General features: G+C 42.4%; 3 protein-coding genes and 1 non-coding gene across 6 annotated transcripts in view; 2 read left to right on the top strand and 2 right to left on the bottom strand.

The window, feature by feature from the left end:
- Positions 1–63,743: 63,743 nt before the first annotated feature.
- On the bottom strand, positions 63,744–79,448 carry LOC124777913 (serine/threonine-protein phosphatase 2A catalytic subunit alpha isoform). Of its 3 annotated transcripts, none has more exons than XM_047253466.1 (7): positions 79,341–79,448; positions 79,025–79,135; positions 78,408–78,617; positions 75,594–75,857; positions 74,555–74,727; positions 73,999–74,106; positions 63,744–65,189 (listed from the first exon to the last, which is right to left on the bottom strand). In XM_047253466.1, the coding sequence occupies exons 2-7, from the start codon at positions 79,124–79,126 to the stop codon at positions 65,117–65,119; spliced, it is 930 nt and encodes a 309-aa protein (XP_047109422.1). In that variant the 5' UTR covers positions 79,127–79,135; positions 79,341–79,448; the 3' UTR covers positions 63,744–65,116. The 3 variants fall into 3 exon arrangements, with proteins under 3 accessions (XP_047109422.1, XP_047109421.1, XP_047109423.1); XM_047253465.1 differs by having other exon boundaries at positions 79,209–79,438; XM_047253467.1 differs by having other exon boundaries at positions 79,238–79,438.
- Positions 79,449–79,719: 271 nt separating this feature from the next.
- Positions 79,720–181,525, top strand: LOC124777912 (guanine nucleotide-binding protein subunit beta-2-like 1). The gene is made up of 7 exons (XM_047253464.1): positions 79,720–79,895; positions 80,381–80,589; positions 130,391–130,501; positions 131,319–131,417; positions 141,473–141,583; positions 161,605–161,745; positions 180,701–181,525. The coding sequence occupies exons 1-7, from the start codon at positions 79,787–79,789 to the stop codon at positions 180,881–180,883; spliced, it is 963 nt and encodes a 320-aa protein (XP_047109420.1). The 5' UTR covers positions 79,720–79,786; the 3' UTR covers positions 180,884–181,525.
- A 67,098-nt stretch (positions 181,526–248,623) lies between these two features.
- On the bottom strand, positions 248,624–248,696 carry Trnaa-cgc. Its single transcript has one exon. It is a non-coding gene; the product is annotated as a tRNA-Ala (tRNA).
- A 23,902-nt stretch (positions 248,697–272,598) lies between these two features.
- The window catches only part of LOC124774942 (guanine nucleotide-binding protein subunit beta-like protein), a 17,786-nt gene continuing 2,026 nt past the window's right edge, over positions 272,599–288,358 (top strand). Inside the window, exons 1-4 of the mRNA XM_047249639.1 lie at positions 272,599–272,797; positions 273,444–273,652; positions 273,981–274,091; positions 287,670–287,765. Coding sequence (XP_047105595.1) covers positions 272,689–272,797; positions 273,444–273,652; positions 273,981–274,091; positions 287,670–287,765 — 525 coding nt within the window. The 5' untranslated portion in view covers positions 272,599–272,688. The remainder of the gene's footprint in view (positions 272,798–273,443; positions 273,653–273,980; positions 274,092–287,669; positions 287,766–288,358) is intronic.

The raw sequence follows: 288,358 nt of genomic DNA, 5'->3' as shown, positions 1-288,358 counted from the left end.
ATTCCAGAGCTTTTAAGACTGTTTTAGAGAGAATGCTTATCGCTCACAAACTAAAACTGAAAAACCGGAATGTGTGGGGCATGTTCAAAAGCGAATGGGAGGTAGACTTCTCAGATTGAGGAAAGAAATGAAAGACAAGAAATCAGAAGATGGAAAGCCACTGGGAGGTGTTAACACACTCACAGACAAGGTAATACACACTTTACAACTACATTATGGAAAAGCATCAAGGATAACTTACGTAGCTCGAAAACAATGCAGCGAGCCGTGTGGGCAATATTTTTTCACAAACTTTCCACAGTTGATAATCCTCAACATTCCCTTTGTGACATATTGTGGTACACATATCCTCAGGAAAAACCCAGTGAAAATCCATACACCCACAAACATGGTCTGCCACTTGCTGTTTTAGACATTATAAAACCAACTTTCAGGTACCTAGCCGAACCTGAACTGCAGAAAAAAATTGTACATGGGAAAGGACAGAACAAAAATAAGAGCTACAATCAACTTATTTGGATGCATTGTCCAAAAACAGTATTTGTGTCACCGACTGCTGTGAAGATAGCTGCATGTGATGCCTGTCTAGTGTTCAGTAGTGGAAATTTAGGTAGAATTAAAGTGCCTGCAGAGACTAGGCTTCCATCCCGGTGCATTAAACTCAAAATAAGCAGAAGCATCGATGAAATGCGACTGGACAAAGGTCAAGCAGCAGAAGGAAAACAGCAAAAGTTGGCTAGGCAAAGGACGCAGGGGAAGAGATTACTCCAGGAAGACGAGGAAGACAATAAAGATTATGGATGTGGACAGCATTAGTCACTAGAGGTATAGCAATATCGCCAAAAATTGAAATGAAAACTTCAAATCAAATTCCATAAACTGACATTTTTTTAGCTATAATGTACCTTTTCTCAGAAACGATGAAAGCTAACATCCTGAAATATGGCATAGTTCTTCAGATTTACTTACTGAATAATCCTAAGCAACACTTTTCCGTTATCTTTTCTCTGAGAAAAGTTCTCCTATAAAATTTGAAAAAATAGAGCAGTCCTGCATCACAGAAAACTGAAAAATTAATTTCAAAGCAACTATGCTCTTAAACAAAAATCTGTTCCACGTGTTTTATTAGCCTCTTATGCAGATGTAAACTCTGAAATTCCAGTTTTTATTGCTTGATTAGTTTACGAGAAAAGGCACATTATAGAAACAAAAAATTAAAATCTTTATAAAATGTATGTCGATGCGCATTTTCAAATAAAAATTGCACAGAATATTGAACATTACGTTGTACGTGACAGTCGCACTCTAACCACGGGACCACGGCACTCCTGCGCACACAGTCTCCTTGATGTTGCCTATCTTGTAGATGGACTACTCAGTTTGTATATTTTGCTTATTTTTTTCATAGTTCCACACAACTTCTTCCTGTTTTCTCGACTGATCTGTGTTCAGTTTTTCAAGGTCTATCCACTGTGCCAACTTATAACTAAATCTGACGGGGGTGCGATGGGGAGGTTCCCTTGTGAGTGTCCAATATACTACTCCAGGCAGATGTAAAAGAATGTGCGCAACAGAAAATAAAAAACGCTAAAATGATGATTCGGCCCTGTCTGACTACCCCTGAAGAAGATCTTAGGATCTCTTGATTTTATAAATTACAATCTAAATAGAAATGGATGATGAAGGCAACTGATACTACTCAATGATAAACGTTGTTCCTACTTGTATATTTATTGTAGATTAAAAAAACCTTTATATTACAAAGTTTACATTTCCTAAGTAAAATTACTAATCAGTTGCCCAGCTCTGCCCCTTATTATGACGGCGCGATCTAATATCAATAACGCGAAATGACTGACATCATCTACCTACCAAACGCTAGAAGACACTTCTTTCAAAGATGATCTACAGTGGTGTGGAACCTCAGTGGAAATAAACTAACGTCATCACAGCCGTTTAGCTTTATAGCCCTAACAAGCCGAAGCAGTTTGCGGTATCACCGTACGTACTGCGTCCGGTGCGTCGAAGTGATGGTTCTCGTACTCGTCTGCGACGATGGAAGAATTCCAGCCACAAATAAACTCTTTCAAACACTAGGACGGCAGAAAGCGGTCCTCTGACTAATACACTCTAATACTGTCTTCTCCTCTCCGTGTTCTACAGACGCGAAATGCGAACTCCCAGCCACAAGGACGGCGTTCAGATAACGTCTCAACGTAAGTATAGGCAGAGGAAGTGCTCTCAATTGCTGAACGCTGCGTACTCAACGACGACTTCCAACCCGTAGGCGAGCTCCAGAATCGTATAAGTTCACAACAGTACAGTGCCTAACCGTTCTAACTACAAAATCTAGTGAGAGCAAAGCCAGCAAGTCCGTCCGTACCATCAAGAAGTTGATACTGACCGACCATCACACACGAGAGCTCAAAACGGAAAACCTCTCCTCTCCACCGCTGGCCTCCCAGCAAGGCTCGGCTCCCCACCATCGTAATTCCGAAAACGAATCATATTCCCAAAACCACGGAATATTCTCCCTCTCTACAGATTCTTCTGAATGCCGACCAACCTTATTTTAGTCTTTTGTCGAAAATCCTTGGAAATAACCCAGCCTGTGTGGTTTCTGAGGTGCCGCTTCTTCGTTCCTCTCACCTGTGTCCAAGATTTTTGTAGTTTCCAAAGTATAATCCTTCCGGTTCGGCTATAAACCGGCTGTTTGAGACTCTATTGTGCTGCAGTGCTCAGGTGCTGCAACGTCTGTCCTCCTATTTCCTGTGTTTAAGCAGGATCAACACAGCTGTGTATGCCTTCCACCCAGGACTTGAGTTCCGTCTGCCATTTCATTTCCACTGTCGTTACATCCTCTACTAGTATCACAACAAAGACACTCCGTCACCTTTCATGCAATAAGCGCTAACAATTATTTACAAGGCGTATGTGACAATGTCAGTCTCCTTTAAATATTCATATATACGATGTACTACCTATCAAATAATACCTAATGTGGATGAGTGCTTGTAAGGTGCGAAATTATAGCTACCTTACAAGTGTTCATCGAACTAGGAACGTAAGCATGCAGCTTGTGAAGAGGGCTATTCTCATCTCAGAAGACGGAAGTGTCCACAGCATTCTCATCATGAATGTAGAAGAAAGGGTTACATTTGGTTCCCGATAATGCCGAAATAAATATTCTGGTTCATCTCTATGGTAACCTGAAGAGTGGCCCACAGTCATGACACGGAAGTCACCCCCAAAAAAATCCCACAACCAAGCCTGGCCTGAGCTGCACCTTTCACGTATTGCAGGTTAAAAGCTGCGTTGAGCTGTCATTGCGCTCTACGTCCTGCATCAATTGAAAAAAAAAGAGACAAAGAGAACTCGATGGCTCATCGGATCAAACTATACTTCTCCAATCAACTGGTGTCCAGTTTCCGGGTCGACCTGGCCTACTGAAGACGTGCAACTTTACATGCCACTAGGACCAATGGCCTGCGACATTTTCTTTTTTGAGTCATCAGCCTTCTGACTGGTTTGATAAGGCCCGCCACCAATTCCTCTCCTGTGCCATTCTCTTCATCTCAGAGTAGCACTTACAACCTATGTCTACCATTATTTCCAATCTCTATCTTCCTTTATAGTTCTTACCCTGCATGGCTACCATGGAAGGTATTCCCTGTCATCCTGTCCATTCTTCTTGTCAGAGTTTTCTATATGGTCCTTTCTTCTCCTCATTCCTTACTTTATCAGTCCACCTCATTTTCAACATTCTTCTGTAGTACTACATCTCAAATGCTTCTATTCTCTTCTTTTCTTGGGTTCCCAGAGTCCATGATTCACTACTGGACAATCCCGTACTCCAAATATATATATTCTCAGAAATTTTTCTTTAACTTCGTCCACTTCGTGATCTCGAATTTTGCTGTTACGTTTCTCGCTATTCTCATTTCCACTACTTCTCATTATTGTCGTCTTTCCATATTCTGTGCCGGTTAGACTGCTCATTCCTTTCGACAGATCCTTTAACTTTTCTTCAATCTCACTTAGGATAGCAATGTCATCAGCGAATCATATCATTGATATCCTTTCACTCTGTATTTTAATCCCACTCTTGTATCTTTCTTTCATTTTCGTCATTGCTTCTTCGATACATAGCCTGCAAAGTAGGAACGAACGTTGTGTTCCTGTCTTACAACCTTTTAATGCGAGCACTTTGTTCTTCGTCTGACAGTCTTATTGTTCCATTTTAGTTCTTGCACATGTTGTGTATTACCGTCTTTCCTTATAGCTTACCCCTATTTTTGTCAGAATTTCAAGCCTCTTGCACCTTTCTACGTTGTGGAACACTTTTTCTCGATCGAGATTCAAATGGTTCAAATGGCTCTGAGCACTATGGGACTTAACATCTGAAGTCATCAGTCCCCTAGAACTTAGAACTACTTAAACCTAACTAACCTAAGGACATCATACACATCCATGCCCGAGGCAGGATTCGAACCTGCGACCGTAGCAGTCGCGCGGTTCCGGACTGTGGCGCCTAGAACCGCTCGGCCACAGTGGCCGGCTCTCGATCGAGAAATCCGATCAACATGTCCTGATTTAAGTCTAGCGCCCACTGACAAGCTCAACGTCGGAGTTGCCCCTCTAGTGCCTTCATCTTTCCCAGTCAAACTCACAGTCGTCTAACAGATCCTCAGTTTTCTTTTTCATTCATATGTACATTATTTTGGTCAGCATCTTTGATGCATGAGCTATTAAACTCATTGTGCATTATATATACATACCAGCTGTTACCCACAGCTGCGTTCGCATATCAGTGATATTGTTAATCAGCTACCCTCATGTGTCTCCCTGTTCAGGTAAGCATAGCTCGTGATTTGCGCCCTGTTCTTCCCAACGTATGTTACATTGGCACGGTCAGGAGCGCCCTGAAGTAGCTGTAGAGTACATTGAACAACAAATAATGCGGAAGTATGGATTAAACAGCCCACCCGGTTAGCCATGCGGTTTAACGCACGGCCTTTCGGACTGGGAAGGGGCGCCTGGTCCCCGGCACGAATCCGCCCACCAGACTTGTGTCCAGGTCTGGGGAGCCGCTCAGTCTGTGGATGGTTTTTAGGCGGTTTTCCATCTGACTTGGCGAATGCAGGCTGGTTCCCCTTATTCTGCCTCAGCTACACTACGTCGACGATTGCTGCGCAAACAAGTTCTCCACGTACGCGTACACCACCATTACTCTACCACGCAATCATAGGGGTTACACCCGTCTGGTGTGAGACGTTCGCTGGGGAGGGGGGGCACGGGGGCCGAACTGCACAATAACCCTGAAAGAGTGGTTCGGTGTGGGGCGGCAGAGGGATGAAGTGGACTGCGGTAGTCGTCGTGGGGTTGTGGACCACTGCGGCTGCGGCGGGGGCGGACCCTCTCTCTCGTTTCTAGGGCCCCAGTTAACATACATTACAATACAATGGATTAAACACATTGAAGATCGACTAGGATTGTGTTCATTACTTTGAATCGTATCACGTAGCACATATCAACCAATACAAGCATTTTCACAAAAATGGTAAAACTCAAAAGGCAAAGAGTAAATAGCTTTCTCAAAGAGTAAATTTTTCTATGATTCGCGTAATATTCTTCAGATTAATAAGTATCTTGTATTACACACATCTTGTATTACACACTTTATGAAGTAACCTACGTTCTTCCGCATACTTCAAGCTACTCCATACCAAATTTCACTGAAAATGGTTAGGCGAGTTCTTCCTGAAAATGTAACGGACAAAATTACTTTTGCATTCATAACATTACAATGGACTGTATACTACATTTCTTTCCGATTAGTTTATTCTTATTTTTCGCAGAGGCTCTGAGCACTATGCGACTTAACATCTATGGTCATCAGTCCCCTAGAACTTAGAACTACTTAAACTAACTAACCTAAGGACATCACACAACACCAAATCATCACGAGGCAGAGAAAATCCCTGACCCCGCCGGGAATCGAACCCGGGAACCCGGGTGCGGGAAGCGAGAACGCTACCGCACGACCACGAGCTGCGGACCATTTTTCGTAGAATATTTGCTTGGTAACCAGGTGAGTAGGACTTTTATGTTCACCAACTTCAGCGATTCCTCTCGTTTTAAAACTGTTATGAACACGAAATGACACTGATCTCTGGCACTATGCCCGCTACGACTTACATGGCTGCGAGTGGGACTGTTCCTCGGACGCATATCGGAAATCCACGTTGATACACCAACAAATTGGGCAACTTCAGTCACAGTGTACAACTATCAGCACAGACCTATGGAAACAAGATAATTCTGTCTGGACACATTCACTTTCATGTGATATACACCGACAAAAAAATCGCAACACTAAGGAAGAGTTGTGCGACATAAACGAAAGTCGGTAGACGTGTTCTTACATCTGACAGATGATGTTTATTCACATTTCGCGCCGGTCGCGTGACAGTGGAGCTAGTAGCGCCTCCATGAGGATGCAAATCAGGTTTGCTTTTAATAAGCTCTGTAATTGTAGTGAACGTTAGTTACCTTTGAGAGTCGACATGGTAAAATGGAAATGAAAGGCTGGCGTCATTGGCCGGGAGGCCCCTTACAGGGCAGGTTCAACAGCCTTGGTGCAGGTCTTACTACATTCGACGTCACATTGGGCGACCTGCGCGCCGGATGTGGATGAAATGATTATGAAGACAACACAACACCCAGTCCCTGAGCGGAGAAAAATCCCCGACGCAGCCGGGAATCGAACCCGGGCCCGTAGAACGGCAATTCGACACGCTGACCACTCAGCTGTCGGGGCGGGCAGTGGACATGGTGAGTTGATGTTAGTCAAGAGTGCCTTTAAGGCGGCAAAACTGCCATTATCAACACCTCATTGAGTTTGAACGAGATCGTATAATAGGGCTACGAGAAGCTGGATGTTCATTCTGAAAAATTGCGGGAAAACTTCGAAGAAACGTAGTCACTATACATAATGGCTGGCAGAGGTGGTCACGATAAATGTGCGGTCGCAAGAAGGCCGGGGTCCACGCGGTCACGTGGCGTTACCGATGGGGAACACATCTTGTTCGCGTATGGATCTGACACATCGTACTGCATCTGCAACAGCAGTTGGCACCACTGTGACACAATGACGTGTTACGAATCGGTTACATTAAGGACAGCTCCGAGTCAGACGCCCTGTATCGTACGTTCCACTGACCCCAAACCACCACCATTTGCGACTTCTGTGGTGTCAAGCGGGACTCATTGTATGGCATAGTGGAGGTGTGTTGTGTTTTCTGATGAAAGCGGGTTGTGCCTCGGTGCCAGTGATGGCCATGTGTTGGTTAGAAGTGGACAAGTTGACGCCCTACAGCCAACCTGGCTGCATCCTAGATACACCGGACCTACACATGGAATTATGGTCTGACGTGCAGTTTCATATGAGCAATCTCGTTGTCATCGAATGCACCCTGACTGCAAATCTGTACGTTAATCGCGCTGTTCGTCCACGAGACTCAGAGGGCCATAGACACGGGTTCACAGGTAGATGCCGTGTTTCTTGACTTCCGCAAGGCGTTCGATACAGTTCCCCACAGTCGTTTAATGAACAAAGTAAGAGCATATGGACTGTCAGACCAATTACGTGATTGGATTGAAGAGTTCCTAGATAACAGAACGCCGCGTGTCATTCTCAATGAAGAGAAGTCTTCCGAAGTAAGACTGATTTCAGGTTGCCGCAGGGGAGTGTCGTAGGACCGTTGCTATTCACAATATATATAAATTACCTTGTGGATGGCATCGGAAGTTCACTGAGGCTTTTGCGGATGATGCTGTGGTATATCGAGAGGTTGTAACAATGGAAAATTGTACTGAAATGCAGGAGGATCTGCAACGAATTGACGCATGGTGCAGGGAATGGCAGTTGAATCTCAGTGTAGACAAGTGTAATGTGCTGCGAATACATAGAAAGATAGATCCCTTATCATTTAGCTACAATATAGGTCAGCAACTGGAAGCAGGTAATTCCATAAATTATCTGGAAGTACGCATTAGGAGTGATTTAAAATGGAATGATCATATAAAGTTCATCGTCGGTAAAGCAGGTGCCAGACTGAGATTCATTGGAAGAATCATAAGGAAATGCGATCCGAAAACAAAGGAAGTAGGTTACAGTACGCTTGTTCGCCCACTGCTTGAATACTGCTCAGCAGTGTGGGATCCGTACCAGATAGGGTTGATAGAAGATCCAACGGAGAGCAGCGCGCTTCGTTACAGGATCATTTAGTAATCGCGAAAGCGTTACGGAGATGATAGAGAAACTCCAGTGGAAGACTCTGCAGGAGAGGCGCTCAGTAGCTCGGTACGGGCTTTTGTTGAAGTTTCGAGAACATACCTTCACCGAAGAGTCAAGCAATATATTGCTCCCTCCTACGTATATCTCGCGAAGAGACCATGAGGGTAAAATCAGAGAGATTAGAGCCCACACAGAAGCATACCGACAATCCTTCTTTCCACGAACAATACGAGACTGGAATAGAAGGGAGAACCGATACAGGTACTCAAGGTACCCTCCACCACACACCGTCAGGTGGCTTGCGGAGTGTGGATGTAGATGTAAATTCGCTCTATCGTGCTGAAATTCATGAAAAGCATTCCAGGGGGTGTTCTCCAATCGGGTAACGCTAAACCACTCACCACTGTTGTAACCCATCGTGCTCTACAGAGTGTTGGCTTGTTGCCTTGGTCTGTTCGATCATCAGATCTGTCTGTAATAGACGATATAATGGGACATCATCGGATGATAACTCCAGCGCCATCCAAAAACAGCCTTAACCGTCCCTGTATTGACCGACCAAACGCAACAGGCATGGAACCCCTCCTCACAAACTGCCGACCAGCACCTGTACAACACAATGCATACGCGGTTGCATGCTTGCATTCAACATTCTGTCGGTTACACGGGTTATTAATTACCAATACCTCATATTTGCAATGGCTTATCTCGCACCAACATTGACCTGTAATCTTGCAATGTTAATCACCCAAATATGTTACCTAGACAAGTCTATTCCCGAAATTTCATTGCTCTACATTATCTATTTTTTTCCGTCAGCGTATCTGAAAGTTTTATTAGACACATGTATTGTAATTGCTGGTACTGGCTGAATTAGGCCATTTTCAGATCTAAAAACGTAGAATAAATGAGTCTATCAGTGGCAGTTTTTACGAAGCTCAGCAGCTGATGACTCGGACAGGTATGTTCCTCTCCATATTTTAGATCTGAAAACGGCTAACTCGCCTGAAATTGTCACTGTAATAAAAATAAATGCTCTAACGCGGTTTTATTGGTAAAGTTATAAAACAGAATCACTATTTTCTCCTGGTAACACCATGTCACCTTTCTGTATATTTGGAAGCATACTTTAAAGCGTGCGAAAAGATTGGGAAAAAAATACCGTTAAATTCGATCTAGATCCAAAACACCTTGGAGTTTGCTAGATTGGAAAGCACTGAGAAGAAGGCTGGATTTTAGTATCTGGACAAATTCAATCTACATCTCTGATTGGACAAGGATGAGAAGGGAATTTGGCTCTTTCCTCATATGAGCAACTATCCCCCGATTTCAAAATGAAGTTTCACTCTCCAGTGGAATGTGTCCTTTTTCGAAACTTCATGGCAAATTAAAACTGGGTCCTTTGTCTTTCAGGGGAAAGTGCTCTACCAACTGAGCTAACCAAGCACGACTCTCAGCTTTCCCTCACAGCTTTACTTCTGCTACTACCTCATCTCCTACCTACCTTCTAAGCTTCACAGAAGTTATCCTGAATACCTTTTGGGAGAAGCAATCCTGGAAGGAATGATAGAGGAGACATGGCTTTGCCACAGCCTAGGAGGTTGTTTCCATGAGTGATAGTCCCACAAGATATGCGGGAGAACTTGGAATTTCTGTGAAGTCTGGAAGATAGGAGATAATGTACTGGTGGATGTAAAGCTGTGACAGAGAGCTGTGAGACATGCTTAGATTAACTCAGTCAGTAGAGCACTTGTCCACAAAAGGCAAAAGTCTCAGGTTCAAGTCCTGGTGCGGCACACAGTTTTAATCAGCCACGAAGTTTCATCCCTGGATTCGCCTGGAGTGATTTAAGTAAAACATAGAAAACTTCCATTAGCAGTGTGACCCAAAAGTCCATTAACATTTGAGACTGCACTAATTCACAGAATATTATAGGCAGAGAGGTAAAAACTGACGCACATGCCTGAAATTTCTTGGGGTTTTAATGAAACGAAGATCAAATACAAACCTAGCCACAAATGGCTCTGGACAGCAACACCCCAATGGCGCCGCATAAGAATCGTGTAAAAAATAAGATGCAGTGAGAGAGGCGGTCAGATCATCCCTAGCTAGGCTGATAAGTAACTACTGGCAGTTACGACTTTTACTGTATGCAGCATGACCCTCCACCCTATACTGCTACTCGTGTGAAAGATCTCTTGCGCACATCGTTTGGCGAGGATCGTGTGCTGAACCTCATCCGTCATGCTTGGCCTCCCAGTTCCCCAGACTTCAATCCGTGTGATTATAATCAATAATTATTGGTTGTGGGGTTATCTGAAGTCGCAAGTCTACCGCGATCGTTCGACCTCATTAGGAATGCTAAAGGACTATATCCTATGGCAGTTTCTCGCCGTACGTACAGATATGCTGTACAATGCTGTTCACAACATTGTCCCACTACTACTTGTTGATGAATGACGGCCGACAAGTTGAGCATTTGTTATAAAGAACACCGCCTTTTTAAAATCAAACGTTATGCCAATTGTTACTTTATATTTATATGAAGTGTCACCTGTTAGTGCACTTGTTTTGATTTCAGTAAAACTCCAAGTAATTTCAAGTTTGCACGTCAATTTCTAGCTCTCTAACTACACTATTCGGCGTAGTACTGAATTTTCAAATGCCAACGGAGTTTTGGGCCCCCTTTTTATTGCCAGATGGCAATTTAAACCTGTTCCTCCCGTATGCGAGAGCACTGCAACTCTTCGCTGACTGAAGTAACTGACATCAGAACACAGTGTTTACATGATGTTTTCCTCTCACAAGCATCAACATTACCTGCGCTTACCGTACTTGCTCATTCGTTTGGAACAACTCGTATGTAGAGAGCCGTAGTGCCCAGCAGGCGACTTTACAGTTCCATAATCTATACTCACGTAAGGTCCTCCCCGCCAACAGATGTGGCTGCGCGGAAATGGCTCCAGGACAAGAGAGAGCTGGAAGCAGTGAGACCGCCGGTCTCTCGACGGCAGACATCACTAATTCAGTGAGGGCGCCATCACTAATGCAGCGCGCGGCCTATTCACGCGGCTGTCTCGGCCGTCAGCCGCCAGAGGGCAGCACTGTCAGCCGTCGCGCCAGCAGCAGCGTCGCCATCAAATTTGCAACTCCGGCTCGGCACGAAATACCTCAACATCGCGGGCTGCAGCGCCTCCAATATGCGGTCCACTACACCTGGGTGCACATAGCAACAGTTTACATCTACATCTACATCCATACTGCGCAAGCCACATGACGGTGTGTGGTGGAGGGTACTTTGAGTATCTCTATCGGTTTTTCCTACTGTTCCAGTCTCGTATTGTTCGTGGAAAGAAAGATTGTCGGTATGGCTCTGTGTGGGCTCTAATCTCTCTGATTTTATCCTCATGGTCTCTTCGCGAGATACACGTAGGAGGGAGCAATATACTGCTTGACTCCTCGGTGAAGGTATGTTCTCGAAACTTCAACAAAAGCCCGTACCGAGTTACTGAGCGTCTCTCTTGCAGAGTCTTCCACTGGAGTTTATCTATCATCTCCGTAACGCTTTCGCAATTACTAAATGATCCTGTAACGAAGCGCGCTGCCCTCTGTTGGATCTTCTCTCTCTCTTCCATCAACCCTATCTGGTACAGATCCCACACCGGTGAGCAGTATTCAAGCAGTGGGTGAACAAGTGTACTGTAACCTACTTCCTTTGTTTTCGGATTGCATTTCCTTAGGATTCTTCCAATGAATCTCAGTCTGGCATCTGCTTTACCGACGATCAACTTTATATGATCATTCCATTTTAAATCACTCCTAATGCGTACTCCCAGATAATTTATGGAATTAACTGCTTCCAGTTGCTGACCTCCTATATTGTAGCTAAATGATAAGGGATCTATCTTTCTATGTATTCGCAGCACATTACACTTGTCTACATTGAGATTCAATTGTCATTCCCTGCACCATGCGTCAATTCGCTGCAGATCCTCCTGCATTTCAGTACAATTTTCCATTGTTAAAACCTCTCGATATACCACAGCATCATCCGCAAAAAGCCTCAGTGAACTTCCGATGTTATCCACAAGGTCATTTATATATATATTGTGAATAGAAACGGTCCTACGACACTCCCCTGCGGCACACCTGAAATTACTCTTACTTCGGAAGACTTCTCTCCATTGAGAATGACATGCTGCGTTCTGTTATCTAGGAACTCTTCAATACAATCACACAATTGGTCTGATAGTCCATATGCTCTTACTTTGTTCACAGTCACCTGGAGCAGTCTCTATTTTATTTTATACGAGTGAGAAACTGATTACGGTACTCCAACAGTAATAGTCAAGTTCTGGATTCCATATACCTACAAATACACTCTGAGACAGAAGAAAGAGACGAGCCACAGAAGAACAGTCCGAATGGGACGGAAATCGGTATACGTAATGTACATGTATACACAAATAAACGTTTGCAATTTCAGAGAAATTGATAAATTTATTCAACAGGAAGAGCATAAATTGGGGAAGTCAGTAATTCATTGGTCCACCTTAGGCCCTTGTACAGTCAATTATTTGTCTTGGCATTGATTGATAGAGTTGTCCTCCTGATGGATCTCGTGCCAAATTCTCTTCAACAGGTGCGTTAGATCGTGAAACTCCCACGCTGATTGGAGAGCCCTGCCCATAATGCTCCAAAACTTTCAATTTTGGGAGAGATCTGGCAATCCTTTTGTCAAGGTAGGATCCAGAAAGCACAAAAGCAAGCCGTACGAGTGTGCTGTAACAGTGCCGTGGATGGCAACTGAAGTGGTCCCACTATGAAAAGAAATGGCACTGCAGACCATCACCACTGGTTATCAGGCCATATCATGGATTTGGATATGGATCAGGTCGGCGTCCTACTGCTGCCTGGGGCACCTATAGAAATGTTACCAGTGCTCAGTTCGAAGAACAACTCATCACTGAAGACACCCTGGAGACGTCCCAGAGATCACTGGGATACAAACCTGACTATCGCCCGTCATACAGCCTCTCCACTGGGAGTGAAGGTCTGGGGTGCCATTTCTTTTCATAGTAGGGCCCCTTTGGTTGTCAACCGCGGCATCCTTACAGGGCAGCGGTATGTCGATGACATTCTATGCCCGTTTTGTTGCCCTTCATGGCAGGCCATCCTGAGAAAATGCCTGCCTGCACACGATGGGAGTTCCTGTTGGATTTTTTCGTGCATGCCGGAACCTACCTTAGCCAGCAAAGTGACCAGATCTCTCCCAAGATTGAGAACCTTTGGAGAGTCATGGACACTGCAACCTGCAGCGGATTTTGACGATCTAATGTGCCAATTGGACAGCATTTGGCGTGATACCCCTCGGGAAGGCATCTGACAACTATGTCAACCAATGCCAAGCTTAATAACTGCTTGCATAATGTACAGAGCTGGACCAACCGTTATTGACTTGCTCAGTTTGTAAGCTCTTTCTGTTGAATAAACCACACAGTTCTTCTGAAACTGTTCAAATTGGTTCAAATGGCTCTGAGCTCTATGGGACTTAACAACTGAGGTAATCAGTCCCCTAGACTAAGAACTACTTAAACCTAACTAACCTAAGAACATTACACACATCCATGCCTGAGGCAGGATTCGAACCTGCGACCGTAGCGGTTGCGCGGTTCCAGACTGAAGCGGCTAGAACCGCTCGGCCACTGCGGCCTGCTCTGAAATTATAATTATTTATTCGTCTGTACATGTACATCACATCAACTGACTTCCGTCCCATTCATCTAATCCTACCACGGTGCATCTTTCCTTTTTTTCTGTTTTAGAGTTTATACATAACCTCAAATCCAACTCCCCAATGTACTGTGCGCAACCACCCTTCTAAAACAGACAGATGGAAAGACAGATGTTTCAATTCAAGTGGTATGAGATGTGAGTGGGATCAAAGACCAGGTAAAAGAAACTAGACTCGCTGAGGGTGCTGCAATGGCGGGATATTTTGGACCTTTTTTTCGATAAGCGTAAATTGTTTACGAAAGCAAAAACATACGTAGACAATAATATTGCTACAGTATCAGACGGAATTAATACTATCAAACAGTTGAACACCGAATTACATGATAAAATTTCTGATCTTAAAACAAAAACAAACACACACACAGTAGACTTTCAGACAATGACCGACAGACTTGAACAATTAGAACTAATACAGGATCCCGATGCCATCAAAGCAGACGTTAAAAAATTGAACGAAACCACACGTAAAATACAAAAACATATTAATGCTTGTGATAATAAAAACGATGATCAGGTAAAAACACTGACTGAAAAATATGATGAATTGGCCAGTCGTATTGACGTTATCGAAAGTAATAATGACACCAAATCAGATGATACTTCACCAATTTCGTTTAATCAAACACCTGAATTCCAAAGTTTACAGTAGACAATCAGTGAGATCAGTTCGCCCAGTAATACATTACGTAGAAAATTGTCATCTTTACAGCAAGAAGTGACAGAGATGAAAAATATTTCAGCCTTTAACACATCACAGCATACGCCACTTTCCGAACATTTGTCAGACTCACACAGCCAGTATAATTTAGATAACTTACAGAGAGTACGTGAGTTAGATTCCGAACAGTCGCAGACAAATAGATTCTCATACAATCCTGAACCTGTTCAAACATACAGAGACGATAATTTTGATTACAAGCACTTTCTATCCGTGAGAAAATTTAAAGTATTTAAAAATGACGGAGCACAGGTACACGTTTTGGACTGGATACGACAATTTATTTTTGTAGTTTCACCAGCTTGGCCTGTAATGCAGAAACTAGAATTGGACTGGATACAACAACTTGCTTTTGTATTTTTACCGGCATTACCTGTAACGCAGAAACTAAAATTTATTTGCAGTGTGTAATTGACCTCAGGGGATTCATTACACTTCGATGAATATGTGCCATAGCGTGCACATGGCCCTGAGCCGTATTAGTGCTTTTCATCTTTAGTTTTCTGCACTGCTGCCTTCTCTTCTACTATCCTTTATATCTATCAAAACAGCTCTTCAACTATCGATCTATCTAGGATTAAGAATGAATAAAGAAAATCCGATCTGACAAGTTTTACCGAAAGTTACAATTTTCATTAGACACTCAAGAACTACCAGCATAATTTTAATATCAGACAAAATTTTAATCATCAGTATGTACAAAATCTTCAGCAATCGCAAACATATTTTGGTAACAATAGAGGTTTTTCCCAACAACAGCAACAAAACCAACCGGTTAGTCTGCAAGGTCAACCAAGCTTTAATGTTTCGCCGCCTACACGTATAGCGTCGGCTCCACCAAATAGTAACGCACCGCAACAAGGAAACCAGTACGTATAGAAAACACATTATTTCTATTCCTATCGTAATGCGCCATATAGCAATCACTATTATGACAGACGTAAAAATAATGAGCACAAGTTTCAGCGTACGTTTAATAACAGTTGGTCTTATCAGCAGCAAAATCATCCGCAACAACATATTATCATGAATGAACCAGACAGTAGATATCATCCCGAACGTAATACGTCAGGACGAAGTAACAGAACAGTACAAATAGTCGAAATGCCACAGCATCCTCCCGCAAATAATAGCACGTCAGATAGAATTTGACTAGATACAGTGCAGGTTGCATCTTCCAGCAACGCAAGCAATACTTCAGATACGCAGAATCTTGTTCACGAAAATGTTATTACTTTTGACGAAATCCGAGACACTCTTTTGCAGGAAAAACCAGTTATTCAAAAAACCATTTCACACCCTGTCATTGAAGTAAAGATTGGATCATCTAAATTTTCAGCAGTAATCGATTCTGGATCACCTATGTCAGTTATAAATGAGGAAACTTTCAACGAATGTAACAAAGAGAATACCTATCCTACGTTACAATTAGGCAAAACAGCAGTTTCTGGTAAAGGAGTAGATGTAAAATTACAGACACATTTATCATTTTGTATTGCAGGTCATACATTTCACTCAAATTTTTGGATTGTTCACTTATTGACAACACGTTATTTTAGGTACGAATTTTCTGGTACAACACGACGCAATTATTGACTTTCAAAACTCCTATTTAATGTTAAAGGATGAAAATGTACAATTGGCTTTAGAATTTCAGCACTCTTTATCTGCAGAAGAACAAACAATTAATTGTACAGAGGTTATTTCCGCATCACGTAACATAGTCTGTCATTCCACATTGTTCACAGATACGTACGTACACAACTATAATACTCCAGGCGAAGCCGACTATGACGTTATACAGATGATTTCTGATCAAGTTAAACAGAGAAGTGCAAATACAGACGACGAACGCACGCAATTACGCAAAATTCTTTTACAGCAAACCTGTTTTTGACAACGTCCCTGGTACTATGTCCGGTTTTATGTATGTATTTCAAGTTAAACAGCACGACACGTTTAAAGCCAAACATTATCCCATTCCGTATATTCACAGAGAACAAGTTAAGAAAGAATTGCAAGCTATGCTTGACCAAGGTATTATTGAACCGGCAGTTAGTCCGTACATAAACCCGCTCCAAATTGTTAAGAAAAAGGATGGCTCACTTCGCCTCGTACTTGATTCGCGTCACATTAATGACATTATTATTAATGAAACAGATCGCCCATAGACACTAGAAGAACTTCTACAGAAATTTCATGCTACTGCTATTTATTCCACGTTAGATTTGAAATCGGGATTTTGGCAAATTCAGCTCCATCTGGACTGCAGAAAGTACACGGCTTTTCTCTGCTTTGGTGACTGTTATCAATTTTGTAAATTACCGTTCGGTTTAACAATTTCTTCAGCAGCATTTATTCGCGGTTTGAATACTATACTTCCGACAGAAGTTAAAGACAGAATCACAACGTATGTAGACGACATTCTTATTGCAGAAGCTAACTGGTCTGAACACAATCTGGTACTTGAGCAACTGTTACGAACTTTCCGTGCACAAGGACTCACAGTTAATCTTCGTAAATCGCACTTTGGGAAAACTTCTATAAAATTTCTTGGACATGTAATTTCAGCAGAAGGCATTGCGCCTGACCTGGAAAAACTTCAAGCTTTACGTGACATTACTGTTCCTACGACGAAGAAACAACTACGCAGCTTTTTGGGTTTAATTAACTTTTTTCGTAAATTTATTCATTACTCTGCTTTAGAAACCCCTAGATTATGTCAATTGACGGGTAAAAACACTATTTGGTCCTGAGATATTCTGAATTTGTGAATCTGAAACAAGCTTTGTTGAATGCACCACTTTTATCACATCCAGATCTTACTAGAAATTTTTCCATTGCCACCGACAGTTCTAACACCAACATGCCGGTCGTTTCTGAAGCCGCCATCTTGGATGCAACTCCTAATTTTCAGTTGTAATGTGACATATAAGACAGGCAGAGAATTATACAGGGTGGGCCATTGATAGTGACTGGGCCAAATATCTGACGAAATAAGCATCAAACGGAAAAACAATAAAGAACGAAACTCGTCTAGCTTGAAGTGGGAAGCCAGATGGCGCAATTGTTGGCCCGCTACATTGCGGTGCCATAGGTCATACGAATGTCAACTGCGTTTTTTTTTTAATAGGAACCCCCGTTTTTATTACATATTCGTGTAGTACGCAAAGAAATATGAATGTTTTAGTTGGACCACTTTTTTCGCTTTGTGATAGATGGCGCTGTAATACAAACGTATAAGTACGTGGTATCACGTAACATTCCATCAGTGCGGACGGTATTTGCTTCGTGATACATTACCCGCGTTAAAATGGACCTTTTACCAATTGCGGAAAAGGTCGATATCGTGTTGATGTATGGCTTTTGTGATCAAAATGCCCAACGGGCGTCTGCTATGTATGCTGCTCGGTATCCTGGACGACATCATCCAAGTGTCCGGACCGTTCGCCGGATAGTTACGTTATTTAAGGAAACAGGAAGTGTTCAGCCACATGTGAAACGTCAGCCACGACCTGCAACAAATGATGATGCCCAAGTAGGTGTTTTAGCCGCACATCAGTAGCAGACAAATTGCGCGAGAATCGGGAACCTCAAAAACGTCGGTGATGAGAATGCTACATCAACATCGATTGCACCTGTATCATATTTCTATGCACCAGGAATTGCATGGCGACGACTTTGAACGTCGTGTACAGTTCTGACACTGTGCCCAAGAGAAATTACGGGACGATGATAGATTTTTTGCACGCGTTCTATTTAGCGACGAAGCGTCATTCACCAACAGCGGTAACGTAAACCAGCATAATATGCGCTATTGGGCAACGGAAAATCCACGATGGCTGCGACAAGTGGAACATCAGCGACCTTGGCGGGTTAATGTATGGTGCGGCATTATGGGAGGAAGGGTAATTGGCCCCCATTTTATCGATGGCAATCTAAATGGTGCAATGTATGCTGATTTCCTACGTAATGTTCTACCGATGTTACTACAAGATGTTTCACGACATGACAGAATGGCGATGTACTTCCAACATGATGGATATCCGGCACATAGCTCGCGTGCGGTTGAAGCATATTTCGTGACAGCTGGATTGATCGTCGAAGCACCATACCATGGCCCGCACGTTCACCGGATCTGACGCCCCAGGATTTCTTTCTGTGGGGAAAGTTGAAGGATATTTGCTATCGTGATCCACCGACAACGCCTGACAACTCGCGTCAGCGCGTTGTCAATGCATGTGCGAACATTACGGAAGGCGAACTACTCGCTGTTGAGAGGAATGTCGTTACACGTATTGCCTAATGCATTGAGGTTGACGGACATCATTTTGAGCATTTATTGCATTAATGTGGTATTTACAGGTAATCACGCTGTAACAGCATGCGTTCTCAGAAATGATAAGTTCACAAAGGTACATGTATCACATTGGAACAACCGAAATAAAATGTTCATAGGTACCTACGTTCTGTATTTTAATTTAAGAAGCTGCCTGTTACCAACTGTTCGTCTAAAATTGTGAGCCATATGTTTGTGACTATTACAGTGCCATCTATCACAAAGCGAAAACAGTGGTCCAACTAAAACATTCATATTTCTTTACTTACTACACGAATATGTAATAAAAAATGGGGGGTTCCTATTTAAAAAAAACGCAGTTTGTAAGAGGTATGTGCTGCCTGCAATATGTAAGCTATAAGAGAATCTGAGACCAAAGAGCAGTGTTGACTGCAGTACGAACTGTGTAGCAGGAGCAGTAAGTTGTTGCTGGCGAGCAGTCGCCTGCCTGCGCTGGTCAGTCCAGTCTGGTGTATCATGTTGGCTGGGCCGGTCGCGCAGCAGCGATGCCGGAGCCTGAGTATTATTGTATAAGGTAAAAAGCAGCCTCGCCCATATCTAGTAATGTTATGTGAAGTCCCATGTAAATCTTTTAAAAATGTCCTAATAATAATCTTCGTGATATAAAGTAATTCCTAACAAACATTCATTTCAATTTAAAGAATTTACTAATTTCTTCAATCCATGATCATTCCTATTGTTGCAAAAGAAAAATCAGTTGCTTCCTTTCATAAATGACAAATCTATCGGCCAGCATTGCACAAAGCTGTCCCGGAAAAATTTTATATAAGAGCAGATATATTCGCCGTTTTTATTGAGGTAAGAATTTTTCCTTTTTTATTCAGAATGATCTTACAGGGCCATGACGCAGTGCTGCTGTCGTCCAATTTCTACCAGGTTACTGAATTTATTTTTTATTACGAGGTTTAGGAATTTTTCTGTTTCGAGCTTACATTAAATGAGAAAAGAATTTTGTGGGTACATTAAATGGGAACCAGTTTTGTTCTGAGGTTACACTAAAAAATAGAATCATTATTATTATTATTATTATTATTATTATTATTATTATTTATTAAATTTTGTGGGGAGGTTACAAGTTGATATCCGTTTGACCTATGGAAGCGCCATCTAGCGGGCCAACCAGCGCACCATCTGGTTTCCCCCTTCGTTTGACGCTTATTTCGTGAAATATTTGGCCCGGTCACGATCAATGGACCATCCTGTATATGAATCAAAAATGGCTCTGAGTACTATGGCACTTAACTGCTGAGGTCATCAGTGCCCTAGACTTAGAACTACTTAAACCTAACTAACCTAAGGACATCACACACATCCATGACCAAGGCAGGATTCGAACCTGCGACCGTAGCGGTCGCGCGGTTCCAAACTGTAGTGCCTAGAACCGCTCGGCCACTCCAGCCGGCGTATGTGAATCCATGGTGTCTGTTTTGTCAGGCGTGTACGAAATAACAGACACCGGCCATTCATATAAAATTGATTCACGTCGATAGGCAATGAATCCACCGCCCTCAGGGCGGATATACAATTACGTTTGACCTCCTATGGGAATCTCAGAGTAGCGAGCGTGGAGAACATGGACCCAGACTGCAGAAATGTGGCGCTAGGTAGAAAAGTGGGTAAGCCAGGAGGCATGCCAGAATAATCCCCGCAGTTGCAATAAACAGTGTCCTGGATGGCGCACTGGTTAACGCAACTGCCTAGCAAGCGGGAGATCCCATTTTCGAATCCTGATCCAGCACACATTTTCACTCGTCGCTGCGGATTCAGCATAAAGTCTTTACGCAGCTGACATTAATAGTTCCTTCCCTTCCCTTTCCTTTCGCGCCCAGTCACCTTCAATTTATATAAGACAGAAAACTAGAGAAAAACCATGGTGTTTTTCATTTGAGAATAGCTTTAGTTAGTCACTCACTTTTTCCTCGCCCACTGAGTGAGTGGAAAAGTGCAGGCAGAGGCTAATATTGGTATGAGTTACGTCCACCATGTTTCATACAGGGACTGTAGGAGCTCATACAGGTGTAAGAAGACATCATTACCAGCCTGAATTGTTCCCTGATCACAAGATGGCTCCAGCATTTCATATACTTTTTAATGCACTGGTATTTGCCATAACCGTATGCCAACACGTACCATAACTCATCATGACTTGGCAACCATTTACTATAATTTTTTGTCCAGTCGCCAAGTTCGCGCAGCCATTCTACTCTCCGCATGCAATGAGCCACGTTAAAGTTTCATCCTCTGTTGGAAATGTGACTTCTGTACTGTGCAATGAGGAGGTAGTCCAAGATAGAGTGGCTACTGGCCCATTATTGTGCTTGTTTAGCAAAGATATTCCCTAATGTCACAAGTCAGTGTTCGTTAGACGAACAGTCATTGTTAGCTGAAGGCAGTCTGCGCCATGTACACATTGCTTCTTTTCTGTGTGTGTGTGTGTGTGTGTGTGTGTGTGTGTGTGTGTGTGTGTGTATTTTATCTGTCTTCAGTCTGAGTCGACGTTTCCCACCATGAATTCCTTTTCCTGTGCCAACCTCAGGATAACACAAACACCAAACTTCCTCGATTATTTGTTGGTTATATTTCAGCTTCTGTCTTCCCCTACAGTTTCTGTCCTGTGCATGTTCCTCTAGAAATACCGTCACGTCGAAACCACAATCAACTTCAAATCCGTAAACAGGGTTGTCAACGAAGCACAACTACTTAGAACTGAAAGCACGTTTGTTACTGACACCAACGTTTGACCAGAACAGAACTTAACTCCTGAACAGACAGTGCAGTAAATTATACAACTCTCGAATATTCCAGAAAATACAAACATTATAAACGTAAGCCATTTGAGGAACCTTCTAGAATGATAAATACCAAATAAAAAAAATTGCTGGTGGTCAGGTTTGAACCATCGACCTGCAGCGCACGAGGCAATGACCCCAACTACTGCATTACACTGCCATTGCTCCAGCTATTGCATAAATAGCGACTCCCTCTTTCAGAAGTTCTCATTGGAGCCACCAAAAGCACCTTGGATATAGACCTCGTTAATAGTTCCCTGTAGGGTGGTAAAGTTGTTTCAGCGTCTTCACTATGATGAGCATCGAAGTGTCTAAGTTTCACGAGCGTTGGGTAGATCTTCAGTTTCCTGGAATCTCCCACCATCGACCTGCGCCTCTGGACTGTAGTAGGACTTCGTACGGAGGACGTGGACATCTTTGCTCTTCTGTCTTCTCGATGAAGTTTCTTAATCCTCGACTTCATACGCGACGTCTAATGAACAATGAAGGATACAACAAAGACCAAATTGTACTTCAGTAGTTTTTCCGATAGCCCTACTTTCCGCACAGGCTCATAAAATTTACACCAAGTCTCCCAGGCTGTGTCTCATTGCTCAGCACTTGACGTTGTTATAGGGCTTTCGGTCTTTCTCCTCGGCGTCCGTGGTCCATATGTGAGCCAGCTGACTTCCTTGTTTGGTCCTGATGATGAGGTGTTTCACGTAGTCGTCCTGAATACCAGCTGGTTGAAATTGGAATGATGTATCCACCGTCGTTTCAGCATCGCAACCACGGAGCAGAAAGAACTGTGTCTTGCTTCACTGAGCCTTGTGTGACATTGTAACCCAATCTCTCTTTTACACAACATACATCGAGTGTTATTAGAGTCTTGTGTGAGGTCATATGTCTGTGGATGGTAGGCAGTTGTCGTCCTGTGGCTGAAGTCGCAATGTGAAATTTCTCTGATGGCAAGTTTCGAGTGGAAATTTTTCCACTGTCAGAGATCAACATATGGAGTGCTCTGTGCTTCAAAATTATTTCTTCTACAAGAAACTTCGCAATTTCAAGAACTTCGGCTATCGGCACATCTCTAGACACAGCGTAGCGGGTGTGTAATCGGTGGGTTTTTTACTTTATTTAAACGTATGGCTAGGGTCCCCCTTCGGGCAGACCGTTCGCCGGGTGCTTTCGGTGACCTGCAGTCGATGGAGGATGAAAGGATGATGATGAGGACAGCACAACACCCAGTCCCTGGGCGCAGAAAATTCCCCGACCCAGCCTGGAATCTAACCTGGGCCCAGAGGATTGACAATCCGTCACGCTGACCATTCAGCTGTCGGTGGAGACTATTATCCATCAACTCCCTTTTGTCGACTTCGGGAACTTCCCCAAGAAGTCGATTCCAGTTCGGTGGAATGGCACTGCTGCAGACAGAACTGGTATAGAATTGGTTGTGGCTCATGTGTCCTTTGTTGCCATTCCTTACAGTGGCTCACATAATACCTAATTGATCGGTAGAGATATGGCCAATGATATCTGCATCCGATTCTGACTAAAGTCTTCACTAATACCAAGTGACCAGTTGTTGGAGCAGTGTGGAAATACTTCAATATAGCCGGCCATTGATGAGCAGGGATGAAGACACCCATTTCTGGCCTGATGAAATTTAATACCTCTTATGTAATGCTTTGTTAATTACAATGAAATGAACACCCTTAGCTGCTTACAGGCGTTGACATACGTCAACGGGGACAATTGAAAATGTGTGCCCCGACCGGGACTCGAAACCGGGATCTCCTGCTTACATGGCAGACGCTCTATCCATCTGAGCCACCGAGGACACAGAGGATAGCGCGACTGCAGGGATTTATCTCTGGCACGCCTCCCGCGAAACCCACATTCTCAACGTATTGTCCCGCACTACATTCGTAGTGCGCCCGCCCATTATACTCCTTACTCGCGGCGCGTTGCCGATTCCCGTAAGAGTTCGGGCACTGTTTGTGCATTCTCACAGAAGAAGAAGATGGTCAAGTGGGCGGTGAACCTTAACTATATCCAGGGTGTTACAAAAAGGTACGGCCAAACTTTCAGGAAACATTCCTCACGCACAAAGAAAGAAAATATGTTATGTGGACACGTGTCCGGAAACGCTTACTTTCGATGTTAGAGCTCATTTTATTACTTCTCTTCAAATCACAATAATTATGGAATGGAAACACACAGTAACAGAACGTACCAGCGTGACTTCAAACACTTTGTTACAGGAAATGTTCAAAATGTCCTCCGTTAGCGAGGATACATGCATCCACCCTCCGTCGCATGGAATCCCTGATGCGCTGATGCAGCCCTGGAGAATGGACTATTGTATCACAGCCGTCCACAATACGAGCACGAAGAGTCTCCACATTTGGTACTGGGGTTGCGTAGACAATAGCTTTCTAATGCCCCCATAAATGAAAGTCAAGAGGGTTGAGGTCAGGAGAGCGTGGAGGCCATGGAATTGGTCCGCCTCTACCAATCCATCGGTCACCGAATCTGTTGTTGAGAAGCGTACGAACACTTCGACTAAAATGCGCAGGAGCTCCATCGTGCATGAACCACATGTTGTGTCGTACTTGTAAAGGCACATGTTCTAGCAGCACAGGTAGAGTATCCCGTATGAAATCATGATAACGTGCTCCATTGAGCGTAGGTGGAAGAACATGGGGCCCAATCAAGACATCACCAACAATGCCTGCCCAAGCGTTCACAGAAAATCTGTGTTGATGACGTGATTGCACAATTGCGTGCGGATTCTCGTCAGCCCACACATGTTGATTGTGAAAATTTACAATTTGATCACGTTGGAATGAAGCCTCATCCGTAAAGAGAACATTTGCACTGAAATGAGGATTGACACATTGTTGGATGAACCATTCGCAGAAGTGTACCCGTGGAGGCCAATCAGCTGTTGATAGTGCCTGCACACGCTGTACGCGGTACGGAAACAACTGGTTCTCCCGTAGCACTCTCCATACAGTGACGTGGTCAACGTTACCTTGTACAGCAGCAACTTCTCTGACGCTGACATTACGGTTCTCGTCATCTGCACGAAGAATTGCCTCGTCCACTGCAAGTGTCCTCGTCGTACTAGGTCTTCCCCAGTCGCGAGTCATAGGCTGGAATGTTCCGTGCTCCCAAAGACGCCGATCAATTGCTTCGAACGTCTTCCTGTCGGGACACCTTCGTTCTGGAAATCTGTCTCGATACAAACGTACCGCGCCACGGCTATTGCCCCGTGCTAATCCATACATCAAATGGGCATTTGCCAACTCCGCATTTGTAAACATTGCACTGACTGCAAAACCACGTTCGTGATGAACACTAACCTGTTGATGCTACGTACTGATGTGCTTGATGCTAGTACTGTGGGGCAATGAGTCGCATGTCTTTGATAGAGATGGGGCCCCTCCACGCCCACACCAACGTGGTGACCAAACCAAAAGTTCTACTGTCACCTCCGTAAACATGTTAGTTGTCTAGTAAGTGGATCACAGGATGCTGGGCTGTGATATTGTCCGTGCGTCTGGGTAAGACTACGCATTAACACGGTCCATCAGGTGATAGATAGTGGACGAAACGCGAGTGAGGGTAGTGATTTGAAGAGCAGAGGGAAAAAAGTGCCATGGCTCGTGCCGTGGGAAAAAAACCTCTGCGACAGTGGGATGGGTAGTAAGAGCAGTAGTGGCTTACTAGCTGCGATAGCTCATGCAAGGTTGGATTAGTTAGTATAGGTATCATGCATCGTTACCATGACAAGCGATGGCGATGTGTCCCAGTTGCTGCTGCATCCCTGGAACAATCAAGATCGTTATACAGTAGTGGGAGATCGGCCATAGATCATCTCACTGTGTGGGGGATGTGTGGAGCTTGTTTGCATGCAGTGTACGGTACGGCTTCCCTGTGTGGTGCGGCAGTGTATTCCAGCTGGATATCCAGTAAAGGCGTCTGATTAACAGGGGCTCGCCTGTGCCGTTATGTTTGCGTATGCTTGGCCATAGATGTTATGTCCTTACAAGTATGTCTTTTGGTCTTTTATGTTTCCATCTATGGTTGTGGTCGTAGTTCCCCAGATTCAGAATAAACGGGTTCTGTGAATGTCTGGAGTTTCTGTATAGTCTTTTGGTGAGTTTGTGGATTACCTCCGTGAGAGTCTCAAGTCGGTATTCCCGGTGAAGGTCCGCGATGCGTGTGTATCGTGGAGCATTGCTTATGATTTTGAGTACTATGTTTTGTATGAGCTGCAGACGGCACAGGCGTGTAGGCGCAGCGTATCCCCAGACAGGAGCTGCGTACGTCATCAGGGGTCGGATAAGTGTCATGTACATGGACCTCGACACCCTTCTGTTCAGTGTGCTACGCCTGTTGAGCATAGGATAGAGCTGTTTGAGCCTCGCGCTAGCTCGGTTGGTCATGTGTTGTATGTGGTCCCCCCCAGAGTAATTTCCGGTCCAGCCAGACACCGAGGTATTTGACTTTCTCGCGGAAACGTATTGGACGTGCATGTAGAGTTATTGGTCTGCAGTAGCGGTGTTTGCGCAGTTGTTTCGGTCTTCTAGTGAACAGAACGGCTTCGCACTTGTCGACGTTTACTCTAACACGCCATTTCTCCAACCAAGGCTCGGCCACTCTGAGTGCAGTCTGTAGGCGTGACGTAATGTTTGATGGTTTCCAATCTTGCGCAAGGATGGCTGTGTCATCCGCGTAGATTGCCATCATTGTGTTGTGTGTGGTTGGGAGATCGTTTATGTAGAGGTTAAACAGTAGGGCCCATAGGATGCTTCCCTGGGGTACTCCCGCGTGTATACCGTGTCGTGTTGATTGTTTTCCCTGCACGTCAGTGTTGAAACTCCTGTCTGTGAGGTATGAGTGTATTAGACGCAGCAGCCCGTCAGGGAATCCCGCGTCGCTGAGTTTGCAGATGAGGCCGTTGTGCCATAGACGGTCGAAAGCCTTTTCGATGTCCAGGAACACTGCCCCTGTAGCTTTGTTTATGTTGAAGCCATGTGTTATATGTTCAACGACCCGTAGGAGTTGTTGTGTTGTGGAGTGGTGATTCCTGAAGCCGAATTGCTCCGGTCTCAGGATGTCATTTGTTATGCAGTGCCTAGTGATGCGTTTGAGAATCACCTTTTCAACAATCTTACTGAGCGAACTCAGAAGGCTGATGGGTCGGTAATTTTGTGGGAGGCTGTGGTCTTTCCCCGGCTTCCTGAACATCAGGACCTTGGCCGCCTTCCAAAAGGCGGGGAAGTGTTGGTGTTTTAGTATAGCATTCGTTATGTGTGTTAGGTACTCAGTTGCTTTATCCGTGAACTCCTAGAGGACACGGTTTTGAATGCCATCATGACCAGGGGCTTTCCTAGCAGCGGAATGCATTATAGCCCAGGAGACTTCGGCTGTGCTAGCATGTCGAATGTCGTCGCGCGATGGTTGGGCTAGAATGCGTGTAACCTCTTGGTCAGTAGCAAGTGTGAACACTGGATCTGATGGTACCAGGTTCGGTGTGAATGACGCTGCGAGTGTTCGAGCCATTAGTTCTGCTTTCTCTTCCGCTGAGTATGCAGGTCCGTCAGGCCCTTGAAGCGTTGGGGTGTATATTTTCTCCCTGGTGAAGTGTCGGGCTAGCTGCCACACGCCAGGTCGTGCGGTGTCCAGCCCTTCGAGTATTTGATTCCACTGTTGTGTTCTATGTGTTTGTATTTTATCGTGTATGATGCCCTGTAGTCTGTTAATGTGCCGTTTGAAGTACGGACGCCTGGTGCGCTGCCATTGTCTCCTGAGGCGATTCCTCATTGAGATTAGGCCCAGGATTTCCTGGGGCAGGGCCGCACTGCGTTGTTGTGAGGTGCGATCAGGTATGGTGCCTGCCATTGCGTCCCGGACGGCGTTAGTGAGGGTTTCCACTGCCTCGTCAATTTGTCTTGTTTCGTTAATTTCGTGTATAGGTGGGATGCGGCTATCAAGCGTTTGCTTGAACAGTGTCCAATTCGCACGCCCGTAGTCCAACATCTTGCGTTGTTCTGTGTGCTGCAGTGTTTCCTCTATGTATAGTATTACAGGTTGGTGGTTTGAGGGCGTATCGTTTTCAACGGCAACGTTGAGTGTCGCTGTAATGCCCTTGATGAGGGCCATGTCTATCACGTCTGGCCTGTGTCCCCTATGGTAGGGAATGTGCGTCGGTTCAGTCGGCGCTAGTATGATGTAGTTTCTACCTAGCGAATGTTCGTACAGTTTTTTGCCGTTGGGATTTCGTATGCGTGAATTCCATTCTGGGTGTTTTGCGTTCAGATCTCCAGCGACTATTACTCGCGGTGAAATGTTGAGTAATGTGCTGATATCACGTGTTGAGATGCCTACAGGGCTGTTGTATACCGATATCAGTGTGGTGTAGGCTCCATTGAACTTGACTCTGACGGCCGTAGCCTCGATTTTTTCCAGTTCAGGGAGCTCTATGTTTGTGTGCTCAATGTCTTTGTGTGTGACGATTGCAGTTCCACCTGCCACGACGTCGCCCGGTCAGTCGGTACGATAGACACAGTAGCCAGGAAAGTTTAATTGTTTGTGCGGTTTAAGTTTAGTCTCGCTTAGTAGCGCGACAAGGATTCCCTTGCGCTCCATGAACGCGGCAAATTCTGCCCTTTTGTTGTGGATCGAGTCTGCATTCCAGAACAGGATCCGTGATAGTGTATGCGGGTCTGCGTTATGGGCCGGGTGTGGTGTATTATTCATGTAAGAGTGTGAAAGAGTGTTGTGATGGCAGTGTGTATGACAGCCCAGTATTGCCCGGGTTCGGCGCTCATGAGCTGGGTGAGTCGCATGTCAACACAAGCACCGAAGTCAACATTACCTTCCTTCAATTGGGCCAACTGGTGGTGAATCGAGGAAGTACAGTACATACTGACGAAACTAAAATGAGTTCTAACATGGAAATTAAGCGTTTCCGGACACATGTCCACGTAACATCTTTTCTTTATTTGTGTGTGAGGAATGTTTCCTGAAAGTTTGGCCGTACCTTTTTGTAACACCCTGTATAAACTAAGATGGTATCTGTTCTTTCGGACATGTCCGAAAGAACAGATACCATCTTAGTATATACTTTGTTAATTAATTGGAATTTTCTTGTGATGGGTTCCTCCTTCTTCAAGGCTTCCATGATTTCCAGCAGTGCTGAATCTTCACCCTGTTCAGCAGCAATGTCTTTTCTTCCAGCGACGACTGATGTCTCATCCACACTACTGCGTTAAGCCAAAGGATTCCTTGAAAAGCTGTTGACATCCTCGTGTTTGCATCCACTTTCCTATACCACTGTGACGTCATACCCCTGAAGTCTCAGTGCCCATCTCACCAGTCGACATGACAGATCCTTTAGGCTAGTCATCCAGCATGGATAGTGTTGGTCCATCACAATGGTGAAAGGTTTTCCAAATAAATATGGTTGGAACTTGTTGATGGCCCAAACAACTGCAAGGCACACTTCCTCGGAATTGAAGAGTACTCTGGAAGGATATGCTAACACCTTTTCTGGACCTTCCTGAATTTTTACTAGAACTGACCCTACAGCAAAACGAATAGTGTCGGTGTGAAGTTCTGTCTCGGCATTCTTGTTATGCAATGCTAGAACTGGAGGTGTTAGCGCCTTCTTAAAGACAAGGAAAGAGCTTTCTTGCGCCTCGATCCAGGAAAATTTGGCATTCCCCTGCAGTAGTTCTTGTAAAGGATGTGCATTGGTCCAGAAGTCCTTTATGAATTACAGGTAGTACGAGCACATTCCTAGAAAACTTCACACATCACGAATGCTCCGAGCTGTCAGAAATTCTATGACTGTTCTTATTTCCTCTATATCAGTATGGACTCCATCGCTGTTCATTAGAAGCCCCAAAATTTTTATTTCTCGGGCAGTGAAGAGACACTTTTTCGGATTCAGGTGGAGACAAGCAATCCGAATATATTTCAACACAGTTGTCAAGTGGCTTACATGGTCTTCAAGCGTCTTTCAAAAAACAACAATATCATCCAGACAGTAAACTCACATCATCCATTTAAGTGGTCAAAGCATCATACGTTCAAAGGTTGATGCAGCATTACACAGTCCAAACGGCACAACTTGAAACTAATAGAGACCTTTGTGGGTTATGAAGGCAGTTTTTTCCTGGGCATCCTCAACAACATCGATTTGCCAGTAGCCTGTCTGAACGTACATAGTTGGGAAATACTTTGCTCCTTTCAAGCAGTCGACAGTGTCAACAATGTGTGGCAATGGATACCATTCTTTATGATTTCATTCATTCAATGGTGGTCGATAAAGAAACACAATCTGCCGTCCTTCTTTAAAAGGACCACAGCGGAGAACCAATGGCTCTCTGAAGGTTCAATGCTGTCATCTTGCAGCAGCATCTCCACTTCCTCCCGCATTATCCTTCGTTCAAATGACGACACCCAGTGTGTGCAATGGCTAATTAGTAGCTGATCGCCAGTGTTGATGCGATTTTTACCATGGTCCACTTGGTCTGTCTTTTCTCCAATTTGGATTTGCGGTCATCTGAAATTTGAAGCAAGATGGCTATCACTCACCGACGTTATTCATCGGTAGAGTCTGACCCTATTCATACTTAAACAGTAGCTCCCTCCTTTGCGTTGTCTGTAATGGCACTGAAGCACAATTCTCCGTCAATGACACTAAGCTGCTCTTCATGGATTGGTTCGGCTGTTCCTGCATCAACACGTTTAGGGATCAGTTGCGGCTGCTCATGTCAATTAGTGGCCCATCCAAAGTTCCTCTTGACCACCTACAATGCTCATGATCGTCGTTTTTGAGCCTGAGTAGCTTTCCAGAATCGACGAAAGCTTCACAGGTTAGCTGAGTATGTCAATTAATGACTGGAACACGTCTCGTTGATGATAACAGGATGAAAACCTCTTCAACGGCAAATAACCGCCGAAAGCAATCTTTGTTATATGTTCTTGGTTTCTCTGATCGTCCACATTTTATGACTGCTTGTGATGCCTTCATGAAGTTCCATGTGAGAAAACATTATGATCACGCTCTGTTAAAACGACAGATTTGAAGGGCGGTATTCTGTCATTGATATTTAGTCTAGCAATAAATGTTTCTGTCAGCTGGACATGTTGCTCTATCACAAAGCATAGGCATCTTTTACTAATAACGCTAAGCATCCAGCGTTACAGAAAATGAAGCCCTGAGCCGACTAGCGCCTCGATAGGATGGCCATCGATAATGACGAAAAAGAAACTTCCTGACTTCTTGGTGACTGTCGTCCATGGAGGCTTTACATCTCTGGTGATCTCACCTCCATAGATGGTCGCCTCGCTTAGTTTTTCTTAAGTTAGCGTCTAAGAAGCGAGCGGCTGGTAGAGTTTGTGCACGATATGGTGGCCGACATGCAGTGACCAGTTTTCGTCCGAAGTGCTGGGCGATTTCATTCCTTTGTTCGGTAGGGGAGACCAACAAGTGTGTTCCACTTTTCGTTCGGTCAGCGAAGGCGCATGCCCTGAAAGCTTTCTCAAATGGTTTTACAGAAACTATTGAGTAAAAAAAAAATCATTTTTGCTCTACTTACAGTTTTACATGTCAGGTTGATGATGGTGTTCCCATCATTTCGTTAATGGTCATAATTATTGTGATATTTACGTGGAAGTAAGGCACTGTGCGAAATTCGGAAAAGTTTGCCATGAAAAATAGAGGTCGCTACGATTTTGTATTTAGCTCATATTACATAATATGTTGTTGCGTAGGAAATTTAGCCAAAATATTGAATTTTTACTTAGATTTGCGTACAGGTATTTATCTGTCACCAATTTCGAGAAAACTGATCTGATGTTGCACACTCATTTGCGATCGCGCCGCGCCAGCGGTAAGGCTATTCACAATATTACTCATATTTCATAAACGGTTTCATATATCGAAATGAGTTTTTGGCAAATGATAGCATGCAAAGAGGAGAGTATTTTGCCATATTTTTATTATATAAAACTTCATTATCTACAGTGTCGTTCCACTAATTGCAGACTTTTTCGATGAAAGAACGTGATTTTTAAGAACCATCATTATCTAGCGAAACGAGAAATGCTATAGGATCTGGAACAACAGAACTGAATACATTACACGTTTATTTTGTACCAAACGTATGCTCTTTCATAGGATACTGATCTTACTTTTCCTCAGTTACTTACTTAATAGACTTAATAAACAACTGTTCCAGAATTCTCTCACAATTGTGGCTGCACATCACGTTAGTGAGCTGAGACTGTAAACTCCGCTGTGTTTTGGCAAAAGAAGCAAATTTTAACATGGCAAGAAGAGAAATGTGTAGGTTTTACTCAAAATTCGCCACTCATAACGCTTCTCTGAAAGCTACAAGCAGTTAATAAGCCAGTCGAAAATAACTCGCTGCATTTTCGGCGGAATTCTTTTTAGATACTAATCAAACCAGAGGTGACAGTATATCTTTTTGAATGGTCACCATGCAAGTGTGGGCTTGGAGGAGCTACACTTGATATTTACAAAAAATGTGGGCAGAGTGTAATGTTATGTGAGCCCCACTGCCCCCTTTTTTTAACTAATTTGTGTCTGATTTTATTCGGAGAAGTTCAGTAATGTATGTAAATACCGTAAATGTAAATTTGATTCAAAAAGCACTTGAAGTTAAGTGAAGCGCAGCTGGACACAGTAACAAACTCTTTAGTGCGCAATCCCCGCAACGATAGTAGTTGAGAATCTTTGAGTATGGACTCTAAAAAATTAAAAAAAGACAATTGATATATTAAAAAAAGAGAACTGTTAATCTGTATCTTGTGGAAAGAGGACGTGTTGTTAGGCCGTCGCTCAGAACGTATTGTTACATGTAATGAAAATTGATATTTTAGTGATACAACCGAGTAAAGTATGTGTAAGAGTTGCCAAACATTTATGTATACAAATTTTCTGGAAGTGAAGAATAGAAATGTCTTGTTTTTGTAAAAGGAGATGAACTTCATTGTCGTTGCCGTCTACCAATCGACAGAATTGTAAGTGTACAAAGTTCACTAAAATACAGGAAAAGAAATGCATTCTCTATAGTTTTCATTCAATAAGTAACAACCTCTCATAATTTCTTAATTACAGTAATTGGATTACGTTCTTGTACAATAGTATGGTGCTGAACTCCACTGACCAATTTTGATGTAGCAGGACGTGTAGTTTGAAGGAATTTTGTGTGCTAACCAATCTCCTTTTCTCACGAAAATCAGATTGCTGTTTGATCTTATTTACTTAGAACAGTGGTCCCTTAGGTATGAAAAGCTAAGAAAACTTGGGCCCAAAGCTATCCGCAATACGGCCAAGTAACTAACAGAGTCGTATTTTAAACCTTAAAGAACAATAACTTCCTCCAAATTGTAATACGTCACCAACTGGTTCAGAAGCTAATCATTCAAGGAGGCAGCAACCAAAATTCAGGTACCAGTTACGACTTAAAGTAAAAATCTCAATCAAAAATCAGTCCTTCTCTCTCTCTCTCCAAACACATATATAAATATTCATATTATTAAAAAAAGTCATTTTATAATAGGCCTCAGTTTAGAACGACACTTCCCCTCCAGTGCTCGGCATTTCCCCTACAATGCCTGCCCGTAGGGCTCTCCCCATCCATGCCCTGCCGTCTGCACATCTACCGGCCACAGCATTCTGCACCAACTATACCTTTGTATGGCGATGGGGAATGGCAACGTTTTGTTAGCGAGGGGTATAGTCCAGCGTATGACGATCGGCTTCATCCCACATATCAGCTACAATAACCTGCAGTTGCCTGGCGTGAATAGAATATTCTGATGATTGACATTTGCCAGTGTACTAGTCGTCGAAAACTCGCCTTCTTTCTCTGCAGTAGTGTACATGTCCAGGGCGTCCACAGTCGAAATGTACAGACGTGTTGTTCTCCATCCACCAAACTGTTTTTTTTTTCCTGAAGGACTTTATATTTGGTGGAGGAGATGATTACACATGCTTTGGCCAGATGCCAGGTTGTCATTTGACAGTTGCAGCAAGTCCATTCTTTCTGGTGCATGCGATTGGTGGTGGAGAGTGGTGCTAATGATCGATACATTCTGTTACCTTCTAACATATGGGACCGACATTCATGACTGTTACTTCTTATTGGCTCAGTCAGATACTTTTGGCTTGCCATAAAATACGGTATATCTTATCTTACTCTCTGGTATATGAGAGAGACGAGTTCATGGTGATCTTCCATACCACCAAAGGAACCAGCCTCCGCAGTCGGTTGTACCTCTTTCATCTGACTCTTTTTTGTCAGGTCCTTCTTCGACGCCTTTCATCAAGTGTGAAATCTTATAGGTTTCTGTCATATTCGGATTCACTTTATGTGCCATTGGGCAAAAACGTCATGTATGTCGGACTGTGTCGTTTCCCCATGACGTTGGGCTGTGGCCTCTCAATTGTTCTTCTCTTATGCGAACTTGACGTTGCTGTCTCAAAACGTGTTCTTCATTTCAGCTCCGAATTTGTCCCAGCTATTGATCCTCTCTTCATCATTCTCGAACCACTGATTGGCTGTGCTCCGAAGTAAAAGTACTTATTTGCCAAACACATCATGTCATCCCACCCATCGCATTTGCCAACTCGGTCGAATTCTTCCAGCAATTTCGTCAATCCTGACCAGAATTTCCGGAAAACACTGATGGGTGCCTGATTCGCAGCTGACTTGGACTATTTTGGAATCAGTGTACCTGTTGGATCCACGATCTTAGGAACGATGTACTGCTTGTATTGCGGTTCCTCTCTGTATAGTCGAAAGTTTTTCCGTTGCCTAACTGGAGTCACGATGATGTAGACGTTTTGAAGTATACACCGTCACGTCGAAACCACAACCAAATCAGAAGGCACGGTCGTCAACAAAGCACAAAATTTAGAACTGAAAGTACGTTTATTACTGACACCAACGTACACCCAGAATTGAACAGAATCTGCTGGATGGAGAGTGCAACTGTTTATACAACATCGAATATTCCAGTATGCTGGTATTTATACAGACATCGGATATTCCATAATATACAAATATTACAAACATTAGATACTTCAGGAACATTCGAGGAATGGTAAGTACTAAACAGTAAACAGTTGCTGGTGGTCAGGTTTCAGCTGAACTGGCGACCAGCAGAATGCTAGTAAGTGATGCTAGACTGCATGCTACCCAGCTCGCAACAATGTGGAACTTGTGTTAATACAAGGGTTGTTTTTTAAGTAAGGGCCGTTTTTATTTTTAAAAAAAGGTACAAATACTTTTGTAAAAAAAACTTTTATTTTCTGATTCTACACACTTTTACCTATTTTTCTACATAGTTGCCTTGTTTATTTAAGCACTTGTCATACCGTACAACTAAATTTTTAATTCCCTCTTCAAAGAATTCGGCCACCTGCTCCGACAGTCAAGAGTTCACGGCTGCTTTCATTTCATCATCGTCATTGAAGCGCTGCCCGCCAAGATGGTGTTTCAGGTACCGGAAAAGGTGAAAATCACTAGGAGCAAAGTAGGGGCTGTATGGTGCATGGTCCAAAAGTTCCCAGCCAAAAGAATCAATCAAATCAGAAGTCTTTTGAGAGGTGTGAGACCTAGCATTATCGTGCAGGAGCAAAACTCCTTTTGTTTTGAATTGCTCTGCGGAGCAGATTAAAACTGTGTGCCCGACCGAGACTCGAACTCGGGACCTTCGCCTTTCGCGGGCAAGTGCTCTACCATCTGAGCTACCGAAGCACGACTCACGCCCGGTCTCACAGTTTTATATCAGCGCACACTCCGCTGCAGAGTGAAAATATCATTCAGGAAACATCCGCCAGGCTGTGGCTAAGCCATGTCTCCGCAGTATCCTTTCTTTCAGGAGTGCTAGTTCTGCAAGGTTCGCAGGAGAGCTTCTGTAAAGTTTGGAAGGTAGGAGACGAGAAACTGGCAGAAGTAAAACTGTGAGACCGGGCGTGAGTCGTGCTTCGGTAGCTCAGATGGTAGAGCACTTGCCCGCGAAAGGCAAAGGTCCCGAGTTCGAGTCTCGGTCGGGCACATAGTTTTAATCTGCCAGGAAGTTTCATATCAGCGCACACTCCGCTGCAGAGTGAAAATATCATTCTGGAAACATCCCCCAGGCTGTGGCTAAGCTATGTCTCCGCAGTATCGTTTCTTTCAGGAGTGCTAGTTCTGCAAGGTTCGCAGGAGAGCTTCTGTAAAGTTTGGAAGGTAGGAGACGAGAAACTGGCAGAAGTAAAACTGTGAGACCGGGCGTGGGTCGTGCTTCGGTAGCTCAGATGGTAGAGCACTTGCCCCCGAAAGGCAAAGGTCCCGAGTTCGAGTCTCGGTCGGGCACACAGTTTTAATCTGCCAGGAAGTTTCGCTCACAAGTTTGTTTAACCGATGGGAAAGTGAACAGAGATACTGAAGAAACTGAGCTAGTAGACTCTTGAAGATGCACGCAAACTATTCCAAGAAAGACTACCTACAAAGTTTCAACAAGTGGCTTTAAATGATGACCCTAGGAATACAGTACAGCCCCCAACGTATCGATCCCCTATGGATCGTGACACAAGATAAATTAATAACAGCACACACGGACGCACATAATCATTCTTCCCGTACTCCATACGTGATTGGAACAGGAAAAAGCCCAAATAACTGGTACAATGGGACGTACCCACCGCCATACACTTCACAGTGGTTTTCAGAATATAAATGTAGATGTAGCTTTCTTTTAACTGTACTTGTGCTAACAACAAGACTGTTAAGCGCCCTAAAACACCAAAAACAACAACCTATTTCTTGTCTCCAGATGCAAAATGCCAAATCGTAAATGCATATTTAACAGGGATTTGAAAGACAAATATGCAGTGTTAAAAAGAGGAAGTCATGACTTGCAAGTAGACTGCAGAATTTCATCAGCAATCATTTCGATTAGGTAGCTCTGACATAAATGGCCACTTAAACACAAAAAACACAATTACATTGTTTGAAAAGGCTACACATGGCTCAAAAGAAAATCTGACTCATGCATCCAATGGTACACTGGTTCATCACGCAGTTTTTCAGCGTATCTCATTCAAATCATAGGACTGCACGAATTTCTTAAATCTAGTACAGTTCCCAGATCCAAATGCGGCAAAAAAAATAGTATACAATCGCATGAATCCCACAACTATTGTGAAGTATGGGTTAATCTCTTTATCGATTGTGCCATTCCCAAATCTGTTTTCCTATGTTACTAATTACAGAAGCGCTAAATTATTTTCCTCTATGATTCAGTATTTCCATCGAAAAAACGACGTAATATCAAAGCTCCTCGAAATCGGAAGTACTGAAAATGAGACATTCGATACAGTTATTGAGATTATTTTAAAGCAACTGCGGAAGCATGATTTATCAAAGTGTATAAGTTTATTCGGATACACAAACCTTGGCGGAGAGATCGAACAAATAATGTCGCTTATTGTCTGAAAAGGTAACTTAATCCCAATATTATGATGTACGATGTTCTGCTCGTATACTTCATACCGGCGTGCACTTTCCATCGACGTAGAAAACATTCAACTTTATACAGTTTGCATAGACGCCCTCAAGGAAACCTGCACGACAGCTAAGTTGAATACAAACAGTTATTATTTCACTCAAAAACACTACGGCTTAGCTTCTCTCCTGCCACAGAACGACTCTTAAACCGTATAAGCCATTGAAAGTCTTACATATCTCTCCTCCTCGATCGCAACATGGAATGTCTGTATCATGAATGTATATTATCTGGTTTGGATAATATAAAGCTTTGAGTCCCATGCCTTACAACTGATTAAATCACCGTGTAAACTGTTTACATAGGGCAAGACAGGTGTAGAAGAAAACAATTATTTACTTCCTTCGATATGTAGCAAATTAATCTGAGAATATAAATTTCTAAATGGATTAGTTCACTTATAAGACGAAAGTAGAATTTTTTTTACCTTTTTGGTTTGTTATTGCTTCAAGCACGTAAGTCACAGTAACAAAACTCCAATCATGCACTCACGCAAATACTTTTTACTTATGTTTCTTTTTCCGTGGTAATATTCAAACGTTTATGCCTCTTGTAATGACGGCTAATTCTCTGTGGCGGAGCTTGTCACAAAGGAGTGTAATTCAGTGAACTGATGAATGCAAAGTTCTCTCTCTTGTTCAACATCTCAAGATCAAAAACACATCCTTGCCTCGCTACAGATCGTAGAGCACAATATCTGTAAATTATAGTCAAATACACTCCTGGAAATTGAAATAAGAACACCGTGAATTCATTGTCCCAGGAAGGGGAAACTTTATTGACACATTCCTGGGGTCAGATACATCACATGATCACACTGACAGAACCACAGGCACATAGACACAGGCAACAGAGCATGCACAATGTCGGCACTAGTACAGTGTATATCCACCTTTCACAGCAATGCAGGCTGCTATTCTCCCATGGAGACGATCATAGAGATGCTGGATGTAGTCCTGTGGAACAGCTTGCCATGCCATTTCCACCTGGCGCCTCAGTTGGACCAGCGTTCGTGCTGGACGTGCAGACCGCGTGAGACGACTCTTCATCCAGTCCCAAACATGCTCAATGGGGGACAGATCCGGAGATCTTGCTGGCCAGGGTAGTTGACTTACACCTTCTAGAGCACGTTGGGTGGCACGGGATACATGCGGACGTGCATTGTCCTGTTGGAACAGCAAGTTCCCTTGCCGGTCTAGGAATGGTAGAACGATGGGTTCGATGACGGTTTGGATGTACCGTGCACTATTCAGTGTCCCCTCGACGATCACCTGTGGTGTACGGCCAGTGTAGGAGATCGCTCCCCACACCATGATGCCGGGTGTTGGCCCTGTGTGCCTCGGTCGTATGCAGTCCTGATTGTGGCGCTCACCTGCACGGCGCCAAACACGCATACGACCATCATTGGCACCAAGGCAGAAGCGACTCTCATCGCTGAAGACGACACGTCTCCATTCGTCCCTCCATTCACGCCTGTCGCGACACCACTGATGGCGGGCTGCACGATGTTGGGGCGTGAGCGGAAGACGGCCTAACGGTGTGCGGGACCGTAGCCCAGCTTCATGGAGACGGTTGCGAATGGTCCTCGCCGATACCCCAGGAGCAACAGTGTCCCTAATTTGCTGGGAAGTGGCGGTGCGGTCCCCTATGGCACTGCGTAGGATCCTACGGTCTTGGCGTGCATCCGTGCGTCGCTGCGGTCCGGTCCCAGGTCGACGGGCATGTGCACCTTCCGCCGACCACTGGCGACAACATCGATGTACTGTGGAGACCTCACACCCCACGTGTTGAGCAATTCGGCGGTACGTCCACCCGGCCTCCCGCATGCCCACTATACGCCCTCGCTCAAAGTCCGTCAACTGCACATATGGTTCACGTCCACGCTGTCGCGGCATGCTACCAGTGTTAAAGACTGCGATGGAGCTCCGTATGCCACGGCAAACTGGCTGACACTGACGGCGGCGGTGCACAAATGCTGCGCAGCTAGCGCCATTCGACGGCCAACACCGCGGTTCTTGGTGTGTCCGCTGTGCCGTGCGTGTGATCATTGCTTGTACAGCCCTCTCGCAGTGTCCGGAGCAAGTATGGTGGGTCTGACACACCGGTGTCAATGTGTTCTTTTTTCCATTTCCAGGAGTGTATGATCGTGGTCGCTTTAATCAGTAGAAAAATGTATTTGACAAGAAACTAAAACATATATGTAAATCATATATGAACAAAACAAAAATGTAATTACAGTTAATAATACGTCTATTCACCCGCAGCGTCGATATTTGCTTGGCATTTCCGAGACAAGCTTGAAACCAAGTTTTCCGCCTATTCACTTGGAAAAGAATTCCAAATGCGTCGAATCTGCAGCCTCTACACATCGTTGACATAGGGATAGTGAGGATAATATTAGAATAATTACTACATGAGCAAAGACATTCAAACAATCACCTTTCCCGCTCGTATGTGAATGGAACGAAAAGAAACTGATAGAATGGGACGTATCGTCTGCCGTACATCTCACTGTGATTTACAGAGTATAGATGTAGACGTAGATGTAAATTGCTATTTCAAAGTAAAGATCTTTTTTCCTTTCAGCCGCTTTTTGATGCAACAACATACATTTTCAATAGGATTAGCGTCGACCGATTGTGAGGTGCAGTCCGTTACCTGCACACCTTTCTCCTTTTTCCAGTCACTGCAGTTCTGCAAAGCTTGCTGCGGTGTTCCGTATAATTGTCCTGCATTATCCAATCTTCATTTTTGTCGATGAACCAGCTTCTGACAGTCAGCACCAAACATCTCCGACAAACACGCCGCTTAAGCTACATTCATTATCTTCTTCTGTATCTCGGTCAAGAAACCAAAGTAAACTGTAGTTTTTGGATATTGCATGAAGCACAAAGGTTCCCTCTGTTGGGTTTTGAAAGAACTAATGCGAAATCTTTTACCATTTGTGTGTATGCCGACCACACTCTTACTTAGTAGGATGTATATCGTAAAAACTTGAAACTTGCAACAATGAAGGCGTAAAAATGACAATGAGATACCGAGAAAGATTATTTCGAAAGCTTAGACAGACTAAGGCGGCCAACCTTTTCAAATCCCAATGCGGGACGTTTCGAGGATGGGGACTATGAACACGTGAATCAGTGTGTCAGTTATTCTGAAACTAGGAAAGAAACGTAGGCGACAAAATAATTCATTTACTTTTGAAATAATATATCTAACATAAGTGACGTTCTATTTTTAATTCTACATCCTTATTACAGTTTTATAAATATTTTCAAAAGCACCTTGTTACATTTTTGAGTTTGTCAATTTTTGAATGGTTTTTGCTTAAGACGGCCAAGGTCAATGTAGGATGTTTTGTACATGTGGATGGGAATTGAAGGTAAGTGACCATGTGTCCTGACTGTGCTAAAATTAGAAATGAAACATAATTTATTAATTTTTCATTTATTTTTAAAATCATATTTCTGACACGAGTGGCATATATTTTTTTTTTTTTTTTTTTTTTTTTTACTAAATCTTGGTTTTGATGTAGCATTTCATAAAAATTTTCACAAGTTCCCATATTGAATTTTGCAATCAGCGTTTCACATAATGTTTCAACTTTAAGTGAAGTTTTTCCGAGGTCCACACAGTATTCATCAACGAAAGTACCCGTTCTGAAGGAGCGTTCGTCCCTGGTACGCCGAGTATATATTGGACGATGGCCAGGCAGTTTGTATGTGACATGCGCTGTTCATTAAATTTGTTGAACACCTCTAACCATAGTTCCTCCGTGCTGCTCTTCATATCTTCCCATCTCTTCAGAACCTTGTGACTGACGTATTCTGAAATCTAGTTTACCTCGTCAAATAATCTATCTTCAGCTATTATAGGGCCGTCGTTGGCATCTGCACAGTTAATTGTTGAGAAGTCTGCTCCACATCAGCCCACTTCAGACTACTTTTTAACTCAATCAGTCAATGCTCACAGAATCATTAAGTAAAGCGGTTTGTAGGGGAGCCCGGGGCACCGGGGCGGAGTGAAGATGTATGTATTTTCGCGTCAAGGAGGTGCTGCTGCCAGCGATCGGCAGTAAGTAGTACTAGTTCAGACAGCTACTTCTCAGACTTGGGAGCCATGTTTGTTTGGTTTTCGTAAGCGATGGATCGTGAAGTTTGCGTTGTACTAATTTTTGCTCCTGCATTCTAACTTTTGGTGAACTGGAAGCAAGAAAAGGTATACTTACTTGAAACTTCCTGGCAGATTAAAACTGTGTGCCGGACCGAGACTCGAACTCGGGACCTTTGCCTTTCGCGGGCAAGTGTTCTACCGACCTTTTTTTTTTTTTTTTTTGTTCGTTGTATCTACTCGGTGCGGACGTCGCAAGACACCCGTTTCAGTTCGTCATTAATCCATTAACTCAGTTCTTTTATTACAAAGGGCAGCTTACCCTCTGACTGCCGACTGAGCTACCCAAGCAAGCTACCTTCACAGCTTCAGTTCTGCCAGTACCTCGTATCCTCGGTCAGTAGAGCACTTGCCCGCGAAAGGCAAAGGTCTCGAGTTCGAGTCTCGGTCCGGCACACAGTTTTAATCTGCCAGGAAGTTTCATATCAGCGCACACTCCGCTGCAGAGTGAAAATCTCATTCTGGTATACCCACTTATTTACAATACGACTATTGTTAGTAGATGCTTAAAATATGTAATATTTAGTTTCATGCTGTTAAATGTTTGTTTTCGTATCTCTGTTTAGTGCACCTCCATAACCTAAACCATGTACCTGGAGCGGAATGGGGAACCACCCGAATCTTCCTCACTATATTTTTAACAAAGAGATCGCTTTCATTAGGCTCCTAATCTATTTTGCTTTCGATTTTTGATGGTTCGAGTATATAAGACAAAAACAAATAGGCAGTCATGGTCTACTGAGGCCATGAACAATGCTGTGGAGGCAGTTAATTCTGGCCATTGTGGGTATTCGAAGGCTTCAAACCAATTTGACGTTCCCCAGACTGCTTTGGAAAGATACGTTAAAAAAGAAGGGAAAACCCTGACTACAAAATTGATAAAATGGCTGGAAAGTTTAAAAACGTATTTACAGAAGAACAGGAACTTGAGCTCGTTAAGTATTTAAAAAGTATGGAGGCTAGGTTATTCGGCTCAACAATCAAAGACTTCCGTAACCTAGCTTATCAGTTGGCTGTAAGAAATGGCATTGTTCATCGATTTAAAAATTAAATTTCAAGCTAAGTTTGGGCCAACGGATTCCTTAAAAGACATCCTACTTTATCTGTTCGCAAACCCGAAGCAACATCTGTGCAACCACCATGGGTTTCAATAAAGTAGCTGTCAATAGGTTTTTTTTCGTTACTAACAAATGTAATTGACAAACACAAACTAATGGCTTCTCAAATATTTAACTGTGATGAAACAGTCGTTTCGGTTAACCCTAAAAACCAATCAAAGATCATGCTTGCAAGGGGAAACGTCAAGTGGGATCGTTAACATCTGCAGAAAAGGGGAAACTGTAAACTGTCTCATTTGTATGTCAGCAAACGGAGCTTACAGGCCTCCATTGCTTATTTTTCCACGAAAGAAGAAGCAGAAAGAATTTGAGTTAGGACTGCCACCAGGACGTTGCGCTGAGGTCCACAGTTCCAGATGGATGACCACAGAGTCATTCTTTGTTTGGTTTCGAAAATTTGTGGAATTTTCTAAGACTTCAAAAGACTTCCCAGTTCTTCTTGTATTAGATGGCCACTCAACACATACCAAGAACATTGACATTATAGACTACGCGAGGGAGAGTGGTGTTTCGTTGCTATGTTTACCACCACACTGCTCTCACAGACTTCAGCCGCTTGATGTTTCTTTTATGAAGCCTTTAAGTCTTCATTATAGTGAAGAGCTTCGAAAATGGCTACGAAGCAACCCAGGGAAAGTCGTAACTCTCTTTTAAATGTCAACACTTTTTGGTTCAGCTTTCATCAAAAGTGCAACAATGAAAACCGCTATTAAAGGTTTCGAAGCTACTGGAATATGGCCCACGGACCCATCCATATTCACCGATGCAGATTTCCTCCCGGCAGACACGACTGACATCGGATTTGATAGGCCGTCAGATAAAGAGGGTATTATATCTGGAGCTGAACAATTGGAATTGCCTTCATCTAGCACACCAGCTAAAAAGAGACGACGCCAACGGGTTGGATGATCAAGCTGGCGAGGTTTCAGCAAATTGTGACAATGAATTGCCGCCTAAGAATGACAAACTTATTGAGGCTAATTGTTCTTGTACTGGTTGCTCTAGGATGACAACTGACAACACGGCCTCCTCATTTCATATTTCACCTGAAATTCTGATGCCCTTGCCAAAAGTTAACGAAAGCACGAAATGGGAGAAACGGAAGAGGGGGAAGATCATTGTTTTAACTGATTCACCGTACAAAAAAGAGTTAGAAGCCATTATTAAGGAAATAGAGGAAAAGAACTTTGCCAAAGAAGAAAGAGCAAAGAAAAAACTATTTACGAAAGAGAATAAAATTAATAATTTAAAAAAGAAAGGAAAGGGCCTGAAGATAAATGAAAAAAAGAAGGAGAGAACATCCAATACTAATGAGAGTGACTCAAAATCAGTTGAAGGTTGGTTCGCATGTTTCATGTGAAAAAAATGGCTACATGATTCTTGTGCAGGAATAGATAGCGAAGATGAGTCGCTCCTCGTGTGTGAATTTTGTAAATAGCTTTAAGAAAAGGATACAATACATGAAAGCTGTAGTTTGACGTTAACATTCACTTTAAACTAAATAAATACCGCGGAAGCCAATATTTTCTGCATTTCCGATAATTTTATAAATTTTTATATTTACATGTAATTACCTCACCTATCTGCCCCGTGCACGGAGCAGAATGGAGCAAATGACATACCTTTCTGTTTTTGAGTGACAAAAATATTGTTCTTTTGTTTTATGGCAATGGTCTTGTATTTTTCTGATTAATACATCATAAAGTGTTCATATAAAAATTGATAATTCTCTTATTTAACACTTTTGCACTTTTAATCAATGTTTTCAACTTTGTACCCCGTTCTACTCCGGGTTCCCGTACATGTACAAACTTTAACCAAGGCTTCAAACATTCATTAGAAAAGAATGCGTGTAGCACAGCTCGGCATTTTTCTTGCGATGGAAAGTAAGATTTAAATGGTATATACATTTGCAGGACTCTCTCTACTGCAGGCAAAAGTGCGAGCCATCGTGTTTTTCTACATCCCAGGATTCTTTTGTATTGGATTTCTGCTTCTCCGCAAAAATGTTTGAAAGCTTCTACACGCACTGTGTGTATATAAAAGTACAAATAAATCTTCGTAACAGTATATTCGACGCGCATTGGTAACAAATATGCTGATGTTTGTACAGCGTTGTGTGCTATATGCACTGTGCACCCCACGCCAACTATTTCTCTCCCTAGTCCCTCTTGAAGTTTGATGAAAATATTACATTGTCCTCGACGTTGAACTCCGCCAAAATTTGTATTGGCATTATCTACACAAATTCCCATGACTTTCTCATTAAACCCATGTTTTTCCGAAATGTCCATTAAAGAATCATATATAATAACTGCCGTTTCACCAGACAAATTCCGGATATCTAATATTTTTACATTAATTCCAGTCTTTCATGGAAGTACCGCACTCGTATTGGAAGTATTTTGAGGTATTTATAGCTTGAAACGTCTGCTCAGATACAGATAAATGGAACGTCTTTAAGTTCTGTCTGTAGGTTATCTAAAGAAAAAGGCTCAGTCACAGTCTTCATTACTGCTTCGCACTTACTTTTTCCGTAGCGAAAGTTCTTTTGAAACACTTTTTGAATCAATTTAGAAGTGCATTCCATCGATCTATAATTCTGATTGTGACTTACCGTGTGGAAAGCCCACAAACCTTCGGCTCTTTCAAGTTCTTCGTAGACAGCGAAGTTTTCCTGCCGGAAATAAGTTGAGAGTGATGATGTACCTGCAGCAGTCTGCGACCTTTTATGTTTGTCACATGTTAAATGACGTGGTGTAGCGTGTTTACCTCCGTGAGCAACGGAGAACACCAATTACACTTTTTGCACCGCACTTCTGAAGGTGTAGTACACATCTGTAAAAAAGGGAACTCCTTTGGCAATTCTTTCGTCAACTGACAAATTCGCTTTTTAACAGTCGGCGGCATTGCTAAGTAAACCAAGCAAATTAACTCACGGATCTCGGCGAAACACGCAAAAACAAAACAACAATGTCGAGTCTCCGCGCGGACTAATTTACAACCTAAACAATCGCCCGTTGAACTTCGGCATCACCCGGAATGCGTCGTCTGGAACTTATTGGTTTTCAAATCGCTGCCAACCTCAGAGAACTAAGAGTGGTCACCCCGGGCTAACAGCAAGTGATGTTTCACCCATTCGTACTATATATTTATTTCTTTTTTATGTACACTAGACAACGAAAGGAACTGCACATAATCACACGCATAAATCCTAAGTTCATGTCCTGATTCGTAGTGCATATTCCCCGTTCTCTGCATAGCTACACTGCATGTTGACCCTACTGTGACATACTTACTAAGGTAAAACACACACCCACTGAGGGAGAGAGATAGAGAGAGACTGGGGCCGGGGGGAGGGAGGGAGGGAGACATGACTATTTCCAAAATAGTATTTAAAAACCTACGGCATTCTGGAATTCAGAGGAGGTGAAATGGGAATTGGAAAATAATTTCAGGAAGAACGGACGTGTAGGATTCGACCTGACAGAGTGCGCACCAGTACCACATGAGTTACCGGTACGTGCTCAATAGTGCATTTTAAACGGAAACATCATTTTGTTTTAACTAGGATGCTTCATTTTTTTTTCTTACGCTTCTGAAACGAGACACTAAAATAAACAGATGATCTGCAAACGACCAAACTGCGAGTTCTCTATACTTGTGTAGCTTTATTTATATTGTTTTCTTTTTATCAGTTTTAATAATATTTTATGAAATCACGTAACATACATATACATCTACCTATATTTCACGAACAAAAGCAAATTCTGCTTTTGGCTCTATAAATAACAAATTTCACGAACAAATAACTTCGGACATTTATAAGGTATTATAATTTTTCAATATATTATAAACGATATGATCAAAAACCAATAAAAATATTTATATGAAAACTACTTTCTCAAATGTTCAATTTCTGCCGTACCTTGAGGCGCTTCAACCAACATTTTTGTTTTCTTAGATTGTAACATCTTAATCTCAGATTGCATTCTTTTTCTGGCATATTCTTGTTCTTGTTGTTTTTCAGTTACACTTTGTTGTTTCTTTTTATCATCTTCATACAATGAACTTGCATTACAAAAGACGGATTTACACTTTTGTCGATTTCGAAATTGTCAACACCGCTAATATCATGGATCGCAGCATAAATCTGTGTTTGAGCAACAAGACTTTTTTAATTCTGTTACTCAACAATACATTCAGAATTCGGCCTGTACGCTTTTGTGCTGTACGTGTCCCTTCACGTTTCCACTTCACTATCACATAGGAAACAGTGGACCTAGTGATATTTAGGAGTGTGGAAATCTCGTGTATAGACGTGTGAGACAAGTGACACCCAATCACCTGACCACGTTCTAAGACCGTGAGTTCCGCGGAGAGCCCCATTCTGCTCTCTCACGATGTACCTGGCAGTAGGTGGTAGCACAATGCACCTAATATGAAAAACGTATGTTTTGGGGGGTGTCCGGATACTTCTGATCACTTAGTGTAAGAATTTGTCTTTAAACGCTTCAGATACGGTTCCAAAACTGGCTGAATTTGAGAGACTTTTATTTTGAGCCGACTGAGAAACATAATTTCTTAGATGTAGAAGAATTATTAAATCTCGTTCGGCCACATTTGCAATTTCGATCCATCTTGTGCCACAGAATTGCAAAGGAAAATCTGAGGAGGCTCTATATTCTGTATATTGACTTATTCGTGTAGGCGAATAGCGGAACAAATAATATAACGGCTTTTAAAAACTGTGAAATTTCCCAATTTGTTTGTGATGTGTCAGTTTTGAAAGCACGATGAGCTACATGCAGGCTGCAACTACATAACTGTAAGAGTTCCGTGTTTTCGGAAATTTCTTATGGCTCATCATTCAAGTCCTTCCAAACTTTAAAATTCACGTTTCGTTCATCTACCGACAATTGTAAATTTTTGAAAGATCCTGTAAACCAAAAGATCCTTTCAAAGCTCTAGTAAGTAACTGGCCCTTGTGCGTTATATAAAAGCTGAGTCCAAATATCGGGCTAAAACTTGTGACTTATTTCGAATCCAAAATCTACAACTGCGTGGATACTTCGTAAATTACATTTAAGTGCTTGACAGAGGGTTCATCAAGCCACCTTCACAATTCTCTATTATTCCAGTGTCGTATAACGCGCGGAAAGAACGAACACCTGTCTTTCCGTATGAGCTCTGATTTCCATTATTTTATCATGGTGATCGTTTCTCCCTATGTAGGTCGGTGTCAACAAAATATTTTCGCATTCGAAGAGGAGAAAGTTGATGTTTGGAATTTCGTGAGAAGATTCCGTCGCTACGAAAAGCACCTTTGTTTTAATTATGTCCACCCCAAATCCTGTACCATTCCAGTGACACTCTCTCCCCATTTCACGATAATACAAAACGTGCTGCCCTTCTTTGAACTTTTTTGACGTACTCCGTCAATCCTATCGGCAGGGATCCCACAACTCGCAGCAGTATTCTAAAAAAGGACGAACAAGCTAACAATAGACAGTCTCCTTAGTACATCTGTTAGACTTTGTATCTTGCCAATAAAACGGAGCCTTTGGTTAGCGTTCCCCACAACATTCTCTATGTGTTCCTTCGTAATTGTAATTCCTAGGTATTTAGTTGAATTTACGGCCTTTATATTTGACTGATTAATCGTGTAACCGAGGTTTAACGGATTCCTTTTAGCACTCATGTGGATGACCTCACACTTTTCTTTATTTAGGGTCAACTGCCAATTTTCGCACCATACAGATATCTTTTCAAAATCGTTTTGCAATTTATTTTGATCTTCTGATGACTTTATTTGTCGATAAACAACAGCTAGTCCACTCAAATAGTAGATATACCTTGCAAAAGGTGGGGTAGAAGAGTTTATTTTTTCAACTCGCTCATATGGTTGGAAAGATTAGAAAACAGAGTTTTGCCAACAAAATTTCGGTTGGGAAAACTTTCTGCAGTCAAAAAACTTCGAAAATTTCGGACTTTTTTCAGTTTTTTGAAAATATCTCGGTTTCATTTGCTCCTATCGCTTTAACGTCTATTTTCTTTTTTTAAAGAGCACAAAATTCTCTACAAATTTGATTCTTGCCATTTTTTTCTACTTCCAATATCTAAGGCGCTACAGCGCCTCAAAAAATACCAATTTTTCAAATTTTGAGCATAGTGGCAAGATACCTTATTTTTGAACACTATTTTTTCAGTTTCTGTTTGTGTAGTATAAATACATTATACATCATGTTATAAGTTGGAATTTACCACCACACTTTCAGGTATTCAATTTCTCTGTATGCAACATGAGTATTGCTGGGCACCCAACTATTGTGATTCTTACATCACTACCTGAATTATGCAAAAGATATTATTCTCAACTAAATATTCTTAATCAGTTAATGTGAATTTATCAGCATGAGAGGGTTGACTAGGTTCACGTAATTTTAAATGTACTAAATTCTGTCTAAATGAATTTTCATTGCCACACTTAAATAAGGGGTTCTACAACAAAGTTCGTACAGACAGAAAGAAAGAAAGGCAAATTAACTAAAAACAAATTTAAAAAAAAGGTAACTGTTTATTTTTTTAAAAATTTCATTAAAGTACCAACAGACAATTGTCGGGAAGTGTGGATCTGACATAGAGGCATTCAAGAGTCTATTGCGTGAACTCGAAGTAATCTTTGACAAACAAGACGCAAAGGACAGGAAGAAGGGACAGAGTAACAAATACCAAGGACCAGCAAGGGAGGACGACAACAGATCGCATAGTCGCACTGGTCAGTTAGGAAACCGGGGTTACGGAAATCAAGGTTACGCTATTCAATGTTATGGAAACCAGAGACACGGAAACCAGAACGTCAGGGAACAGGATCACGCTAGACAAGGAAGCTCGGGCAGGAGGAATAACGAACGGCAAAGCGACCGTAATTGGAGAGGGCGAAACCAAGGACAACAGGAGATTGCAATTAGAGCTGCAAATCCTAATACACGTCAGAGGAGGGGGGAGTCTAACCAAGGGATTGACGCTAGAGTAGTGACTCCACCACATCTCTTACATGGAGGAGTTCGTGGAATAACAGTAGTTTTAAATTGTGTACATAGTAGAATAGGCAAATATACGAAGCTTTCTTCGGGTAACAGTAATCGTTGCATTAATAGATTAAAGCTGTCAGGGTATTAACACGCTGCATTGTCTTGCAAAAGAGTTTAATGCTGCTATCCTTTTTGGTTTTATATTCGCGACTCACAACGTCGATAGAGTGGAAGGCACTACCATTTCATGAGCAATGTTTTTGTCCTTTCCTGTCTGGTGTCCATGATGAGGAATAAAGATGAGTGAAAAGATGTCGCACAAACGGGCCCAAACAAGAACGTACTCATGGAAGCGTTCTTGGAAGTCGTGGTACACTTCATAGCGGCCACAACCAGATCGCGAGACGTTCATACCAATGCTTGCAGGCACGCATTAGTGCACTGCAAGATTGTGGGATATTGCGTGATTTCGAGGATGAATACGGGCAGTATTGTTTTTACAGTGGTGCGCCAACCTTGTTGTCTTGCAAGTTGGGGTGAACCTTTGAGCGTTTTACTCCAATGGTGCCCTAGGCGGCAGAAATGCGGGCATAAAGCCTACCATGTCAGTGTGCTGGTTGGGGATTTAGCGTGTTGCTCGTGACTGTCAAAGACGAATAACCAAGGAATTATACTTGGAGATTAGTGACAAACGGTGTATCAGGCGTATGGTGGGCGACTGTATCCTCAACAGGCTTGGTCATATTACATTGCCTCTGGAAAAGTGCACTTCGATCGCTAAAAACACATCACATTGAAAAAGAAGTTGCAACTATAAACTTATTGTCTTGTACAGCCACGGCTAACGCCGTCTCGAGTTTCAGTGAGGCGTAGTGAGAACTCGGGGGCCGTGTTGTACGGCGCGCAAATCGCTGTCGTCGTCAATAGCGGCGAGCAGTGAGACATCTCAGCGTAACAGGAATTATGTAAGGGTATTGTATAAGGTAAAAAAAAAAATGTACAATATCCTAGGATAAGTTAAACTTTAGGATTAAGTAGTAACTAGATCCTTAATATTGTGTGGGTTTCTACCACAAATAGGAATGTTTGGCGCGCGCCTGTTCGGATGCTATTTTTCAGGTCACCAAAACGCAGACTCGAGATGGAGGGATGACGGGCGAGCGAATGTACAATAGTTGCATGTTCTTTATAGGTCAGTAAAACTTCAACTGCATAATAACATAATGTATTAAAAAAAAGACATAAAATGTAGATCGTTAGCAAATTGTAGTTAATTCTTGAGCATGTCTACTGTCGATCTATATAAGTAATAGTAATGTTAGTGCAGGCCCGCACATTTAGTTGTTCATCCAATACATAGCATCAGTTGTCACATAACATGTGCAGTAGTGAGATCGGTCTCAACACAGATATCAAGATAAATACTCTATTTCCAAGTCTAAATTAGATACACCAAGATTTTGTTATGATAATGACCCTAGATTAATAACTACAAAATTAAAATAAGAGTGCCTGAAATGACAGACCATCAACGTTATGCAAATTTATTATAACACAGTCATCGGAAAAAGGTAGGTGTAAGATTTTTGTCAGAATTGTGCAGATGACGGGTGTCGTGGCAATGCAGAGGCCAACCGGAGCAAAAAACAGAAGGGGTCATCGGCTACCTGCAAGAAGGGAAGCATGCGGGTGACGAGAACGGCGCGGGAGCGTCCGATCCTACATCTGACAGTCACCGGGCTATATACCTGATGGATTAGGCGGGGGACAATCCTCACCGGGCCACAAGCGAAAGTGAGGCTGGCCGTTGACACTGACACATGACCAGCATGCGACATGCAGCTAGCTCTCCAGATGCTGCAGCCGTTTGGAGGGATTCTCTGCAGCAGACCACGTTGTCGTGAATACACGAAGAAGATCACGTACGGTGTCAGAACCTGCGCCTCATGACAGAAAGGGACACTATATAATCACCTGTTTGAGTTTCTACAGCTCACTAGCATTGGCCAATTTGCATACACAAAGCAGTATCGTGCCAAAAAATCTAACATATGATTTGTCTCATTTCTAACTTCTCCACTCACTTAAGAGAGCAGTTGTGGCAATCGTCGGTCCTAGTTCGGTTCTGTATGGATGACCTCACACACTTGTGGAGTCACTCCATGTGCCATCATCCCTCGTCGAACTGCAGTATTGGGAAATGTAAAATACTGTCCAAGGAGAGGAGAGACCTGGAGTAGTGATACGTCCCAACCAGTAGACCTCAGAGACAATTGACGTGAGGAGAGCCTATTACTATGTCTTCCTACAGTACTGCCGTTATCATACGCGTGGGTCTTGCTGCAATCTCAACAGTGTACTGCAGATGCTCCAGCACACCCTATTGCTGTGGCAACAACGTAGCAACAACACCAGACATTCAGCACTATGTGATGTCAGTACAGTGGCCCCATTCCAAAAGCGCCCTCCGATGCTCGCGACATGGAACCACATGGATCAACGCATATGACTCAGTAGACCAACCCCCTTAGAGAAACCAAAAAAATTGTGAAGTGCTTCGAATATTTCTAACAATTTGATTTAGTGCCTCATTCTCAGCACAGTCGTGAACATTGTTCAATGTGCAAGCACAACTTGACGCCCCATGAACCTTTCTTTTCTTAAGTTTCTTTCTCTACTGTTGTTTTTGTAATGTATGTTATACCTTGTACGTGTTTGTTCTGCATTGTAATTATTAAGTAATTAATAGAGTAGGGCACACAAATTACTATATTGTTCTCTACAACTTTTTTTTTTTTTTTTTTTTGTATGCAAACAGTCTACCTGAAGTCCCCATCAACTGAAGCAGATACCACAACTGTCACTGTGAATGAACCATCAGTTCAGGGAACATTTTGTAAAGGTTATTCTTGCTGCACAGAGACAGAATGAATCGGGGGTTGTAATTAGATTCTGAAAGCTCACAAAGGGATTGTTAACTTAATTACTATTTCGTGTGATTGAGCTCAGGTTAGTTTAATGATTCAAATTGTTGTAACATCTTGGGCATTAATTTACAAGCACTCCAACCCTGATTGTAAAGAATAAACTGCTCCATATTTGGCTCACATGCCTCGGCCGTATTTAGAGTCTGAATGTCTGTGTGAATCGGTTTTTGGAAGGGGCTCCCTGGGTATAGATGTGTGGTGTGTTACATTTCCATATTAAGATGGTGAAGATGGCTACATTATAGTCAATCCTCCCTCTATGAGCTGCATCTTCTGTTGCAGTGATTGTTTTTTGAGTGCGGCACATGGAGTCAGTTTGCAAGACTGTTCTTGGGCGATTGACTCACTATCTTGTGGCAACCATTTCCCAATTACAGTCTAAAATGGCATAGGGACTATGAGAGGTGGCATACCTTTACGATGCACACAGTGACTTGCCCCCTCTCATATTTATATCTTACTCCGAGTGATTCGATTTGGGGAAGTATAGCTGAGTATGGTCATTACAAGGCTCATATTGAGAACTCAGAAGATATGAATATTTTCCTCTCTAATTGCATGTAGTGAAAAGTTGCTATTCCTTCACATGCGGACGTCCCACGCAGCGTCTCTCGTCACCCGGGTGGTCTGGTGAAAGGCAGGTACTGCTGATCTTGAAAGGGTTATGCCGATGGGTGTGAGGGAGTTGAGTGGATGCTGACATTGTCATAAGAGCGGGGGCGACATGCCTACAGGGGCCATAAGGAACGGCTCGGATAAGAGATTCCGTTACTTCACAGAAACTTTGTGAAAACGCTTTCTGATGAGCTACGAACGAGGCGTGGGACTGTAGTGTGTACTCAGGCAGTCTTGACGGGCAAATTCCCATGTTTTATGCAAAATCATAACTGTGATTGGCTTGATCAGGGGATAGCTCCGTGACGTAGCAAAACCTGGCGCAGTGGAAATTTCCACCAGTTTTCAAGTTGCTGATTCGCACGTTTAACCACGGCCACTGTGGTGGGGGCGGTAATGTTCTGTGTTCAGGCTTGCACAGGTGCCCTTGGTACAGAGTCGAGTCTCACCTTTGGGTCAGAGTAGGTTACAAGACTGAGTTCTTGCTGTTCTGGACAACCTGCCTTCCGTTGGCTGTCAAATATACTTTCATTTAATTGTAACTGCTTGATGAATTTGCTGAAGCTTTGACTTCAATGTAACTTTCCGAGTACAGTTGGCAATTGAGCGTTCTGCGTACAAGCGGCCTATGTTGTCCATCTTGAGCAGTTTTGGCTAAAGATGACTGTATGGGAGCTAATGTGTGACTTCGCTTGTTAAAATCAATCACTGTATCGTCAGTGATTGTGTGGTGAGCTTTCTTCGTCTCCCTCAGAGGCGTATTCGTATTGCTAGGAAGTCTTTAGTCTGGAACAACCAGACCAAGATAAATTGTTTCGGGCTATACTTGCGACATTATCATCACCATGACGAGATGTCGAAGCAACCACGCCAGATCGTGTCCTTGCATTTAAGAAGACAGCTTAGTAATGTATATCCACAGCACGGACAGATTAGGAAATTTTGCTATGTGATAATCAGAGCTCAGCAGAGCGCGTCTGCTCCCGTCTTTTCTAACGTGGTTCTGCCTTGGGTGTTCATTGTCTGAGTTCTCACTACTGTAGCAGCAATTAATGTTGGGTTGGCTGGGTGTTTCTCTTAAGATTTGAGTTGCAAGGAATTGGCTCCACATACAACTTGGTCATAAATGTCACGAGCTAGTTTATGGACAACTTCACCTTCACAGCATTTATTTGAGTATCCAATTTGACATATTGTAAATTTTTCATAGGTTTTGTTTATTATTTTGAGTTAAGTCATAATAAATCAAATTGTTATTTTGAACAGAGCTTTCTTTCTGTAGATCGGTAGAGCAACCCTTTCATTTCTCACTACATTCATCAAACTTTCCTTTATCAAATTAAGTTCTATCAAACTAAATTATTGCAGGTGCCAAATTCTTCTCTACTCTGCTTGCAGGGTCGATTACAGTCAGTTCGCGCTTCTTCTTAATCCATGTGCAACAGCAGAAGTTGGAGTTAGAAAGGAGTGGGGGGGGGGGGGGGCGCTTAGAGCATCAGCATCATCTCCATATGAAGATTCTAGAAGAATTTAGTGTTAAATACACACTTCTCCCGTCCCCTCGCATAGCCGAATCGTAAACATCGATATCAAGACGTGTATGTGCATAGTGGGATTACCAATAAGCGTAACATGTATCCGGAGGATGATCCTAATTGTATTCGACCATGGGAAGATAATCCGAAGCATAATGATCATTGGGATGACAGAAAAAATACGTCGAGTCCTCATCAAACATAGGGAGTGTTACCAATGGGCAATGGAGCATCAAATATGCGACATGATAGGCATCATAACTTGGATCACACTGTACGGATCTTGGAAGTACATGAACCACCACCAATGACACAGCAGGAGAGATTAAACTAGAATCGGTCACCAAATGCCTTCCTAGGATTACCGGAAAGGAGGAGGAGTAGGGCAGGCAAAAAAAAAAAAAAAAAAAAAAAAAAAAAATTATATATATATATATATATATATATATATATATATATATATATATATATATATGGTTCTGAGCACTATGGGACTTAACATCTAAGGTCATCAGTCCCCTAGAACTTGGAGCTACTTAAACCTAACTAACGTAAGGACATCACACACACCCACGCCCGAGGCAGGATTCGAATCTGCGACCGTAGCGGTCGCACAGTTCCAGACTGAAGCGCCTAGAACTCCTCGACCACACCGGCCAGCGTCAGGCATCATTTTGAATTAAATGTACGAAAGTATAATAATGATATGGATATAAGGGATGAATTAATTGAAGAAAGACGTAATGTTTCTAACAAGTGCAGACAGATTAGCCGAGGAGTAAAACTGCTCACATTTCCTGTCACAGCATGTACCGTGTCTGGTGCATTAAGCACAAAGAGTTTTAAAACAGGTACGCGTCGACGTTAGAATACAGGGTCTCCAATAGAAAGCACATTCGTGGTTGTTTCCAAAATGAAAGTGCCATGTATTTGGGGTTTGGACTTTTTATGAGAGACCAGTGGAATCATTAATTTGAAGGAAGGTGAAAGCGTATTTAATTCCAATGGTAATGTTTTGACAGCCACAATGATAAAGGGCAGAGTAGGTCCCAATCAATTTTGTCTGAACTTAATGGTGAATTATGTCGGTATCAATCATGAGACACTAGATGATATTTACACAATAGAACGTTCCGAAGAGACAATAAGTAAAGTGTCACTTCAGGGAAAGGTTTTGGAATCAGAATGGTTATCTGCAATCCTAAAGGACGAACTATACTACTTGTTGGACCAAAATTTGCCAGTTTTCAGTAAATGTCCAAGTGTGACTGAAGATTTTGAATACACTATAAAGACGTATCCGGATAAACCATTTTGTCATACATCCTATTCTATACCTTGGACAAAGAAAGAGGTAGTAAGAAGAGAAATCAATAAAATGTTAGAATGGGGTATTATTGAGCCCTCAGATTATGAATTTAGTAATCCCCTCGTGGCGGTAATTAAACCCAACGGCGACATCAGATTGGTGTTAGACGCAAGAGAGATAAACAAGATCATTATACCTGTACAAACCAGACCCAAAAACTTAGAGGAATTGATACAGAAATTTTATGGTGCCCGTTTCTTAACTTCCTTGGACAAGCGTAGCTCATATTGGCAAGCAAGAATATCGGAAGAATCTGGAAAATATACTGCATTCGTTTTTCTAGGCTGGAGTTTCCAGTTCACGGTCACGCCATTTGGACTGAATATAAGCGGTGGTGATTTTATATCTGCACTGGACACTGTACTTGGCAGAGACCTTTTGGATAAAGTTACTTTATATGTGGATGATTTGTTAATTGCTTCTGAAACCTGGGCGGACCACCTGGATTTATTAAGAAGAGTTTTCACAAGATTTTTAGAGTACGGAGTTACTGTAAATTTGAGCAAATCCAAGTTTGCTCGTAACTAACTGAAATTCCTTGGACACATAATTACTCCTGAAGGTATACAACCAAATCCTAAAAAGATGGATGCAATTAGCAGATGTCCATATCCGAAAAATAGAAAAGAAATAAAATTATTTTAGTTTGAATTTTGTGTGTGAACTGATTAGTATCAGCTAGCAACATGGTTAGGCCAAATACTAGATGTAACCATGCAGAGGTTGAGAATTATGAAAGCGATGACCAATTAGAGAATATTCCTGGGTCATTAGCAGGAGGGTCGGGAGCTAATGAAAATGAACAAGCTACGATCCTACATGATAATGTAGTATCGCAGATTGACATTTCTCAACTGAGTATACAATCGCTGGGTTGATGAGAGAATGTCGAGACTGCGAAAGAAATCAACTGCGAGAGAAATCAACTGCGAGAAAGCAGACGAAAGTGTTCGACACAGGTCGACTTCACAAATCCAAGCGATGTGCTTGCACACCTATTCCGGAAATTAAAATTAGTGGAACAGCAGAGGAAAAGAGAGCGCAAGGAGGATATCCAAAGCCAGAATGAGTTTTTCGAAAAAGTTGAGACTAGCCTAATCGCCACAGTGGACGAGCGGTTAGTCAAACTCAAACAAGCGTCGATACAAAATCTGCATCGTGCTCTTGACGATAGGGTTCAACGCATATTAGAACATGTAACAGCGAGATAGAAAAGGTTGAATCTGAGGTGTCGGAAGTGAAGAAAAATTTACAAGAATTACCTGATAAAGTAAATACTTTGGCTGGAGAGATATCAGAGGTCAAAGAGGTGCAGGAATCCCTCGATACCAAAGTTAGGCAATTAACCAAAGGCATCCAGGAAATCTCTTTAACTATTGAGCGAAAGTAGAAATACCTGTTAATAAATACCTGTTTGTACTAATCTGAAAAGCAAGAAACAATGAAATATGTAACAATGTAAATACTGAAACTTAGCAAGAGAGCCTATGGTATTGTATTAAAAAGTATTTTACTATAAGTTTATGTTGGTTAATGACCAGAAATAATTGAAGAATGGTGTGAAATAAAGACGCAAGGAAATATTGAAAGAAATCGCTGTCTTCACGTAAGAAATTACGGACTTCAGCGAATGAGATAAATTGAAGTGTGTTAAAGGTCTGAAAAGGGATTTAATCGAAGTGTATTATGTATGCTATCTACCTATCAACTGTCAGTGAACAGTTAATGCAATTAAACGATTGTAACAGAAAATGAATAACCTAACAGTATTGCAGAAGTCATAGAAGTTTTAGCAAACTACTGTATTGAGAGAAATTCAAATTAACAAAAGCGCCTGAGGTAACTGAACGAAAACATCATGGAAGTCAGTAATAGTGCGAAAGGTACTCACATTAAGGCCAGGAGATGATTATTTCGTAAAGCACCGAAGATTTCCATCCAATAGCTTCTTGAGGAATACTCAGCTACAGTAAACAATCGACAGCTGAGCTGTCCTTCAAAGCGTGCTCTTCGCGCGATGCAACAGATAAAGTTCATGCACACGAAATTGTGACAAACAATATAATGTCATAAATCAACCATTACAAGTACGCTACTTCAGAATTTTAGTTTTTTTTGTGAATGTGAAAGGGGCTGGCGTGACAGTGTGGCCCCGGCAGTCTTGTTCATAAATCATATGACCTCTCCCTCTTTTTCCTCCTCCTTACTAAGATGGGTTCAGATTCACAAAATACTTATTTGATGTTTTCCCAGTACACTTTTAGAATTCTTGGTATACCTGAGAATTCTAGGATGCTATGTCAAACAACATATTTCAGTTCTCGGATTTCTTCATTTCATTGAAAAATCGACCTGTGCTAAATGCCTGCCAGCCGAAAAATTTGCTCTAGTATCTGAAATTTGGGGAAGTTCATGGAAAACAGTATTTATTCTCACCATCCTGGAGAAAATATAACCACACACAAAGCAACTATTACCAAGTAAAATAAAATGCTGATTCACAAACCTGACAAATGCAGTCTCAAAATTCTGGATTGCTGCAATGCAGCATTAAAGTATATATGTCATGCTTTCCAATAACTTGGAATAAAGAGGACACCAATAGAGAGAAGCAATCAGTAGGAGAATATGTCATTCTGCATCTCATGGATCCAATTCAAAATAAAAGAAGAAATAAGACCATAAACTTCTTCATGGGTCTGAAACTTCAACAAGAAGCACCTCAAAGTACAGAAAACTTCATCTGATGGCACAATGAATAAGATCTATCACGACATCCCTGATGAGATACAGAAGCCAAATACACTCCACCACCATCCTGCATCATGACTGTATGCCAAGGAAAGATGAATTGAATTGCCATTCTTGGTAGTCTTCAACATATTTGACATGGTGGCACTGAATACATGGTTCATCTAAAAAATAATAACGAACAAGAAAAGCAACAAGTCCATACTTCAGCTGGCAAATGATCTCAAGGTAACGACAGAGCAGGAAAACAGAGAAAAGAAGAGGATACAGAATCAACATGACTATAAGGCAGAAGTGCCAAATCAGTTTCTGCAATGGGAGCAAAACCAATGACAACTGTGTAAAGTGACACAAATCAGAGAGTGGATACTGTGCGCATGCAACACAAATCACCTGTGTGAAGTGAGCCTGATTATAATGACCGGAGTAAAAAGTACAACAAAGCCATGTGTAGAACACATGTGAGTATAATATATATTCTCAAAAGAAAGTGGAACTAATATACACCAAAATAAATATGAAAATATTTTATGCGAGCTCAAAACAATCCTTTTCCACCGTATTAGAAATGTCACAAACTCCGCCATTCTAGTGTTTAGGAATTGATCTACAAAGTGTAGTGCAGTGGGAAGGAGACTGAGTCCTTCTTATGCCAATCTTGTGAATGATTTTACACACACACACACACACACACACACACACACACACACACACACACACGTTAAGGCCTTCATCAACAATAGACACACATGCGTTTCTCCCCCCCCCCCCCCCCCCCCCCCCCCCCCACACACACACACACACACACACACACACACACACACACACACACACACACACACACTGACTATCCAAATACAAAGGGTACCTGAAAAACTGTTTATAGAACTTGGAGAGAGAGGAAAAAAAAAACTGTTTACAGAATGACCCCAGAGAACACTGCTTCTGAAACTAAACTGTAATTGTTCTACTTAGGGTGGAAAAAATGGTAAAAATTTAATTTAAAACAAGCAGTCTTCTTTCCTTCATGAAACACATTTAAAAAAATTATCACATGCGAGAGAGCATTGTATTTTAATTGAGGATCAGAATAACAGTGCAGATGTAGCAATATGAACCCTTTATAAATCATGAACAAAGTATCCGAATGAATTTACCTTTGCCTAGGATTAACACTTTCTCAGGAACCTTTTGACGTAAGTTTGGACTAAATCCATACAAACAGCCCTGAGAAATAAAGTTGGATTCAACTTACATAAAAATACTGATGAATATATATGTCAATGCTACAGATTCAATTGGTTAGTACAATAGAGGAAAGCACACAAAAGACAATCTAGGCCAGAAACTTCCGTATCATCACAAGTATTATTGGCTACTCCAAGCAGGCTGTTCAGCTCATGCGCCCATATAGGGGCAGCCAGGCAGGCACCAACAGGCAGTTGCGTGCATGCAACTAATTTGCAGGCAGTCTTGTAGCTGCTTTGTACAATATGAGATCGTATTCCATGGGCAAGTGCATATGGGCAGGGGTGACCAAGCAATTGGCACATGCAAAGAACGCATCACTAGGGCTGTGTGGCAGGTAGCCTAGCCTATCTGTGCCTACATGAGCAAGATAAAGGGGTGCCCTAGCCCTGTAGGGCAGCACTGGAACAGCCTGACCTACATGAACAGATGCCAAAACTATGAAAGACGAGAAGGAATGAGTGTTTACTGAGCATATTAAAAACCCCTCCATTTTGCTTACTACATAATAGTGTTTGTCTCTAGACACAAACTTCACCAATGTATGGAAGAACATGTATTAAGTTTGAAGCTAGACCTGAAATTATGTACAAACAAGCAAGACAAAATCTATAAAAAATAACAAAAAGTCACAGAAGAATTCAAGTGCTTCATGTTTAGGACAGCTGAAGACAACTATATGGACTACAAAATGGAAACAGAAGAATAATGGCCTGGATTGTTTTTTGGTAAGCTAAATAGAGTTTTCAAGATGACTCTTCCACTGTGTTTGGAAATGAAAGTCACGAAGATCGCACTTCCCCTAATTTGACTTTGGACAGCTACATGTTATGAAGTTTCAATGTGAAAACCATTCAAAAGTTGAGGGATGCTTAGCACGCAAGGAAGACGCATATTTGTGAAGTGGTACGAGAGACAAGGGGGTGAAGACAAAAAAACAAATGTGTCAGCGGACAGACTCGAGTTGAAGAAAATTTATTACAACTGATGAAAATAAAATGCAGACGGAAGGGAGACATTGCTATGGGGACTGGATGGTAGATGGACCAAGGAATTTCTTAGCTGAGTTCCTAAAGAACGCACTGTCACGATAACCTAATGGAAGGGCAGGAAAAGACATTAGAAATCATGGAGGAGCAACATGGGTGCCTATTGCTAATGGTAATACATTAAATATTATGAAGGTAACTTTTATTCACGAACGGATTTCAAATAGCTGATGCTGTAACTATTACTGAATTACAGACCGAATCCCGTTACCAACCAAAGTAACCACCCATTGCAATCAAGATTTACTGGATTTTAACATTATATACTGATTGCTGTTTGCACTCCACTGATAGAATGCTTTTAGAAAGATTCCTAATATCCTCTAACCCTACCATTATTTCCTCAGATTAACAAAATCTGATGACCATCAGGTTACCCTTTCATGCGGCAAGTAGGTGCACTCAGCGACTGTTATGTGACTTATAAATTATAGAATGTAGCAATCAGTCATCCGTTTTTTAGATTTTTATTAGGCAAATCCAGATTTCAGCTAGTAGCTAGCCATTCTCAATGCACTATTTTCTATTCTCCGGATTTGCGTAGTAAAATCTAAAAAAGGACGACTGCTGCACACTATAAAATCTGATTATTTTGTGGCTGTGTGTACATACCTACACTGCTGCTTGGTAGGCAGATATTTAGCCCATAATTTACAGGCACCTCTTTTTTGGACTGTTTTCCTTCTAGAGAAATTAGTACTAATATCAAAATTAAATCTTAACACACTAATCAAATGTGGAAATACCTAAATAAAAATGACAGCCACAGATTTATTTCAATAATCCTCTATAATCCAGGAATTAACTGTCTTGTGAACAAACCAACCCCCTTCCCTCCCCAAACACAAAAAAATTTGCCCTATCTTTGCATAAAATAGAGCTTTGCTACCTTCATAACCTTTGTATTTGGCTAACAGGAGTGGATGGTATAATGTGTTCTGCTTATTACACATTCTAATCCCAAGGAACTATTTTGTCTGTTCTTCAAATTTTCCACTTTGAAAATTAAATACTGGTTGTTAAAACGGGTATTTTAAAATGCAGCTTGGTGTCACGGCTTTCTCATTTTTGTTTATCCAGCAAAATGGCAGTAATCATATATACGCAAGTATGGCCAAATGGTATAAAAGAAACACAGTAGAAACTGCTGTTTACAAAATAGATTCAGAAAACAGATGGCACAGAAATAACTTCCAACACTGGTCCTCTACTTTCGTAACAACTAAAGAAAGTTTCAAAATTAGAGAAGCCTAAAGCAAGTGTGTACCAAAAATATCAGTTTTTCGGTGTGCATTTTTTCACCAGACTAATCATTTCCAAGAGATGCCAATGAAAGTCCACAAAAGAGAAATATTTTGTAACACTGTGTTTCAAATATGTTTCCTGTTACGAAAAGATTGCTGCCTCTCCTTGTACAATAGTTTTCTATACAAGTTACTTGTCATACTGACCAGTCATTTTCTAATATGTTACTAAAATTGTTATTTGCACGAGGTTTAATTATGATACTGGTGTCACATCAAAAATATTGTGAAGCATGCGAGTATCAGCTTGTGTTTTGCAAACGAATGTTTGCACAAATTATCACATCACCTGTTAGTGTGCAGTCACATTTTAACAAATCCATGCAAGTTACGCCACTCATGTGCATGATGCTCAAATATATATAAGGTCAGAATGGCTATTATCATACATCAGCCCATATTTGTTACTCCACTGCATGGCTCACTTGCGAACACTAATAAGCACAGCAGATGCAGAAAAAGAAGAGATATGAAGGAAATAAAAATCAAAGGAAGTGCAAGCAAAAACCATAGTGATAATTTAAACTGTTTGAGAAGCTGTGCAAGAGGTAATCATACGGTATACTTCAAAACAATGTTAAATGAGAAATGGAAAACAATAAATAACAAAAATTGCAGAGGGAGTGAAGATCAATAACTTCCAACAGATCACATCAATTTTCCATATATGAAATGGTATTGCCACATCGATGGATAGATTAAGACAACATGTGAATTTCCAAAAGCAAAGCAAGCATTCAGTGAGCAGGATACATCAACTGTGCCCTTCTAATAAGAATTTCACAATTTATTTCCTATAATCTCTTTGCCTACTTACAAATTATCTATGAACCAGAATTACTCTCCTAAAAGGTCACATTACAGTAACATGGCAATTCAAGGAACTTACAGGGTGAGTCTATTAGGAACAAATATGAAACATGCTTCAAAACACACATTCCCATTCTCATCAACATGTTCATTCTGGGTTTTGGTACACGATGACTAACAGGTTAGAACTGCCAAAGCAAAAAATAGTATTCTTAATCAAAATTCACATAGTATTTCAATAAAATAATACAAAGAAATGGAAACATAGGAATTCTCAAAGTCAGAAAACATTTTTGAATAGCATGTCAGCATTTACCACACTGGATACTGACTGTGACAAAGTGCAAAACTAGTGCTGTAGAGTATTATTAAAATATACCACATGAACGAAAATTTGACAGACGAAAGTACTGGGAATGTCCAATACAAAGTATAGTGAAGAAGTAGAAAAGATATTGCTTTGAGTAAAGGAAACATAAGTTTACAGTTTTCAGCATATTTTATAAACATTTATAACATTCTCAGCAGAGAAGACTCTGCCTTGCCAATTAATAAAATGATAAATTAAAACAAAATTATAAAAATATGAGTTCTTACATGAGGATAATTAATTATTTTTACAAAAGTAGTCAATAAAGTAGGAAAACTGAGTCAAAGACAGAAAAAAAAAAATCATTAAATAAATTCCTTCAAGGCAGGCAATACTTACAGCCTCTTGTATATAACAATAAAAACTGTAATGTGAAAAGTGTGGATGAGAATTATTTAAAATACTGTCAAAATTATTTAAACAGACTGTATTCTCAAGAAGAAAGGCCTAGGGCAAGGGGAGTCGATGTGATCAAGACACTGTGCAAATACAATAGATTTATTATGCATCATTATGCAATTTTAAAAAGATAACTCTTACGAGTCATAATAACTAATAATACAATACGCAACACAGCGTTCAGTTTACAATACAATCAATACATGGAAAGTTTGTAGAAAACAAAAGAATGTGTGTCCACTTAGAAGGACTACTCCTAAAACGCATCAGACAGGCAGGGAAATCAGCATTCCGCAAGACATCCCTCAGCCATGGGCGACTCTCCAGGTTGCTCAGAATGAACACAGCAGCAAACTCACGTATTATTTACCAGTCATATTTTGCTACTGGAGACGAATAGGTACAATCCTACAATGCTATGCAGATGGCCCCCTCCTTCCAGCATGGTTCAAAAGAGGCACATCAACATAATAGAGCCTCTGTAATTGCAACAGCACAGTATGATCTCGTTACAGCATCTCTTAACAAGTCCGTCACTCCTACTTCACCAGAAGAGTCGACTGTGGAAAAATGCAGTGGAAAGGAAAGGTGGAGACCTAACAGGAATTCCTAGTCCACACACTTCCAATACCAAATATTCACACAGAAGGAACAGGAGAAAAATAATCAGGAACACCATGCAGTAACGAGATTTTACTGTACCACCAGGGACACGCACAGTATTTATTTATATATGTATATATAATATGGTATGTATGTATGTAATGTATGTGACTGGATGAGGTGAAGTGCAACAGCAGCAATAGCAGCAACCTAGAGGAAGTAATCTGGTGTCCGCCGTGTGACATGAGGCTCTCCACGTCTCGGAGCTGGGTCAAACTGCAGGCTGCAAGAAAAGCAAGTGTTACACGGTACTATTCATTTCGCAAACTGTTTTTAAATCAGGTATTTACACATACTATTTATACAATATATGAAAAAAATTTCTTAAACAGCCGAGGTATGTAATGTGTTGTGTAATAAAAAATTTGTTCTCCTGCAGCATCCATCTTTATAAAGAGACACAAGATGATGCAGTTTTTTTAACAAAGAAAGAAAAAACGCAAACAATTTGAATAAAGCCTTTATGGAAACTTGGAGCTGCAAGCTTTTGTTTAACAATCAGTTCATTAAACTGAACAACATGAAGGGTGATTTCATCGTGCCTGCCACATGACAAAAAATAAATAAATAAAAATAAAAACCTAATAAGGATTCAAATTTGGAGTAAAGCTGCTTACCTCAAAGTCACTTTCCTCTCTAAAAAGAGCAAATCCAGCTATGGACGAAAAATTTGACAATTACCACAAAATTTATTTTCTGCGCAGTTCCTATCTCAGCTTCAACTAAGTTGCAACTCTTATTCGGACTTACGCTAATCATGTTTTTACTTTAAGCCTCCCAGGTTTATACCACACAGATCTCTACAATCAAGATTTATTTCAGGTGGGATCAGCATTACACGCTGAACAAGCAACACATTTACTGATTATAGTTTGTAATGATTTGCATCAAGGTATTTAAAGTATCAGTATGTTTTCTGAGTATTGTGTAAGAAATGAAAGAGTCTGGTTTCCAGTCCTAGCCTAGTACAGCCAATCTTGCAGGAAGCTTCATCATTAAATTTCTTTTTTGGGAGTTATTCTTTATGAACAGATCTTATTTAAGAAAAGCTAACCTCCAGTATGTAGCCATGACCTCTGCTCATTCTTAATTTCATAACTGCAGCAATTTGCAAAACAATTGTAGTGTTGAAATAAAATGAATAATCACTCTGCACTGTAAAGAGCACAGTATCTTCTCCTGCACACTACCATTTCACCAGAGTCATTCCATGACAAATCAACACACCTATTTTACCTCACCCTCCTAGATTTTGTTGAACATTGGTATACTTACAGTGGGCACTGAGACTAAGAAAAATACCAAATTTCAATTTTTTATCTCAAACTTTTCAAAAACCAGCCAAAAATGTGTGAAAGGACTTTTTAAATTGTCCTAGGAGCTGCCCTAATTGAGCTAGAGAACTGGGAAAGTTGTCATTTTACATGCTCTTTCCAGGGATATACAACAAAACATACCTTCTAATTAATAACCTTTTTCAAAATACTAATTCATATTTTGATTTAATTTTAATTTTTTTACAAAAGTAAATAACTGAATTTTCAAAATATTTCCATAACTACTTCACACTATTGTAAATCACATGGCTAAATATAAATCTGGGATGATTATGAGTTCATTGTTAAAAAAAACAGCCCTAGTTTGATCAAATTTACCTTTAACAAACAGGAATTTCTTTAAAATATACTGAAAGGTAAATAAAAAAAAGTATTAGAAATATCAAAACATCACCTTATTAAACCAAAACTAATCAGCATATTTTATAATTAAATTGACTGCTTATTTTAATTTCATACAACTTCACTAACAGTATATTAACAGATAACAAAAACAAGAAATTGAGCATTTAACTTAAAACTGAAATAAAGTATGAATAAGTACAAGTATTTACATACTAGTTCTGGTCCATGATGTTTGAAATGGAACTAGTAAACAAATTAAATATGTAATGCTTGTTTTTGAGTAACGGGTATCAGTACATAGTTAAATTTAACACAATAGGTACTAACAATAATTTTGAAACAACTTTCTATAAAATATACATTAACACTAACCTGAGACAAAAATTAAGTTTCGAGTTGAAAGTAGTTTCCCAATAAATTGTCTTGGAACTTCACATATTACATTTTAATAAAGCTGACTGGGTTTGGTTTACATCACTTTCATTAAGAATGTATGTTCTCCCTGTCAGAGTAAATGGATTCACTTTTGTGAGAACATCCACAACTGACACCCACAGGACATCTGCATGTGCAGGATAAGAGAATGACTTAGCTGGGCCACATGGATGAAGAAAAGTTATTTTCATTTCATCAAGTTCTTCGTTTTTTTTTCTACAATGTACCCAAGCCACCAGTTTCTGCCATATACAGTGGTGACATAGCCTGATACATCTTGTAACTTCAGTTTGTCTGGTGATGTAGTTACTTCCCTCTCCCAACTCTGCATATCACCTGAGAAGTATTTGACTATTAATTTTGATGTAGTGTTGGGAATGAAAGCGTGAAACTGCTGTGTTCCTTGGATTGTCAATGTCTCTTCAAGTCGGCTTTTTAAGAATATTTCTGAAGCAGCATAGTCTTCTTGAGTGGAATATGCAAAATCAACATTTGTTATATTATCTACTGCCCACTCAAATAGATCTCGTGCGGTTTGGATCTGATTTTGGTATGGCCTTTGCAAACTTGCATGAGCTGCGTCTCTTTACTGAACCCCCTACTCCATCACAAGGCCCTTTCCCATGTGCTGTGGCTGAAAAGTGCCACTCAGCTTTTATGTTGAAGTCTTCCTCATGAAGGCAAAGGTTCAGAAAGTTTTTCTTATTTTTATACTGAGCGGAAGAACCATCAGAATAATAGTATATATTTTATGGATCTTTTGAAATTTATTTGTTAGATATGAAATTAGCTTCTTTTGAGAGGTGTAAACTGCAGTTGTATTGTGCTCCAGGCAATCAAACAATGACAAAGCTCATATACTCAATTTTGTCTTTCTGTTTGTAATATATAACAAAAGGATGAATGGTAATCTGTTGTCTTGTCCAGTGGAAACTGAGCTTCATCCTGTAGAACTATACTATAATTTTCTGAAAAATCACATATGACAACAAATTCAGATTCCATAAGGTTTTCTCTTGTGGAGTTAAGGAATGTTCGTTGTTGCTTGGCAATGAAGTCATGCCGAGTCAAAGTCGACATCTTACTACAAAATAAATCTATGAATTCTTCAGAAGTTTTCTGAACAATTTCCAGATTACATCGGTCAACTGATATCCACTGTCGGAACTGAACTTGTTCAATTAAGTTTTCATGGAAAGTGTCTTAAAATTTTACGTATGACAGTTTCTCCTGGGCAGTATTCACAGTTTCCCATGTTGCAATCAACTGATGATGGGTTGCAAAGCATTTTTGCAATGCACTGCTTATAACTGTTTAAGCTGCTGTTTGTTACTGTACTTAGTTTGGCATTTTCTATCATTAATTTTATGTTTTGGTGAGTTGTGCACACGCAGACAGTGTGTGTGCCACTCCAGCCAGCTAATACATAATGTTTTGGTCTCAACTCAGCAAATTTAGAGAAACCTATTTTTATGTTAGGAAACTTGTCTTTAAAATGTTTGTAAGTTGCTTTAAGGTTACACAAAATAAGTCTTTTTCATATATTTGTTTTATTTACACTTGTTTCTGTAATTTTCACACAATCTTTAATACCTGGCATTGCCCAGCTAACTTCATCATTTTTATAAAATGAATGTACAGTTTTGACAGTTTCTGTTGGTAAGCAATTCCCTGGTTTTGGGTTTGGACCTTCCATGAATCCTCTCTCTTTCAAAATTTTTTTTGGACTGCCGAACAATGTAATTAGGAGCATTAAATTCCCTCATTTTCCTGACACTCCACTTTTCAGGTAAACTTGTAAGAATCATAGTTTTTTTGCTCTACTTATAGAATTTTTAAAGTTTCTTTCAAGATTTTCAAGAACGGATATATCAGTATCTGACGAAGTTTCAGGAGCAACAAAAAGTTTACGTGTCGTTGACAAGATTTTCTTCGCTTTTGATTTGGCGTAATGCCTAGATGTTAGCTTTCTCTTGTCAATTGGGGACTCACCTAGTTCTTGAAGTGTTGTGTTAAATGTTTTAACAGCTACTGAAGTTGGAGGGAAGTCAGGGTCTTGGTCTCTGATGATTGTATCTGATCCAGAAGATTCTTCTTCAACACTTTCATCACTGATGGTTACATTTTTCCTACATTTATCACAAATCTTGGCACCACTTGGTATTTGAGGAAATAATTTGGGCATCCATGTTGTGACATTTCTCAGTTTTTCTCTAATAAAATGATTTGACTTCAACGGATTACAACACTGCACTCTTACAGCACTGCACTTTTTACTTGGTTCCATATTTATACAAAAACCACTTACAAACTGTTCAATGAATAGATTTACTTGAAAATGAACTATTAAATATAATAGATTCAGACTGGTCAACACAGAGGTAACAATTGATTTGCACTAAAGCCACAGTGCACAATAATACTGTAGGCACACAAAGCCTTAGAAGGTAACAATGCAGACTAAATCATCTCAACAATGGGTCCAGTCTCTGAATTATTGTACAGACATCAAACCCTATGTATACTGTCATCTACTGAAGAACTGCCTTAAATGTCAGTTTGGTCAAACTAGGGCCGTTAGTGAAAAAACAAGAGTCCGGAATATTTTTTTTTTTTAACAATGAACCCATCATCATCCCACATTTATATTCTGCCATGTGATTTACAACAGTATGAAGTAGTTACGGAAATATTTTGAATATTTTCAATTATGTACTCTTTGTAAAAAAATTAAATCAAACTAACAATTACCATTTTGAAAAAGGTTATTAATTAGAAGCTATGTTTTTTTGTCTATCACTTTGCAAGAGCATGAAAAATGCTGCAAAATGACGCCTTTCCCAGTTCTCTAGCTCAATTAGGGCAGCTCCTAGCGCAATTTAAAAAAGTCCGTTCACACATTTTTGGTCAGCTTTTGAAAAGCTACATGACCATATTTCAGGAATGGCTGGAGGTAAAAAAATTGAAATTTGGTATTTTTTTTAGTTTCAGCACCCATTATAAGTATACCAACTTTCAGCAGAATCTAAGACGGTGAGGTAAAATTTTTATTTAAAGTGTGTTGATTTGACATGGAATGACTCACCATTAAAAAAAAAGGTCCATTCAAAAAGTCTTTAATACAGCAGGGAGAGGGGGGGGTTGGGGGGGGGGGGGCGAGAGGGCGAGAGAGAGAGAGAGAGAGAGAGAGAGAGAGAGAGAGAGAGAGAGAGAGAAGCCGATCGTTTCTTCTTAAAACACGAATAACTGCCCTAATAAATCACTCACCAACTCAGAGAAAAATTCTAATGTTTTGTTAGTTTTCTTGTAATCACGAGAAGTATAATATGACAACATACTGAACCAGTTTTTAACCAGTGTACTCACTGTATACCAAGGTGCAAAATTTACTTGCAGACATCTATGTAAAAGGTAGCCAGACAATCATTTGGACACATTACCAGAGGCAATTGGAAGGCTCAAGTATCATTCAATTTACACCTCAGGTATAGGAGATGAAACCAAGCAAATATTAACAAATATATTTACTCGAATCTAAGCCGCACGTTTTTCCCCAGTTTTTGTAATCCAAAAAACCGCCTGCAGCTTAGAATCGAGTGCAAAGTAAGCGGAAGTTCTGAAAAATGTTGGTAGGTGCCGCCACAACTAACTTCTGCTGTCGAATATATGTAGCTCTAAAAAAAAAAAAAAAAAAAAAAAAAAAAAAAAAAAAAAAAAAAAAAAAAAAAAAAATGCCAACTATATGTTCTGCAGTTTTTTCTACCTGTGAGAAGAGATGGTTGCTAATAGGAACTTTTATGAATTGTGAATCACATGCAGTATTCTCTTCACCGTAAGAATAATACGAATATAAACATTTTGCCCTGTATTTTTTTTGTTTGCTGCCATCTCATTTAAATCCCGTCTGCATAATAAACTACGAAACTAGAGTGAGACAACAGCAAACGTGGAAGAATATACATATCATGCCATGTTTGTATTCGTATTATTCTTATGCCTAATAGTGATAGAGTCAGAAATGAAGCACGGCAATTGACTAGATTTTTAAACCTACGACGACTAATTTGTGTGCAGAATGTAATGTAGTAAAGAGGTCTCCAGAATTCTGGAAACATCCCCCAGGCTGTGGCTAAGCCATGTCTCTGCTATATCCTTTCTTTCAGGAGTGCTAGTTCTGCAAGTTTCGCAGGAGAACTTCTGTAAAGTTTGGAAGGTAGGAGACGAGATACTGGCAGAAGTAAAGCTGTGAGTACCGGGCGTGAGTCGTGCTTTGGTAGCTCAGTTGGTAGAGCACTTGCCCGCGAAAGGCAAAGGTCCCGAGTTCGAGTCTCTGTCGGGCACACAGTTTTAATCTGCCAGGAAGCTTTAGTAAAGAGGTGTCTGCAAAGATTTTCAAACAGAGAAAAATTTTTCCCTACATTCTCATTCAGAACAGCTATCATACGGAGTTTTTATTATTTGGTTCTTGTTGATCATTATCAAAGAAAGCAGCGGTGTAAGTAACAACAAATAGCAGTCTCTTGCCATTGTTTCACTAATGAGACGATACCTCTCTCCTTTTTTAAATTGTAAGCGGCGGTAGCGCGCACAAAAGCAAGCCATGCCGCGAGTGCCGACAGGTCGTAAACACTCATTATCAGAATGCAACAAACAATGCACGACAGTACAGTAATGCATTTTCAGCTAAGAGTGACGTAAACACCTATAACAAAGAAAACGGCACTTATCAGATCAAAGAAAAAAAAGCAATCAATTCAAACCAGACGAAGCACGTAAAAAAGGAAGGGTACCCGTATAAACATGGACGGAGCGCCTGACGCATAGCAATGGCTACCTCGTAAAGCTTAACTGCTAAGCATACGACTTGAACCAAACTAGCCGTATCGTCATTCATTCGACCTAAATTGTGTCTCATATCACAATGGACCAAATTTGTTCCGATTTGGAGGTGCGGCCTAAAACTTTTCTCTCCCCTTTAATTTCGAGCCTCAAATTTCAGGTACGGCTTAGATTCGAGAAATTTTTTTTCCCTTGACTTCAAGTCTCATTTTTCAGGTGCGGCTTAGATTCGAGTAAGTAGATACAGTAAGGGCAGAAACTTATAGTCACTTTGTCGAACAAGAATTGCAATGGTTGCAGCACAACCATGCTGCAGTCTGTTGCAAATGCCAGTTCCCAAGACTTTCTCAATACTGTTTCACAGTAAAGAATTCTCATTGGAAGTTTGGAAATGCTCCGAACTCTTGGAGCATTTCTGAACAGCAAATGTCTTCCTTTAATTTGACCAGGTGGGGATACCAGACACTCAAGAATGGGTCATTCAAGTGTACTGCTCTTTTGCAGATGAGCTACACTTTCCCAAAGTTCTCCAAATAAATCAAAGTCGAAAATTCACCTTCCCACATCTTACGTGCTTGTTTCATTTTCTGTCGTTTTCCAACATTACAACTAGATATTTCACAATGTCTGTTGTCAAACAGCCCATCATCAACTCTGCGCTCAAGCATACACGAGTATCTTTTTTTTTATACTTACCTGGATTATCTTACATATTTCCACATTAGATCAAGCAGCTACTCATCATAACAAACAGAAATTCTTTTCAAGCCGTCCTGTATCCTCCAACAGTCACTTGACAATGACAGTTTGCCACATACTACAGTGTCCTTAGTAAACAGTAGCAGAAAGCTACTCATCCTATCTGACAGATCCTTCAGGTATACAAACTGGAGCAGTCCTATAACACATCCCTGTAGGAATTCTGATATTTTCTTTGCCTGTGATGACCACTTGCCATTTAGGACAATGTGTTGTGTTCAACGTCTTAAGTCGCTCACAATCTGAAAACCTATTCCATATGCTTCGGACCTTCATTAACAGCCTGCACTTTGGAACTATGTCAAATGCTTTCCATAACTCTAGAAATACAGAATCTGCCTGCTGCAATGGTTGCCATCTTATGAGGAAACAGCAAGCAGAGTTTCACATGTGTGACATTTTTGAAATCCATGCTGATCCATGGACAGAAGCTTTTCTCTCTATAGGTGTACCATGATATTTTATTCAGTACTAAATACAAAGACACACTGTTTGTGACAGGGAACTGGTCTTTTTGAAGCATTACGGTTCCTCAAAACTTACGATATATCTAAAGGAAATAAATTTTATGTTCTGTAGGAGTGACCTCTTTTCAGAACATGTAAGGAGGTGCATTTGAGAGCCAACAGTAGTATTATTATTTACTGTAATTAAAGTTACCTTTGAGAACTATCATGTATATACTACAGGTCACATTTATGAAAGCATCAAATCACTGAAAAACAGTCAATTTCATGTGGAAGTAATAAATGAAAATAGTGTGACCTGTTTATGTAAAATAAGAATCAAGCTGGCTACCTGGAGTTCGAAACCTATTCTTCTCAAAGTCCAGACTCCTCATGATTGTATCACCACAAGCATCAGGCAGGCAGCACGCAACATTGTTTCATTAACATAATTACTACAGTATGTTGCATACAATGCATTCCACAAATATTCAAAAATGTATATTGGAAACATGTGCAGGACACCCAGTTTGGCAAAAGAAAGTGAAGAGTTTTGTAAATGTCAGAACTTTTATACTCTCAAATGCAAGACTGATTAGCTTATATGTAAATCTTCCACCCTGCTCTTTAATCTGTGCCCACTATTACTTTTCTAATTCTAGTACCATTTTGTTTGAGAGACGTATCACTCATTATGTGGGGACTCTTTTTGTAGCCCTGAGTGAATCCTACTTCAACACACCAGTCTCTTCAGACAATTACATTTAAGCCAACAAAGGTATAAAGCATAGTCGCTAATTTTAAGATTATAAAACAATATACCATTTTTTCAGAATAAAATAAATTCACTGTGTAGCAGTGATATACTTACAACGAGTACTTCAGAGCATCATCCAGTTCCATTATAGCCGCTTGATTCCCACAACGGTAACAGTAATTTGGAGCAGAGAAGATTGTAACAACATTGCGATCGTGACACCTAAAACACACAACTTTGATTCAGAAAGTATGTTTTTATTTCATTAAACTTAATTTATAATCATCAAATACCATACTCAAATTTGAAAAGTCCTATGCAGTAATCATCATCTCTTTCACACCCTCCAACCTATTAAATACTGTAGATGCGCATTTCTTCATCTCTGTATTTTGATCACAGCGAGTCTGACAGCTCTGGCATTTTCATCAGCCCACAATGCAGACAACTGCTACAATATTGCACAGTATCCTGTATCAACAGTCCCCTCTGACCATCATGCCAATTTAAAACTTTATCACCCACAGTTCATCTAGTATAGTCCATTTTGCATACAATTTTAAGATTTTTATAAATTATGGAAATGCTGTATTCAATTAATTCTACACATAGTCAAGTTTTTGCAACACACAACTGGTATTACAATCTCCACCAACACAAATTTTCCTACCAGTTATAGCCTTCCATTACAAGTTGATGTGCACGAGACACCAGTGTCAGGCCATTTGAGTGATTGAATGTCTCCGAAATATCCTGTCCGAAGGTGTAACCGGCTCCACGAGGTGATATGCCCCAACCACCTCTGTCATCCGGATCAGACCAAAGCAAGTCGCACATTGGACCCTGTTAAATCATAAAGGAATGACATATCACCAAACTGTCAAACATGTAACAAGAAATGAATCCTAAATTTTTGATGTTGCAAAGTGAAGAGAAAATTTCATATATGCAACAAGTACATTGTAGTTGAAACATGGATGGTCTACTAAACATGTTGCATAAAAAAAGGGGGAAAGGATATTATACTCTTCACAGCAAGATGGTCACTGTGTTCAATTTTCATTTAACCTGATACTAGAAGTGGGAACATACAATCTGCCTATGCTGTTTTACATCATTGTCAACTTTCATACAATTACCTTCGTGTCCAATATTAAGTAGCTTTTGTAACATTTATTTCCATATTACAAAATTAAACAACCCTTCAAAATGATACATGGTATCAGCCTACACTGGCCACCACCAGGAACAAAATGAAAGATGCCATAACCATTTGTTCCTTTCCTTTTTTGAGTCTGATGGTGGCCAGTGTAGAGGGTTATTTGTTAACATTTTCAACCGAAAACAAAGTCAGCGATCACATCCCATGACAAAATATTCTTTTCGGTGACTTATATTCAGCAATGTTTACTACTACTACTACTACTACTACTACTACAACAAACACTGCCACAACAGCCACCACCGCCCAAACTGCCGCAACTGAGATATGTAATTTAGAACCAATACACCCCAATACTGAGATTCAATTTCATATTACAAACTTCTATTCAAAAGGTTATATACACCTACGAACAACAGTTCAGGTTATCTCAAATGATGGATAAGCAACGATACTCTTGAGTTACAGCCTTTTTCTGCACCACGTTTTTCCTTCACTCATTAGATAGTAATTAGGTAATTTCTATATCCAAGTTAATATCACTTACCTCATGTGGAACTTCCTGAAGGCGGTCAAGCGCCCGTATATGATCAAGCGTATCAATTGATGGTGAAAGGCCACCATGCAGACAAAAAATCTGCCCATCAACAAGGGCTGTCAAAGGCAGGTAATCAAACAAATCCGTGAAGAATTTCCACACATTAGCATTACCATACTTGCGCAAACACTCATCATAAAAGCCATAAACTTGTGTGATTTGCCGTGATTCATGATTGCCACGAAGAATAGTTATTCTTTCTCGATAACGAACCTGCAAGGGAGATACAGTCATATGCATCACTCGATTCTATGGGATGATTGTTTAATGTTCTAACCACTATGCAGCTCTTAAAATGTAATACTGTTATATTTAAGTATCCTTAAATGAACGAGACATCTTTTTCAAGATCTTTTTACACACAGTTTTGGATAAAAAATCAATTCAATAATTTACATCTCACATGTTTCTGTGAACAATCATTAATAAAGGCACTTGCTCGTAAAGCTGGCAAATTTTTAAACTACAATAACAATGCAAAAATATACTATAAATTTAACTTGCTCCTTTTCTACAAAGATATGTAGTTCCTGTGATTTCAACGGTTTTGTTATTCATTACACACTTGTAAAATTAATGTTTATTACTCTCAACCCAAGTAATCCCTTTAGTATGCAACCGCACCTCCAGCCACTTAATCTATTGTGCACTGTAAACTACCATTTCTTCACAGCTTTATCTATACTACTATATACAGATACAGATGATATATTTTTTTGAAGAACAATGTACAAATTTTAAAATGACAAGAGATAAAATGCTGTGCTGTGAAAATGTGTGGTTTCATTTTCTACCTCGCAGTCAGTTTTAACAGAAAATAGAGAAGTCATACTTATGGCTTAGTGGCTTACGATTAGAATACTACTATGGAATCTGTATTGTCTATAACTTTGTAATCCTACCCATTCGCAGATTAAAACTAAGCAGGATACTGTCACTAAAGCTAGTATCGTAGCAGATCCAGCAGCTGGAGAGGCCTCTCTCATCCCCCCGTGTACCAATGATCCCAGCCGATTTAACCATTAATTTTAAGCAACTTCAATTCACAATCAAGGTTTTGTTTGCAATTCTAATAAACAAGGCTCCAGGTCAGAGAGAGGGGAAGAGGAGATGAACAGAGAAGGGTCAGGTGCAGTGCAATACATCTCCTCGGAGAAGGAATTTAGTGCAAGGTCAGTTGTGAAGGGTATAGCATCGGCAGGTGTGTGTGTGTGTGTGTGTGTGTGTGTGTGTGTGTGTGTGTGTGTGTGTGTGTGTGTGTGTGTGCTATACTTTTCAGCATATTTATGTAATGTGTTGTGTGTTTGGTTTATCAGAAGTGTAATACAAAAAATTATTGTGTTCTAGTGATATCACTTTTTAGACAACTTTTTAAGTTAGTAATATCTTTATAGACAAGGTATATGTGGTTCTCTTTCCTATTCATGTACCGAGGTGGCTAAGCCAGTGAACCTACCGGACAGGGATTCTGGGGAAGCAGTGCTTGTGCACAGCCTGGCCATCCTGACTTGCATTGGCCATGGCTTTCTCAAGTTGCTAACTCGAATACTGGGATGGTTCTATTGATCACGCTGTCTTATCTTTGCCTAATTCTATTCTGCTTTGTTGTTTTACATATGTATTTGTTATTTATGTACTGTGTATAACATACCCAATACTGTCGTACTGAATGGTTCAATGACGAATAAGTAAGCCGTACCACTAGCCACATGAGACATGTTATACAGTGTTCTTCAATCCTTCCGATTAAAAATACCACACTACAGTGTATACATTAAGATAATTTTACATCGTTAACCAAAATTGGAACATTTACATTCAGGAAACATGTATTTGCAAAAGGGTGACTGAAATTAAGTTGTTTTGCAGTCAATGCCTACTTTTCAATGTTCAGTTCCTTTTCTTAGGGGGGGGAAACCAAAACCTTTTTGATTCTGGCGTGAAAAGCATAAAATGGGAACTGAAAATTTGCACAGAAATAGACCAAAGTAATTAAGATAAATTGTGGCTACTGATTACTGGGCCTACAAGTGGGAAAACAACATTCAAAAACAGATCTATGACTACAGTCCTCCTTTCAATCATTAAGTGGTCATGGACTGACCAGTATGAAGTCCAAAGTGTAGGTTTGGTTGTAAGATGATAAAGTTATCATGAGTTAGTAAAGGCAATGAAAGTGACTGCACAACAAGGTTTCTGGTAACACACTGCACTGCAGTGTAGCCTAATGTCTGCACCATATTTGATGCACTTTTCTTTATAAAAACTGCAAGATAAATTACAAAAAGCCTAAATCAGAACAGACAAGTCTACAATGCGCACCAAGGTAGGCATACAACACACTCTCGTACCATCAATGGTTGGCCTAATGGAAGCACATTTGCACTATATTAAACAAAAGAACACTGTTCGCAATGTGTAACTAAACTTCACAGACAACTAAAATGTGTACGAAAAATTAGATGTACAATCCATTGATGGCAATCATAAAACAGACATTTTTGCTGAAAACATGTGGCAATAATTTTACAGCTTATGACTATGGTTCGCATAAATACCACTTTCATTGTAATCTGTTGGAGTGCTTTGATACACTAAGCATCTGAATTAATTTTTTTTGTTTATTACAGGCTCTTAGTAATTATGTCCTATTTTATATTTTTGTAACAATTGCTATGTGTGGTAGGGTGATATCACTATTTTATTTTCAACATAACATTAGTAATTGTGCACAGAAATTAAAAAAAAAAAATTTACACGTACCTTCAAAGCAACTAAAAGTGTCACTGTCTCCACGGAGTAATAGCCACGATCAACATAATCTCCCATGAAAAGATAATTTGTGTCTGGAGAGCGGCCACCTATTCGAAACAGTTCCATCAAGTCGTGGAACTGTCCATGGACATCGCCACAAACAGTCACTGGGCATTTCACTTCTTGAACATTGGACTCTGTTGTCAATATTTCTTTCGCCTAAAATTACAGTTGAAGATCACACCATAATACATTTTCTACGTTACGGGCTCAAAACAGTAAACTCTACGAAAGTACTAAAAATTATAGCGCAGACACTAAATTCTTGACCATGAATTTCTAAACACTAGACTAAGATCCGAACACGTTAGCAACAAGATTTAAATGCAAGAACCGTTAACACAGTTTCTTAAAGATGTCACTGTAAGCAGTACCACAGCAAACTAATCAGTTACTAGTACCACACTAAACATAGGTCTAAATGTGAATGTTGCACGAACTAACGTTTTATCGGGCTTCATGTTTCGCATAGGCCTTTAACTCAATACAGCTACGAAATAACATTGATGTGTGAATGCATCTATTGATTTCTTAACGCAGGGGCATTTATGCTTAAATTCACTTACCTTTTCGCAGAGAGTTTTTACTTGACTTTCTGTCAGTTGTTTGCATTCATTTAATTGTTCTATCCATTGGTCCAATTCTTTCAACGATGCCTTATCTTCCATTGTGCAGGCCTACAGAAACGTAATCAATGTTACTACTTATAAACACTGAAAACAAACTACAAACACAGGTTAACAATACTACCAGCACTCAAAATGGCCGATGATTAGAACCTTGGGTGACGTCACTGTTTGAATGCTGACATTCGATTTTCGCGGAAATTGCTATAATATCGAATAAATAACGTAACTAAATAGCATGCATATGCTGGCTTACTTCGCGGAAGCGATCAACATCCGCTATTTACTGTTAGTAAGCGATCTTTCTTTCTAGTAGTCTTTTTACGAGCGTTTATTTCTTCGTCCGTCCCAGCAAAACTGAAACCAAAGATTATATAACAAAGTAATTCCATATATTAGCCTACAGTTACAAATAACTACCCGATAAGCGGTACTGCATTTACTCGAGGAATGTTAATACTTAATTTTGATTCACATTGTCATTACTCATATTTCTACAATATTCATGGACACCTTAATAAAATGAAACTGTTATTGGAATGTGAAATATCTGTGGTTGTATACTTTGCATGTCCCAGTTCCCCCCACTATTAGCTCCGCCAAGCGGCATCTGACGTTATTCGGCACACTGCAGAGGGAATTCTGAAAGGTGGTAGCGTACGTGTCGCGTGTTGTTTCTTTAATGGTACAGAGAAAACGCAAATGACTGAATCTCTTGTGCTTCGTGGGACTCTAAGAGGTCACAATGGCTGGGTTACGCAAGTTGCAACCAATACAAAATACCCTGATATGATTTTATCGTCATCTAGAGGTAATGTTAAATTTTAGGTCGTTTTATTACTGGCTTTAAATATGCTATTTAGAGCACCCCTGTTACAGGCGTCGCCTATTTTATTGTAGACAGAAGCGGTGTGGTAGTTCCGCAACAATCAGATTCAGTTATGGGAATGACCGACTTGCAGCTGTCTCGTTCTTTCAAACATTTAATATGCGCGCCGCAAACAAGCGCGACGGTGTTGTTTAAAGTGAATTTAATTCTCTTTTAGAAAATCAGCATGATAAAGATGATGAGAGGAGCCATATGGGACCCTTTCAGTAATGTCCTGAGTTTTCGGTGGCTCCAGTCGTTGTAACAAAAGAGAAGGAAACGTGCCTTCTATTTAAAATTAAGTTCTATTTTTGTAGGAAGTATTGTATTACAATAATAATTACCTCAGCGTTTGTTGCGCCCTTGTGTGATGCACCATATGATGCAGGCATATGGTAACTTGATGTTCTCGATCTCTTCATTTTCAGACAGGTCTTTGATTCTCTGGAAGTTGACACGCGACGATACAAATTTTGGTGTACCACAGAAGAGGCTACAAGGCCACAGCCACTTCGTAAGTGATATTGTAATTTCGACAGATGGACACTTCGCTCTTTCTGGTTCGTGGGACAAGACACTACGGCTGTGGGATTTGTCCAAAGGAATAAGCACTCGTCAATTTGTGGACCATACGAAGGTATTTATAAATGAATGTTGTTACTACGCAACGTACTTAGTTTCCGATGAACATTGCCCATTGTTGGGCGTATGTCTGATATCTACACGCAGTTAAGATTGTATGGAATCTCGCTGTTGAAATATTAGTCAATATCAACCCACCATGGGAAGAATGATTTTTTATTAGCTAACAGGAAATGTGTGTCTGACAGACACAGTAACAAATGTTGCTTTTTTGGAAAGAGTTACTTATGAGAACAATGAACAGACAGAACAACAATTCACAAAATACATGAATTGTGTGTAAAAAAAAAAATTGTCAGGGGTAAGCTTTAAATTCAGATATTTTAGTTAATCCATTACTCTCTTAACACTTTTCTGGAATGTTCCATGCATGCAGGTACATCACAGTTCACACACTTGTATGCAGGGTTCATGTTCTAGTAAAGGCAGAGACTGGACTTCCTCTTTGTACAGATCAGGAGATTTGTAGGCCTAATTACTTTGCTGATGTACTTTGATCCTGTTTCTGTACTGTTGCAGTTTAATGTGCATCTGTTTTACAATTAGTTCCAAGAGTTCATCAAACATCAAAACCAATTATCTTCAATCTTAGGATTATCACCTAAATTTACAGTATCCATTTTTATATCCTGTATTATGTTATCACAAAATATTCGTCTAGCTTTATTTGGTTCTTTTGATTCCCAATCAAATAAATTTTTCTCTTTGTAAACAAAAGAAACTGAAACATCGTTATCTACTTGGTCACCTGTGCAGGATACATGAACACCTGCAACAGTTGTTCATCAGAGGAAGTAGAAACTTTTGTATTGTGGGCAGCCACAGTTGTAGAACTGCATCTTAAAGAAAAAAAGCTGCTTCAGCTGTACAACAAATATTTATTTATGATCCAACTAGTTTTATGGCAATAGAGCACCATGTTCAGGGATACATTTTCATTTCAGAACCGTCTAACTGTTAATCAGTAGAATGATTAACACTTGGACTGATCTGAAATAAACATGTGTCCCTGAAGATGTGGCTCTAATGTCATGAAACTAGTTGGATCATATATACATCTTTATCATACAGCTGAAGCAGCCTTTCTCATGATGCATAAGTGAAAGACCTAGAGGTTGCTTTTTCAGGAGAAAAGAAAGGATCACAATCAGAATGGTCGGGAAATAAATACTCTGCATCCATTTACTCTTCATCAGCTTCTTCTGCATCATAGCAAGTTTCTCTTCAAAATTTGGATCATCCCTTACATTACTTCTTTTTCATGACATAGATGGAGCCCGCTACCCGTATAACAATTTTTTTTTTTTTTTTTTAAAAATGCGAGGTCTTTTAACTTAACAGAATGTCTAAAAGAAGAGGCAATTAGATGTGCCTGCTTCTACTCACCAGAAATAAAAGCTCACTTTTAGGATTATTTGTCTAATAGAAACACAACAAAACTTTTGTAACTGGAAAAATGTTTTTCACGGACATTGTAATATTTAAGGAAACAGTTATTACTTTACTTTTAACTGTCACCGTTAACAAAGACTAATACCACAATACTGGCAAAGGAATTGTCTGAAGCAACAGAGGCATTCCTGCCGACAGCACAGTGCTGTCAGTCCAACAAAGCAAAAACGCATGTGTGTCCCTCATGCACATAATTTCTTTTGGAGTTAAGAAAAGGGGGGGGGGGGGGGTGTTGAGACGTAGCTGCCTCAAGGTTCTATTATTAATATATTCCTTAGGTGAACAGATGCCTGTGGATAAATGTGATCAAGATGTTGGACTCCCATTGGCCTTTAAACTGATTTTCCGTTCACATATGTCTTTGTCTCACAGTAATATTTTGGAATATGTTAGTTTAATATGGTTTGTATGTAACTTAATGTGCCAGAACAAAGGCTTTGTTAAAGGAATCCACTTGCATCACTCTTTGTTCTAGACTTAATTCAGGTATTCTTGGTTGACAATGGGCCACTTTCAAGTAGTTTCATTCAACCTAATAGGCCACTAACAGCGATCTGATGGCTGCAGCTTATCGTTGATGTGTCTGTACAATTTCTTGTGCACATTCAAAATTCATACTGATAAATTGAATCTTATAATTACTCTTTCACCTTTGCAGTGATTTATTATTAAATATCTGTTCAGGAAGTGAAATATTCAGCTGCAATTTGTTTCACAATGATCTTCAGTCTGAAGACATCTCTGCATAAGTCTGTTCTTCGTAAGCCTGATATGTGTGTAACATCCTCTTATATCTGCTTAATGTATTAAAGTTAGGCTTTTCTCTATAATACTTACCTCCATTGCATAATTGATTAATCATTGCTGTTTCAGGATGCGTCCTATCAACTGCCCCTACTTTGTCATGCTGTACTGCAAATTTTTCCTCTTAATTAGATTCAGTGCCTTTTTAGTAGTTTAATGATCTACCCATCAGTATTCTTTGGCAACACCACATTTCAAAAACTTTCTCTCTTCTCTGGATTGACTGTCTGCTCTTAAATTTCATGTGTCTACAGTCACGACAAATATTTTCCAAAGAGTTGTTAAAATGTCATTGCAATGGTTCTTGTGCAGTAAATCTGTGTTGTGGAAGGAAAGGGGGAGGGGATATCAGCAAATTCATTATTAAAACCTCAGAGAAGACTGATTATCAGGATGTGAGTGGCTTTCCATATTGCTCACCTGCCTCATTTTTGTCTACTTATTTCAGTTATTACATTTGTAATGATCAAATGGACAGATTGTACAACTCTCTTTGCTAATGGTTTTAAGTCATATTCTAACTTCAGTTGTATGGATAAATAAAACTTTCAATAGCTCTAGGGAAGGCAGATATGACAAATGAGAGAACAAGAAGTTAACAATATGCGGGAATTTGTTATTCACAGCAGTCAGTGTACTTGCAACATCAATAATATCTGAATGAATTACAGTAGTTTTCTTTAGAAATGGGAGGTATCTTGGTGTAACAAAAATGCGTACTTACGCAGTTTAGGGGATACATGCGCTGATCGCGAGAAAAGTAACTGCATTTGAAGGAAATGCATATTTCTGATGATATAAGCACATATATGCACGGAATACCAAAAAAGTAATTTTTTCATATGGTTGCAAAAAAGAGAGAGATGAAGCTGGAGAAAGCTACAGGGAAATATGGCGAAATTTGGCGCTGCTCTGTTGGCAGGGACTGTAGAAAGAAATGTTCAATCAGGAAAATGTCCTTTTTTGCTGGCAGTCATTTAGACATTTCTAAAATTTTGCAACTGTCTTACATGTGGGCTTTCGAACTCAATAAACAAAAGTTTTTAATGAGGGAGCTCAAAATTGGCAGTGAGCACACTGTGGTCGAGTGGAGCCAATTTTGTAGGGATATCTGCCATCAATATTTCTTAATTGAGCCAATAGTTTTGGGCGGCCCTGTTGAAATAGATGAGAGCTGCTTCATGAGGAGAAAGGACCATTGAGGTCATACGGTGCGGGAGCAATGGTGGTTATGATGTTGAGACAAAGCAAAGCTTTATGGTTGCTGTGCCACGACGTGATGCACCCATTTGCTGTCAATTTTGCAACAGTATGTTTTGCCTGGAACCACAGTAGTTTCTGATTTGTGGCAAGCTTACAATACCATAGGTAACTTGGGCTACAATCATCTGACTGTTAATCATTCGCTTTATTGTGTCGATCCCTTTACAAGCGCAACCACAAATCACGTGGAGTCAGTCTGGCCAAAAGCTAAAGAAAAAAATTAAAGGCATTTCAGAACTCTGTGTGCTATGCTGAATAACTACCTGGCGGAATTTCTCTGGCGTCAACATTCTGGGACTCTCAGGGGGCTCTGCATTTAGTTGCTGGGTATGGGCTTGACGAACCCGGGGTCCCTGAGCTGGGGACTGGGAACTACCACCAGTCCTCAATACCGTAAGCTCTGAGCGTGTTTCAAAGACCACCAAAAGGCGTGACGGTGGAACGTTGTACGGTACAGAGCCCGGGGATCTTGGCTTAACTGCCTGGGTCGCGAGGATGGTAGAAACCTTTATGAAAAACCCTCAATCTCAAGGTGTGCTGCGCGCTGAGGAGACGCATGGCTGTTGAGGTTGAACAGTTGCTAGCGGGTGACCTTTGGGGAACCTGCCGCTTCCTGGTTGTATTAGTCTCACCCAGGCAAGCGGGGCTCTGTCTGTGTGGACATTCCTTTCCCTGGCTGCTCGTGGGACCACAATGAAAAGAAATACGAATAGTGTGCAAGCACGAGTCTCTAAGAAAGGAAAGTTCAGTGCTTTAACGTATGACCCCCCAATCGTTCCCTTCCCTGCCCAGACCAGTGGAGGATTGACAATCTAAATTACCTGGTGAGACGTATTCTCCTCTATTTCTGGTTTGCAGCCGAACAGATGGGGACTCATTTCTGACCACAAAGCCTCAGTTTTTTGTGGAAAATTTAGAGAAAAAGTTTGGAGAAGCTGAGGACATGCCTAAATTGAGGCCTGGAGCAGTCTTCATACAGACAGCATCCCCAGCAGTCACGGGCATTGCTTGCTTGTGACAAGCTCGGTAATTTCCTGGCAGATTAAAACTGTGTTTTAATCTGCCAGGAAGTTCCATATCAGCGCACACTCCACTGTAGAGCGAAAATTTCATTCTAGAAGCTCGGTGATGGTGCAGTCTCCATTACGCTTCATAGGAGCCTCAATATGGTTCAGGGACTTATTTTTCATTGTGATCTGTTGTTGCAGTCTGACGGTGAGCTCCGTGCAAATCTGGAATGCTGCAGTGTCCACTTTGTACAACGTGTCTTCACGGGACCTAAAGATAGTAGGGTTGCCGCCGGCGCTTTCATCTTATCTTTCGAGGGTGACACCCTGCCCGAGAAGGTCAAGGTGAGGATATATCGATGTGATGTTAAGCCTTATGTCCCTCCTCCCATGCACTGATTTAAGTACTGGACGTTTGGGCATATGTCATAGAGATACGATGCCAACTCACCTGTCGGGATTGTGGACGTGCCTCCCATCCCAACGTCCCATGTTCGCCGCCCCCTGTTTGTGTCAACTGCAGACAGAAACATTCACCTTGCTCGTCATACTGCACAGTTTATCAAAAAGAATGGAAGATTATGGAGTATAAGACCTTGGATAGGCTCACTTACACTGAGGCTAAATGCAAGTACGACCGACTTCACCCTGTGCGCATTTCATCGACATATGCTGCAGCAGCTTCGATGTCGCTGTCCCTGGCGATGAGCCCCCAAGCTCAGCTGCTTTTTGTGGTTTGTGGGCCCTCCAGCCCGGCCGTCTATTCCTGCTGCCGTGGTAGTTGGGAACACCCTCTTCCGTCCCCCCGGGGTGTCCACAACTCTTTTGTGGATACGTGCGTAGTGAGCACGGGACCCCGAGCTAATGTGGCCCTCCCTATCCCCAATCTTCGCCCCCCCCCCCCCCCTTCCCTTTCTCACCCTCTGGGAGTAAGGTTTGTGCCTACGTCCGGAGACGGACGCTCATAAATCTAACACATTCTTCACCTTCTCTGCTTGCATGCCTTCATCCTTCCTTTGTCCTTCTCTTTTCCTTACCTCTTCTCTTTACCCTTTTCTCCCCTGCAGCGTTTGAGACCTCTCTTCTTTCCTTTCCCTTTCTTTATTTTTCCCTTTCTCTTTCTTCCTCCCTGTGCATGTCTGAAGGCCGACCCACGCATTTTCATGCATAGCCGGTGACGGGGTAATGCATAATTCCCCGCCCCGGGTAGACAGATAGGACACGTACGTACCCCCTGGTAACGGCCAGGCCCAGGGAGGGGTGATTACCCAAGCTGATACCTTCCGAAAGTGCCGATTGGTCCCTCCATCCGTTTCTCAGGAGGGGTGACCCGAGATGTGAACAATCACCTAAGGCGGGAGTGCCCTCAGAGAGGGCCCCCACAAGGGAGGAGCGCGCCACCGGAGACGCCGGTAATCATGGGGGTTCTTCCGCAATGGTTTCCTCATCTTCCACTATGTCTGCTCACAAGCGTAAGTTTACTGAGTCTCAGCCACAGACAGTTCTTCCATCGTTGCCACAGTTCCTTGTTGTTTCTCGGTCTGACGAAGATCACTTCTCCACGGTCAACCCGTTCATTATTCAGAAAGGTGTTGACGCAATTGCAGGTCCTGTACAACGGACAATCCGTCAAGGAAATTCAACACTACCTGTCTGACCAGGGCGTAACGGCTGTTCATAGTCATGAAAAGGGCTGACACGAACATCGTTAACCCGTACTGTCTTCTTGACATTTGACAAAGTTCAACTCCCATCGAAAATCAAAGCAGGCTATGAGATAATTTCCGTTCGCCCTTACATCCCAAACCCTACGCGTTGCTATCGGTGTCAGCGGTTCAATCACACCAGCCAGTCCTGTTCCAACCTGACCAAATGTGTTACGTGTGGCAAGGATGCCCATGAGGGTGCATGTCCACCTCCATCCCCTCGTTGCATCAACTCTATGGGTGACCACGCTGCTTCCTCTCGAGATTGCCCCATTTTTAAAGACGAAAAGCTCATTCAGGAAATCAGAGTGAAGGAAAAGGTGTCGACCTTTGCTGCTCGAAAATTATTTGCCAGTCGACAGCCCACCGTGCCTCAGACAGAAAATACAGCACTGTCCTTGCCTCTCCTTGGCCAACAAAGGAGGCAGCCACACAGACTTGTGACCTTAACTTTAGTGCCACAGTCGTCAGATCGGCCAGCGCAAAGATCGCCCGTTCAACCTCCCCACTTTCGCGTGCCCACTGTATGGTTCACCCTTCATCAGGTTCTGCTAAATCTCGATCCCAAAAGTCAGACACCCGGACTTCCAAAAAAGAGCATACTCGTGAAGATCTTTTACGTACCCCAACTTCACAACCATCTGTTCCTCGTTCATCTAAACATCATGTTTCCAAGAAAGCTAATAAGAAACCCAGTTCATCTCCTTCTCCGCCAAGGCGTGTCTCATCTACAGCACCACCTGGCGGTAATCACCCTCGGCCGTCTTGTGTGTCGCCGAGGCGCAGTGCTGGCGGCCGATCAACCGGCCGCTCCTGAACAACCTATGGATCAGGATCTTCTGCCTTCGGATGAGTGCCGTACCATGCCGTCGGTCGCAAGCTCTTAGCAGTCATTGAGTTGACGGCAACCTTGGTCACATTCTTCCATTTTCTGTCCACCCTATGTCCATTATCCATTGGAATATCCGCGGAATTCGAGCCAATCGGGATGAATTGTCGATCCTCTTACGATCCTACTCGCTGGTCATCTTCTGTCTTCAGAAAACAAAGCTGCGTCCCCACGACCGCTTTTTCTTCCCCCATTTTCAGTCAGTCTGATTTGATCTCCCCTCTGTTGAAGGCACTCCAGCACATGGAGGACTCATGATTCTTCTCCATAATACTCTCCATTATCACCCAATCCCCTTAAACACTTCCTTCCAAGCAGTCGCTGTCCGTCTTTCCACCCACCTTGGGGATTTCCACATCCTTGTCCGTGTGGCTCACTATTGCTAGACATCTTCCACCAAGCGGATCTTGTTTGCCTCAACACTGGGGACCCTACATTTTCGTCTGCCTCCAAGACAAATTTCTCTCATTTGGACCTTTCAGTCCTGCTAGCTTGGCGCTTCGAATGGTTCGCCCTTGCTGAGTGACCATTTTCCATGTGTCCTTAGATTGCAGCCACAACTGCCATATATGCGCCCGAGACGCTGGAAGTTTGGCGAAGCCAATTGGACACTTTTTTCGTCCCTAGCGACATTCGATGACCGTCACTTTCCTAGCGTCGACGATGAGGTCACTCATATTACAGACGTTATTCTTTCAGCTGCGGAACGTTTAATACCTCGCACCTCCAAATTGCCTCAGCGCCCCCCAGTTCCTTGGCTTAATGCGGCATGCCATGACGCAATACGTGAGCGGCGACGTGCTCTTCACGTTTTCCACCACCATCCTACTTTGGCCAACTGTATCCGCTGTCAACAGTTCCGAGCGCGATGCCGTCGCGTCATCCGCTATACCAAGAAGGAAAGCTGGAAATTCTTTACTAGCTCATTTAACACCTTCACTTCCTCCTCGGAAGTTTGGAGTCGGATTCGACGGTTATCAGGCGCGCCTAGTTTCTCCCCGGTCTCTGGGCTCACTGTTGCACATGATACATTAGTGGACCCCGTCGAAATTTCTAACTCATTGGGTCAACACTTTGCTGAGATTTCGAGCTCTTCAAATTACCCGCCAGCGTTTCTCCCGAAGAAACGCACTGCGGAAATGCAACCTCTTGCTTTCTCCTCTAAAAATCGCGAAAGCTACAATACTGTTTTCTCCATGCGGGAAATCCAACATGCACTCTCTTCTTCTCGCTCCTCCGCCCCAGGACCGGATGGTATCCACATCCAAATGTTGCTCCATTTATCGTACCATAGTCTGCGTTACCTCCTCCGCCTTACCCCTGCGGGTCCGGAGTAAGAATAGGCCCGAGGTATTCCTGCCTGTCGTACGAGGCGACCAAAAGGAGTTTCAACCGTTTCGGCCTTCCATGTGATGGTCCCCCTTGGGGTTTGCCCTCCATTTTTCAAAATTCTACAGAAGTACGAGCCTTTCGGGGAAGGACACCTTACGTGGTGTACCACTGGTCCTAAGTGCACTAAGACCTTGGCACTCAGTATTGTACCGGCGTTGTAACCATACCCACTATTCCTCAAGTTGGGCCTAAACGCCTGATGGGTTGTCCAAGTTACGCCCATAGTGCATCTCCATCTGCCCCAGCGATCATGATGGACTTTCCATGGCACCAGAAGTCCAGCACGGTAGCCAGCCCGTTGTGGTGGGGTCGTCATGTACCCTCTAGGTTGTAGCCCCCTGACAACACAGGGATCGTACTGCCGATACCTGAGCTGCACCCTCCCCACGTCGGCCAAGGAGTAGACGCCCATCTCCTTGGGGCATCAGGACTCCCGGCAATGGTCATCCTGCCAGATGACCCTTGCTGCGGCTGGGTGGCGCCCGTGGGGAGAGCCCCTGATCAGAGTGGGTGGTATCGGGGCGGACGTTTCGCAGATGAAATGTCAACACGTATCAGGTCGCTCTGCGGCCGAGTCTTTCAAAAGAAAAGGTACCGTTTCTAGTCCTGGTTCTCCTGCCCTTTCCCTCTTGGCCACTCCATGGGAGGAGGGACAGGCCCGCCGGCTTGGGGCGAAGTACTTCCCCCGCTATTTGGTCTGTTCAAGAACCGATGGGGGGACATTCGCCACCTCCAAGCCCATGTTCTTTGTTCAGCACATTGAAGAAATCTTCGGGGAAATTGAGGCTCTCAGCAAGATGCGTTCAGGGTCCGTAGTTATCAAGACCACCTCCGCCACACAGTCGGCGGCGCTCCAGGCGTGCGACCACCTAGGGGACATCCCAGTATCCATTGTCCCACATCTGGCACTAAATAGGACGCAGGGGGTTATTTTTCATCGTGACCTCCTGCTACAATCTGATGAGGAGCTCAGGGCCAACCTGGAGCGCCGAGGTGATGTGCTACCGGTGTGACGTGCGACCGTACGTCCCGCCTCCTATGCGCTGTTTTAGGTGTTTGCGCTTTGGGCACATGTCGTCACAGTGTGAGGCTGAGCCCCTTTGTGGCGATTGTGGACGTCCTCTTCGTGAGGAACATACATGCACCCCACCACCTCGGTGCATTAATTGTCCTGGCATCCACTCGCCTAGATCTCAGACTGCCCCGCCTATCAGAAGGAGAAGAAAATACAAGAAATAAGAACTTTGGATCGGCTCTCTTATTCTGAGGCCAGGAAGAAGTATGACCGCCTTCATCCTGTGCCATTGACCACTTCGTTTGCCTCAGTTGTGTCCACTCCTTCCGCGGTATCCTCACCCCTATCCTGTCCCCCCTCCGCCTCCTCCGCCCATCAGGGGGCTCTGCCCCCTTCTCCCAAATCCCTCCCTTCCAAATCCTCCTCCCCTGTGGCCCCCACCTCCTCTGCCCCAGGGGCCACCCTTCCTCCTCTTCCTCCCCCCACGCCACCTGAGAAGCGATCCTCTTCTCAGGCGTCCATCAGGGAAACGTTCCGGACCCCAATTTCCGAGGACCGGCGTTCCAAAACGGACCCCGCGCGTGAGGACCTTCTTCGGGTCCAGCCCACCATCCCTGTGCCTCCTCGGCCTTCCAAGAAGGCCTCCAAGAAGAAGTCTCTATCCCCCTCTCCACCCCGGCGCGTTTCATCTGAAGTTTCATCCGTGAGTCGCTGCTCCCGGCCATCCTCAGTTTCGCCGGGATGCGCTGCTGCCAGGCGCTCCGCTGGCCTTTCGTCGGCAAATGATGCGGCCCCTTCTACACAACCAGGGACAGTGGCCGCAGCTGGCGACGAGTCGATGGAACCGGATCCGCCTCCCGTCGGTTGTAGCGTTGTTCCCTCGCAACCTGGCCCTCCGCGGCCGTCGAGGTGACCAGCTCTTCCCCCGTCTCGTTACCCCAACTTTTTGGCTAGCGATGGCGTTGTTTCATTGGAACATAAGAGGTATTCAATCTAATCGGGAGGAATTAAAACTGCTCCTCCGCCTGCACTGTCCGCTCGTCCTTGGTCTCCAGGAAACCAAGTTGCGCCCGACTGACCGTATTGCCTTTACCCACTATACCTCGGAGCGGTATGACCTCACCCCTGTGGACGGTATCCCAGCTCATGGTGGCGTCATGTTGCTCGTTCGGGACGATGTCTATTACCGTCCCATCCCATTGACCACCCCACTCCAAGCAATAGCTGTCCGCATTACTCTTTCTGCTTTTACTTTTTCAGTTTGTACCATCTACACTCCACTGTCATCTGCTGTTAGTCGGGCTGACATAATGCACCTGATCGTTCAGCTTCCCCCGCCGTTTTTATTGTTTGGCGACTTCAATGCCCATCATCCCCTTTGGGGCTCTCCTGCATCCTGTCAAAGAGGCTCACTCTTGGCGGATGTCTTCAACCATCTCAATCTTGTCTGCCTCAATACCGGCGCCCCGACTTTCCTCTCGGACTCTACTCATACCTACTTCCACATGGACCTCTCGATCTGTTCTACCACTCTTGCCCGTCGGTTCGAGTGGTATGTCCTTTCTGACACCTATTCGAGCGACCACTTCCCCTGTGTCGTTCGTCTCCTGCACCACACCCCATCCCCATGTCCTTCGAGCTGGAACATACTGAAAGCTGACTGGGGACTTTACTCCTCCCTGGCGACCTTTCCGGACCACGATTTTCCCAGTTGTGACAGTCAGGTCGAATACCTCACGGCTGTTATCATCAATGCTGCCGAACGTTCCATTCCTCGTACTACTTCTTCTCCACGTCGCGTTTCCGTCCCCTGGTGGAACGAGGCTTGTAGGGACGCTATCCGTGCTCGACGACTTGCTTTACGCACCTTTCGCCGCCATCCTACATTGGCGAATTGTATTGAATACAAACGACTCCGAGCGCAATGCCGTAGAATCATCAAAGTCAGCAAAAAAGCTTGTTGGGCCTCTTTCACCAGCTCCTTTAACAGTTTTACTCCCTCTTCCGTCGTTTGGGGTAGCCTGCGCCGGCTGTCAGGCATTAAGTCCCACTCCTCGGTACCTGGCCTGACCTCAGGTAATGAGGTCCTTGTTGATCCTGTGGCTGTCTCCAACGCCTTTGGCCAGTTTTTCGCAGAGGTTTCAAGCTCCGCCCATTACCACCCTGCCTTCCTTCCCAGGAAAGAGGCAGAAGAGGCTCGGCGACCTTCCTTCCACTCGCTGAATCTGGAAACTTATAATGCCCCCTTTACTATGCGGGAACTCGAACGTGCGCTTGCACTGTCCCGATCCTCTGCTCCGGGGCCAGATGCCATTCACGTTCAGATGCTGGCACACCTTTCTCCGGCGGGCAAAAGCTTCCTTCTTCGTACCTACAATCGCGTCTGGACCGAAGGTCAAGTCCCCAGGTGTTGGCGTGACGCCATTGTTGTTTCTATACCCAAACCCGGGAAGGATAGACACCTTCCTTCTAGTTACCGCCCCATTTCTCTTAAAAGCTGTGTCTGTAAGGTGATGGAGCACATGGTTAATGCTCGGTTAGTCTGGATTCTTGAATCTCGACGACTACTTACTAATGTCCAATGCGGCTTTCGTCGCCGCCGCTCCGCTGTTGACCACCTTGTGACCTTGTCGACATTCATCATGAACAACTTTTTGCGAAGGCGCCAAACGGTAGCCGTGTTCTTCGATTTGGAGAAGGCTTATGATACCTGTTGGAGAGGAGGTATCCTCCGCACTATGCACAGGTGGGGCCTACGCGGTCGCCTGCCCCTTTTTATTGATTCCTTTTTTAACGGATCGAAAGTTTAGGGTACGTGTGGGTTCCGTATTGTCCGACGTCTTCCTCCAGGAGAACGGAGTGCCTCAGGGCTCCGTCTTGAGCGTAGCCCTTTTTGCCATCGCGATCAATCCAGTTATGGATTGCATTCCACCTAATGTCTCAGGCTCTCTCTTTGTCGATGACTTCGCGATCTACTGCAGTGCCCAGCGAACATGCCTGCTGGAGCGCTGCCTTCAGCGCTGTCTAGACAGCCTCTACTCATGGAGCGTGGCAAATGGCTTCCGGTTCTCTGAAGAGAAGACGGTTTGTATCAACTTTTGGCGATATAAAGCGTTCCTTCCGCCATCCTTAGATCGGTCCCGTTGTTCTCCCATTCGTGGACACAACTAAGTTTCTAGGGCTCATGTTGGACAGGAAACTGTGTTGGTCTCCACATGTCTCTTATTTGGCGGCCCGTTGTACACGTTCCCTTAATGTCCTCAGAGTTCTTAGCGGTTCATCTTGGGGAGCGGATCGCACTGTCCTGCTTCGCTTGTATCGGTCCATAGTCTGATCGAAGCTGGATTATGGGAGCTTCATCTACTCGTCCGCGCGGCCATCCCTCTTACGCCGGCTCAACTCCATCCACCATCGGGGGATACGTCTTGCGACCGGAGCCTTCTACACTAGTCCTGTCGAGAGTCTTTATGCTGAAACTGCAGAGTTACCATTGACCTACCGGCGCGACGTACTGCTGTGTCGGTATGCCTGCCGGCTGTTGTCTATGCCCGACCACCCCTCTTACCAGTCCTTCTTCGCCAATTCTCTCGACCGTCAGTACGGGTTGTATGTGTCTGCCCTGCTGCCCCCCGGAGTCCGCTTCCGTCGCCTGCTTCGACAATTGGATTTTGCTCTCCCTACCACCTTCAGAGAGGGTGAGAGCCCGACACCACCTTGGCTCCAGGCTCCGGTTCATATTTATCTCGACCTCAGCTCACTCCCGAAGGAGGGTACTCCGGCTGCAGTGTATTGCTCACGGTTTGTCGAACTTCGTGCTTGACTTGCTGGTCACACCTTTATTTACACCGATGGCTCCAAAACTGACGATGGTGTCGGCTGTGCCTTTGTCGTCGGGGCCGCCACCTTTAAATACCGGCTCCTCGACCAATGTTCCAGCTTTACGGCCGAGCTTTTTGCTCTCCATCAGGCCGTTCAGTATGCCCGCCGCCACCGCCATTCATTGTACGTACTCTGCTCTGACTCACTCAGTGCTCTTCAGAGCCTTGGAGCTCCCTATCCGGTCCATCCCTTGATTGAACGGATACAGCAGTCCCTCCATTCTTTCGCTGATAATGGTGGTTCTGTCTGCTTTCTGTGGGTTCCCGGACATGTAGGAGTGCCTGGGAATGAGGCTGCGGATGCTGCAGCCAAGGCTGCAGTTCTCCTGCCGCGGCCAGCCTCCCATTGTGTCCCGTCATCTGACGTTCGTGGGGATGTATGTAAGAGGCTTGTGTCGTTGTGGTGGGATCCTTGGTCATCCCTCCAAGGAAACAAGCTCCGGGCAGTAAAACCGCTTCCAACTGTATGGACAACCTCCTCCCGACCATATCGGCGAGAGGAGGTCCTTCTGACCAGGTTGCGGATTGGGCATTGCCGGTTTAGCCACCGCTACCTGCTCTCCGGTGACCCAGCCCCGCAGTGCCCTTGTGGTCAGGCATTAACGGTGCGCCATGTTTTATTGTCGTGTCCCCGTTTTAGTCAATTTCGTGTTGTCCTGTCCCTGTCATCTACTTTACCGGATGTTTTAGCTGATGACGCTCGAGCAGCTGCTCGTATTCTGTGTTTTATAACTTTAACTGGCTTGTCCAAAGACATTTAACCTTTTTACTTATTTTATCTGCATCTCTGTCAGGTCCTTCTGGTGTCCCCCCATCCCCTTGAGTTGTAACAGATTCCATGTGCTCTAACAACAGTGACTGGGCGCTAATGACCTCAGCAGTTGAGCGCCCTTAAACCCAACCAAAAAAAAAAAAAAAATTCCTCCGCCTTTATAATCGAATTTGGACCGACAGTACTTTTCCCAGACGATGGCGGAAAGCTATCGTCGTTCCTGTTCCGAAACCTGGAAAGGACAAACATCTCCCCTCTAGCTATCGCCCCATTTCTCTCACGAGTAGTGTATGTAAGGTTTTGGAGTGTATAGTGAATTGCCGTTTAGCTTGGTGGCTGGAGTCCCGCAGTCTTTTAACACCTGCCTAATGCGGTTTCCGAAAGCATCATTCTGCAGTTGACCATCTTGTTGCTCTCTCCACTTATATCATGAACAATTTTCTCCGGAAACACCAAACAGTAGCAATATTTTTTGATCTGGAGAGAGCATATGATACCTGTTGGAGGTCAGGCATCCTCCCCACACTGTTCTCTTGGGGCTTTCGCGGTCAGTTGTCCGTTTTTCTTCGCGAATTTCTGGCAGAGCACACTTTCAGAGTGCGGGTGAACACCACTCTCTCCCGTACTTCCTCCCAAGAAAAGGGGGTACCCCAGGGCTCTGTGCTAAGTGTTGTACTGTTTGCCATTGCCATGAATCCAATTATGGATTGTCTCCTTCCTAATGTCTCGGGCTCCCTCTTTGTGGACGATTTTGCGATCTACTACAGCTCTCAACGGACCAGCCTTCTTGAACGACGTCTTCAAGGATGTCTCGATCGCGTCCACTCTTGGAGCCTCGAAACCGGCTTCCGCTTTTCTCCCAGTAAGACCGTTTGTGTTAATTTTTGGTGTCGTACGGAGTTTCTTCCACCCTCCTTACATCTAGGACCTGTCAACCTTCCGTTTTCGGACGTCGCTAAATTCTTGGGTCTTATGTTTGACAGAAAACTGCTGGTCCTCCCACGTTTCCTATCTTTCGGCTCGCTGTCTGCGATCCCTCAACGCCCTCAGTGTCCTGAATGGTACCTCCTGGGGAGTGGACCGAGTGGTCCTTCTCCGCCTGTATCACGCCTTAGTGCACTCGAAATTGGACTATGGAAGCATAGTTTACTCCTCTGCTTGGCCGTCTATTCTTTGGTGTCTCGACTCTGTCCACCACCGTGGATTACGTTTAGTGTCTGGAGCTGTTTACACCAGCCCTGTGGAAAGCCTTTATGCTGAGACTCCTGAACCTCCGCTGTCCAATTGGCGAGCTGTCCTTCTGAGTCGTTATGCTAGCCGTCTGTCTTACATGCCTGCTAATCCGGCCCATGACATTTTTTCGGCGCCTCCTTGGATTTAGGGTATGCAGGCCGCCCTTCCTCCCTACTACCACTGGGAGTTCGCTTCCTTCAACTGCTCCATTCTCTTTCCTTCCGTTTTCCTAAAACTTCCTTGACAACTTGAGGTACAGCACTGCCTTGGCTCCGTCCCCGGACGTGCCTGCTCCGTGACCTTTGTCAGTTTCCCAAGGATGGTACCCCTTCACTTGTTTATCGTCAGGCATTTTCTGCTCTATGTGCACAAATGAAGGAAGCCACATTTATTTACACTGACGGCTCAAAAACATCGTTTGGTGTAGGGAGTGCCTATATTGTTGGTGACCCCCCATATCGGTTTCGGCTTCCTGACCAGTGTTCGGTTTATATTGCGGAGCTTTACGCTGCTCTCCAGGCTGTCCAATACATTCGTCGCCATCAGCGGATACAGTATGTTATCTGTTCAGATTCTCTCAGCTCTCTCCTCAGTCTCCAAGCTCTCTACCCTGTCCACTGTCTGGTCCATCGGATTCAGGACTGCCTCCACTTGCTCCACTTGGGGGCGTCTCGGTGACGTTCCTCTGGATCCCAGGACACGTTGGTATCTATGGAAATGAGGCGGCCGATATAGCGGCCAAGGCTGCAGTCTCTCTTCTTCGGCCAGCTATTCACACGATTCCCTTCGCCGATCTACGGAGTTTTTTATGTCGTCGTGTTGTTCTTTTATGGCACGCACATTGGTCGACACTTCCTCATAATAAATTGCGGGACGTGAAAGCTCTTCCCTGTGTTTGGACCTCTTCCTCCCGAACGCGTCGTCGGGAGGAGGTAATTTTAACTAGACTCCGGATAGGGCACTGTCTTTTTAGCCATCGACATCTTTTGAGTGGTGATCCTCCCGCACTTTGTCCCCACTGCTCTCAGCTGTGGACGGTAAGCCATCTTTTACGTGAGTGTCCCTATTTTCTCCGTTACGCGCCCGTCTACAGCTGTCACCTGAAATATCGTCCATTTTAGCAGATGACACGCGCTCAGCTGATCGCGTTCTCGAGTTTATTAGTGCCAGTGAGATGTCAGCTCTTTTTGGGGGCAACCAACCCCTTTCTGTAGTGTTTTTTTTAAGCTTTCCATCTGCTTTTAGTAGTTCCAATTTTTTGAGTTTCGTTCCCATTTCTGCTGGTTTCCATTTTCGTTTTTTACCTTTTCATAAGTCACAGACCAGGCGCTAATGACAATAGCAGTTTTACGCCCTAAAACAAAAAAAGAACCACCTCTTTCGTTGCTCCCCCATTTTCAGCATCGGGAGTAACAACCCCTCCTTGTTTGGGGACTTCATCCCCACCTCTGAGCCGGAGAAGTGCCCGCCACCTCTGGCTCCCCTTGCGCGGAAGGGATCGCTTGGTACCTTCCCTTCCACGGTTGCTGCTCCTCCAGATGTCAGCCAGTGACTGAAAAAGCCACCACCTGAGGGCCGTAGAGCTTCCAGGTCTTCCTCGGTCCATGAGATTGGATCGGAAAAGCCCACCCAGCCTGATAAACCAAAGGACAAATGGGACCCTACCAAAAAGAAGAAAAAGCAAGAGGAGATGGACATAGAGACAGACAAAGAGTTCACCACTGCACCTGAAGATGATGTGGAGCATCTAGTGTCCACTCAGGAGCTAGATGTTGCTCGACCTGGAGCTCCTATGGAAGTTGATCAGGCTACTTCGCAATTGGTGGCGGCAAGCGCTTCTAAGCTGTGTCCTGCCCCCCCTCCCCCCCAGGTTCTTTCATGTCTTCAGTCAGATACCATTATCCTTCAATTGAACTGTCGTGGTTTTTTACCACCAATTTGCCGAGTTGAAACAGCTTTTGTGCCGCTTCCCTGCCACTTGTCTGGCCCTACAGGAAACCTGGTTTCCTGTTCGGCGGGACCCCTCCCTCTGTGGCTACCGGGGTTACTATAAGAACTGCGTAGAATATGACAGGGTGTCTGGCGGTGTCTGTTTTTATGTTCTTGCCACTGTTCCTAGTGCCCCAGTGCCACTTTACTTGACTCTCGAGGCTGTGGCTGTTAGAATCTGGGCAGGAATGGAGCTTACCATCTGTTACCTCTACCTTAACCCTGGATGAGGTTGTCCCTCTTGCTGAACTAGCTGCCTTGTTCGCCCAACCCCCCCCCTCCCCTCCCCTCCCTCCCCGCCATTCCTCCTTTTGGGGTGGGGCCCAGATCTCAGGCCAGGGTAGGAACGTTGAGGCTCTCTTGGCACAGCAGGACATTTGCCTCCTTAACACTGGTGCTCCCACATATTTTAGCTTGACTCATGGCACATACTCGGCCATTCACCTCTCTTAGTAGCCCAGCTCTTCTTCCATACTGCAGTTGGAGGGTCCATGACAACCTCCGTGGTAGCGACCACTTTCCTATCCTGGTTTCCCTTCTTCAATGCCAACCCCCTGACCAGCTGCCACAATGGTCTCTTTGTGGAGCTGATTGGGCAGCCTACATCTCAGCTACTGTGGCCATCACTCCGCTTCCTGGTGACATTGATTTGGCAGTGGACGAGGTCATTATGGCCATTGTTTAAGTACCCTAAGGTGTAAGTCAGTCCCTTGGTGGACACCAGAGATTGCAGAAGCTCTCCGGGACTGCCAGTGAGCCCTGCGACACCGGCATCATCCTTCCCTAGAGAAACTGGTTGCCTTTAAATGGCCGCGGGCCCAGGCTCAGCAGTTAATCCGGCGGAGCAAACTGGACTGTTGGGAATGATGTGTTGCCACCAGAGGTTCTCGTGCCTCCCCATCTCAGGTGTGGTCGCGGGTTTGGCGCATTTTGTGGCTTTCGGCCTCATGCGTCTTTCCCTTGCCTTTCTCTTCGGGTAGACTTTGTATGCACTCAATCGCCATCGCCAAACATCTGGCAGAGTACTTCGCTTGTAGTTCCGCGACAGCAGGCTACAGCGCCGAATTCCGCGCCATTGAAGAGCAGGCTGAGCGTACACGGTTGTCGTTTTGCACGCACCGTTGGGAACGATACAACACCCCGTTTAGTGAATGGGAGTTCCAAAGTGCCCTTACAGCTTGCCCGATACCTCTCCTGGTCCAGACCAAATTCACAACCAGTTTCTTCGCCATCTCTTGGTGCATTGTCAGGGTGAATTACTCGCCCTGTTTAACCGCATCTGGATGGAGAGCGTTTTCCCGACTCGTTGGCAGGATAGCCTTACCATCCCAGTGCTGAAACCTGGTGCAGATCCGCTGGTGGTTGATAGCTATCGCCCTATCAGCCTTACCAACGTTATGTGCAAACTCCTGGAACGGTGAGTCGGCGGCTCATGTGGATCCTGGAAGCTCGGGGCCTCCTGGCCCAGCAACAGGGGGGCTTCCGTCAGGCCGCTCAGCGATCGACAATTTAGTCTTGCTAGAGTCGGCTGTTCATACAGCTTTTGCTTGGCGAGAACATCTAGTTGCTGTTTCCTTTGATCTTCGGAAGGCGTACGATACCACCTAGCGCCATCATATCCTTCCTACGCTGCATGAATGGGGCTTACAGGGTCCACTTCCGATTTTTCTACAGAGTTTTCTCTCCACTTGCTCTTTTTGGGTTAGAGTTCGCACTTATTTTAGCTCTGTTCATATTCAGGAGAACGGTGTCCCGGAGGGCTTGGTTCTCAGTGTTCCCCTCTTTTTGGTGACTATTAATGGTCTTCCGGCTGCTGTGGGCTCATCGGTCTGTTCCTCTGTGTATGCCGATGACTTTTGTCTTTATTATAGTTCCCCAAGCATCTGTGTCGCTGAGCGGCAGCTGCAGGGAGCTATCTGTAAGGCACATTTTTGGGCATTCAGTTCTCAGCCTCTAAGACCCGAGTGATGCATTTCTGTCGCCATCGAACGGTCCACCTCCATCCAGAGCTCTACCTTGCCAATGAACTCCTTCGTATTGAGGAGTCACATCGCTTTCTTGGCCTGCTGTTTGATGCTCAGCTCACTTGGACACCTAATCTTCGCGAGCTTAGTCCAGTCCCGTCTCGACTGCGGGAGCGTGGTGTACGATTAAGCAGCACCTTCAACGTTGCAGATCCTCAACCCGATTCTCCATTGTGGCGTCAGACTGGCAACAGCTGCCTTCCGCACTAGTCCGGTGACTAGCCTTCTTGTAGAAGCTGGAATCCCTCCCCTAAGATTCCTCCGACAACAGTTTCTTGCGTCATACATCGCCCGCATCAATGCATTGCCCGACCACCCAAACCGCAGGCTCCTTTCTCCATCTTCTGCACTCCCCTCCCCACGACGGCGGCCCCTGTGGAAAGCCTTTATGCTGAGACTGCTGAACCTCCGCTGTCCAATCGGCGAGCTGTCCTTCTGAGTGGTTATGCTAGCCATCTGTCTTACATGCCTGCTAATCCGGCCCATGACATTTTTTTCTACGCCTCCTTTTATTTAGGGTATGCAGGCCACCCTTCCTCCCTACTACCACCGGGAGTCCGCTTCCGTCAACTACTCCATTCTCTTTCCTTCCGCTTTCCTAAAACCTTCTCGACAACTTGAGGTACAGCACCGCCTTGGCCTTGTCCCCGGACCTGCCTGCTCCATGACCTTTGTCAATTTCCCAAGGAAGGTACCCCTTCACTTGTTTATCGTCGGGCATTTGCTGCTCTATGTGCACAAATGAAGGAAGCCACATTCATTTACACTGATGGCTCAAAAACATAGTTAGGTGTAGGGAGTGCTTATATTGTTGGCAACACCCCAAATCTATTTCGGCTTCCCGACCAGTGTTCGGTTTATACTGCGGAGCTTTACGCTGTTCTCCAGGCTGTCCACTACATCTGCCCCCATCAGAGGATACAGTATGTTATCTGTTCAGATTCTCTCAGCTCTCTCCTCAGTCTCCAAGCTCTGTACCCTGTCCACCCTCTGGTCCACCGGATTCAGGACTGCCTGCGCTTGCTCCATGTGGGGGGCGTCTCTGTGGCGTTCCTCTGGCTCCCAGGACAGGTTGGTATCTGTGGCAATGAGGCGGCCGATATAGCGGCCAAGGCTGCAGTCTCTCTTCTTCGGCCAGGTATTCGATCGATTCCCTACGCCGATCTACGGAGCGTTTTATGTCGTTGTGTTGTTCTTTTATGGCACGCACATTGGTCGACACTTCCCCATAATAAATTGCGGGACGTGAAAGCTCTTCCCTGTGCTTGGACCTCTTCCTCCCGAACACGTCGTCAGGAGGAGGTAATTTTAACTAGACTCCGGATAGGGCACTGTCTTTTTAGCCATCGACATCTTTTAAGTGGTGATCCTCCCCCACTCTGTCCCCACTGCTCTCAGCTGTGGACAGTAAGACACCTTTTACTTGAGTGCACCTATTCTACTTAGTTACGCATCCGTCTACAGCTGTCGCCTGATATATCTTCCATTTTAGCAGATGACACGCGCTCAGCCGATCGCGTTCTCGAGTTTATTAGTGCCAGTGAGATGCCAGTCATTTGAAGCTCTTTTTGGGGGACAACCAACCCTCTTCTATAGTGGTTTTTTAAGCTTTCCTTCTATTTTTAGTTTCTCCAATTTTTGGAGTTTCGTTCCCATTTCTGCCTTTTCCTAAGTCACAGACCGGGCGCTAATGACCTAAATCGGGTGTCCCGATAGTGGTCTGCGTTCATTCCCTTCTCTCGTCACTCGAGTGCTTTTCCCTTCCTCCATCCTTCTGGCCCTCTTCTTCTACCCCTCCCTTGGTCCCTCCCTCGCTTGCGGCTTTGCTTGGATTTGTCCTGAGACTCAAAGTCCTCCGTTTCACCTTCCAGTCTTCGTCAACAATTCCTGGCTCTTCTTGTCTCGTTTCACGATGCAGATGTAGTCTACACCGATGGTTCTGTGGTCGATGGACGCACTGGGTTTGCTTTCATCCCCGGCGACTATGTTCCCTGCCTTGTGGGAGCAATGTTTTCACTGCGCAGTTGGTTGCTCTTTATCGTGCAGTCGCTCACCTTTCCTCCTGCCTTGGGGAGTCATTTGTCATATGCAGTGATTCCCTGAGTGGATTGCAAGCACTTGACCAGTGTTTTTCTCGGGACCTTTTGGTGCACAGTATTAAAGATACTGTTTTTGCTCTCGCCAAGTGTGGTCGCTCAGCGACGTTTGTGTGAACCCCGTGCCACATCAGCAGCCCAGGAAACAAACGTGTCGATCAGTTGGCCAAGCAGGCCACCACTTCGCCAACCCTGGAGCTTGGTCTCGTGGAAAGAGAACTCTGGTCAGCCCTACTTCTCAAGGTCCACGATGTCTGGCACTCTGAATGGTCTGTCTTCAACACGCCACATAAGCTCCGCATGGCAAAGTCGTCCACGGCCGTGTGGAACTCATCCTTGAGGAGCACATGTAGGGACTCAGTTGTTCTCTGCAGTCTCCGAATTGGATATACGCGGTTGACCCACAGCTTTCTCCTTTGCTGTGAGAACCCGCCCAAGTGTTGCTGTGACGCAGGGCTGACAGTGGTCCATCTTCTGATGGACTGCCCCCGTTTAGCCCCCCTGCAGCAGTCCTTTAATTTACCAGCTGCACTTCCTTTAATTCTAGGTGACGATGCCTCTATAGCTGACTCAGTTTTAAGTTTTATCCGTGCAGCTGGGTTTTATCACTCACTCTAGTGTGGGCGCTCTCGCATGATTTCTCAGGCTACACCCACTCCAACAACTTTTAATTGTGACGTGGCTACCAAACTAGTGTCTTTTATAGTAACAAGTTGTTTTGGTACCTCTGTCAATGCTTTCCAGCTGGAGGTTCTTCGTTTGTAGTTGAGTGGTTGACCTTTTACCTGTTCCACCAACCACTGTAGTCTGTTTTACTCTAGTCAACTATTTGCTATGCTCATTGTAAGTGTCTTGTATTTTTTGTTATTGCGGTGTTCATTTTAGCTCTGTAACCCTTGGTGTTCCCTCCCTCTGGGTTCAGAGGTTACACTTTTACTGTATAGGCCTTTTACAAGTATGTCCGTATGGAACAGGGGACTGATGACCTCGATGTTTAGCCCCCATCAAACCCCAAAACTAACCAACGAACGTTCTGGGGAAAATCCATTCCACAATTTCATTGAGTATGTTTGAAACATCTATCCTAATGCTGCAAATTAACTTGAGGTAGCTGTTTTTATCTAATCTGTGATACATGCTTTAATGTAAATCTGTGCAAAATAAACAAATAAGATTGTTTGAGAAAGTTTTGTTATTAATTCCATCTCTTTTACAAAAAATAAATGTTTTTGAAATTCCGTGTATACATATGCAATACATCATTTTTGATTAAAAAAAATTTTGCGAAAGTTAATTGATCTTCCTCTACCTACCCCCCCCCCCCCCCCCCCCCCCCCCTCCTCCCCTTGGCGACAAGCACATCAGATAAGACTGTAGCACACAATTTTTTAAATAATTTTTTTTGTTATTCTGTGCATGTATATCTTCATAAATATGTGTTTCCTTCAAAAATAGGTACTTTTCTCGTGATCAGCACATGTACCCCCTAAACTGCATAAGTGCCCAAAAATGTTTAAGGAAATGCTGTAATCGCAGAGTATCAGAAAAACTACTGTGAAATACCTTAATAAAATGTCACTATACTCGCAGTCTGGAATTTTGATATTTTCTTCCCAAACTGTTAAAATAGTGTTCACGTAAGGTGATGGGTGGTGGGGTGATGCAAAGTGACAAAGAACAGTGTACCATGTGTCACTTCTGCCTACAGTGCCTTTCTTCTGCTTGTGTCTATAACATGTCCTTTGTGATGCACGTAGGAATTTGTAATATTTTCTTGTTAATTTAGGTATGTTGAAGGTACATGGTCACTGCAATGTTTATGGGTGGCAGAATGCAAACAAGTCAAGCATTATGTTTAGAAACAGCGGCAATAGTTTTCAACACATATTTGTTTTTGTAGGGAGGCGAAAGCACATTTTGACCCAGTGTGGTGCTTACTCAAATTGCCAGTTGTTGGGGTAGGCAACAGCTGGAGACTGATGTGTGGTACAGAGAGACAGTACACTGGTGAGACTGCGAAGTAACCCCTTTGGCAAAAAGAACCGTACAGTCAGACATGTCTGCAATCAACTGATTTCAAGATAGCTTCTCAGCTAAAATGTATGACGAAGTCCAATATCAAACCAGGCAAAAAATTGTGGGTGTTATGCAGGAAAAATTATTTTCTTCAAAATTCTCAGTAGTTGTTAATTCTGTGTCAACCACGCGAAGGTGAGGAGACGCTGATTTCTGAAGAGAGGAGTGAAAACTTAACATATTTTGGAATATTGCCATTGATATTTCAGTAAATTGGTTAAAAAGGTAAAAGAGGCTATGCAAAGTGAAAGAAATGAGCCTGTTATATTGAAGAAATAATTATGAAAATCGCAACAGTTGGTGGCCCATATTCCAGCAAATGGGAACAACCTAGTGTAAGCAAGCAATTGCATTGTAAGCTGCAACAGGCAGAAAACATGTTTTGTTGGTGTGCAGGTTTCTGCAATTTTGACTGAGATAAACTCACGTTGTGTTATTCAGCACACTAGTGTAAAAATTGGCACAGGAATAGCTATGTAAAAAAAATCCATGCAATTTGCACATTTATTTTTATGTGAAAGCTGACTTTGGAATTTTCTTTTGTGCGAGACCGTGTGTGCAAGATTCAGGTGTCAATTTGAAATTCTAGATTCACATATTTTACTGCTTGCATCACTTAAGCATAATCTTTCATTGCTTGTATCAGTACCTGTATGTATTGTGAAAGTTCTACCATTTGTCATATTGGTAAATTGTAGGCTTAAAGTTGTTTGTGCTCTTTTTAAAATTTTTGAGGACAGTAAGGGTATCCTCGTTCAAAATTTATTGTATAATTATTTTTGATATAGGTTGTTTTTAGAATTTTTCTATGCTTATGAAACTGTATTTTTGTAAGTTACCAGTACAAGTATTTATGATAAATTATTTCGTAGAAAATCAGCATTCGTGATCACAGTTACTGCCAAAGAATAGATCACTCTAAATTTAATTGTATATCAACACAAATAAATGTGCATTTTTGAGAATTTCCGGAAGTTACTGTTTCCCTGTGCATAATTTAATTTTGTAGTACTGTAAATTCGGTATTTGTGATTTAGTTACTGCAGCAGATATTATGACATCCAGTTCTTCCCTAGAAAAGTGTATATGGTCTACATTTATCACAAATTGACTCCATTTTTGAGTTGGCTAACAACTGTAATTCAGCTCAGAAAGTATGCGGGAACTAATAATTTTTAATGCAGGTTTTCTGTTGCCTTAATAGTAATCCTGTTGCCTTAATAGTAATCCATCCAGTCCAGATAATGATTCCTGTAGGAAATCCGGAATGATCAGTGTAAGATCAGAAGAAATCCTTCCCACAGGTGAGAGTAGTGATGTGGGCTGGGCAAATGCTCAGTGGGCAGGACATTTATAAATGGGCATTTGCCCAGGAATTTGCTCAGAGCAGTTTTAAAGGCCCAAAATCAGGGCAATTATAAGAAAAGTTATTTTTTGAGTTTTTGCTGGTAGAATATATAATTAACCATGGCAATGGAATGATACTCCCAACATTAAGTCAGTAAATGTTTACATTTGCCTTTATTACTAAGAACTAAAGGAAATAAGGGAGAAGCCTTTTTTATTTTTTTTATTACAGCTTGCTGTACCAAGGATAACGACAGTGAAGTTCCAATTTTTACACAGTACAACTTATTTCAAAGTCAAGTCTAGCCACTGGCACGAATGGATGATGACAATGAAGATGAAATGATGAAAATAAAAAATAACACAAACACCCAGTCCCCAAGTAAAGAAAATTCACAACCTAGCCGGGAACCGAACCCGTGATCCAGAGGCAGCAGCGCTAGCCGCTAGACCACGAGCTGTGGACTGTACCGAGGAAGGGCACATGTTGCTGGCAGCTGCTTGTCATTTGTAATGCCCTTTTTATTTTCACCAGGTCTCTCTCTCTCTCTCTCTCTCTCTCTCTCTCTCTCTCTCTCTCTCTCTCTCTCTCTCTCAATATCTATCTATTTCCTTACTTCTCCCACTCACCAATAGAGCAAGGGAAAAAGACTATCTATAGGCCTCCATATTAGCCCTAATTTCTCCTGTCTTATCTTAGTGGTCCTTAAGCTGCCAGTTCTCTAAATTTCTTCAATAGTATTTCTCGAAGAGAATGTTGCCTTCCCTCCAGGGAATCCCATTTGAGTTCCTGAAGCATCAATGTAACACTTGAGTTTTGTTCGAACCTGTCAGTAACAAATCTAGCAGCCCGCTTCTGAATTGCTTCTTTTTCTTCCTTCAGTCCAACCTGGTATGGATCCCAGACACTCTAGCAGTACTCAAGAATAGGTTGCACCAGCGTCCTATATGCGGTCTCTGTTACACGTGAACCATTCTTTCCTAAAATTATCCCCATAAACCAAAGTTAACCATTCGCCTTTCTTATCACAGTTATCACGTGCTCTTTCCATTTCATATTGCTTTGTGATGTTACCCCCAGATATTTAAAAGATTTGACTGTGTCAAGCAGGACACTAGAAATACTGTATTCGAACTTTACATTCCCCCCGCTCCCCGCCAACTCATCTGCATTAACTTACATTTTTCTACATTTAGAGCTAGTTGACATTCATCACACAAACTAGGAATTTTGTCCAAGTCTATTCATATCTTCTTACAGTCACTCAACTTCGACACCTTCCATACACCACAGCATCATCAGCAAACAACCACAGATTGGTGCCCACCCTGGCCGCAAAATCTTTCTGTGTACAGACAAAAAAACAACGGTCCTGTCACACTTTTCTCAGGCACTCCTTACAATGCTCTTGTCTCTGAACTTTCACTGTCGAGAACAAAATAAGGGTTCTATTACTAAAGAAGTCTTCCAACCATTCACATACCTGTGAACTTATTCTGTATGCTGGTATCTTCATTAACAGCCTGCAATGGGGTGCCGTGACAAACGCTATCTGGAAATCTAGAAATATGGAATCTGCCTGTTTGTCGGGAGGTGTGACCTGAGGTGTGAACAATCACCTAAGGCGGGAGTGCCATCAGAGAGGGCCCCCACAAGGAAGGAGCGCGCCATCGGAGACGCCAGTAATCATGGGGGATACTTTCACAATGGTTTCCTCATCTTCGACTATGTCAGCTCACAAGCGCAAGTTTGAGTCTCAGCCACAGACAGTCCTTCCATCGTTGCCACAGTTCCTTGTTGTTTCTCGGTCTGACGAGGGTCACGACTTCTCCACGGTCAACCCTTTCATTATTCAGAAAGGTGTCGACGCAATTGCAGGTCCTGTAAAGTCTTGTTCCAGATTCCGAAATGGCACCTTATTGTTAGAAACAGTCAGTGCCCTCCAGGCACAAAAATAGCTGCATACTTCACTGCTACACACCTTCCCTGTCCGAGTGGAACCGCACCGTACTTTAAATTCCTCACGTGGAGTCGTTTATACACGCTCCCTCGATGGATTGTCTGACGAAGAAATTCAGCACTACCTGTCTGACCAGGGCGTAAGGGCTGTTCATAGTCATGAAAAGGGTTGACAAGAACATCGTTCCAACCCGTACTGTCTTCTTGACATTTGACAAAGTTCAACTCCCATCGAAAATCAAAGCAGGCTATGAGATAATTTCCGTTCGCCCTTACGTCCCAAACCCTACGCGTTGCTATCGGTGTCAGCGGTTCAATCACACCAGCCAGTCCTGTTCCAATCCGGCCAAATGTGTTACGTGTGGCAAGGATGCTCATGAGGGTGCATGTCCACCTCCATCCCCTCGTTGCATCAACTCTATGGGTGACCACGCTGCTTCCTCTCGAGATTGCCCCATTTTTAAAGACGAATAGCTCGTTCAGGAAATCAGAGTGAAGGAAAAGGTGTCGACCTTTGCTGCTCGAAAATTATTTGCCAGTCGACAGCCCACCATGCCTCAGACAGGAAAATACAGCACTGTCCTTGCCTCTCCTTGGCCAACAAAGGAGGCAGCCACGCAGACTTGTGACCTTAACTTTAGTGCCACAGTCGTCTGATCGGCCAGCGCAAAGATCGCCCGTTCAACCTCCCCACTTTCGCCTGCCCACTCTATGGCTCACCCTTCATCGGGTTTTGCTAAATCTCAGTCCCAAAAGTCAGACACCAAGACTTCGAAAAAAGAGCATACTCGTGAAGATTTTTTACGTACCCCAACTTCACAACCATCGGTTCCTCCTTCATCTAAACATCATGTTTCCAAGAAGGCTAGTAAGAAACCCAGTTCATCTCCTCCTCCGCCAAGGCGTGTCTCATCTACAGCACCACCTGGCGGTAATCGCCCTCGGCCGTCTTCTGTGTCGCCGAGGCGCAGTGCTGGCGGCCGATCAACCGGCCGATCGCTGGTGGCAGGAGCTGCTCCTGAACAACCTATGGATCAGGATCTTCTGTCTTTGGCTGAATGCCATTCCATGCTGTCGGTCGCAAGCTCTGAGCAGTCGCTGAGTTGACGGCAACCTTGGTCACATTCCTCCATTTTCTGTTCACCCTATGTCCATTATCCACTAGAATATCCGCGGCCTTTGAGCCAATCGGGATGAATTGTCGATCCTCTTACGATCTTACTCGCCGGTCATCTTCTGTCTTCAGGAAACAAAGCTGTGTCCCCATGACAGCTTTGTTCTCACCCATTTTCAGTCCGTCTGATTTGATCTCCCCTCTGTTGAAGGCACTCCAGCACATGGAGGACTCATGATTCTTCTCCATGATACCCTCCATTATCACCCAATCCCCTTAAACACCTCCTTCCAAGCTGTCGCTGTCCGTCTTTCCCTTTCTGGATATACCTTCTCTCTTTGTACTGTATACATTCCATCGTCCACACCAATGGCACGAGCTGATCTCCTTCATCTTCTTGGTCAGCTTCCACCCCACTATTTGCTGGTTGGGGACCTCAATGGCCACCACCCGCTTTGGGGATCTCCACATCCTTGTCCCCGTGGCTCACTATTGCTAGACGTCTTCCACCAAGCGGATCTAGTTTGCCTCAACACTGGGGACCCTACATTTTTGTCTGCCTCCACGACAAATTTCTCTCATTTGGACCTTGCGGTCGGTACTGTTCCGCTAGCTCGGTGCTTCGAATGGTTCACCCTTGATGATACACACTCGAGTGACCACTTTCCATGTTTCCTTAGACTGTAGCCTCAACAGCCATATATGCGCCCGCGACGCTGGAAGTTTGGCGAAGCCGATTGGACACTTTTTTCGTCTCTAGCGACATTAGATGACCGTCACTTACCTAGCGTCGATGATGTCACACATATTACAGACGTTATTCTTACAGCTGCGGAACGTTTAATACCACGCACTTCCGCATTGCCCAGGCGCCCCCCAGTTCCTTGGTGGAACGCGGCATCCCATGACGCAATACGTGAGTGGCGACGTGCTCTTCGTGTTTTCCGCCACCATCCTACTTTGGACAACTGTATCCGCTATAAGCAGTTCCGAGCGCGATGCCGTCGCGTCATACGCGATACCAAGAAGGAAAGCTGGAAATTCTTTACTAGCTCATTTAACACCTTCACTCCCTCCTCGGAAGTTTGGAGTCGGATTAGACGGTTCTCAGGCGCGCGTAGTTTCTCCCAGGTCTCTGGGTTCACTGTCGCGCATGATACATTAGTGGACCCCGTCGCAATTTCTAACTCATTGGGTCAACACTTTGCTGAGATTTCGAGCTCTTCAAATTACCCGCCAGCGTTTCTCCCGAAGAAACGTGCAGCGGAAGTGCGACCTCTTGCTTTCTCCTCTCAAAATCGCGAAAGCTACAATACTGTTTTCTCCGTGCGGGAACTCCAACATGCTCTCTCTTCTTCTCGCTCCTCCGCCCCAGGACCGGATGCTATCCGCATCCAAATGTTGCTGCATTTATCATACCACAGTCTGTGTTACCTCCTCCGCCTTTATAATCGAATTTGGACCGACAGTACTTTTCCCAGACGATGGCGGGAAGCTATCGTCGTTCCTGTTCCGAAACCTGGAAAGGACAAACATCTCCCCTCTAGCTGTCGCCCCATTTCTCTCACGAGTAGTGTATGTAAGGTTTTGGAGAGTATGGTGAATTGCCGTTTAGCTTCGTGGCTGGTGTCCCGCAGTCTTTTAACACCTGCCCAATGTGGATTCCGAAAGCATCATTCTGCAGTTGACCATCTTGTTGCTCTCCCGTCTTACATCATGAACAATTTTCTCCGGAAACGCTAAACAGTAGCAATATTTTTTGATCTGGAGAGAGCATACAATACCTGTTGGAGGACAGGCATCCTCCGCACACTGTTCTTATGGGGCTTTCGAGGTCGGCTGCCCCGTTTTCTTCACGAATTTATGGCAGAGCGCACATTTAGAGTGCGGGTGAACACCACTCTCTCCCGTACTTTCTCCCAAGAAAACTGGGTACCCCAGGGCTCCGTGCTGAGTGTTGTGCTGTTTGCCATTGCCATAAATCCGATTATGGATTGTCTCCTTCCTGATGTCTTGGTCTCCCTCTTTGTGGACGATTTTGCGAATCTACTATAGCTCTCGACGGACCAGCCTTCTTGAACGACGTCTTCAAGGATGTCTCGATCGTCTCCACTCTTGGAGCATCGAAACCGGCTTCCGTTTTTCTCCCAGTAAGATCATTTGTGTTAATTTTTGGCGACGTAAGGAGTTTCTTCCACCCTCCTTACATCTAGGACCTGTCAACCTTCCGTTTTCGGACGTCGCTAAATTCTTGGGTCTTATGTTTGACAGAAAACTGTGCTGGTCCTCCCACGTTTCCTATCTTTCGGCTCGCTGTCTGCGATCCCTCAACACCCTCCGTGTTCTGAATGGTACCTCCTGGGGAGTGGACTGAGTGGTCCTTCTCCTCCTCTATCGCGCCTTAGTGCGCTCGAAATTGGACTATGGAAGCATAGTTTACTCCTCTGCTTGGCCGTCTATTCTTCGGTGTCTCGACTCTGTCCACCACCATGGATTACGTTTAGTCTCTGGAGCTTTTTACACCAGCCCTGTGGAAAGCCTTTATGCTGAGACTCCTGAACCTCCGCTGTCCAATCGGCGAGCTGTCCTTCTGAGTCGTTATGCTAGCCATCTGTCTTACATGCCTGCTAATCCAGACCATGACAATTTTTTCGACGCCTCCTTTGGTGTAGGGTATGCAGGCCGCCCCTCCTCCCTACTACCACCGGGAGTCCGCTTCCGTCAACTGCTCCATTCTCTTGCCTTCCGCTTTCCTAAAACCTTCTTGACAACTTGTGGTACGGCACTGCCTTGGCTCCGTCCCCGGATCTGCCTGCTCAGTGACCTTTGTCAGTTTCCCAGTTTCACTTCTTTATCGTCGGGCATTTGCTGCTCTATGTGCACAAATGAAGGAAGCCACATTTATTTACACTGATGGCTCAAAAACATCGTTAGGCGTAGGGAGTGCCTATATTGTTGGCGACACCCCAAATAGATTTCGGCTTCCTGACCAGTGTTCGGTTTATATTGCGGAGCTTTACGCTGTTCTCCAGGCTGTCCAATACATTCGTCGCCATCAGCGGATACAGTATGTTATCTGTTCAGATTCTCTCAGCTCTCTCCTCAGTCTCCAAGCTCTCTACCCTGTCCACTCTCTGGTCCATCAGATTCAGGACTGCCTGCGCTTGCTCCATGTGGGCGGCGTCTCTGTTGCGTTCTTCTGGCTCCCAGGACGGGTTGGTATCTGTGGCAATGAGGTGGCCGATATAGCGGCCAAGGCTGCAGTCTCTCTTCTTCGGCCAGCTATTCGATCGATTCCCTTCGCCGATCTACGGAACGTTTGATGTCGTCGTGTTGTTCTTTTATGGCATGCACATTGGTCAACACTTCCCCATAATAAATTGCGGGACGTGAAAGCTCTTGCCTGTGCTTGGACCTCTTCCTTCCGAACACGTCGTCGGGAGGAGGTAATTTTAACTAGACTCCGGATAGGGCACTGTCTTTTTAGCCATTGACATCTTTTAAGCGGCGATCCTCCCCCACTCTGTCCCCACTGCTCTCAGCTGTGGACGGTAAGACACCTTTTAATTCAGTGCCCCTATTTTCTCCGTTACCCGCCGTCTACAGCTGTCGCCTGAAATATCGTCCATTTTAGCAGATGACACGGGCTTGGCCGATCGCGTTCTCGAGTTTATTAGTGCCAGTGAGATGACGTCAGTCATTTGAAGCTCTTTTTGGGGACAACCAACTCCTTTCTTTAGTGGATTTTTAAGCTTTCCTTCTGCTTTTAGTTTCTCCAATTTTTTTAGTTTCGTTCCCATTGCTGCTGCCTTCCATTTTTTTTACAGTTTCCTAAGTCACAGACCGAGCGCTAATGACCATAGCAGTTTTGCGCCCTAAAAAAAAAAACCTGCCTGTTGCTCTTCATCCTTAGTGTGCATTATACCATGTGAAGAAAGTGATATCTTGAGGTTTACACAATCAGTCCTTTCTAAACCCATGCTCATTCGTGGACATCAGCTTCTCAGTCTCTAGGAGGCTTAATATATTTGACCTGATAATATTTTCAAGGATTCTGCAGCAAACTGGAGTTAGGGATATAGGGATATTTGGAGTGTCCCTGCAGTAAGTCGGAGATTACACTCAGAAATCAGTTTATTGACAACAATCAGTTCAGGTTATCCAAAGTGTTCAAAGCAAATAAGAAAAGTTCTTCTTGATAAATAAAGAAATAACTTCTTTGACAAATCGTAGATCTTGACAGTCTTCTAAAAGTTCTATTGGAAATGAAGTCCCATCTTGTGATCAGTATAAGGAGTTCCAGACTCAGAACCCACAGCCGGAGCGGCAGTCATGATGAGCGGTTTTCCCAGGATTCAAAGGTAGCAAGGGCGACAGAGTCCGGGCAGCGGCGTGGTGCCGGTGATCTTCTGCTGGTGGAAACTGTAACCTCCCGCTCCCTCCTTTGTTGTTGTCACTGCTATTGTCAATGGTAAAGTCTTTTCAACAAATGCGATGGGAGTAAGCTTTACAATAAACTTTTTACTTATCTTCTTTTCTCATAGTTGGCTCCAGTTCTTCATGTCTAGGGGTCAGATTCTTGAAGTTGAAATTTTCAAACTTTAGGTTCTCATGTTCCAATTGACATAAATAAATTTGATGAATGCCTGTGCCAATTAGTTTATTTGCTTCACATTTTACTATATCACACTAGCTTCTGAATTTTCGTATTAACTAAGCTGAAATTACGTTTTTCTTCCAATCACATGAGGCATGCCCACTACTACTTCCTCACTCTGTGGCAATAACAATATTCCACCAACGGAATGCATCCTGTGATAGCTGTGTCCCCAAACTGAATATGGGCTGGGCAGGTGGATCTGCCAGGAATGAAGTTGTTCCTAAAACTGCATACCTGGGTGTAGAAGCACCGGAGGTGGTAGATCACAGGGCCTTACATCCGTCAGTTGGTAATGGTGGTAGAGAACCCAGTATTGATTTGGAGAGTAACCGGGACACCCTCAAGAAGAACAGTTAGAGACATTGATATGGGTGTAAAGGAGCATTTTGCGAATCAACAGAACAGGCGGCAGAGCATGTTACTGGAGTTGTCAGGGTTGGAGGTGGCAGGAGATGCCTAGTCGACTGGCTTCGCTGAGGAGTGGCAGACGTTGGACCAGTGGCCAGGCTTTCCACATGCAAAACATTTGGCACAGCAGAAGCAACATTACTGCCACTCAAGGCTAACAAAATGTTGACTACAAAACTCCACAGGGAGCTCACCACGCTTTAGCGAGTTCGTACGTGACTACCAAGGAACCCCAGCCTTTGCAGCATCTTTTCGCTTCTATGCTATTCTTTATCCTATCCCTTGGGGAAGACGTCTGGGATATTTTTGGGAATGTGTTCTGCCGCACTTCAGTCCCTCCATTCTTTTTTCATTCTCTTTTCTTTCTTCATTCCCTTTCTCCTATCCTTTCTCTGCTTTGGTGTTTGATGTTCCTCTTTTCTTCTTCCTCTGGTCCACGTGCCTGATGCACAACAGTGAGTGGCTCGAAGACTTCTTAAGTAATAGAACCCAGTATGTTGTCCTCGATGGTGAGTGTTCATCAGAGGTGAGGGTATCATCTGGAGTGCCCAGTGAAGTGTGGTAGGTCTGCTGTTGTTTTCTATCTACATAAATGATCTTTTGGATGAGGTGGATAGCAATGTGCGGCTGTTTGCTGTTGATGCTGTGATGTACGGGAAGGTGTCGTTGAGTGACTGTAGGATGATACAAGATGACTTGGACAGGATTTATGATTAGTGTAAAGAATGGCATCTAACTCTGAATATAGATAAATGTAAATTAATGCGGATGAGTAGGAAAAAGAATCCTGTAATGTTTGAATACTCCGTTAGTAGTGTAGCAGTTGACACAGTCACGTTGATTAAATATTTGGGCGTAACATTGCAGAGCGATATGAAGTAGGACAAGCATGTAATGGCAGTTGTGGGGAAGGCGGATTGTCGTCTTCGGTTCATTGGTAGAATTTTGGGAAGATGTGGTTCATCTGTAAAGGAGACCACTTATAAAACACTAATACGACCTATTCTTGAGTACTGCTCGATTGTTTCAGATCCCTATCAGGTCAGATTGAGGGAGGACATAGAAGCAATTCAGAGGCGGGCTACTAGATTTGTTACTGGTAGGTTTGATCATCACGCGACTGTTATGGGAATGCTTCAGGGACTCTGGTGGGAGTCTCTGGAGGAAAGGAGGCGTTCTTTTCACGAATCGCTACTAAGGAAATTTAGTGAACCAGCATTTGATGCTGAATGCAGTACAATTTTACTGCCGCCAACTTACATTTCGCGGAAAGACCACAAAGATAAGATAAGAGAGATTAGGGCTCGTACAGAGGCATATAGGTAGTCATTTTTCCCTCATTCTGTTTGGGAGTGGAACAGGGAGGGAAGATGGTAGTTGTGGTACGAGGTACCCTCCGCCACGCACTGTATGGTGGATTGTGGAGTATGTATGTAGATATGTAGATGTAGGTGACTTGGTAACATGTAATGCCCAGCCCCAGGTCAACAAGTAGGGTTCACACGTACTCCTGGTATAGGTCAGACCGAGAGAGGGGTGATTGCCTGAGCTGTTACCTTCCTAAATTGCCAGTTGGTCCCTCTGTCAGATGTTCGGGAGGTCCTGAGGTGTGAACAGTCACCTAAGGCAGGTTGGCCCCAGTTGGATGGGCGCACCATTGGAGACATTGGCAGTCGTGGGGGATTTTCTCTCAATGAGCCAAACATTTTCATCTCAGTCTAAGTCTACTATACAGAAACAGATTGAGGCTAACAATTCAAAGACCCACCTAGCTGCACCTCAGTTAATTGTTGTTCCACTTACTGAAGAGTCAGTCCTTTGCTACAGTTAATAAATTTATTATTCAGAATGGTGTTGAGGCAATTGCCAGCCCTGTGAAATCTTGCTCTCATCTACGCAACGACTCTTTGCTTTTGGAGACTACTTGTGATTCTCAAGCACAACTGCTTGCATTTTCGCTCCTCCAAAGCTTTCCTGTTCGTGTTGAGGTCCATCAAACGCTGAATTCTTCTCATAGTGATATTTACACTAGGCTGCCAGATGGTCTGACCGAGGCAGAAATCCAAACTTACCTCTCTGATCCCCCTGCAGGTCCGGGAGTTGGAATAGGCCTTAGGTATTCCTGCCTGTCATAAGAGATGACAAAAAGGACTCTCACATGTTTTGGCGTTTATGTGATGGTCCCCTGTAGGATTTGACATCCAATTTTCAAAATTTTCTCAAAGAGGGAGCTAATTGGGGAAGGGTGCCTTATATGGTGCATAGTGTCCATGTGCTGAGACCTGGCATCGTTTGTCAACATGGATCTGCACTTCCATTTATTCTCCAGCTATTGGGTGAGGTCACCCTCCTGGGTGCGTTTTCCTCAATCCTCTGTGATGTATCATTTTCTATGTTGTCAATGATAATGGACTTCTTAGGTCATTTGCACCTGATACCCACCACGGCAACCAGTCCATTGTGGTGGGGCCGCCGTGTACCCTGGTGGTTGTAGCCCCCTAACCACACAGGGATCGTCTGCTGATGCCTGCCCTGTTAACTCCCCATGTATGCCAAGGAGTAGATGCCCGTCACCCTGGCGCATCGGGACTCCCGGCAATGGCCAACCTGCCAGGTGGCCTTTGCTGTGGCTGGGTGGCACCTGTGGGGAAGCCCCCTGGTCAGAGTGAGTGGCATCAGGGCGAATGACATGCCATGAAGTGTAGTACGTCATCTCTTGCCGATGGTCAAAAACCAGCAGTCTCCAAGCGGTCAAGGTCTAACTTCAGTGCTAAAAATGCAATTCCATATTGTTTCCCTCCTGCCCCTCTGGCCACACCGTGGAAGGATTGCCAGGCTAAGGATGGCAGCGAAGCTTATTCACCCTAGTACCTTGTATGTTCTTGTCAGTAAAATCTAAATTTTTTGTGGAGCATTTACAGGACAAGCTTGGGGAGTGGAGGGCTTGTCCAAGATGCGGTCAGGGTCGGTCTTGATCTAAACAGCATCCTCTGCCCAGTCACGGGCACTACTCGCTTATGACAAGCTGGGGGATGTATGTTTCCATCGTGACCCATAAGAGCTTAAATATGGTCCAGGGTATCGTATTTCACATGACCCCCTGCGGGTCCGGGGTAAGAATAGGCCCGAGGTATTCCTGCCTGTCGTAAGAGGTGACTAAAAGGAGTTCCAACCGTTTCGGCCTTCCATGTGATGGTCCCCTTTGGGGTTTAACCTCCATTTTTCAAAATTCTACAGAAGTACGAGCCTTTTGGGGAAGGACGCCTTACGTGGTGTACCACTGGTCCTCAATGCACTAAAACCTTTGCACTCAGCATTGTACCGGCGTTGTAACCATACCCACTATTCCTCAAATTGGGCATAAATGCCTGATGGGTTGTACAAGTTACGCCCATAGTGCGTCCCCATCTGCACCTACGATCATGATGGACTTACCATGGCACCAGAAATCCAGCACGGTAACCAGCCCGTTGTGGTGGGGTCGTCGTGTACCCTCTAGGTTGTAGCCCCCTGACAACACAGGGATCGTACTGCCGATACCTGAGCTGCACCCTCCCCACGTCGGCCAAGGAGTAGATGCCCATCTCCTTGGGACATCAGGACTCCCGGCAACGGTCATCCTGCCAGTTGGCCCTTGCTGAGGCTGGGTGGCGCCCGTGGGGAGAGCCCCTGGTCGGAGTGGGTGGTATCGGGGCAGACGTTTCGCAGATGAAACACGTATCAGGTCACTCTGCGGCCGAGTCTTTCAAAAGGAAAGGTACTGTTTCTAGTTCTGGTTCTCCTGCCCTTTCCCCCTTGGCCACTCCCTGGGAGGAGGGACAGGCCCGCCGGCTTGGGGCGAAGTACTTCCCCCGCTATTTGGTCTGTTCTCGAACCGATGGGGGGACGTTCGCCACCTCCAAGCCCATGTTCTTTGTTCAGCACATTGAGGACAACTTCGGGGAAATCGAGGCTCTCAGTAAGATGCGTTCGGGGTCCGTTCTAATAAAGACTACCTCCGCCACACAGTTGGCGGCGCTCCAGACGTGCGACCGTCTAGGGGACATCCCAATGTCCATTGTCCCGCATCTGGCACTAAATAGGACGCAGGGGGTTATTTTTCATCGTGACCTCCTGCTACAATCTGATGAGGAGCTCAGGGCCAACCTGGAACGCCGGGGCGTGCATTTCGTCCGGCGAGTCTAGCGCGTCCCCAAAGACCGTCGCATCGACACCGGGGCCTTTATCCTCACCTTCGAGGGGGACGTTCTCCCAGAGAAGGTAAAGGTGATGCGCTACCGGTGCGACGTGCGACCTTACGTCCCGCCTCCTATGCGCTGTTTTCGGTGTTTGCGCTTTGGGCACATGTCGTCACGGTGTGAGGCTGAGCCCCTTTGTGGCGATTATGGACGTCCTCTTCGTGAGGAACATACATGCACCCCACCACCTCGGTGCGTTAATTGTCCTGGCATCCACTCGCCTAGATCCTCAGACTGCCCCGCATATCAGAAGGAGAAGAAGATACAAGAACTCAAAACTTTGGATCGGCTCTCTTATTCTGAGGCCAGGAGGAAGTATGACCGCCTCCATCCCGTGTCATTGACCACTTCGTTTGCCTCAGTTGTGTCCACTCCTTCCGCGGTATCCTCACCCCTATCCTGTCCCCCCTCCGCCTCCTCCCTCCATCCGGGGTCTCCGCCTCCGCCTCCCAAATCCCTCCCTTCCAAATCCTCCTCCCCCGTGGCCCCCGCCCCCTCTTCCCCAGGGGCCACCCTTCCTCCTCCTCCTCCTCCTCCTCCTCCTCCTCCTCCTCCTCCTACTCCTACTCCCCCCCCCCCCCTCCCCACGCCACCTGAGAAGCGGTCCTCTTCTCAGGCATCCACCGGGGAAAAGTTCCGGACCCCAGCTTCCGAGGTCCGGCGTTCCACAACGGACCCCGCGCATGAGGACCTTCTTCGGGTCCAGCCCACCATCCCTGTGCCTCCTCGGACTTCTAAGAAGGCCTCCAAGAAGAAGTCTCTATCCCCCTCTCCACCCCGGCGCGTTTCGTCTGACGCTCCATCCGTGAGTCGCTGCTCCCGGCCGTCCTCAGTTTCGCCGGGACGCTCTGCTGCCAGGCGCTCAGCTGGCCTCTCGTCGGCAAATGATGCTGCCCCTCCTACACAACCAGGGACAGCGGCCGCAGCTGGCGACGACTCGATGGAACAGGATCCGCCTCCCACCGGTTGTAGCATTGTTCCCTCGAAACCTGGCCCTCCGCGGCCGTCGAGGTGACCAGCTCTTCCCCAGTCTCGTTCCCCCTCTTTCTTGACTAGCGATGGCCTTGTTACATTGGAACATAAGAGGTATTCGATCTAATCGGGAGGAATTACAACTGCTCTTCCACCTGCACTGTCCGCTCGTCCTTGGTCTCCAGGAAACCAAGTTGGGCCCGACTAACCATATTGCCTTTACCCACTATACCTCGGGGCGGTATGACCTCACCCCTGTGGACGGTATCCCAGCTCATCGTGGGGTCATGTTGCTCATTCGGGACGATGTCTATTACCATCCCATCCCATTGACCACCCCACTCCAAGCAATAGCTGTCCGTATTACTCTTTCTGCTTTTACTTTTTCAGTTTGTACCATCTACTCTCCATCGTCATCTGCTGTTAGTCGGGCTGACATAATGCACCTGATCGTTCAGCTTCCCCCGCCGTTTTTATTGTTTGGCGACTTCAATGCCCATCATCCCCTCTGGGGCTCTCCTGCATCCTGTCAAAGAGGCTCACTCTTGGCGGATGTCTTCAACCATCTCAATCTTGTCTGCCTCAATACTGGCTTTCCTCTCAGACCCTACTCATACCTACTCCCACTTGGACCTCTCGATCTGTTCTACCACTCTTGCCCGTCGGTTCGAGTGGTATGTCCTTTCTGACACCTGTTCGAGCGACCACTTCCCCTGTGTCGTTCGTCTCCCGCACCACACCCCATCCCCACGTCCTTCGAGCTGGAACATACCGAAAGCTGACTGGGGACTTTACTCCTCCCTGGCGACCTTTCCGGACCACGATTTTCTCAGTTGTGACAGTCAGGTTGAATACCTCACGGCTGTTATCATCAATGCTGCCGAATGTTCCAGTCCTCATACTACCTCTTCTTCACGTCGCGTTTCCGTCCCCTGGTGGAACGAGGCTTGTAGGGACGCTATCCGTGCTCGACGACGTGCTTTACGCACCTTTCGCCGCCATCCTACGTTGGCGAATTGTATTCGATACAAACGAATCCGAGCGCAATGCCGTAGAGTCATCAAAGACAGCAAAAAAGCTTGTTGGGCCTCTTTCACCAGCTCCTTTAACAGTTTTACTCCCTCTTCTGTCGTATGGGGTGGCCTGTGCCGGCTGTTGGGCATTAAGGCCCACTCCTCGGTACCTGGCCTGACCTCAGGTAATGAGGTCCTTGTTGATCCTGTGGCTGTCTCCAACGCCTTTGGCCGGTTTTTCGCGGAGGTTTCAAGCTCCGCCCATTACCACCCTGCCTTCCTTCCCAGGAAAGAGGCAGAAGAGTCTCGGCGACCTTCCTTCCACTCGCTGAATCTGGAAACTCATAATGCCCCCTTTATTATGCGGGAACTCGAATGTGCGCTTGCACTGTCCCGGTCCTCTGCTCTGAGGCCAGATGCCATTCACATTCAGATGCTGGCACACCTTTCTCCGGCGGGCAAAAGCTTCCTTCTTCGTACCTACAATCGCGTCTGGACCGAAGGTCAGGTCCCCATGCGTTGGCGTGACGCCGTCGTTGTTCCTATACCCAAACCTGGGAAGGATAGATACCTCCCTTCTAGTTACCGCCCCATTTCTCTTACAAGCTGTGTCTGTAAGGTGATGGAGCACATGGTTAATGCTCGGTTAGTCTGGATTCTTGAATCTCGACGGCCACTTACCAATGTCCAATGCGGCTTTCGTCGCCGCCGCTCCGCTGTTGACCACCTTGTGACCTTGTCGACATTCATCATGAACAACTTTTTGCGAAGGCGCCAAACGGTAGCCGTGTTCTTCGATTTGGAGAAGGCTTATGATACCTGTTGGAAAGGAGGTATCCTCCGCACTATGCACTGGTGGGGCCTACGCGGTCGCCTGCCCCTTTTTATTGATTCCTTTTTAACGGATCGAAAGTTTAGGGTACGTGTGGGTTCCGTATTGTCCGATGTCTTCCTCCAGGAGAACGGAGTGCCTCAGGGCTCCGTCTTGTGCGTAGCCCTTTTTGCCATCGCGATCAATCCAATTATGGATTGCATTCCACCTAATGTCTCCGGCTCTCTCTTTGTCGATGACTTCGCGATCTACTGCAGTGCCCAGAGAACATGCATCCTGGAGCGCTGCCTTCAGCGTTGTCTAGACAGCCTATACTCATGGAGCGTGGCAAATGGCTTCCGGTTCTCTGAAGAGAAGACGGTTTGTATCAACTTTTGGCGATAGAAAGCGTTCCTTCCGCCATCCTTACATCTGGATCCCGTTGTTCTCCCATTCGTGGAAACAACTAAGTTTCTAGGGCTCACGTTGTACAGGAAACTGTGCTGGTCTCCGCATGTCTCTTATTTGGCGGCCCGTTGTACACGTTCCCTTAATGTCCTCAGAGTTCTTAGCGGTTCATCTTGGGGAGCGGATCGCACTGTCCTGCTTCGCTTTTATCGGTCCATAGTCAGATCGAAGCTGGATTATGGGAGCTTCCTCTACTCGTCTGCTCGGCCATCCCTCTTACGCCGTCTCAACTCCATCCGCCATAGGGGGTTACGTCTTGCGACCGGAGCGTTCTACTCTAGTCCTGTCGAGAGTCTTTATGCTGAAGGTGCTGAATTACCATTGCCCTACCGGCGCGACATACTGCTGTGTCGGTATGCCTGTCGGCTGTTGTCTATGCCCGACCACCCCCTCTTACCAGTCCTTCTTCGCCGATTCTCTCGACCGTCAGTACGGGTTGTATGTGTCTGCCCTGCTGCCCCCCGGAGTCCACTTCCGTCGCCTGCTTCGACAATTGGATTTTGCCCTCCCTACCACCTTCAGAGAGGGTGAGAGCCCGACACCACCTTGGCTCCAGGCTCCGGTTCATATTTATCTCGACCTCAGCTCACTCCCGAAGGAGGGTACTCCGGCTGCAGTGTATTGCTCACGGTTTGTCGAACTTCGTGCTTGACTTGCTGGTCACACCTTTATTTACACCGATGGCTCCAAAACTGACGATGGTGTCGGCTGTGCCTTTGTCGTCGGGGCCGCCACCTTTAAATACCGGCTCCTCGACCAATTTTCCAGCTTTACGGCCGAGCTTTTTGCTCTCCATCAGGCCGTTCAGTATGCCCGCCGCCACCGCCATTCATCGTATGTACTCTGCTCTGACTCACTCAGTGCTCTTCAGAGCCTTGGAGCTCCCTATCCGGTCCATCCCTTGATTCAATGGATACAGCAGTCCCTCCATTCTTTCGCTGATAATGGTTCTCCTGTCAGCTTTCTGTGGGTTCCCTTACATGTAGGAGTGCCTGGGAATGAGGCTGCGGATGCTGCAGCCAAGGCTGCAGTTCTCCTGCCTCGGCCAGCCTCCCATTGTGTCCCGTCATCTGACGTTCGTGGGGATGTTTGTAAGAGGCTTGTGTCGTTGTGGTGGGATGCTTGGTCATCCCTCCAAGGAAACAAGCTCCGGGCAGTAAAACCGCTCCCAACACCTTGGACAACCTCCTCCCGACCATATCGGCGAGAGGAGGTCCTTCTGACCAGGTTGCGGATTGGGCATTGCCGGTTTAGCCACCGCTACCTGCTCTCCGGTGACCCAGCCCCGCAGTGCCCTTGTGGTCAGGCATTAACAGTGCGCCATGTTTTATTGTCGTGTCCCTGCTTTAGTCAATCTCGTGTTGTCCTGTCCCTGCCATCTACTTTACCGGATATTTTAGCTGATGACGCTCGAGCAGCTGCTCGTGTTCTGCGTTTTATAACTTTAACTGGCTTGTCCAAAGACATCTAACCTTTTTATTTCTTTTATCTGCTTCTTTGTCAGGTCTTTCTGGTGTCCCCCCCCCCCCCCCCCCCCCCCCCGCCCCTTGAGTTTTACTAGATTCCATGTGCTCTAACAACGGTGACTGGGCACTAATGACCTCAGTAGTTGAGCGCCCTTAAACCCCACAAAAAAAAAAAAAAAAAAAAAAAAAAAAATTCACATGGACCTTCTTTTGCAGTCTGACAATGAGCTGCGTGCCAATTTAGGTGTCCATTTCACCTGGCGCGTCCACCGGGGTCTGAGGGATAGATAATCATGTTGCCACCAGTGCCTTCATCTTGGCTTTCAACAATCAACGGCCTAGCAGCAGCTGCAGGGCTGTCGGTCTCACTGTCTCTGTATGCGGATGACTTCTGCATTTCGTACTGCTCCTCCAGTACTGGTGTCACTGAGTGGTACCTACAGGGAGCCATTCACAAGGTGCAGTCATGAGCTCTAGCCCACAGCTTCCGGTTTTCAGTTGCGAAGTCGTGTGTCGTGCATTTCTGTCGGGGTTGCACCATTTATCCAGAACCAGAACTTTACCTTAATGATGATCCACTCATTGTAGTGGAGAAATGTCGATTCTTGGGTCTAGTTTTCGACACCCGATTGACGTGGCTACCTCTCCTTTGACAGGTTAAGCGGAAGTGCTGGCAGCACTTCAATGCCCTCCGCTGCCTGGGCAACACCAACTGGGGTGTAGATCACTCTACGCTGCTGCAGCTTTACAGAGCCCTTGTTCAATCCCTCTTTGACCATGGGAGACTCATTTATGGTTCGGCGGTATGCTTAGCATTGCGTTTACTCGACCCAGTGCACCACTGTGGCATTTGCCTAGCAACGGGAGCTTTTAGAACGAGTCTGGTTACTAGTGTCCTGGTGCTTTCATTGCACACATTCATAGTTCTCCTGCACATCCGAATTACTGTTACCTTTTCCCAACCACGGTGGTTCATCTTCCACATTGGTGCCCCAGGTCAGGGCTTAAGATTGCAGTTCATGTCCGGTCCCTTGTGTCTGAACTGGAGTCCTTCCTGTTACCACCTCTCCTCAAGGTCCATTCACGTACACCTCCATGGTGTGCAACTAGGTCGCAGATTCTTCTGGACCTTTCGCATGGCCTTAAGGACTCCGTTAACCCTGCGGCTCTTTGCTATCACTTCCTCTTGATTCTCCACATGTACTGGAACCATGACGTGGTTTACACTGATTGCTCGTCGCTGATGGTCACGTTGGCTTTGCGTATGTTCATGGAGGACGTACTGAACAGCACTCCTTGCCAGATGGCTGCAGTGTTTTCACTGCAGAGCTGGCAGTCATATCTTGTGTTCCTACGCACATCCACTGGGCCCTGGCAAGTCATTTCTCCTGTATACTGACTCCTTGAGCAGCCTACCAGCTATCGACCAGTGGTACCCTCACCATCCTTTGGTAGTGACCATCCAGGAGTCCATCTGTGCCCTGGAACAGTCCTGTCATTCAGTGGTGTTTGCGTAGACTCCAGGACACGCCGGAATCCCAGGCAATGAACTTGCCGTCAGGCTGGCCAAACAAGTACGCGGAAACCGCTTCTGGAGATGGGCATCTCCGAAACTGACCTGTGTTCTGTCTTGTGCCACAGGGTTTTTCAGCTTTGGGAGACAGAATGGCATAGCAGTACACACAACAAACTGCGTGTCATTCTGGAGATTATGAATGTGTGAAAGACTTCCATGCGGTCCTCTCGCAGGGAATCAGTTGTCCTCTGCCGGCTCCGCATTGGCCATATGTGGCTAATGCATGGTTACCTCCTCCATCGCGAGGACCCACCTCAGTGTCTGTGGCTCACAAATGACTGTCGTCCACCTCTTGCTGGCCTGCCCACTTTTAACTTTCTCAGCACCCTACCTTCGGTGTTGGGTGACAATGCCTCAGGAGCAGCTTTAGTTTTACATTTTATTCATGAGGGTGGATCTTGTCATTTGATCTAAGTTTTAGCACATGTCATTTGTCCCTCTGTCTCTTCCCACCTAGTGATTTTAGGGTGGAGGTTTTAATGTGTTGCAGAGTGGCTGGCTTCTCCTTTTTATTCTCGTGGTCAGCAAGCCATGGTAATCTGCTCTGTTGTTTTGATCTCTTCTACATGTTTCTTGTGTCTCCCTGTGGTTTTCTTTTTCAGTTTTGTCCATTTTAGTGTTTGTTGCCCTTGTCATTCTTGTGGTTTTCTCCTTTCTTCCAGCTGTTTTTTGTATGGATTATTTTACTCCCACCCTTGTGGATTTATTTTAATTGGAACGAGGGACTGATGACCTAGCAGTTTGTTCCCCCCGCCCCTTCTAAAACAACCAGCCATTACCTCTCTGATCATGGTGTCATTGCAGTCTGTTGGGTGATCAAGAAGGTAGATGCATCCATAGTGCCCACATGGAATCATTTTCTCACTTACCATAGAAGCCCCAGGGGGCTCGCCACTCATTGGCGGGTTCTACTTGGCTACCACAGGGTCTCAGTCTTCGCAGCATTTTTTCCCTCTTCTGTGCTGCATGTCTATCAGCTATTCTTTTTCCACTCACTTGGGAAACATGCCTGGCATGTTATTGGGAACGTTCTGCATTGTCTGTCGCTGATGTAATAACAGTCTCACCTTCATTTTTTCTGAAGGTAGGCCCACATGTCTGACGTGTAACAGGTGACTGTGCAGCGGCGCGGTTCTTTCCGTCCCTTTATGATGAACCTGCACCTACCTGTGAACATTTTCTCAGCAGATCATCAGTAGGGAAGCCGAGTGGAACCTACTGTACTTAGACGTGAACCAGGCTGCAATTAAAGTCACTAATTTACGTTTTCACACAAAATGAAGGGTTGCTCGTGAGCGAGCTACCCAGCCCTATCTGGAATAGTCATGTGAAATTCTTAGAACACCTCATTGCCAACTGAAGTGTCCCGCCATGAGGCTCAGTTCCAACAGAACGCCTGATAACCACAAAAAGTTGGAGAGGGGTTATCACGGAAATGCGTTTCTTGAAGAACAAGACATAACGCAGAATAAGAGCTCTACAGTGACATAAGTGGCACCCTTCCCTAGAGTATCTGATAGCCTATAAGCAGCTCCGTGCCCATGCCCCTGTACGCCAGCTTAGAAAACGACGGAAACAGGAGTGTTGAGAGGTACGTGTTGACTTAAGCAGCCCCCCACCCCTACCCTGTAAATATGCCACTGCTGCTAAGATATATGTATCAATTTGATGACAATGAAACACTGCATTATGAATAATCACTACTATAGTACTACATTATTGTTTGGGTGCAAGGGCTGGCAAAGCCATGAAAAATACTGCCCAGCCGATGTGGTCAAGTTTTTGCTGATTCAGCGAAGGAGCATACGGGTGACAGTGTGTGCAAGGCATTATACAGATTCTGACACCCATCAGAAGCTTGTGCAAGGTAGTGAAGTGTTGTTGTTGTTGTTGTTTAGATATGTGCTTGAAGTCTGATTCTGAATCTGTGGTGACAGCACCACAAAAGGTGAAGTATGTTACAAAATATAACAGCATTTAGTGACTGGCTCAGAAGCAGCAAGAAATGTCCTTTCAATGCCTCCCACTGTGTCTGTGATAGCTAAAAATTACATCTGGTGAAAGTGATATAGCAAAGCACGCAAGTGGTAAGAAGAATGTAATTGTTTATGGTGTTCAACAAAGGTAACCTAAGTTTAACAGGTGGTCATCAGTTCATGGCCGTTCAAGATTTCATGACATAGTTAAGGTTAAGGCCAGTGAAAGTCACCATGCTAGTTTTATAACAGAACATAATTCGTCTCTTCACAGTGTTAAACATTTACGGAAACATCCTGGCAGCGTGCGCTCATTCACGGGTTGCAAAACATGTTGTGGCATAACAAAAGTGGATGGAATCGTAAATAATGTTACAAGCAAGGCAAGTTTTGTGAAACGAGGGAGGTTTGTTTCGTAAAACAAAGGGAAGGAAAAAAGTTTGTCTTGTGCCTTACTTTTCGACAATTTTCTTTGAGGGATCTATACTTGGTGCAGCGATCCTCAAGCTTTCCTTCGGAAAAATAGATTCTGTCAACCTCTTTAAAATACTTGTATGGTGCAAGTGTCATTTTCTCTTTTGATGAAGATTTCTTCCCAGCAAGTTAAAGGTTCAACTTATGGAACAGGAAGGAGGCACTTGGGCCTGTGTAGGTGAATAGGATGTATGAGGAACCTGTTCAAAGCCCAGGTAATGCACTTTTGCCATTGTTATCACAGACGTGTGACATGGTGCATTACCCTGGTGCTAGAGCAACTTTTTGTGTGCCAACCCTGGTCTTTCAGCCAAAGCAAGTTTCAAACAATCCAGCAATGAAGCATAATAGGGTCCAGTTATGGTTCTGCCATTTCCCCAAGTAATCTTTGAAGATTGTTCCTTGGGAATCCCAAAAAAAAAAAAAAACAGTGGTCATCACCTTACCAGCTGACAAAATGGTCTTTGCCTTCTTAGGTGCACTTTCACTTGTCTTTTGTATCCGTTATTGTGACTACAGTTTTAACTCTGGTATGTAATAATGGATCCAGGGTTCATCAACGGTCACAAATCGGCACAAAAAGTCTTGGGAATTGCCGTCAAACTTCATCAGATATTGTGTTGAAATGTGCCGGGTGCACTTTTGGCAGAGTGAGCAATCGTGGCACCAAACTCTCACACAGTGTGGGCAGTTGCCCTTAGTGAGAAATTATTTAATTTAAGAACGTGAAAGGTTTCAGTAACTACTGAGCCTGAACCTGGAAAGTTATCACTAAAATGACTGAGGGAATTTCTGTTTTCAGACAACCCATGCTTGTAGTTAGAGGATCTTTCAACATTGCCTGAAGCAACTGGAATGCGCACTTTGAAATTTTCCTTTGTTTCAGAAATGAATTTAAAACATCGACACATGAAGATCGGTATTTCACGACGGATGTTACATTTGGTACAATATCAATGCAGAATATTAATATTTTTGTTTAGGACACGTATTTGGTACAAGTTAACAACAGTAACTCTACAGTTTATTTTCAACAAGTACAAATACATTCTTCAGCAATGTTGTTGTGTTCTTAGTAGAAGCACGTTCGTTATTCATTGTTACCACCGTTAAAAGACTGAATTGTTCTTACAAGTTGATGTTTTACATGAAAAAATCAAGTAAAATCTTGAAAATGATGTGATCCTTGAAAAATTAAATACAGTACAATGCCTATATGATGAAAAGAGCAAAATTAATTACATTTCTATAGCGAGAGTAGTCAGGGTTTCAGTATTTGTGAACAGTGCATAGCCCGCAAGAAGAGAAATTACACATCAACAAATTCCAGGCTTTATTGGTATGCTACAATAAAATGAAATGAACTAGCTGATAGATTGAGTGACAAAAGTACTTGCGGTCCCATAAAGAATGGCAACCATAGCCAGAGTTCTGTCTGGAAGTGTTACCTTCCTAGAGAATGAAAAAGTCTCCAGGATGTTCCCATGTCGCTAGGTGTACACATCGTCATGAACCTCAATAGGCTATTGCCAGCTGGCATTTACTTCAGTATTGCATGCCAGGGAACAATGTTAACTATTCAGGCATTGGGCAATATGGCACGCCAGTAATTGATTAGTGATGATCATTGAGATAATGATGGCTTGCATATGACAGGCTGGAATCTTTTTGAGTCACCAGTCTTCAGACTGGTTTTAGGCAAGCTGGCATGAATTCCTCTCATGCAACACACTCATCATCTCAGCACAATGCTTTCTCCCAATTTATTGGATGTGTTTCAATCTGTCTCTTCTCCAATTTTTACCCTCTACATTTCTCTCTAGTACCATGACAGTTATTCCGTGATGTCTTTACAGGTGCCCTAGAATTCTGTCCATTTGAGTGTATTCCATGTGTTCCTTCCTTTGCTGATTGTGTAGAGAACCACCTTATTCTCTCAGTCCACCAAATGTTTGACATTCCTTAGCACCACAAGTCAAATGCCTAGTCTCTTCTATTCCGATTTTCTTAGTCACTACTACAAAATGATTTGCTCTAAAAGTAATTTCTAAGAAATTGCATCCTCTAAGGCCTATGTAGACGTCTGTGGGCCCTGTCCTCCTTGCTTTATTCGTCATGGGTTGTTTTACTTCCCAGGTAGCAGAATGCCTCGACTTTGTCTGCTTCATGATCACCACTTCTGATGTTAAGTTTCTCGTTACTCTCGTCAGTGTCACGATTTCAAGTATCCTTTCTTCCCAACTACAGAGTTAGTGTTGTATTATCTTTATACCTTAAGTCCCTCTCTGCCAGTTGAGTTCTCACTCGTGTTTCGGCTACAGTACATCGTACCATAGTAGCGAGTGGTGGACATTTGTGGTACTGAGTCAATATTGGTCAGGTAAGTGGACAAGTGTATTCAGGTTAATTATTAGTTCTGTGTTCTGATGGTCTTATAGTTTCAGTGTGAAATTGTAACGTTGAATTGTGGCATGTGGAATGCTACTAAAACTCAGTGTAATTAGTTTGAAGTTAATAACTTGTGTATAAATTATAGTCAGTGACCCAACACTGTCTGTTATCAATTGAACTTTTAATTGCCCACGTCCTAAAAATTACCAAATAATGAAAGTATATAAATAGATCCTTGAGATGACGACAAATGAAACATCATCTGCTGATATGACACATCAGTTGGTCATGTTACACACTTGCCAAATTTCGTCTGGTATCCCCATACTGAGTCAGTATTGGTCAGGTAAGTGGACAAGTGTATTCAGGTTAATTATTAGTTCTGTGTTCTGATGGTCTTATAGTTTGTGTGAAATTGTAACGTTGACATTAGCAAATTGTTGGTGAGGTTCAGTATCAAATGCCTGCTATGTATTATATCAACACTGTCAATGTTAACAGCACACTAGGAATTCTTTACTATAATAAATACGTAATTTATATTACTCCCTCTGTTTGGTTCCCAGACACACATCCGAGCATAAAAGTAATTGGTATATCACGAGAAGGTGCATAAGGAAATAGTAACTTCACCCAAATGAGGCAAAGATTACCAAGGAGAAAGAAAAGTCGCAAATAACTAAATGTAAAGTATTGGGGAATAACGTATGTTCGTGGTATGCTCAGTTCTGCTGTCCTCTTGAAATTCAGTAAAGTTGTTCCTTATTGACTTTCATGCTCTAACGTAACCTGTTCCGGTACTTCACCACAGGTCACGGGTGCTCTTCAGTTCACCCATGGACAGGCACAGATAGTATAGGCTATGTGCCTGGTGGACCTATTACACAAGCTTTGCCTGCCAGGGCAGTAAGATAACATGGCTATGGCCCAGCTTCTGGATAGCCCTTGCATCGTCTGTTTGCTGACCCATGCCCATCTGTGCTAAAGAGTACACGGCTGCCCACAGGCAGGCACTCGAACTGGAATAGCATACTTGCATGGTATGAATGAGAGCTTCAGACATAAATGTCTCAACTCAAAATTCCCAGAAAAATTATATCGCAGATCAAAACGAAACATTGCCGAAGTGTGTAAACGAATGCATTACATACAGTGGTGTCTTAAACAAGAAAAACTTACGCTATGGCTACATTTTGTATTATGTGGATTTTATTTCTGTTGTAGCTAATAAGTGGAATGTAGAGTATTGTTGGTAATACATGCAGTCTCTTTAAGTATCATTTGTAATACTGTCATTATGTACTAAAAATTCATCATCTGCTCCAGGATGTTTTGAGTGTGGCTTTCTCTGCTGACAACAGACAGATAGTATCTGGTAGTCGTGACCGCAGTATAAAGCTATGGAATACTCTGGCACAGTGCAAATACACAATGAAGGTAAGACACACTCTTCAGTGTTGTATATTTATAATCTGTTAATTGAAACTTACTATTGTTATTGTTTGGGTTTAGAGTCTGCAACAGCATTCTCATTCATGGTCATTCGTAAATGTAGAAAAAGCTTTTATATCAATTACGTAACAAAATCATATTGATTCATGAGAACAATACTAATAATAAAGGGCATGGCTAACAAAAAGTAAACAAGAGAAGTTACAAAAATATATTAAGGGATCCAAAATTAGAAATACTTGTTTCTTCACCATGAAGGGGAACCCCCCCAGTGCCCACCTCCATCCCCACTAGGAACTCATGAGTGTCATAAACTGATGTCCCACATCATGAGCACAATGCATTGGTTGGTTTCCTTGCTGGAGAAGTAATCCATGCTCTATTTGGCAAGACCTAATCTGAAGGAATGTTAGTTGCAGTTCATATCACTTCCATGGTTCAAAGGGACTCTCATGGCCCATGGATTTAGCTTCACTGATCACAACTTCTTGTACCTCAGTTCAGCTACTTATTCTGCTAAGAGGATAGATTCAAGGACCAAATGCAAAAATGTAGTTTTATTATCTGATTGCTGAGTGTTTGTGTGGTGCCAGCAGTCATATGCAGGTGTGTGATTTCCTTTCTCTCCACAGTAATCATTATGCTGTTCCTCATTCTGACTCACATACATGCATTTTACCGTGCTATTTTGACTCTTCGTGTAATTTATATATTTAACACTTCTAAAATACGAAATAAAGCACTTGTTGGAGTGCAAATAAACACTTTGACTATCTCTCTCTGTAAAAATTCTCTGTTTCAGGATGATGGTGGACACACAGACTGGGTATCTTGTGTTCGCTTTTCGCCTAATGTGCAGAACCCAATTATTGTCTCTGGTGGTTGGGATAAGAGAGTAAAGGTAGGCTGCATATTGCAGTGTTTAGAGTTCTCTCTCTCTCTCTCTCTCTCTCTCTCTCTCTCTCTCTCTCTCTCTCTCACTCTCACTCTCACTCTCTAACTTTATTCACAAACAAAATTTATCTAATAATGAGACTCGAATGAAATCTGTTTTTTCTTATGCATTGTCTTGTGTTGCTGACTTTGTTAGCCTGCACATACTACATGTGTCCTGTTCACTATTTATGGAAAGAAGTGTGTCTATTTGTGGTTTAGTTGGTGGTTTGATTGTGCAAGAAGTCTGAATCTGTTGTTGTTTTGTGTATTTCATGTACCTCTAGTCTGTGTCCTCTCATTTCCATCCCTAAGATTTAAGTTCTGATTCATTCAAATTGTCTGCACCACATAATGTTCACAGTTTACATTTATTTTAATATACTTTTGAATGAAGTTATTCTGCTTTAGACTGTTAAAATATTATTTATTGTGGTAGCACTGTGAGCACATGGTCATTGCCAAGCATTGTGGGATGTTGTAACCTACTCAATAAGATAAAGCTCAGCAGTATAAAAGAAAGTGCATGTGGTGCTGTAAATTTATTTTGTGTTCCGTACATCCTGCCAGCACGTGTTAGAAAGCTGGTGAAATAACAGCAGATATGATAAACACTAAAATCAAAATTTCATTTAGCAGGTGTGGTAGATCACAATGTACTTAAAATGACAGCATGTTTACAGGTCATGAAAATGAACAAGTGGTCATGAAAGTAGTGAAAAGGTAAAGGTAATGAAATTAAGTGGATGGTCACGAATTTTGTTTTGTATGTCAGTCAGGTGAGGTCTAGAAGGGAATAGTGAGTTACAGCTACCCCCAAAAATGTTGTAATCAGCAGACCACTTAATTAAAAAAATTATATAGAGGATTCACCAAATCACTTAAGTCTTTGTTATGAGTAGGGTCTTAGGTGTCCATATGTGCAAGCCATGTTAGCAATGCCTCTGCTACTGCAGTTTGCAAACTTGAGGGGAAATTTAGGAATTTAGATGTGTGTCTTCGTTGAGCTATATGTGGTGTATGCACCTGTGGGAATGACGTATAAATTGTAGCTCTTTCCAAGACAGTGTTGCTATCTCATGTGTTGCTGGATGATTATCAGTTAGAACAGCTGTTTCTTTAATTCTGTCCACTCTCACTTCTGTTTAAATATCTTTAATCTGCATCTTTTTTGGAAAGGCATTTCCTTAAAAGTTTCTAATAATTAAAATAAAACCATTGTGATGTTTATCTTATTTTAAAGGTGTTACAGATGATCAAAGTAAAATAGATTTCTAGCTAGCCAAAACTTTTCGTGCCCCATATGACTAATACTCGTGGACTGTAATATGCCATCTGTCGAGCATTTTGTGCAAATGTGACTTTCCATTATTGCTAGCAACATTTCATGTGTAAGAATACATAAAAAAGGAGAGAGATTCAGATTTGGTTCATTCATTAGTTTCAAGGCAACAAAACTAGTTGTTTTGCTGTAGTAAAAACAGTGCAGCACACTCTCAAGTTTCTTCTGCACAGAATTTGAACGGCAGTAATGAATTACAATCACCTGTTTGTGCTACAACCTTCAGAACTTCAGTTGAAGAGTGTTCCAAAACAAATTCACTGAAACATTTTTTAGTTATTGATGAGATAGTAAAATCTGAAATTGGGCTGTGAATAGTCATGTCTCATTCTTCAGTAAGAAGTGCTGGAAACACAACAGACATACTCCAAATTATGTTTCCTGACAACATGGCTGCCAAAAAGAAAACAGTTAAACCAGAGTAAGTTGTCATATATAATTACTTATGGAGTTGGCCCTCATTTCCAGAATCTCCTTGCTAATAAAGTCAGGGAAGTTGAATTCTTTTGTGTGTCATATAATGAGAGTTTAAACAAAGTTGTACAAAAAGGTACAGATTGATTTGGTGGTCCATTTCTGGGATGAACAAAATCAGTCTGTAGCTACAAGATCTTGAACATCTACATTTTTAGTTCTGCCACATCTGATTTACAGTAAAGTTTCCTGGAGGTTCTGAATGGTTTGAATTTGTTATCTGTGAATGTAATTCAAATTCCAGTGGATGTGCCAAATGTGAACTTGGAAGTGCATGGTTTGCCAGCATTTATCATGATCAACCACAAATGTTTCATTGTGGCACTTGCTCACTTCATGTAGTGAATGGAGCTTTGAAAACTGCCTACAATAAAAGTGGTTGGAATGTTCATGAATTTCTTAGAGGTTATCTAGTACTTTATGAAGGATTCTCCTCCAAATATCACTGTTCTGTAAGATGGGTTGGAAATATTGAAGTCATGAAAAGAGCACTTGAAAGTACACCACATTTGAAAAATTATGTTACTGAAGTACATAAAAGACCATCAGAAAGTAGAAACCTCGACCAGAGCATGTGGTTATAAAACAAGTCGTCATGTAGATATTAGATTCAGTGCCACTGCTGCTAGTAAGAACTACACAGAAATATTTATCCTTATTTTCAGAAAATAGTGCACAGGTATTTTGCAAAGTCTGTACCTAAAAGTTAATGAGAAGAGGTCTTTAAATTAAAGATAGTCAAAGGTCGCTCATGTTTATCATTAAAAGTTATGCGAAGCTCCATTTTGAGAAATCCTCGAGTAACAATTGGGTTGGAAGAATTTGTATCAAACATATGACTACTCCAATAGCTGACAGAGTGGAGAGAGAATATCTTAAATTTGTGAATATACTGAAAAACAAACAAACAATTCAATCCTACAAAGGATAAACGTGATCACCTTCAATAAATTTAGAATAGAATAGAATCTTTATTTGCCTTTCAGTATGTTTTCCATGCAATTGGCATCGTCAGTGTGTTCATACATTTTTTTTTAAATTACAGTAATTATAAGTAATATCGATAATACAACAATTGTTCATTCACAGTAGTAGTAGTAGTAGTAGTAAATCATAACAGTTAAATATACAATAGTATCAAGATATATTTATGGTACATATTACGTATCCATGTAAAAAGCCTTTGTTGGTACGTTACTGTCACAAACATATAGGTATAATTCATATGGCATTTTTTGTTTCATGTAGCGTATCTCTTTCGTGTCATTGTTTAGAAACTCATCAAGTGAGTAATATGGCATAAATTTGAGCCACACTTCTGTTGTTTGCTTAAAGTTATTCATCGGTAGTTCGCTCACAGCCTTCGAGAGTTCGTTATAAAATTTCAAGCTAAGGCTGGCTCTTTTGTGTTAATGTCAGCCTTATATGTGGAAGGTCTGTGTTACTATTATTTTGAGTATTATGAACATGCACTTCAGATCTTAAAGTTCTTTATGTTCTCTTTAGCATATATTAAACAATTATAAATGTATATGCTAGGGAGTGTCATTATCTTTAGTTCTTTAAAATGATTTTTGCAACTTTGTCTTGGTGCTAGTCCTAAAATGCACCTAACTGCTTTCTTCTGCCACTTGAAGATGGTACTTGAACCCACTGAGTTACCCCAAAGAAGTACCCCATATTGCAGTTGTGAATGAAGAAAAAAAAAAAGTATGTGGAGATTAGCAGATTTTTACTGATAACGTGTCTCAGCCTGTGTAATAGAGTGTTCGAGCAAGTTTGCCACATAGGTAATTTGTGTGTGTGTCCCATGTAAGTTTTTGATCTATATGTAAACCTAGTAACTTGACCTTTTTTTTTTATAAATTCTGTTCAATTGGTTACAGGGTGAAGTAAATTTCTTCAGTTTTCAATTTGTTTATTGGCTCTGCTCCAGTCACTGCTCATTTCAGTTACTACTTTGTTGTGTTTTATGACATCTTGCAGATTTTCTCCATCTGTTATTAGTGTCGTATCATCAGCATACAGTACATTGTTGCATGGCATATGATTTGAGAAGTCATTGATGTAAACAATGAACAGGAAAGGGCCAAGCGCTGAGCCTTGTGGAATTCCTCTCTTTAATGGGTGTTGACTTTTGATAGTTCGTTTTTACTAATTGTACCCTATTGCTTAAGTATGATCGAAAACATTGTAATGGTTTATCTATAATACCATGCTGTTCTAGTTTTTTTATCATTATTTCATGTGTGACTGAGTCGAAGGCTTTTGTTAAATCTTAACAGTGTAGCACAAGTGAGTTTCTTGTTATCATATCCTTCATATATATTACTAAGGAGGCATTCAACTGCTTTGGTTGTCGATAATTCAGATCGAAAGCCAAACTGGCTCTTACTCAATAATTTATTACTTTCAAAATAATTGTAAATTTGGGTACGTATGCAGTTTTCTATTACTTTTGATATAATGGGAACTATTGATATAGGTCTATAATTGTTTGGCATTTTTCTGTCACCTTTCTTATAGATTGGGAGTGTAACTGTCAGTTTCAGACATCTAGGGAATACTACTCCTCAAAGTATGCGATTCGTCAGATATGTTGGTGGCATTAAGATTGCAGTGGCTGTGTGTTTAACAATACTTTTACTAAGCCTTTAATAGTCCTCTGTTTTTGAGTTTTTAAGTTTCTTTATAGATTTGATAATGTGGCCGGAGGTGATTTTTGACCAAGAGAATTTCTTGGTTGCTGGTGCTTGTTGTTTAAGAAGGGTTACAGCAGCTGAAATATTATCAGAATTATTTTTACAAGAAGAAGAAGAAGAAGAAGAAGAAGGAGAGCTGGCACAATTTTAAAATATTCGTTTAGGAAGTTGCTGTCTGTAGGCACTGTGGCTTCCTGTTTGCTCATATTGATTTCACTTTTTATTGTATTCCAAGCTGCTTGACAGGCATTCTTTGAGCCTGCAATATATTCATCATTTACTGTACATTTAACTGATTTTATTTCATATTTGTACAACTTCTTAAGGGTCACATAGTGTTTCCTGGCTTCCTCATTTTTATCACTATTGTTTTTTAGTAGAAGTACCAGTGTCCTCATTTGCTTGAGCTCTGGAGTGTACCACTTGTTAGAGTGCTGAGGTTTTTTCTGTTGTTAGGGGTGCATCTTTTTGTGATAAGTGGAAAGTGACTATCTTCTGCATTTTTAATGATATGTATATATAAAAACATAGAAACATTTGTCAAGAGTTTTTATATTGTTTAGTGTATTTGGCCAATTACCACCTTCAGTTCATGTTTTAATTGTGCAATATTGCTCTCTTTTAGTATTCTGAAAGCGACTGTTCAGTTCTCTCTGGGTTCATGCTGCCTATTCTCTGATTCATGTCCTGTCATGATCAGATAACTCTAACTTAATCACATCATACTTTAGTTGATCCTGATTTACATTAATAATTACATTGTCAAGGCATTCATCTAGTCTAGTAGGTTTTTCATTTATACAGTAGCAGTTTAGTGCCTTCAGGCTGTTAACGATGTCATTTAGATTTTTTCTACTTTCCCTTATATCTATATTGAAGTCACCTGCAATAAAAATTTTGTGATTTTTGTGTTTAGTGAATAATTTGATTAGTGAATTTAGTTTATCTATAAGAACTTCCTCATCATAGGTTGGTGTACGGTACACAGAAGCAATGATAATTGTTTGGGTATGCAATACTATGGCTGCTACTGCAAATACACCTTCAATGCAGTGTTTGTGTAGGTCTATCACTGAATGCTGCAGATTTAAGTTTTCTTTGATGTAGATTGCAACTCCACCATGTGCAATATTTGTTCTACAATATTTTGTGGCTAATATGTAGCCATAAGGTACACACAAATCTATTAAAGCCATGCAACCAATGCTCATTAATACACAGTATGCTACTATTAATTCTGTCTGCCAAGTACTGTAACTCATTAACCTTATGTCTTAGGGATTGTACATTAACATGAAATAATATTAAATCGTTTTTGTTACTGGGAGGAATACTTGTTGCTTTTTCTGTTGCATTATCTTTACTGTCCCTTGCAAACTGTTGTGACCAAATCCAACTTGTGTTAGATTTGGTCATTACTGGGAGTTTCCCTGTACCATATCTGCTTAGAAGTGACTCTTCTAAGTCATTTAGATGCTGACCATGGCTTGTATGACAAGCTTTGTTACAGTGACAAGGTTTGCTAAGGGGCACAATTGTAGTGTGGCAGCAGTCTGAAATATCATTTATGTCAGTCACTGTTCAATTTTTGAAATGTTTACATACTGAATTATAGAGGTTATTTGCTTTTTTAATTTCGTTGTTCGCACATGATTGTTCTATTAGATCATAATGGTTAGGTATTTTAGCCACTATTACATTGGTACGTGTTAGCTTACCCAAGGACTGTCGGTGCTTTTGTTGCTGCAACTGTTTAATTGTGATACACATCATTAGCACCTCCTATAATTACTGCATATTCGTTTGATGATAGATTCTTGCATTCTTCTTAAACACTGTCAACAACTTGGCTTAATCTTGCATTAGGTTTTACTAGTCCCTGAATTTTGAACCTTCCTGCTGCATCATCTGTTTTCAGTTTTATAGCTAACCCTCCTCCGAAACTGTGTGAGAAAACTTTTAGGTTATTATAGTGTTTATTTTTTCGTAGTTCCTTTGTGTTCGTTTGAGATCGTTTTATCACAGTTTTGTTTGGGGTTGGGGTATGTCTTCTTCGGACTGTCACTTGATGATCACTGTCATTGTTTACATGAGTTAGAGCTGAGTATCTATTCTCATCCTCATGGATTGTACAAAGATTAAGATAACTATTCACTTTTGTGTTTGTTACTTTGCGAGGCACTAGAGGCATAATCCATCCTCTACTGATTTTCTGAAAATGTGTTTGCCCTGTGGACTGGGATGATGATTCGTTATTTAGTTTGTCCATTGTTGTTTTAAATTCTCTATGGTAAACTTCCTGTTGACTTATAGCATTAGCTCTTTCCTACATTCCTCACATTTCCAATTTGTCAACAATTTTATGTCTTCTATAAGGGATGGATCAACTTTTCCCCATCTAAAGTGAAATAGTAGACAGCATTCGTTGCACTTCACACCACATTTCACATTTTTCTTGCATCTTTTACAACGAGACGAAATTTCATCACTTGAAACTTGGGTGCTAGGATCCAGTCTTCTGTCAGTGCGAGTTGTACTAAGATTTTCTGTAATCATATATGAAAGTTCGTCACATTTGTATTTTAAGTTATGTATTTCTTCTATTAACGCCATAACAATTTGGTTTTTACAGTCCTTTTTAAGTTTACTATTCATTCATTTTGATTACATTTTACACACAACAATATTTTCCGTTTTGAAACCGCAGTTGCACACTGAAAATGAAATACTGTTTCACATTTCATACATGTTATTCCTTTGCAAGCTCAGTTTTCACAGTAGCAGTAACCGGAATCGGTTTTTCTATGTCCTTAGTCTTTATTTCGGTTGTTTTTCCGGCAATATGACACACCAAGCACATATTATTACGGTAAACAGTGAATTGTTTGCACTTTTCACACATTTTCTAGGTTTACTAACAGGAATATCACACTCGTGATGTACTTCGGCCGCCATCTTTTACTTCAAAGTGTGGGCCGTGACTTCATAAAGTTGGTGTAGAAGCTGGTTTGCATGTTTCATGGAAACACTGCAGTTGAAAGAAGCTTTTATGTTAACAAAGATGTTTTAGTTGAAAACTCAGAAGAAGACAACATTGTTAGAAGGGTTTACAATGCAATACAATCATTAGGTGGTTTACTTGATAGTGAGAAACAACTGAATGTGGACATTACAAAATGAATTATACTAGCTGTGAAGCATGCTTAATCAAAGAGAGTAGAAGCCTTGAAAAACGAAATCTAATGAAAATGAACAGGCCAATCCTAAAATAACAGTTCAAGAAATAAAAGCTCAAAAATAAAAAATTGTGATTATTGAAAAGGCAAAGGAAGCAACTGAAGTTTTATACAGGGTGTTACAAAATGGTACGGCCAAACTTTCAGGAAACATTCCTCACACACAAAGAAAGAAAATATGTTATGTGGACATGTGTCCGGAAACGCTTAATTTCCATGTTAGAGCTCATTTCAGTTTCATCAGTATGTACTGTACTTCCTCGATTCACCGCCAGTTGTCCCAAGTGAAGGAAGGTAATGTTGACTTCGGTGCTTGTGTTGACATGAGACTCATTGCTCTACAGTACTAGCATCAAGCACATCAGTACGTAGCATCAACAGGTGAGTGTTCATCACGAACGTGGTTTTGCAGTCAGTGCAATGTTTACAAATGCGGAGTTGGCAAATGCCCATTTGATGTATGGATTAGCACGGGGCAATAGCCGTGGCGCGGTACGTTTGTATCGAGACAGATTTCCAGAACAAAGGTGTCCCGACAGGAAGATGCTCGAAGCAATTGATCGGCGTCTTAGGGAGCACGGAACATTCCAGCCTATAACTCGCGACTGGGGAAGCCCTAGAACGACGAGGACACCTGCAATGGACGAGGCAATTCTTCGTGCAGTTGACTATAACCCTAATGTCAGCGTCAGAGAAGTTGCTGCTGCACAAGGTAACGTTGACCACGTCACTGTATGGAGAGTGCTACGGGAGAACCGGTTGTTTCCGTACCATGTACAGCATGTGCAGGCACTATCAGCAGCTGATTGGCCTCCACAGGTACACTTCTGCGAATGGTTCATCCAACAATGTGTCAATCCTCATTTCAGTGCAAATGTTCTCTTTACGGACGAGGCTTCATTCCAACGTGATCAGATTGTGAAAATTTACAATCAACATGTGTGGGCTGACAAGAATCCGCACGCAATTGTGCAATCATGTCATCAACACAGATTTTCTGTGAACGTTTGGGTGCAAGCACCGAACGTTGGTGATGTCTTGATTGGGGTCCATGTTCTTCCACCTACGCTCAATGGAGCACGTTATCATGATTTCATACGGGATACTCTACCTGTGCTGCTAGAACATGTGCCTTTACAAGTACGACACAAGATGTGGTTCATGCACGATGGAGCTCCTGCACATTTCACTCGAAGTGTTCGTACGCTTCTCAACAACAGATTCGGTGACCGATGGATTGGTAGAGGCAGACTAATTCCATGGCCTCCATGCTCTCCTGACCTCAACCCTCTTGACTTTCATTTATGGGGGCATTTGAAAGCTCTTGTCTACGCAACCCCGGTACCAAATGTAGAGACTCTTCGTGGTCGTATTGTGGACGGCTGTGATACAATACGCCATTCTCCAGGGCTGCATCAGCGCATCAGGGATTCCATGCGACGGAGGGTGGATGCATGTATCCTTGCTAACGGAGGACATTTTGAACATTTCCTGTAACAAAGTGTTTGAAGTCACGCTGGTACGTTCTGTTGCTGTGTGTTTCCATTCCATGGTTAATGTGATTTGAAGAGAAGTAATAAAATGAGCTCTAACATGGAAAGTAAGTGTTTCGGGACGCATGTCCACATAACATATTTTCTTTCGTTGTGTGTGAGGAATGTTTCCTGAAAGTTTGGCCGTACCTTTTTGTAACACCCTGTATACTGAAATTTTCTAGTTTTAGCTAAGAATCTTACACACTTAGATGTTTACTGTGAAGTTTAACATTTGACATAGATTTTGTACCTTCAGAATCATTATATTGTCTTGAGAAAGATTGTAAATTTTCAATATATTGATGTGATGATAAATATATCTGAAAATAGTCATACCCCATTCTATGTGAGAGTTAAATGTTTTTATAGCATTTGATGAATGGTATACTAAAAGTCATACATAATTAAGTTATTCATGCTGACACAAGAATTATTGCATTCAGCTTTCATTTCAAACAGTTTCCAGGCTCACAAAAAAGTGTTTGTCATTGTACTAGCTTATTTTCGAGTGATCCTGAATATAACTAAAGAGGTAATGAAAAAGTCATGGAAAATGTCATGAATTTGATCCTCTGAAAATCTGTAAACACCCCAAATGTCCCTGTATCAAAATTGCAGTCATAGTAAATAATATTTTAGCAACCTAAAGCAGAATGAATGACTTCATTTAAAAATTTGATGAAGGCTGTGGACCCAGTTGTCACCAATATTTTAATATAGTTTAATTTTTGCAGGTGTGGGGACTTTCTAATTGCAAGATTAAAGCTGACCACATTGGACACACAGGCTACCTGAATTCAGTCACCATCTCACCAGATGGTTCTCTCTGTGCTTCTGGGGGCAAGGTAGAAAATCCATGAGTCATCTTAAAACTTTGTCTCCTTTTTCCTCCCCCCCCCCCCCCCCTCTCTCTCTCTCTCTCTCTCTCTCTCTCTCTCTCTCTCTGTGTGTGTGTGTGTGTGTGTGTGTGTGTGTGTGTGTGTGTGTGTGTACACTACTAATTATATGTTTATTTTATTATACAGTATTACATAATAAATATAAAACTGATAGTGTGAAATATCCTGCATAATATTTACTTCAAAAAGCTACAGCTATACATTGTTTTCTGTCTCTTCAAGCACTTAATTTTGCCAGTTTCTTTTGTAACAGTACCAGAGTTGTGCACTGTCTGCTTTGCTGGCTCATATTTTAAGAATGACTTCAAAAACTACAAAATTTATGCAAAAAGTAACATATCAGTGGATAGAGCATTGCTGTAAGTTTGTCTGTAATTCACTCCCTGGTGTAGCAGCTTAGTTCACCATTAGGGGTAGATGTCAGGACATGGTGGCATATAATGGAGTGATGAACGTGTTTGCTGTGATGTCAGCACACACATTTGTTTGGTCTGTTGGTTCCTTCTACCTGATATTTGGTACGAAATAATCACTGAACAGTCATAACTGATTCTCATTTAGTGAGCTGAAGGACACAAAAAAGGCAAGAGTTGAATATCACATTATGTGCTGTGTCACAAATGCCCATGTTGAGCTTGTTCAAGTTACAATCCCTGGGGTTTGTCTCTTTTCTGTGTCTTGCAGCTTTTGCACAGTTGCCTACTGAAATCCTGAAGACACTTGTGAATCACCCTGTATTAACTCAAACGAGAAGTCTTTTTGCTTAGAAGAGTAATAATCTTAAGATAATTAGTTTGTAAGAAATTGCTTCAAATGTTTGTCTTCTTGTGGGTTAGCTATTCATCGTAGCACAGGAAAAAAGTTTAGAGTGATACTTGCAGTAGTTTCTAGAAATTTCTGTAACAAATAGTCATATGGATTTGAAAATTTTCCTACAAAGATCACCTAACTTTATAAGTGACAGAAATAACATTTATAATATGGAACCTAAATGTAATTGTGATTTGTAGGAATGGAACTTCTGTGTGAATGAAACAGCGAAATTAGTCCATAATTTTGGCAAATGGTGTACTTTCTACTTGACATTTTAAATTACCTGCTTTCATGCCTTCCCGGATATTTAAATTGTGTGATATAGTACACTCATTCAGCAGAATCTTGTCAAACAACGTTTCACCAAATCCAAAAGAAATTCTGGTCATATACAAAGGCTGTTAGCAGGGTGTATACAACCCGGGAAAAACCCAGGAATTTTTTCATCTGGGAGAAAACTGGGTAAAACCCGGGAATTTTTCGGAATTCCGGGAATTTTTCATTGTTTTAGCTTTCAGTTAAATTTTTGCAATTTTGACTGCAGAATTGATTCTCTAGCAAATAATGTTATTGTATCCTGCTACTGGAGAATGATACTGCAGCAGTAAAATATAAACGAGAGGGAAAAAAGTAAAACTCTAGTGGCAAAGGAAATGTGCAATTTACAACAACGAAACACCGTGCACGCACAAGTGTCTGCAAATAGCAAAAATATTTCTAAGGCCGTAGGGTGCACACTGTAATTCTTCGTAACAATAAACTGCTTGCTATGAGCATGACGTCACAACTCTTCACGTTAGGTTCGTTTGACCAATTGCCAGCGGTGCATGCGCATTTGACTTGCGTATAAGCAGTACCTTCTCCCGCTACTTGAAGTTTGGCTGTTAGCTGTATCGGTAGTAGCAGCAAGCAGCCAGATGCAAACAAGGAAAAATTTTTCTCCCGTGCCCTCTTCCAGATTCACGCTTGCACAGAGTTGTCTGAGTTGTAGTGGGGAGGGGGTTAACCTCCACGTGACCCGTGTTTACGTTAAGTGATTTAGCTGCTTCTCTTCGTGTACAGCTCCCACGTCATACGAAAACAAACGGATTTCTGTGGCCGGGAGTTATCAAATGAATTAAAATACATTCACATAATTACGGAGGGCAAAAATATATTATTAATTTGTTTTCTGATTTTATTTTATTTCCAAGTTAGTAGCAGTCAAGCATTAATCGCCTTGCAGAACTGTGAAGTTATTTTTGCAAGTTTGCTAAAGAAATTTGGCTTTATTAATCTTGCCGCTGAGGCAGTCATTTTATTTGAAACGAAGTGTTTCATTCTACAGTATTGCCTAGTTCCAACTGTTCGCTGAATTTCAAGTGCACGTTATCATCTTCTGCCATATATGGCATTATGCCGTAGTAAAGAACCTAAAATGAGATTGCAGAAAATTTACATCCCAAAAGCCACACTGAAAAGCTTAATATCAGATGGGACCTACTTCATTGTGAATCTGAAAAAAGCCAATTAGCACTTCAAGCCGAATTATGCATTTTAGTGTGGTTTACGAAATTCCGATGCTCTTTGGAGTATCCTCTGATGCCCTATTTCTTTTATGGTGTAATGTAAGCTCTGTTAGTGCTTTATACGCACGAACATGCGGGTTTCCTACACCACTACAGTTGCACACGCACAATGCCTGTTTCTTGGCGCTCTCTGGCAACTGGTAAATCGAACCTATTTCTAACAGTGTCCGGATAGTATTGCGAACGGTGGTTAGAAAAGTGTTACTTTGAAAGAAAATTTCTTTTTACGCAACATGAATTTTGTTACGTGTGAGAAAGTGGGATGGATATCTAAATCACAGAACGTTCGAAACTGAACAGTTTGAGGACCAGCCACTTACAAGAATTTCGAGCCGAGACCTTTATGTCAGAATTTTAAATTTACTGGCACATTTGTGTGATGTATCTTAAAGTATAACATGCGCAAAAAAAATCAATATTACGTGTGAAAGCTTAGCTTCTGTTGTAGCGTGTTAATCTTAGAGACCAAAATTATATGTGAAAGCTTAGCTTTTCTTGTAGATGTATGGTACTGTGTACATTAATGTAAACCGTTAACTTTTCCTCATGCATGTTCGCACTATGTAACCAGTGATCTTGCTATTGGCTGACTATAACAGGTGTCCTATGCTTTGAATAGCTGCTGTCATTAGCTGGCGAAATCTTGTGGCTTGAGTTATGACTCGCTTACAAAAGGACATCGCAACCTCGGTTTCAACGCTCCGGAAACTAACGAGATGTGTTTGGTGCAATTCAAATTTATACTTTCGTAATACCAAAATATGCAGCGTATATGTTGCTGCAAATCAAAGGTCTTTCCAAAACTTCTCTCCTTTTTTTAATTAAGTCTCTCCAAAACTTCTCTGCCCTGTCTTCTCTTTTTTTTCCGGAAAGTTCTACGCGATTGTATAAAACATTAACCATTCAAAGGATTGATAAGTTTTACAGTTCCGAGGGAAAATCTACGGAAAACCTACTGTCACTTAGCACAGAAAAAGTGTATTTTCGCCCGGGAAAAAGCATATTTTTTAAACGGGATATCCAGGAGAAATCCGGGAATTTTTTTTCCTTGTCCTCGTATACACCCTGGTTAGTGGCACCAGAGTTAGTGTCTAGTCCCCAGCAAATGAGACAGGTGCTGAAATTGAGGTTAGCAAACGAAAAGCTGAAATTCTTAACTCTGTTTTCAAATGTTCATTTACAAAGGAAAACCTGCAAGAATTGCGCCGATTTAATCCTCTGCCATTGAAAAGGTGAATGAAATAAGTATTAGTGTCAGTGATGTTGAGAAAGCTGACATTGTTAAAGTGGAACAAAGCTCCAGGCCCTGATGGAATCCCTGCCGATTCTGTACTGAATTTGTGTCAGTGTTAGCCCCTCTTCTAACTATAATCTGTCTAAAAACAAAAAACTGTGCCAATTTCTTGGAAAAAGGCGCAGGTCACACAAGTCTAAAAGAAGGGTAGCAGAAGTGATGCCCAAAACCACCTTCCAATGCCAACCAGCATGAATTTTGAAAACATCGATCATGTGAAATCCAACTTGTGCTTTTTCTCACTTGATATACTGAAAGCTATGGAGCAAGATAACCAGTTAGGCGCTGTGTTTCTTGATTTCCAAAAAGCATTTGACTCGGTACCACACATATGCTTATTATCAAAAGTATGATCACATGGAGTATCAAGTCAAATTTGTGACTAGATTGAGGGCTTTTTGGTAGGGAGGACACATGTTATCTTGTATGGAGAGACATCGTCAAATGTGAAAGTAACTTCAGGTGTGTTCCAGGGAAGTGTGAAAGTACCATTTGAGAGAAGCTGCATGAATATTCAGTCATATCTTGATAAGACTTTAATGTGGTGCAGAGGTTGGCAAGTTGCTCTGAATGTTCAGAAATGTAAACTTTCGCGCTTCACAAAACAATGAAACATAGTCATAGGATATTATAATATCAATGAGTTATTGTTGGAATCAGCCAACTCTTACAGATACTTGGGTGTCACACTTTGTAGGGATACGAAATTGAACGATCACATAGGTTCAGTTGTCGGTAAAGCAGTTGGTAGACTTTGTTCATGAACAATCAGTCTACAAAAAATATTTCTTACAAATCACTCATGTGACATATCCTGGAATATCACCCAAGTGTGTGGGTGTGGGACCCGTACTGGATAGGACTAACAGGATATTGAACATATACAGAGAAGGGCAACATGATCACAAGTTCGTTTAATCAATGGAGTATTGTCACAGAGATGCTGAAGGAACTGAACTGCTCAGACTCTTGAAGACAGGCTTAAACTATCCCAAGAAAGTCTATTAACAAAGTTTCAAGAACCGGCTTTAAATGATTACTCTAGGGATATACGACAACCCCCTACATATATATCACTCACACAGGGGATTAGAATAATCACTGCATGTACTGAGGCACTCAATTATTCTTCCCCCACTCCACATGTGAATGGAACACGGAGGAACCCTAATAACTGGTACAATGGGATGTACCCTCTGCCATGCACCTCACAGTGGATTGCCGAATGTAGATGTAGATTCATCGTGTTCCACAGAGGAAAGAAGTATAATAAAGTGATTGAGTTACAAAATATGTCCTCCTTGGGAATGGAATGTGTTAGTCAAGAAAAGTTTCTTTTAAAATACGGTACATTTCCCACAAGACGTTAAATATGCCTTGCCAGAATAGTGTGTATATTTGACTATGTACCTGACTCTTTTTCTGTACTCATGTTAAATCCTTAAGTTTCCGATTTATCCTTTATAAAGGACATAATTGACTACATATGTTTTGAAAAAGTTGTCAAGATCCGAACATCATTCAGTACTCTGGTGTTGATACTAGACTTGATTACATGCTTCTGTATCCTAAATCCCCCCCCCCCCCCCCCCCACACACACACACACACACACACACACACACACACACACACACACACACACACCCCTCCAGGAACCCTGGACTATGCCAGTCGTGGGGTGGCTTGCTTGCCTCAATGATACAGATATCGGTGCTGTAGGTGGAACCTCAACAGAGGACTATCTGTTGAGAGGGTAGACAAATGTGTCGTTTGGCAGCAGCCTTTTCAGTAGTTGCAGGGCCAACAGTCTGGATGATTGACTGATCTACGCTTATAACATCATCCAAATTAGCCTTGCTGTCGTGATGAAGCAAGCTGGGAGATTTTTACTTCTCCTCTTGTTTTGCCATCTGCCTCCTTAAAATTCATTTTTTTCGTTCTTGAATTAATTACCATTAACATATGCGAGTATAATCTGTATTTTCATAATAGAGAAAGGTTGATCCTCAGTTTTAGAGAATATAACACCAGATGTAATTTTGTGCTTAGTTTTATGTATGTAATTGATTTTCTAATTTATTTAGACTATGTCTAGTTAATACTTCCATTGTAGGGTGAAGTCGGTAATTGTTTGAAGAGTCACAATTGTTTCATAACTTAAATTCTATTGTTGACTTAACGAACAAATATAAATTCTATACTATTTATAAACATTCGGAGGAACAACTAACAGTATTCTTAAAGGATGTATTTGTCTATTCGAAAACATGTTAGCAAAGCCAACCCTTAATTAATTCAAAAGTAATTAACAGTTTTGTCAAAGTATTGTTTGAGTAACTATATACGTTAATTTTGTGATTTTAACAAAATTTGGCTTAACCCTTGTAGCAGGAGAAACTGTTAAAAAGAAGGAAGTTTTTGATGTATTCAGTTGATTTAATAAAAGTTTTAATTGTGATTTCTGTAAAGTAAACATCGAACAATGTGTAGTTTCAGTACCTATTATTGTGAGGATCTATAAGGGCCCAATTTTTGGTCCCGAGACAGTCAGTCCAAGGCTGAGTTTAAGACAAGAAACCTGTGTTGATTAGAACAACGATGCTTTAACTTAACTGTGAAATAAGTGTTACACAATTATGCCAAGTGTTAAAACAATGATAGTGTGTGCTCCATATGTACCTTTCTATTCTTCAAGAACTGTGAACTTTGTAGTTAAGTTTTTACTGCTCGTAAATGTTCAGTAGTAAACTATTGTAGCAGTATGTGGAGGTTTGCCTGCAAACTATTAATGAGGCTTATGGAAATTGAAAACAATGGTGCACTGGCCATATATAAATCTTATTATTGGGGGGTTGTGAACAGTGAAAGTAAACTACCGTGAAACACAACTGTGCATCTGTCGGCCATATTATTTAAAGTAGTCAGTGTTGTACTTCCACACCCCATTTTTCAGCTAGTATCACAACGCAGTAAGTCGACACCGAGGACAACAAACGGATAAATAAAGCGAGCAAACCATCACACTGTGCTGGTACTGCAGGTGGCTGAAAGTAAGAGTAAACTACAGTCACATGCCCTGCCCCAAGGGCATGCTGCTGTATTGTATGGCTAAAGGATGACATTGTCTTGGGTAAGATATTCCGGGGTAAAGTAGACCCCCATTTGGATCTCTGGAAGAGGACTACTCAGGAGGATGACATCATCAGGAGAAACAAAACTGGTGTTCTACATGTTGAAATGTGGAATACTAAGAGCCCTTAATAGGACAGGTGGGTTTGAAAATTTGAAAAGGGGAAGGATAATTTGAAGTTGTAAATTGTGGGAATTAATGAAGTTCAGCGGTGGCAGAATGAAAAGGACTTTCAGTCAGGCGAATACAGGGTTGCAAATAAAAAATCAAATAGGGGTAATGCGGGACTAGGTTTAATATTGAATAAGAAAACGAGTGTGGGTAAGCTGCTGTGAAGATCATAGTGAATGAATTATCATAGTAAAGATAGACACAAAGCCCATACTCACCACAGCAGTAAAAGTTCATATGCTCACTTGTTCCACAAATTATGAAGAGAATGAAAAAAATGTATGATGAGATAACTCATTATTCAGATAGTTAAGGGAGATGAAAATTTAAGCTGTGGGGGACTGGAATTTGATAATAGGAGAAGGAAGAGGAGAAAAATTAGTTGGTGAATGCAGACTGGGTGAAGGGAAAGAAAGGGGGAGCCACCTGATAGAATTTTGCGAAGTGCATAATCAGATCATTCCTAACCCACAGTTTAAGAATCATGAAAGGAGGTTGTGTATGTGAAAGAGACCTGGAGGCACTGGACGGTTTCAGGTTTATTGTATGATGGTAAGACAGCTTTTGGAACCAGATTTTAAATTGAAAAATTTCCGGGAACAGGTGTGGACTCTGACCACAATTTATTGGTTACAGGGTGTAAGTTAAAAGTAAAGAAATTGCAAAAAGGTAGGAAATTAAGGAAGTGGGACTGAGTGAAACAGGACATAGGAATACAGTAGATGATGAATGGGTAGCTTTGAAAGAGGAAACAGTGCAGCATAAAAGGATCAGCAAGGTAAAAAGAAAGACAAAGCCCAGTAGAAATCCTTGGATTTAACAGGAGATATTGAACATAATTGATGAAGTGGGGAAAAAAAAAAGACGGCAGGAAGTGCAAAATGTTTAAGCAGGAATGGCTAGAGGACGAATATAAGGATTTAGAAAAGTAAAGAGGTCTTTGGAGAAAAAGAGACAGCTGTATGAATGTAAAATAACTCAGGTGGATAACCAGTAGTGAGCAAAGAAGGGAAAGTTGGAAGGAATATATAGAGAAGCTATACAAAGGAGATCAACTATAAGGCAGTATTATAGAATGGGAAGAGGAGATGGGAAATACGATACTGCGAGAAAATTGACAGAAGACCTAAGTCGAAACGAGGTCCCTGGAGTAGACGCAAGTCTGTCAGAACTACTGATAGCCTTGGGAGGGTCAGCCATGCCATAAAATGTTTGATCTAGTGTGCAAGAAATCAGACAGGTGAAATACCTCAGACTTTGAGAGGAAGGTTATTGTTGTCGTCTTCAGTCCAGACACTAGTTTGAAGCAGCTCTCCATGCTACTCTATCCTGTGACAGCTTCTTCATTTCCCGGTACCTACTACAACCTACATCCTTCTGAATCTGCTTAGTGTATTCATCTCTTGGTCCCCCTAAACGATTTTTACCCTCCACACTGCCCTCCAATATTAAATTGGTGATCCCTTCATGCCTCAGAACATGTCCTACCAACCGATGCCATCTTCCAGTAAAGTTGTGCCACAAATTCCTCTTCTCCCCAATTCTATTCAGTATCTCCTCATCAGTTACATGATCTACCCATCTAATCTCCAGCATTCTTCTGTAGCCCCACATTTCAAAAGCTTCTATTCTCTTATTGTCTAAACTAGAAATCATCCATGTTTCACTTCCATGCACAGCTACACTCCACACACATACTTCCAGAAACGACTCCCTGACATTTAAATTTATACTCAATGTTAACAAATTTCTCTTCTTCAGAAATGCTATCCTTGCCATTGCGTTTACATTTTATATCTTCTCTTCTTTGACCGTCATCAGTTCTTTTGCTCCCCAAATAGCAAAATTCATATACTACTTTGTCTCATTTCCTAATCTAATTACTTCACCATCACCCGATTTAATTAGACTACATTCCATTATCCTCATTCTGCTTTTGTTGATGTTAACCTAAAGTTTTTATTTCTTCTCCATGGATTTTAATTCCTGCTCCAAAACTGCTTTTGTTTCCTTTACTGCTTGCTCAATATACAGATTGAATAACATCAGGGATAGGCTACAACCCTGTCTCACTCCCTTCACAACCACTGCTTCCCTTTCATGCCTCTTGACTCGTATAACTGCAGTCTGGTTTCTGTACAAATTGTAAATAGCCTTTCACTCCCTGTATTTTACCCCTGCCACCGTCAGACTTCGAAAAATAGTATTCCAGTCAAAATTGTCAAAAGCTTTCTCTAAGTCTTGAAACATAGGTTTAGCTTTCATTAACGTATCTTTTAAGATAAGTCGCAGGATCAGTATTGCCTCACGTGTTCCAACATTTCTATGGAATCCAAACTGATCTTCCCCGAGGTCGGCTTCTACCAGTTTTTTCCATTCGTCTGTAAAGAATTCGTGTTAGTATTTTGCAGCCGTAACTTATTAAACTGATAGTTTGGTAATTTTCACATCTGTCAACACCTACTTTCTTTGGGATTGGAATTATTATGTTCTTCTTGAAGTCTGAGGGTATATTCCCTGTCTTATATATCTACCTCGCCAGATGGTAGTTTTTTGTCAAGGCTGGCTCTCCCGAGGCTATCAGTATTTCTAATGGAATGTTGTCTTCTCCTGAGACCTTGTTTCGACTTAGATCTTTCAGTGCTCTGTCAAACTCTGCATGCAGTATATCTCCCATTTCATCTTCATCTACATGCTCTTCCATTTCCATAATATTGTCCTCAAGTACATGGCCCTTGTATAGATGCTTTATATACTCCTTCTACCTTTCTGCTTTCTCTTTTTTGCTTAGAACTAGGTTTCCATCTGAGCTCTTGATATTCATGCAAGTGTTTCTTTTCTCCAAAGGTCTTTTTAATTTTCCTGCAGGCAGTATCTATCTTACCCCTAGTGATACATGCCTCTACATCCTTACACTTGGCCTCTAGCCATCCCTGCTCAGCCATTTTGCACTCCCTGTCGATCTCAGTTTTGAGACGTTTGTATTCCTTTTTTCCTGCTTCATTTACTGCAGTTTTATATTTTCTCCTTTCATCAGTTAAATTAAATATTTCTTCAGTTACCCAAGGGTTTCTACTAGTCCTCATCTTTTTACCTATTTGGTCCTCTGCTGCCTTCACTATTCCATCTCTCAAAGCTACCCATTCTTCATCTACTGTATTTCTTTCCCCCATTCTTGTCAATTGTTCCCTAATGCTCTCCCTGAAACTCTCCACAACCTCTGGTTTAGTCAGTTTATCCAGGTCCCATCTCCTTAAATTCCCACCTTTTTGCAATTTCTTTGGTTTCAATCAACAATTCATAACGAAAAGTTTGTGGTCAGAGTCCACATGTGCCCATGGAAATGTCTTACAATTTAGAACCTGGCTCCTAAACCTCTTTCTTACCATTATATAATCTGTCTGAAACCTTCCAGTATCTCCAGGCCTCTTCCGTGTATACAACCTTCTTTCATGATTCTTGAACCAACTGCTATGATTGTTATGCTCTGTGCAAAATTCTACCAGGTGGCTTTCTCTTTCATTTATTACCCTCAGTCCATATTCACCTACTATGTTTCCTTCTCTCCCTTTTCCTACTATTGAATTCCAGTCACCCATGACTATTCAGTTTTCATTTCCCTTCACTATCTGAATAATTTCTTTTATCTCATCATACATTTCATCAATCTCCTCGTCATCTGCGGTACTAGTTGGCATATAAACTTGTACTGCTGTGGTAGGCATGTGCTTCATGTCTGTGTTGGCCATAATAATGTGTTCACTATGCTGCTTGTACTAGCTTACCCGCACTCCTGTTTTTTATTCATTATTAAACCTACTCCTGCAAAATCCCTATTTGGTTTTGTATTTATAACCCTGTAGTCACCTGACTAGAAGTCTTGTTCCTCCTGCCACCGTACTTCACCAATTCCCCCTATATTACCTATCTATTTCCCTTTTTAAATTTTCTAACCTACCTGCCTGATTGAGGGATCTGCCCCTTTTCAGGAACCACACATTTGTCTGACCTCTCAACAGATACCCCTCCAAGAGGAATAATTCCAATTCCAAGGAAAGCAGGTGCTGACAAATGTGAATATTACCAAATTATCAGTTTAATAAGTCAGGGTTGCAAGATATTGGCTCGAATTCTCGATGGAAGAATGGAAAAACTGGGAGAAGCCAACCTCAGGGCAGATCAGTTTGAACTCTGGAGAAACATAGGAAAAAGCAACGCAGTACTGACTTTGACTTCTCTTAGCAGATAGGTTAAGGGAAAACTTACATTTATGGCATTTGTAGAACTAAAGAGAGCTTTCAACAATGTTGTCTGGAATACTCCCTTCAAAATTATCTATGTAACATGGGAAGAAGACAGGGAACGTAGTGCCATTTACAACGTTGGTGCAAACTGGATGGCAGCTATGAGTTGAGGGGAATCATAAAAGGGAAGCAGTTATTGAGAAGAGAGGGAGGCAGGGTTGTAACCTATCCCAGTGTTTCTCAATCTGTACATTGAGCAAGCAGTGAAGGAAACCGAAGGAAAATTTAGAATAGGAATTAAACTCCAGCGGTGAAGAAAAAATTTGAGATTTGCCGATGGCATTGTAATTCTGTAAGAGGCAGCAAAAGACTTTGAAGAGCAGCTGAAAGGAATGGACAGTGTCTTGAAAGTAGGATATCAATGAAAGCAAAACAAGGATAATAGAATGTAATCAGATTAAGTAAGGAGACGATGAGGTAATTAAATTAGAAAGTGAGACACTAAAAGTAGTAGTAGATGAGTTTTGCAATTTGATCCAGCAAAGTAGCAGATGATTGGTGAAGTAGATAGGATTTAAAATGTATACTGGCAATGGCAAGAAAAGTGTGTTAGAAGAAGAACTGTTTAACATCGAATATAAATGTGTTAACGAACTCGTTCCTAAAAGTATTTGTTTTTAGTGTAGTCATGTATGGAAGTGAAGCATGGTTTATAAATAGTTTAGACATGAGGAGAGTATTTTGAAATGTGTTTCTTTAAAAGAATTCTGAAGAAAAGATGGATAGGTCATGTAACTAATGAGGAGGTACTGAATAGAAAGATGTAAGTTAATGTAGACGAGTAGGAAAAACAAACCAGTAATGTTATAATACAGCATTAGTAGTGTGCTGCTTCACACAGTCATATCATTTAAATGTCAAGGCATACTGTTGCAAAGTAATATGAAATGAAATGGAACAAGCATGTAATAATTGTAGAAGGGAAGGTGAATGGTAGACTAAGGGGAGAATTTTGGGAAAGTGTGATTCTTCTGTAAAGGACACAGCAAATAGGACACTAGGGCAACCTATTCTTAAGTACTGCTCGAGTGTCTGAGATCCACATCAGGTCAGGTGAAAGCAAGACGTCAAAGCAATTAATAGGAGGGCTGTTAGATTTGTTACTGGCAGGTTTGAACAGCATGCAAGTATTGCAGAGATGCTTCAGGAACTAAAATTGGAATTCCTGGAGGGAAGGCAACATTTTTGGTGAGGAACATTATTGAGAAAATTTAGAGAAGTGGCATTTGAAGCTGGCTTCAGAATGATTCTATTGCTGCTGATGTATATTTTCGCAAGGACTGCACAGATAAGAGAAATCAGAGTTCATATGGAGTCATGTAGACAGTTATTTTCCCTTGCCTAATTTGTGAGTGGAACAGGAAAGGAAGTGACCAGTAGTGGTATGAAGCAACTTCCAACAAGACTGAATGGTGGCTTGCAGAATATGTATTTAGATCTAGATACAAAATTAGGAAGATAAGAAATTTGTCGTAAAACTTGACTAATAGAGGGGTTTGACTGATCTGATACTTTCTGAGATAAGAAATCACCAATTTTGTATTGGAGGGAAGTTGGGCGTGGGGGAAGAAGATAGAGGGAGACTACAGCATTATTATCGCCCTAAATATGTTATGTACAAGGAACTTACATTGCACCAAATAAATTACTCAACAAACTTACCAAATAATGTTTCTCAAACTTTTTCTTCGAATATAATTTTAAAAATTTTGTTTTCAGATTCCAGGCTATTTACTGAATTATTGCCCTATTTCATATTAGAATTATAAGGCATTCTTGTAGTGTAAGAATAGGAAAACACCACTTAAGTAAAATCACAATATTAAAAAAAAGTGAAACTTTTACTTTAGTCATGACAATAAAAATTTGTTTAGTTTAAGTTAAATTTTGGTGAGTTGCACTTAGCCATTACCAATTTCTCACGGAAAGAGACCTCCAGTCAGCCCTACATCGCAAGTTCTGCGATGTCTAGAGCTCGGAATGGTCTGTCTAAGCTCCGCATGGTAAAGTCGTCCACGGCCGTATGGAACTCATCCTTTAGGAGCACGCGTAGGGACTCAGTTGTTCTCTGCCATCTCCGAATTGGACATACGCGGTTAACCCACAACTATCTCCTTCGCCGTGAGAACCCGCCCAAGTGTCGCTGTGATGCAGGGCTGACAGTGGTCCATCTTCTGATGGACTGCCCCCTTTTAGCCCCCTTGCGGCAGTCCTTTAATTTACCAGCTGCACTTCCTTTAATTCTAGGTGACAATGCCTCTATAGCTGACTCAGTTTTACGTTTTATCCGTGCAGCTGGGTTTTATCACTCACTCTAGTGTGGGCGCTCTCGCATCATTTCTCAGGCTACACCCACTCCAGTGACTTTTGTGATGTGGCTACCAAAATAGTGTCTTTTATGGTTTCAAGTTGTGTTGGTACCTCTATCAACACTTTCCAGCTGGAGGTTCTTCGTTTGTAGTTGAATGGTTGACCTTTTACCTGATCCATCAACCACTGTAGTTTGTTTTACTCTAGTCAACTATTTGCTCTGCTCCTTTTAAGTGTCCTCTATTTTGTGTTATTGCAGTGTTAATTTTAGTTCTGTACCACTTGCTATGCCCTCCCTCTGGGTGCAGAGGTGACACTTTTACTGTATAGGCCTTTTACAAGTATATCTGTTTGGAACAGGGGACTGATGACATCGATGTTTAGTCCCCATAAAACCCCAAAACCTATATAAATTGTTTTGTGTACAGAGACCAAACTTGGTGTGTCAAAGGATTTGAATAAGACTCACACCACTAGATGGAATCGGTGATCCATATGACTATTACATCAGTTCTGCCTCCCAGTACGCAGAATTTGGTCATAAGTTGCCAGCCCTGTGAAAGGGAGATGTGCACCCCCCTCCCCGCCCTCACCGCACCACACTTTTCTTCTCAACTTGCTAAAGTCCTAGTTTGTTTACATTCATGCCCAACTGCCAGAATAACATCAGATACAACATAAGCGCCGTTAGCATGAGAAATAATGGAGCATGCATAAATAATTCGAACTTTTAATTACATTTTGAGAAGCAAATTAATTAAATTACCAACATTTAAAATTGAAAGCATTTTACTTGGCACACTACATGACTTTGAGAAGACAGCCTCAAAATAATTATAATATTGGAAATCTGTTTGTCACTCCTTGTTTGCAAATAAATTGATCACTGGTGAACTGAAATTTTCAATTTTACACATGAATTACTTTTCACAGGATAGCATTCCCATGGCACTCAGTTGTTCGTCTTTCATAGCCTTTCATAGAAACCTTTTAATTTTCTTGAGCATTGCAAAGCATTAATCAGCTTCTGATGTCGGAAAAGGTATTGTGGGTAGCAATTTCAAAACTTTGAGTGTCTCGAAAGTGTCCCAAAGCCCATCCTCTAGAATCAGCAAAAGAAATGGAATTGTGCCAGAAACAGCTCTCAACTCAAGCATAGGATAGAAGACTTGAAGCTCTCTCTTCAACTTTCTTTTCTGCAGAAGTAAAGATGTTTGTGTTATTTTTACTTACTTATTATGTCAAATTAGTTGGCTGCAGTGAGGTGTTCCTGTACTGAAAGCAAAATTTTTTATTAGAAAGGATGGCATCACAAACTTATAAAGCATCTCTTCTTTTATAATCGTCAAAAATCCTTTGCTTCTTGGCAGGCACTATTTCATCATTTTCGAAACTAATCTCGTTAATCATAGAGTCAATGCCATTCCTTATGTTTTGCATTACTGCTTCAAAGTTCTGAATATATTGTTTTGCTTTAGTCCTTTCAGTTACCTTCTTTTGAAACTGATTTAAAGGTATGTCCACATGAGGCATTAGCTTCTGGAAAATGATGGCCAGAAAATGAATTCCTTATCTTACGGTCTTCTTTTGTGCGAACTAGCTTTCTCAGTAGTAGAGAATATAGTCTTCTACTCTCACTGGTTTCAGTGGCTTCCCAGACAGTAATAAGGTCTTCCCTATTTCCATAAACATCCTTTACTACTTGCAAATGCTAATTCCATCTCATTACTGACACACGGGGCAAACTTTTCTAAATCATGCTATCCATTACTTTTGATCTCTGTGGCAAATTGAAAAGAAAGAAGAAATACCTGAAAGATGTGCTAAAAAGATGCAGTCATTGCGATTAACAGAGGCTGCTGTAGACATAATAATGTTAAACTGGTGCACAAAACAGTGACTGTAGTTGGCATTTGAGTATTTGTCTTAGTTTATGTACCACATTTGACTTGCTAGTCATAATGTTTGCACTAACATAGTTCTGAGCTATTAGTTTTACGTAGTCGCTGCCAGCTAAGAGTTCAGTTGATTAACCAAAGTTCCAAAATCATTCAGTGGATTTTTACCTAAATCGTTAAATGGTTTTTCCCTCAACAATATATCAGAAAGCAGTAATCAACTGAAATTCGTAACATGCCTCTGTGGTTTCATCTACGATTATTGCAACATAATTGGCATGTTCTATTTATGAACTTCCTCATGGTACAATCCCAAGATGAATTGCAGTAGTTCATTCCAAACAGTCTTAGAAATGCCTTTGAACGCTGGTACCTGACTGAGATGAACTTGAAGATCTTTGTCCAGTTCTGCGCTAAATTTAATTGGCTCACAAAAATATTTTGAGAGACATCAGATTCATTGTGACCCCAGAGAACCAGTTCCAAAGTGCCATAGAACCAAATACAGTTTACAATTAAATTCAATATATATCTGTTCTTTTCTACTTGTTTGTTGTGGCTGTCAGTTGTTTGGACAGAACCATATTATCAAACATGACAAACATAAACAGAAATACTACACTGTTGTGGTGAAAACACAAGTTTCTTCTTCTGTGCCAATAGCCCTGCTGTGGTGAAACATGCAAATATCAAAATAAAGCCTCTTACTTTTAAAATCCAAAACCATACCTGTATTAGAGTTACATGCAGCTATTAATAATGATATTTAAATATGTGATTTCTGTATTTGATGAATTATGCATTAATTTATGTTTCCAAATGTATTAGCATTAACTTGCAGAAAGAGTGTAGCACTGGATTACAGAAAGTTTGAGCCTGGAACGTATTTTAACATTGTTGCTGGATGGCAGAATCGTGCTTCTGTATACTCAGGCCACTGAAACTTTGTGCTTGACACATGGGTTTCAGGTTGGCAGTGTAGCAGTTTAACAAAAGAAAGAGAAGTGCTAGGCATAGGGGGTGAACCAGTCCGCATGTAGCAATAGCTTCCAGTCGTGATATCAAGGCTCCCATGTCCCCGACTTTTATTTGTGTGAACATAAAAAAATGTGGTTGGTTTCTACCTTGTGTTTTATTGTACTGTGATGCAGGAATTCTGATATGTGGAAAATGAGACAGAAAATAGTTCATTCGCTTAGTGACAATACTTTGCAACGAGGTGTGCCGCTAAACATTCAGGTACTGGAGTTATTTTAGAGAACTCGTGAGTTTTATTGGCAGGAGAAAGAAAACATTAGTATTTATGGACAGCTATAAGTTCCTGCCGATAAAGTAGTGGAACATTCCTTGAAAACTCTTAGAATTAGTGCAAGGACAGTAATAGGAGTGTGTTACTGCAAAAGTTGAGGGCACCTCAAACAGATAATGTATTTCTATCAACTTCTGAAAAGAAGAGAAAGCAGCCTCACTCGGTCACCGACTTATTCTTTCCAGGCAACACAGTTTGCAGGCATATTTATGCTTACTGCAGCGGGAAATGGTATCCTACCACTGAAAAGTTGCTAGTTTTGAAAAGAAAGTTACCTTTTCAGGCTTTGGTAAATGTCACTAAAAATTATGCTGAAAAATATGGGTTTCTGTTACAAATCGCTGGACGGACACAGTCCTGTTAGAAAAGACACCTATTGTAATGGCTCGAAGCATATTCTTGCGCAGAATTGTGGACAAAGATATTCATTCAATAATGTGGATGATTAGATAAAACATGGGTTAATGCCAGGGATGGCGTCAGCAAATGCTGGATGGACGACACTCAAAGCAGTAGTGGTCTTTGTCCAATGGGAAGACAAGCAAGATTGTGGTGCTTACAGGTTCTCCCAGTGGCTTTGTTCCCGCTGCACTTTGTTTTTTGGTCCAAGAAGACAGGTGATTACCATGAAGACATGGACCAAATAAGATTTGTTGAGTGGTTAGGAACCTTTTAAAACAGTTTCTGTCTCTACAGCCGTTGTAATGGGCAGTGCTCCGTATCTTTCAGTGATTCTGAACAGAGCCTGAACCACAGATGATTGTAAAGAACTTACGGTGCAGTTTAAGTTAAAATGAACGGTCGAGATAGCAATAATATTTGTTCATTAACTGGTTTCGGCTTATGTGCATGCCATCTTCAGAATTTTTGGCCCCCTGTGACTGGTGCTGGCAGCTCTTCGGATTTTTCGTGATATGATCGTGGTATTGCAAGAAATCAGAGGAGCAGCCAGCACCAGCCATAGGGGGCCAAAAATTCTGAAGGTGGCTTGTACACAAGCCGAAACTGGTTAATAAATAAATGTTGTTGCGATTCCGATCATTCATTTTAACTTAAATATAGTATCAGGCCGCTGCTCTCTGTAGACTATTGTCAAAATTTATTAGGGTGTATAGGTTACAGGTGTGAAACATTGCTGTGGATATGAGCATGATGAAGTCTCTGTTATATTCGCTTGTTAAAGAAAATACGCCCAATGTGCCTGTATGTGTATTAGACAAAATCGTCAAGGAGTAGCATCACACTGTAGTAAGGCTGCCACCATATCGCTGCCATTTCAACCACATTGAGACAGTATGGAGAAATGTGAAGACAAGACATCAGGAACGAGTCCTTTACAGCAACAGAGGTGGAAAGGTTGTTATGTGAAGCTCATAAGACTCTGGATGCAGCCTTGTGGAAGGAAAGATCAGACGGATCAAGAAACTTATTTGAGCAGCACAAGCAGTGGAAGGCATCGTCAGTGACCGTGAACAACTAATGATTTACAGTGGTGGAGGTGATGGTGATAACTGTGTTGGTGCTGATTCTATTGATAACGGAGAGCTTGATGGAATTGCACCATTGTTGCCATAAATTGGTGGTGATAGGTTATAAATATTGCATGATTGTCATTTTAAAATCTAGAGTGTGAAGTTACATTTCGCATTTCGGAGCGAATGTTTTCAAAATCTTGGTGAAGAATGTGGTTCAGTTTTTGAAATACTGGGTGGTATGAATCACAATAGTACTCCTTTGTGGACAGTGATTCTCTCTCTCTCTCTCTCTCTCTCTCTCTCTCTCTCTCTCTCTCTCTACATAGGTTTGCCCACCAAACCTATGTAGTACCCTTGCCCCTTCGTACTTCACCTCTGCTCCCAGGTGTGCGCCCCAAGGCTCATGTCCTTGCAGTACACACAGAGAACCAACACCACTCCCAAACATCCTTCCCACTGCCACCTACTGTTGTCCTGTCTCACACATCTTCCACCCAATTAAAGGCAGGGTTTTCTGAAAAAGCAGCAATGGTATTTACAAACATAGCTGAACTACCGCTCCACTTTCTTCATCAGCATGATAACTAACAAGCTGTCTACATGAATGGCCACTGCTAAGCTGTTGCCAAGTCACATCTAGAACATTTAGTTGCTGAACATGGTGCCCAAAATGATGTGCTTTACTTTAATGACTGCTCCACAGCCTGTGCCATGTGGATTCTTCCTACTGACATCAGCTTCTCTTATTACACAGATGGGAACTCTCCCTACAATATATCCTCCCGTAACCCTTCTTGGCTTCAATCTTTGCTAGTCCACATCCTCCTCCACCTACACATGATGTACCTGCTCCCACTCCAGTACTACACATGACTTCTATCCCACCCATGAATCTACTAGTGTTTCACCCCCCCCCCCCCCCCCCACCTCTCCTCCTTGGCTCTGTGTGATGAGTAGCAATCTATCCTTCCATATTTTTGTAGTTCCAAATGTCACTTAGGGTTTACAGTAACATGTTCCATGTAGCCTTTGTATTTACGCCACAATGGTGTGGAAGTAACCAATTTGTTAGCTAAACTTGTGTTTAAATATGTTTGTTAACCAAATTTGTACTTAAATATTGTTGCTTTCTGACTGTAAACAGGTGAATTTGCCCCGTCCAAAATTTATCATTGGTGTAGCATCCTTTTATGTCGAAAGTTAAATATGCTTCCTATATAAAAATGTTAATTGCAGAAAAGAAAATAATTTTCTAACCACATTACTAACTATATCATATGTTGCTGTATGTGTTCCGGGATCAATACTTCTATTACATGCATAAATAACTAATTTTGCTTTGTTTATGAAATGGAAGGTCATTTATGTATAAGAAATGACAGTAGCCTTAGAATTGAACATTGTGAGGCTTTATTATCTTTTTCATTTATTATAAAACTATCCCCTTTTCTACAATTGTTAAATTATTTGACTATTGAGTTAGGAATGTACTGTAGAGAAACAGAAGATTGTCAGAAAGAATTATTTATAGTACCTTCCTTCCGTTCTTTCTTTCTTTCTTTCTTTCTTTCTTTCTTTCTTCCTTCCTTTCTGTCATTTTTTCCATAATGTTAACTGAGTATGTATTAAAGTCACTGATTTTTTTACTGCCTCATTGCTGGCACGATTGTTAAAAGTTAATTTTTCTCTTGCAGGACTGGACAGTAATGCTTTGGGATCTGAATGAAGAAAAGCACTTGTATACTCTGGAGCATAAGAGCATCATCAATGCACTTTGTTTCTCTCCAAATCGATACTGGTTGTGTGCTGCTACTGGGCCTTCAATCAAAATTTGGGTCAGTATCTTTGCAGTTGTTAATTTACTGACAATGAGACATAAGCTAAGGTGTTCTTCACTCTTGTGACATTACATATTATGACTTAAAATATAAGCAAAAGTGAGGAAAGGCATCTATTCTCTGTAGCCAGTCGATATGTCTTGCACACATTTCTAGTTTGTGGGCTATCATTATGCCTAGTTAAAGTATATGCATGCCCACAAAGTAAGGGTTTCCGTTTATGGGCATGCTTAAACTAGAAAAGAATAGTAGCTCGAAAGCTAGTAGTATGTCTGTGCATTGCAGACCAATCATCTGCAAGACAGTGGTTGCGTTTAACAATTTTCATTGTTTGTTGCCCAGATATTGTCTTATTGTAATAAATTAAAATTACCTTAAAGTACTATTCCATTAATCTATTTACAAGGCAACCAACTGTACATCCAGCAGGTCTCTCTCTGGTCCACAGGGTTACCACAAGTTCGGGAAACAGAGAATTTCAAATATGTCATGGAAATATCAGGGAAATTTGAAAAAGGCATTGGAAAAATCTCATTTTTGTCTCAGTACATAAAACAGTTTGTTTACTGAGATGTCTCATGCATAGCTACCAGCTGGGTGCAGTTGAGTACGTGCACCACTTCCCTACTCCCTCATTGTTACTGCTTCTCCCCTTCCTACCCCTCCCCTCAGCTTGCAGTAATTCCCGCCACCACTTCTTGCCACTAGCCTAGCAGCTGCCGACGAGAGGCAGGGAGGTGGAAGGAATGGTGTGTTTGGATCTGATTCTCAGAGATTGTTGACACAGCAGCCAGAGATGCCAGTCATGTATGCACGAGTTGTGTTTGAGTGACTGTAAATGTGTGTATGCTCTTTGTTTTCCGACAAAGGCTATGGCCGAAAATTTAGTTGAGAGTGTGAATCTTTTCTAGGTGTCTGTCTGCGGCACAGTGATCATCTTTACAATGAGTTGATATCTATCATCATTAGTATTGATTCTCAGAGTATTTGTGCAATTTATCTGTTGCTTGGATTGATCAATGCGGTCTCATTTCACCAACATGGTGTCTGTGACACGTGAATAGCAGGCCACATGAGTGGACTTCCACGACGGGCCAAAACCACAGGTCATTCCTGTGGTTATCCCTAATGGATTGGACCTGCCGATCAGAAGCGCATCATTTCCGACTAATGTGCAAGCTGTGCCTATTGGGTCCAGTCTCACCAATCTGCCTGCAGTCATGGTCTGTTTGTGTGGGCATAATGCAGCAGATTTTTACGGTTTATCCAAGGACCGAGGACTGCAGTGCACCTTGGCAGGCCAGAGGCCACGGACGGTGGATTTGAGGAATTGCAACTGTCTCATTGCAAGCACATCGTTCAGTGCGGCATTTTATAGACATTATTTATTCTAGTACATTTTGACACTTAATAATTTGTGTGTTAGAAAGTGTGGGCAGTAAGAGGAAGATAATTGTGGAAGTTGCTCGTGGTTTTTTATGCTATGTACTCGTGTATGTCTCTAAAGGAAAATCGCACAATACCTGTAAAATAATAGACATAACACAGTGACTAATAACTGGCAATAACAAACGTAGTAGAACCAACATTTTATTAATGGTCACCTACAGTGTTGGTTTGCACAACTCTTCCCTGCCTTACACTCTTCTTTCAAGAGGCCATCATCTTTTTTGTGAGGTTGTTTCTGAAACCAGTGAAGGTATTTTAAATCTGTCTTCTGACTCCAAGGAAACGTGTTTTTGTCACAAATGTGTTCAGTTTTATTGAAATAAAATAGCAGTAGCCTTAATGAAACATACATACCATTTGCCTTGCTTTCTCCATCTAAAAGTTGTTCATTACAAAAAACATTGATGTTAGTACTTAAGATTTTTGTTCACACAGGAGAGAAATCTAAGATAGAGCCTCAGCGTTTGTAGCATCTTTTTCCCTTCCGTGCTGCATGTCTATCCTCTTGCTATTCTTTTTCCCATCCTTTGTTGAACATGTCTGGGGTGCTCTTCTGAATGTTATGTTCCACACTGTCTGTAGCGGACATAAGAACAGTCTCACCACTGTTTTTCTTCCTCCTTCCTTTTTCCTTTCTTTGTTCACATTCTCCTATCCTTCCTCCACTCGGCACTCTTCTTTTTTCTTCTTCCTCCCTGTGCACTCCTGAAGGCTGGCCCACACATCTGATGTGTAACAGGTGACTGGGTAACACGTAATTCCCAGCCCCGGGTCGACAGGTAGGGTTTTCACGTACCCTCTGGCACAAGCCAGACCCAGGGAGGGGTGATTGCCTGAGCTGCTACCTTCCCAAATTGCCAATTGGTCCCTCTGTCACGTGTTCGGAGGGGTTGATCTGAGTTGTGAACAATCACCTACGGTGGGTGCGCCCTCTTGTGGAGGTGGCCCTCAGTTGGAAGGAGTACACCATCGGAAAGGTTGGCAATCATGGGCGATTTTCTTGCAATGAGCCAATCATCTCCACAATCAACGTCTACAAAATGTAAATGGAATGAGGCAAACGATTCACAGACCGTCCCAGCTGGACCATGGTTCCTCGTGGTTTCACATACTGAACACGGTTAGTCCTTCACAACAGTAAATCCATTTATTATACAGAACGGTGTTGATGCAGGTGCCGGCCCTGTGAAATCCTGCTCTTGTAGAGAGATGCTTCTGCCCAAGTTCAAAGCAGGCTATGAGGGTCTCTCAGTCCAACAGTACATTCTGAACCCGATGTGCTGCTACCAATGTCATCGTTTCACCCTCACTCAAATGTCTTGTCGACAACCGACCAAATGTGTAACCTGTGGTATTGATACGCACGAGGGCAATTGTCCGCCTCCTCCTCCCTACTGTATCAACTGCAATGGCAACCATGCCACCTCCTCTCGCAGGCTGTCCAGGAGATCTGGGTAAAGGAAAAAGTTACTTACCAGGTCGCTCGCAAGTTATTGGCTTGTCACAAACCTTGCACTCTATCGCCTGGCACATGCAGCACTGTTCTTATTACATCTCGCTCCATGATAGACATGGCCACGCAGACATGCGACCTCAAATTCAGCTCTGAGGTTGTGAAACTGCCCAGTGTTATGGTAGCATCGCAGTCCCCTCGTCCAGGTGTGCAACAAGCCATCACTCTCTGGCCTCATGGGGCGAAGTCACTAGCTAAACAACTGGCAGGGACGGAAAGGGCAGCAGGAATAAGCCTGTGAAGACTTCAAACATCTCTCCAGCCAGCTAACACTGGCGTCTTCCTCTGCTAATCGGAAAGGCTGAAAGAAATCCAACAAAGGCAAACATTCTTCTCCTTCACTGGCTTGACGATCCTCCACGACTGTGTTGCCACATGATAGCTTCGCTGGCTGGCCTTCGTGTAGCTGGTGCCCACCACCAACTGTTTTTCTGCATTGGGCTCCGCAGGCCGACAGCAGAACAAAGTTGACACATCTTTGGACCTCGTGGAACAGGATCCTCCTGCCTCTGTGCCCTGTAACAGCAAGTCTTCACAGACTGGCACTCAGCAGCTGCCAAGATGACACTCGTTTTTTCCTCGTCACTCTCTCCTCCAATGGAACATTCGTGGCCTTTGATCCAACAAAGAGGATTTATGGCTGCTTTCAGAATCACAGCATCCACTTGTACTCTGCCTTCAGGAGGCAACATTGCATCCTCACAATCGCTTTGAACTTTCACATTTCTTCTTTTCCATTATGACCTTCCGCCCGAGGTCGGCATTCCATCTCTTGAGGGAATCGTGTACCATTTACATCCCTCTGTCATTCGATGTCGCCAGGGCCGACTTCTTGCAGCGTAGTGGGCAGCTATCTCACCCATTTCTGCTGCTCAGTGACTTTAACGCTCACCATCCGATTTGGGGTTCTCCCAGAATCTGTCAAGAGGAGCCCTCTTCACTGACTTTCTTAATCAGCTTAACCTTTCTTGCCTTAACATAGGAGCGACCACGTTCCATTCAGACTCCTCGCACACCTATTCCCATTTGGACCTATCCTTCTGTACTGCACATCTTGCTCATCGTCTCAAATGGCCTGTACTTTCTGACATCTACTCGAGCAACCATTCCCCATTTGCTATCCATTTGCTGACTCGTACCCCACCTCTGCGTTTTTAACTGTCATCATATGATGGCAAACTGCATTCATTATAAACGGATGTGTGCACAGTGTTGTTGTGTTTTTCAGGATAACATAAAAGCTAGCTGGGTTTAATTCAAAAGTTTGTTTTAACAGTTCCACACCCCTCTTCCTCTCAGATGGCTCTCTGGAACCAATATCCATTCTCCAATGTCATTGTGGACCCTATTGCTATCTCCAACACCTCGTCCTGCCATTTTGTGGAAATGTCGAGCTCCTCCCACAATAACCCTGCCTTTCTCCATTGGAAATGAGTGGAGGAGGCTAGGGCGATAGCCTTCTCTTCTCATAATCATGTTAAAATGCCACCTTTACTATGAGAGAGCTAGATCATGCTCTCACTTCACCCCAATCCTCTGCCCCAGGGCCAGACACTGTTAACATTCAGATGTCGCAGCACATTTCTTTTGCAGGCAAGCACTTACTGCTTAATACGTACCGCCACAACTGCGCAGAGGGCATGTTTCCGGACTTCGGCGTGAAGGCACCATCATACCTGTACCTAAGCCCTGTAAGGACAAAAACCTCCTTCTAGCCATCGTCCCATCTCTCTCACCAGCTGTGTTTGCAAGGTGATGGAACATAAGACTCATGCCCAGCTGGTATGCTGGCTCGAGTCTTTCAATTTATTAACCACTGCACAATGTGGATTTAGAGTGCGCCATTCGACATTGAACATCTCGTCACTTTGTCCACCCATGTCATGAATGGTTTTCTGTGGAAATCCCAGACTGTGGCGTGTCTTTAGATCTGAAGAAAGCCAAAGACACCTGCTGAGGGGCAGGTACCTTACATACTCTCTAAACGTGGGGCTTCCGTGGCCACCTGCCCCATTTCCTTTAGAAATTTTTAAAAGGATTGCTTTTCAAAGTATGTTTGGGTTCTGCCTTCTTGGACACCATTATCCAGGAAAACGGTGTGCCTCAGGGTTCCAGGGGCATTGATCTCCTTGCTATCTCCATTTACCATATAATGACCTGTCTCCCACTGGGTATCTCTGGCTCCCTTTTTGTTGACGATTTTGCCATCTGTTGCAGTTTTTCACGGACTTGTCTCAGTTGTCTTTACTCGTGGAACATCAACAGTGGCTTTCGTTTTCCCACGGACAAAATCGGCACAATTGGTTTCTCCCACCATCTTGTGCCTGTTGCTCTTCCATTCATTGAAACTATGGAATGTCTGGGGCTCATGCTCAATAGGAAACACTCTTGGTCCTCCCATATGTCTTATCTGGCAGCCCAAGGTACGCGGTACCTCAGTGTCCTATGTGTCTTCAATGGTACTTCTGGGGTGCAGATCGAACCACCCTCCTTCATTTATAATGGTCCCTTGTCTGTTGGAAAACAGACTATGGGAGCTTTATTTATGCATTTGCACATCCATCCCTCGTATGTCGTCTCAATACTATCCACCATTGTGGCATCCATTTGGCCACTGGTGCCTTTTACACTAGCCCTGTTGAGAGTTTCTATGCAGAAGGTGCTGAACTACTGCTGGCCTACCGCCGTGGCTTTCTCCTCAGCAGGTATGCATGCCGTTTGTCTGCCATGCGTGGCCACCCATCCTATGCTGCCTCTTTCTATGACTCCTTTGATCGCCTGTAGGGGGCATGTCCCTCTTCTGTTACCTCCTGGACTTGGCTTTCAGCTCTTGCTTCAGCAGGTTAACTTCACGTTCCCTGCAACTTTGCCAGTGGGTTTGAACCCTTCACCACCTTTGCTTCATGCAGTGGCCTGTGTTCATCTTGTCCTTCATTCGCTTTCTAATGACACTACACCAACCTTGTTCTATCGCCTTCAGTTTCACAACCTTCGCACAGAATTTCACGATAGTACCTTTGTGTACACTGATGGCTCTTCGACTGATTGTGGTGTCAGGTGTGCCTTCGTTATTGGCGCCGACATTTTTCGGTATCGACTTCCGGCACACAGTTAAATATTTACGGCAGAGCTGTTTGCCCTGTATCAAGCCACGGAGTGCATCCGGCGACACAGGCTTTTCAATTGTCATCTGCTCACTCTCTCTGTGCCCTTCAAAGTCTGTGTGTGCTGTACACCGTCCATTCCTTGGTGCAACAGGCCTAGGAAGGCTTTCACTTGCTCACCCTTGATAGAGCCACTGTAACATTTATGTGGGTTCCTAGTCATGTCAGTCTGACAGGAAACGAGGCTGCTGCAAAGGCTGCATTCTTTGTACTTCAGCCCACTAGTTCTTTCAATCCCTCTGATCTCTCTGTTGCCGTCTGTCAGGAAGTGGTGTCTCTTTGGCATCGCCACTGGTCCTCCCTTCATGGGAATAAGTTCAGAGTTGTTGAGCCTCTCCCAGCAGCTTGGAAGACCTCCTTTCGGCCCACCTGCCACGAGTAGGTCATTTTAACTAGGTTGCGTGTTGGGCCTTTTTAGCCATCGCCATTTGTTAAGTGGCACTCCCCCCATCACTTTGTGCATATTGTGCCCAACTTTTAAGTGTCTGCCATTTCCTGTCAGAATCCATCATAGCAATATGCCGAAGGCTATTTAATTTTCAGTTCTGAACCTCTATTTCTCTGTTGTGTATTTTATAGACCTTTCTCCATGTCCCTGTTTTTAGCTATATTCTCTTCCATCATTGGGGATTGACATGTAGTCGTTTTTAACTCCTCCCTTTGTCCTCGTGTTCCCGAGTTTTGACACGGGCATGCACGACACTAATTGTTTTTGCGCCCTAAAACAAAATGGGAGAGAGATACGGAAGTCCTTATATTTTCTGTCAACTTACTTTGAGATCTTAAAGGTAAGTTAATTACCCTTGAGATCTCAAAATTTGTCAGGGAAAAATGTTGAAACTTGGCTGGAAATCGGGGAAATATCAGATAATTTCACTGGGGAAGCTTGTGGCAACCTGTGTGTGTGTGTGTGTGTGTGTGTGTGTGTGTGTGTGTGTGTGTGTGTTTTTTGAGAGAGAGAGAGAGAGAGAGAGAGAGAGAGAGAGAGAGAGAGAGAGAGATTGTTATAATCTTGGTGGTAAATTCATGGTGAAGTATGGTAAGGAACGTTCGCGTATTCATAAAATGATTCACCTCTGGCTGTGAAGTTACACTGGAGTATACATGCTTCAAATAAAGTATACTGCATTTGCAATAAGATCATCAATGTATTGATAAAAATGTTGACAGCTTCAATAGAACGAAAGAAAAAATTGTGCTAATTAATGTACCTCTTATCTTTATTGAATGAGTAAGTCATTATGTAACTGGACTCACTTTTACGATTGTGATTTGATCTGTCTTATGAATAACGTGTCATAATATTTTGAGACCAGATTCTGTGATTTCATATTTGTGGCGTGGCTCCCAGCCAGAGTATCCCATAAATCACAGTCGAGTAAACAAAAAAAAGTTTTTTACGTTTTTGTGTGTTGCTTTGACCAGCAATGTGAGGAGGAGGCTATGCCAGTGAAGGGATTTACAGCATTTCAGTTTAGCTTTTATTACATGTGTGCAGTGTGGGAAAGTGATTTATCCTTCTGTTTGGTAATAAAGTTGAAAGATTTCAGTTTCATAACAAAAGAAATATGTGCACTGCCATAATTTAGTACTATCTTAAACTGATATTACTACTACTACTACTAAGTTTAGAAATAATGTCTGACAAAAACTAATGGCAGAAGTGCATTTCTACACTACTTCCTACTCTGTACACTTCAGTAGCATAACAAACGTAAGAAAATAGTACATTTGATTTGAAAACAATAATTCAGTTATTTCTTGTATACTGTCCCTAATTGGTGTGCATAATCAAATTTAGTTTTAAACAAAGTAAAAAGAGGAAAAACTTATATTTAGATTAAAGTTCAGTCTTGATCACGTTATGTCTGTTTTAATGAGTAACCGGTTTCGGTTTTTTCTATAAAACCATCATCAGACCCATTGGCTCCCTTGGGTCTGATGATGGTTTTATAGAAAAAACCGAAACCGGTTACTCATTAAAACAGACATAACGTGATCAAGACTGAACTTTAATCTAAATATAACAATTAATTGATCACTGTATTCCAAAAATGTTTACCAAAATAGAGGAAAAATTGCTCAGAATTGAATGGCACATTGACATGGAGGGGAGGGGATGCTGTAGAACAAACAAAAATTTAATGAACATTTGACCAAGAGGGGCACTTTGTAAGAATAAGCACACCAACAGACACGCTGCACGTGGCTGTTCCTCAGTTTCTGTCAGACACGGGCCTGACTGTCTCCATGTAGAATCGTGTGCTGCTGCTAAAGTTGTCTTACAAGAATGGTGACTGTGTGCCAGTAGCCCTGTAGAAATTCTTGACAATCTGGGGTATGAAAAAAAAGGGATTGGTCAGATGTCTGCCAAGGGCTGGAGAAAATGATTACAAAATTTGAAAAGACAGGTTCTTTCGAAGTGCAGTGTTACAGAGGGAAGAAAGTAGTTGGCAGACATCTGTTGAAGATGTGGCCACAGCATTGCAAGCGAGATCAAGCAGTGGTGTGCAAACATGCAGTGCACAGAGAACTGTCCAAACATTGGACATGCCTGCGAGCATGCTGCATAAAATACTATGAAACATCCTGCATTATTATCCATACAGAATCACTCATTTTGAGGAGTTGCTTCCTGCTGACCTGCCAGGAAGACAAATGTTCGCTCTGGAATTTCTTACTCATATGGAAGTGGACCATGAATGGTCATGGAACATTCTGTGAACAGATGAAGCCCATTTACATCTCCAAGGACATGTCAATATGCAGAATATGAGCAATGGAAAATCCATAACTTGAATTGGTTCAACTTCACTCTGCAAAGGTGATTGTGTTGCGAGAGTTGACAGAATTTTTTATAATAGTGCAGTATTTTTCAAGGAGATGAGTCCTCATGTTCTGTTACCCGTTTTGTCACTGGTAAATGCTATGAGAGTCTTTTGCACACAGTCATTCCAACCCTTCAACAGCATAGATATGTGGATAAGATCATTTTTATGCAAGATGGCGCCCATCTGCCCATTGTACAGCTAGTGAAGCAGCTGCTGCGGAGGCATTTCAGAAATTCTAGAATTACGTCGCAATTTCCCTACAGCCTGGCCATCCAGCTCACCTGACCTTCGTTCTGTGTAACTTCTGGCTGAGGCATTATCTGACAGATGTTGTGTTAAATGCTCCAACTACGAACATAACTGAATTGATGGTATGCATTGCATAATGCTTTCTTAATGTGATCCCAGACACTCAGATCTGTTCTGGAACATGCTGCTTCTCAATTTCAACTTCTGGCAAAAAAGTGGTGGATAGTGTATTGAAGATGTCTTGTGTAAGTCTCACGACAATTTGAAACTGATGTCACTTTGCATTTTATATGGTTTTTGGCCTTCGGATATTTAAAAACTGATTCTTCCCATCCAATGTGATATGACCTTGCTGTTGTGGGTGGACTTACCTAACTAACAGTACCACAACTGTTGACTGCCGAACTTGTGCAGTCATGCACACTGAACAGCACGGGTGGTGTAATGCCCAATGTGCAACTCGAATTGTAGCAGTAGCAGTCGTATTGCGATTCCTCTGTCATTTGTAGCTGACCCCATTTACATTAAGATGCTTAAGGTGCCATCTGTTTGTAAGATTTTCATTACTTTTTTGTCCCCTGGCATTTCCCCCTGCGTCAACAATATGCTGTTCAAATCTCTGTCTACAGTGTTTCGAAACTCTTCTCTATATCTCCGTGTACTCTTTTAAGGGTGGTGGTTGTTGTTGTAGTGATCTTCAGTTCAGAGACTGGTTTGATGCAGTTCTCCATGCCACTCCATCCTGTGTAAGCATCGTCATTTCCAAGTAACTACTGCACCCTGCACCCTTCTGAATCTGCTTACTGTATTCATCTCTTGGTCTCCCTCTAAGATTTTTACCCTTCACGCTGCCCTCCAGTACTAAATCCCCCTGCGGGTTCGGGGGTCAGAATAAGCCCGCGGTATTCTTGCCTGTCGTAAGAGGCGACTAAAAGGAGTCTCAAACGTTTCGGCCTTAATGTGATGGTCCCCTTTCAAAATTTTCTGTTAGTGCGTCCCATTTGGGGAAAGATGCCTTACGTGGTGTATTATATATCCATCTTGCCCTAAGATCTGGCACACCCAATATTGTCATGGAGTTGGCTTTACACTGTGCTTCCAGCCACATCAGCTGCTGTGTGTTCCGGGCAGCATACATGCCCTCCATTATGAACTTCCATCTTTGCCCTCCTGACACATCTGGATATTCAACACCCGACATCCAGCACGGTAGCCAGTCCGTTGTGGTGGGGTCGTCATGTACCCTCTTGGTGGTAGCCCCCTGTCTACACAGGGATCGCACTGCTGATGCCTGAGCTGCTACCTCCCCACGTATGCCGAGGAGTAGATGCCTATCCCTCTGGGGCATCGGGACTCCCAGCAAAGGCCATCTTGCCAGGTGGTCTTTGCTGTGGCTGGGTGGCGCCCGTGGGGAGAGCCCCTGGTTGGAGTGGGTGGCATCAGGGTGGATGACCCGCAATGAAGCGTGGTACATCATCTCTCGCTGGTGGGCCTCCACCAGCAGTCTCTAAGTGATCGAGGTCTAACCTCAACGGCAAGCAATTCAATCCAAGATCATTTCCCTCCCTGGCCACTCCATGGGAGGAACGCATGGCTAAAGACAGCAGTGGAGATTATTCACCCCGGTACCTTATCTGTACACGGGTCGATGGTGAATCTTTTATGCAAACTAAGCCTCAGTTTTTTGTGGAGCATTTAGAGGACAAATTCGGGGAGGTGGAGGGCTTGTCCAAAATGCGCTCTGGGTCGGTTCTCATCAAAACAGCATCCTCTGCCCAGTCACGGAGGTTGCTCACTTGTGACAAGGTGGATGATGTTTCCGTCACCATCACTCCCCATAAAAGTTTAAACATGGTCCAGGGTATTATATTCCACAGGGATCTTCTTCTGCAGTCCGACGATGAACTACGCGCCAACCTAGAACGACGAGGTGTTCACTTCGTCCGGCGCGTCCATCGTGGTCCGAGGGATAATCAGGTAGCCACCGGTGCCTTCATCTTGGCCTGTGAGGGTGATGTCTTACCTGAAAAGGTTAAGGTGATGGTTTACCGTTGTGATGTGAAGCCATATATCCCTCCTCCGATGCGATGTTGTAAATGCTGGAAGTTCGGACACATGTCATCCTGCTGTGCTTCCAGCATCACGTGTCAGGATTGTGGACGTCCTTCGCATCCCGATACTCCATGTGCCCCGCCTCCTGTCTGTGTTAACTGCGGAGAACACCATTCCCCCTGCTCGCCGGACTGTGGGATATTCCAGAAAGAAAGGAAGATAATGGCATATAAGACCCTGGACCGCCCGACCTACCCCGAGGCTAGACGGAAATACGAGCGGCTCCATCCTGTGACAATGACATCAACCTACGCCGCTGCTGCAACGACAGTTCTCCCATCATCACGAATCGGCTCTAAGATCGGTCAGCCTCCACCAGCCCCCTTGCTTGTGGGGGGCACTTCACAACCTGTTGCTCCTGCTCCATCTACTTCAGGAGCAACACCGCCCCAACCACTGGGGACATCTGTTCCCCCTTCCCAGCCGGAGAAGCGTGAGCCTTCTTCGGCTCCTCTTGCCCGGAAGGGGTCCCTTGGGGCCCTCCCATCCCAGGCTTTGCCCAGTGCCAAAGCGGACACCTGCAAGTATCTCAAACAACCACCGGCCGCTGGTCGTAGGACGTCACGATCGTCTTCAGTCCCTGAGACTGACCCAGTGATGCCCTCCCAGCCAGAACCACCTAAGGCACAGCGCGCAGAGCAGTCCAAGAAAAAGGCTCCCAAGCATCCTGACATTACGGTGGCACCTGTCCCACCGCAGCCTTCTCACTCTGCGTCCGAAGATGAGGTGGAGATTCTGGCGTCCGCTGAGGACCTGGATCTCGCCAGTCCCTCGGACGCAATGGATGGCTGTTGTACAGGTGGTGACTCAGTAGCAGCAGGAGGCGTAATCTGCCTCCCCAGTCCCTTCACGCTTTTCCCATCCATGGCCAATACCATCATCCAGTGGAACTGCAGCAGTTTCTTCCACCATCTAGCTGAGCCCCGCCAACTTATCAGCCTTCATCCTTTCCTTTGCATTGCTCTGCAGGAAACTTGGTTTCCAGCAATGCGGACCCCCGCCCTCCGTGGCTATCGGGGTTATTATAAGAACCGAGCGGCTTATGAAAGGGTGTCTGGTGGCGTCTGCATCTATGTCCTTAACTCTCTTCACAGCGAATCTGTCCCTCTACAAACAGCTTTAGAGGCTGTCGGTGTTAGGGTGTGGACGCCGCAGGCTATTACCGTCTGCAGTCTTTACCTTCCACCGGATGGTGATGTCGCGCTGCCTGTCCTGGCTGCATTGATTGCCCTCTACAAACAGCTTTAGAGGCTGTCGCTGGGCAATTTCAATGCCCACAACACTCTATGGGGTGGGACTGTCTCCGATGACCGTGGTCGTGCTGTGGAGCATTTGTTGGCTCAGCTCGACCTTAGCCTCTTCAACACCGGTGCTCCCACACATTTCAGTGTGGCCCATGGCTCGTTCTCGGCCATCGATCTCTCTCTTTTGCAGCCCCGGACTTGTCCCATCCCTCCACTGGAGAGTGCATCCTGACCTTTGTGGTAGTGACCATTTTCCCATCTATTTGTCACTGCCCCGCTGGGCTCTCCACCGGGCTGACTGGTCGGCTTTTACTTCCGCTGCAACCATCGCGTCTCCCCCACAAGGTGACATTGACGAGGTGGTCCGTGTCTTAACCACGTCAATCATTTTGGCGGCCGAGGCTGCCATCCCCCGCTCTTCTGCACTCCCTCGGAGGAAGGCTGTACCCTGGTGGTCGCCGGAGATTGCTGAGGCTATTCGTGACCATAGGTGGGCCCTCCAGCGTCATAGGAGATTGCTGAGGCTATTCGCGACCGTAGGCGGGCCCTCCAGCGTCATAGGCGGCACCCGTCTCTAGAGACCCTCATCGCCTTTAAGAGGCTCCATGCCTTGGTCCGTCGTCTTATTGCATGGCGTAAGCAGGAGTGCTGGGAGAGGTATGTCTCATCCTTGGGCTCCCGTGTCTCCCCCTCACTTGTGTGGTCCCGGATCCGGCGGATTTATGGATACCAGACCTCCTGGGATCTCCTTGGACGGCGCTGTCTGCACGGATGCTGCCGCCATTGCTGAACGTCTTGCTGCGCACTTTGCTAAGAGCTCTGGGACTGCAACTTATCCCCCCGCTTTTCGCTCTCTAAAGGAGCGAGCCGAGCAGACGCCGTTATCATTCCACACGTGTCGTTCTGACAACTACAATGCTCCTTTCAGCGAGAGGGAATTCCTCGCTGCCCTCGCCGATTGCCCTGATACGGCACCAGGACCAGACTGCATCCACGCACAGATGCTGAAGCATCTCTCCAGGGACTGCCAGAGACACATCCTCACCATCTTTAACCGCATTTGGAGCGAGGGCGCGTTCCCGTCGCAATGGCGAGAGGGTGTTATTGTCCCCATCTTGAAGCCCGGTGCGGACCCACTGGCGGTGGACAGCTATCGTCCCATTACCCTCACCAACGTTTTGTGCAAATTGCTCGAACGTATGGTGGGGTGGCGTTTGTGTTGGGTCCTTGAGTTGCGCGGTCTCCTCGCCCCATCCCAGGGTGGCTTCCGTCGGCGCCGGTCTGCAGCGGACAATTTGGTGCGGCTGGAATCTGCCATCTGTGCGGCCTTTGCCCGACTTCAGCATCTCGTTGCTGTATTTTTTGATCTGCGGAAGGCGTATGACACCACATGGAGGCATCACATCCTTGGTACGTTGCATGAGTGGGTCTTCGTGGTCGGCTCCCGGCTTTTCTTCAAACCTTTTTATTGCACCGCTCTTTCCGGGTGCAAGTTGGTGCCACCTCTAGTTCCTCTTATACACAGGAAAATGGGGGCCCGCAGGGCTCGGTGTTGAGCGTCTCCCTTTTTCTCGTGGCCATTAATGGTCTGGCTGCAGCCGTGGGGTCGTCGGTGTCTCTTTCTTTGTATGCCGACGACTTCTGCATCTCATTTAGCTCCACGACTACGGGAGTCGCCGAACGCAGGCTGCAAGTAGCCGTTCGGAAGGCAGCATCATGGGCTCTGACTCATGGTTTTCAGTTCTCTGCAGCCAAGACTCGAGTTATGCACTTCTGCAGGCGTCGGACGGTCCACCCTCATCCTGAACTTTACCTCGACGGCCACCTGCTTGAAGTGGTGGAGACTTGCCGCTTCTTAGGACTCGTCTTTGATGCCTGGCTCACATGGGTTCCTCATATTACTCAGCTGAAGCAAAAGTGCTGGCGGCACCTCAATGCCCTCCGCTGCCTGAGCCACACATCTTCGGGTGCGGATCACTGCACGCTGTTGCGATTATACAGGGCCCTTGTGCAGTCCAGGCTTGATTATGGGAGCCTGGCGTATGGGTCTGCATCACCCTCAGTGTTGACGTTTTTAGACCCCATACACCACTGTGGGGTTCGGCTTGCAACTGGCGCTTTTCGTACGAGCCCCGTGGATAGTCTACTGGTGGAGGCCGGGGTTCCCCCGCTGCGGATTCGCCGCCATCGACTGCTCGCCGACTATGCTGTCCACGTGCATTGCTCGCTGGGCCATCCCAATCGTCGCCTGCTTTTCCCTGCCATGGTCCTCCATCTGCCCGAAAGGCGACCTAGGTCTGGGCTTTCCATAGCTGTCCGCGTCCGGTCCCTGCTGTCGGAACTGGGGTCATTCCCTCTTCTGCCTCCCTTCCGGGTCCGTGCGCCTATGCCTCCCTGGTGTTTGCCCCGTCCGTCTGTCCGTCTGGACTTGGCACAGGGACCCAAGGACTCGGTTCCGCCTGTAGCCCTCCGTCGTCGTTTTCTTGCGCTCCTCGCCTCATTTTCGCGCTATGAGACTGTCTACACTGATGGTTCCCTGGTTGATGGTCGCACTGCCTATGCTTTTGCTCACGCTGCCCATGTTGATCAGTGCTCCTTGCCAGCTGGCTGCAGTATTTTTACTGCAGAGCTGGTGGCCATATTGCGCGCTCTTGAGCATATGCGTTTCTGCTCAGGTACGTCCATCGTCATCTGCAGTGACTCCATGAGCAGCCTCCAGGCCATCGACCGCTGCTATACCTCTTCTCCTCTGGTGTCCTCTATTCAGGAGTCTGTTTCCGCCATTACCCGTTCTGGTCGTTCGGTGGTCTTTGTTTGGACGCCAGGTCACGTTGGCATCCCGGGGAACGAACGTGTTGACAGGCTGGCCAAAGGGGCGATCGACGCCCCAGCTTTGGATATCGGCCTCACGGCTCGCGATCAGCAGCTGGTGTTGCACCGTAAGTGCTTGGGATGTGGACTGCTGAGTGGCGTGGCATGACATCCCCAAATAAACTGCGGGCTGTCAAGGAGACGATCGATGTGTGGCGCTCCTCCCTGCAGACTTCTCGCAGGGACCCTGTCATCCTGTGTCGGCTCCGCATCGGCCATACCTACCTGACGCACGGCCATCATTTGCGTCAGGAGGATCCCCCCCCATGTGTAGGTGTGGGTCCCGGCTGACGGTCGCCCACATTTTGTTGGAGTGTCCCCGACTGCGCACCCTCCAGCAGTCTTTTAATCTCCCGGGCACTTTGCCTTTGGTTTTATGTGACAATGCCTCCGTGACTGATGATGTTTTAAATTTTATCCGTGGTAGTCCTTTTTATGGTTCCATTTAGGGAGGTCCTGCACCTTTCCCTTTCTGTGTCTTTTGTCCTCGCGTCTCTCAATATTTGTTGCTGTTTTGGTTGACTCTTTCCCTTTTTTTGTTCTCGTGGTCAGTCAACTGGTCTCCAGCCATCTTCTTTTCTTCTGTTTCTTTTTGTCTGGTGTTCGTCTGTACTCTTCGTGTCTGTAGTGTTCGTTGCCACATTTGTGTTCTTCTAGGGCCTGGGGGGAGTCTCCTTCCCCTTGGGGTTTTACTTGCTTAGTGAATTTATGTCTCGCCTGTTTTTGGAATGGGGGACTGATGACCTTCGCTGTTTAGTCCCCCTTAAACATCCCAATAACCACCACCACCATCCAGTACTAAATTGGTGATCCCTTGATGCCTCAGAACATGTCCTACCAACCGATCCCATCTTCTAGTTAAGTTATGCCACAAATTCCTCTTCTCCCCATTTCTATTCAGTATCTCCTCATTAGTTACTTGATCTACTCTTAAGCATTCTTCTGTAGCCCCACATTTCAAAAGCTTCTAGTCACTTATTGTCTGAACTATGTATCGTCCATGTTTCACGTCCATACATGGCTACACTCCATACAAATACTTTCAGAAAAGACTTCTTGACACTTAAATCTACACTCAATGTTAAGAAATTTCTCTTCTTCAGAAACGCTTTCCTTGCCATTGCCAGTCTAAATTTTATATCCTCTCTACTTCGACCATCATCAGTTATTTTGCTATCCAAATAGCAAAACTCATCTTCTACGTTAAGTGTCTCATTTCCTAATCTAATTCTCGTAGAATCATCTGATTTAATTTGACTACATTCCATTATCCTGGTTTTGATTTTGTTGATGTTCATCTTATATCCTCCTTTGAAGACATGTTCAACTGCTCTTCCAGGTCCTTTGCTGTCTCTGACAGAATTAAAATGTCATTGGCAAACCCTAAAGTTTTTATTTCTTCTCCATTGATTTTAATTCCTACTCCAAATTTTTCTTCTGTTTCCCTTACTGCTTGCTCAATATACAGATTGAATAAAATCAGGAATAGGCTACAACCCTGTCTCACTCCCTTCTCAACCATTGCTTCCCTTCTGTGCCCCTTGACTCTTATAACTTCCATCTGGTTTCTATACAAATTGTAAATAGCCTTTCGCTCCTTGTATTTGACCCCTGCCATCCAGTCAAAATTGTCAAAAGCATTTCTCTCTAAGTCTACAAATGCTAGAAACGTAGGTTTGCCTTTCCTTAACCTATTTTCTAAGGTAAGTGGTAGGGTCAGTGTTGCCTCATGTGTTCCAACATTTCTATGGAATCCAAACTGATCTTCCCCAAGGTTGGCTTTTACCAGTTTTTCCATTTGTCTGTAAAGAGTTAGTATTTTGCATCCGTGACTTATTAAGCTGATAGTTTTGGCAATTTTCACACCTGTCAACACCTGCTTTCTTTGGGATTGGAATTTTTATATTCTTCTTGAAGTCTGAGGGTATTTCGCCTGTCTCGTACATCTTGCTCACCAGATGGTAGAGTTTTGTCAGGGCTGGCTCTCCCAAGGCTATCAGTAGTTCTAATGGAATGTCCTCTGCTCCTGGGACCTCTACATGCTCCTTCCACCTTTCTGCTTTCCCTTCTTTGATTAGAACTGGTTTTCCATCTGAGCTCTTTATATTCATACAGGTGGTTCTCTTTTCTACAAAGGTCTCTTTAATTTTCCTGTAGGCAGTATCTATCTTACCCCTAGTGATACATGCCTCTACATCTCTACACTTGCCCTCTAGCCATCCCTGCTTAGCCATTTTGCACTTCCTGTCAGTCTCATTTTTGAGGTGTTTGTATTCCTTTTTGCTTGCTTCATTTACTGATTTTCATATTTTCTTCTTTGATCAATTCAATTCAGGATTTCTACTAGCCCTCGTCCTTTTACCTAGTTGATCCTCTGCTGCCTTCACTGTTTCATCTCTCAATGCTATCCATTCTTCTTCTACTGTATTTCTTCCTCCTGCTCCTGCCAATCATTCCCTAAAGCTCTCTCCAAAACTCTCTACAACCTCTGGTTCTTTCAGTTTATCCAGGTCCCATCTCCTTAAATTACCACCTTTCTGCAGTTTCTTCAGTTTTAATCTATGGTTCATAACCAATAGATTGTGGTCAGAGTCCACATGTGCCTCTGGAAATGTCTTAAAATTTAAAACCTGGTTTCTAAATCTCTGTCTTGCCATTATATTATCTATCTGAAGCCTTCCAGTGTCTCCTGGCCTCTTTCACGTTTACAACCTTTTTTCATGATTCTCAAACCAAGTGTTAGCTATGATTAAGTTACGCTCTGTGCAAAATTCCTCCTTGCCGCTTCCTCTTTCATTCTGTATTCCCATTCCATAATTAAGGGTATAATATTTATTTAGCTGATTCACATTGAGCTAAGATGATGCCATCTACCAGTCCCTGATCATACCCCGACCGCTTCCAAAAGAAGTTGTTCTCTCTTCCCCCCCTAACCCCGCCAACACGAGGCACCGCAATTGTGTCCATTTCCACATCACTTGGCCAATGCAAATTGCGTAGTGTTAATGGGAAAAAATCCACGTATCAGAACCTGAAATGTAAAGAAAAAATTAATAAAATAAATTTGATCGAATTACAGTGGTCCTTCACAAAGTATTTATGTGAACATTAGGAAAAAAATCTGATACTTGAATTCAATAATTGCAAACCTCTAGTCTGCCACTAGGGTTTCTGGCATTGTTGCTTGGTACTCAACAGGCTTGTAAAAGTTGGAGAACAGATTTCTCAAACACTTAGTGCATTGTGCTATAGCAGCATTTAGTACATCTAAGTAATATAATTGTGCAAGAGATGAGCAAAATCGGTGACCTGTTGGTTGCATTCTTCCCTTGTTAGTCATGAAGTGTTGATAAAGCCCAGTCAAAAAAGTGCTTATGAAAGCTTTGAAGTATCATGAAGAGTAAATACCTAACATTCATTAGTTTTAAAAGTAGTTGTGATTTTGGTTTGTGTCAATGGTGTTGTCCTAGTTCTATCTGCATGCCATTCCTCTAACGCAAATTTTTTATGAAATTACAGGATCTGGAAGGTAAGCTGTTAGTAGATGAACTGTGCCCAGAAGTGCTTAATCAATATCAGGGAGTGGACGCAGAACCACCGCAGTGCCTGTCACTCGCATGGTCAGGTGATGGACAAACTTTGTTTGCGGGCTACTCGGACAACCACATTAGAGCATGGCAGGTCATCACCACTAACTCGTGAGGCACACTGGAAATTTGCTGTTTTTGTGGTTCAGTTGGAAGTTCCTATTTTTGTTGTCAGTTGATAAGTTCCTTCATTGCCTTTTTTGTTTGTTGTTATTTTGTTATGGTTAGACATTCTGTGACAAATCAAGGCAGTGGACATTTGCAGTACCTGTTTTATAATTGAAATTGCCTTGAGCTTCATCTTAAATGTTAATGCTCTACAGTAAATATTTTTGTGTGTGTTTTCATATGAGACTGATTATGTGCCATGAATAAGAGTAATTGATTTCGTGTCTGTTACTGGAAAGAAATTTTTCCAGAAGTCATTTGTTTCAGGTAAGATGCTGTTACAAATTTTTCTTTGCAAAAATTTAGATTACGGTTCCTGTGTTTTTATTGAAGTACAAACTTTTTCCTTGGTTTTATTTGCAGTTGCTTTCTTCCTTCAGTGAAACTGTTGATTCTGTTCTTCATAGAAGTGATATGTTTCGCTGTGATTTTCCTTCAGTGTTTCTGTCCTGATGTAACATGAATTGTTAGTTAGCATGACTTATGCTTAAAGTGACATTAGTTGGGGTGAAATGTTCACCCACAACATTCTTTCATTGCCAGTTTTATTGATTTTGTTATGTTCCTATATATTTGTTCAGCATTAAAATTTTGCACTGTGATAAAACTGTTTAGATTAAGTGAATTGTTACAAAAATGTTGATGTATCAATTGCTTTATTTTGATAATACATTGTGTTTGCAGAAATTCTTTTGTAATGCTGCTTTATTCATTTTATATCCTGAAACCTAGTTGAAACATAGTAAGTTGTAAACTCATCCAACTTATGTTTTCTGTTCCTTTCATTCTGTATCTAAATTTTACAAATAGTGTCTGGGGAGGGCAACCACAGCTCAGAGACTTAGTGAATAATAATAATAATAATAATAAAAACTCAATAACCATTCAAATTTTTATAAAAATCATCACAATTAAAAAGCCAAGAATGATAAGGTAGCTCCAAAAGCCACGAAGCTGTATGAAGGTGCTTAAATCACAACTACTACTGGTTTCGCATCAGTATAGACCCATCTTCGGGTTTTATAATGGTTATGTTTTTATAATATAGCTGGACAATTACACAGTCCCAGCATTTGGGAAATCATCCACATTAAGAATAAAACCCCATTGGTGGGTTGTCATAATGAAATTGAGAATCCCAAAAGATGTTTGTTGAAAATGAAAGTGACAGCTGAATGAGCCAGGCTGGTTAACACCCATTATGATATAACACAGGATGCAGTAGACAACAGCTGTATAAAACTGATGTAAGTAAAACTTAAAATCACTGTATGAGTTTTATACAATTGGTGTCCACCTGATCCTGTAATATACCATTGGGGTGTTCACTGGCCTGGCTAATTCAGCAGTCATGCTTTGTACATTTTGACAAAAATCTTTTGGGTGTACTCAATTTTATTATGACAAACCACCAGTGAGGTTTGACTCTCAACATGGATAACTTTCCAAATGCTTGAACTCCGTAATTGTCCATCTACATCAGGAAAATGTAAACCATTATAAAACCTGAAGATGCACATCGATTGATGTGAAATTGGTTGTTGCGTACGAAGCACCTTCATATAGCTATGTGGCCTTTAGGAACATCTAATCATTCTTGACATTCTGTTGTAATTTGTATGATAATTTTGATGGATATTGAGTATTGTGTTCTTCACTGTTATTCAGTTGGTTATATTTATCTTCCTGATTCCAATGATACGGTTAGTTTCACTAGAAGTTGAGTTCATTAAAAGTTATGGCTAATTGAAAATTTCGACTATAGTAAATAATGACATACTTTTGCCATAAACCTGGTAACAGTAAAGTCATATAATCGATACAAAAGTGGCAGCATCCAATCTAGCCAATTTTTCAGAGCATTAAGCAAGTTCAGAAATTGTGTCATATTCTTACGCCTGTCTGTAAATAGCTGCCCCATCCCCAAAATCGCCAGTTTGCAACGGCCGCATTAACCCTTTCGCTGCTACAAAGACGTGCTCCTTGCATTCCGCGCTGTGCACGATTTTGTCACTGCACTGCTCGCCTGTGCAGACACATCGTGTTCAGACTGCTTTGACACTCTTATCATTCGATTCTACAAAAAACTATTTGGCCCAAAAAATTAGATTTTTTACATGTCTTCTTGACTGATACGTTCCCCCATAAATGACTTAATTTTGTTTCGATGTTCAAACGCAGTTATTATGCAGCATTAAATATAGTAAACCATTGCACCGAAATTTTGAAGAGTTTGCAGAGGTAAAAGTCCATAGAGGTATACTTTCCGTATGGTTGATTTTAGTTGCCACAATGTTGAGAATGAAATGTGGACAAGATACCTAAATTCCATATAAAAATTTACTGTATAACAATATCTCATTTAATTTAAGTACCACATAGGTGTCGTATGTAATATTGAGAAATATTCAGTCTTTCGCGACTGTAACAAAAGTTTTATTTACACTGAGCACGTTTGGCTTTATTTTAAAGCACTTCAATCAATCAAAAGGAAGTAGACAAAATACATTAAACAAAACTGTGGGACTTACAAAAACATTAGGACTTGAATATACCATCTATCAGTGAAGTGCGCTGAGCTATGTCAAATATAATTTTTGTGTGTGGCACACACAAACGGCATTTATTTGCTAAAACACTGATCAGCCAACACAAACATTGAATATTGTGTTACTGCAGCACAAAACTACAAAAGGTAACTTGGCAATGGAGGAGACAAAATTCTGTCCACTGAAGATGCTTCAAAAGAGAGAAACGCGTCTGGTCTAAATAAGTCACTTATTACAGTTGCAGAAGAGGAATATATTTCAGTACCATTGGTAAAACTGCGACTGTGGAACAAAAACAAGAAAGAGAACATGAGTACCATTGTGTATGTGCCATACCTTTCATTGATTGAAGTGCTTTAAAATAAAGCCAAACGCGTCCGGTGTAAATAAAACTTTTATTACAGTCGCGAAAGACGGAATATTTCTCAATATTACATATGACACCTATGTGGTACTTAAATTAAATGAGATATTGTTATACAGTAAATTTTATATGAAATTTAGGTATCTTGTCCACATTTCATTCTCAACATTGTGGCAACTAAAATTGACCATCCGGAAAGTATGCGCTATGGACTTCTACCTCTGCAAACTCTTCAAAATTTCGTGCAATGGTTTACTACATGTAATGCTGCATAATAACTGCGTTGAACATCGAAACAAAATTGTCATTTATGGGGGGAAGGTATCAGTCAAGAAGACGTGTAAAAATCAAATTTTTGGGCCAAATAGTTTTTGTGAAATCGAATCATAAGTGTGTCAAAGCAGAGGGAACACCATGTGTCTGCACAGGCGAGCAGTGCAGTGATGACAAAATCGCGCGCAGCGCGGAATGCGGGGAGCACATGTCTGCAGCAGCGAAAGGGTTAATGAAGAGACAAAGCACAAGAAATTTCAAAAAATTGCATTCAATTCATGAAGTAAGGCACTTCGATATTGTTTTTAAATAATGAAAATATTAAGCAGTGCACAAGGTTTGAACCCATAACCTTTCACGTAGAATCCCAATGCCTTAACCGTTACGCTAACGCAGCTCGACTGACTACAAAACGCCATGAGGACTCTAACATGTCACGCAAAATACTGACAAACACTGTTGGTATGACTATGAATTACCCACGCTTCTTCAAAGTACAATAGGAAATAAACAATTACCGCTGTTCTTTATTACGAAAAAGTGGTTCTTGAGATTGATACAAACACCTTTCCTTGCTATCGTCTGAATTAGGAGTCTTATTGCTTGTTTGGTTTAATTAATTTATAGAATATGAAGCAATTGGTATAAAGAATGCTTTTTCCAAACCTTCTATAAAAGAAAGTCTGCTATCAAGACATTGCTTTTGTTCTGTTACTTTATTTATGACTGAATGTTTCTAAAACTGAAGACACTCTTCCATGCTATGCACTGCAGTCGAGATCTGGCAACGTCGTTCTCTGTTCATTGGCTAACTGTGTTTTGTGACGTCAGATGCGCAGAACGAACCTAAACTCGGCCGCCAACATAAATGACGCGCACTTTACATCATGTTAAGAGTCAGCAGACATATGGGCAATGATTGGATTTCTTTTGATAGTTGCTCCACCTCATATACAGATTATGCAATGCGATTTACAATGTAAAGTTCAGAATAAGAAATCCTACTTGCATGTCTGCTTTAAATGTGAATATTTTAATGATAAAATCAACAAGAAAATTTGAGACATCCTAAATTAGGAGACAGAAAGACTGACCACTGCTTGCCTTGTAGAAGGCAAAAGTACTAGCATCAATGATAGAAACTTTTCAGAGTATAATATGCTAATCCTAGCATTTGGAAGTAGAATGTTCCTTCCTCAGGGAAGAAAGGAGGGGCAGCCTCCAGACTGAGAGGGTCTCCCCTCATGAGGACCAGTGGAGGCAAAGATGGAAATACCTCAGACAGCAGCTACTATCTGATGTCTTCTCTCAAACATGGAGCTGAGTGATTTGTTGCTAGTTTCCAAATTTGTTAACCAGTCAGTTTTCTTCTCAGAAGAAAAAAATGAGAAAGTTCCAAAAGCTGTGATTAGTATATTATGCTTTATCTTCCTGTTGTTGGTGCTAGGAATTTCACTTCCCTACAGTGCATGGTTTGGAATCTGTTAAACTGTCTGGAGTTCAAAAGTCAGAGGCAGTTGATAGCATACCACCGCCAACAGGAACATCCCTATTAAAACATTGCGATGTCAAAAAAATCTATAGATTGATGAGTGTTTTACTTAAAGTAAGCAGTGGCCAGCAATTCTGTGTCATTGTAATTTAACACATAGTATTTTAGCAAAGCTGATAGAAGCATAAAGAAAAATGTGGTAAGTACAATTCAGTCAAGTGTCCTATTTTTTTTGGTGGGGCGGAGGAGGAGAAAGTTGATCCACACGCATGTAGACATCGTTGCAGTAAATGAGCGGAAAGCTAAGGCAGTTTTTACTGGGGGAAAAGGTGGTCTGTGCAGTTTGAAAGATGCTGACTGGCTGTTTCCTGTAGTTGGAATTATTTATTTTAATGTTAGCTTTAAATAAAGCAAATATTGATAAAACACCATTTGCTCTTTCAAATGCAATTATGATAAAACCAAGCAAGCAGAAATAGAACTAAAGTTAAAGAAAAATAAAACATAGAATTTCTACAGAATTCTTAGAGGAGAAATATCAACATATCAGGCACCCAGTGTCAGTCTTCTGATGCCCATATGGGTCTGGAAATAAATAATAAAGGTAACTGTAAACTCTTAGCAAACTACTTCAAAGATCTTTTAAATTATCAGTTTCTGCCAGTCAAATTCACATTTCAAAAACATGAGTCTCACAGAATCACAACCCCCAACAAGAGAAATTGACAAAAAATAACTTAAAGACAATAAAGCTCTAAAGGCAGATGGTATAACAGCAGAAACGTGAAAAATAAGTGGAAAGCCTTTGCCGAAAATTTAAGTTTGTGGCGACGTCATTTATCCACTGCACCAAAAACAGCGGGTGAAAGCTGCAGCTGATAGATATTTATCTTTGCCGTAGTCCGCTTGGTTACGAGTTGTTTATTCTTGTTACTTCATAAAATTTAAAGGCTCCCATAAGTTCTTAGAGATAGAGGAAACGGTCCCTAAGGAATAACAGTGTGCCATAATCCACAAATTACACAAGAAAGGTGATAAAACTGATATAAATGAGTCCCAAGGGATTTCTACATCCACTTCATCTGTACTCTGCAAACAACCATGGGGTGTATGGCAGAGGGTACATCCTGTTGTGCCAGTTATTAGGGTTTCTTGCCATTCCATCCACATACGCGCAGGAAGAATGAGTGTTTGAAAGCGTCTGTGCATGCAGTAATTATTCTAAGCTTATGCTCACAATCCCTGTGCGAGCAATACTTTGGGGGTTGTAGTGTATCCCTAGAGTAATCATTTAAAACCAGTTCTTGAAACTTTACCAATAGACTTTCATGGTGTAGTTAACGCCTGTTTTAGAGTCTTCCAGTTCATTATCTCTGTGACACTCTCCCATGGATTAAACAAACCTGTGACCATTCATACTGCCCTTCTCTGCATATGTTCAATATCACCTGTTAGTCCTATCTGGTATGGTTCGCACACACTTGAGCAGTGTTTTAGGATGGGTTGCACGAGTGATTTGTAAGCAATCTCTATTGTAGACTGGTTGCATTTCCCCAGTATTCTATCAGTAAACTGGAGTCTACCATCTGCTTTACTCACTACTGAACCTATGTGATCACTGTACCTCATGTCTCTACAAAGTGTTACACCCAGATATTTGTATGAGTTAGCTGATTACGACAGTGACTCGTATTACAGTCATAGGATAGTACATTTTTTTCATTTTGTGAAGTGCACAGTTTTACATTTCTGAACATTTAGAGCAAGTTGCCAATCTCTGCACTCTGTTGAAATCTGGCTGAATATTTATGCAGCTTCTTTCACATAGTACTTAATTACAGATAACTGCATCCTCTGCAAAAAGCTTGATTGGACTGTTAATATTGTCTGCAAGGTCATTATTATATAACATGAACAGCAAGGGTCCCAGCATAGTTCTCTCTGTCACACCCAAAGTTAGTTCTACATCTGACGATGATTCCATCCAAGATAACATACTGTGTCCTCCCTACCAAAAAGTCCCCAATAGTCACAAATTTCACTTGATTCCCCATATGATCACACTTCCGGTAATAAACATGGGTGTGGCACTGACTCAGATCAAGATTGTCACAAGTTCTGGAAATTGGGGACTATCAGAATTTCAAACATGTCAGAGAAATTTGGGAAAAAAAGAAACACACTGGAAAAATCTTGTTTTTTGTCTCAGTAGATGAAATGGTTTGTTTACTGAGACGTCGCGCATTGTCACTGGCTGGGTGCAGCTCAGTACATGTACTGCTTCCCTACTCCCTCATTCTTACTGCTTCTCCCCTTCCTACCACTCCCCTCAGCTTGCTGTAATTGCTGCCACCACTTTTTGCTGCTAGCATCGTAGCTGCCGATGAGAGGCAGGGAGGCATGAGGAGTGGTTTGTTTGGCTGTGATACTTAGACATGATTGATGCAGCAGCCGGAGATGGCAGTCATGCACGAGTTGTGTCTGAGTGGTTTTGTGGAAGTGTGTGTTCTTTCATTTTCTGACAAAGACTATGGCTGAAAATTTAGTTGTGAGAGTGTGATTCTTTCCTACATGCCTGTCTGCAGCTCAGTGATCATCTTCGCATTGAGTTGCTACCTATCCTCATTATTATTGATTCTCAGAGCATCTGCACAATTTATCTGTTGCTTGGATTGATCACCACGGTCTCATTTCATCAACTTGGTGTCTGTGACACTTGAATAGCTGACCACACATGTGGACTTCCACGACGGGCCAAAACCGCAGGCCATTTCTGCAGGCATCTCTTAACAGATCGGACCTGCCGATCGGGGAATCTCACTTGGGGAAACTTGTGGCACCCCTGCAAATGCCTTTCCAAAATCAGGGAATATTGCATCTACCTGTTCGCCTTGATCCAAAGTTTTCAGTATGTCGTGAGAAAAGTGTGAGTTGGGTTTCACATGATCAATGTTTTCAAAAACTGTGCTGGTTGGCATTGAGGAGATCATTCTGTTAAAGATACCTTATTATGTTTGAACACGGAATATGCTCTAAGATTCTTCAACAAATTGACGTCAAAGATATTGGATGGTAGTTTTGTGCCAAGTTATTCTCTGCTTTTGTTTAAATTTTTCTGTCAAACCGTATAAGACAAATGTGGTGGTTGCCATAGAAATCTGAAGGAGGTGGTGTTCTGTGAAGACGGTAGGTTATGGTTTCATTGGGGCGAATGGGAAACATCCGGGCGGGGGGGAGGGGGGTAAATGAGGCTCTTCCATGGCAATGTAGATTGTGTAGAAAGATCAAGAAAAATCACTGAGCAGGAGGCAAAAATTTGTGCCCTTAAGGCTGAATTAGGAAACGTGAGTTTAGAGTTATCTAAGCTGAAGGAGGAAAGAGATGGAGTGCTGGAAAAAGGTAGCAAGCAAAGGGCAAAAAATGGAAACTGTTGAAAAAACTTTAGAAATTCCACTAGTACATCAGTTAGGCTTGCCATCTGAAGTACTGGAGGAAGGGCCTCATCCAGATTTGATTGAATGTAGGTTGAAGCAGAATATTAGCTTAAAGAAAAAAGACAGGGTCAGGATCAAATCGCAATAGGAAAAGAATTCTGCTTCTAGGCAGCAGTCATGGGAGGGGTGTAGGCCAGCAGCTTCAGGAGGAATTAGGTGAAGGGTACCAGATCACAAGTTTTGTGAAACAAAGTGCTAGCCTTAGCCATGTGATAGAAAGCTTAGGTCAGCTATGCCAGGACTTTGATAAGTAAGATCTGGTAATTATAGTTGGGGAGCAGGAAACAACCTGGCTATAAATCTAAGATATAGTATTAGGAGTGACCTGGATAAAATAGGAGCAGAAAATGGGCACACAAAGGTGGGGTTTGTGGAGATCTTTCAGTGCCATGATTGTCCCTGGTAAACACTGCGTAAGGCATGTTAACACAGAGCTGAACGGGTTGCTCCAGACACTGGCAAAATGATAATGATAAATGCAACATATTTCTTGATAAATGTATATCCCTTTTTGAACACTGTTGTGCCCCCCCCCCCCCCCCCCCCCCCCCCCCCCCCGAAATATTGCCAAATGTAACACCAAATAGTTTTCAAAGACCCCTTGGATCACTACAGGTATTAAATTGAATTGTTAATTGTGTTTTATTCATCTCATACATTTGCAGTCCATTTGGTTTGGATACAGGAGACATGTCAAAAATTTATAACAAAGTTCAAGGATTTTTACATTAATAAATAATAGCACAACAATAAATAATAACACTATAAGGATATATCTTGGAATATGTAACGCATTGTATCAAGCTCAAATTTCCAGTTTGTCCCACATGAATTCATCCACTGAGTAATAACACTGAAGTGTCAGTACCAAATATGGCTTTTTTTTTTTTAAGTGAACCTAAATTCGTCTGCATCAGCTAGTTCCCTTTTAATTTATTACAAATTTTCATTCCCATGTATTGAGGTCCCTGGGCATACAGTCTGAGGCGGTGGGTGGGGAGCATAAAATTTTCTTCAAATTATTCATGTCTGGTGTACAAAAATATTGTCATCACATATACAGAGTGTGACTCAAAAGTTTCAAGACTTAACACAGAACTAGAAATTTATTGGACATTTAAGTACAGCGGACTAAAATTCTTCAAGATGTAACCCAGCATCAACACAGTGCTGCCAGAGTGTCTTCCACTGTTAGTAGCCTTTCTGGAAGGCCTCAGGAGTCATGCTATCAAGGGCTCTTGTCAAAGCCTGCTGGATGGCATTGATGGAGTCGAATCACTTCCCTTTTAGGCCTGTCTTGATTCAGGGGAAAAGGAGAAAGTCACTTGGAGCCAAGACATGGCTGTAGTGTGGCTGCGGCAGTGTTGTCACTTTGAACTTGACCAAAACTTTGGCAGCGGCGCGCAACGTGAGAGCGGGCGCATTGGAGAATCCAATTGCCCTTGATCGCTGGGTGGACGCGGCAAACTCGATCCCTCAAGCAGTGGAGCACTCACACTAAGACGACGCTCATTGTTTAAAAGTTCCCACACACTCTTCACATTTTGATCTGTTCGGCTTTATAATGACCTCCCAGAGCGGTCATTGTCTTCAACATTCCTGCAGCTGTCTTTGAAATGTTTGTGCCACAATGAAAACCATTGCACAGGACATGGCTCCTTCCTTAAAGGCCTCTTGAATCATACCGAGAGTCTCCGTGGCAGTTTTGTTCAGTCGCATGCAAAACTTAATCCCATAACGCTGCTCCATTTCCACCTGTTGTTGTTGTGGTCTTCAGTCTTAACCTGGTTTGATGCAGCTGTCCATGCTACTCTATCCTGTGCAAGCTTCTTCATCTCCCAGTACCTACTGCAACCTACATCCTTCTGTATCTGTTTAGTGTATTCATCTCTTGCTCTCCCTCTACGATTTTTACCCTCCACGCTGCCCTCCAATACTAAATTTGTGATCCCTTGATGCCTCAGAACATCTCCTACCAACCGATCCCTTCTTCTAGTCAAGTTGTGCCACAAACTTCTCTTCTCCCCAATCCTATTCAGTACCACCTCATTAGTTATACGATCTACCCATCTAATCTTCAGCATTCTTCTGTAGCACCACATTTCGAAAGCTTCTATTCTCGTATTGTCCAAACTATTTATCGTCCATGTTTCACTTCCATACATGGCTACACTCCATACAAATACTTTCAGAAACGACTTCCTGACACTTAAATCTATACTCGATGTTAACAAATTTCTCTTCTTCAGAATCTCTTTCCTTGCCATTGCCAGTGTACATTTTATATCCTCTCTACTTCGACCGTCATCAGTTATTTTGCTCCCCAAATAGCAAAACTCCTTTACTGCTTTAAGTGTCTCATTTTCTAATCTAATTCCCTCAGCATCACCCGACTTAATTCGACTACAATCCATTATCCTCGTTTTGCTTTTGTTGATGTGCATCTTATATCCTCCTTTCAAGACACTGTCCATTCCATTCAACTGCTCTTCCAAGTCCTTTGCTGTCTCTGACAGAATTACAATGTCATCGGCGAACCTCAACGTTTTTATTTCTTCTCCATGGATTTTAATACCTACTCCGAATTTTTCTTTTGTTTCCTTCACTGCTTGCTCTATATACAGATTGAATAACATCGGGGAGAGGCTACAACCCTGTCTTACTCCCTTCCCAACCACTGCTTCCCTTTCATGCCCCTCGACTCTTATAACTGCCATCTGGTTTCTGTACAAATTGTAAATAGCCTTTCGCTCCCTGTATTTTACCCCCGCCGCCTTCAGAATTTGAAAGAGAGTATTCCAGTCAACATTGTCAAAAGCTTTCTCTAAGTCTACAAATGCTAGAAATGTAGGTTTGCCTTTCCTTAATCTTTCTTCTAAGATAAGTCGTAGAGTCAGTATTGCCTCACATGTTCCAATATTTCTACGGACTCCAAACTCGTCTTCCCCAAGGTCGGCTTCTATCAGTTTTTCCATTTGTCTCTAAAGAATTCGCGTTAATATTTTGCATCCGTGACTTATTAAACTGATTGTTCGGTAATTTTCACATCTGTCAGCACCTGCTTTGTTTGGGATTGGAATTATTATATTCTTCTTGAAGTCTGAGGGTATTTCGCCTGTCTCATACATCTTGCTCACCAGATGGTAGAGTTTTGTCAGGACTGGCTCTCCCAAGGCTGTTAGTAGCTCTAATGGAATGTTGTCTACTCCAGGGTCCTTGTTTCGACTCGGGTCTTTCAGTGCTCTGTCAAACTCTACACGCAGTATCATATCTCCCATTTCATCATCTACATCCTCTTCCATTTCCATAATATTGCCCTCAAGTACATCGCCATTGTATAAGCCCTCTATATACTCCTTCCACCTTTCTGCTTTCCCTTCTTTGCTTAGAACTGGGTTTCCATGTGAGCTCTTGATATTCATACAAGTGGTTCTCTTTCTCCAAAGGTCTCTTTATTTTCCCTGTAGGCAGTATCTATCTTACCCCTAGTGAGATAAGCCTCTACATCCTTAAATTTGCCCTCTAGCCACGCCTGCTTAGCCATTTTGCACTTCCTGTCGATCTCATTTTTGAGACGTTTGTATTCCTTTTTGCCTGCTTCATTTACTGCATTTTTATATTTTCTCCTTTCATCAGTTAAATTCAATATTTCTTCTGTTACCCAAGGATTTCTACTAGCCCTCGTCTTTTTACCTAATTGATCCTCTGCTGCCTTCACTACTTCATCCCTGAGAGCTACCCAGTCTTCTTCTATTGTATTTCTTTCCCCCATTCCTGTCAGTTGTTCCCTTATGCTCTCCCTGAATCTCTGTACAACCTCTGGTTTAGTCAAATTATGCATGTCCTATCTCCTTAAATCCCCACCTTTTTGCAGTTTCTTTAGTTTTAATCTACAGTTCATAACCAACAGATTGTGGTCAGAGTCCACATCTGCCCCTGGAAAAGTCTTACAATTTAAAACCTGGTTCCTAAATCTCTGTCTTACCATTATATAATCTATCTGAAACCTCTCAGTATCTCCAGGGTTCTTCCATGTATACAACCTTCTTTTATGATTCTTGAACCAAGTGTTAGCTATGATTCAGTTATGCTCTGTGTAAAATTCTACCAGGCGGCTTCCTCTTTCATTTCTTAGCCCAAATCCATATTCACCTACTACGTTTCCTTCTCTCCCTTTTCCTACTACCGAATTCCAGTCACCCATGACTATTGAATTTTCGTCTCCCTTCACTATCTGAATAATTTCTTTTATTTCATCATACATTTCTTCAATTTCTTCTTCATCTGCAGAGCTAGTTGGCATATACACTTCTACTACTGTAGTAGGCATGGGCTTCGTGTCTATCTTGGCCACAATAAGGCGTTTACTATGCTGTTTGCAGTAGCTTACCCGCACTCCTATTTTTTTTATTCATTATTAAACCAACTCCTGCATTACCCCTATTTGATTTTGTATTTATAATCCTGTATTCGCCTGACCAAAAGTCTTGTTCCTCCTGCCACCGAGCTTCACTAATTCCCACTATATCTAACTTTAACCTATCCTTTTCCCTTTTTAAATTTTCTAACGTACCTGCCCGATTAAGGGTTCTGACATTCCACACTCCGATCCGTAGAATGCCAGTTTTCTTTCTCCTGATAACGACGTCCTCCTGAGTAGTCTTCGCCAGGAGATCAGAATGAGGGACTATTTTACCTCCGGAATATTTTTCCCAATAGGATGCCATCATTTAACCATACTGTAAAGCTGCATGCCCTCGGTAAAAATTACGGCTGTGGGTTCCCCTTGCTTTCAGCCGTTCGCTGTACCAGCACAGCAAGGCCGTTTTGGTTAGTGATACAAGGCAAGATCAGTCAATCATCCAGACTGTTGCCCCTGCAACTACTGAAAAGGCTGCTGCCTCCCTTCAGGAACCACAAGTTTGTCTGGCCTCTCAACGGATAGTAATTCGCTCACATTTTGACTGTTTGATTTTGAACTGCATCACGTGAGTCTTAGATACGTTTAGATTCAACCGATTTAGCTGAAACAGAGTTTCTGAAGTACTGAGGGTACTGATCACAGATTTGGGAATTTTTTCCAAATCCTGATCTTCAGCTAAGACAGAAGTATCATCTGCAAACAGAACTAACTGGGAGGTGATATTTAATGGTAAGTCATTAACATACACTCCTGGAAATTGAAATAAGAACACCGTGAATTCATTGTCCCAGGAAGGGGAAACTTTATTGACACATTCCTGGGGTCAGATACATCACATGATCACACTGACAGACCCACAGGCACATAGACACAGGCAACAGAGCATGCACAATGTCGGCACTAGTACAGTGTATATCCACCTTTCGCAGCAATGCAGGCTGCTATTCTCCCATGGAGACGATCGTAGAGATGCTGGATGTAGTCCTGTGGAACGGCTTGCCATGCCATTTCCACCTGGCACCTCAGTTGGACCAGCGTTCGTGCTGGACGTGCAAACCGCGTGAGACGACGCTTCATCCAGTCCCAAACATGCTCAATGGGGGACAGATCCGGAGATCTTGCTGGCCAGGGTAGTTGACTTACACCTTCTAGAGCACGTTGGGTGGCACGGGATACATGCGGACGTGCATTGTCCTGTTGGAACAGCAAGTTCCCTTGCCGGTCTAGGAATGGTAGAACGATGGGTTCGATGACGGTTTGGATGTACCGTGCACTATTCAGTGTCCCCTCGACGATCACCAGTGGTGTATGGCCAGTGTAGGAGATTGCTCCCCACACCATGATGCCGGGTGTTGGCCCTGTGTGCCTCGGTCGTATGCAGTCCTGATTGTGGCGCTCACCTGCACGGCGCCAAACACGCATACGACCATCATTGGCACCAAGGCAGAAGCGACTCTCATCGCTGAAGACACGTCTCCATTCGTCCCTCCATTCACGCCTGTCGCGACACCACTGGAGGCGGGCTGCACGATGTTGGGGCGTGAGCGGAAGACGGCCTAACGGTGTGCGGGACCGTAGCCCAGCTTCATGGAGACGGTTGCGAATGGTCCTCGCCGATACCCCAGGAGCAACAGTGTCCCTAATTTGCTGGGAAGTGGCGGTGCGGTCCCCTACGGCACTGCGTAGGATCCTACGGTCTTGGCGTGCATCCGTGCGTCGCTGCGGTCCGGTCCCAGGTCGACGGGCACGTGCACCTTCCGCCGACCACTGGCGACAACATCGATGTACTGTGGAGACCTCACGCCCCACGTGTTGAGCAATTCGGTGGTACGTCCACCCGGCCTCCCGCATGCCCACTATACGCCCTCGCTCAAAGTCCGTCAACTGCACATACGGTTCACGTCCACGCTGTCGCGGCATGCTACCAGTGTTAAAGACTGCGATGGAGCTCCGTATGCCACGGCAAACTGGCTGACTGGCGGCGGCGGTGCACAAATGCTGCGCAGCTAGCGCCATTCGACGGCCAACACCGCGGTTCCTGGTGTGTCCGCTGTGCCATGCGTGTGATCATTGCTTGTACAGCCCTCTCGCAGTGTCCGGAGCAAGTATGGTGGGTCTGACACATCGGTGTCAATGTGTTCTTTTTTCCATTTCCAGGAGTGTAGAAGAGAAATAGGACTGGGTCTAATATGGAGCCTTGTGGAACACCCTGAGATTTTTTTCCAATCGGAAAGATAATATGCACCATTTGAAGAGATTTTATCAGTGTCTTCAGAAAGAAAAAGAAAATTGTATGAGGCAGCAATAATTAGTAAAGACCCAGAAGTAATTTTTCACTATAAAAATTATTGTAACATACTGAGAAAAGTTGTCAGAAAGTCAAAAAAATATGTATATTAGAGATGAAATTAACAACTCGGGCAATAAAATCAAATCAGTATGGAACGTTGGTAGAAGAGACACAGGAAAAGTAACTACTGGGGTAGGTAGTATTTCTATTAAAGAGAATTATACCATCTTAACCAACAGTACACAAGTAGCTAATGTATTTAACAACCATTTCTGAAGTATAGGTGAAAAAATTGGTGAGAATAGTTCAAAAGGAAAAGCCAAGCAGTACATGAAGAGAGGTTTTGAGAAATCATAGTCAGATTAATTTCATCTAACCCCCTCTTGTGAAATAAGGAAAATCATTAACACTTTGAAAAAATAGACGTTCTGTTGGAGTAGATGACATCTCTGTCAAGGTATTAAAACAATGTGTAACAGTTGCAGCAGATGTTCTGAGCCACATCTGTAATGCAACACTAACTCAAGGTATTTTCCCACACAGGTTAAAATATGCCATTGTCAAGCCTCTCCACAAAAAAGGGGACACTGCAGATGTCGATAATTACCAACAAGTATCATTGCTTACAACATTTTCAAAAATCATCAAGAAAGTAATGTACTCGAAAGTGGGTAGCCATTTCACTGAAGACAGCAATATAAAATTTCACTGCCAACATAATAGTCTTTAAATAATAAAATGTCAGCAACTGGAGTTTTCTGTGACTTATCCAAAGCATCTGATTGTGTGCACCATGACATTGTTACAGAAATTAGAATTGTGTGGAATACATGTAACAGCATATAAGTGGTTTAAGTCATAATTACAGAACAGGAAGCAAAAAGTTTCTTGTAAGATTTAAGTGATTTAAGGAAGTCTCCCACTTTATCTAACAGGTGAAATTACAGTAGGTGTTCCACAGGGTCCGATCATGGGTTTCCTTCTGTTCTTCATATATGTGAATGATCTCCCTTCTTATCTGAAAAAAGAAGCTAAACTGACACTGTTCAATGATGATACAAGCATCATTATTAATCCAGTAAAAGAAACTCCAATAGAAAATGATAAAAACAATGTTTTTGGAAAAGTTGTCGATTGGTTCCCTGCAAATGGTCTTGCTCTGAACTTTGAAAAAACACAGTACATCCAATTTTCTACTGCAAGGAGTACAGTTCCTTCAATAAATATAACACATCAACAGAAGTCAGTAGCTGGGGTAGAGCATACCAAGTTTTTGGGTGTACATACAGATGAGAATCTTAATTGGAAAACTTGTATTTTGGATCTCCTAAAGCAACTAGGTTCAGCAACTTTTGCAATCAGAATAATTGCTAATTTTGAGGAAACAGAAATTAGCAAATTAATACACTTTGCAGACTTTCACTGTCTGATGTCATACGGAATAATATTTTGGGGTAACTCAACACTTAAACAAAAAGTATTCACTGGTCAAAAGAAAGTGGTTAGAATAATGTGTGGGGCTTATAGTCACACATCTTGTAGACATTTCTTTAACATGTTCGCTGCCACTGTAATTGGGCATGCATTTCCACATAACCAATTATTTTTTTAATAGAATCTCAAACTGTATTGCTAAAAGTAACATAAAATGTATTTATTTTATAAGTAAAAGATAAAATTTACTCTCGTGAATCAAATTTTTTTGGGCTGCACTAAGGCGTCAGCGGCATATCAGTCCACATTCTGTAGCGGGTGGCCACGGACGCGCTAGTGCGTCTCGTTTATTTTTACTGAAAATTGTGACAGTTTAGAGTACTAAATTTTCATTTTATATTAAAAAATAAAACGAAACATCCTACTGACAAACGACATATTTATTGAACAGGAAATATAGTAGAAACAGCATTCAAAAACAAACACAAGATCTTGAAGAAACTTCTGAAATACAATGTGTGTCAAATCTCAGAAGAGATACAATCAAGAACTTTACCGCTTGCACTCAAACAAATAAAATAAATACAAAGTTCGAGAGTATTATCTACACATAACTGTCGAATAATGAAAGAACAACGAAAGTGCTATCTGCCTTTAGAAGTGGTGAATAACACAACAATTCAAACAATACCCTGCTTTATTTAGGCAATCTGGGCACTCGTAAATCGTGTCTGTTTGGTGTCCTCGGCTGGTGCATGATCTGCACTTCTTTCTCGGTGTTTTTGATTTTCCAGTTGATTCTCGTTTTACCACAACATGTTGGGGATTTCTGACTGGCTGTTCTACCTGCTTTTGTGGCAATAGTGCTCTTATAATACTGAGTCTGAATTCTTGGAGGGGCATTTTTGCGCCAGAATACTTATTGTGTAGGGCACATGTGTTTTTTCTTGTACCAGCGTATGGTTTTTCATTCCGAGAGGTAATATGATAACATCTGATTATGCCGATCAGCTCCCGACATAAATTTATTGTAGTTTACAATGGCCAAGGCCTTAGATTTCTTCTCCTTTCTTTTGTTTTCAACCTCAACCATTTCATTTGTAAATGCATTAGAAATGCAGCAAACCTACCTCTTATCACGCCTCTTACCTATCATAACTCCTCCTGCAAATCTGGCAACGGCTTAACCTTTTTGTAATTTTTGCCTTCTGTTTTTCCTTGGGTGTATCCTTCCTATTCGCCCTTAGAGTTCCCGTTGGTAGAATTAGCAGTCCCTCATTTTTTATAAACGGGCAATCTACCATTCCAACTGGCTCGCTTTCCCATGCAACACTTGTATCAGCTATGTTACCACTCCTTCTGCCCTTTCTACAGTCTCATCTAAAGCAAACTCAGCTCTATCAGACTCTTCACTGGAGTCCCACCCGTCCTCCCCACTGGGTTTCTGAATCACTTTCTTCTAATATTCGTAATAATTCCGCATCCGTTAGTTTTTGTTCGTTTACGGTGTCCTGTATTTTACATTTCTTAGGTGTTGAAGGGCCCGCTGTGTCACGATTGTTTCCCATTTTCAGTCCCACAACAGAGAAAAACTGTAGGGAAGAAACGCGAACCGCACCCGTAAAAATTGAAAACAATACGTTCTTAGAGTGCCTGCGCGCAATAAACCATACCGAATGGCTGTACCCGACTAAACCGTGGTGCCTCGCAACAGCTGAGATTCTCGCCACGCAGGTGCGTACACGGCATGTGCACCAGTATTGGCCGGACGCGCTGTTAGCGAACGTGTTAAAAGGTTAGGAATTATTACAATATCCTCACAGTACATTTACTCAGTAATGAAATTTCTCAGCAACATGGACCAGTTTAAAAACAACAGTGACATTCATGATTTTAATACCAGAAGAAAAAGACTTACGCTATCCTCTACTTAACCTACCTTTGGCACAGAAACGGGTAAAATATTCTGCTGTAAAATCTTCTGATAAATTATCAGATGAAATAAATGTCTGACAGACAGCAGTAATAGTTTTAAAAGTAAATTGAAACCATATCTCCTTGACAACTCCTATTCCATAGAGGAATTCTTGAATAGGAATAAATAAATCTATAGGTATAATATGTGCATTTTGTGCACATTGGTCTCTTGACAGCCAAACTCATTTCATTCAGCATCTCTCTATCTATAGCCGTATTCTTTGTTTTACACCTATTATGCAGTAATCTCTGTTTCTTTAGAACTTTCTTTACAGTGACTATACTGTGCAGGTTCCCTCCCATTATGAACTGTTGTACTGTGTACGTATCTGTCCAGTGCATGATCAACTATTCTTTTAAATGTGACCCAGAGTTCCTCTACATGCTCCTGACCTGTGCTGAAAGTTTCAAGTTCCTCATTGAGATAAGACGTTACTGATCCTTTATTTAGTTTATTGAGCATATGTATCTTTCTGCTTGTTTTAGTTGTTCTTTGTTCTAGGGTAATCGTTGTTGCCATATCTGCGTCATGGTCACTGATACCAGTTTCAATGTGGACATCCTCAAAGGGGTCAGGTGTATTTGTTGCCATTAGATCCAATAAATTTCCATCATTAGTGGGGTTTCTAACTATCTGTTGTAGTTTTTCAGAGAAGGCATTCAGTAAAGTTTCACATGATGCCTTATCACACCCACCACTAACAAAACTGTAATTTCATACAATGTAAGCTTTCACAGCCGGTATTGTCTTCACTTAAAACTTCCGGGCTGATAGGCTGTGGTCGAAGTATAAAAAAACTGTCCAGTTCGCCGCTTTGCCTCCGAGGGTGTCTCCCACAGTTGGAGATGAAACGTCAGGAGTGTGTTTTATACTTTGACCACGGCCTATCAGCCCGGAAGTTTTAAGTGAAGAAAACTGTAATTTTCCCAATTAATTGTTGGATGATTTAAGCTTCCACTGATTAAGTGCAAGTGCAAGTGAAGTAAGGTTTTCTCTGAAGTCTTTGGTTACATCAAGAGATGAGGTCTGGTGGACGATAGGATTCATTTACAGTTTTATGCACGCACTGATACTGAGTCTTGCCCAAACAGTCTCACATGCAGCTTCAGTTTCTATCTCGGTGGATTTTAGTTTCTTGTCTACTGCAACAAATACACCACCTCCATTTCCCATTTGCCTATCATTTCTATATACATTTAAATTTTCCCCAAAAATATCACTGCTGACAATTTCAGGTTTCAACCAGCTTTCTATACCTAGTATTATGTGAGCTTCACTGCTTTTCATGGGCACTTCAAATTCTGGCCTTTGTTAAGAATGCTTTGGCAGTTTACCATTAGGATTTTAATACTCTCACCTGTGGGAGGCATATCTTTCCATTTCACGGTGATATTTCTGGGTTTCATTCAGCCATCATTATCTGGATTGGGTGGAGAGTTACCCAATCGAAAAGAAACTGTTGTGTGCACCCGACACACAATCGACTACCTAGGTAGCAGCCTCAAATGTGTAACGCACAACTGACCTATTTAGGGGGACACTGCTGTTCTCAGCCCTATGGCGCAAGTCCAGGAAGTCACAGCCTAACTGATCACAGAACCTTTGAAGTCTCTGGTTCAGTCCTTCCACTTGACTCAGAACTAAAGGGCCACAATCAGTTCTGGGAACAATGCTGCAAATTGTGAGCTTTGTTGAAACTCCACGCACAAGGCTGATTTTCTTAACCTTCTCTGCCAGTCGCTGGAATGACTCAAGAATGACTTCGCAGCCCAGACAACAGGCAACATTTGTTCCAATGTGCACCACAATCTGCAGTTGGCTGCACCCTGTTCCCTCAGTGGCTGCTGGAATAGCCTCTTCAACATGATGATTGAGGCGTCCAGGCATACATGCAGAGTGCACATGGTGTCCTCTCCTGTTTTTGCTGCCATTTCCCTAGGGATTTCATTGCTGCCAGTTACTTGCTTTCTTTCACTTTCAAAAATCGTATTTAAAACGCTTGAAGCATGAACAGACCATTTAATTGGCAGACATCAAGCATGTTTCACACTAGCTAGGTCCAGTGTGGAACTAATTCTCAAAGCCAAGATGGCAAGGACAGACAAATAATAATCAGCTTCGTAGACTTCAAAAAAGCATGTGATTCAGTAGATGGCTGTGCACTATTTAATATGCTGGAAGAGTTTCAAGTGGATAGAAAGGCAAGACAGTTGATTGAACAAACGTTAACTGATACCAGTTCAAAAGTTAGACAGACTATCCCTCTTGTACTAGAAAAAGTAATTAGGATATGAGAAGAAGAAATAAAACAAATAACCATTGGCAGGTTGTGTGCAACCTAAATTCATTTATGATGTTCAGCTTATGCAGACAATCTAGCTATCTTTCCAAATAACAGAGAAGCAGCAATTAATTCACTTGAAAAATGCAGTGAAATGGCAGTTAAAATTAAACTGAAAATTTCTCATGGAAAAACCCAATACGTAGAATGGTCTCCTTAAGAGCCATGGAGGACTCATGTTTACACAAACAGTTTGGCAAGATTATCAAATATCTAAATTTGTTACACAGAAGAAATCACCCACCATTCAGATTAAATCATGGTGCAGACAGAGAGGATTACGGAATTGCAAAAAGCTTAGAGAACAGCATGGGATAGGTACAATAAAAATCAATATCTCATAAGGCAAAATTAAAACATAACATCAAAGTAATCAAACCTGAAATGTTATATGCATCAGTGGCTGTAACAAGTGGAGATAGCTTATCAGTTAAAGACATAGAAAAAGAAGGTAAAATTACTGGCCCAGTTTGTGTTGAGGGTCTCTAGATGAGCAGGAAGTCCAACAAGTTACATCAAAATAAGGAGAAAATCTGTAACATGTTCAGGAAAAAAAAAGAGAAATTTTATGGTTACATTCTCAGAATAAACAGTATGATTGATCAAAAGGATTCATTACCTTGTCCCCTCAATGAATCTTAAAATCAGTTGGGTACTTAAAATTAATAAAGATATTCGTGGATTAAGCATTACAAGAAAAAATCTACAGGACACAGCCGTATCCAAAATTTTGACAAGCATCAGTCTGAAGTTAAACATAGCGTTATTAAGAGAACATGGACAGATTGTAACAAAAACCAGTTAGAACATGAAGAGATTTTGGGAGAAGAAGAAAGCAAGCACATCAGGAAAATAACTTCAATTGCACTCCATATTTTCCTTCCCCATCCACATCCTGTACTGCACCTGTGCACCACTGAGCCCCTTTGTGGCACTTGCACCCCCCTCTACCCAAGGTTATTCTCTCTCCCTCCCCCTCCCTCTGTCCTTCCCCCTCCCTCACTCTATCACTGCCCCCTCTCCCTATCACTGCCCCGTCTCCCTTTGTCTGTATCTCTTACACTCCTTTTTCTGTATCTCTTACATGCTCTACTACCTCAAAACTCCTTTCATCTTAGTGTGCAGCTGCTGACAACTGTCTTTTCCGCTCTGCCTCGCACCACCACAGTATCCTCTACTTGCCTCATGTGTCCTTACCTACCTTCTCCCCACATGCATCACCCCTGGTAATAGCCGTTTCCCGCAGTAGTGCACATTTTGGTGTCTGTGTGGTTGTATGGGTGAACGTGTGTACTTTTCACTTGAAAGAGAGTCACTGGTCAAAAGATAGTGAACACTGTTTCCTATTGCATTGTGTTTGTGTGCTGCGCATCAGTTTTACAGTTTCCCCATATTTTAAATATTGTCCAATCCAGGGACTTCCATTATTGCTATTAATACAATGGGACATGCATGCACTCAACAATTTTTGTCGTTTGTGAGATCTTTCCAAAATTGGAAAGACTGTTCAAGCTGCATGAAAGCAGTCTTTGAACTGGAAACCACAGCAACAGTTCCTTGATAAACAAGTAATGAAAAGTATTGCCCATTTCTTGCAGTCCGACTAAATACAGGGTGTGTGGGTGTTACGAACTTGAAGAGAACAGAACTAGTTAGCCCACTAATAAAAAATGGCAAATAATTTACAATAGAGAGTCTGTACAGAAACTGTGCCCCACCTCCAATCTGTGTCAACTGTGGAGAGCACCATTCACCTTGCTTGCCTGACTGCAGGGTTCTTCAGAAGGAAAGGAAAATCATGAAGTACAAGACCCTGGACAAACTGACCTACACTGAGGCTAAGAGAAAATTTGAATGCCTACATCCTGTGCATATGACATCGTCTTACACCTCCTCTACAACAGTTATGGCACCATCAGCTCCACCAACCCAGGTCACCTCTCAAAGTCGGAAGACTACACCTGCCCACTTGATGGTGGGGGCCATTTCCCTCCATGTTGCTCCTGCACCACCTACTTCAGGAGCAACACACCTCCCCCCCCCCCCCCCCCCCCTCAACCATCGGGGACGTCCGTCCCCTCTTCTAAGCTAGAAAAGCGTGTAAGTCTTCTTTGGTTTCTCTCACTAGGAACGGGACCCGTGGGTCACTCCCTTCCCAGGTTTCTTCTAGTGGGAAAGACGACACACACCAGTGGCTGAAGAGCCCAAAAGCAGCTGGTCGTAAGGCTTCATGCTCATCCTCAGTCCTGGAGACTGAGCCAGTGAAGTCCTCTCAGCCAGGGTAACCAAAGGAGCAGTGAGAGAAATCCAGAAAGAAAACCCCTAAGACCGAGGAAATTGTGGTGGCACCCACACCGCCACTACTTACAAGCTCTGCGGCTGAGGATAGTGTGGAAATTTTGGCGTCTGCCAAGGACCTAAATCTCGCCAGAACCTCAGACACAATGGATATAGACTGCTCAGGCAATAAATCGGTGGCAGCAGGTGACTCGGAGGCGTAAACTGCCTCATTGAATGTTCCATGCCTTCCCAGTCTCACGATGTCATCCTCCAGTGGAATTGCAGTGGTTTTTTCCACCACTTGGCTGAGCTACGGCAGCTGTTAAGCTTTACACCTGCTATCTGCATTGCCCTCCAGGAAACCTGGTTCCCGGCAATGCTGACCCCTGCCCTCCGCGGCTATAACTGATATTACAAGAACCGTAGAGACTGTAATCGAATGTCAGGTGGAGTTTGCGTTCATGTCCTAAACTCAGTCTGTAGTGAACATGTGACCCTTCAAACCTCTCTTGAAGCTGTGGCTGTCAGAATAAGGATGACGCAGGAAATAACAACCAGCAATGTGTATCTTCCTCCAGATGGTGAAGTACCCCAGAATGTATTAGCTGGACTGATTGATCACCTCCCTAAACCTTTCCTACTTCTGGGAGATTTTAATGCCTATAATCCCCTTATGGGGTGGTACCATGCCAAGGCAGATATGTCGAAACTTTACTGTCGCAATTTGACCTCTGCCTCTTATACTGGGGCCGCCACACATTTCAGTGTGGCTCATGGTAGTTACTCGGCCATTGATTTATCAATTTGCAGCCCAGGACGTCTCCCATCTATCCACTGGAATGCACATGACGACCTGTGTGGTAGTGACCACTTCCCCATCTTCCTGTCACTGCCCCAACATCAGGCGCACAGATGTCCGTCCAGATGGGCTTTGAACAAGGCGGACTGGGGAACTTTCACCTTTGCTATTACCACTGAATCTCCCCCACACGGTAACATCGATGTGATGGTTGAGCAGTTGACTAACACAATTGTTTTTGCGGCAGAAAACACGATCCCTGGCTCTTAAGGGTGCTGAGGCATAAGGCAGTCCCTTGGTGGTCACCGGAAGTCGCTGAAGCAATTAAGGAGCATCAGTGAGCTCTACAGTGGCATAATCAGCACCCTTCCCTGGAGCACCTCATAGCCTTTAAATGGCTCCGTACCCGTGTTCGCTACCTTATCAAACAACGGAAAAAGGAGTGTTGGGAGAGAGACATCTCCAGCATTGGGTGCGACACTCATCTTCCCAAGTCTGAGCAAAGATCAAACGTCTTTTCGGGTACCAGGCCCCAACAGCTGTCCCCAGTGTTACTATAAATTGCTAGTTATGTACCGACACAAACGCGATTGCCAAGCACTTTGCTCGAGCCTCTGCGTCAGAGAATTACCCCCAAGCCTTTCGCACACTCAAACGGTGGCTGGCAGGGAATGTCCTCTCATTCACTACACGCTGCAGTGAATCCTATAACGCCCCATTTACAAAGTGGGAGCTCCTCAGTGCCCTTGCACATTGCCCCGACACAGCTCCTGGGCCTGATCGCATCCACAGCCAGATGATTAAACATCTCTCATCTGACTACAAGTGACATCTTCTACTCATCTTCACCGGATCTGGTGCGATGATGTCTTTCCATTGCAATGGTGGGAGAGCACCATCATTCCGGTGCTCAAACCCGGTAAAAACCCGCTTGATGTGGATAGCTATCAGGTCAGGCCATCAGCCTCCCCAACGTTCTTTGTAAGCTGCTGGAACGTATGGTATGTCGGCGGTTGGGTTGCATCCTGGAGTCACGTGGCTTGGTGGCTCCATGTCAGGGCGGCTTTGGCCAGGGTCGCTCTGCCCCTGGTAATCTTCTGTCCATTGAGTCTGCCATCTGACCAGCCTTTTCCAGGCGGCAACACCTGATTGCCATCTTTTTTGACTTACGTAAAGCATGTGACACGACTTGGCGACATCACATCCTTGCCACATTGTATGAGTGGGGTCTCCAGGGACCACTCCCGATTTTTATCCATAACTTCCTGTCGTTCCGTACTTTCTGTGTCCAAGTTAGTGACTCCCATAGTTCCATCCATATACGGAAGAATGGAGTCCCGCAGGGCCCTGTATTGATTGTCTCTCTATTTTTAGTGGCCATTAGCGGTCTAGCAGCAGCTGTCAGGCCCTCCGTCTCACCTTCTCTGTGTGCAGACAACTTCTGCATTTCGTACTGCTGTCCCCAGTACTGTTGTTGCTGAGCAGCGCCTCCAGGGAGCCATACACAAGGTGCAGTCATGGGCTCTAGCCCACAGCTTCCAGTTTCCAGCCGCAAAGTCATGTGTCGTGCACTTCTGTCGGCATTGTACCGTTCATACAGAACCCGCACTTTACCTTAATGACGATCCAGTCACTGTAATGGAAACATATCAATTCCTAGGACTGGTTTTCGACGCTAGATTGACATGGCTCCCTCATCTTCGTCAGATTAAGTAGAAGTGCTGGCAGCACCTCAATGCCCTCCGTTGCTTGAGCAACTCCAATTGGGGTGCAGATCGCTCTACGCTGCTGCAGTTCTACAGAGCCCTTGTCCAATCCAGGCTTGACTATGGGAGTGTGATTTATGGTTTGTCAGTGCATTGCATTTACTCGACCATGTGCACCACTGTGGGGTTCGTTTAGCGACAGGAGCTTTTAGGACGAGTCCGGTGACCAGCATACTGGTGGAGGCTGGTGTCCCTCCACTGCAGATCAGACGTGTGCAACTGCTCACCAGTTACACAGCACACATTCATAGTTCCCCTGAGCATCTGAATTACCGTATCCCTTTCCGGCCTGCAGCAATCCATCTCCTACATCGGCGGCCCAGATCGGGGCTAATGATTGCAGTTCGCGTGCGGTCCCTTCTTACCGAACTGGAGTCCTTCCCTTTACCACCTCTACTTGTGGCCCGTTCACGTACTCCTCCATGGTGTATGCCTCTGCCACTGCTTCGTCTGGACCTTCTGCATGGCCCTAAGGTCTCCGTTAACCCCGCCGCTCTCCACTGTCACTTCCTCTCGATTCTTGATGTGTTCCTGGGCTCTGAACTGGTTTACACCAACGGCTCAATGGCTGACGGTCGCGTAGGCTTCGCTTATGTTTTCACTGCATAGCTGGCGGCAATATCTCGTGCTCTTGAGTACACCCGCTCATGCTCTGGCAAGTCAATTCTCCTGTGTACTGACTCATTGAGCAGCCTGAAAGCTATCAACCAGTGCTACCCTCGCCACCCTCTGGTAGCATCCATTCAGGAGTCCATCTATGCCCTGGAAAAGTCCCGCTGTTCCGTGGTGTTTGTGTGGACCCCAGGACACGTCAGAATCCCCGGCAACAAACTTGCCAACAGGTTGGCCAAACAGGCGATGCGGAAACCATTTCTGGAGATAGGCATCTCTGAAGCTGACCTGCATTCTGTCTTACACCGCAGCGTTTTCCGGCTTTGGGGATGGAGTGGCAGAACAGCACGCACAACAAACTGTGTGTCATTGAGGAGACTATGAATGTGTGGCAGTCTTCCATGCAGGCCTCTTGCAGGGAATTAGTTGTCCTCTGCCGGCTCCGCATTGGCCATACGTGGCTAATGCATGGTTACTTACTCCATCACGAGGACCCACCTCAGTGTCGCTGTGGCTCCCAAATTACAGTTATTCACCACTTTCTGGATGGCCCACTTTTAGCCGCTCTGTGGCAGACTTTTAACTTTCCCAGGATCCTGCCTTTGGTGTTGGGCGACAATGCCTCCACAGCAGCTTTAGTTTTACGTTTTATCTGTGAGAGAGGGTGTTATACTTCTATGTAGGTTTTAGCACATGTCCTTTGTCCCTCTGTTTTAATGTGTTGCAGAGTGGCAGGTTTTCCCTTTTTATTCTCATGGTTGGCCAGCCACTGTAATCTGCTTTCTTGTTTTACTCCCTTCTGTTTCTAGTGTGTCTCTGTTGTTTTCTTGCCCTTTTTTGTTCCTTTTAGTGTTCGTTGCCTTCGCTTCGTTCTTGTGGCTTTCCCTTTCTTTCCGTCTTGTGTTATATGTTTCATCCGTGGCACGCTTGTGGCATTGTTTTATTAGGAACAAGGAACCGATGATCTTGTAGTTTGGTCCCTTCTCCCGCCTTTAAACCAACCAACCAATCAAATAGATGTAGGTTACAATAGTTACATAATGATGAAGCAGACTGTACAGGGTAGACTAATGTAGAGAGCTGCAGCGGACAAGACTTCAGACTGGGGACAATGGCACCATCAAAACCATTGGCTAATGGGAAATGGAGCTGTATTCATTGTGGTAGATGACACTCATATGCATCTAGGTTTCAATTTGAGGTGTGTATGAGATGGGTTGGGCAAGACTCTGACTCACTGGTGAACACACGAGAGTGGTTTGGTAAGTCTGGTAAAAAATCAAGAAAAAATATTTTTCGTAAACAACTCACTTTTCTTCGCAAGATAGTGTCCTTTGAGGAACATACACTTGGTCCAGCAATTCCCATCTTTTTCATCTAATCGGAAAAATAAGTTTTGTGAAACTCGGAAAAATACTCGTTGAGTGTTGTTATCATTTCCTGTTTTGATTAAAATTTATTTCTGGCAAGCCAGACTTTCAAGTTAGGGAACGGGAAGAAGTCACTTGGGGCTAAGTCTGGTGAATAGTAATGATGAGGAGCTAATTCAGAGCCCAGTTCATGCAGTTTCACCACTGTTACCGCTGATGTGTGGCATAATATGTTATCCTGCTGAAAGAGTACTTTTTTGCGTGCCAATCTTGGTCTTCTTTCATCCAGTGCAAGTTTTAAATGATGCAACAATGTCACCCACCTTGCACACATCTTCTTTATAGCCAGTTCTCCATGCAGAATATTATTCACTCACTCAGTTAAAATGTCTACAGTCTCAACAATCTCATGGATTTTTATTCTGTGCTCATGCATTTCCATATAATGGATTTAGTCATTGGTTTCCTTTGTTGTGATGGCAACTGGACAATCAGTGAGCACTTTAATTTCAGTGGTTGTCATACAACATTTAAATTCATCAATCCTCGTACAACATTTAAATTCATTAATTCAAAGGTAAGTAATCTTCAATGATGGTGCAAATCCCACTTGAACTTCATTCACTTCTGATTTGATTTGTGTGGCAGTGCAACCCTTCAAATGAAAATGTTTAATAATGGCATGAAACTCTGTTTTCTTCATTTTTCTGTCACATTCAACACACTGACCAGTTCATATGGCTTTTGCCAATGAACTGTACATTGTTGAAATTCTTTATACAGTCATTGGAATAATTAAACTTAATAGCTATGAGGGTGCAACAAAAATGTTCCATTCTTTCTTGGAAATTTGCCAGAGCTATCAAACCACCCCCATAATCTTTCAATTGAGACATTCTTTTGACCAAAAGACTTTCCCCTTTAGACACACTGTCATCTTGATTATATATGTTCCCCAATCATATTTTCATCATTGGAGTAGACTTAAGCCATTCAATTGACTGTTATAATTAGTTTTATGAGCACTGAGCATGACAAGTTATCCTGCGTAACAACACTGAACACTTTCCCTGGAAACTAACATGAAGTTCACAAACCCATGAAAATATATTATCTAATAGCAAGAAAGAGACCTGACATCTTCGAAGATATATATATTTAAAATGTTATCAGTGACCATGAGACAGTTGTGACAACGATGACCAAAATACAAAGGGCAACTAAATCGAGTAAGAAGATTCTTGTGTTCATCAACTAGGCAAAGAGGCAATAGTGTCATATCTCAAGTAGGAGCTCAGAACACTGAGCTCTGGACATGAGCACGTAGAAAAATTGTGGTTGAAGTGTTGAAGCACTGGATAAACATCTATGTAGCAGAACAGTCTATGATGGGACAAACATTCCCTCTCACTTTTCTTGTCCCTTTGACCCTTATCATTGTAAAGTTAAAATGCTTATTAATGGCATTAGCATGGTTGGTTAAAAGGTGTCCAGATGCCCTTGCTTTTGGAACCCAATTACTCTCTGGGAGGGAAGATGTGTATCCTGTCTGTCTGTGTGTAGTGTAATTTCTGTGAACGTTTTTCTAACTGTTTGCAAATTGTGTAACTGAGGTGTCACTGAGGTACCAAAGCAGTATTCACTTAGTGAGATGTGGAAAACAGCCTGAAAACCACACCCAGGCTGCCGGCACACCGACTCTCATTGTTAATCTGTTGGGCAGATTCAATCTGGGTCCAGCACACCTCCTCATCCGAGAAGCGGTGCTTTAGCTCATGTGGCTAGCAATGCAGGTGTGGGAGAAAACTCCATGGTATACTGTATCTGTAATTAAACTTCTAAAAAAACAGCAGCTACTGTATAATGGGTGTAAAACAAAGAATAGCTCTATAGACAATGAATGCGATGAGTTTGGTTGTCAAAAGGGTAATGCGTCATTCATTTATTCACATGTTGTTTTCTGTAAATCCCACCATTAATAGCTAGAAGCAGGCACTGCTGACTTTTTCTGTGAAGTATAGAAACTGTGTCTCAAAGATGAAAGAATCAGTAATGATCAACAGTATGAGATCGCAGAAGGCAATGAAAACCATTGCATTAAATACTCACAATGTATATTCACAGAACATGTGAGCTTTAATTTAAAAAGTCTCATAACGATCTTTCTGTTGGCAAAAGATTCTGGCTATGCTCGCATTTGGACTTCCAGGAGGGGACTGCCAAGGGGGAGGTGAGCACCAAAAAAGATTGAATAACCAACAAGAAGGTAACATTCTACAATTCATTACGTGGAATGTCAGAAGTCTTAAATGTTGTAGGGAAACGCCAAGATTCATTCTGTGTGTAGCGGGGGCCAGTGAACTGAAGTGGAAAGAAGATAAGGATTTCTGGTTAGACGAATATACGTTAATATCAGCAGCAGCAGAAAATGGTATAATGGGAACAGGATTCACCATGAAGAGGAAGGTAGCACAGAGAATGAGTTACTGTGGACAGTTCAGTGAAAGGATTATCTTCATCATAATGGACATAAAACCAATTGCAGCAACAATAGTTCCAGTATACACGACGTGTTAAACAAAAGATGAAGACAAGAAAATATATGTGGACATTTAAATGAGTAATGCAGTAAGTAAAGGAATATGGAAATCTAATAATCATGAGGCACTGGGATGCTTCAGTATGAGAGGGAATGAAACGAGTTATGGGATAATAGAATCTCATTAGTAGGAACAAATGAGGAGAAATAAATCTCAGCTAGAAATAATAAATACACTGTTCAAAAATCAAAATCATAGGAGAAGGGGTATACTTGAAAATGCCATGAACACACAGGAATATTCCTGCTGGAGTATAGCATGATGAGATAGAGTTATCTAAGCAGATATTGGATAGTAAGGTGTACCCAAGAGAAGATATAGATTCAGTTCACAATTTACTGATGGCAAAGAGTAGGTTGTCCAGAAGAATCATTGTGGAAAGAAGCTGGATACTAAAGTACTGAAGAATGATGAGATGGGAATGAAGCACACCAAGACTCTAGACATGTTCGTAATAAACACCACAGTTGACAGTTGAGTTGGAGAAGAGTGAAAATGTCTCATCGTCTTTGTGTCTCCTTTATTCAGTATCAGGTCAATTTGAGAAAATTATGGTACTCCTCTGTCTTCCCATCGGTCTTCTTCTACAACTCTTTTGTTCCGGTCCAGATTCCTTTTTCTTAAACTCATCTTTATTGAGTCAGTCTATCTTGCTCTAAGTCTCCCTCTTGCCCTCAAACTTGGCCTCCGTCATTCGATGTGGTGCTCTCCCATTTTCCATTTTTTCTACATGTCCAACACATTTTAATCTTTTGTTGTCAGTTGTCTCACTCACCTTTCCTATTCCAATTTTGTTCCAAACATGTCTAACATGGACAACTGCTCAAAATGGACAGACAAATATAGGTACAAGGAAGGTACTGCAAAGAAACCTTGGGTAAAAGAAGAAATACTTCAAGTGATTTACAAAAGAAGAAAGTATCAAAATGCTCAGGGAAAGACAGAAATACAGCACCATAAATCATGTAGGAATGAAATAAGTAGGAAGTGCAAGGAAACCAAGACAAAATGGCTGCAGGATAAATGTAAAGAAATTGTGGGAAAGACTGATTCAGCATACAGAAGAGTCGAAACAATATTTGGTGAAATTAAAACAATTGGTGTCAGGATAAAGCATGCAACAGGAAATGCACTGTTAATTGCAGAGGAGAGAGTGGATAGCTGGAAAGAGTACATTGGAAGCCTTTATGAAGGTGGGAAATGTCTGATATCTACAAACATACTCCACAAGTCACTATACAACGCATGGCAGAGGGTACCACACACCTATACTAGTCGTATTCTTTTCCTGCTCCACTCACAAATAGAGCCAGGGAAAAGTGACTGTCTATATGCCTCCATATGAGCCCTAATTTGTTATGTCTTATTTTTGTGGTCCTTATATCAAAAGTACACTGAGGTGACAAAAGTCATGGGACAGCAATATGTAAATATACTTTTGGCAGTAGTATCGCATACACGAGGTATAAAAGGGCAATGCATTGGCAGAGCACTGGTGACTCATATGTAAAGGTCTCTGATGTGTTTACAATGGGAACTGTCAGACATTGAACGCAGAATATTCTGAGATCCAAAACATCAAGAATATGCCGAGAATAGGTCAGGTGTTACCTCTCACCACGTACAACACAGTGGCCAACTGCTTTCACTTAATGACAGAGAGGAGCAGTGTTTGGAGCACTGTGTGAAATAAGCCCAAAAATCAATGTGGGACTCATGACGAATGTATTTGTTGGGGCAGTGTGGCGAAATTTGGGATTAATGAGCTATGACAGCTGATGACCAATGCGAGTGCCTTTACTAATGGCACGACATTGCCTACAGTGCCTCTCCTGGCCCCGTGGACTGTGTTTGCATGGAATGGACTGGGTCCTGTCATCCGACTGCACCAATCATTGACTGGAAAAGTTTGTTAGGTTACTTGTGGAAGCATTTGCAGCCATTCATGGACTTCACATTCCCAAGCAGTGAAGGTATTTGTAAGGATGACAATGCACCATATCACGAGGCCACAATTGTTCACAGTTAGTTTGAAGAACTTTCTGGACAATTTGATTGCATGATGTAGTCGCCCAGATTGCCGAACATGAATCCACCCAATATTTATGGGACATAATTGAGAGGCCTATTCGTGCACAAAATCCTGCACCGGTAAAATTTCCACAATCATTGACAGCTTTAGAGGCAGCATGGCCTCAATATTTCTGCAGGCGACTTCCAACAACTTGTGTCCATGCCACGTCGAGTTGCTGCACTACACAGTGCACAAGGAGGTCCAACGCGATATTAGGAGGTATTCCATGACTTTTGTCACCCCAGTATATGCTGGTGGCAGCAGAATCATTCTGCAGTCAGCTTCAAATGGCGGTTCTCTAAATTTTTTCAATGATGTTCCTCAAAAAGAATATCATCTTTCCTCCGGGGGTTCCCATTTGAGGTCCCAAAGCATCCCCGTAATACTTGTGCGTTGCTTGAAACTACCAGTAACAAATCTAGCAGCTTGCCTCTACATTGCTTCGATGTCTTGCTTTAATCTGACCTGTTGCAGATCCCAGATGCTAGAGCAGTAATCAAGAATAAGTTACACTAGTATCCTATGTGTGGCACCCTTTACAGAAGAACCACACTTTCCCAAAATTCTCCCAGTAAAATAAAGTTGAGAATTCGCTTTCCTTACTACCAACCTGACTTTCTGGTTACATTTCGTATTGCTTTTCAACATTACACCTAGATATTTAATAGATGCGACTGTGTCAAGCTTCATCTTACTAATACTGTATTCGAATGTTACAGGATCGTTTTTCCTACTCTGTGCATCGTAAGCAAACAGCCATAATTGCTGCTTGTAACGTAGCAACTACATTACATAGTACTGTATAAATATACCCACTCTATTTTGCAATTTTATTTAAAGGCTTCAATAGTAATTTTAATAACAACAACAACAACAATGTAAGGGCTTCACCCAAATTTAAACCAAAGTAATTCACGCGACCTATAAGGTGACACGAATTAATATATTTTCATTGTTAATCAATGTGAATGTAAATCAGAGTATGCAGTAGGCAGTGGGCAGGCATACATTGAATGGTCGGCATAGGAGACTCTGAGTCATCTCGAGCCAGAAGGCGCACTGGTTGATGTGGCCGGATGTAGTTGGGAGAGCCAGTTGGGCGGGAAAATGATAGGTTTCTAGTACCTTCTAGGACAATTTCAACGCAGTAATACCGTTCTGGTATCAGAAAGTGTACAGGATTGTGAATGCCGATGGGAACACCCCCTCCTCCCCCTGTAGAACCTCAATGGCAATATTGTGAGATATTGGTGTCAAGAGAAAATAGTCCCACTTGTTCTTAACCCTTCAGGTTAAGAAAAATATTAAGAAAATGGTTTTTCTCTCTTACATGCTATTTTCCTTCATTAGTTTATAAAATGAGAAATGGAGTGATTACTCATTGCCACAGAGGTACGAATAAAGTGGAGGGGAGTGCTAGTTTTGGCATTGGCCCTTTTGCTCTAGACAGTCACTCCGATTAAATGCTAACTTTATTCAGTCAGTAAGTACTTTTACAGTACAAATGGCTTTCCAGGCACTGCTCAAAGTGTCTGGAACAGCAGTTGAGTAGCAACAGGTTAATCTGCAATTTAATATGCCAGTAAAAGCATACATGAGGCAGTGATTTTGACTGTGTGATACGAAGTCACATTGGAACTGTGATGAACTTTAGAGCAACGGTAGAACCACATATTGTGATCAAGATGCAGTCTCATCATCATGGGTAAGTGGTTTCTTGCATGGTCCGGCACTGGTATGAATTTCCGATAAGTCTTCAAGGATTTACTGTATACAAGATGGCCGTTCAGTCGAGTGCAGTTACACAAATCTAATTCAGGTGTAATGTCAGGTAATGTTCAGGCAAGCAAGTGTTTGTCGTAGTTGCATCATTAGAAGTCCTGCGTAGCAGTGAAAAATTAATTTTTTAGCTCTGAGTGAAACCGGTATCTAAATTATATGTACGTAAAGACAAAATAGATTGCTCTAGAAGGATAGAGCCTGATTCATTGTGAAGATAATTTATGCACATAAATGAGAAATGTGTCATCATAAGGCACATAAGAGAAGACATAGGCCTGGTACTCAGTCAATTGCGTGCTCTCGGATTAACTACAGGTGCCAAACATTATTGTAATAGCAATCCCTTGCAGTTTTAACATGTGCTTTATTGGATGACACTGTGCCTCTGAATTACATTTTATCTATCAAGGTAGGTCCATGTTCTTATTTGTTGCAACACCCCTTTTCATTACAGTAGTACTTGGTTGATCTGTTGTTTCCCAGGATTGCTTACAGTGAGCAGTATCAAGAGTGGGAGAGCAGGACTATCTTTGAGAGCCAAACATCTTTGAGAAATATAAAGGTCGTGATCTGTCATGCTTATGACGTGTAACAAATGTTAGGTGGACATTGGCCCAATGTGTGCACAATTTAATGCAATCTATGTGGCACCAAGGTTCTCAAGTGATTGACCACTGGCACAGATTCATTAATAATAGTATGCAACTCATGTTACATCACATTCCAGCGTTCGGTTTAGTCATAATGGTAGTCAGGTGGAATAAATCTCAGAGTAATAAACAGCTCCACTGACCCTGCTAACTTCCGTGCTCACTCAGTCCATCAGATAATTTACATGCATAGAAATAAGAGCAGTCCTATCATAGTTCCTGGGGGCACTCCTGACGATGCCCTTGTCTGTGATGAACACTCGCTGTCGAGGATAACATACTGGGTTCCAATACTGCAAGGTACTCGCACGTCTGGGAAACAAAAGTGTATGCTCAGACCTTCATCTAAGAGCCTGCAGTGGGGCACCATATCAAACGTTTTCCAGAAATTTAGAAATATGGCATGAACTGTCTTTCGCATGAGCAATGCTTTCTAAATCTATGCTGGTTTGTGGACAGGAGCTTTTCTGTCTCACTGAAATTAAATATATTCGAACTCAGAATTTGTTCATGAATTATGAGCAAACGGATGTGAAGGATATAGATCTGTAATTATGTGAGTCTGTTCTTTTATCTTTCCTATAAGGAGCCACTTGGCTTTTTTTCAGTCACTTGGGACTTTACACTGGGTGCGAGATTCGAGATAAATGCAAGCTAAGGAAAGGGTCAGTGTTGTGGAGTACTCGCTGTGAAATGAATTGGGAGTCCATCTGGACTTGGCAACTTATTTGTCTTCAACTCGTTCAGTTATTTCTCTATGCCAAGCATGCCTATTTCTAAGTCCTCCACACGGAAGTCTGTGCGACAGTCAAATGATGGTATGTTTGTAATATCCTCCTGCATTATTGATTTCTTTAAACATGAAATTTAAAATTTCAGCTTTCTGTTTAGTGTTTTCTCTTGCCACCCTAGACTGCTGAACGAGTGACAGTATAAAAACCTTTGCCCTACTTAGTTATTTTACGTATGATAGAATTTTCTTAGATGTATCAGAAAGATCTTTAGCTAAGGTATGATTGTGGAAGTTGTTGTATGCTTCGCTCATTGGATCTTGTTACGGACGCACAAATTTCTGCAAACTTATGTGCACTCTTTTTTAAACTGTGAGTGCAATAATCTATTTTTTCAAGATTTTTCGAATTTCATTATTAAACCATCGTGGTCATTCCCATCCTTAATCCACTTACTTGGCACATAAGTCTCCAGAGCACGATATACAATTATTTTAAATTTTGTCCTTCATTCCTCTATGTCCATCATATTGAAACTAAATGATGTCCAGTCATTGTCTAAGTTGGATGCTGAAAACTGCTTGTCTGCTTTTTGTAGCATAAATACTCTCCTATTTGTCTTGATGGATTTATTGAAGTTAGTAACCAGCAATGCTATGACACTGTGATCACCAATCCCTGTCTCTATACTGACACTGTTGATAAGGCCAGTTCTCTTTGTAGCTACAAGTTTTAACGTACTTCCATTGTGAGTGGGTTGTTTAACTAGTTGTTGAAGGCAGTTTTTGGACAAAGTGTTCAAAAAAGTGCTTCACAATACTGACTGTCCATACCAATTAAAGTCTCCTGATAATTCTCCAACTGTTATGGCTGAACTTGGTGGCTGGTAAAAACATCCTAGAATTAACTTATGTTCACCTAGGCCTGCTACCTGTGCCCAGATAACAGTTAGACTCAATTTTATCTTCGATAGATACAATACAGAGTGATTCAAAAAGAAAGAACAGATTTGAGTTGTTTATCACAGACTATAAAAGACAGAAACACATTGCGCAAGTCACCGGAGAAGGAAGGTTCAAAGTTGCTGCGCTGTTGTTTGTAGCAACATGGCGACTACCACAAGAGAATTCATTTTGTGTGCTGGAATTTGCGCAAAGTCAATCCATTGTTAAAGTACAACACACTTTCCACCATCAATTCAGCAAGAAGCCACCTCAGCAGAAGCAGATTTATGACTAAAAGACAAAATTCTTGGAAGTTGGCTACATATTCAAAATTCACATGGAATACTCAGAAGTCCATAAGATGGGCAGGCAAGGAACTTCAACTTCCTCGGACAATGGTGTAACATGTTCTGAAATGACACCTGCGTATGATGCCTTAGAAGTTGCAGTTATCACAGCAACTGCATACCGGTGACCGTAACAGAAAGTACAAATTTTGCATTTCAATTCTCCATGATATTGCAGAGAACACTTTTTGCAAACAACTCACTTTCCAGATGAAATGATGTTTCCTCTACTGGGTAAAGTAAACCACCATAATGCAAGAATTTACAGGTCACGAAATCCTGGCATCATTGTCAAACATGAGACTCGCCAAAACTGAATGTTTTTTTTTTGCCGTTTCTGTTCACAAAGTTAATGGACTTCGTTTTTTGTGGAGGAAACTGTGTTAGGGATGTCATACGTGGACATACTGCAAAACTGGCTGTTCCCATGATGCTGGATTGGAAAAGGTGGACAAGATCATCTTGTTCATTGATTTTGGCCTTCCAGGTTACCAGACCTGACACCTTGTGATTTTTTACGTGGGGCACATAAAACTCAGAGTCTTTGTCCCAGATATAGCAGCTACTGTGCAAGAGCTGAGAGATCGACTTATTTATTCAATAAATAGGGACTTGGTTCATGTGTGGAACGAAATAGGCTACCTTTTCGATGTTGCTCAAGCAATGCATGGTACTCATGTTGAATGTATGGTATAGTGTCTGTGCGAACATACATAAAACTTACAACCTTTGTCTATCCAGTGACATGCACGCTGTGTTTCTATCTTTCATGATCTTTGTGTAATAAACAATTGAAATCTCTTCTTTCATTTCGAATCACACTGTATTTCTGTTGACAGAAGTAAACACTCCCCCATTCTAAGAAGTCTAACCTGTCCATTCGATAAACATTCCGTCCCCCACTAAATATTTCAGAGCTTTCTACTTTGGGTTTCAGTCAACTTTCGGTTACCATATCAATTTGAGCGCAACAACTTTCCTGAAGGGCAGTAAGTTCAGTAACTTTGTTATGAATACTTCAACAATTTACTATTAAAATCTATAGAAGAAGAAATGGGAGTCCGTATGCAATACAGAGGATCCACAATAGAGTCAGAATTGAACAGAGCTTTGGAAGACTCGCTGATCAAATAAGGTACATGCCATAGATAACATTCCTCTGGAATTTCTAAGTTCATTGCGGAAAGGGCAACCAAACATCTATCAAAGGTCGCGTGGAGAAACTATGTGACCAGAGATATAGTATAAACTCTTGCATTCAGAAGTCATTCATTTTGGGTGACATTCCTTACACTTGCAGCACCATTAAATATTATTTGTGCATATGTCTGATTGTTGTAGCCAGGGAGGTTTTGCTACAATTAACAGAGGCTATACTTAATCTGCAAACAATGTAGGCACAGCATGCACTACTTTTACATTTGACAAGGATGAAAACCAAATTTCGGAAACCATTTTTTGCTGTCATGTTTACATATGTAGGTCTTAGTAGATTTGGTAGTCTATTTAAATATGGCATCTGGAAAACAGCCAGTTTCCGATTTAGGCTGCGTTCACAGTGGCACCGACAACAGTTGATGGACACTGTCACCAGAAGTCGCCCGATAGCATCAGCCGACAGCATGGTCATAGTGCATCTGATCCCCTTTGTCAGTTTCTGGCAGGATCAAGGAGGTTAGTTTAGGTTATGTTAGGTTAAGTTAGAACCTATTCTGTGTATGAAGGTCATTAGATTTTAACTTCTTAGGCTGGGGTGAATATCTCAAGATCTCTGTGCTTGGATACAAGCTCTGCATAGCGGCTTCTGCTATTAAAGAGATGCCAAATGGATGTAAATGAGCTTTCCTGTCTTATAAAGAACATGGCAAGTACTGCACACTCAGTCCTCCATTATCAGATTAACCGGGCAAGTTTTATGAATATATGAGATGACGGGAGAAACATTGGTACATACTCGAGATAAATCGTGATACCCTTGGAAAGCATGCTATAAACACACTGTAAGGTACTCTGAAAACTAAAGTACTTAATAATGGAAATACATTCTGTACACCACATGTGCAAACCACTTCATATTAATAGAATCACTACTGTACTACCATAAAATGCCAGTAAGCAGTAATAACAATTTTGCAGACAACTAATGACAATCTACCACAAAAAAGATCCAGAACAGTAGCTGTAAGCATATAAGATACGCTACCCTTTTCACTCGAAAAAAATTATTTTTGAGGTTATAATCTATGCCTAAAATTACCAATAAAGATTTTCCCTGTTTGAGGTTTCGAGTAAACCTATTATTTCAGTCCATGGTTTCCAAACTATATCCTGATCATGATATTTTCATCCTCAGCATATGACAAACTCACTCTTTTGTGGACTAAACTTCTCAGTTTCTCAAGCTGCATATTTCGTATGCGAGAACATCGATTGATTTGACCACAGAAAACCAACTGATTTTAATTTCACCAGTAGTCATCCAAATTCTGTACATTCAGGAGATAAGATCAGCTATAGTGTGGCTGCACATGTAGTGGCATACTGATTTGAAAAGATTAGCAGTCTTCGGCCGATGTCGGATGTCAGCCGAATCCACAGATAATGGAGCCACTGTGATCGCAGCCTTAGTCAGCACAATTGCTGTTTCTGTTCATGTAATTGTTAAAGGTGCACAGCTTCATGTTCAGTCTAATATTTCTGCTTCACAGCATTATAAATCACTCTGCCCGTATTAGCCGAATATTTTGAGAATAAGACATAACCTGACAATCCAAGCACATTTCAAAAATGCTTGTGTGTTTATGTGGAAGCGAAAATCAACTGTGGAAGCGGAAAGCCAGTAATGATTTTGGGGTGTTTACATGACAAATGAGAAACAATATTCTGAAATTAATTTACGAAATCTGTTTTTGGGAGCCAAAAGTAAAAATTGTTCTGACATTGCACCTGATAATGGAAGCAAAGTCTTAGAAAAAATCATGACAAGTTTGTAGGTTTTTTTTGGCCTGGAAAAAGCGTTCTGCAATGTAAAAATGTGGAACAGCGTCACTTGCTACAATTCTACTCATAATTTTTTATATAGGACGTTATACACGTAATGCATATAGCACACTTACTTGAAATTTCTAATTCTTATCATGCAGTATTTCACAAAACGTTGTTATTCATGGTATAACTTACAGTTTGCTGATGACAATAGCATAAATGGTTTATATAGAAATATTTTCTTTGATGAAATATTCAAAATTTATGATACCTTTACATCTGTGCACTTTAAAATTTGACCCTGCTAATACCTTTTGTTTCAAAATTGACATACCACATTTGAAAGCTTTCATTTTTCTCTTCTAAACAAAAAACTTGATATTTCAAAAGTTTTTAGTGTTCCAAATTTTCGTATTCCTGAACATTCGAATCTTAAAATCTAATCCTGTCAAAAATCTACTGATACAAATTTGTAGGGTTGCTTTTTTTTTTTTTATTCCAAAGAATTGTAATTTTCCTAAAGTAATCTGTTAGTTGATTAATATACAAATCATAAAATGTGACTTTCCAGAAAATTGTTGGTGGGGACTGAAAATCCTAATGTGTAGACAAACTTCAACATCATAAAATGGTGCCTATCATTTTGCTGTTTTCTGATTATACAGATTATAGTGAATTAAACTATGGAAAGCCAAGGTTGAAATATCAACAATATTTTGAAAAGGATAGATTGCTATTCGCTGTGAAGATGAGATGTTGAGTTGCAGACAGTCACAATAAAAGACTGTTACACATTGAGCTTTCAGCCAGGATATGGGTGGAGGAGAGGCATCAGTGCTGCCTGGTGGAGCACGCAGGGACAAGATGGTGGCCAGACAAGGCCGAAAAGAAGAGGATCAGAGAAGGGAACAAGGGTTGTGGGCGTATCGGCTGAGAATGAAGCATAATGAGGGTGAGTGGATGTGAACAGGGAGGAGGTGAAGGCCAAAGAGGGCAGAAACTGTTAGAGGGTGTGGAGACAGTAGGTCACCGTATGTTGAGCCTGGTATGATTTCAGGAATGGAGAATGCATTGTGAGGGTAACTCTTAACTGCACAGTTTAGAAAAGCTGATAGTGGAGGGGAGGATCCAGATGGCGTGGTCTGTGAAGCAGCCATTGAAATCGAGCATGTTATGTTCAGCTGCATGTTGCACCACAGAGCGGTCCACTTTGATCTTGGCTGCAGTTTGTCAGTAGCCATTCATCCTGGTGGATAACTAGTTGCCAGTCATCCCAATAGCATATTTTTTCAAACTGTCCACCACTGTGCAATAAGGTGTTTCCTGGCACTTTTTTTGATGTATGTAAACTGTTGGTAAAGAGTGTTCCCAGTAACTTGTCAGTATGTTACTTCCTGATGACCTGCAAGGCTGTAGCCTGAAAATGTTTAGTTAGTCTCTTTGATGGGTGGCTATTTCTCTTTCTTTTGTAATGAAATTCTAGTGTTGGCAAATTACACTAACACTTGAAGACATTATCGGCCTACTCGCTCAGATTCCACCTTCTTTCACCTACTTCAACCATTTCATCAGTTTCATGATTTTCCCCCCATGTTTGGGAGTATTTTAGTGAATTTTTTGGGTATATTTCTACTTTATTTATGTATATTTATGCATTTTGCTGCGTTTTTATTCTCTACTATAGAGTCTTGCTCATTCCATCTGCTCCTTTCCTAGCGAGATCCCGGTCCCACATACTGTTCCTGTGTTGTTTGGCTCATGGAATCCCCTCCCTCCCCCCCCCCCCCCCCCCCCCAGATAGCCTTACCATCAAACTACCCACCTTCAGCTGCCACCCTTCCTTCCACAATAACCTCCATCTACTCAGATTCCACCAGTCCTTAGCCCTCACCAACACAGCCCTGCAAAAACATATCTTCACGCCCAAACCTGCATGCAGTACCTTCTCTCTATCCAAAAATTCTCATGCTATGCAATCCCAAAAACTGATCGCAACCTTATTATCTTACTTGCTGACAAAGGCTCCACCACTGTTGTTTTGAACCACAAGGGTAAGCTTGCAGATGCACTCCACAATCTGTGAGATTCATCCACCTACAAACCTTGCCACATAGAACTTATTCCAGCAGGATCTCAACTCTCTCCTCAAATGCTTAGGCCCATCTCAGAAACTCTCCCCATAGTCTATCTCTCTCCTCACCTCCACCACTCCCTCACTCACAACTTCTACATGCTTCCTAAAGTCCATAAACCCACCCACCTGGGAAACCCCATTGTGGCCGGTTGCTGTGTCCCTACTTAGAGAACCTCTACTCTCATAGACCAACACTTTCAGCCTATTACCCGCAGCCTACCCTCCTATATGAAAGATATTAACCATTTCCTACCAACTCTCCACAGTCCTTTACCACATGGTGCATTTCTGATCATTATTGATGCCCCCTAATGCCCATGGTCTTACCGCTATTGAGCACTACCTTTCCCAACACCCGATGGATTCCAGACCTAAAACGTGCTTCCTAATCGCCACAACCAAGCTATATCCTTACCACAATTACTTCTCCTTTGAAGGCATTACCTACAAACAAATCCAGGGTGTGGCTATGGGCATCCACATGGCACCATTCTATACCATCCTTTTCATGTGCCATCTAGAGAAATCCTTCCTAAACATCCATAATCCCAAACCCCTCACCTGGTTCAAATTTGGATTGAGGGTGAGAACAGACTGTCCACATTTCTCCACAATCTCAACACCTTCTCGCTCATTCTCTTCACCTGGTCCTACTCACCCTCCTTGTTGTTGACTTCCACCTAAAAGATGGGTACATCACAACCTCTGTCCATATCAAACCTACTAACCACCAACAATACCTCCACTTCGACAGCTGCCACCCATTCAATACCAAGAAGTCTCTTCCGTACAGCCTAGCCACCTGAAACCATAACACCTGTAGTGACGAGCAGTCCCTCTCAAAATATACTGAGGGTCTCACTGAAGCCTTCACAGACTGTAATTACCCTCCCAACCTTGCACAAAAATAGATCTCCCATGGCTTATCTCTCCAGTCACCCATCACCTCCCATAGTCCCTTCGTTCAGGCAAAGAGGAGCATTCCCCTCGTGACTAAGTACCACCCAGGACTGGAGCAGCTGAACTACATTCTCCGCCACGGTTTTGACAACCTCTCATCATGCCCTGAAATGAGGAATGCCCTACCCACAAACAATCCTTCCTAACCACCCCCCCCTCCCCCCCCCCCCCCCCACACACACACACAGTGGTATTCCACCACCCACCGCACCTACACAATATCCTCACCCATCCCTACACAACATCTGCACCCAACCCCTTGTCTCATATCCCTGTAATAGACATAGATGCAAGACCTGTCCCATACATCCTCCCACCACCCCCTACTCCAGTCAGGTCACAAGCATCCCCTATCCATCACAAGCAGGGCTACCTACGAAACCAGTCATGTCCTCTACAAGCTAAGCTGCGACCACTGTGCTGCATTCTACGTGGGCATGGCAGACAACAAACTGCCTATCAGCATGAATGGCTGTCAAAAATCTGTGGCCAAGAAGCAGCTGGACCACCCTATTTCTGAGCACACCATCCAACATGACGTTCTTCATTTCAGAGTGTGCTTCAGAGCCTGTGCCATCTGGATCCTTCCTACCAACACCAGCTTTTCTGCATTGAGCATGTGGAAACTCTTCCTGCAATACATCCTATGTTCCTGTAGCTCTCCTGACCTCAATCTTCACTAGTCATCTTCCTACCTGTCTAGCCCCTTCCCTGTTCCCATTCCGGCATTACACAGCCCTCTATTCCCCCAACGCACACACTGTTTACTTCTCTCCCCCCCTCCCCCCCCCCCTGCCTTCCATCTAAGTTCCCAACTGCTTGCACCTAGCTGATCTACCCTCTCTCTGCCTTATCCTCTGTGCTCTCACAAGCAGCATTTTACTGTCTCCCACTTCTGTCCTGCTACATCTCCTCCTCCTTGCCCCAGCCTCCTCCTTACCCCCGCCCAGTTGCCTCTCCCGTCATGTGCCGCTGCCCACAGAATGCCCTCACCACCAGAGCCTGTGTGTGTGTGTGTGTGTGTGTGTGTGTGTGTGTGTGTGTAATTGTTGTGCCTATCTGCGACTCAGCGCCCCTGCTATATCTTGTGTAGCAACTATCCTTTCGTAATATTGTTACTTTCTGTCCTGGATTTTCTATTGTTTGATAAAGTTACTTCTTCTTTATGACATTGTCAACGTCAGCAAGTAATTGTGTAGTAGCCATTTCTAAATGCTATGTTGCACTCCATTTTGCTTTACTTTGTGTGTTGTACAGTGCTTTATTTTTAATTTTTTATTTATTTATGTTCTTTTAAATCCCACAAAAGTTTTCACCTTAGAATGAACTGGTAGTATCAAATTTTTCAGATGTAAACTTACCATCATAAGAAGTCCACTAGTTATAATATGTACAGCATTTCAATACCTCCATCATTGTCATAAGAACACCATATCATATTAACTTGATGGGCTATTTCAGCAGACAGCAGTACTTTTTAGGCCAACATTGTATATGATGCTCATGGAATATTAACCTATTGTAGTACCTGGTAGAAGGAAAATAATAACTTCACTTTAACACGTTCGCTGCCACTGTAATTGGCCTTGCATTGCCACATAACTAATTATTTTTTTAATAAAATTTCAAACTGTATTGCTAAAAGTAATATAAAATGTATTTATTTTATAAGTAAAAGATAAAATTTACTCTTGTGAATCAAATTTTTTGGGGGCGCACTAAGGCGTCAGCAACATTTCAGTCCACATTCTGTAGCGGGTGGCCACAGACACACTAGTGCGTTTCGTTTATTTTTCCTGAAAATTGTGGCAGTTTAGAGTACTAAATTTTCATTTTATATTCAAAAATAAAACGAAACATCCAAATAACTTTACTGTGATATGCATGTACTGTGTCCATTAATATTTCTGTCATCGTCCCGCCAACATATTACCCTTACTTACACTTCTTACAATTTTGTTATCTGTTTAGGAACTGTCAAAAATGAAATATTGAAGTGATAGAAGTTACACCTCAAAGTCAAATCAATCTCTTGCTTTCAAAATTTCCCATGCCTTCAACCAGTGAAGAGGCAGCAGGGTGTATCCATTGATTCAGCTTTCCGGGAATTGGTGAGTTAGACTTCTCTACCTTCAGAAGTGACACTCATCGATATTTTCCACAATGTAATCAGGGTTGCTCCCGAGCACAATGAATGCGCTTTAGGCAAAACAACTGAATTTATAGTCACACTATTGATGGAAACAGGAAGGTGTGTAAATAAGCTTTCTTTTTTAATTACTTAAGTCAGTTGGCTTCCCCAGTAGAGGGGCAAGATAAAACAAAATGGTAGATAATGACTGAGCATGACAACCATGTGTAGTTGTGAAGGCAGCTGACCAACTGGCAGTCATTAAAATCAGTACAAAGCGAAACTTAGTGGAGGATAGTGTAGACAAATAAACAAGTGAAACGGACAGCAAACAACATGGTGTTAATGGTCCATATGAGAATCAAAGTTTTGATCTGTGTAGTCTGGAAAGGTTAAGCTGGCATGCCAGAATTTGTGAGAAGGCGAATTGTTGCTGTTAAGAATAACATGTGGAGGGTTGGAATGTTACTGGTAAGTGGTACTACCGGGGACAGTTAAGCAGCAGATTTTGAAAAACTTTTAGGTGAAGATCTTGTTGACACATCATACACAGTTCCACTCAGTAGTGCTTGAGGAGCAGACAAGAAAACTTTGAACTAACAGAAATTCCTATCTCTTTTCAAAAATAAATTAGAAATTTGGTTTCTAATTTGTATGTTCAAGAAGTGATGCTTTGAATGAACTGCATTTGTGTTATTTCACTGTTTCCTGACATTCTGATGTGAAAGTAGTGTGAATCTACTTCTAGGTGGGTGGTGGTTAGTGTTTAACGTCCCGTCGACAACGAGGTCATTAGAGACGGAGCGCAAGCTCGGGATAGGGAAGGATTGGGAAGGAAAGTGGCCGTGCCCTTTCAAAGGAACCATCCCGGCATTTGTCTGAAACCATTTAGGGAAATCATGGAAAACCTAAATGAGGATGGCCGGAGACAGGATTGAACCGTTGTCCTCCCGAATGCGAGTCCAGTGTGCTAACCACTGCGCCACCTCGCTCGGTTCTACTTCTAGATCTCCTGTGATAGTCAAAAGGTGCAGTCTTCAGTAACTGCACAAAAATGTGTCTGTTGTAAGGGTGTCCACCTGTGTAAATGTGCACAGCTGGACACGGTTACTAAAATCCAGGTTGTTGGCGACTATAATGAGGGCATTTTGAGCAAGAAACAACCTGGCCGATCCCCAGGTATCCTGGTATGGAAACTAAACTAGATAGTGTAATGGTTCAGGCACTGGACTCACATTTGAAAAAACCAGGGTTAGAATTGTCCATTGATTCAGATTTAGGTAGCCTTCAGAAGACTGCAGTTTTTCCTTTACCCTGTTCTTACCCAGTCCAAGCTCATGTCAATCTCTTTTCACTTAGAGATTGATGGAATATAAACTCGAGTTGAATGCTAATATTAGCCTTCAGATCATTTGAGCCTATGCATCTACTTGCACTTCAACTGATAAAGAATTAGAACAATTCTTTGAAGATCTGACAACAGCAAAGAAATCAGAAACCACTACATTTTCCTTAATACTGTACAATAGTAATACAAAGACAGGAGTGAAGTCCACAGAAAACCATCCTTATATTGCAAATATTGGACTTTCTGCATGAAACCAGAGAGGGGCAAATGATGGATTTCCTTAATAACCAACAGAAAGGTAAAGAGGAACCAAACTGAATGAACACTCAACAGAGATAGCCATCCTAACAGCAATAAAGTAAATTGGAGCACTCCAAAAGCAGAAAAATTTGAGATTCAACCTTGAAACTGAAGAGCGTATAGAACAAAGGTGAAACAATTACAAAGCAACACCCAAATATGAAGGCCTGAACGAAAGTGTAAAGAATGCGACTAGAAGAGATTAGTGAATGTAAATGACAAGGCTGCCTGAGGAGACCATAAAAATCAATGTGAACATGAGTGTCTATGGCCTCTTGTCATTCACAACATTTGGAACAATGGGGGGAGAAGTTGTTACTAAAAGAGACAAAAGCATAAAAACTGTCAAGAACTTTCATCACAAGCTCTGCAGGCAGTCACTATCAAGTCAAAGCCTGCAAGCTGAATAGTGAAGATTTGTAATGGAAATTGGATTGGAAGAAATGGAACCTACCAATAAAAATGAAATGGAAACAGCTCTGAAACAACAAAAGAATTATAACACATCAGGAGAAAATCAAATCACATGCGAGATGCTTAAAATTGGGGGAGAGACGAAGAAGCATTTCTGATTCTGTTAAATGAATGTCTCAACTAAGAGAAGTTTTGAGAATCATGGTTAAATGTGGAAGTCATTCTCCTCCTCACTCAACAGAGATAGCCATCCTAACAGCAATAAAGAAAGCCAGTGCACTCCAAAAGCTGAAAAATCTGAGATTCAGCCTCGAAACAGAACAGCGTATAAAAGAAACGTATGGACATAGACCTCTTCCAGAGGTTTCCATGTACATCTTTTCTGGAAAGCCTAGATCAAGTTTTTTCCAGCAGGTCATCCATCTATCTCGTCAGAGGATGTCCGACATCAGTTCTTGACTCTCTAGGATGCCACTTCATCAGTGTTGTGATCCATTTGAATTTGTTCCTGGCCACATGTCCTGCCCAATGCCACTCCAGTCTCATTATCCTCTCGACAAAGTCATAGACCACTATTCTTTTCCTTATCTCTTAATTCTTTGTCCTGTCTCTCAGACTCACTCCTAGCATTGGTGTCTCTATTGCCTTTGACAGACCGATTCGCAGCAGTTGTTGTAACGTCATAGTTTTGAGTCTGTATGTTTTTGCTGGCAGGATATGTGCTTCATAAAGCTTCCTTTTTAAATTTTCAGGGATACTTGACTTATGGTGAATGTAACCATTTCGCTGGTACCACCCAGTTAAGGCCAATTCTCCAGGTGATCACTGCTGTCTGGTTATCTTTTCCAAGTTGGATTTTACACCCCAGATAAATATCTTCATTTATTACTTCAAGAGCATGGTTTTCGATGGGGGCTATAATACTGATAGTGCTTGTGCGTTTGATCTTCTGAAGATTAATTTTGAGGCTTACATCTTAGGAAGCATCTTTGAGTTCTCAGATAACTTTTGACATTCCTTTTGTGTCATCGTTGAGAACGATATCATTTGCAAAACAAAGTTGACTGAAACCTTTTCCATGTTGATACCTTAATGTCCACAGCATAGATACTTTAACAATTCCTCCAGAGTGAAGATAATTAACTTAGATGAATTTTATTATATATATATATATATATATATATATATATATATATATATATATATATATATATATATATAAAAACACACACACACACACACAAAGATGATGTGACTTACCATACGAAAGCGCTGGCAGGTTGATAGAAACACAAACAAACACATACATACACACAAAATTCTAGCTTTTGCAACCAATGGTTGCTTCGTCAGGAAAGAGGGAAGGAGAGGGAAAGACGAAAGGATGTGGGTTTTAAGGGAGAGGGTAAGGAGTCATTCCAATCCCGGGAGCGGAAATACTTACCTTAGGGGGAAAAAAGAACATGTATACACTCACACACACACACACACATATCCATCCGCACATACACAGACACAAGCAGACATTTGTAAAGGCAAAGAGTTTCGGCAGAGATGTCAGTCGAGGCGGAAGTACAGAGGCAAAGATGTTGTTGAAAGACAGTTGAGGTATAAGCGGCGGCAACTTGAAATTAGCGGAGGTTGAGGCCTGGCAGATAACGAGAAGAGAGGATATACTGAAGGGCAAGTTCCCATCTCCGGAGTTCTGACAGGTTGGTGTTAGTGGGAAGTATCCAGATAACCCGGACGGTGTAACACTGTGCCAAGATGTGCTGGCCGTGCACCATGGCATATTTAGCCACAGGGTGATCCTCATTACCAACAAACACTGTCTGCCTGTGTCCATTCATGCGAATGGACAGTTTGTTGCTGGTCATTCCCACATAGAAAACTTCACAGTGTAGGCAGATCAGTTGGTAAATCACGTGGGTGCTTTCACACGTGGCTCTGCCTTTGATCGTGTACACCTTCCGGGTTACAGGACTGGAGTAGGTGGTGGTGGGAGGGTGCATTGGACAGGTTTTACACTGGGGGCAGTTACAGGGGTAGGAGCCAGAGGGTAAGGAAGGTGGTTGGGGATTTCATAGGGATGAACTAAGAGGTTACGAAGATTAGGTGGACGGCGGAAAGACACTCTTGGTGGAGTGGGGAGGATTTCATGAAGGACGGATCTCATTTCAGGGCAGAATTTGAGGAAGTCGTATCCCTGCTGGAGAGCCACATTCAGAGAGTGATCCAGTCCCGGAAAGTATCCTGTCACAAGTGGGGCACTTTTGTGGTTCTTCTGTGGGAGGTTCTGGGTTTGAGGGGATGAGGAAGTGGCTCAGGTTATTTGCTTCTGTACCAGGTCGGGAGGGTAGTTGCGGGATGTGAAAGCTGTTTTCAGGTTGTTGGTGTAATGGTTTAGGGATTCCAGACTGGAGCAGATTCGTTTGCCACAAAGACCTAGGCTGTAGGGAAGGGACCGTTTGATGTGGAATGGGTGGCAGCTGTCATAATGGAGGTACTGTTGCTTGTTGGTGGGTTTGATGTGGACGGATGTGTGAAGCTGGCCATTGGACAGATGGAGGTCAACGTCAAGGAAAGTGGCATGGGATTCGGAGTAGGACCAGGTGAATCTGATGGAACCAAAGGAGTTGAGGTTGGAGAGGAAATTCTGGAGTTCTTCTTCACTGTGAGTCCAGATCATGAAGATGTCATCAATAAATCTGTACCAAACTTTGGGTTGGCAGGCCTGGGTAACCAAGAAGGCTTCCTCTAAGCGACCCATGAATAGGTTGGCGTACGAGGAGGCCATCCTGGTACCCGTGGCTGTTCCCTTTAATTGTTGGTATGTCTGGCCTTCAAAAGTGAAGAAGTTGTGGGTCAGGATGAAGCTGGCTAAGGTAATGAGGAAAGAGGTTTTAGGTAGGGTGGCAGGTGATCGGCGTGAAAGGAAGTGCTCCATCGCAGCGAGGCCCTGGACGTGCGGAATATTTGTGTATAACGAAGTGGCATCAATGGTTACAAGGATGGTTTCCGGGGGTAATAGATTGGGTAAGGATTCCAGGCATTCGAGAAAGTGGTTGGTGTCTTTGATGAAGGATGGGAGACTGCATGTAATGGGTTGAAGGTGTTGATCTACGTAGGCAGAGATACGTTCTGTGGGGGCTTGGTAACCAGCTACAATGGGGTGGCCAGGATGATTGGGTTTGTGAATTTTAGGAAGAAGGTAGAAGGTAGGGGTGCGGGGTGTCGGTGGGGTCAGGAGGTTGATGGAGTCAGGTGAAAGGTTTTGTAGGGGGCCTAAGGTTCTGAGGATTCCTCGAAGCTCCGCCTGGACATCAGGAATGGGATTACCTTGGCAAACTTTGTATGTGGTGTTGTCTGAAAGTTGACGCAGTCCCTCAGCCACATACTCCCGACGATCAAGTACCACGGTCGTGGAACCCTTGTCCGCCGGAAGAATGACAATGGATCGGTCAGCCTTCAGATCACGGATAGCTTGGGCTTCAGCAGTGGTGATGTTGGGAGTAGGATTAAGGTTTTTTAAGAAGGATTGAGAAGCAAGGCTGGAAGTCAGAAATTCCTGGAAGGTTTGGAGAGGGTGATTTTGAGGAAGAGGAGGTGGGTCCCGCTGTGACGGAGGACGGGACTGTTCCAGGCAGGGTTCAATTTGGATAGTGTCTTGGGGAGTTGGATCATTAGGAGTAGGATTAGGATCATTTTTCTTCGTGGCAAAGTGATATTTCCAGCAGAGAGTACGAGTGTAGGACAGTAAATCTTTGACGAGGGCTGTTTGGTTGAATCTGAGAGTGGGGCTGAAGGTGAGGTCTTTGGATAGGACAGAGGTTTCGGATTGGGAGAGAGGTTTGGAGGAAAGGTTAACTACTGAATTGGGGTGATGTGGTTCCAGATTGCGTTGATTGGAATTTTGAGGTTTTGGAGGGAGTGGAGCTGGAAGTGGGAGATTGAGTAGATGGGAGAGACTGGGTTTGTGTGCAATGAGAGGAGGTTGAGGTTTGCTGGAAAGGTTGTGAAGGGTGAGTGAGTTGCCTTTCCGGAGGTGGGAAACCAGGAGATTGGATAATTTTTTGAGGTGGAGGGTGGCATGCTGTTCTAATTTGCGGTTGGCCTGTAGGAGGATGCTTTGAACAGCCGGTGTGGATGCGGGAGAGGAAAGATTGAGGACTTTTATTAAGGATACACGTGGGAAAAATATATCTAAAAACAAAGATGATGTGACTTACCAAACGAAAGCGCTGGCAGGTCGATAGACACACAAACAAATACACAAAATTCTAGCTTTCGCAACCAACGGTTGCTTCATCAGGAAAGAGGGAAGGAGAGGGAAAGGTTACAGGTTCCGTACACTTGAGTAATATTCTAGAACCAGTCGCATGAGTGATTTGTAAGCAATCTCCTTAGTAGACTGATTGCACTGAAATCGACAACCTGCCTTTCCCACAACTGGCCCTAAATGATCATTCCATTTCATATCACTACAAAGTGGTACACTCAGTTATTTGTATGAGTTGGCTCATTCCAACAGTGGCCCATTAATATTATAGTCGTATGATACTACATTAGTTTGTTTGGTGAAGTGCACATTTTTATATTTCTGAACATTTAAAGTAAATTGCCAATCTTTGCACCACTTTGAAATCGTATCGAGATCTGACAGAATATTTATGCAGCTCCGTTTAGACAGTTCTTCATCACTGATAAGTGCATCATCTTCAAAAAGTCTGACATTACTGTTAATATTGCCTACGAGGTCATTAATATACAACATGAACAGCAAGGATCCCAACACATTTCCCTGGGGCACACCCATAGTTACTTCTACATCTAATGATGACTCTCGATTCCAGATAATGTGCCGCATCCTCCCTACCAAAACTTCCTCAATCCAGTCACCAATTTCACTTATACTCATGATAGTACTTTCGACAGTATGCTTAAGTGTCGTACTGAGTCAAATGCTTCTCATGGGAACCTTTCCAGTGATCCAGTACATTTTTACACATTGAGTGGCATTCTCGTAAATGTGACAGATTACTTTAGCATATTTACATCGTCCTCAGTACTGCCCAGTTTCCAATTGTGTCGAACACCTTCGTGTGACTACAAAGGCCATGTGGGACATACTTTTCTCTATCAGTGTGCGTACTTCTTGGATATGGTCACCAGTACTGATCCTTTCGTGAATCCCACCTGTTCGACTTGCTAGTAAAACTCAAACTTCTGACTCAGGCAGTTTGTAATAATTTTTGATAGTTTTTTATAGCAGCTTGTAAAATATAGATAAAAGAATAATAGACCTGTAATTCTTGATGTTCATGTTGTTACCTTTTTTGAAGAGGAGAATGACTTCTGCCTTTAACTAAAACTGTGGAAACTTCCTTTACTCGAGACATTTATTTAATAGACTCAGGAATGCTTTTTTATCTCTCCCCCAATTTTAAACATCTCACAGGTGACTTGATTTTCTCCGGGCGCCTTCCAATTCATTTCTTCCTTCAGAGCTGTTTCCATCTCATTTTTATTCATAGGTTCCAGTTCTTCTGATCCCACATTCACAATAAATCTTCACGATTCATCATGCAGGTTTTTGATAAAAGTTCTCGACAGTTTTTATAATTTTGTCTCTTTCAGAAACAGCTTCTCTTCGGTCATTCAGAATGATAAACTTCCCTTTTCATTGACTAGAACGAGGGACTCTAATGTTCACATTGATTTTGATGATCTCTTCGATCAGTCTTCTGAATTGCATTCACTGATCTCTTCTGATCGCCTTACTTAAATTTTTGTTGAAGGGTCTGTCTCTGTCAGTGTTCCATTTTCTTCTATAATTCTATAAGCTGTTCTGTTTTAAGGTTGAATCTCAGATTTTTCTGTTTTTTGATTGCAATGACTTCCTTTGTTACTGTTTGAATACTGCTGGTAATTTCTGTCGAGAGTTTGTTCAGTTACATTCCTCTTAACTTTTCTCTTGATAATATCTCACTTATGCATTAGTTAAACTCACTTCTTTTCTCTTTCAAATCATTTATTGTTGGTCAGATCTGCCTTCTCGTAATATGTTTCACAAGTTGACCTGGAAAAGCCTATGGTCACTACTCGTGCAGAAGCGATTAATGACTAATACATTTTAGCAAGTTTGGTTGTTCAGTGTGATGATGTAATCCACTTCATTCTTAACCATGTCATCAGAGCTTCTCAAGGTCCACTTCCATATTGTATTTTTCTAATGGAATGTGTTCGTGCAATATAAACATTCTTTACTGCTGTTTGAATACTGCTGGTAATTTGAGCCAAGAGCTCATTCAGTTCTGTTCCTCTTTACCTTTCTGTTGGTTGTTAAGGAAATACATCATTTGCCCTCTCTGGTTTCACATAGAAAGTCCAAAATTTTCAGTATAGAGATGATTTTCTGTAGACTTCACTCCTACCTTTGTATTAATATCACGAGTATTAAGGAAAATGTGGCAGTTTCTGATTTTCTTGTTGTCAGATCTTCATAGAACTGATCTAATTCTTTGTCAGTTGAAGTGCAAGTAGATGCATAGGCACAAATGATTTGAAGGCTAACATTAGCATTAAACTTGACGATCATGTAGATCACTCTGTTTGAAATGGGCATGGTCTTGTGGTAAGGTGTTTCCTCCTGTTGTGAATTAGCAGAGCAAAGCCACCAATATGTGATTTTGCATCTGAGTTATTCTGAAACAGGAGATGCCCACAGTTGAAGACAATAGTTGCTTCACCTTTGAGCCTCGCTGAGTGTGTCCCATTTGATGTTGTGCAATTCATGTTCCAAACAGTCAAAATGTTCTTCAACTTTCATGGTGCTAATATTATGTGTGACAGGATAGAGAGTTTTGTTCACAATGAACCTATTTCCTTGGCCTCTGGTAATCCATCAAGGACAGTGGGACAGCACCTGGAGATGATACACTTGTATAATGGAAACAGAAACCAACAACTGTACTGAAACTCAAACATCGTTTATTCAAAACATGCTACTCTTTTCGACACCAAAAAAGCAACATCTTTAGGTACCTGTGTATGGAAACAGACATAGCATGATAGTAAAGTATAGTGAGAGTACTGACAACAAAAATCACAAGTAATTGGTAACATTATCAGACTTCGATAAACCAGCTACATTAACGATGCGATAATTTGGCCACCAACGCCCCCCCCCCCCCCCCCCCCCTCCCTTTCCCCAAAGTATTGATCGTTAAGTCGCCACTCTTCGGAACACTTCAAGCCAGTTGTTCTGTTTCAAATTGCTGCCACCCTCAGTGACCCAAAAGGCATGACATTGTAGTTGTCACACGAAATTTTTGTTGTGTTTATGTGTGACTGGATGATAAATTCACTAACAACAGTACTTGTACTTAACATTTAAATGCATTATGTAATGTGAATCATGGTCAAAAATGTTTACTTAGTGTTTTGAATATCATTTTTGTGTACTCAGTGCACTGTATTACAAAACCCTTAATTAATGTCGTATTCCTTGCTACAAATATGTACCGGATTTGAAGGTGACTGTCTTTGTTATGCGCATTCACAAATCCATGTTACCTCCGTGTTGAAATTTATACCATAGCAGTGCGTGTGAGTCGTCGGTTATGGCAGACAGACAATAAAACATTCTCCATTTCACATTCTTTAATCCCATAATGGCCATGTTACTTACCCCTCTCCCCCTGAGGTAAACGAGCAGTTTTACTTATGTCAAGGCCAAATTCACCAATGTCAATTAAAATTAAGAACATCTTAAAATATTACTGATTCTGTAAGTACACTACTGGCCACTAAAATTGCTACACCAAGAAGAAATGCAGATGATAAACAGGTATTCATTGGACAAATATATTATACTAGAACTGACATGTGATTACATTTTCACGCAATTTGGGTGCATAGATCCTGAGAAATCAGTACCCAGAACAACCACCTCTGGCCCTAATAACAGCCTTGATACGCCTGGGCATTGAGTCAAACAGAGTTTGGATGACATGTACAGGTACAGCTGCCCATGCAGCTTCAACACAATACCACAGTTCATCAAGAGTATGACTGGCGTATTGTGACGAGCCAGTTGCTTGGCCACCATTGACCAGACGTTTTCAATTGGTGAGAGATCTGGAGAACGTACTGGCCAGGGCAGCAGTCGAACATTTTCTGTATCCAGAAAGGCCTGTACAGGACGTGCAACATGTGGTCATGCATTATCCTGCTTAAATATAGGGTTCGCAGGGATCGAATGAAGGGGAGAGCCACGGGTTGTAACACATCTGAAATGTAACGTCCACTGTTCACAGTGCCGTCAATGTGAACAAGAGGTGACCGAGACGTGTAACGTGCACCCCATACCATCACGCCGGGTGATACGCCTGTATGGCGATGAATACACGCTTCCAATGAGCGTTCACCGCAATGTCGCCAAACACGGATGCGACCATCATGATGCTGTAAACAGAACCTGGATTCATCCGAAAAAATGACATTTTGCCATTCGTGCACCCAGGTTCATCGTTGAGTACACCATCGCAGCTACTCCTGTCTGTGATGCAGTGTCAAGGGTAACCGCAGCCATGGTCTCTGAGCTGACAGTCCACGCTGCTGCAAACGTCGTTGAACTGTTCGTGCAGATGGTTGTTGTCTTGCAAACGTCCCCATGTGTTGACTCAGGGATCGAGATGTGGCTGCACGATCCGTTACAGCCATGCGGATAAGATGCCTGTCATCTCGACTGCTAGTGATACGAGGCCGTTGGGATCCAGCATGGTGTTCTGTATTAGCCTCCTGAACCCACCGATTCCATAGTCTGCTAACAGTCATTGGATCTCGACCAACGCTAGCAGCAATATCGCGATACGATAAACCGCAATCACAATAGGCTACAATCTGACCTTTATCAAAGTCGGAAACGTGATAGTACGCATTTCTCCTCTTTCCACGAGCCATCATAACAATGTTTCACCAGGCAATGCCAGTCAACTGTTGTTTGTGTATGAGAAATCGGTTCGAAACTTTCCTTATGTCAGCATGTTGTAGGTGTCTCCACCAGCGCCAACCTTGTGTGAATGCTCTGAAAAGCTAATAATTTGCATATCACAGCATCTTCTTCCTGTCGGTTAAATTTCTCGTCTGTAGCACATCATCTTTGTGGTGTAGCAATTTTAATGGCCAGTAGTGTATTTTTGTTCGTTACTGAACAGGAAAAGTATGTTCTTAAGATACTCTTAACTTTAGTTGACGTTGTAGGATTCAGCTGTTAGTTGCTAGTGTATATTCCAATAAAATTTGGCTGATAAACGTGGACCACACTACTACTTGATGACCACTGATCTATAGGAAGGTGTACATCTTAGATATAAGCCCCACAAAGTCCACATTCTGTGAACCACAGGCTGATAACCTTTTTGTTTTGAGGTGTCATCACAAAAGGACTAGGCTGCATATTCAGACATATCGAATTCTTCGTGATTGTACCTAATTACTTCATCTACATGACTCATCTACATCTGCATGATTACTCTGCAATTCGCAATTAAGTGCCTGGAAGAGAGTCATAAACCACCTTTAAGCTATTTCTCTACCGTTCCACTCTCAAACAGTGTGCGGGAAAAATGGGCACTTAAATATTTCTGTGTGAGCTCTGATTCCTCTTATTTTATTATGATCATCATTTCTGTCTGTACAGGAGGGTGCCAACAAAATATTTTCACTCTTTGAAGATAAAGTTGGTGATTGAAATTACATGAGAAGGTCCTGTTGCAGTGAAAAATGCCTTTGTTTTAATTACTGACACCACAATTCCTGTGTCATATCTGTGGCACTCTCTCCCCTATTTTGCTATAATATAAAGTGAGCTGCCCTTCTTTGATCTTTTTCAGTTGTTGTCCATCAATCCCACACTGTACAGTAATACTGCAGAAGAGAGAGGACAAGTGTAGTTTAAGCAGTCTCTTTAATAGACCTGTTACATTTTCTAAGAGTACTGCAGATAAATCACAGCCTTTGATTTGCTTTCCCTGTAACATTATCTATGTGATCATTCTGATTTGATATATTCATAATTTTAATCTTTAAATATTTAGTTGAGCTTATATCCTTTAGATTTGTGTGATCTATCATATAACTGAAATTTAACTGATTGTTTTTAGTGCTCATTTGGATGACTTCGCACTTTTCATGGTTTCTATATGGTATTTAAATCAATGTAATCCTTCAACTGGGGATGCCAGTTGAAGGAGATTCCATGGCAAACACTAATAAATTTCAGCCACAACGTGAGACATTGCTAGAGGTTTCTATAATGGAAGATATAATGTTGTTTGTCCCCCAGCATTGACAGTTTCACAGGACTAGGTGCATCAGTCTGTGGTTCAATGTTGACACCTGTCTTCCTTAGCACTGCATCCCCTGAAAGCTCAGATGGCAGGATCCAGTAAGTGCCCAGGCATACACTCCGGAACTTCTCTATAATGTCACGAGCAGGTGTATGTCAGTATTCATGTATAATGTTGCATATTTGCCTGTATTAGTGATACCAAACTCCAGCCAAACTTTCACCATGTCCTCATAATTCGCATCTGTTATGGCAGTGCCTGTTAGTTTAATGGAGAATGGTGTTATGTTGGGCAATGTGGCCTCACTGGGTCTCTCCGTTGAATCCAGGTACTTGCATTGAATTTCTTTGTCACAAGTTGAAACTTTGCAACATTTGGATATGCGGCTCTGGTGATGTGCATGTCCTCCAGATGGATTGTTTCAGCAGTCTTCTGAAAACACACGTGTGAAGCAGAGTGAATCCAGGAAGCAGAGCATTATTATTGGCATGATTCTCTTTGAAAATGAGGTGTACTTCTCAATGGTGTCATGGTTTTCAACCTGAAATCACTCAAGTGTTGAACTGGAAAGTGAGCATCATACTCACTCAAATTGTGGAAAAAGATGGATATGTGCCATGACAGTTTGTACTTCAAGTTCCATGTATTATGAACTGCACCAAAGAACTTTCCCATTAATTGACAATGATCTCTACTGGGAGTTTCAACGTCTCTATCTAACAGTAGCTGACAAATATCACAGTCAATTGCCTTCTTGTGCAATGCATCATTCTCCTCTGAGTTCGTCATGGGTCATAGGGATGTTATCCTGATAAACTTGATCAACTTTCCACACAAGTTTCTTGAACTCATCTTGCATGATTATTCCAACATAAGATTCCAATTTGTTTCAACTAGAATCATATGTGCCCACAACCTGATATGCAGTTGCATGCAGTACATGTCATTCTGTTGCACATCTCTCCGTAGCTACTCTGTCATTGGCAGGCCTGCTGCAATAGATGGATGTCCACCACATAGTATCTCCTCCATATCACCGGCACAGAGAGGGGGAGGAATAATATTAAGTATCTTGTATTTTAAGGGTCAGTAGCATTTTATTAACATTCAAAATTAACTGCCTCTGAATGGATCAACGGGATCTTATTGACCACTGCTTCCAGTAAAAGTCAGTCAATTCAACATGTGTATTGAGTACTTCTAGAAATAGACAAGAAAACAAACCACATTAGTAATCCATAAATGCAATTGTGTTGGTTGTTAGAAGAAGAAGGAGAGCTAATAGTCACATATTCTCTCTTTGATGACCATCATTATGCCCCACGAACTAAAGTTGGAAAAGGAGTCATCCCATGACTTATTATTGAGTCACCTACAAGCAGATAAGAACACATAACATTTTACCTGTATCATCAGAGGTCAATCTCGGTTGTTTATTAGAGACACCATGTAATATAATAAAAAATATATATAATTTAAAAAATAATTTAAAGGGAAAAGATGAAAGAAAATGCTGGGTAATTGTCCTTTCGCTTTCAATGAAGAGAGAATATTAGTACAATTGCATTATTATGAAATGTTCTGCGTGTACAAAATTGTGCTATTGTTCATTCACTCTACCTTGTGTTATTTCTTTTTCTGTGTCCATCCCTATACATATATTAATTATATTTCTAATCTTCTGAAAGCTTCTCCTTCTGTTAATGTTATGAAAATATGACCGTGGACTTCTTTTCCTCCACTTCAGTTGTAGATGCAGGCAGCCAACTCCAGGAAACACCAGTGACTCCCAAGATGATGCAAAATATGAAGGAATTTTTCTTGGCTTGGTTCTACTCCACTTTAATAAAAATACTTAACACTGTTATTAAGTCTTCTCTTATTCAGAAACACATATGATACAAAAGACTCATAGCCCACCATACTCCAAGCAGCAGTACAGCGTAACAAAACTTCTACATATGAGAGAGCCTGACTGAGACTGTCTAAAAAATAAAATCATATGCAAATAATTGAATGAAAGTCCATTCATTTGTCTGCATGCCACCTCGTATTCACAATTAACATCTTCGCCAATGCTTATGATCGGTCGGTGTTTCAATTTTCTTTTAAAATAAACATTAATTTTATGGTATCCTGGGGGGTCCTTCATCATGTACCTACACACCATCGTCAGCATGAGCAGCTGCAGCAGCACTATGGTGCTTTATAGCACAGACAGGGGTCTAAGGAAGAAGAAAAATGGGGGCAACATCAATGAGAATGAATGAGAGGATGGTTGCAATCGAATAGCACTAACCAGGCGACTCGAGAAGGAATGAGAAAGGAGTGGTGGAGTAGCTAGTGAGAACAACCAAAGAGTAGCTTTGACCAGTCTAAATCACTAGCTCAAGGATGTGACACCTGTCAGGGATTGGACTCGAATGACCAGCTGCACTGAAGCACCCCATTCATATAGACTTATTGCAGGAACGCTTATCACTTCATAGTCGTGTTGATTCCTGTGCGCATAGATGTGACAGAGTCAGGACCTGTCTACGGTATCTTGTGAGCAAAAGAATTTATTCATCCAGCCCATTGTAGCAGCACTATCACACAGGGTCACGTGATAGCCATCGCACTTCCTGCAATCAAAGGAATTGCATTTTCAACTGTTACCAGGGTTGCCACACGTTCTGAGAATCAGGAAATTTCAAATGTGTCAGGGAAATTTGGAAAAAAAAAAAGAAAAAAGCACTGGAAAAATCTTGCTTTTGTCTCAGTGGATGAAATGGTTTGTTTACTGAGATGTCATGCATTGTCACTGGCTGGGCACTGCTGAGTACATGAGCTGCTTCCCTATTTCCTCATTCTTACAGCTTCTTCCCTTTCTACCATTCCCCTCAGCTTGCAGTCAGTGCTGCCACCACTACTTGCTGTGACCCTAGCAGCTGCCAACGAGAGGCAGGGAGATGTGAGAAGTGGTTTGTTTGGAGACTGTTGACTCAGTGGCCAGAGACAGCGGTCATGTGTGCATGAGTTGTCTGAATGATTGTGTGAATGTGTGTGTGCTCTCATTTTCTGACAAAGGCTATGGCCAAAAATTTAGTTGTGAGAGTGTGATTGTCCTTTCTATGTGCCTGTCTGCTGCTCAGTGATCATCTTTACAGTGAGTTGCTACCTATCCTCAGTAGTATTGATTTTCAGAGTATTCACAGAAGTTACTTGTTGCATGGATTCATCACCGTGGCCTCATTTCATCAACATGGTGTCTGTGACATGTAAATAGCTGGCCACACCAGTGAACTTCCATGACAGGCCAGAACCGCAGGCTATTTCTGTGAGTATCTTTAACAGGTGGGGCCTGCCAATCTGAAGCCCAGCATTTCCCACTAATGTGCAGGCCCTACCCATCGAATCTAGTCTCACCGATCTGCCTGCAGGCCAGGTCTGTCTGTGTGTGCCGTGCAGGCCAGGTCTGTCTGTGTGTGCCGTAATGTGGCAGATTTTTGTGGTTTACCAATGGACTCTGGACTGTGGTGCTTCTTGGCAGGCCAGAGGCCACAGGCAATGGATTTTAGGAATTGTGACTGTCTCAATGCAAGAACATTGTACAGTGTGACATTTTATAGACATTTTATTTATTCTAGTACATTTTGGTGCTTTGAAAGTAATTTGTATATTAGAAAGTGTGGATGATAAAAGGATGAAAATTGTGGCAGTCACTAGCAGTTTGTACACTATGTACTCATATTTTGTGAGAGAAAAACCACACAATATCTGTAAAGTAATAGACATAACACTGAGGGCAATAACTGGCAACAACAAACGTAGTAGAACCAACATTTTATTGGCAGTCACCTATGGTGTTGGTTTACACAACTCTTCCCTGCCTTATACATTTCTTTCAAGAGATCTACTTTTTTCTGAGCTTATTTCTGAAATCAGCGAAGATATTTTAAATCTGTTTTGGGACTCCAGTGAAATACATATTTTTGTCACCAAATGTGTTTCGTTTTATCGAAATAAAATAATATCAGTGGTCTTAATGAAACATATATACCATTTTTTTGTCAACTTATGTCTTTACTTACCCTTGAGATCTCAAACCCCCCCCCTCCGGGGGCCAACAGCTCTTTTGTGGGGTATATGGTGTGGCACATACGGGTCCCTGAGCTATCCAGCCTTTATTCTTTTCTGGGCTGCTTTCCCTTCCCCTTCCTTCTCCTTCCCTGTCCTCCTTCCTTTCCCTTTGGCCCTTCCTTCCTTCTCTTGGTGTTGTTCTTTATGTCAGCCTGGCTATCCTCATGAGTTTGCTGTGTCTTGTGGTTTTTTGGTTGGTTGCTTTTCCTCCTCGTTTTTGGCTTTTCCCTTTTGGTCCCCCTCAGGGGTTTGACCTTCATCTTCAAATTTGAAATCTGTAGTGTGAGCCATATGGGGAAGAACTCCTTCCCTAGCGTCTTTGGCTCCTCCTCCTCCTCCTCCTCCTCTGCCTTTTGCCCCTTCCCCTCCCTCCCTGTCATAGCCCTTTCGCCTCCTTGCTAGGTCACCAGCTCGGTAGCCAGTCTGTGTGGTGGGGCTGTTATCTACCCATCTAGCTGGGCCCCCTGAGACCACAGGGATCACACTGCTGGTACCTGCACTGTGAATGCCTTGTGCAAGCCTAGGAGTGGTTGCCCATCTTTTTGGGGCATCAGAACTCCTGGCAATGACTGTCCTGCCAGGCAGCCACTGCTGTGGCTGGGTGGTGCCCACAAGGTGAGCCCCTGTCTGGAGTGGGTGGTACCAGGGCAGACATTTGACACATGAAATGTGTTAAACCCTCTGCCCTCTCCAATGTGGCCATGTCTCTTCCTTAACGTAGTTCTATCTCAGTTCCTGTTTCTGCCATTCCAGCCTTACCCTCCTTGGATGCACACTGGGAGGAGCTCTTGGGGTGAAACCTTTTCCACGGTTCCTGGTCTGTACCAAGACCGACAGGGAGACTTTTGCCGCCACCAAACCCATTTTCTTTGTGGAACATAGTGAGGACAACTCTTGCCAGTCAGCCAGGCTCTCTCTGTGGCTGCAACCATTTGGGAGACAACCCCGTGGCTGTCGCTCCTCACAAGTCACTCAATATGATACATGGAGTAATTTTCCATAGGCACCTTCTCCTTCAGTCCAATGATGAACATAGGGCTAATCTGGAATGACGTGGCATTCATTTCGTCCGGCGTGTCCAGAAAGGCCCTAAGGACCATCGCGTAGACACTGGTGCTTCCATCAGGGCATTTGAGAGGGATACCCTGCCTGGGAAAGTCAAGATAATGATGTACAGATGCAATATGAAACCATACATTCCACCTCGCATGCATTGCTTCCATTGACTCAAGTCTGTCCACTTGTACTCGCAATGCGATGCCACTCCCATCTGTGGGGACTGTGGCCACCCTCTTCATGTGGAGAGCCCTTGCATCCCACTGCCTAACTGTAAACTGCTGTGGTCTCCATTCTCCCGGAGTGTCCAGTGTACATGAAGGAATAAAGAATTCAGGAAATAAAGAAAGACCCCTGACAGCCTCACCTACTTTGAGGCTCTGAAGAAATTTGACATACACCACCCAGTAAATCTCCTCTACCTTTGCCTCAGTTATGTCTTCCCCTCCTCACCCCTCTCCGTTACTCCCATCCTGCCCTCCTTCCCTTTCCTCACCCTCAGTGGCTCCCATCCCTTCCCCTCCAGGAACCACTGTTCCTCCTCCTCCTCTTTGCCAGGGAAAACATTCTCTTCTCTGTCACCTGCAAGGGATGGGGCTCCATCTTGGAACACCCATCCCCGGTGTTCTCAGGACAGGAAGCTTGCACCTTTGGGCCGGAGGAGAGACTGACGCTCCGAGGGCCCCAAAGCCACTCGCTCTCTGTCTGCTCCTGACATCACTGCCACCTATCCATATACTGATAACGCCTCTTCCCTCCCTCTGAGGGAGAAGAAGAAGCAGTGCAAGTCAAAGGACGAGGCTTCCCCGGCTTCCTGGAGGGCTTTTCCCCCTCCGCCTCATCCCGAATTAGACCCAGTTTTTATGGATGTCACCCCATCCTCATTGGTGACGACCACCGACCAAGTAACATGACCTCCCCTCGGCTTCTTTTATGTCTCACCTGGACTCTTACCACACAGTAATCAAGTGGAATTACAAAGGATAATATTGCCACCTCCTGGAAAAACAACGCCTTGTTTCCTCTTACTGCCGGCCGGTGTGGCCAAGCGGTTCTAGACACTTCAGTCTGGAACCGCGCGACCGCTATGGTCGCAGGTTCGAATCCTGCCTCGGGCATGGATGTGTGTGATGTCCTTAGGTTTAAGTAGTTCTAAGTTCTAGAGGACTGATGACCTCAGATGTTAAGTCCCATAGTGCTCAGAACCATTTCAACAATTTTTTTCCTCTTACTCTTCGTTCTGTCTTGCTCTTCAAGAATGACCACTCTCTTATGTTTTGTGTTACTGGGCGTTCTGTCTGAACTGTGCAAACCCCAGCATAGCGCCTGAAGGGGTCTGCACTTTGGTTCACACCGATGTCATTAGTGACTGGATCCCCCTTCATACCAACCTGGAGGCGTTAGCAGTTAGAGTGAAGACGACTCCGGCAATCATCGTTGGCATTGTCTACCTCCCTTACAGGTAGTCCACTTCCTTACGTTGAACAGTCTGCCTTAATACAGAAACTCCTGCCCCTGTATCTCCTCCTTGGAGGCTTCAATGCACACACATTAGCCTGACAAATGTACTTTGTAAACTGCTTGAGAGGATAGTTAGCTTCCGATTATGTTGGGTACTCGAATCTCGGAGCCTTTTGTCCCTGTATCAGTATGGCTTCCAGGAAGGACGATCTCCAACTGACCATTTACTCAGATTGGAAACTGCAATCCGACAAGCTTTTACTAACTGTCGGCGCTTTGTCATGGTCTTCTTTGACCTATGTAAGGCATACGACAAGGTTTGGTGTCATAGCATTTTAATTACCCTCCATGACTGGGGCTTTTGCGGCCCCCTTCCAATTGTTACTCATGAGTTTTAGTCCCACTGGCTCTTCTGGGTTCCAGTTGGCACTTCGCTCAGCACCCCTCAGATTCAGGAAAACGGTATCGCACAGGGTTCTGTATTAAGTGTCACACACTTCCTCATAGCCATCAATGAGCTTGTAATCTGTGTTGACCCTCATGTTACCCCAGTGTTGTATGTCGACCATTTTTGCATCTGGTGCAGCTCCCACTCGGTAGCGTCTGCTGAGTGCTGGTTCCAAGGCGCCATCCAATGGACCTCTGCATGGGCTGTCTCCCACGGCTTCCAATTTCCTCCCACCAATGGGAGGCGATCAGCTCCTAGATATTGCAGCACAGTCCTGTGTCTTGGGCTTTTTTTTTTAAACGAAAGCTGATGTATCTGCCACATATTTGCCACCTGAAGACTGCATGCGAGCAGAAGCTTAATGTTCTCCATCTCCTGGCCCACACATCTTGGGGTACAGGCCATGCTACTCTTCTCTGTCTTTACCATGCTCTAGTCCTGTCCAGACTTAATTATGGAAGTCAGGTTTATGGCTCAGCGGCTCCTTCCACCCTGAAAATACGTGATCCTGTTCACCATTGTGGGCTGCATCTGGGTGTCTTTCGCACTAGCCCTGTTGACTGTTTCCTCACAGAAACGGGAATTCTCCCTCTACAAATACGATGAAGCCAACCCCTGGTTTCTTATGCAATCGCCATTCGCAGATTACCCGACCATCCCATCTACTCTGTCCTCTTTGCAGGCGGGGTCCATCTACCTCGTGATCACCGCCCATGGGTGGGACTGCCAGTTGGAATGCATCTCACATACCTCTGTCAGGATCTCCATCTCCATTCACTGAAATGCGCCCCATGTATTTCCTCTCACCTCCCCCCCTCCCTCCCCAGATTATGTGTAGACCACAGATTAGGAATGACGTATTCCAGGGTCCTAAGGTCTCTGTTGCCCATATGGTCTTCTGGCGACTTGTACATGCCACCCTGGCAGAGTTCGAGGTTACTACTATCTTCTACACTGATGGTTCTAAGATGATAGCTAAAGCAGGAAAAGCTTTCATGTCTCCTTCTGGCTCAGAACACCATTCATTGCCAGAATCATGTAGTGTGTTCACAGCACAGTTGCTAGCCGTTACCAGGGCCCTCCATTTTGTTACTCAGGCCTGCCGCCACAATATCTTAATATGTACTGACTCATTGAGCAGCCTGCTACTCTCATCATGCTTTGGTCTCTGCTATCCATGATCTTCTCTCCTTTCTTGGCTGTGCCGCCTACTCAGTTGTCTTTCTCTGGATCCCAAGTCGTGTAGGTATGTATCCCAGGGAATGAACTGGCTGATTGTTTGGCTAGATAAGCTGATACTCACCCTCCATTCCCTTTCATGACCCCACCTGCAGATATGCAGATCTACGTCAAATCTGTCTTTGCCCAAAAGTTGAATGATATCTGGTGCACTGCTGCTCTCAGTAATAAACTCCGCACAGCCAAGGATACTACTGCACTTCTTGGTGCTCTTCGTTCCACTCTACTTGGAAGGAGTCCACTGCTTTATGCCGTCTACACATTGGTCATACCCATCCATTGTTTCCTCCTGTGTAACGAACCACAACCACATTATGGTTGTGGAGCCAGCTAATGGTATCCCACATATTAGTGGAATATCCCCTTCTTTTGGCCCTTTGTGCTAGGTATAGTCTTTCTTAACTTTAATGCTAGCAGAGAATTCATGGATGGTTGAACTGGTCCTCAGTTTCCTCCATGCAAGTGATTATTTCCAGATGCAAGGTTTTGCTTTACTCCTTTAGCAGAGGCAGGATGGTTTTGGACAGGGTCTCTCTTCAGGTTTCCTCAGTCTGGGATCCCATGGCCACTCCCCCATGAAAAGACTACTCTTTTTTCCAGTTTTTAGATTTGGTCTAACCTTTTATGCCATTTACTGTGTGTGTTTTAACTTCCTTGTTTTATAGTTTGACACCCCTGTCTGGATCCATCCACTCATATCAGACCATCTTCCTCTGCGAGTAACTTTGGAATCGCAGGATTGATGATCTCGTCGCTTGGTCCCATAAATCCTTTCAGTTAATCAATCAGTCTCAAAATTTGTCAGGGAAAAATGCTAAAATTTGTCTAGAAGTCAGGGAAATATCAGGGAATTTCACTTGGGGAAACTTGTGGAAACACTGGTTACTTAGTGACAAGCGCTGGTGTTATTTTATTTCAGTGCAGGTATGTGGTTTATCATATAGGAGGATGTACGTGGGCCATTGCACATGTGATAGGAAATATTGTACTTCCAACAGTTCCAAAACTTCCCTGTTAATGGTAGAAGTAATGGGCAGCAATCACGAGCTGGCAATGGTCAGCTATTGAGTTGCTGAGCTGCCACCACTATCTGAAGAGTCCTATCCATGCAAATGCAAAAACATTGACTAGTACCAACCTACATCCACTGCTCTGGCCACCAGCTGAGAGCTGGCTACTATGTGACGACTGGTACCCACACATTACCGTGATACCGCTGGCAGCCATCACAATCTTGCCCACTGCTGTGTACAGCTCCTTGGCTCTGCTCTGTACTAGATGATCTGTCAAGTGCAACCCCCCCCCCCCCCCCCCCCACACACACACACCATAGCAGTGATGCTAGGAAGAATGTATGTTTTCCAGAAGAGTTATGGACCTCAGTTAATGTTTTAGATGGTCCTTAAAGTACACAGAGAGCCTTGTGTGGGTCCTTGGATGCAGGAGCCTGTTGACAGGTGGGGCTTTCAGAAAGTACTGCAAAGCAACAGTGATGCTCACAGTTTGAGGAGCTGTTGTGGAATGCCTCTGGTGCGAAGCAGTGCTGCCACATTTATGCTATTCGCTGCACAATTCCTGTGAGAGGTGAGAAATTAATAATATGATTGTGCAACAATAATGCATACACCACTGTATTTGATGGGAATTTGTCTGATGATTTATATTCAATGTGTATGTCTATAGGGCCTGTCCTGATACTTTCATTTTGTTTTGAGGAATCAATCACAATGACTGGTGCTAATTCTTTAAAATTCATAGTAAGAAGATCAAAATCTCAAGTACATACCATACAGTAGACCAATATTTTCAATGTTCCATTTAAGTTGTAGTTATACTATAGGTAATATACAGAATTGAGGAACACATTTGCTTTGGCTTAGGCTACAGTTATCAAATACACTGCAATCTTTAGTCACATTCTGTCAACTGTCTGTCTGCAGCCCATGAATCGAGTTGTTTCTTTTTGAGGAGGAGGAGGAGGATATTAGTGTTTAACGTCCCGTCGACAACGAGGTCATTAGAGACGGAGCGCAAGCTCGGGTTAGGGAAGGATGGAGAAGGAAATCGGCCATGCCCTTTCAAAGGAACCATCCCGGTATTTGCCTGAAGCGATTTAGGGAAATCACGGAAAACCTAAATCAGGATGGCAGGAGACGGGATTGAACCGTCGTCCTCCCGAATGCGAGTCCAGTGTGCTAACCACTGCGCCACCTCGCTCGGTGTTTCTTTTTGAATAACTGTCTTAATCAACCAGTTATGTTCTGAAGTCGTTAGCAGAGCTGGAAACTTAATGGTAGTTGAACTCTTAGAGTTCATCACACACAAAAGTTTCAAGCAGATCTCATCTGATACACAACTGTGTGGTGATTTTATAACCTGCCGCGTCAGCCACCATCCCTGTAGCTGCTACTCCCCCAGTGACAGACCCCACTGCCGGCTCGACTACGTCACCATTGTGGCAGCCACGGCTGACAGACAACCCACAGGTTTCCACTCCTCTTGCCACGAGGACTCTGCAGTTGCCATCTGAATCAGGGCTGGGAGTCACTACTGCAGGTGGCACGTGGCAGCCACCTCCACAGCCTTTCTGGCCTGACACATCATCTCCTCCTCCTTCTCCTCCTCCTCATCCAGACCAGTGACCTCATGAGGTGGGCGCACTATGAAGTATACCTCCCTGCTCCTCCCCGCAACCAGCTTCGTCGACCGGATGGAGTCAATCATAATTGTCTAGTAGTAGCAGTAGTAGTAAAAGTGATCCTGTGGCTAGCGGCAGATCCGTCTCCCATCCTATTAGTGGAGGACACCAGATCAGTAACGCAATGCCCAGCAGGAGGGAGCAGAGATCCAACTAGCTTTCTCAAAGTGTACCTTCTTCTTCTGGAAACAGAGCCCTCAAAACTGTTAATGATCTGCAGAACCCCACCATAAAGTGTAACACAGTGCTATGTAGTGAACTGACGCTTCTCCTCAAACAGAACTTCGGTGTTGAGGAGACGATTATTCTGTATATTTGGGGGAAAAATGGCGTGGTATCGTGGAACAGCTAAATCACTAAGTGGTTTTGTGAATTCACCTTGAGTGCTATACAGGCCAAGTTTTACAGGATGGAACTTAGAGGCCCATGTAAAGCACTCAGCTGAGTACCACACCTTGACATCCATACATATGACTTTGATCCGATACATGGAGGGGGGGCTCCAACTATACCCCACTTCCTGAGGGTTTGACTGGCAATCAGGCATCTATTGATGTCCAAAACAAGGAAGAGAAGTTTTGTTTTGCTTGTGAAAGAAAATACTTGATTCATTGTGAGCAAACATCTCGATACAGGAGACATATTGACGTTCTGGTGTTTTATAACTTGGACAGTATCAAGTTCCCCCGTGAAGATCCAGGACATTCCTAAGTTTGAGGCTCAAAATACTGGGATATCAGTTCGTGTTTATGGCCAGGAGAAATAAAAACGCAAGTCAGATGAGCGGAACAAACCAGATAACATGCTGTTATTCTGCAGGGGGGATAATAATATTCACTATGTATGGTCTACCGTATCTTCCTTCGCCGTCGGCGTTGTCGTGGTTACCGTGAGACACCGTTATACCAAGAGGAAAGGCGCGTCGATCTTAGAGCACGAGATATGAAGACCTTAAGCCATAGACAACACACAACGGTCACGGTAGCACCTGATTCCAGAATAGCTGCAGTAGTTAAGATCTACGAACTATTCCCTGTTGACCAGGTCCCCAAAACTTAACTCGTAACGAGATCCCTTCAAAGCAAATTGTCATAACGATCGTCTATAAAGGCTTCGTACAATGAGAGTACATGTTACGGCTTATGGAATAATAACAGATACGACCAAACTGTCTTGTCTCTTCTGCTTTACTTAACATAACTTCGTTCACAGTTTCATTTCGCATTCACCACTCATTCACCGAAACCCTTTGATGAACAGTTTTGGTTGCATAACACCAACAGTCAATGATAATGATACAGCTTTTCTCCTTTTTATAAATTGAAGCCCGCTCTCCGTGATATAATAAAAAAAACCGGTCTCAATACCGCGTGCCTCGTGAGACGCGAATAGACTTAGCCTGGAATTGGCCGCCCTGTAGGTGTGCTCAATTTAATGACCACACTTCACTGTCCGCTATTTCGCGTAACTGAATGTCCATTTGTTAGTCTGATTATACACTGTAGCTATTTAAAATTCGCCCCTATATTTTTCACAACGCACAATTAGCACTTCGTTACTGGTTTTCTTTTTTTTCTTCTAAGAGTAAACGGAAAAAAAAAGACGCCGTATCATCGGCTTAGTCGATATAAAGCAAAACACCTTAATATGCCCAATTTTACCTCTTCTTATAGGATCGGCTACCTTAATCATTAATTTATTACATATTATTTCCAATAACGCTAAACAGGTATCGCCGTTATATTTTAATTGTATTCAAAAGCATGTTACTACTATTATGACCGACCAAATCATAACAAATCGCGCGGCGTGCATTTTTAACGATAACTTTACGCTATTCAAGTTCCGTTACAGCTGTCTTGACTCATAATGTTACATGGCCCCCCAGACTGTGATGTCTTGAAGAGGGTTCCAGACAGAACAGGCTTACTTTTTTTTTTTTGTGTACTGTGACAGGAGAGGGTATTTGTTTCGGCGAATACACTCACTCTCAGATTCACTCAACAAGTCAGTACATACATTCTACAATATTTAAGTTGAGTTAATGGGCCTAGACAAAATGCCCTTAACTAAATTCCACATTTGTTTATAGGTTGTCTTAGAAGCACTTCGCACTAATCACTTTATATTCACACCACATTTTTTTTTTCTTGGATGAAGCCCTCAGTTCTTCAACCGACTGTGCAAGGCAGGGATCACAGCCGGGTTCGACGATTGGCATCCTAGGCCAAAACCCTTATCAGGCCACTTGTTTAACCAGAGAGGATTTGGTCCTTTTCTTTTCCTCTTAATTCCACTTTCAAATCATCCATCCTCGCCGTTCAGTGAGAGGATAAATCGTATTTCAGTGTCGTCATTGTTGCTGATACCAAGAAGGTAATTTTCTTTGTAAGTTAGTATAAGTATGTATTTATCCATTGGTGCTTTTATTTAGTCCACTGAGTGTAGTCTTGGTATCATTCAGTGTTTCTTGAATCTATATTTTGCTCATTATTGATAATACTTCTTCAGGTCTATGTGAGGGAACAAGCCTTTAATTACATCAGTATCACAATCTGCCAGGAGGTAGCTCCCTTCATGAGGTATTTTCATTATTTTATATGGACCTGTATATAAATATTGCCATTTCTTATTCAGTCTTTTCCTGGTTGATGCTTTTGGGTGATTTCTCAATAAAATTTCTTCCCCTACATCATATGTGACTACTTTCTTCACATTTTTATCAAAACGGGTTTTTCTCAATTGTGCTTGATGCTTCAGGTTTTCGTAGATCTTCTTCACCGTATCTTCTTTCTTGGTAATCTTTTGTTCTATTGCAGGTAATTTCTTCATCCATTCTGGCACAATACTTTCACCAAATACTATTTGGTTAGGTGAATAACCTGTCGATAGGTGTGGTAAGTCATTATACACTTTCTCAAATTCATAAATCCAATCGATCCGTTTATAATGTTGTTTGGGTATGTACGTCCGTAAAAATCGGTTCAACTCTCGGAAGATTCTCTCAACCGGATTTCCACAAGGGTAAAATCTTGAGATGTAAATGTGCTGGATTCCTTGTTCTTTCATAGTGTCTCTCCATACTTTGCTTGTATAATAAGCAGCGTTGTCTGTCAAGATCATTATAGGTTTGCCAAGCTCAGTTATATAGTTGTTGATAAATTTGCGTAACATGGGTCGAACGTGGAGATTTTTCAAAGGATATAATTTCATATATTTTGAAAAGAGATCATAGAAAGCCAATACATATTTGAACCGTCCACGTGTCAAGGGACATGGCCCACAGACGTCACATGACACCAACATTAAAGATTGTTGTGGGATGATAGGATGTAATTCTATCTTCCGACAATAGTTTATGGGTTTCACCTTCTGACATATTTTGCACTTCTTAATAATATTTGTAGCTATACGTCCCAAATTTGGATGATAGCAGTATTGTGCTATTTTGGCTGTACATTTAGCGGCACCAAAATGACCCCAATTCAAGTGAGTGTACCATACTAATGATTCTAAATATTTATTTGGAACACAAACTTTCCAAACATCTTCTTCATCCTTCCTCCGATACAATATTCCGGATTTTAATTGATACTGTTCTTGAGAGTGACTTAGCGTTTTGCTTTCAACAGCATGCCTAATGGCTTTCCACAACTTATCATCTTCTTGCAGTTGTGGAAGACTTCGAGATAGCTGTGAAATCTGCCTCTCACAATATTGCCTTGATAAATTCATGACTTTAAAGTCAATAGTCCGTTCTTCACACTCGTCGTCATTCTTTCTTTTCAGTAGTCTTGAAAGAGAATCGGCTATGATGTATTTGAGCGTAATATCATATTCTTGCAGTAGCAAGGCCCACCGGGTTAAACGTGAATGGAACATCCTTCCTGTTAAAATAAAAGATAAAGCTTTGTGGTCGCAGAATACAATGATCTTCTTTCCATATACAAAATAGCGAAACTTTCTAAGGGACCAGACCACGGCCAGTACTTCCAATTCAGTAGTACAATATGCATGTTCACAGCTAGAGAGTGTTCTGCTGGCAAACCCAATTATCTTGATGGTACTGATATCTTCTGGATTGTCCATCTGGAAAAGAGTGGCACCCAATCCTGTTTCAGAAGCATCCGCAGCAATATAAAAATCTTGATCAAGTCTCGGATGATGTAACAGTGGAGCATTAGTCAAAGCATTGCGAATGTTATCAAAAGCTTGCGTGCATTCGGAATTCCACTCCCACATGACATTTTTTCTTAACAGCCGTAACAAACAGTCTTGGCTTCCTAACTGATTGGGTAAAAATCGTCGAAAAAATGAAACTAAGCCGATAAATGACTTTAATTCCGTTCTGTTCTTTGGATAAGCACATCTGTTAATCGCATCCATCTTTTTAGGATTTGGTTTTATCCCTTCAGGAGTGATTATATGTCCAAGAAATTTCAATTGGTTATGAGCAAACTTGGATTTTCTCAAATTTACAGTAACTCCGTATTCCAAAAATTTCGCAAAAACTCTTCTTAATAAGTCCAAATGTTCCTCCCAAGTTTCAGAAGCAATTAGCAAATCATCCACATATAAAGTAACTTCATTCAAAAGGTCTCTGCCCAGTACGGTATCTAATGCTGATATGAAAACACCACCGCTTATTTTCAACCCAAATGGCATGACAGTAAACTGGTAACTTCGGCCCAGAAAAACGAATGCAGTATATTTTCTAGATTCTTTCGATATTCTAGTTTGCCAATATGAACTACGCATATCCAAAGAAGTTAAGAAGCGGGCACCATAAAACTTTTGTACTAACTCTTCTAGGTTCTCCGGTCGCGTTTGTACAGGTATAATGATCTTATTGATCTCTCTGGCATCCAACACCAATCTGATGTCACCATTGGGTTTAATTACCGCCACAAGAGGGTTACAATATTCAGAATCTGAGGGCTCAATAATACCCCATTCTAACATTTTATTGATTTCCTTTCTGACTACTTCTTTCTTTGTCCATGGGATAGAATAGGAAGTACGACAAAAGGGTTTATGTGCATACGTCTTTATATGGTATTCAAAGTCTTTTATTATACCCGGACGTTTACTAAAAATTGACTGATATGCTTCCAACAAGTAGTACAGTTCATCCCTTTGGATAACAGATAAATATTCTGATTCTAACACCTTTTCCTGCAATGACATTTTATCCATCATTTCTTCAGAACATTCAATAAGGCATATATCATACACATTTTCATCATCAATACTGACATATTTTACCATTAGATTCATACACAATTGATTTGGAATTACTCGGCCCTTTCTCAGGGTGGCTGTCAAAACATTACCATTGGAATTAAATATACATTCACCTTTCTCTAAATTAATGATTGCACCGGTCTCACATAAAAAATCCAAACCCCAGATACATGGTACTGTCATTTTAGGAACAACCAGGAATGTACTTTCTATTTGAGCCCCCTGTATTGTAACGTCAACACGTACCTGTTTCACAACTTTTTGCATTTTTGCGCTGAACGCGCAATAGGAAAAGTGGGCATTTTTACCCCTCGGCTTATCTGTTTTAAACAGTCCAACGTTATGACACTAATAGTTGCTCCAGTATCAATTAATATTTCAACATCAACGTTATTTATACTTGTTGGAATTATTGCCTGTAAAATTTGTCCACATTTATTAGAAACTTCAGGTTTTTCTTCAATTAACTCATTCCTTATATCCTGATCATTATTGTACATTAATACTCTCACTTCAAATTGATGCCTGCCTTCCTTCTCCTTTCCAGTCATCCTAGGAAGGCATTTGGTGACTGGTATTAGTTTAATCTATCTCGTTGAGTCATCGGTGGGGGTTCATGAACTTCACAATCTGTACAGTTTGATCCGAGTTGTGGTATTCACCCCGTCGCAGATTGGATTCACCCCGTCGCACATTGGAGGCTCCTTCGCCCATTGGTATAACTCCTTGTGCTGGATGAGGACTCGAGGCATTTGTTTCATCCTGCCGATGAACATTATGCTTCGAATTATCTTCCCAAGGTCGAATGCAATTGGGTTCATCACTTGGGTACCTGGTACTCTTATTAATATCACTACTATGCACATTCGCGTCACCACATCGAGGTTTACCTCTAGTACAGTAAGTATCTCTTCTATATTTATTATAATCATTGTTTTTATTGCAACCATAGGATGAAGATTGTCCACGCTCCTGTGATGCGGGTTTGACCTGGTTTTCGGTATTATTATTATCATACGTTAAATTATTATTATAATTATTCGTATTACTATGAGTGTGAGTCGACATTTGATTACTACTCATTTGTCTTGCGTCTTCCATAATCATATCTATAGAGTCAATCACCGACAAGAATTGTTCTACGTCGTGGTCAGGAACATTTATTAACTTTTCACGTATATTTATGGGCAACCTTCCCTTCAAAATTCTGATCACTTCCTTGTGAGAAATTGGATCACTCCAATAACGTGTCTTATTTATGTACTTTTCAAAATACTGCCTTAAAGTACTCCTTTTACTGTTAAAATACTCAGCTTGGTAAACCTCTTTTCTTAATTTCTCTTGTTTACTCGACGACCAGTATTTAGTCAAAAAAAGTTGTTCAAACTCAGCGCAAGTATGGCAACTTTCACTTACTTCGGCGGCCCATAATGCGGCTTCTCCGGTAATTTTGGATACTATAAATTGAAGTCGGTCGTGTTCTGACCAGCTACGCGGAAATATTCTTTTGAAATTATTGATAAAGATTTTCGGATGCAGGTTGTTCTTTTCAGTGGAGAATGTTGGGAATTGTCTGCTTTTAAAAACGCTGTTCTCCACCTTTAAAGAAGACAAATATCCTCGCTGACCAAAAGAATCATCATCTTTACCAACCGAATCATCAACTTCCCAATGCAAATTTTCACCACAATTGTACTTCGTATTATCACATGTTCGGTTGTTTTTCGACCTATTCTCCGAACGTTCGTCCTCTGTCAACAAATTTTGTGATGACTTTCGTTCTAACTCCGCCAATTTATGATTGGTTTCCTTTTGCCATTTAGGTAACTCATCAACTATTTTGTCTTTTATTTTCTGAAATTCGCTAGTGAAGAGCTTACTTAATTAATTCATCATGTCTACTTAGGTGCTCATTGATATTTTCATTTGGCTGGGATCCAATAGTAGTCTTAACCTTGTCTACAATTTCATTTCCTTTTATTTCTATCCATTCAGTTAGATCTTCGTCAAGTCTTTTAGTTTGATCTACTAAATACTTGTCAATCCCCTTACGAGCATCAGACTCAAACTCGAGTATTTGTTTCGAAAGCTCTTCTATCTGTGCGCTAGCATTGAAACAGCTGCTTTCACACTTAACCATCCTATTGGACAAGCCATCATAACTCTTCGAAACTACCTCATATTTCTTTTCTACTTCATGAAGTTTTCCCATTAAATTATTATATTGCCTTTCTAAGGTGTTAGAAAACTCTACATCTAGTTCTCCAAATTTCGCATTTAATTGAGTCTCCCAGTCCGCCTTTAATTCTTTCTTAGTATTTTCCAGTTTATAATCAAAGGTGTTCAGTTTGCTTTCCAAAGAATCCATTTTAACTTCTAATGAACCAAATTTGGCCTCAAATTTTTCATTTAATTTTTGATTGTCCTCTTTTAATTGCTTATTATCTTTTTCTAGTGAACCAAGTCTTCCATTCATTACACCCATTTGAGTATTTATTGATACCAGCATATCAAACATTTTTTGATTAATATTTCCATTTTGAGGATCAACTTGCTGATCTACTTCCAAAACCTCAAGATCTTTATGTTCTCCCACGCTGCTTACCTTACTTATCATTGTATTTGAATCTCCTAACGGCTCTAAATCAATAACTGTATTATTATCTATACATGTCTCCTGTCCCACATTGAGCTCATGGGATGCATCATCCCTATCCTCTTCACTTTTCTCACTCTCTCTACTCATTACTCTACTCAACTGCACATTATCATGTATTCTTTTCGTTCGTTTTGACATGATTATTCACTACCAAGACATACACTTATTTTCACTATGTATTTATATATATTTATCTTCCGAAATCACAAGTCTCAACTTCCTTTTTTTTTATAACTATACAGTTATTTTAATCATACCTGGTAGTATCCCTCACTTTTAGCGATTATTGAAGAATACTTCTTTCATTGGACAGACTCACTGGCTGCTACAATATTTTCCAACTCTAGGGTTCGTGAATCCGGATGACACCCGACTCGATGCAGCAATCCTCCTCGATCGAGCCGCACGTTGTGGCGCCACTTCTACCGTATCTTCCTTCGCCGTCGGCGTTGTCGTGGTTACCGTGAGACACCGTTATACCAAGAGGAAAGGCGCGACGATCTTAGAGCATGAGATATGATGACCTTAAGCCATAGACAACACACAACGGTCACGGTAGCACCTGATTCCAGAATAGCTGCAGTAGTTAAGATCTACGAACTATCCCCTGTTGACCAGGTCCCCAAAACTTAACTCGTAACGAGATCCCTTCAAAGCAAATTGTCATAACGATCGTCTATAAAGGCTTCGTACAATGAGAGTACATGTTATGGCTTATGGAATAATAACAGATACGACCAAACTGTCTTGTCTCTTCTGCTTTATTTAACATAACTTCGTTCACAGTTTCATTTCGCATTCACCACTCATTCACCGAAACCCTTTGATGAACAGTTTTGGTTGCATAACACCAACAGTCAATGATAATGATACAGCTTTTCTCCTTTTTATAAATTGAAGCCCGCTCTCTGTGATATAATAAAAAAAAAACCGGTCTCAATACCGCGTGCCTCGTGAGACGCGAATAGACTTAGCCTGGAATTGACCGCCCTGTAGGTGTACTCAATTTAATGACCACACTTCACTGTCCGCTATTTCGCGTAACTGAATGTCCATTTGTTAGTCTGATTATACACTGTAGCTATTTAAAATTCGCCCCTATATTTTTCACAACGCACAATTAGCACTTCGTTACTGGTTTTCTTTTTTTTCTTCTAAGAGTAAACGGAAAAAAAAGACGCCGTATCATCGGCTTAGTCGGTATAAAGCAAAACACCTTAATATGCCCAATTTTACCTCTTCTTATAGGATCGGCTACCTTAATCATTAATTTATTACATATTATTTCCAATAACGCTAAACAGGTATCGCCGTTATATTTTAATTGTATTCAAAAGCATGTTACTACTATTATGACCGACCAAATCATAACAAATCGCGCGGCGTGCATTTTTAACGATAACTTTACGCTATTCAAGTTCCGTTACAGCTGTCTTGACTCGTAATGTTACAATGGATCAAAGATATGTCCTGACTCCTTGCCGGCCGGAGTGGCCAAGCGGTTCTGGGCGCTACAGTCTGGAACCGCGCGACCGCTACGGTCGCAGGTTCGAATCCTGCCTCGGGCATGGATGTGTGTGATGTCCTTAGGTTAGTTAGGTTTAGGTAGTTCTAAGTTCTAGGGGACTGATGACCAACAGTTAAGTCCCACAGTGCTCAGAGCCAGAGCCTGACTCCTTACCTTTCAATTGAGTAACCACACTGGTAGAAGATATTTTGCCTTAGGTGGGAGTCTCCATACTTATCCTCAAGCAAGTTATTAGCAGAACATCTTGTGGATTTTTCTTCCATGAAACTGTTATATGCCCACAGAGGAATACAAATTTTTAAAGTTTAAGAATGTCTCCCGTGAGGAGTGATGTCCCTTTGTAGTGTGAGCTGCCTTTGAGTGCTTCGTCGCTCATGTGACAAACTGCGAAGGTGACCCTACAGCCTCACATAGTGGCTTGATGGAAAAACATGTACCATGTTGGGTGTACATATGATTAGTCTTAACTGCCACAAATCGCTTGTAGGGGAGCCTCTTACAATATGACTGCTCACTGAGATCCAAAAACTTTCATGGGTGGTTGATAAACTTTACAGAGCAGCAACATTCCATGAGAAGTAGAAGGAGAATGATGATTTGTTCAATAGTGTGATTGACTGTCAAATTTGTGGGATGTCATTGGATAGAAAAGCAGAAACTCCTCGCAGAGACCACTGTCATCTAATGGGAAATTTATGAAACCACTTAGTGATTGAGGTGCTCCACAATACCATGCCTTTTTTCTCCCAAATATGCACGAAACTTGTCTCCTCAACACTGGAGTTCTGGTTGAGAGGATGCGTGAGATCGCAACATAGCACAGTGCTACACTTTATGGCAGGATACCGTGGGTCATTAACAGTTTTGAGGAGCTCTGTTTCCAGAAACGGAAGGTACGTTTTGAGAAAGCTATTTAGATCTCTGTACCCTCCTCCTGGGTTTTCTATGTGAGAAAATAAGAAGCGCTCCTCAAATACATCCTTAATCAGCTCGTAGTTTAATAGCAGCATTGCGTTACTAATCTAGTGTCATTCACTAATACAATGGGAGATGGAACTACCACTAGCCATAGGATTACTACTACTACTACTACTACCACTACTACGCTAAATGGTTGACTCCATCCAGTCGACGAAGCTGGCCATGGGGAGGAGCAGGGAGATGTAGGTGCGAGGTCACTAATTTGGCTGAAGGGGAGACAACAGGCTCCACTGCGCATGCGCAGCTACAATGACGTAGGTAGCCTGTGCTTGTTACTTTTCGTCGCATTTCTGGTGGAATTTCATGCGTGGTGGGGTATCACGTGACCATGTGCAACCCTGCGGCATGTTGTTTAGCGGACATACAGAGTTGTACTTAGAGCAATTGTTTTATCATATCCCACCCAGATAAAGGATGCAAATAAGGAAGCAGTTCTTGGCAAAATATCATTTCAAAATTAGACTCCACAGCTCGAAGTACCATAACATTTTTCTAAGGTGTGACTTTGATAGATTTTTTTAAATTTTTTTTAAAATTCGTACTCTGCAATATTTTTATGTGGCATTTCCAACAGGTTTACATGTACACAGAACTGGAGAAAAAAAAAAGAAGAAGAAAGTTTCTTGTGTAGCTTACACCGGAATAAAGGACAATAAAATTCATGACTAATTTCAAAATGTGTAAAAAAATTAACAAGTTTCTCTGTTAGGCAAAGAAACTTTACACCTGACAGTTTATATTCCACTCTAGGAATAAATATGAAGCCATGTGGGGAGTTAAAGCGATAAAACACGGTATGCTGCCAATCTACAATCTAGCATAGAATGGCATTCTGTAAATTTAAGACGTAAACACAAATTAAGAAATAACTTCAGGCGTAGAGGAAGTACTAGACAAGTGCCTTGTTTTCGAAAAGTACTTTCACAGAAGGCAGATTTGTAAAATTCTGCTACAGCTGTCATTATGTCTTACAGTGTCAAAACGAACAGGACACCAAAGACTACGCCAGCAGCATTGGAATTTCATAAACCGTGCAAAAATGCGTCATTCCACTCTAATTGCACATTTCTATGTCCAGATACACTCTGAAGTACCTGATATTCAGCTTTTCATGTGGTTCTCGTGATACAAATTTTCTTGGAGGTCCAGTACTGTATTCTCATGTTTGGTTCTTTATTATGGTATAATGTCATTCGTCCCAGAAAATGAAAATTTGCACTTGAAATTAAAACAAGTTGAAAGTAGCCGATAGTGCTTCGTTTCAAATAAACTAACTGCTTCAGCGGAAAAAAATTAATAGAAGCAAATTTCTCTATAAAACAGACAGAAATAGCTTCATTAAGAAATTAATGGTTGATTGCTAATAACGTGGAAATAATATAAAATCAGATAACTGAAACTACTAACTTATTTTGGTCTTTCGTGGTTATGAGAATGTATATTAATGCACTTGATGGCTCACGGCCACAGAAATCTGTTTTGATTTCATTTGACGTGAGAGCTATAAACAAAGAGACCAGCAATATTACGAAGACACGAAATTTATACACGGGTTACGTGGGGAAGGACTCTCCCCACTTATAACTCAGCTTGCTCTGCACATGCGCGAACCTGTCAGCTTGGGCGCGCCGGAAAAATTTTTGCCGGTAGCATCTGGCTACTTGCTGCTACTGCTCATACACCAAACTGCCACGCTTCAAGTAGCCAGAAGCGGGAGGAAGGCACTGCTCATACGCGAATTTAGCTCTGCGCATGCGCACGAACCCGCTGGTTACTGCTCACACGAACCTGACATCTGATACCCAAGTCGCTAGGTACAGTGGGAATGGTGGAATGGATTGCACCCCAGACGCTGTCACTTTGCTGACTGTAGAGAAAGAGTAACGAAAATAATTACATATGTTATTTACTCGCGTGCTGCTGCAAAGAAAAATACTGATTATATATATACTACAGAGAATAAAGATGGGTACATAAATTACTGATATCGCCCTCTGTCTAAGCTGACACCATTTTCCTGAGGGCATCGGGGATTGTCGTACCCACTCTGGCATCTCCAATTCGAATTTACAAAGCCACAGCTCCTACTCCATTTCTTCCACCCACTGCAGCATCTCCCTGTCTGTATTAGTGTGGAGTCATAGGTCCAGCTCCCCACAGTCACCTACAGCAACAGATTGATTTAAAAACATATATAGCACCATTAAGAAAAATATTTTTAACGAAAAGAGCACATACTTGCACAACAGCTGCGATGGTTTCGCTGGTGGTGGTGTAACACCGCTGTCAGACTCATCGGCCTCCTGCTACTGGAAATCACCTCCAACAATATATTGATTAAAAAAACGTAGACACAAACACACAAATTGAAACACTACGAAAAAAAATTAACGAGAATATGTACTTAAAAAGCTGCGATAGCTGAATTGCCACTGGGCACTGCTCCACGATCTGACCGTCGGTCGCCTGCCTAGTCTCCATAACTGATAGAGATTTGCCTGTATACTTGCAGCAACAGCAACGAGGAGAATTGTTGTATACTACTAACATTTGTCAGAGCATTCAGTTCCACAAATTTTGAACACGAAATTATATGTTTGTCGAGTTTATTTACTTACATGGCTGTTGTGTCGACTGAATTGCCACTGGAGGCTGCTCCACGATCCCTGACTAGTTGGTCTGCCTTCTTTCAGCCTCCAGCTGCCGATCGAGGACGGCTAGAATTTCGGGAATAAATGCTGCAACAACAACAAGGAGAAATTGTAACACAGGAAATTTTTCTAACGAAAATATGCTATTAACATACTGATCTCATAACACATGCTACGAAATTCGTTTTAACTACGAAATTTGAACTCGTACAACAAAAGAAAATACGTACTTACATGGCAGTTCCTTCTCTGACTGCGTCCTGCTTTTGGATGCTGACGAGCGTTTCCTGATGATGCGATCTCTCTCTCTCTCTCTCTCTCTCTCTCTCTCTCTCACACACACACACACACACACACACACACACACACACACGCACGCACTCGCGCGCGAGCATTACCGCAGACGCAGAATGAGGATTACTGTGAAGGGGGCGGGTTGATACAGACTCAAGTTCTGCCCACAGACAATCGAAGAACTGATTCACAGCAATTACAGGCTTTCCAGCGATGAAGACGTTTACACGACAGTTCTCGAACGGTGAACTCTTGACCTTTGCCTTTTGCAGGCAGGCCGGCCGGAGTGGCCGTGCGGTTCTAGGCGCTACAGTCTGGAGCCGAGCGACCGCTCCGATCGCAGGTTCGAATCCTCCCTCGGGCATGGATGTCTGTGATGTCCTTAGGTTAGTTAGGTTTAATTAGTTCTAAGTTCTAGGCGAATGATGACCTTTTAAGTCGCATAGTGCTCAGAGCCATTTGAAATTTGAACTTTTTTTTTCTTTTTTCCTTCAGGTAAGTGCTCTACGGGACGACTCACGACCCGTCCCCACAGCTTTACTTCCGCCAATACCTCGTCTGCTACCTTGCAGACTTCACAGAAGGGCTCCTACGAAAGCTTCTGTGAAGTTTGGAAGGTAGGAGACGAGATACTGGCGGAAGTTGAACTATTAGGACGGGTCGTGAGTCGTACGTAGATAACACCGTCGGTACAACACTTGCCTGCGAAAGGCAAAGGTCCCGAGCTCGAGTCTCGATCCGGCACACAGTTTTAATCCGCCAGGAAGTTTCATATCAGCGCCCACTCCACTGCAGAGTGAAAATTTCATACTGGAATCATTAGCGATGTTGTTCTACACTTCCCCTGTCAGAGGAAGTGTCCTCTCGTCCATCGGAATATCAGTAATAATGTTTCATGTTTATTGTACGATCTTGAGACTTGAGTTATGCAATGCCTATACAACAGCTAAGCAAAATTGTGTATACTGAACTGGCGGTGACCAAATACATGAAGGAAGTATTCGGTAATGATAAACTGTGCCCAAGAAAATTGGTTAATACAAATGTATGACATAAATATGAATAGTGTAGTTCACTAAAATCAGCATTTTGTTTGGGTTTCAGGGCCGTCATCTAAAGCTAGGTGAAGCAATATTGGCGACAACTTCAGAAAATCTTTGAATAGAATTAAAACTGTGAGTTGATGAAATTCGTGAGACAGTACAGACATTCACAGCAATTGAGATTCTTCAAGAATTTTTTTGAGGATAGGGGAACCATGACTAAAACTGATGACGAAGTAACAAACTAAAATCTTAATGGTGAGAGTGACGTCAGTGAAGAAAAGGAATGTAATGCTCAATACAATAAGACACTAATTGATAAACCTGCGTTTTTGGAAGCACAAAGTCGCACTTAGTCCATTTCAAAGTAAAAGTGTTCTACAGAAAGACTTGTACCGCCAAACAAAACAAAACAGTCACTAACAACCGCTCCCCCCCCCCCCCCCAAAAAAATAAAGAAACACCACCTGCCGCTGCTGCTATCTGGAGCTTCGAGGAAGAAAATGTTATAGGCTCCTCGCTATGGCTAACGAAGCGTCCGGTTGGTCCTTTTTTTTTATCAGGTGCTACACTAACTTTGAAAGTATTGCCCTCGCGATACTAACACTACACAAAAGACGATATATTTGCCGTCGTGCAAAAATTTGAGTTCAAACTGCTTGTAGTGCAATAGCAACATGCGCAATCGACTCCCAACTGTGTGTGTCCTCCTCCAAATCTGTGCAAACTACCTTCTGCTGCAGGAAGCTACCAACAATCTACTCCAGGAGAGAAAATCTATGAGATAATTCGCTGATTAAAGCCAAAAGAAACGTTACGTAACGAAGTTAGTTTACACTTGCTGACATTTTTTGATGGTAGCGTGTCTTTAAATTAGTATACTCTCATGTCCAACGAAAATATAAAATAAATGGATTTATTTTGTAATTCTGTTGTATGTCAGCTAACAGACACAATGACGAAGAGTTCTCTTGGTGTAATGCTTTTCTCCAGTGTGCGTGTGCAGAGTTTAATATCAGCCGGGACGGCATTCCGGCACCTGTCAGTGAATATTTTTTGAAATCACTGGAACAAGTCGGCATCAGATATTTAAAATAGCACGTGACCCGAATGGGCCTGAAATATCTTCATAGTCATTCATTGCTAAATACTTTATTAATTAGTAATGGACACACGTTCACTGCAACTGTTTGAACGTTGCAGCTGAAACTTTGGATTTTGTTGTTTTAAGTATAAGAAATTATGTTTTAAACATCTGAATTTCGGAACAGTATTTTGTTAAAAAAGTGTCTTCTCGTTGTAAGTTTTATCAGAAGCTTTCAGAAATCGAAATGCATGATTTTTATGGCTTGATGTGTGGTTGTATCGTTGAAGAGGTGCGTTCCGACAACTAAAATTTCAAAAATAAACAGTGTGCATGCTTGTCTGTGCCTTTCTTTTTCGTATGGACTTTCAGTTTAGTTGAAAGAATTTCCTGACATTCTGAAGTACTCACAAAAATTGATTCTGTTGTCTGACATTTCCTTGTACAAAATAAAAAATTCGCCTAAGTTGATATCTTTTACGATAACTTATGAATGTCTTTTTTATGTTTTTCATCCAGAAGCGACATCAAAAGTTCGTTCTCCGAAATTATGATTTTACCAAATCAATTGCATTCAAACGGGGGCAAATTAGCATCGCTGGCCAGAGAAAGTGACTCGCAGTCTTATCACTGATGGTTGCATTAGTAGTTCAGTTCGCTCTGTGACTCGTGTTATGCCAAGTATTCTAGTATGTTTCGTGTTTCTATTAAATAAAGTGTGTTGTGTGCTACGTACTGTGTCGCCTATCATTCGCTATCACTGCGTGCCGGAGTTCCACATTGGTAGCCCCGAACTTCTAGTGAACGCTAAAATAGTGCAAATTCGCGTCGTGACAATATGGCCATTACACACCCATTGGTTTACGCCGACCGCGAATTTCCTCGACCTATTGCGTCCCTCGCTGTCGACATACATGAACAGTGCTCCATATATTGCCCAAGTGATTAAAAGTGACAGTAAAACTTCTCACAGTGCAGTTTCATCATCGCAAATCGCAGGGGGACAACAATGCAATGCAATTGACAATCCGCTTATTGCCTTTGTTACGAACTCTACCAGTGTAACATCTACCCCCGCGTTCCCTCAATATTTTCACGACCTGGCCTACCGATCCGTGCCGATCGCGTTGCGGCCGTTATCGTACGCAGTGGATACGTGTCCGCCCATTATGACTGCCGTCCCCTCAGTGTCGCCCGGCAGGCAATCTGTGTTTTCCGTGCAGCCGCCTGTATTATCGACCACGGCCAACCCGCAGTTCTCCTCGTGCTATGCGGTCGTATTTCAACCACGTTACCGAACCAAACAGTCAACGGCTTCACAGCTCACACTACCGCCATTCTGTACGGACGACCTGCGCCTGTGGTTCACGATTGTGGATTGCATGTTCGCCTCCAACACCGTCGTCACAGAAGATACAAAGTACCTCACTCCTCAGCCACTTCGGCACTCACGCTGACGTTATCTACGATGTCATCCCGGCACCAGAGTCTACGAACAAGTATGGGACTGCCGAAACAACGCTCTTGACGCCTCTCCTCGATTCCTGAAGAGCATTATACCAGGTACTTTATAATGAACGTTTACAGAATGGGACCTCCTCTGAATGGTGGCGGCGTCTTCGCAGCAAAACAGACCTGTGCATCATGTCTGAGGAGGCACTGTGGACAATCTGGATTGTCAAGCTCCCATCCCAGATGCAAATGACTTTGCTCATCACTAGTAACCAGTATATCGACGAATTTTCTCATAGCATCAACAAAGCTCCCAACAATGGTAGGAATATTAATGCTGCACTGCCACAAGCGCGACCTTCTACAAGCACTGACAGTCACCAAGTGCTCCTGGCCCTGCCTGATGCTGACCTCAAAGCAGCAGTCACCGCCCCCCCCCCCCCCGTGTTGACAAAACAAACTCGGCTCCAGACTCCAGCGGTCATTCCCATTACATTGGCAGCTGTGCACATGCAGTATCACCTCTGTTGGTACCATTCCTGCTTTGGTGACTTGCCAGCGGTCATTCCCATTACATTGGCAGCTGTGCACATGCAGTATCACCTCTGTTGGTACCATTCCTGCTTTGGCGACTTGCCTCTATTGTCAACATTGTAACTACCCAAACTCTCCTCACGGCCTGCGAGAGGCACCCCCAGCTGTGAACAATGCAGGCCACCTCAACACACACAAAGTTGTCATCTATGCGCTGGCTTCTGATGTTGCTCCGATCAACCCTCTGTATGACCTTGACCACATCAGTGGACTATGTTTCCTGCCCGACACCAGATCACAGATCAACACAGCACCTAACACACCTGCCTTGCCTACGTCTGAAGACTCACGTCTTCACTTCACAGCTGCTAACAGCTCTCCTATCGCCATTAGGGGTATCCAGTCACGGACTCTAGCCCTCGGTTCCGCTTCACCCTTCACAAGGTTGTTCATCATCGTTGATGTTAAGGAACCCGTCATAGGTGCTGATTTCCTAAAGGCCTTTTACTTTAAGCCCTAACTGCATGCAAATGAACTCATCTACATGTCTCCTGACCACTCTGCTGACTACACGCGTTTCGGCCTCCTCACTGCCCCAACATGACAATGTCGACCACGCAGTGGTACATTACAATAGTATGTGTATTGTGCTGACCCCTTACTTACTATGCATTTGTCAACAGCGTATGGACACGCAAGAAACACTACTCTCCTCCGACAGGACAATGCATCCCTCACAGCATCATCCAGACAACACAGACAGAACTCACAGAGCCTACTCCACCCCTGAGCACCTCCATTCCTCGTCTCTTCCCAGACTTACAGATGTGCATCTGTCATCCGACACTTCAAGTTTCCTGACCCAGCCACCCCCGACTCAAAATGTAATTAGGTCAGTACATCACCTGCCACTTATTCCGTGCAGGCTCCTTTGCCACTTGATGTCATCTGCACTGCCCTCGCACTACCGCCACTCACCTCCTTGACCACCATGCCTCTGCCAGTTGATACCTGCTGAGCCACCCCTGTGCGGTATGCCACCTCCCACTCCATGTCCATGCCTTCAGAGACCAGCCTCACCTGTGCTACACTCTTGCCTGTGAAGTACGCTGCTGCCCGTGCCTAGCCAGTGCCTGCATCCGGTGCTGCCAGCCATGCCTCATCTGATCCTTCACAGGTCGCTGACCACACTGCGCATACACAGACCAGTGCCTTGCTTGGGTAGCCCGTCTCCAGCCTATAGTTGACATCTGATGTCATTTCTGTAGCTCAGGACACCGACTTCCATGTGGTCTGTGTTGACAAACTCTCAACCAGTGGCTCCACCCCATGTGATCTTTTCTTGTCACCCATCAAAAACGGCATGGTATTAGCACTACACCCGACCTGCAAGTTAGTCAGCACCACAGACATCTACCCCCTGACCCTTCCATATGGTGAACGCAGCAGTGGACGAGTTGTTACAAGCTGACATCATTCACTCATCAGATAGCAGTTGAACCTCACAGATCCACCTCGCCCCTAGGAAGGACGGCTCAGCCAGACTTCGTAGGGACTATCATACCTTGAATGCACGCACAGTCATGGACAATTACACTGTCCCTAATATCCGAAACTTCGCACACTATCTCGCCATGCTAAGGTGTTCAGTTTAATTGATTGTAAGAAGGCATATCTGCAGATATGGATGTACGAACTTTTGGCTGCCCTACCTCCATAATCACGGACCAAGGCAGGCAATTCGAGTTCTAACTGTTTGCCAAACTGTAAACTATGTGACATTACCCATTAACGAACCACTGCTTACCACTCTCAAGCAATTGGCTTGTTGAGAGGTGACATTGCACCCTAAACGCTGATGGCTGGTCTGACACACTCCTGTGAGTGCTGCTGCGTGTCTGCATGTCACATAAACATGATCTCAGTGCCTCACTAGCTGAGATTTTATACAGCAGTGATTTCGTCTCTTCTGACTACAATCCTACCCCATCCTCGCTTCCCGCCTTGGTTGACAGCACTTGGCATCACATTGCCAACTTTTATGTTCTCCCCACTGCTCCCATATCCCTCCTAAAATTTTCGTCTCCAAAGGCATAGCCACATGCGACCACATCATGCTATGTGATGAACTGTCCCCGCTGCCTTCCAGCCCCATTTTTGGGCCTGCATGGAGTTCCCCAATGTAACCCCAACACCTATGTCGTTCTGCTTAACGGCAAGCCAATCAAAGTCTCTGTTAACCAACTGAAACCTATCTGGTATATCATCAACAAGCTTTCTGATGCAGACTCTACCATCATGATGGCTTCTCCCCCTACTGCCGACTGTCCTTCCCATGTGACTGTGTCCTCTCCTTTCCAGACAGTACTCGACACCTGCTGTTTCTGCCTGGAGCATCTTAGCCCCAAGTTACAGACATGGAGCTGGTAGTCAGAGGGGCCCTTGACGACTGCACGGTCTCACCTAAGTCCCCGGTACATCGTTTCTGGGAAGTTCTTCCACCCATTCCTGATAACAACTCTGCATGTACATTTCACTGATGACGGCCACCTGGCCATCTCCAGTACTCGTTCACCCCTCTCGACAGCGAGTTCCTCATGGACCCACTCAATGCACATGTACCAAGGGGTACATCTTTCCCAAGTCTCCCTCCCATGCTCACCCACACAGGCCACGTCATCCACACACCTGCCCATTTCCATTACTATCACCTCTACACCATGCACCTGACCACCCTTGCCAGTGCTTCAACCCCCCCCCCCCCTCGGTCATTGCCTCCAAATTATGCTCCACACTACCAGTGGGGGAGCCTCTCTGTGAGAACGTTAGCAGCACTGGTCAGAGAAAACGACTTGCAGTCTTATCTCTGACAGTTGACGGTAGGAGTTCAGTTTTCTCAGTGAGTCGAGTGGGTTACGTCATGTATCCTGGATTGTATCAAGTTTCTGTGAAATAAAGTGTGTTGTGTACTCCTTACTACTGCGTCGTCTGTCATTCGCTATCACTATGTAATAGAATTCCACAAGATCGTCACTAATGGAGTCGTGGGCCGATTACAGCAATGTAATGTCGTCGTTCTCTTGGTTGTTTTTATGGTGGCTGGAATACATTCCTAATTTCTTCAGATAATACTTGTTCTTGAAATTTTGTAAGTAGGCTTTCTTGGGATATTTGGCGCCTATGTTCGAGCGTCTGCCAGTTGACGTTTCTTAGCGTTTCTGTAAAGCTCTTCCATGAGTCAAACAAATACATGACCAATCGTGTTGCACTTCTTTCAGTGCATTCAGTTTCACCTGTTGGTACTATCTTATACGCATCCCATGTGTTGCACGAGTGTTTTGTAAGCAGTCTCCTCAGAAGACTGACTACATTTTCCCCAATATCCTACCAATGAACCTTCTTTAGGCCTACCTACGATTGGGCGTAACTGATTTACGTCTAACTTTGTGACAGAGGTCCTCCACAGTCTAGACTACAGAGGTGAACCTTTGTTACTGACTACACTTTTCTTGGTCTTTTATTCGAACCAATGATGAATAGATAATTCCAGGTCCACTTGTTGCCAGTAGATCCAATATGCTTCCCTTCTCGAGGGCTTGTCCCACCAACTGCTCTAAATTATTTTCTAAATTGGTGTGTCTATCGATACAATCAATGGTATGTGATGTTAGAAGTACCAAAATATGCTGTCATCGCTTGAAGTTTTACAAGGGCGCTAATAATGGCACTGTGAATCTGTTAAACCTTCCGTTATCTCTATGGTTCTTCTGCAACAAATCCCAGAACTATTCATATTCACCGCCTCTCGCAAGCGGTAGTTACTCTCGTATTGCCAACTGTTAGACATAAACTCCATAGAAATAATCTTGAACCTACCGATTGAAATAGTAGCCATACAAAGTAGTTTTATTTATCAAGTTATCGGTAATTAGCAAGTGGTGATGATTTTCTATGGAATGACGACAAATAATGCTGAAACGATGTATTTGTTAATGTTTAACAGCGGAAAAGGGAACTTGAATTTTTTAATATCTTTTACACTTCCAGTTGATTTAGAAATGATCAACGTCACATTGAAAATAACGGCCAATATTTTCTTGCGTATATCTGGTTGTTTCAACGAGTTAAAATTTCATAGAGTGGCTGAGATACTAGTTACAGCGCTCCTAGCGGCAACCAACGCTACCTCGGCCGCCATGTTCTCCTTAGTCAAAACATTAGGAAAGCGTTACTGTTGTTTGTGTTGGAAGTGTGTCAGCTGTTGTGATATTACTGCAATATTTAACTTTTCTAGTTGACTTTTTTGTTACAAAATATAAAGTCAACATGCCTGCAGTGTGTTCAGCGTTCAACTGCACAAATCGCAGCGATAAAACAACAAATATTTCATATTATAAGTAAGTATATTAGTACCGAAATACGACACACGTTTTTTAATGTTTATTAAAGAGTCATTTGCATTGGAACTGTAATTATGCTTAAGACAAATGCAGGAAGTAATTTATTTATCGTTGATTACAGATTTCCTTTAAAAGATAAGGAAATTACAAAAAGATGGGTTATAAATATGAAGCGAGAAAACTGGTTTCCTACTACAGCCAGTTACCTCTGTTCAGCTCATTTTGAAGAGAAATATATGTACCACACAAATGTCCAGAGGTGCCTTTTGTCAAAACCAGTACCTGCTATCTTTAACTTTCCACCACATTTACAAAAGCAAGATAAAGAATTACGACCACAACCCAGAAAGCGATCTTTCGACAATTTGCAAGATAGTGCTATTACAGTGACATCATTAGCACAAAGTAAGTCAATAATTTAATTTTACTCCGTGTTCTTATTACTTTGAATTACATACTTTCTATTACAATCTTATGGTGTAGCTCAGTTATAAACTTACGATGTAACTACGTTCTTTCAGTGCCTGTCAGACCCACATCTGTTTCTGCTGACCACAATTACTGTCTACCAAGCCCTAAGAAGTTGAAAACACAATATAACAGAGTACAAGCAGAGAATGTGCGACTAAAGAAGCGGATAAAGCAAATGAAGCAACTTAGTGCACGACACAAAAGAAGAATAGTGCAGTTACAGACTTTAGTTGCTGGTTTGAGAAGAAGGCTATGTAGTTCAGTTTCTGATATGTTAAACAGTGAACATGTAGTTAGTTTGTTGAAGGAGCTATTGGAACTTCAGTGCAGTGCTAAACTATGCCATTATTCTCAGCAAATAAGGAAATTTGCCCTGACCCTACACTTTTATTCTGCCAAGGCATACAGCTACTTACGAAAATTTGTGAAATTACCCCACCCAAGAACGCTTCGACTTTGTTATTGAATTACTATGCTTGTGTTAACTACTTGTAACACATATTTCAAATAAATTCTCGTTCACAGTGTACTGGTTTTTGAGGCTTTGACTGTTTACTTTGAAATAGCGACAAAAATATCGCATTTCTGCGCCCGTTACTGTTTCTAATAGTTAACCACAGCATGTTTAGAAGTTTCACTGTAGTATTCTGGTGATACCCGCTCTAATTGCGTTAATTTATGGGCAACAAGTAACGTTATAGTGGATGGACAGACTTATTTGAGTTGTCTTGTAGTGTTATCTACATCGAAAAGTTTAGCCATATTTCGACAAAAACATCCCTTTTTGCTGTCAGTGTACACTGAAATCACTGCTGTCTATTGCTTGTTTTAGAAAAAATAAAGCTAGTATGAGCTATTTCAAGTAAGTCAAACGCAGTTACAAGGGGGCGGGACACAGCAGACGAATGCCTTGACTAAAGAAAACATGGCGGCCAGAATTTCAATTTGCTTCAAACATGGCGGACCTATAGCCACTCTATGAAATTTTAACTCGTTGGGTTGTTTGGCGGACGATCCTGTTCGATAGCTGTGACGTCACTTCTGGACAAAGCGGGCTTCCGGTTGAAGGTTGGTTGCAACCTGTCTTTTCCTACTTGGCGCGGTGGAGTGAGGAAGTGTTGGACACGCCGCGCGAATCCGTGGGCATCAGTAGAAGAAAAGCCGCTGAAAATGTCGGAAACACTGCAACTGCGAGGGACTCTTCGGGGCCACAATGGATGGGTTACACAGATAGCAACCAATCCTAAATATCCAGAAATGATTTTATCTTGCTCAAGAGGTGAGTGTGGCACGCGCTTCCATTGATATTTTGCTATCTACTTAGTTATGGAGGTTTTATGATACTCCCAAGTATTTTATGTTTTTAAAGTTTTTGAAGTGTAATTTGCTAGTTGATCGACTCAGTCATTGAATGCAGAAGTGTACCGCCTCTTTAGTGTCGAGTAACATTAACCACACTGAACGAGGATAGGGTCGGTTATTTGTAGAAGCACTGGAGCCCAGCAGCAGCAGCACCTTAATTTATTTGCGAAATGGGAAACGTTGAAACACACGTGAGCTTAGTGTAACCGCTGGCAAATGGTTAAAACGGCCAACGTTAATTTTTGCTTCGTATGAGGTAATTGACGGGTAGATATTCCATGTTAACTTGAAAAAGTAAGTTTTTCAGTACCTCGTTGGTAGTAGTTGTGTAATAATAAATAAAACATTGAGCTGGTATGTCAGTCTGTACTGTAAGTTTAAAGTAATTGTTGTTGTCCACATTACTTGTAATTGGGCAGTGCTTTTTCAGTAGCCAAAAGAATTGACATTTTGGCTGTTGATAGTCTGAACTATAAATCACAAATCCTTTGATTTAACAGTATGCGCAATGCAAAATTTGCCATTGGTGGATTAGGTACTACTGTTAAACATTTTCATTACAGACAAGACCCTTATTGTTTGGAAGCTAACAAGGGATGACACAAGTTACGGTGTCCCTCAGAAGCGGCTCTATGGCCACTCGCATTTTGTGAGCGATGTGGTACTGTCTTCTGATGGTAATTATGCCCTGTCTGGATCATGGGATAAGACGTTGCGCCTCTGGGATCTTGCAGCTGGGAAGACAACACGGCGCTTTGAGGATCACACGAAGGTGCAGCTCGCCTGCTGATGGCAGACCATTTCAAGCTTTTTTTTTTATAAACTTTTTTTTTGCATTAATTTAGAAGAGGTTAGCCCATTGCCAAGTAAGTATGGACATACACTGCACAACTCGTGTTGAGTATCTTCATACAGCACTTCACTTCAGTTACGGTGATTTTGGCTTTTCATTATTCTTAGTATTTGGCAAATGAAGACATAATTTCACATACTAGATTTAGATGTTCAGTATGGATATGTTTCTTTTAGTGGGCTTGAACTTATTAATTATATTAATATGTATAATTTCAAAGTAATGATTGGATTTTGTTTTGTTTCAGGATGTACTGAGTGTTGCTTTCTCTGTGGATAACAGGCAAATTGTGTCTGGAAGCCGGGACAAGACAATAAAGTTGTGGAATACCCTTGCTGAATGCAAATACACCATACAGGTAATTGCACAGTACTTACATTTGCACATTTTGATTCTTGACTTGCTTATTGGTTTCTTGATGTTTGGTTAAAACTGATCTCTTAGGACTTCAGACATGATGACTGCTATGTTTTACTAGTAAGCTCTAATCATAATTAGTTGGCTGCGAATGACAATGTGTTAATCAGGAAAATCATATTAGGTTTTGTGGCATACATGGCACTACAAATTGCGCGTCATGCTTACACGAAAGTAGACAAAAGGCTTGTAAGTAAAACTCGCTTTAAATGTTTTCGTAAACAAAACTGAAATCGTCATGTAAATTAAAATCTGTATCTATAAAAATGAATGTGTGTATGTTTGTCTACTATGTGCTCACAAATCATTCATCAGATTGCAATGAAACTGTGGTGAGTTGTTCTCCGAACGCCCAAAAAGAGTAATGGACAATGTTTCAACAGTTAGGTCTCTGTAGTGTGCGTAGCACAATTGATTAGGTAGAGGCTTGTCATGCAGCGGACCCGGGTTCGATTCGCACTGCTTGCAAATTTTTTTTAGTTTTATTTCATTCCCCGCAATGTTAAACTATTAATTATAAAATTTAAATATACTTAAAACAGGTCATATAGTATAACGTAACTGTCAATATCTATATATAACAATGAATGTACGTCTGCCCTCTGTGCGTTCCCAAACCATTCATCCGATTGTGGTGAAATTTCGGTGATTTGTTCTCTGTACGCCCACGAAGGTTCCTAGCCGGAAAAAAAAGTAAGACATTCTTGAGGAGATATGACATCATAAACAATGAGATGCCACTGCAGGAAAATACCCAGATTTATGCATCCACTATTTGAGAATGAGAGCATGTGTTTCGAAATAATACAGCAACCAGTGGTGTTTCCATACCAAGCGATATGGTAGCAAGGAAAAATGAAATATAAGGTAATTTGGACGAAATAGGGGGCTCCTTCAAAGTGATCACGAACAAAATATCTGAAATGGAAACTCACCTTTTCTTGCCAGGCATTTGTGGTGATACGCCAGGATGATTCTTGGAAAACTGTTTCAATCTTCCAATGCTACACATGCTTTGTCCTGTGTATGTAGCAGCTCTCACTGAAGATTTGTAAATGGGGTGAAGCAATTTTTTTCTGCTCCCTTTCCCTTTCGCAGCATTCAATCACATGCAATATAATTTTGCGAGCGTTGCTACGTAATACTGGTTTCCTTCTAACCGTAGGCCTACCGGTAGGGATTGTTCGCGACTCCAGAGATGGGCCAGCAACTGCCTCTTCACTCATTTTGATCAAGTTTAGCACAACTGCACAATAAAAACACGCAGAACAGTACAGTGCAAAACAATGACGAAGCTGATGACAATGGCTACCTTGTACGAGTCATCTACGTAATGTTGGCAGCAGTCGAAACTGCGTGCCTACCAAAGCCTCTCGACGTTTACCGACCTACTGATTCAGGACTAAGGAGAGGTCTGCCATCTAAAAGTTTACACACTGTACTAGGCCACTTATGAACAGATCTTGGCTTTTCACAGCTGTCATGATTTTGTTGCTGGTTTTGTAGGTACTTGGCAAAACCATGTCAAATGTGGCTGGCAACATTGTCACTGCAGTCGGAATCACAAAGCTGCTTTGTTAATTAGAATGTTTGCTTGTGTCTAGTTTAAAAGTTTGAGCCAGGACACACACAGTTGAATGTTCCTGTTCCAGAGCTCATTTTAACTCAACAAATTTTTAAACAAAACTTGTTCAAAAGTCATTTTGGAGAGGTCTTTAATGTGATAAATCATTACAACTACATATTTTCAGAATACACAGGTATAAATACAAAATCCAGCAAATATGCTTCAAAGCATTGAAATGGAGATGGCATTAATATGATTTGCTGCTATCACCCAATCACGATGAGCCTAAGACATTCATCATTAGCTAACCACAGCACAGAATCTGAACACTCTAAATTTCCTTTGCAGGAACACCATGGAACATGAATAAAATTTGTTCTTATAGGGCTCATTGTGCAAAAGTCTTGTGGTAACATGATATATCAGTTACACTCCTCTCTATATGATTTTTATTGTGTAAATTGCTCTTTTCAGCATATTGCCATCATAGGGTGTTCTGTAAATGCTGTAATGGCTGATAATCTGGATATTATAAACTGTGTATAATCTGGATATTATAAACTGTGTAATTGGAAAGGTGTTATACATTTGATTGGTGTTTTTACTGAATGTATAGTATCAGTATTACCTGTAAGGTAAAAAAATCATTCCAATGTATAACTGGTATTCTCTGCAAGGTAAAAACATCAATTGAATCTATAACATGTTTTCAGTCGGTTAGTTATAATATGAAGTCTCGTGCCTATTGATGTATTTACAGAAAGTCTGATGCTGGCAGTATGCCAAAACGAGCTCATCGATTTGTCGTCTTCAGTCTGGAGACAGGTTTGATGCAGCTCTCCACACTACTCATCATGTGCGAGCCTCGTCTCAGAATAACTACTGCGCATCCTTCTGAATATGCTTCTTGTGTTCATATGTTGGTCTCCCTCTAAGATTTTTGCCCCCACATTTCCCTCCAATACTCAGAATATGTCCTGTCAACCAATCCCTTCTTTTGGTCAAGTTGGGCTATAATTTTCTTGTCTCCCCAATTCTGTTCAGTACCTCTTCATTAGTTACGTTATTTACCCATCTAATCATAAACATTCTTCTGTATCATCACATTTCGAATGCTTCTACTCATGTTTTAAATAAATTCGTTATTGTGTATTTTAGACTTCCGTTCATATTTACACTCTAGACAAATACTTTCAGAGAACACCTCCTAACACTTTAAACTATCTTTGATGTTGACAAACTTCTCTTATTTAGGAATGGTTTCTTGCCATTGTCAATCTACATTTTATATCCTCTCTTCTTTGGTCATTAGTTATTTTACTGCCCAAATAGCAAAACTCATTTGCCACTTTAAGCTCCTCATATCCTATTTAATTTCTGTAGCATCACCTGATTTAATTAGATTGCATTCCATTATCCTTGTTTCACTTTTGTTGATCTATTGCATCCTCATTTCAAGACACTGTCCATTCTGTTCAACTGCTCTTCCAAATCCTTTGCTGTCTGACAGAATTGTGATGTCATCGGCAATCCTAAAGGTTTTTATTCTTCTTGAACATCCTACTCAAAATTTTTCTTTGGGTTCCTTTACTGCTTTTTCTGTGTAGACTGAATACACTGGGAATAGGCTACAACCCTGTCTCAATCCCTTCTCAGCCACTGCTTCCCATTGATGCCCCTCAACTATTATAGGTGCCATCTGGTTTCTGTATAAGTTCTAAATAGCTTTACACTCCCTGTATTTTCCCCATACTAACTTCAGAATTTCAAAGAGAGGATTCCAGTCAACATTGTCAAAAGCTTCCTCCAGGTCTACAAATACTATAAACATAGTCCTCTAGGATAAGTTGTAGGGTCAGTATTGCCTTGCATGTTCTTGCATTTCTCCAGAATCAAACTGGTCTTCTCTTAGATCCGTTTTTCCAATCTTCTATAAAGGATTCACACCGTTATTTTGCAACCATGACTGAAACTGATAGGTAATTTTCACACCTGTCAGCAGCTGCTTTCTGTGGAATTACTACAGCCTGCTTAAGTTAGAGGGTATTTCACCTGTCTTGCAAACCAAATGGAAGAGTTTTTCATTTTCCCAATGCTGTCAGTAGTTCTGACAGAATATTGTATACTCCCAGGTCCTTGTTTTGACTTAACATCTTTCAGGGCTCTGTCAAATTCTTCTTGCAGTATATCTCCCATCTCATTCTCATCTACATCCTCTACCCTTTCTATAATACTGTCATCAAGTTTAACTCCCTTGTATATACCATTTTGTATACTCCTTCCAGCTTTCACTTCTTTTCGTAGGGTGGTTTTCCATCTGAGATCCTGATATTTATACAACTGGTACATTTTATTGCAGTCATGTGACTAATAAAAGAGGAATGATAATGCTCCAAAGTAATATATTAACAAGCAGACACATGGTTTCCCAGTTTCAATCGTGAGGAAAGTAAAGGCATATGTTTCAGTGAAAGGCATAGTTACGGTTTCCAGTCATGCCTGCAGTAAACTACAGAACTTTTGCATCACAGTTATGCTGGACAGGTTAGTTTTCCCACCTTAAAGAAAAATACATCTTTTGGAGATGTGCTCAATTTAACATACTCAGCTAAGTAACCCATGACGTGTTTTGATATTGTCATCCCAACACATTCTCTCCACATCCTTCGTGTCAATGAGATGGTCTATTACCTACAAAGTTAAGTGTGATTTCACTCTCATGTGTTAAAAATATTTGGTACCTAGCGTTGTATTACTTGAAGCATTTTTAACAGTTGTTGTCCCAGGAAGGAATTGTTTTCAGGACTTTCTTGGCCGAAAATTAAGCACGTCAAGGAAGTGTGTGCCGTATTTAATGGATTTTGTTTTTATACTTGAATATTCCGAGGCTGTACAGTTTCAGTGATACGATACATTAAAGGTAACACCAAAATGCTTAGTTTTCATTTTGGTTTGTTGTGCTAGAGTGGCAGGAAGTCTATGAATAGTACAGGTTTATTACAAATGATTGAAGCGATTTCACAGCTCTACAATAACTTTATTATTTGAGATATTTTCACAATGCTTTGCACACACATACAAAAACTCAGTTTTTTTAGGCATTCACAAATGTTCGATATGTGCCCCTTTAGTGATTCGGCAGACATCAAGCCGATAATCAAGTTCCTCCCACACTCGGCGTAGCATGTCCCCATCAATGAGTTCGAAAGCATTGTTGATGCGAGCTCACAGTTCTGGCACGTTTCTTGGTAGAGGTGGTTTAAACACTGAATCTTTCACATAACCCCACAGAAAGAAATCGCATGGGGTTAAGTCGCGAGAGCGTGGAGGCCACGACATGAATTGCTGATCATGATCTCCACCACAACCGATCCATCGGTTTTCCAATCTCCTGTTTAAGAAATGTCGAACATTATGATGGAAGTGTGGTGGATCACCATCCTGTTGAAAGATGAAGTCGGTGCTGTCGGTCTCCAGTTGTGGCATGAGCCAATTTTCCAGCATGTCCAGATACATGTGTCCTGTAACGTTTTTTTCGCAGAAGAAAAAGGGGCCATAAACTAAACCATGAGATTGCACAAAACACGTTAACTTTTGGTGAATTGCGAATTTGCTGCACGAATGCGTGAGGATTCTCTACCGCCCTGATTCGCACATTGTGTCTGTTCACTTCACCATTAAGAAAAAATGTTGCTTCATCACTGAAACCAAGTTTCGCACTGAACGCATCCTCTTCCATGAGCTGTTGCAACTGCGCCGAAAATTCAAAGCGTTTGACTTTGTCATCGGGTGTCAGGGCTTGTAGCAATTGTAAACGGTAAGGCTTCTGCTTAGCCTTTTCCGTAAGATTTTCCAAAGTGTCGGCTGTGGTACGTTTAGCTCCCTGCTTACTTTATTCGTCGACTTCCGCAGGCTACACGTGAAACTTGCCCGCACGCGTTCAACCGTTCTTCGCTCACTGCAGGCCGACCCGTTGATTTCCCCTTACAGAGGCATCTAGAAGCTTCAAACTGCGCGTACAATTGCCGAATGGAGTTAGCAGTTGGTGGATCTTTGTTGAACTTCGTCCTGAAGTGTTGTTGCACTGTTATGACTGACTTACGTGAGTGCATTTCAAGCACGACATACGCTTTCTCGGCTCCTGTCGCCATTTTGTCTCGCTGCGTTCTCAGGTTCTGGCGGCAGAAACCTGAAGTGCGGCTTCAGCCGAACAAAACTTTGAGTTTGTCTACGTATCTGTAGTGTGTCGTGACCACATGCCAATGAATGGAGCTACAGTGAATTTATGAAATCGCTTCAATCATTTTTAATAGTCTTGTATATTAAAAAAATTTACTATTTGGGAAGACAGCAGTGTAGGAACAATCGTTGCAAGACTAAGTAATTTTTGTAGCTCAATCCCAGGACTTCATACAAGTGATGACATACCCAGATGAGTAGAGATACTGTCTCAGTGTTCTCGAAGCCAAAAGGATTCTGATGTATGAAGATCGGTGGTAAGAAGAAACTGCTGTGGCATATTTACATACTTTTGCTCAAGTGGCTTTATGTATTTTCCAGTTAGGGTATGTAACTTGTGATGTTCTGTGGTAATGAAGGTTACCATTTTGTGTTTTCGAAACCTGTTAGTGATACAAGGTTTTGTAGGCCAGCTGTTACGTTGTACTATAGATCTGGTATTGTTGCTTTCAATTTTGATCACGAAAGCTTGGATTACTTCTAAAGAAATTTCAACCATTTGACAGCTATATGATGGCAGTGTATTGAATGCCTCTATTTTGTAAATTGCCTACTCATCATTTTACATCCTGAATGGAGAAAATGTCATTAGGTCCCACGTTAGTACTCTTGAAACACATTGATTTTTGTTAGGTGATTAGTAGGTATGCTGCATGACCAGTGGCTACATGTTCAACTGCGAATTTACAAGAATGCATGATCAAGCACTTCATGCAAGCATGCTTGACAATCTTTAAGCTAATTTTATGCAGGCAGTATGGTTGTTCAGGCTATTTGATGCTCAATTGATTTTGTTGTATGGGGTTGTTAAAGTGTACCAAAATACATGTTGGTGTGTGTACTACAATGTGCAGGCTTATATAAGCAAATGTCAGTTGATAGGCCCTCTTTGTAGCAATCTTAATGTAGTGACATGAAGCAAATAGAATTAAAGTTGCTTTACAAGCATATTTGCTTCTACAAACACAAGCATTGTTTCAGCAGTATTATAGTGAAAAACCTGTCATGGGGAGGCAGAGAGAAGCTTTGCATTCGTAATACTTGAAACAAAATTCAAAGCTGTTGACCGTGTCATAAAGAAACATATTGTTACTAAATTTATAAATTCAAAAACTCCTTCAGTGAATTACAAGAGGGGTAAAAATCAAATGAAGAGATCACATAAGCACATACTTCCACACTTCCCCTCCTCCAAGAACCATGGACCTTGCCGTTGGTGCGGAGGCTTCTTGCGTGCCGCAGCGATACAGATAGCCGTACCGTAGGTGAAACCACAACAGAGGGGTATATTGAGAGGCCAGACAAACATGTGGTTCCTGAAGAGGGGCAGCAGCCTTTTCAGTAGTTGCAGGGGCAACAGTCTGGATGATTGACTGATATGGTCTTGTAACTCTAACCAAAACAGCATTGCTGTGCTGGTACTGCGAACGGCTGAATGCAAGGGGAAACTACAGCCGTAATTTTTCCCGAGGGCATGCAGCTATACTGTATGATTAAATGACGATGGCGTCCTCTTGGGTAAAATAGTCCCCCATTCGGATTTCCGGGCGGGGACTACTCAGGACGACGTCGTTATTAGGAGAAAGAAAACTGGCGTTCCACTGATAGGAGCATGGAATGTCAGATCCTTTAATTGAGCAGGTAGGTTAGAAAATTTAAAAAGGGAAATGGATAGGTTAAAGTTAAATGTGGTAGGAATTACTGAAGTTTGCTGGCAGAAGGAACAAGACTTTTGGTCTGGTGAATACAGGGTTATAAATACAAAATCAAATAGGGGTAATGCAGGAGTAGGTTTAATAATGAATAGGAAAATAGGAATGCGGGTAAGCTACTACAAATAGCATAGTGAACGCATTATTGTGGCCAAGATAGACACGAAGCCCACGCCTACTACAGTAGTACAAGTTTATATGCCAACTAGCTCTGCAGATGACGAAGAAATTGATGAAATGTATGAGGAGATAAAAGAAATTATTCAAATAGTGAAGGAGAACGAAAATTTAATAGTCATGGGTGACTGGATTTCGGTAGTAGGTAAAGGGAGAGAAGGAAACGTAGTAGGTGAATATGGATTAGGGCTAGGAAATGAAAGAGGAAGCTGCCTGGTAGAATTTTGCACACAGCACAACTTAATCATAGCTAACACTTGGTTCAAGAATCATAAAAGAAGGTTGTATACATGGAAGAATCCTGGAGATACTAGAAGGTATCAGATAGATTATATAATGGTAAGACAGAGATTTAGGAACCAGGTTTTCAATTGTAAGACATTTCCAGGGGCAGATGTGGACTCTGACCACAATCTATTCGTTATGAACTGTAGATTCAAACTGAAGAAACTGCAAAAAGGTGGGAATTTAAGGAGATGGGCCCTGGATAAACTGAAAGAACCAGAGGTTGTACAGAGTTTCAGGGAGAGCATAAGAGAACAATTGACAGGAATTGGGGAAAGAAATGCAGTAGAGAAAGAATGGGTAGCTTTGAGAGATGAAGTAGTGAAGGCAGAAGTGGACCTAGTAGGTAGAAAGACGAGGGCTGGTAGAAATCCTTGGGTAACAGAAGAAATACTGGATTTAATTAATGAAAGGAGAAAATATAAAAATGCAGTAAGTGAAGCAGGCAAAAAGGAATACAAATGTCTCAAAAATGAGATCGACAGGAAGTGCAAAATGGCTAAGCAGGGATGGCTAGAGGACTAATGTAACTATGTAGAGGCTTATCTCACTAGGGGTAAGATAGATACTGCATACAGGAAAATTAGAGAGACCTTTTGGAGAAAAGAGAACCACTTGTATGAATATCAAGAGCTCAGATAGAAACCCAGTTCTTAGCAAAGAAGGGAAAGCAGAAAGGTGGAAGGAGTATATAGAGGATCTATACAAGGGCAATGTACGTGAGGACAATATTATGGAAATGGAAGAGGATGTAGATGAAGATGAAATTGGAAATAATATACTGCGTGAAGAGTTTGACAGAGCACTGAAAGACCTGAGTCGAAACAAGGCCCCTGGGGGTAGGCAGCATTCCATTAGAACTACTGACGTCCTTGGGAGAGCCAGTCCTGACAAAACTCTACAATCTGGTGAGCAAGATGAGAGACAGGCGGAATACCCTCAGACTTCAAGAAGAATATAATAGTTTCAATCCCAAAGAAAGCAGGTGCTGACAGGTGTGAAAATTACCGGACAATCAGTTTAATACTAACGCGAATTCTTTAAGGACGAATGGGAAAACTGGTAAAAGCCAACCTCGGGGAAGATCAGTTTGGATTCCGTAGAAATATAGGAGCATGTGAGGCAATACTGATCCTACGACTTATCTTAGAAGCTAGATTAAGGAAAAGCAAACCTACGTTTCTAGCATTTGTAGACTTAGAGAAAGCTTTTGACAATGTTGACTGGAATACTCTTTCAAATTCTGGAGGTGGCAGGGGTAAAATACAGGGAGTGAAAGGCTATTTACAATTTGTACAGAAACCAGATGGCGGTTAGAAGAGTCGCGGGACATGAAAGGGAGGCAGTGGTTGGGAAGGGAGCGAGGCAGGGTTGTAGCCTCTCCCCAATGCTATTCAATCTGTATATTGAGCAAGCAGTAATGGAAACGTAGGAAAAGTTAGTAGGTATTAAAATCCATGGAGAAAAAATAAAAACTTTGAAGTTCGCCGATGACATTGTAATTCTGTCAGACAGCAAAGGACTTGGAAGAGCAGTTGAAGGGAATGGACTGTGTCTTGAAAGGATATAAGATGAACATCAACAAAAGCAAAACAAGGATAATGGAATTTAGTCGAATTAAGGCGGGTGATGCTGAGGGAATTAGATTAGGAAATGAGACACTTAAAGTAGTAAAGGAGTTTTGCTATTTGGGGAGCAAAATAACTGATGATGGACGAAGTAGAGAGGATATAAAATGTAGACTGGCAATGGCAAGGAAAGCGTTTCTGAAGAAGGGAAATTTAACATCGAATATAGATTTAAGTGTCAGGAAGTCGTTTCTGAAAGTATTGGAACTTAATTGTGATTAAAGATTTTCTTACAGAGAGAACTCAACACATTGCTCTCAACAGTACAGTATAAATGTAATTTCAGGCATATGATAGGACTAGTACATATTTACAATATGTAAAAAGGATCCAGTAGAAAATCTCAGAAGATCCATAAGGCTATTTGCAGATGATGTGCTTGTGTGGAAGAAAATAGTAATGCTAGAAGGTGAGCAGATTTTCAGAAGAACTGGACACGTTTGATGAATTGTGCAGGCTATGGCAGTGTACCCTGATTGTAAATAAATTTAATACATTGTGCATATGTAGGAGAGAGAATAAATCCATAACTGAAGGCTACAACATGGATGCCATATTGCTGGAAAGAGTATCTGCTGTAAAATATCTGGTAGTAGTCACCTGGTGAGACTTTCAGAGGAAACATACTAGAATAAACAGATGCTAGGCTGAGATTCATAAGTAGTTGTAAAAGAAAATGTAAGTTGACCATGATAGAAGTTGCTTAAAAAAAAAAAAACAAAAAAAAAAAAAAAACACTTTAGACTGGTTCTTCAGTATTGCTCATAACTCTTTGACCCTTATGAGGTAGGACTAACAGAAATCCAATGAAGAGAGATAAGTTCAGCCACAGGATCATTTAGTCCGTGTGAGAGTGTTAAGAGATGCTCAACAGACTCCAGTGGCTGACATTATAAGAGGCATTGTTTATCATAAAGTGGTTCATTACTGAAATTCAGAGTGTGTGTGTGTTCTGCGAAGAGTCGACAACATTTTACTTCCTCCCACATGTCGTGGAATGGCCAGTAGGGAAAATTTTAAAGTGATAATTATTTTTTTTGGGGGGGGGGGGGAGGGTAAGAGACCCAGTGTTAGAATGGAATTGAGTAGGTTCAAAACTAAGTACATGCTAATTGTTTTTCCCTATCTTTCTGTGTTTAATACATTCAGGGTGTTTCCTATTCGTGGAAATGAAGTTAGGTTCTTCCATATTCAGTGTTACTTATGTGTGTTCTCTTGGTAAGGAGTTCCTTCCATTTTTGTATCACCACTCTGTTTAAAAATGAGATGAAATTTCTTAGAGTGAAACAACCAAAAATGACATGTCTATTACTTCTTAACACAAATATTGAATTTTTTCTGACTAATGTTGCCATTTCCAAGGGTGTGATTATGCAGGAATCTAAAGAGTACAGCTTCAACTGCTGTGGATAATACTAGGGGCTATCTTACTTCTCACAAATACTTCACTGTTTGTTTGGAATGTCAAGGTTTTAGAGGTTGTGGTAACTCACCCTAATACAGAGGTTTACAGAAATCATTCTTTCCACTTGTCATTTGTGAACAGAACAGGGGGATCAAATTGTGGTACCTGAAGTACACTCCACCATGCACTGTCAGGAGGATTGCAGAGAATTGATGTAGATGAACAGGTTATGCTACATTAAAAATTTAGGTCTCCTTGTAGTTCATGCATTGACTTCAGTTAGGAACGGGCCATGGGAATAATGTTATGTACAAAACTGACTACCATATGGAGACCACCTTTTCACAAATACTTGTGTTGTCGGGGTCTGCATATTGAGACTATCTAGATTTGTTCAAAGTGATACATTAATTGATTGCCCATGGTAAAGTAATTCATAAAATGGATCTCCATGCTTGTGCCTTTGTAAAAGCAGCCCTCTTCAGCAAGAAATTCTTATGTACAACTTGCTGACATTAACATTCTTTTCTTTGTTTAGTGAGATTTTTAAAGGGTGTTGTTTGATAATGAGTTTAAAATCTATGCTATAACATACATCATCTAATCTCGTTGAAAGAGAGATAGAGAATGAAAAAAGAAAAAACAATCCATCAGAAAAATTTTCTGAACACTATCCTAGCCTGCTTGTGTGTTTTCTAGGCGGTTTGATGATTATATATGTGCGGGCATTGCATTAGTGTCTTAAATTTTCAAAATAGCTCACTTTGCAACTGTAAATAGAGGTGGATTGAAGGTAAACTTCAGTTCTTGACTTCACTACATGAAGTTCTACTGAAAAGGCGATTTTGATGGAGCTTTTGTGTCAGTCCATCTAATCAGAACGGTTTTCTTATCACAAAAATTGTCAGTTACCAGTTGTGGCACTTGAGCTTGAGTTGTGATATCCAACATTGGGTTAAGGAAGATTTGTGTTGACATTTAGTATCACAGATGGGCAGATATTGATACAGGTGCATTTGAACAGTGTGAAAGGTGAGTGGATTGAAGCTGCATATATATGTACACTAGTTGGGTTGTAATCTGTGATCATTGTATGAACAAAAGGATGAATGTGACAAATCTGTCTTCCGCTAGTGTTGTCTGGCAGTGATATTTTCTTGTGTGCTCCTTGGTAAAGCAGGAAAAAATAGAGGTATCATTTTTAAGTGTTTAACATCTGCAGTAATTAGACTCGTGAAGAAAAAAGTACTCAGCTTCCAGATTTGATGGAAGATGACAAAAATATTTTGGTGTTGTGGACTCTTAAGAAGTTTTACCTATTTTTCCTTAATGTAAATGTACAAAATGCAAGCAGAGACTATACTTTGCGGTAAGGTACATATATTTGTCTGAGTGCATTTTACTGTGGTGTGAAACAAGTTGAACACTTAAAATGAAAAATTCGTAGCATTCGTTTTTAAATTCAAGAGGCGAATTGCCATTCGAATGAATTAAGGATTTTTAAACACCCTCCTTTCTGCAGCAGGTACCATATCATAGTTTCCTGTAGATTTCAGTTTGGTTTTCCATGGGTGTGTTAGTTGGTTTCAACCACATTGGTGACGACATTTTTGATGGCCAAAGTGCCTTGAATAACAGCTGTGGATTGATTAATGCTATTCATAGTAGAGCTTTGTAATAGTGCAACTTTGAGTGGAAATACCATTAAATACACTAATTCAGAAGTATTGACGTCTTACTCCAGTTCAAAATTTCCTTGTGCAGAGGTTGAAGGCAGTGGTATATTTGAATGATTTGCACCTTTCATGCAGATGCTTCCAACACTTAAGCTATCTTTGTTGATTACTGTTCTGCATTTTTAACCTTACACTGTATAATTTTGCAGAAGTGATAACTGTCCAATCACTCATTGCACTAGTTACTAATTGCCAACATTAGATTCTTGTGATATCATTCATTATGCATTAATCACTTGAACCAGCTGCGTGTGCTAAATCCATTGCGTCCCATGTATGATAATTGTAGAGAATACAGTGGGCTTAAGAGTGCCCCAGTGAACACATACATTTAGAAAACGGTTCAAAATCTGAGACCGTTACCCCTGAGTCCAGTTAGATATTAGCTAGCATCCCACCACCATCACCATCTCATGAGCATTAGCCTAACTAAACCTTAGAATGTAAAAGAATTTTTTTTGTATACTTGTATTTTTAAAATGATGAAAGATAAATATTTGTTTCTGTAGGTGTTTCACTAAATTGTGAAGTAATGATTCAATGGAACAGTTGGTATGCTTATTTGTAATGCTTATATAAATTATGAAGCAGTTCCCCATGATTCAGAAGTGCTGTCTATAATTTCTTCTCAGAAAAGAAAGAGAACACATTGAGGATTTATACTTGTTGCAGTAGCAACAGCATTTTTCATATTGGTTAACCAGAGTGTTAATAATTTGTTTTGCTGTATAATTATTTTTCTGGCTAACATTACTGTTTTTGTTTTACAGGAGGACTGCCATAGTGACTGGGTGTCGTGTGTAAGATTTTCGCCCAATCATTCAAATCCCATCATTGTGTCAGCGGGATGGGATCGTATGGTTAAGGTGAGCTGATGATTGCTGTACCTAAACTGTAGTTCAAAATTTGTTGCATTGCTTAGATACTGAAGCCATTGATTACCGAAGATAAACAGTTTCTCATCTGAGTTGTAAGTGTAGGAACCTTGGATATTACCTTCGGTAATTACAAATTGAATCCAAACAGATGAAATAATTTTGGGTACAAGTGTCAACTCAATCCTTTCTTTAAATCAGCTTCCTGTTTTCTGGTAAAGTGTCAGTGACAGAAGTTATTTCTTAGGTTCTGGGTCACCTCTTACTTCTCATGGAATTTGAAGCACTGTGGTTGCTACTGCAGAAATGAGCACTGGAGTTTGATGACAGGTTGGGTTTTTAGAGAAGGTGTATGTTCTTCATGCTTGCAAAATTTATAAACCACTAAAATTTGTTCCATATATCATTAGAGCTTTAAACTTTTATGCTCTTTCACCATTCACTGTGTTGTCATAAGTGGCAAATGTGAAATATTGTACAGTAATGTCAAGAAAGTCACCCATTCAGCCTTTCAGGGCATGTAGCACTACCATGGGCAACGTTGCTTTACCATGATGGGCTTTTTTTAGCATTGATTGCTGAAA

Source organism: Schistocerca piceifrons, chromosome 2, assembly GCF_021461385.2.
Source record: "Schistocerca piceifrons isolate TAMUIC-IGC-003096 chromosome 2, iqSchPice1.1, whole genome shotgun sequence".
Taxonomy (NCBI): Eukaryota; Metazoa; Arthropoda; class Insecta; order Orthoptera; family Acrididae; genus Schistocerca; species Schistocerca piceifrons.
The sequence above is the reverse complement of the archived record's forward strand: the minus strand, read 5'-3'. Positions and strand labels throughout refer to the sequence as shown.

What these genes read in the sequence shown, in the direction of transcription:
- LOC124777913 (XM_047253466.1), bottom strand. Translation starts at nt 79,126, where the DNA reads ATGGAAGATAAGGCATCGTTGAAAGAATTGGACCAATGGATAGAACAA. An exon ending in TAAAAACTCTCTGCGAAAAG is followed by an intron (nt 78,618 to 79,024) that starts GTAAGTGAATTT and finishes CTGTAATTTTAG; the next exon opens with GCGAAAGAAATATTGACAAC. An exon ending in GATGCTCTGAAGTACTCGTT is followed by an intron (nt 65,190 to 73,998) that starts GTAAGTATATCA and finishes CTTTTCTTGCAG; the next exon opens with CCTGCAGTTTGACCCAGCTC.
- LOC124777912 (XM_047253464.1), top strand. Translation starts at nt 79,787, where the DNA reads ATGACTGAATCTCTTGTGCTTCGTGGGACTCTAAGAGGTCACAATGGC. An exon ending in AATTTGTGGACCATACGAAG is followed by an intron (nt 80,590 to 130,390) that starts GTATTTATAAAT and finishes CATCTGCTCCAG; the next exon opens with GATGTTTTGAGTGTGGCTTT. An exon ending in GGCCTTCAATCAAAATTTGG is followed by an intron (nt 161,746 to 180,700) that starts GTCAGTATCTTT and finishes ATGAAATTACAG; the next exon opens with GATCTGGAAGGTAAGCTGTT.